This window comes from Lissotriton vulgaris, chromosome 7 (assembly GCF_964263255.1).
Source record: "Lissotriton vulgaris chromosome 7, aLisVul1.2, whole genome shotgun sequence".
NCBI lineage: Eukaryota > Metazoa > Chordata > Amphibia > Caudata > Salamandridae > Lissotriton > Lissotriton vulgaris.
The window spans coordinates 554,494,255-554,723,245 of record NC_141695.1 but is presented as its reverse complement, the minus strand read 5'-3'; the positions used below and the strand labels follow the sequence as shown (position 1 = coordinate 554,723,245).

The window sequence follows — 228,991 nt, the reverse complement described above, 5'->3', positions numbered from 1 at the left end:
TGGTAGCCGCGAGACCCGGGAATAGCGCGACCCAAGGAGAGGTCGCTCCAGGTGCCACCGCAAGGGCTGAGCCGGCCGACGAGCCCTCCTGCTGGCAGCACCCGCATGACAACGCGGGCGGACCGCCTTCACCACCGGGGACCCCACCGCCTGCTCCATGAGGCGCACAGCCGGTAGGTGCGAAAGAAGATCCTCCATGCCAGAGGCGGCAGACGGTAGGCTGGTGAGGGACTCCCTGACATCCAGAGTCTCTCTCCCCTCCTCTCTCCAAATTAGTGATAGTCTGGGCCGAGCGGCAAGGGGAACCAGCACCGCAACTACACCGGCAGCGCGACGTGCAACCCCATCATTGCTACCACCTACATCCGCAACCTCAGGCCAGAGAACGCGGACACAAGACAGGTGGTTTCCCCCCACCCCCGGGATCCCAACGGACAGTAGAGGCCCCAGTGGCCTAGTGCTCAGTAAGCAAGGACAAGAGGGGAGGCCACCAGACTGCGGCCCTAGGAGGGAGATATAATGAGTGGCAGAGGGACAAGGGGGCAGGTGCAGGCCCCTAGACTGGACAAGTTTGCCTATAATAAAGATGGGTCCTAGGCGACGAAATGGACGGTGTCGCAGTCCTCCGCACAACTGCCTCCCAGCTCGGGTGACACCGGGGAAATCACTCTAAAAGATGTCATGGGGACACTGCAGACTATGCAATCCTCTATGGGCACGATCTCTACGGATATCTCCTTCATGCGGGCAGACCTAGCCAAAGTAACGGACCGCCTGGGGAAAGTTGAGAAAACTGCAAACGAACTTTCGGCGGACAAAGCGGACCTCCAGGTCAGAATGACTCAGCTGGAGCAAGATAAAATGACGCAGAAAGCTAAACTGGACGAACAGGAAGGTAGATCCAGACGCAACAATGTACGCCTGGTTGGCGTACCGGAGACGGCCGGGGACCAGGCCCTTGACCTATTCGTAGAGGACCTCATTCAAACTCAGCTGAAACCGCGTGGCCTCTCTAATTATTTCTCGGTGGTACGGGCCCACCGATTGCCAGGAGGGAAACCGCGCCCGGGGAAACCGCCAAGGCCCATTTTGGCACGCATTTTTAACTTCAGTGACCGGAACGCCATTTTACAAGCGGCGCGAGTGGCCCCTCTGATCAAGATCGACAACTCAGAAGTCACCTTCTACCCGGACTATACAGCAGCGGTGGCGCAACAACGGAGAAGCTTTGTGGAAGTGAAGAAGGAATTGCGCAGCAGGGAACTCAAGTACTCCATGTTATTTCCAGCGCGGCTCCAAGTAGAATCCGAAGGGAAGACGTGGTTTTTTGACACCCCGGGAGAGGCAAGAGACTGGCTGGAAGGTTGGCGACCGTCGAGAGGCCCTAGAAATCGAGGACCGGCCCGCGGCGATCCAGAGGAAGGCAGGCAACGTGGGATGGACGGACGCTGAGGACATTACCCTGGAGGACTGCAACGTAATTATGGGACCGCAATTGAACTGATGCATGGCCTAAGCCGACAGCACGGCGGACTATGGCTGCTGGGAGGGCACTGATGGGGGTGGTGAGGGTCCGCTCTACCATGAACATCATTTGAAGACCTGGGCGGACATTGCTGAGCACTCTGAGAAGACGGCAAGAGGTAGGAGATGTCGTACCTAAACAGCCATATTGGGACTAATTCCGAAATGGGGGCTCACTGGGGCCGACGAGGTCTCACCCTCCAGCATTATGCAGGTTACAAGGGACTGTAAGCACTCTGCTCAGTTGGGGAGGTGGATAGTTCTGGATCCGCCAGGCAGGGAGGGGGGAATGGGGTTTTTAGTTATGAAATGTTTAAGTGCATTTGTTCACAGGTTATGGTTACGCAGTCTCTCCTGTTACGCAGGCCTGACGCACAGGAAGCACATGCAGGACACAGGTACACTGATTGCGGCTTCGATCCTAACATTACACTTCACAGATACCATGCAGAGCACCGAAATGACGGGGAATGATCCCCAGGCATTGCGAATGGTAACCCCCCCTTAACAGTGATATCATGGAATGTCAATGGTTTGGGCCACAAAATTAAACGGGGTCCAGTCCTGCAATATCTAAAGCGGAAGGCACCTACCGTGGTTCTGCTTCAAGAGACCCACTTAACGGGGCCGGCTTTTAGGGCACTCAACCGCTGGGGTTTTAAAATGGCTGCACACGCGAAGTTCTCCTCCGGATCCAGAGGTGTGGGCGTCTTGATACAAAAAAGCTCCCCACTAGTGATCACCAAGACGTGGAGGGACGATCATGGGAGGTTCGCAGCACTCACCTGTCAATTGGAGGGGCGCCGCTACAATATGGTTTCAGTATACATTCCACCGACACTCCACCAGGCAACACTTCAGGATCTTAGTAAACTGCTGTTAGAATTACCGGAGGGTGCATTAATCCTAGGTGGGGATCTGAATGCTGTTTGTGACACGACTGTAGACCGCTGCCCACCCAGAGACAGTAATAGACCCAGCCAACTCATCAGAGACTTTCTTGGGGCTATGGGTTTGACCGACATATGGAGACTCAAACATCCCACGGACCAACAATACACGTACTATTCGGCGGCACACAATAGCCTCTCCCGTATCGATTACATCCTTACTCTGGCGGTCTCCCCCGAGAAAGGTTGCAGCGATTGACCATCTAGCTAGGGGTATCTCAGACCACTCCCCGGTACAGCTTACTTACACTACCCACCGCCCGCAGCCACAGCGCATCTACCCATTATATCCTGGCTTCCTTCAGAATCGGAAGATTGCAAAGACCCTGGTAACGGCCACAGACCTTTATTTTGTTGACAACGCAGGGTCCGTGGACTCCCCGTGTGTACTCTGGGAGGCGTACAAATCGGTCATTAGGGGGAACGCAATCTCCACTATTACCCGACACAAGCGGGAACAAAAACAAGTTGTGGACTCACTAGAGGCAACAGCACTGCAGGCGGAGAGAGCGCATGCACTAGACCCCAATGAAACCACAGCGCATGCATTGACAATAGCGGGGCAGGAGTTTCGGGCTTATGCCGAAGCTGAGGCTAAAGTGAGACACAATGAACAGAATTTACGAATTAGGAGAGGCGTGGCCAACAGCATGGCCGGGTAAGACGTGCCTTACTGAAGCTCCAGATGAACTGCATTAAATCCGACTTCTATTGAATTCAAACCCCAAGAAAAACGGCAAATAAAAGACCGGAAGAGACGCTGTACCTGCGGAGTTAGAGGTTTTTCGCTGAATCCTGTTGACGGTGTGGAGAAATTAGCCGCAGAAGAGCTGGCCGCGCGAAACCTCTACACCAAGATGGCGGCCGGATACGTCCTTAGGAGCCGGGAGTGATTCTGCCCCGGGATCGGAGCCTGTCGTCGGCGGTGCTTCCACCTACCCGAGGCTCCCGAGGAGTGGACTACCGGCTGTGGTGAGGTCTCCCCCAGTGTAGTGTTGCCGAGAGTGCTGGGGGCGGACTGTGACTGCGGGTGCTGAGAGAGCGCCTAGCTATGATCCCTGCACCGGGACGTGGAGAAGCCGCGGGGTGGCCGCCACCGAGGATCTAGTCGGGGCCCACGAACTGAGAGAGGCGAAGAGGCTGGGACGCCCGGTGGAGTCTGCCGGTGGGCCCACCTTGACCGGAGACGAGAAACTATCCGAGGCTCTGGGGGCTGCCGCTGCGGGAGACGGCGCGGGCCGGAAGGGGCTCGTCCAGGAACCGCGCCTCCAAGGACCGGGAGAAGCGGCATCGGATGTCCCGAGGAGGGCTGTGCACCAGCAAACGGCGGTGAGTGACCGGCGGCCAGCGCCTTTACACGGACTGAATTCCCAGCTATAACCCCTGCACGCAGCCACTGGGAACCCCGGCCGGGGGCAACTCGGATTGAGCGAAGCAGCGGGGCAGAGGGCACGCCGGCGGCGGCTTCCCGCACGAGACCTCGGCGCACACCACCTCGGGGACCGTCTTGCGCCGGTGACCGCAGTTTTGGGGCACTGGCCCTCTCCGCCTTCCCCCCTTCCTCCCCCCTCCTCCGGCGAGACACGCATGCCCTGAGAGTGACCAACCATACGGGGGGGCCAAAGAGGACGCATTGAGTGGAGCCAGGCACCCGTGGTGACGCAGACAGCCTGGGAGCCCCCACAAATGGACACCGAGGAAGGGTGAATAAACATTGATGCCACAGGGTGCACCCCACTAGAGCCACAATGATAGGAGTGCTCGGTGGAATTCCTCACAACTACCGCCCAGGCTGAGATTTCGCTCTCTGCCGTGGGACCTAGCGAGTGTTGTGACCCTATCGCAGACAGCGGCCTATACAGACGGGACTCGCGATTACCGCCGCGGTTCCCTCATCCTCTCCGCCCACCCCTTTCCTCCGCGGAAACCCAACGGGCTAGAAGAGATAAGAGAGCCTCCAAAGTACGACGGACCAGTATAGAGAGGAGAGATGGGGAAAAGAGACCCGGTGGCAAAAACTGCGCGGCAGGAAACCATTGACAACTACGCCGCGGCCCGTCCACAGAAGGAACCGACCCAGATAGCACCAGGCACGCGCACTGACACCGCCATGCTGCTGGAGGCGATTCAAGCATCTAGGACAGACATACAGGACTCGACAGCAGCATTGGAGGTCAAAATAGGCGAGGTGGGCTCAGAGGTCCTACTGCTGCGCCAAGACTTTCGGAATCTGAAGGAGAGGGTGACGACGGCGGAGACTCGGATCGGCGAGGCAGAGGATTCCCTCACCACCCTCCGAAAAGACATGGCGGAACTCCAAGCATCACACGGGCAACTGCTGTGGATGGTGGACGATGCGGAAAACAGGAAAAGACGCAACAACCTGCGCTTCGTAGGTTTTAGAGAAGGCATCGAGGGGACGAATGTGGTGGCCTACCTACATTCCTGACAACTTTCCCACAGGCACTATTCTCGAACTGTTTAGTCATCGAAAGGGCGCATAGGGCTCTGCTGGTGAAGCAGCTGGAGGGAGCGCGGCCGAGACAGATCATCGCACGCTTTCTCAATTTTGCGGACAGAGACCTCATACTAAGAGAAGTCAGAAAGAAGGGTGAAATTCGACCGGACAACGTGAACATCATGATCTTTCCGGACTACAGTCAAGAGGTACAGAAACAAAGACGCTCCTATGACTCAGTGAAAGCAAAGTTGCGAGAACTACAAATATCATACATGCTGCTCTTCCTGGCGAAATTGAAAGTAATTTTCGAAGGCAAGTCACACTTTTTTAACCGACCGGAGGAGGCCTGGCAATTGTTAGAGGAACGCCCGATGTTGCGGGGGCAGAGGAGGAAGGCCGCAGAATACGGTCGGAAATGGCGTCCGCCAACTTCCGGAAGAGCCCTCCTAAGGCCCAAAGGACTTAGAAACCGCGGACCCGAAGACGCTCGCATACAACTCCATATCCTGATCCCTCCACGTCGGGCCGCAGGGGACAAAATCTAACAACGCCAGCAGAGAAAGAAGCGGTGCCGCGGTCCAGGTTCAGTTGTCTGGTGAACCACACTGGCTCAGAGGCGGAAGACGACATGGGTGGCCGTACATAAGATGGAGAAGAGCTGGTGGAACAATCCTTACATCCCCTAGTCACAGCAATCCGAGAGCTGGAGCAGGGAGTGACCGGCCCACCAGATGATCTGGACATTGAGACACAGGATTCACATTCCTGATGAGGAACAGAACTGATATCCGGATCAGCAGCTCATCGCTATGGGGGCACCCAAGTTACAAGCACATACCCACTTTCTTTTGACACGTCCCACTTTTGTTGGTTTAGGGTTTACTCTATCTGTTTGCACTGTACAGGGAGCTTTGTTCTATCACTAGCTTGATAATCGAGCTACTGAGAACTCTGTGGGCAGTCCAGATAGAGCCTTAAGGATAGATTAGTTGGGGTTCTTTATTGGGAGGGCAACAGACCTTTACCACCTGAAAGTCCTGTAAGTTACTTGTTACACAGATGAGATGGACGGGGGGAAAGGGTGGGGAGGGGGAGGGTTGGGTTGAGGGTTTTTGCAAAGTTCAGTTGGGGAGGAGTTGGTTGGGGGGAGGGGGAGACAGTCAGATGAATGCAGTCATGCGCTTCAGTGCTCCACACCACACTTATACACCAGAGACCTACCACACTGATCTATTTGTACCTCTGAATGGCGGGTGACACAGCGACACAACGTACAGACCACAGGGGATTTAGTGTCCTGACTTGGAATGTGAATGGGCTTGGTTTTAAGATTAAAAGAGGGCTGGTAAACTCATACATTAAAAGACTAGACCCGGATATAACTCTGCTGCAGGAAACCCATCTCAAAGGATCTAACTGTGCCTTTATAGCTAGGGGTCGCCACAAAGATTTGGCTCATGCGGGCTACACTACTGATTCGAGAGGGGTGGCTGTCATTATAAAGAAAACCACCCCGTTCTGTATTACACGCACCTGGATAGACCCTCTGGGGACTTATGTGGGGGTCAAGGGGACATGGAATTGATGCAGGTACACGATCATCTCAGTATATGCACCGCCTAAGTTGCAGGCAAACACGCTCAAGAGAGTAGCTGACATACTCCTAGATACTGCTGACACCATTCAAATATTAGGAGGAGATTTCAATGACGTAATGAACATAGGGCAGGACCGGTCAGGAATGGCGTCCAGGGTGGGGCACCGGACCCCCCTATCCCAACTGATTGCTAATATAGGACTTACGGATGCCTGGAGATGGTTGCACCCCAATCAGACGGCCTATTCATACTACTCGGGCGCACATAAGACATTCTCAAGATTAGACTATCTTTTCATGTCTAGACAGTACTTGACAGTGGACAACACTCCGACCACTACCCATTGTTGGTAAGAAGGGGATTGGTTCGGGGTAAGGTTGGGGCCTCTGGCGCCTGGCAGCCTGGGACCTTCAAAACGTGAATATCCTAAGAGGCTTGAGAGCAGATGTGAAGGTCTATGTCACTGAAAATGAAGGAACAGTCGCTTCGGGAGTGACCTGGGAAGCCTTAAAGCCAGTAATGCGGGACAGGATACAGAGTAGACTGGGGGATGAACGGAGAAAACTCCAATCAGAGGTAACTGCACTTGAAGAGACTATCCTGGGCCTAGAGAGTGAATACCAGATCTCGAGAAATACTGAGACCCTTAGAAGACTGACTGATAATCAGAAACACTATAGAGAACTAGTGACTGGTGAGGCTAAAACTCAAGCCCTAGCCACCCTCCATCGCCTTTATGACGTGGGGGACAAGTTCGGCAAACTACTGGCGTGAATAAGTAAAAAGGAGCGTGCAGCTAGATGGGTGGAACACATTAGAGACGCAGATGGGACGATTGTTAGATCTGATGCACACATTGCTGGGACATTTGCTACACACTATGAACTCTTCTACACAGCCAGAGACCTGGGGACTTGCGAGGAAGCTCTACAATATATGGAGCAGACAGAATTGCTCTCACTGTCTCCTGAGGCCCTTAAGGCGCTGGAGTCTGACATTACATTGGATGACATCTCTGGAGCTCTAGCCAGATTGCGACCAGGTAAAACACCGGGACCAAATGGTTTCCCGGCTGAGTTTTTCAAGCGTACGGCGGACCTTTTGGTTCGCCATCTGAAGGGTCTCTTCGAGGGGGCCTATCAGGAGAGGAGGCTCCCTCCAGACCTCTCCTTAGCGACAATAACCCCAATACATAAAAAGGGAAAACCGCAAGAGGATTGTGCGTCCTATCGTCCCATTTCCCTCCTGAACACAGAGGTGAAACTCCTGGTGACTATTTTGGCGCTCCGACTGCAGTCGGTGATCCCGGACCTTGTACACTTGGGCCAGACGGGTATTCTGCCAGACAGGGCCACCAGATTGAACCTTAGACGTACCCACAACTGGCTACAGAAGTGCGGGGAAGAGAAGAACCACATTGGTTTCTCTCCCTTGACGCTGAGAAAGCCTTCGATGCGGTTCATTGGCCGTTTTTGCAGGGTGGTTTGCATAAGTTCGGCTTCGGCCCTAAGTTCCAGAAGTGGGTCCAGCTCCACTACACTGAACCAAGGGCCAGAGTGAGGGTGAATGGGAGGTTGTCTCGAGAATTCCAGATCCAGAGGGAAACCCGTCAGGGGTGCCCTTTGTCCCCCCTCCTCTTTGCACTTACTATTGAGATACTGGCAGCTAGGATCCGACAAAATGTAGACATTAGCGGTTTTAGAAGAGCTGAGATGGATCCCGCACAAGAGAAAATATCCCTCTACGCGGATGATATACTCTTATATATTACAAACCCGGAGACGACTATTCCGGAACTATTCCTGGAACTAGAGCGACATGGTAGGCACGCGGGATACAAAATAAACTGGCACAAATCGATACTGGGCAACACTGCCAGGGCAACTACTGACAACGGTGGAGGGTTTCCAGTATCTCGGGATATACATCACCCTTGATAGAAAACTGTCTTTCCAAAAAAATTTGGAGCGAATTATACTGAACTCCACTGCAGATATAGACCGCTTGAGACAGCTTCCACTTACACTTCTAGGTAGAGCGGCAATGTATAAGATGATTATTCTACCCAAGTATTTATATGCCGTACAGAACGAATACTATCCGCTCTTGGGAACGGTGATATCCAGAATACACTCAGATCTAAGGGCTTTCCTCTGGCTGGGTAAGCAACCTAGAGTGGCGCTGACTACTCTCCAGAGACACCAATACAGCGGGGGGATCTCACTCCCGAACCTGGAAGCCTACTATTGGGCGGAACACATGGCCCCGATCAACGATTGGCTCCATGCTCAGGCAGATCATCCCACTTATGCCCTAGAAAGCCATAAAATGTAATCGCAAAATTTACTATACTATCTTTATGGGGGTGCTATACGGGAACCGCTCCTCCCAGCAACGGTTATTACCTTACTTGCATGGAATAAGGCTACAAAACACACGGGATGGGAGAAGAAACCCACCCGGCAGACACCGATATGGCACTGCAAGTGGTTAACGGAACTAAATACACTGAAAGGCTTCCAAAGATGGGACGACATAGGCATCTCCACCATAGGGGACGTGACCACCAAGGGGGAACTAAAATCCTTTTTGGCCCTAAAGACGGATTTAGGACTTCATCACTCACAGCTCTTCAAATACACGCAGCTGTGCCATGCTTGGTGGGCCCAAAACATCCAATTAAGAGAGCTCCCAGAATACGCACCATTAGAGGGACGGCTCTTACAGGAACAGATCCAGGGAAAGATGGTCTCACTCACATATAAAACCTTAACTAACAACATGCTAGGTGACCTGGCGAAGCTTAGCGAGCATGGGAAACAGAGGTGGGAGACATGGACGACCTAGATTGGACATAGTACTAATGCACCCCAGGGAGGTGGCAATTAAATCTAGGCTGCACCTTATCCAATTTAATGTGCTCCACAGAACCTATTACGATAGGGTGCGACTCCATAGAATGGGGAAAATAGATGACACAAAATGCCTTAGATGCCACCTACAGGACTTTTATCACATTATGTGGACATGCGACTTCATACAAAATTATTGGACCCACATCTTTATGGAACTGAAGAGAGGTCTTGGGGGTCCCGCTCCATCCGGAGCCCAAGCTGGCTTTATTGGGTATGACCAACGACGTAGACCTAGCGCGCCCCCTCCTAACCTTCCTGGTACTGGCACTGGTGGTAGCGAAAAGAGACATAGCGAAGCACTGGGGGTCACCGGAACAGCCGGGATTAGAGGAATGGAGGAGAGGGCTGGACCTTTACATGGCCGCTGAGAGAGTGACGTACAAAGCTAAGGGGTGCCCGAAGAAATTTCATAGGGTCTGGACTAGGTGGCGACATTATCATGGATTGAATGGGGGGTTATGAGGGAGGTGAATTAAGTATCTGACTGCACGACTACGAGAGCACCTCGAGGAAGACCTTGGGTATGATACTAAGAGACAACTGCACACTGAAGTTATGGATATCTAATCAGTGTGTTACGACCTGTGACAGCAATGTACAACCCTGGGAAGTGTGGGTGGGGAGTAGGGGTGTGTGTACTGCTAATTACATGACTGTAATGTTGAGTTATGACAAAATGCAAATAAAAATATTTAAAAAAAAAGAATTTACAAATTAGGAGACAAAACAGGGAAAATGCTCGCATGGCTGGAAAAGAAAGAAAGAGCGAGTAGATGGGTAGCGCAACTGACACTTGGGGATGGTACACTCACCCTCAGCTAATTGTCGAGGAGCTGGCAACACACTATGAAAGGGTTTACACTCCCCATGCACAGGCAACAGAGGAAGAATGTGGGCAGTTTCTGGCTGATATGCCACTACCAACACTGCAGGAGGAGGATGTGGAAACGTTGGAAGCTGATCTGTCGGTGGAAGAGGTGGGCAAAGCACTGGGGGCACTACACATGGGCAAAGCGATGGGGCCCAACGGGTTACCGGTGGAATTGTATAGAAAGATAGCGAACAAGGTCACCCCCCATTTGGTCCACATGTACAATGACAGCCTAACGCAGGGAACTGGCGACAATAGTAACGATACACAAGCCGGTAAGCCCCCGGAACACCCATCGTCCTACCGGCCGATATCCTTGATTAATGTGAAGACGAAGTTACTGGCCAAAGCGCTGGCAATGAGTCTACAGCCAAATGGAAAAGAGCACGGCGCACTACTTAAGTTGTGGTATGGTTTCCAGAAATAGGGTAGTTGAGGTGATGAGTTTCAAGGTGCACCTACAGGTGACGCAACTGTTCCGGTGCGTCTGTAAGTATCAGGAGAAGTGAGTGCGCTACTGGAGTGTAGGCGCATCCCTGTGGTGGGCACACTTGTTCTGGTTCTGTTGTGTGGGTAACACAATAGATTCCTGAAGGTTTCAATAAAGAAGTTCGAATGGTGAAGTTGTGAAATTTATTGAAAGGATTTTCATTTCATTTCGACTTCATAAGTTTACTTTGTCATTTCAGATATAGTCAAAAGGTAATCGATTCATTCAACGTTAAATTGGCTCCGATGCATTTCGGACTAACCAAGTCCTTTTTCAAAGAGCACTGCAACAGAAGATATAAAAAGACCCGAATCAATAGGGTGGAGTGCCTTGCATGAAGTAAAAAACATGGGTGAATGGATAGTACAACCGCATGCTCCCCTCTAAGATTTCTTAATAAGAAAGCGTGATAATACTGAAATTTGTGTGCAGTGAGTAAATAGGTAGAGATGGGAGGTGAGAAGGATGGAAAAACGGGTGAAATTAAAAAACGGATGAAATGAAAAGAATGAGGGTTGGTGCTAAAACGGGAACAACTGAACGGTGTGGGATAACAGAGGCTAGAATGGAAAGAAGCTAAGGGGGAAAGTGACTACAGTAACGAAGATCATGAACAAATCCTCGGGACGCGAGGCTTACTTGCAATGTTGCGCGATAAACGTGCAGGCTGATATGGAAAAATGAAAAGGATCGCATTAGCTCCATGCGGGGTTAACGGAACAGGATTAAAAGGCCGGTGGAAACCGGAGTGCGACTTACTGTGGCGGGTGTTAGCACTTCTCGTATGGTTAGTGGGTTCAGCAGTCAGGAACTACATGGAGCCAGCGCGGAGTTCAGGGATTCAAAGGGAAAGTGCATGAAATGGATAAAGGACTAACAAAACGGAAGTGAAATGGCGCGGCCATATTGGAACGGGGACAAATAAATGTTGGACATAAGGAAAAGTGAAAGGATAGAGTAAAGCAACATCAGGCATGTATTCAAATACAATCAGCAAAAACAAAGAATATGACATCAATACTGTGCCACAAGGGCATCATAAATAGCAGCTGAGTTCAGTCCGGTCATTAAGACCCCACGGTTTTTGTGCTTGAAGTCTATAGATCCAAGTGGTTTCTCTCTGTAGAAGAAACTTATTATTGTCTCTTCCTTCGATTTTCGGAACAGTCTCTAGGACCATATATTTCAGTTGAGCCACGTTGTGATTTGCTTCATTGAAGTGGGTAGCTACATTGGACTTGATGTTCTTGGTACGGATGTTTGATTTGTGTTCGTTTAATCGGAGCTTGATTTTCCTGCTAGTTTTGCCTACATACATTTTGCCGCAAGGGCACTTGAGAAGGTAAATGAGGTTAGAAGAGTCGCAGGTGGCATCTACGTTTAGCTTGATGTTGTGGCCTCTCATGGGATGGTTAATACTGTTGCCTTTAATGATATTGTTGCAATGGTGGAAAGGACGTGTGCCAGTATGTTTAACGGAGGTGGTGCTGAGATTGGTTCCAGATAAGATTTCTTTGATGTTTCTCAGTCGAGTATACGCAAAAATGGGAGGTTCTTTAAATAAGTTCCCAAAGTCAGGTTCAGAAGCCAAAATGCGCCAATGTTTCAGTATGATGCTTTTATAGCGGTTACTAGCCGTGGAGTATTTAGATACTAGGACCATCCTCTGTTGATCCGTTTTCTGACTGCTCCGCAGAGCCTCATTTCGGGAGGTGGCAGTGGTCCTCTCAATGGCTTCCTTCAATAGTTCCTCGGGATATCCTCTTGTTTGAAATCTAGATGCCATCCTTTTGATCTGGTTCAATCTGGTGTCTGGATCAGAGACGATCCGAGTGACTCTCAACATTTGGCTGTATGGTAAATGTTTTTTGAGGAAGTGCCGATGAAAGCTACTGTAAAGTAGTGTGTTATTCCGATCGGTTGGTTTTCGGAATAGATCAGTCTGGATTCCTTGAGAGGTGTTTTTTACCAGAACGTCTAGAAATGCGATCTCTTGATTGTTGATGTTCCACGTGAACTCTATACGATCATCTTTAGAGTTGAGGTCCATTAAAGCAAGTTCCAAGCTTTCTTGTGAGTTCTTCCAAATGAAGAATAAATCATCAATATACCGTACGTATAAGATGAGGTTGTCAGTCCAAATTTGGTTTCCATAGATGTAGTGGGATTCAAAGTTGCCCATATACAGATTAGCATAGGTGGGGGCCGCACAATTTCCCATGGCCATCCCGGACATTTGTAAGTACCATTTTTGTTCGTGTACAAAATAACTGTGGTATAAGGTGTAAATCATAAGTTCTAGAATGAATGCTTTCAGAGGGTCGTCAATATCTGATTGTAATAGGGCTTGTTCCACTGCAGCAATCCCACCCTCATGTGGGATGGAAGTGTAGAGACTTTTGATGTCTGCTGTGCACAATATTAAGTTGTCATTCTCATTGATTTGTAAGGAAGATAGTCTGTTGATAAACTCCGTGGTATCTTTGATGTAACTGGAAAGGTTTGAAACCATGGGTTGTAAATAACGGTCAATGAATTTGCCCGTAGGTTCATGAATTGAACCTCTGGTCGAGACGATGGGTCGAAACGGAGGATCCATAAGGTTCTTATGGATCTTAGGTAACAAGGTGATGGTAGGGCTTCTGGGATGTTCCACTGACAGGTATTTTTTCGTTCTGTCATCAATGATGTCATCAGATGTTGCTTTGTGGGTGATTTTCAACAGTTCCGTTTTAAATTCACTCGTAGGGTTACCTTCGAGAGGTAGGTAGACATTAGGATCCGAAATGTGTTCTGTGATGCGTTGGTCATATAGTTGCGTGTTTAAAATGACGAGGGCTCCCCCCTTGTCTGCTTTCACGCACTTGATAGACGGATTTCTGGCAATGTTCTTTAAAGTGTCTAGATCTTTGTTGGTGATGTTTTTGTGAATTTTCTTGCGGTAGTTAATTTTAGCTATATCCTGTTTCACCAAGGTCTCGAAAGTGTCGATGCTCTTATGGCTTGCTGGTGGTATGAAGGTGCTCGGTGGTCTTAAACCCAAAAGTTGGTCTGGTTTGGGGTCTTTGGGAGGTTCTAATACGATTTCAAAGAAATGTTTTAACCTTAGCTTCCTTGTGAGTTTGAAAGTGCTAACTTCCAGTTCCAGTAAGTTGGTGTTGCTGGTGGGTACAAATGACATTCCTTTCTGGAGAATCTTGGTTTCATGGTTGGTTAAAGTGGTATCAGAAATGTTAATTACTAACGATTCCTCTTTTTCGGTTTGGTTTTCGATGGTTGTTGCATGGCTTCGGTGTCTTTGTCCTGCCCTTTTGCCCCGTCTGGGTCGTCGGTTCTGTCTGGGCTTACCTCTAAAAAAGGCTCCGTGGTTGTTGGGTCAATCCTGATGGTTTGAGGTGTTTCATTGGATGAAGTTGAAGTGGTTGGTGCTCCGGCTGGGGTTTTTTTTAGGTGGGCGGTTGGAGGTGTCGCTTCCAGAAGAAGAAGTGTCAGTATTTATTATTATTATTATTATTATTGGGACATTTGTAGAGCGCTGCGATTACGCACACCGGCGTGTCCACGGGTTAAATGGTTTATTCCTGCGACGTTGAGCGTAAACGTCTGCCCACGTATACACCTCGCCTAGTTTGTAATCCAAGGTGTCCCGGCGGAATTTTCGGATTTTGCGATCGTTGATGTCCTTAGTGTGTCTGTCTAGTTGCTTATTAATATCATCCAAAGTAGCGGTGAGTTCTTCAGGTGAAATGGAGTCTTTAAGTTCATTTTCAATAATAGAAATTTCTTGAGATAATTCCGCTAAAATTCCAGACAATTCCTCAACGATAAGTAGTATGAGGTCCAAACTGCATTTGTTGAGGATTGCGTTCCATCTCTCAACAAACGCTTTGGAGTTTTTGCATAGGGACGGTTTCAAGGCAATCCGTAAGCCACGGGGGATGCGGAGGACTTTATGGTACTTAATTAAAGTGTTAGCATGCAGTTTTTGATTGATGCGTCGTTTGGATAAATAAATGAGTTGTTTGATGCATTGTTCTTTGGATCTACTGGTTGTAGTTTGGGTCAAATCTTCATTGATGAGGGCATAAATTCTTTCTGTTGCTTCGGTGTCGAATGCTAGTGTTTCAGCATGAGCTTCCGTTGATTTTGAGATCTCGTCGTACTGCATTGTTGATGTCTAGATGAATGTGTGCTGCCTGCTCGGTGAACAGTATAGGAAATGAAAGTCAAATGGAAAAGAGCACGGCGCACTACTTAAGTTGTGGTATGGTTTCCAGAAATAGGGTAGTTGAGGTGATGAGTTTCAAGGTGCACCTACAGGTGACGCAACTGTTCCGGTGCGTCTGTAAGTATCAGGAGAAGTGAGTGCGCTACTGGAGTGTAGGCGCATCCCTGTGGTGGGCACACTTGTTCTGGTTCTGTTGTGTGGGTAACACAATAGATTCCTGAAGGTTTCAATAAAGAAGTTCCAATGGTGAAGTTGTGAAATTTATTGAAAGTTTTTCATTTCATTTCGACTTCATAAGTTTACTTTGTCATTTCAGATATAGTCAAAAGGTAATCGATTCATTCAACGTTAAATTGGCTCCGATGCATTTCGGACTAACCAAGTCCTTTTTCAAGGAGCACTGCAACAGAAGATATAAAAAGACCCGAATCAATAGGGTGGAGTGCCTTGCATGAAGTAAAAAACATGGGTGAATGGATAGTACAACCGCATGCTCCACTCTAAGATTTCTTAATGAGAAAGCGTGATAATACCGAAATTTGTGTGCAGTGAGTAAATAGGTAGAGATGGGAGGTGAGAAGGATGGAAAAACGGGTGAACTTAAAAAACGGATGAAATGAAAAGAATGAGGGTTGGTGCTAAAACGGGAACAACTGAACGGTGTGGGATAACAGAGGCTAGAATGGAAAGAAGCTAAGGGGGAAAGTGACTACAGTAACGAAGATCATGAACAAATCCTCGGGACGCGAGGCTTACTTGCAATGTTGCGCGATAAACGTGCAGGCTGAAATGGAAAAATGATAAGGATCGCATTAGCTCCATGCGGGGTTAACGGAACAGGATTAAAAGGCCGGTGGAAACCGGAGTGCGACTTACTGTGGCGGGTGTTAGCACTTCTCGTATGGTTAGTGGGTTCAGCAGTCAGGAACTACATGGAGCCAGCGCGGAGTTCAGGGATTCAAAGGGAAAGTGCATGAAATGGATAAAGGACTAACAAAACGGAAGTGAAATGGCGCGGCCATATTGGAACGGGGACAAATAAATGTTGGACATAAGGAAAAGTGAAAGGATAGAGTAAAGCAACATCAGGCATGTATTCAAATACAATCAGCAAAAACAAAGAATATGACATCAATACTGTGCCACAAGGGCATCATAAATAGCAGCTGAGTTCAGTCCGGTCATTAAGACCCCACGGTTTTTGTGCTTGAAGTCTATAGATCCAAGTGGTTTCTCTCTGTAGAAGAAACTTATTATTGTCTCTTCCTTCGATTTTCGGAACAGTCTCTAGGACCATATATTTCAGTTGAGCCACGTTGTGATTTGCTTCATTGAAGTGGGTAGCTACATTGGACTTGATGTTCTTGGTACGGATGTTTGATTTGTGTTCGTTTAATCTGAGCTTGATTTTCCTGCTAGTTTTGCCTACATAAATTTTGCCGCAAGGGCACTTGAGAAGGTAAATGAGGTTAGAAGAGTCGCAGGTGGCATCTACGTTTAGCTTGATGTTGTGGCCTCTCATGGGATGGTTAATACTGTTGCCTTTAATGATATTGTTGCAATTGTTGCAATGGTGGAAAGGACGTGTGCCAGTATGTTTAACGGAGGTGGTGCTGAGATTGGTTCCAGATAAGATTTCTTTGATGTTTCTCAGTCGAGTATACGCAAAAATGGGAGGTTCTTTAAATAAGTTCCCAAAGTCAGGTTCAGAAGCCAAAATGCGCCAATGTTTCAGTATGATGCTTTTATAGCTGTTACTAGCCGTGGAGTATTTAGATACTAGGACCATCCTCTGTTGATCCGTTTTCTGACTGCTTCGCAGAGCCTCATTTCGGGAGGTGGCAGTGGTCCTCTCAATGGCTTCCTTCAATAGTTCCTCGGGATATCCTCTTGTTTGAAATCTAGATGCCATCCTTTTGATCTGGTTCAATCTGGTGTCTGGATCAGAGACGATCCGAGTGACTCTCAACATTTGGCTGTATGGTAAATGTTTTTTGAGGAAGTGCCGATGAAAGCTACTGTAAAGTAGTGTGTTATTCCGATCGGTTGGTTTTCGGAATAGATCAGTCTGGATTCCTTGAGAGGTGTTTTTTTACCAGAACGTCTAGAAATGCGATCTCTTGATTGTTGATGTTCCACGTGAACTATATACGATCATCTTTAGAGTTGAGGTCCATTAAAGCAAGTTCCAAGCTTTCTTGTGAGTTCTTCCAAATGAAGAATAAATCATCAATATACCGTACGTATAAGATGAGGTTGTCAGTCCAAATTTGGTTTCCATAGATGTAGTGGGATTCAAAGTTGCCCATATACAGATTAGCATAGGTGGGGGCCGCACAATTTCCCATGGCCATCCCGGACATTTGTAAGTACCATTTTTGTTCGTGTACAAAATAACTGTGGTATAAGGTGTAAATCATAAGTTCTAGAATGAATGCTTTCAGAGGGTCGTCAATATCTGATTGTAATAGGGCTTGTTCCACTGCAGCAATCCCACCCTCATGTGGGATGGAAGTGTAGAGACTTTTGATGTCTGCTGTGCACAATATTAAGTTGTCATTCTCATTGATTTGTAAGGAAGATAGTCTGTTGATAAACTCCGTGGTATCTTTGATGTAACTGGAAAGGTTTGAAACCATGGGTTGTAAATAACGGTCAATGAATTTGCCCGTAGGTTCATGAATTGAACCTCTGGTCGAGACGATGGGTCGAAACGGAGGATCCATAAGGTTCTTATGGATCTTAGGTAACAAGGTGATGGTAGGGCTTCTGGGATGTTCCACTGACAGGTATTTTTTCGTTCTGTCATCAATGATGTCATCAGATGTTGCTTTGTGGATGATTTTCAACAGTTCCGTTTTAAATTCACTCGTAGGGTTACCTTCGAGAGGTAGGTAGACATTAGGATCCGAAATGTGTTCAGTGATGCGTTGGTCATATAGTTGCGTGTTTAAAATGACGAGGGCTCCCCCCTTGTCTGCTTTCACGCACTTGATAGACGGATTTCTGGCAATGTTCTTTAAAGTGTCTAGATCTTTGTTGGTGATGTTTTTGTGAATTTTCTTGCGGTAGTTAATTTTAGCTATATCCTGTTTCACCAAGGTCTCGAAAGTGTCGATGCTCTTATGGCTTGCTGGTGGTATGAAGGTGCTCGGTGGTCTTAAACCCAAAAGTTGGTCTGGTTTGGGGTCTTTGGGAGGTTCTAATACGATTTCAAAGAAATGTTTTAACCTTAGCTTCCTTGTGAGTTTGAAAGTGCTAACTTCCAGTTCCAGTAAGTTGGTGTTGCTGGTGGGTACAAATGACATTCCTTTCTGGAGAATCTTGGTTTCATGGTTGGTTAAAGTGGTATCAGAAATGTTAATTACTAACGATTCCTCTTTTTCGGTTTGGTTTTCGATGGTTGTTGCATGGCTTCGGTGTCTTTGTCCTGCCCTTTTGCCCCGTCTGGGTCGTCGGTTCTGTCTGGGCTTACCTCTAAAAAAGGCTCCGTGGTTGTTGGGTCAATCCTGATGGTTTGAGGTGTTTCATTGGATGAAGTTGAAGTGGTTGGTGCTCCGGCTGGGGTTTTTTTTAGGTGGGCGGTTGGAGGTGTCGCTTCCAGAAGAAGAAGTGTCAGTATTTATTATTATTATTATTATTATTGGGACATTTGTAGAGCGCTGCGATTACGCACACCGGCGTGTCCACGGGTTAAATGGTTTATTCCTGCGACGTTGAGCCTAAACGTCTGCCCACGTATACACCTCGCCTAGTTTGTAATCCAAGGTGTCCCGGCGGAATTTTCGGATTTTGCGATCGTTGATGTCCTTAGTGAGTCTGTCTAGTTGCTTATTAATATCATCCAAAGTAGCGGTGAGTTCTTCAGGTGAAATGGAGTCTTTAAGTTCATTTTCAATAATAGAAATTTCTTGAGATAATTCTGCTAAAATTCCAGACAATTCCTCAACGATAAGTAGTATGAGGTCCAAACTGCATTTGTTGAGGATTGCGTTCCATCTCTCAACAAACGCTTTGGAGTTTTTGCATAGGGACGGTTTCAAGGCAATCCGTAAGCCACGGGGGATGCGGAGGACTTTATGGTACTTAATTAAAGTGTTAGCATGCAGTTTTTGATTGATGCGTCGTTTGGATAAATAAATGAGTTGTTTGATGCATTGTTCTTTGGATCTACTGGTTGTAGTTTGGGTCAAATCTTCATTGATGAGGGCATAAATTCTTTCTGTTGCTTCGGTGTCGAATGCTAGTGTTTCAGCATGAGCTTCCGTTGATTTTGAGATCTCGTCGTACTGCATTGTTGATGTCTAGATGAATGTGTGCTGCCTGCTCGGTGAACAGTATAGGAAATGAAAGTCAAATGGAAAAGAGCACGGCGCACTACTTAAGTTGTGGTATGGTTTCCAGAAATAGGGTAGTTGAGGTGATGAGTTTCAAGGTGCACCTACAGGTGACGCAACTGTTCCGGTGCGTCTGTAAGTATCAGGAGAAGTGAGTGCGCTACTGGAGTGTAGGCGCATCCCTGTGGTGGGCACACTTGTTCTGGTTCTGTTGTGTGGGTAACACAATAGATTCCTGAAGGTTTCAATAAAGAAGTTCCAATGGTGAAGTTGTGAAATTTATTGAAAGTTTTTCATTTCATTTCGACTTCATAAGTTTACTTTGTCATTTCAGATATAGTCAAAAGGTAATCGATTCATTCAACGTTAAATTGGCTCCGATGCATTTCGGACTAACCAAGTCCTTTTTCAAGGAGCACTGCAACAGAAGATATAAAAAGACCCGAATCAATAGGGTGGAGTGCCTTGCATGAAGTAAAAAACATGGGTGAATGGATAGTACAACCGCATGCTCCCCTCTAAGATTTCTTAATGAGAAAGCGTGATAATACCGAAATTTGTGTGCAGTGAGTAAATAGGTAGAGATGGGAGGTGAGAAGGTTGGAAAAACGGGTGAAATTAAAAAACGGATGAAATGAAAAGAATGAGGGTCGGTTTTAAAACGGGAACAACTGAACGGTGTGGGATAACAGAGGCTAGAATGGAAAGAGGCTAAGGGGGAAAGTGACTACAGTAACGAAGATCATGAACAAATCCTCGGGACGCGAGGCTTACTTGCAATGTTGCGCGATAAACGTGCAGGCTGAAATGGAAAAATGAAAAGGATCGCATTAGCTCCATGCGGGGTTAACGGAACAGGATTAAAAGGCCGGTGGAAACCGGAGTGCGACTTACTGTGGCGGGTGTTAGCACTTCTCGTATGGTTAGTGGGTTCAGCAGTCAGGAACTACGCGGAGCCAGCGCGGAGTTCAGGGATTCAAAGGGAAAGTGCATGAAATGGATAAAGGACTAACAAAAAGGAAGTGAAATGGCGCTGCCATATTGGAACGGGGACAAATAAATGTTGGACATAAGGAAAAGTGAAAGGATAGAGTAAAGCAACATCAGGCATGTATTCAAATACAATCAGCAAAAACAAAGAATATGACATCAATACTGTGCCACAAGGGCATCATAAATAGCAGCTGAGTTCAGTCCGGTCATTAAGACCCCACGGTTTTTGTGCTTGAAGTCTATAGATCCAAGTGGTTTCTCTCTGTAGAAGAAACTTATTATTGTCTCTTCCTTCGATTTTCGGAACAGTCTCTAGGACCATATATTTCAGTTGAGCCACGTTGTGATTTGCTTCATTGAAGTGGGTAGCTACATTGGACTTGATGTTCTTGGTACGGATGTTTGATTTGTGTTCGTTTAATCTGAGCTTGATTTTCCTGCTAGTTTTGCTTACATAAATTTTGCCGCAAGGGCACTTGAGAAGGTAAATGAGGTTAGAAGAGTCGCAGGTGGCATCTACGTTTAGCTTGATGTTGTGGCCTCTCATGGGATGGTTAATACTGTTGCCTTTAATGATATTGTTGCAATTGTTGCAATGGTGGAAAGGACGTGTGCCAGTATGTTTAACGGAGGTGGTGCTGAGATTGGTTCCAGATAAGATTTCTTTGATGTTTCTCGGTCGAGTATACGCAAAAATGGGAGGTTCTTTAAATAAGTTCCCAAAGTCAGGTTCAGAAGCCAAAATGCGCCAATGTTTCAGTATGATGCTTTTATAGCTGTTACTAGCCGTGGAGTATTTAGATACTAGGACCATCCTCTGTTGATCCGTTTTCTGACTGCTCCGCAGAGCCTCATTTCGGGAGGTGGCAGTGGTCCTCTCAATGGCTTCCTTCAATAGTTCCTCGGGATATCCTCTTGTTTGAAATCTAGATGCCATCCTTTTGATCTGGTTCAATCTGGTGTCTGGATCAGAGACGATCCGAGTGACTCTCAACATTTGGCTGTATGGTAAATGTTTTTTGAGGAAGTGCCGATGAAAGTTACTGTAAAGTAGTGTGTTATTCCGATCGGTTGGTTTTCGGAATAGATCAGTCTGGATTCCTTGAGAGGTGTTTTTTACCAGAACGTCTAGAAATGCGATCTCTTGATTGTTGATGTTCCACGTGAACTCTATACGATCATCTTTAGAGTTGAGGTCCATTAAAGCAAGTTCCAAGCTTTCTTGTGAGTTCTTCCAAATGAAGAATAAATCATCAATATACCGTACGTATAAGATGAGGTTGTCAGTCCAAATTTGGTTTCCATAGATGTAATGGGATTCAAAGTTGCCCATATACAGATTAGCATAGGTGGGGGCCGCACAATTTCCCATGGCCATCCCGGACATTTGTAAGTACCATTTTTGTTCGTGTACAAAATAACTGTGGTATAAGGTGTAAATCATAAGTTCTAGAATGAATGCTTTCAGAGGGTCGTCAATATCTGATTGTAATAGGGCTTGTTCCACTGCAGCAATCCCACCCTCATGTGGGATGGAAGTGTAGAGACTTTTGATGTCTGCTGTGCACAATATTAAGTTGTCATTCTCATTGATTTGTAAGGAAGATAGTCTGTTGATAAACTCCGTGGTATCTTTGATGTAACTGGAAAGGTTTGAAACCATGGGTTGTAAATAACGGTCAATGAATTTGCCCGTAGGTTCATCAATTGAACCTCTGGTCGAGACGATGGGTCGAAACGGAGGATCCATAAGGTTCTTATGGATCTTAGGTAACAAGGTGATGGTAGGGCTTCTGGGATGTTCCACTGACAGGTATTTTTTCGTTCTGTCATCAATGATGTCATCAGATGTTGCTTTGTGGATGATTTTCAACAGTTCCGTTTTAAATTCACTCGTAGGGTTACCTTCGAGAGGTAGGTAGACATTAGGATCCGAAATGTGTTCAGTGATGCGTTGGTCATATAGTTGCGTGTTTAAAATGACGAGGGCTCCCCCCTTGTCTGCTTTCACGCACTTGATAGACGGATTTCTGGCAATGTTCTTTAAAGTGTCTAGATCTTTGTTGGTGATGTTTTTGTGAATTTTCTTGCGGTAGTTAATTTTAGCTATATCCTGTTTCACCAAGGTCTCGAAAGTGTCGATGCTCTTATGGCTTGCTGGTGGTATGAAGGTGCTCGGTGGTCTTAAACCCAAAAGTTGGTCTGGTTTGGGGTCTTTGGGAGGTTCTAATACGATTTCAAAGAAATGTTTTAACCTTAGCTTCCTTGTGAGTTTGAAAGTGCTAACTTCCAGTTCCAGTAAGTTGGTGTTACTGGTGGGTACAAATGACATTCCTTTCTGGAGAATCTTGGTTTCATGGTTGGTTAAAGTGGTATCAGAAATGTTAATTACTAACGATTCCTCTTTTTCGGTTTGGTTTTCGATGGTTGTTGCATGGCTTCGGTGTCTTTGTATGCCCTTTTGCCCCGTCTGGGTCGTCGGTTCTGTCTGGGCTTACCTCTAAAAAAGGCTCCGTGGTTGTTGGGTCAATCCTGATGGTTTGAGGTGTTTCATTGGATGAAGTTGAAGTGGTTGGTGCTCCGGCTGGGGTTTTTTTTAGGTGGGCGGTTGGAGGTGTCGCTTCCAGAAGAAGAAGTGTCAGTATTTGGGTTAAATGGTTTATTCCTGCGACGTTGAGCGTAAACGTCTGCCCACGTATACACCTCGCCTAGTTTGTAATCCAAGGTGTCCCGGCGGAATTTTCGGATTTTGCGATCGTTGATGTCCTTAGTGTGTCTGTCTAGTTGCTTATTAATATCATCCAAAGTAGCGGTGAGTTCTTCAGGTGAAATAGAGTCTTTAAGTTCATTTTCAATAATAGAAATTTCTTGAGATAATTCCGCTAAAATTCCAGACAATTCCTCAACGATAAGTAGTATGAGGTCCAAACTGCATTTGTTGAGGATTGCGTTCCATCTCTCAACAAACGCTTTGGAGTTTTTGCATAGGGACGGTTTCAAGGCAATCCGTAAGCCACGGGGGATGCGGAGGACTTTATGGTACTTAATTAAAGTGTTAGCATGCAGTTTTTGATTGATGCGTCGTTTGGATAAATAAATGAGTTGTTTGATGCATTGTTCTTTGGATCTACTGGTTGTAGTTTGGGTCAAATCTTCATTGATGAGGGCATACATTATTTCTGTTGCTTCGGTGTCGAATGCTAGTGTTTCAGCATGAGCTTCCGTTGATTTTGAGATCTCGTCGTACTGCATTGTTGATGTCTAGATGAATGTGTGCTGCCTGCTCGGTGAACAGTATAGGAAATGAAAGTCAAATGGAAAAGAGCACGGCGCACTACTTAAGTTGTGGTATGGTTTCCAGAAATAGGGTAGTTGAGGTGATGAGTTTCAAGGTGCACCTACAGGTGACGCAACTGTTCCGGTGCGTCTGTAAGTATCAGGAGAAGTGAGTGCGCTACTGGAGTGTAGGCGCATCCCTGTGGTGGGCACACTTGTTCTGGTTCTGTTGTGTGGGTAACACAATAGATTCCTGAAGGTTTCAATAAAGAAGTTCCAATGGTGAAGTTGTGAAATTTATTGAAAGTTTTTCATTTCATTTCGACTTCATAAGTTTACTTTGTCATTTCAGATATAGTCAAAAGGTAATCGATTCATTCAACGTTAAATTGGCTCCGATGCATTTCGGACTAACCAAGTCCTTTTTCAAGGAGCACTGCAACAGAAGATATAAAAAGACCCGAATCAATAGGGTGGAGTGCCTTGCATGAAGTAAAAAACATGGGTGAATGGATAGTACAACCGCATGCTCCCCTCTAAGATTTCTTAATGAGAAAGCGTGATAATACCGAAATTTGTGTGCAGTGAGTAAATAGGTAGAGATGGGAGGTGAGAAGGATGGAAAAACGGGTGAAATTAAAAAACGGATGAAATGAAAAGAATGAGGGTCGGTGCTAAAACGGGAACAACTGAACGGTGTGGGATAACAGAGGCTAGAATGGAAAGAGGCTAAGGGGGAAAGTGACTACAGTAACGAAGATCATGAACAAATCCTCGGGACGCGAGGCTTACTTGCCATGTTGCGCAATAAACGTGCAGGCTGAAATGGAAAAATGAAAAGGATCGCATTAGCTCCATGCGGGGTTAACGGAACAGGATTAAAGGGCCGGTGGAAACCGGAGTGCGACTTACTGTGGCGGGTGTTAGCGCTTCTCGTATGGTTAGTGGGTTCAGCAGTCAGGAACTACGCGGAGCCAGCGCGGAGTTCAGGGATTCAAAGGGAAAGTGCATGAAATGGATAAAGGACTAACAAAAAGGAAGTGAAATGGCGCGGCCATATTGGAACTGGGACAAATAAATGTTGGACATAAGGAAAAGTGAAAGGATAGAGTAAAGCAACATCAGGCATGCATTCAAATACAATCAGCAAAAACAAAGAATATGACATCAATACTGTGCCACAAGGGCATCATAAATAGCAGCTGAGTTCAGTCCGGTCATTAAGACCCCACGGTTTTTGTGCTTGAAGTCTATAGATCCAAGTGGTTTCTCTCTGTAGAAGAAACTTATTATTGTCTCTTCCTTCGATTTTCGGAACAGTCTCTAGGACCATATATTTCAGTTGAGCCACGTTGTGATTTGCTTCATTGAAGTGGGTAGCTACATTGGACTTGATGTTCTTGGTACGGATGTTTGATTTGTGTTCGTTTAATCTGAGCTTGATTTTCCTGCTAGTTTTGCCTACATAAATTTTGCCGCAAGGGCACTTGAGAAGGTAAATGAGGTTAGAAGAGTCGCAGGTGGCATCTACGTTTAGCTTGATGTTGTGGCCTCTCATGGGATGGTTAATACTGTTGCCTTTAATGATATTGTTGCAATTGTTGCAATGGTGGCAAGGACGTGTGCCAGTATGTTTAACGGAGGTGGTGCTGAGATTGGTTCCAGATAAGATTTCTTTGATGTTTCTCGGTCGAGTATACGCAAAAATGGGAGGTTCTTTAAATAAGTTCCCAAAGTCAGGTTCAGAAGCCAAAATGCGCCAATGTTTCAGTATGATGCTTTTATAGCTGTTACTAGCCGTGGAGTATTTAGATACTAGGACCATCCTCTGTTGATCCGTTTTCTGACTGCTCCGCAGAGCCTCATTTCGGGAGGTGGCAGTGGTCCTCTCAATGGCTTCCTTCAATAGTTCCTCGGGATATCCTCTTGTTTGAAATCTAGATGCCATCCTTTTGATCTGGTTCAATCTGGTGTCTGGATCCGAGACGATCCGAGTGACTCTCAACATTTGGCTGTATGGTAAATGTTTTTTGAGGGAGTGCCGATGAAAGCTACTGTAAAGTAGTGTGTTATTCCGATCGGTTGGTTTTCGGAATAGATCAGTCTGGATTCCTTGAGAGGTGTTTTTTACCAGAACGTCTAGAAATGCGATCTCTTGATTGTTGATGTTCCACGTGAACTCTATGCGATCATCTTTAGAGTTGAGGTCCATTAAAGCAAGTTCCTAGCTTTCTTGTGAGTTCTTCCAAATGAAGAATAAATCATCAATATACCGTACGTATAAGATGAGGTTGTCAGTCCAAATTTGGTTTCCATAGATGTAGTGGGATTCAAAGTTGCCCATATACAGATTAGCATAGGTGGGGGCCGCACAATTTCCCATGGCCATCCCGGACATTTGTAAGTACCATTTTTGTTCGTGTACAAAATAACTGTGGTATAAGGTGTAAATCATAAGTTCTAGAATGAATGCTTTCAGAGGGTCGTCAATATCTGATTGTAATAGGGCTTGTTCCACTGCAGCAATCCCACCCTCATGTGGGATGGAAGTGTAGAGACTTTTGATGTCTGCTGTGCACAATATTAAGTTGTCATTCTCATTGATTTGTAAGGAAGATAGTCTGTTGATAAACTCTGTGGTATCTTTGATGTAACTAGAAAGGTTTGAAACCATGGGTTGTAAATAACGGTCAATGAATTTGCCCGTAGGTTCATGAATTGAACCTCTGGTCGAGACGATGGGTCGAAACAGAGGATCCATAAGGTTCTTATGGATCTTAGGTAACAAGGTGATGGTAGGGCTTCTGGGATGTTCCACTGACAGGTATTTTTTCGTTCTGTCATCAATGATGTCATCAGATGTTGCTTTGTGGATGATTTTCAACAGTTCCGTTTTAAATTCACTCGTGGGTTACCTTCGAGAGGTAGGTATACATTAGGATCCGAAATGTGTTCAGTGATGCGTTGGTCATATAGTTGCGTGTTTAAAATGACGAGGGCTCCCCCCTTGTCTGCTTTCACGCACTTGATAGACGGATTTCTGGCAATGTTCTTTAAAGTGTCTAGATCTTTGTTGGTGATGTTTTTGTGAATTTTCTTGCGGTAGTTAATTTTAGCTATATCCTGTTTCACCAAGGTCTCGAAAGTGTCGATGCTCTTATGGCATGCTGGTGGTATGAAGGTGCTCGGTGGTCTTAAACCCAAAAGTTGGTCTGGTTTGGGGTCTTTGGGAGGTTCTAATACGATTTCAAAGAAATGTTTTAACCTTAGCTTCCTTGTGAGTTTGAAAGTGCTAACTTCCAGTTCCAGTAAGTTGGTGTTGCTGGTGGGTACAAATGACATTCCTTACTGGAGAATCTTGGTTTCATGGTTGGTTAAAGTGGTATCAGAAATGTTAATTACTAACGATTCCTCTTTTTCGGTTTGGTTTTCGATGGTTGTTGCATGGCTTCGGTGTCTTTGTCCTGCCCTTTTGCCCCGTCTGGGTCGTCGGTTCTGTCTGGGCTTACCTCTAAAAAAGGCTCCGTGGTTGTTGGGTCAATCCTGATGGTTTGAGGTGTTTCATTGGATGAAGTTGAAGTGGTTGGTGCTCCGGCTGGGGTTTTTTTAGGTGGGCGGTTGGAGGTGTCGCTTCCAGAAGAAGAAGTGTCAGTATTTGGGTTAAATGGTTTATTCCTGCGACGTTGAGCCTAAACGTCTGCCCACGTATACACCTCGCCTAGTTTGTAATCCAAGGTGTCCCGGCGGAATTTTCGGATTTTGCGATCGTTGATGTCCTTAGTGAGTCTGTCTAGTTGCTTATTAATATCATCCAAAGTAGCGGTGAGTTCTTCAGGTGAAATGGATCTACTGGTTGTAGTTTGGGTCAAATCTTCATTGATGAGGGCATAAATTCTTTCTGTTGCTTCGGTGTCGAATGCTAGTGTTTCAGCAAGAGCTTCCGTTGATTTTGAGATCTCGTCGTACTGCATTGTTGATGTCTAGATGAATGTGTGCTGCCTGCTCGGTGAACAGTATAGGAAATGAAAGTCAAATGGAAAAGAGCACGGCGCACTACTTAAGTTGTGGTATGGTTTCCAGAAATAGGGTAGTTGAGGTGATGAGTTTCAAGGTGCACCTACAGGTGACGCAACTGTTCCGGTGCGTCTGTAAGTATCAGGAGAAGTGAGTGCGCTACTGGAGTGTAGGCGCATCCCTGTGGTGGGCACACTTGTTCTGGTTCTGTTGTGTGGGTAAAGAAGTTCCAATGGTGAAGTTGTGAAATTTATTGAAAGTTTTTCATTTCATTTCGACTTCATAAGTTTACTTTGTCATTTCAGATATAGTCAAAAGGTAATCGATTCATTCAACGTTAAATTGGCTCCGATGCATTTCGGACTAACCAAGTCCTTTTTCAAGGAGCACTGCAACAGAAGATATAAAAAGACCCGAATCAATAGGGTGGAGTGCCTTGCATGAAGTAAAAAACATGGGTGAATGGATAGTACAACCGCATGCTCCCCTCTAAGATTTCTTAATGAGAAAGCGTGATAATACCGAAATTTGTGTGCAGTGAGTAAATAGGTAGAGATGGGAGGTGAGAAGGATGGAAAAACGGGTGAAATAAAAAAACGGATGAAATGAAAAGAATGAGGGTCGGTGCTAAAACGGGAACAACTGAACGGTGTGGGATAACAGAGGCTAGAATGGAAAGAGGCTAAGGGGGAAAGTGACTACAGTAACGAAGATCATGAACAAATCCTCGGGACGCGAGGCTTACTTGCCATGTTGCGCAATAAACGTGCAGGCTGAAATGGAAAAATGAAAAGGATCGCATTAGCTCCATGCGGGGTTAACGGAACAGGATTAAAGGGCCGGTGGAAACCTGAGTGCGACTTACTGTGGCGGGTGTTAGCGCTTCTCGTATGGTTAGTGGGTTCAGCAGTCAGGAACTACGCGGAGCCAGCGCGGAGTTCAGGGATTCAAAGGGAAAGTGCATGAAATGGATAAAGGACTAACAAAAAGGAAGTGAAATGGCGCGGCCATATTGGAACGGGGACAAATAAATGTTGGACATAAGGAAAAGTGAAAGGATAGAGTAAAGCAACATCAGGCATGCATTCAAATACAATCAGCAAAAACAAAGAATGTGACATCAATACTGTGCCACAAGGGCATCATAAATAGCAGCTGAGTTCAGTCCGGTCATTAAGACCCCACGGTTTTTGTGCTTGAAGTCTATAGATCCAAGTGGTTTCTCTCTGTAGAAGAAACTTATTATTGTCTCTTCCGTTCAGTTGTTCCCGTTTTAGCACCGACCCTCATTCTTTTCATTAAGAAATCTTAGAGGGGAGCATGCGGTTGTACTATCCATTCACCCATGTTTTTTACTTCATGCAAGGCACTCCACCCTATTGATTCGGGTCTTTTTATATCTTCTGTTGCAGTGCTCCTTGAAAAAGGACTTGGTTAGTCCGAAATGCATCGGAGCCAATTTAACGTTGAATGAATCGATTACCTTTTGACTATATCTGAAATGACAAAGTAAACCTATGAAGTCGAAATGAAATGAAAAACTTTCAATAAATTTCACAACTTCACCATTGGAACTTCTTTATTGAAACCTTCAGGAATCTACTGTGTTACCCACACAACAGAACCAGAACAAGTGTGCCCACCACAGGGATGCGCCTACACTCCAGTAGCGCACTCACTTCTCCTGATACTTACAGACGCACCGGAACAGTTGCGTCACCTGTAGGTGCACCTTGAAACTCATCACCTCAACTACCCTATTTCTGGAAACCATACCACAACTTAAGTAGTGCGCCGTGCTCTTTTCCATTTGACTTTCATTTCCTATACTGTTCACCGAGCAGGCAGCACACATTCATCTAGACATCAACAATGCAGTACGACGAGATCTCAAAATCAACGGAAGCTCTTGCTGAAACACTAGCATTCGACACCGAAGCAACAGAAAGAATTTATGCCCTCATCAATGAAGATTTGACCCAAACTACAACCAGTAGATCCAAAGAACAATGCATCAAACAACTCATTTATTTATCCAAACGACGCATCAATCAAAAACTGCATGCTAACACTTTAATTAAGTACCATAAAGTCCTCCGCATCCCCCGTGGCTTACGGATTGCCTTGAAACCGTCCCTATGCAAAAACTCCAAAGCGTTTGTTGAGAGATGGAACGCAATCCTCAACAAATGCAGTTTGGACCTCATACTACTTATCGTTGAGGAATTGTCTGGAATTTTAGCAGAATTATCTCAAGAAATTTCTATTATTGAAAATGAACTTAAAGACTCCATTTCACCTGAAGAACTCACCGCTACTTTGGATGATATTAATAAGCAACTAGACAGACACACTAAGGACATCAACGATCGCAAAATCCGAAAATTCCGCCGGGACACCTTGGATTACAAACTAGGCGAGGTATATACGTGGGCAGACGTTTACGCTCAACGTCGCAGGAATAAACCATTTAACCCAAATACTGACACTTCTTCTTCTGGAAGCGACACCTTCAACCGCCCACCTAAAAAAACCCCAGCCGGAGCACCAACCACTTCAACTTCATCCAATGAAACACCTCAAACCATCAGGATTGACCCAACAACCACGGAGCCTTTTTTAGAGGTAAGCCCAGACAGAACCGACGACCCAGACGGGGCAAAAGGGCAGGACAAAGACACCGAAGCCATGCAACAACCAACAACCATCGAAAACCAAACCGAAAAAGAGGAATCGTTAGTAATTAACATTTCTGATACCACTTTAACCAACCATGAAACCAAGATTCTCCAGAAAGGAATGTCATTTGTACCCACCAGCAACACCAACTTACTGGAACTGGAAGTTAGCACTTTCAAACTCACAAGGAAGCTAAGGTTAAAACATTTCTTTGAAATCGTATTAGAACCTCCCAAAGACCCCAAACCAGACCAACTTTTGGGTTTAAGACCACCGAGCACCTTCATACCACCAGCAAGCCATAAGAGCATCGACACTTTCGAGACCTTGGTGAAACAGGATATAGCTAAAATTAACTACCGCAAGAAAATTCACAAAAACATCACCAACAAAGATCTAGACACTTTAAAGAACATTGCCAGAAATCCGTCTATCAAGTGCGTGAAAGCAGACAAGGGGGGAGCCCTCGTCATTTTAAACACGCAACTATATGACCAACGCATCACTGAACACATTTCGGATCCTAATGTCTACCTACCTCTCGAAGGTAACCCTACGAGTGAATTTAAAACGGAACTGTTGAAAATCATCCACAAAGCAACATCTGATGACATCATTGATGACAGAACGAACAAATACCTGTCAGTGGAACATCCCAGAAGCCCTACCATCACCTTGTTACCTAAGATCCATAAGAACCTTATGGATCCTCCGTTTCGACCCATCGTCTAGACCAGAGGTTCAATTCATGAACCTACGGGCAAATTCATTGACCGTTATTTACAACCCATGGTTTCAAACCTTTCCAGTTACATCAAAGATACCACGGAGTTTATCAACAGACTATCTTCCTTACAAATCAATGAGAATGACAACTTAATATTGTGCACAGCAGACATCAAACGTCTCTACACTTCCATCCCACATGAGGGTGGGATTGCTGCAGTGGAACAAGCCCTATTACAATCAGATATTGACGACCCTCTGAAAGCATTCATTCTAGAACTTATGATTTACACCTTATACCACAGTTATTTTGTACACGAACAAAAATGGTACTTAAAAATGTCCGGGATGGCCATGGGAAATTTTGCGGCCCCCACCTATGCTAATCTGTATATGGGCAACTTTGAATCCCACTACATCTATGGAAACCAAATTTGGACTGACAACCTCATCTTATACGTACGGTATATTGATGATTTATTCTTCATTTGGAAGAACTCACAAGAAAGCTTGGAACTTGCTTTAATGGACCTCAACTCTAAAGATGATCGTATAGAGTTCACGTGGAACATCAACAATCAAGAGATCGCATTTCTAGACGTTCTGGTAAAAAACACCTCTCAAGGAATCCAGACTGATCTATTCCGAAAACCAACCGATCGGAATAACACACTACTTTACAGTAGCTTTCATCGGCACTCCCTCAAAAAACATTTACCATACAGCCAAATGTTGAGAGTCACTCTGATCGTCTCTGATCCAGACACCAGATTGAACCAGATCAAAAGGATGGCATCTAGATTTCAAACAAGAGGATATCCTGAGGAACTATTGAAGGAAGCCATTGAGAGGACCACTGCCACCTCCCGAAATGAGGCTCTGCGGAGCAGTCAGAAAACGGATCAACAGAGGATGGTCCTAGTATCTAAATACTCCACGGCTAGTAACAGCTATAAAAGCATCATACTGAAACATTGGCGCATTTTGGCTTCTGAACCTGACTTTGGGAACTTATTTAAAGAACCTCCCATTTTTGCGTATACTCGACCGAGAAACATCAAAGAAATCTTATCTGGAACCAATCTCAGCACCACCTCCGTTAAACATACTGGCACACGTCCTTGCCACCATTGCAACAATTGCAACAATATCATTAAAGGCAACAGTATTAACCATCCCATGAGAGGCCACAACATCAAGCTAAACGTAGATGCCACCTGCGACTCTTCTAACCTCATTTACCTTCTCAAGTGCCCTTGCGGCAAAATTTATGTAGGCAAAACTAGCAGGAAAATCAAGCTCAGATTAAACGAACACAAATCAAACATCCGTACCAAGAACATCAAGTTCAATGTAGCTACCCACTTCAATGAAGCAAATCACAACGTGGCTCAACTGAAATATATGGTCCTAGAGACTGTTCCGAAAATCGAAGGAAGAGACAATAATAAGTTTCTTCTACAGAGAGAAACCACTTGGATCTATAGACTTCAAGCACAAAAACCGTGGGGTCTTAATGACCGGACTGAACTCAGCTGCTATTTATGATGCCCTTGTGGCACAGTATTGATGTCATATTCTTTGTTTTTGCTGATTGTTTTTGAATGCATGCCTGATGTTGCTTTACTCTATCCTTTCACTTTTCCTTATGTCCAACATTTATTTGTCCCCGTTCCAATATGGCCGCACCATTTCACTTCCTTTTTGTTAGTCCTTTATCCATTTCATGCACTTTCCCTTTGAATCCCTGAACTCCGCGCTGGCTCCGCGTAGTTCCTGACTGCTGAACCCACTAACCATACGAGAAGCGCTAACACCCGCCACAGTAAGTCGCACTCCGGTTTCCACCGGCCCTTTAATCCTGTTCCGTTAACCCCGCATGGAGCTAATGCGATCCTTTTCATTTTTCCATTTCAGCCTGCACGTTTATCGCGCAACATTGCAAGTAAGCCTCGCGTCCCGAGGATTTGTTCATGATCTTCATTACTGTAGTCACTTTCCCCCTTAGCCTCTTTCCATTCTAGCCTCTGTTATCCCACACCGTTCAGTTGTTCCCGTTTTAGCACCGACCCTCATTCTTTTCATTTCATCCGTTTTTTAATTTCACCCGTTTTTCCATCCTTTTCACCTCCCATCTCTACCTATTTACTCACTGCACACAAATTTCGGTATTATCACGCTTTCTCATTAAGAAATCTTAGAGGGGAGCATGCGGTTGTACTATCCATTCACCCATGTTTTTTACTTCATGCAAGGCACTCCACCCTATTGATTCGGGTCTTTTTATATCTTCTGTTGCAGTGCTCCTTGAAAAAGGACTTGGTTAGTCCGAAATGCATCGGAGCCAATTTAACGTTGAATGAATCTATTACCTTTTGACTATATCTGAAATGACAAAGTAAACTTATGAAGTCGAAATGAAATGAAAAACTTTCAATAAATTTCACAACTTCGCCATTGGAACTTCTTTATTGAAACCTTCAGGAATCTATTGTGTTACCCACACAACAGAACCAGAACAAGTGTGCCCACCACAGGGATGCGCCTACACTCCAGTAGCGCACTCACTTCTCCTGATACTTACAGACGCACCGGAACAGTTGCGTCACCTGTAGGTGCACCTTGAAACTCATCACCTCAACTACCCTATTTCTGGAAACCATACCACAACTTAAGTAGTGCGCCGTGCTCTTTTCCATTTGACTTTCATTTCCTATACTGTTCACCGAGCAGGCAGCACACATTCATCTAGACATCAACAATGCAGTACGACGAGATCTCAAAATCAACGGAAGCTCATGCTGAAACACTAGCATTCGACACCGAAGCAACAGAAAGAATTTATGCCCTCATCAATGAAGATTTGACCCAAACTACAACCAGTAGATCCAAAGAACAATGCATCAAACAACTCATTTATTTATCCAAACGACGCATCAATCAAAAACTGCATGCTAACACTTTAATTAAGTACCATAAAGTCCTCCGCATCCCCCGTGGCTTACGGATTGCCTTGAAACCGTCCCTATGCAAAAACTCCAAAGCGTTTGTTGAGAGATGGAACGCAATCCTCAACAAATGCAGTTTGGACCTCATACTACTTATCGTTGAGGAATGGTCTGGAATTTTAGCGGAATTATCTCAAGAAATTTCTATTATTGAAAATGAACTTAAAGACTCCATTTCACCTGAAGAACTCACCGCTACTTTGGATGATATTAATAAGCAACTAGACAGACACACTAAGGACATCAACGATCGCAAAATCCGAAAATTCCGCCGGGACACCTTGGATTACAAACTAGGCGAGGTGTATACGTGGGCAGACGTTTACGCTCAACGTCGCAGGAATAAACCATTTAACCCAAATACTGACACTTCTTCTTCTGGAAGCGACACCTCCAACCGCCCACCTAAAAAAAACCCAGCCGGAGCACCAACCACTTCAACTTCATCCAATGAAACACCTCAAACCATCAGGATTGACCCAACAACCACAGAGCCTTTTTAGAGGTAAGCCCAGACAGAACCGACGACCCAGACGGGGCAAAAGGGCAGGACAAAGACACCGAAGCCATGCAACAACCATCGAAAACCAAACCGAAAAAGAGGAATCGTTAGTAATTAACATTTCTGATACCACTTTAACCAACCATGAAACCAAGATTCTCCAGAAAGGAATGTCATTTGTACCCACCAGCAACACCAACTTACTGGAACTGGAAGTTAGCACTTTCAAACTCACAAGGAAGCTAAGGTTAAAACATTTCTTTGAAATCGTATTAGAACCTCCCAAAGACCCCAAACCAGACCAACTTTTGGGTTTAAGACCACCGAGCACCTTCATACCACCAGCAAGCCATAAGAGCATCGACACTTTCGAGACCTTGGTGAAACAGGATATAGCTAAAATTAACTACCGCAAGAAAATTCACAAAAACATCACCAACAAAGATCTAGACACTTTAAAGAACATTGCCAGAAATCCGTCTATCAAGTGCGTGAAAGCAGACAAGGGGGGAGCCCTCGTCATTTTAAACACGCAACTATATGACCAACGCATCACTGAACACATTTCGGATCCTAATGTCTACCTACCTCTCGAAGGTAACCCTACGAGTGAATTTAAAACGGAACTGTTGAAAATCATCCACAAAGCAACATCTGATGACATCATTGATGACAGAACGAAAAAATACCGGTCAGTGGAACATCCCAGAAGCCCTACCATCACCTTGTTACCTAAGATCCATAAGAACCTTATGGATCCTCCGTTTCGACCCATCGTCTAGACCAGAGGTTCAATTCATGAACCTACGGGCAAATTCATTGACCGTTATTTACAACCCATGGTTTCAAACCTTTCCAGTTACATCAAAGATACCACGGAGTTTATCAACAGACTATCTTCCTTACAAATCAATGAGAATGACAACTTAATATTGTGCACAGCAGACATCAAAAGTTTTTACACTTCCATCCCACATGAGGGTGGGATTGCTGCAGTGGAACAAGCCCTATTACAATCAGATATTGACGACCCTCTGAAAGCATTCATTCTAGAACTTATGATTTACACCTTATACCACAGTTATTTTGTACACGAACAAAAATGGTACTTAAAAATGTCCGGGATGGCCATGGGAAATTGTGCGGCCCCCACCTATGCTAATCTGTATATGGGCAACTTTGAATCCCACTACATCTATGGAAACCAAATTTGGACTGACAACCTCATCTTATACGTACGGTATATTGATGATTTATTCTTCATTTGGAAGAACTCACAAGAAAGCTTGGAACTTGCTTTAATGGACCTCAACTCTAAAGATGATCGTATAGAGTTCACGTGGAACATCAACAATCAAGAGATCGCATTTCTAGACGTTCTGGTAAAAAACACCTCTCAAGGAATCCAGACTGATCTATTCCGAAAACCAACCGATCGGAATAACACACTACTTTACAGTAGCTTTCATCGGCACTCCCTCAAAAAACATTTACCATACAGCCAAATGTTGAGAGTCACTCGGATCGTCTCTGATCCAGACACCAGATTGAACCAGATCAAAAGGATGGCATCTAGATTTCAAACAAGAGGATATCCAGAGGAACTATTGAAGGAAGCCATTGAGAGGACCACTGCCACCTCCCGAAATGAGGCTCTGCGGAGCAGTCAGAAAACGGATCAACAAAGGATGGTCCTAGTATCTAAATACTCCACGGCTAGTAACAGCTATAAAAGCATCATACTGAAACATTGGCGCATTTTGGCTTCTGAACCTGACTTTGGGAACTTATTTAAAGAACCTCCCATTTTTGAGTATACTCGACCGAGAAACATTAAAGAAATCTTATCTGGAACCAATCTCAGCACCACCTCCGTTAAACATACTGGCACACGTCCTTGCCACCATTGCAACAATTGCAACAATATCATTAAAGGCAACAGTATTAACCATCCCATGAGAGGCCACAACATCAAGCTAAACGTAGATGCCACCTGCGACTCTTCTAACCTCATTTACCTTCTCAAGTGCCCTTGCGGCAAAATTTATGTAGGCAAAACTAGCAGGAAAATCAAGCTCAGATTAAAGGAACACAAATCAAACATCCGTACCAAGAACATCAAGTCCAATGTAGCTACCCATTTCAATGAAGCAAATCACAACGTGGCTCAACTGAAATATATGGTCCTAGAGACTGTTCCGAAAATCGAAGGAAGAGACAATAATAAGTTTCTTCTACAGAGAGAAACCACTTGGATCTATAGACTTCAAGCACAAAAACCGTGGGGTCTTAATGACCGGACTCAACTCAGCTGCTATTTATGATGCCCTTGTGGCACAGTATTGATGTCATATTCTTTGTTTTTGCTGATTGTATTTGAATGCGTGCCTGATGTTGCTTTACTCTATCCTTTCACTTTTCCTTATGTCCAACATTTATTTGTCCCCGTTCCAATATGGCCGCGCCATTTCACTTCCTTTTTGTTAGTCCTTTATCCATTTCATGCACTTTCCCTTTGAATCCCTGAACTCCGCTCTGGCTCCGCGTAGTTCCTGACTGCTGAACCCACTAACCATACGAGAAGCGCTAACACCCGCCACAGTAAGTCGCACTCCGGTTTCCACCGGCCCTTTAATCCTGTTCCGTTAACCCCGCATGGAGCTAATGCGATCCTTTTCATTTTTCCATTTCAGCCTGCACGTTTATCGCGCAACATTGCAAGTAAGCCTCGCGTCCCGAGGATTTGTTCATGATCTTCGTTACTGTAGTCACTTTCCCCCTTAGCCTCTTTCCATTCTAGCCTCTGTTATCCCACACCGTTCAGTTGTTCCCGTTTTAGCACCGACCCTCATTCTTTTCATTTCATCCGTTTTTTAATTTCACCCGTTTTTCCATCCTTCTCACCTCCCATCTCTACCTATTTACTCACTGCACACAAATTTCGGTATTATCACGCTTTCTCATTAAGAAATCTTAGAGGGGAGCATGCGGTTGTACTATCCATTCACCCATGTTTTTTACTTCATGCAAGGCACTCCACCCTATTGATTCGGGTCTTTTTATATCTTCTGTTGCAGTGCTCCTTGAAAAAGGACTTGGTTAGTCCGAAATGCATCGGAGCCAATTTAACGTTGAATGAATCGATTACCTTTTGACTATATCTGAAATGACAAAGTAAACTTATGAAGTCGAAATGAAATGAAAAACTTTCAATAAATTTCACAACTTCACCATTGGAACTTCTTTATTGAAACCTTCAGGAATCTATTGTGTTACCCACACAACAGAACCAGAACAAGTGTGCCCACCACAGGGATGCGCCTACACTCCAGTAGCGCACTCACATCTCCTGAATGAGTCTACAGCCTCATCTGGCGAAGCTGCTCCACCCTGACCAGTCGGGCTTTATGCCCAGCCGCAACACCTCCCTTAATCTGCGGCGCCTACACGGACCTTCACCAGAACGTGGCCATCCTCTCCCTAGACGTGACGATCGCTTTCAATCAGATAGAGTGGCCATTTATGTTTGCCATCTTACGACGGATGGGTTTCGACCCAAAGTATTGTGGCTGGATCCGGCTTCTTTACACGGCACCCTTGGCATATGTGGTCGCCAATGGTCATATCTCGAGAGAGTTCGCACTGGGCAGGGGGACGCACCAGGGTTGCCCGCTCTCGCAGCTCCTCTTTGCCTTGATCTTAGAACCACTGGCAGCCTGGACACACGCAACACCACTATTTCAGGGGATAACTTGGGAGGCGGGCTGGGAAGACCGTATTTCCTTGTATGCTGATGACTTACTGCTCTACATGACATCCCCGACAAAATCCCTGCAGGCCCTCCTGGATATACTTACAAGGTTTGGGGAGAAATCCTGCTACACAATCAACTGGTCCAAATCACTGCTTTACCTATTGCACGGCCCGGCTCCACCCCTGCCCCCCGACTGCCCAGTACAAATAGCGACCAGAGCATTTAAATATCTGGGAATCTACATTACACCTCAGGCCACCACCTTTATGACAGAAAACCTTCTGAAGCCACTACATAGACTAAAATCTGACGTTTCCCACTGGCGATCTCTCCCGCTCACTCTAGGTAGAGCAGCGCTCTTTAAAATGTTGGCGCTCCCTAGTTTCCTTTATTCACTACAGAACACTCCTTTCCCGGTCCTGCGCTCATATTTTCAGTCCATTAATGCCGAAAGTAGCGGCTTTCCTGAGGGATGGACGTCCGGCTCGGATAGCACACCCCAAACTGACTTGCAGCTGGTATGATGGCGGTATAGCACTACCAAGCGTCAAATTGTATTATTGGGCGGCAAAACTAGTGGTAATCAATCAGTGGCTACATGCACCCCACGACGACCCGGCTTACCGACTGGATAGGGAGGTGTTGCCAACTGACCGCCTGATGAGGGCCTTATACACCACTAAGAGACGCCAAGCACTGACTGGCCCCACGGCCCACACCATTAGAATATGGCACATGGCCCAGAAAGCGTTAGGGTGGGAGGGAGTGCTTACGCTGGCTACTCTACTCTGGGAGACAAAACGCTTGGGCACACTAGCAAACACTAAAGGGTTCAGACACTGGGACCTCATAGGTATCACAAACATTGGGGACTTATGGGTTAGGGGAGAAATCCTCTCCTTCGCTGAGCTCAAAGAAAAATACGGCATGGCAGACACGGAGTTGTACCGCTACTCCCAAATCCGGCACGCACTCTAGGGGGCTATTACCCCCAAAACCACATTGGTAGACGCCTCTCCACTGGAGGACAGACACCTCACTGATCATTTAGATAAGAAAGCCATCTCACTAACATACCGAAAACTGGTCAACAACCTCCCTGACCCCACTGTGGTACTGCGCCGCAAGTGGGAGATAGAACTTGGGGACATAGATGACTCGGACTGGATGGAGGCACTTGCATCAGCTATAGAGGCAGCGATCCCCTCCCGTTTGAAATTGGTGCAACTTAAACTCCTGCATCGGGTATATTACTTCCGCACTGTGGTACACAAAATGGGGCGCACGCCTGACCCACTCTGTCTCAGAGGGTGTGGACAAACCGGTACTTACTACCAAATGCTATGGGCATGCCCCAAAATACAATCATACTGGGAATAGCTGCTGGAGCAAATCTTGGAAGTGAGTGGGGTGGAAGTTCTGGCAGATCCTCGATGTTGTATTCTGAACATATGGCAACCTACAGATCTTAATGTGGCACAGAAAACGTGGGCTACTTTGGGTATGGCCCTGGCAAAACGGAATATAGCAAGGAACTGGGGGTCCGCGGTAACACCCCCACAATCACAGTGGGAAGAGGATATGGACATCGCAATGATAGCCGACAAGGTGGTTTACACACATAGGGGTTGCCCCAAGAAGTGGATGCGTATATGGGGGAAGTGGAATGAAGCCAGAGGGAACTTGTGTGAACCACCACCTACAGAGCTCACACCTGAAAACAGTCCATAAGAGACGAAGTCCCTGGAATGGCCAATGGATTCATGATGTTGACGGGAATGGAGGGAGGAGGTTGGGGTGGGGTGAGGGGTATTTATTGGAGGTGTAATGTCTTAGAATCATTAGAATCATACAATGTGAAGGTTGCGGAGCCAGTTATTCTCGATTACTGTAACAGGAGAAGACTGTACTTGATTGATTTGTTATCGCTGCTTGCTAAATTGAAAACAAAAATGATTTAAAAAAAAAAAAAGTAGAGAAGCCCTGATGTAATTAATAATGCAGGGTGTAGGACCCTGGCAGAAGTGAAGATATTAAATGTCGGACCAGTGGCATATGCAAAATGCAAAGTCTCGACTAGAGTTTTTTGAATCTCAAAACTGTATTGTAATACACTAGCAAGGTGGAAGGTCTTAGCTAGAGTTTTTGAATCTCAAAACTTTGAGATACACTTGTCAATATACCTCAATCAATCAATCAGGGGTTGGTAAAGCGCGCTACTCACCTGTGAGGGTCTCAAGGCGCGGAGAGGGGGGAAGGTAGGGCTGCTCCGGTCAGTCGAAAAGCAAGGTCTTGAGAGCTTGTCTGAAGGTGTGCATGGTTGGCGAGCGTCTTATTTCTACTGGAAGAGTGTTCCATGCGCTGGCTGCATTGTAGGAAAAGGCTCTTCCGCCAGCTCTGCTTCGGTGGATGCGTGGGACCTCTGCTAGGGCGAGGTCGGCTGAACAGAGGTTTCTCTTGGGTGCGTGGAAGCTCATTTGGTCATTGATGTATTTGGGCATGGGTGAGTAGCTTGTAGGTGAACCTTTTTTCGACGGGGAGCCAGTGTAGTTCTCGCAGGTTTGGAGTCATGTGTTCATGGCGTGGTATCCCGAGGATGAGCCTGGTGGACGCGTTTTGGATGGTTTGGAGTTTGCGTAGTAGGGATTTGTTGATTCCGGCTTAGAAGGCGTAGCCGTAGTTGAGCCTGCTGGTGATGAGTGCGTGGGTGACGGTCTTTCTGCAGTCTGGGGGGATCCACTTGAAGGTCTTACGTAGGATCCGGAGGTAGTGGTAACTGGCGGAGGAGATAGCGTTGATTTGGCGAGGTACCGAGCGTGGTCTGTCGAGGTGGGTGGCGGTCTGAGGCGGGAGGCCACCAGGAGGAGGGGCGGGGTCCGAAAATGAGAAGCTCAGTCCTTTCGGAGTTGTTTGAGGCAGCTGTCCTTCATCCAGGTGGCCACATTTCTCATTGTTTCCTGGAAGCTGAGTCCAGTGTCTTCGGGGTTGCTGGTGAGGGAGGAGGATGAGCTGGGTGTCGTCAGCGTAGGACACAATGCTGAGCCTGTGCTGCCTGACGATAGCGGCAATGGGGGCCATATGGATGTTGAATAGAGTCGGGCTCAGAGAAGATCCTTGGGGAACTCCGCAAATGATGTTGGTGGGTTCGGAGAGGAAGGGGGGGAGCCTGACCCTCTGTTTTCTATTGGAGAGAAAGGATCGGATCTATTTGAGGGCGTCTCCCTGAATTGCTGCGTCGTAGAGCCTAGTGGTTAGTGTGCGATGTGAAACTGTGTCGAAAGCTGCAGAGAGGTCCAGGAGGATGAGGGCTGCGGTGTGGCCTTGGTCGAGCAACATACAGATGTCGTCGGCGATCAGGACTGTCTCGGTGCTGTTGTTGTTGCAGAAGCCGGATTGGGAGGGGTCAAGGATGCAGTTTTCTTCGATGAAGGTTGTCAGCTGGGCGTTCACGAGCCTTTCTGTGACTTTGGCAGTGGAGGGGAGGAGGGAGATGGGTCGGTAATTCTTGACGTCAGTCAGGTCGGCCGATGGTTTTTTGAGGAGGGGCTTCACTTCCGCATGTTTCCAGTCCATGGGGCAAGAGCCAGAGGTCAAGGAGGAGTTGATGTTGCGGGCTAGCTCAGGAGCGATGGCCGTGAAGGCTCTGTGGAAGATGCGCAAGGGGCAGGGGTCCGTGGGGTCTCCTGAGTGAGTATTCTTCATGGTGATGGCAATAATTTCGATGGATGCGTGGTTCCAAGTGGTGATGGTAGGTTTGGCGGTGGTAGTTGTTGTTGGGGTAAAGGCATTCGTTGGTTTTTTGAAGTTGTCGTAAAGGGTCATGATCTTCTGGTGGAAGAAGGCGCTGAGCTTATTGCAGAGATCTTGGGAGGGTGTGATGTCAGAGGCTTCGCATGAGGGTTTGGTGAACTGCTTGATGACGTTGAAGAGTTCCCTTGTGTTGGCTGAGTTGGTGTTGATTTTTTCCCTGATGACGGTTCTTTTGGTGTCCCTTATCAGCTGGTGGTAGATCTTCATGGCGATCTTGTAGTCTGTGTGGGCTTCAGTGGTCTTCTGGTTTCTCCAGGTTTTCTCGAGGCACCTGCAGGTGCATCTGGCCTCGTTCGGTGGTGAACCCGGCAGCCTTAGGAGGGCGTTTGGTGGTTGTCTGCCGGAGAGGGGCTAGCTTATCGGCGCACCTGGTGATCCACCGGTGGAGTTCCTTGGCAGCGGCGTTGGTGGCGGCGGTGGGGTCGTGGAGGAGGGTGGTGTTAAGAAGGTCTTCAGTGATCTTACTCCAGTTCCGTCGAGGCAGGGGTTGTTTGGGTGCATTGCTGGATGAGGAAGTGAAATGGATGCAGTGGTGGTCTGTCCAGGAGTGCTGGGTGGTGTGGGTGAACCGTATGTTCGACCCTTCCGCGAAGATGGGGTCCACAGTGTGCCCTGCAATGTGGGTGGGAGTGTTTACCAGGTGATTGAGTCCCAGGTTGGCGAGATTCTCAAGTAGGGTGTTGGAATCAGGGTCCTGGCGGTTTTCGAGTTAGATCTCCCAGCAGAATATAGTCCGTGGAGGTGATGGCGTGGGATGCGGCGAGTTCTGTGATGGTGGTAGTGGATTGGGCGCAAGGTCCTAGTGGTCTGAGGAAGAGTGCAGCTAGGGCTGGAGTTGGAGAGAGGTTTTAAGAGCGATCGCGAGGCCTCCTCACGGGTAGTTTGGGCAGTCAATTCTCTTGAGCTTGTAGCCGTCTGGTATAGCCGTGGCGATGGGTGGTCCGGAGCTTGCATTGGTCCAGGTCTCCGTGAAGAAGGCGACGTCAGGGGCGAGAGTGTTGAGTAAGTGCCATATCTCTATGGTTTGCCGGTGAAGGGATCATACGTTGAGAAGGATGCAGTTAATGGTGTTGGCGGGTTTGGCGGTAGGCGGTACTTTGCTGGCTATGGGCGTGGCGTCCATGGAGAAGGTGCTTCGGCAGAGAGCGCACAAGAAGGCTCCTTGAATGTTGACGGGCGAGGCCCATACGCAGTTCTCGAGGAGGTTGGGTTTGAGTGCGAGGAAGCTGGCGAGGGTGTAGTGGTGGAGATTTGGAGAGCCAGGGTCCCTGGCACTGGGCACGATCCAGGCACGGACGTGCTTACCGCGTAGCAGTCGCTGTAATGAAGGGGAGGCCGGCGGGATTGAAGAGGAGGCGGGCGGGAGTCAGGTGGGGGCGGGGCTAAGAGGAGGGCATCAGAGCTTATGTGGCGGGAGGCGCCGAGTTAGGCAAGGAGAAGAACCTGTGGCGTAAAATACACAAGAAAGCACAAATGTTGAGCGTCTGAGGCTATGATCGGCTGGCGGAGCTGCGGGGGAGAGTAATGCCTAGACCGAGGTCAGGGCAAACACCCTATGTTAGATGTGGAGGTACTATTATCAGCAATACCAACAGCCCTATATATAGGTGGGGCTTATGTATAGAAGGGTCTCGAATGTGATGACAGCGGTGAACAATATGTGGGTGATGTTCCAGTGTTGCCAGGCTCAGGGTGTGGAGTGGTCAAAAGGATGCACTCAGTAAATAGACTTATAATAAAAAGAAAGGGAGGGCGCCTCAAAGTCACTGAAAACTATGTGCCACCTGTGGCATTTGGAAAAACAGGAGTTAAATGAGCCCTCTGTAGGAGGAAGAATCCTATCTCATTGTATCAATTAGAAAAGCTGTGTGGGAAAGTAAGATATTAATATACCAGAATCCAGAATGTTCAGGAATCCAAATAGAGCAGGTTAAGACATTAAACTGCATATCCCATTACGAGTGAGTTAGGCTGAACCAGGGAATATCATCATTTAAGCCTGTGCTGTTAATGCGTAGTCCAAAAACCAAGCGCTGTTCCTTTCTGAAGAGGTATTGGGACATATTTGCAATGGGCAGCATAATGTTGGGCTTGTGTAAGACAACCCTTGTAAAATCATTTGCATCGTGCCCCTTTTCCAAGAAGTGTGTGGTAAGTTGATCTGTTTTTTGCATCGCATTGTGCTAATTGTGTTCCAACATCCGCGTCTTGTTCTTCCTCATGCTCATACGGATATACCTTAGTCCACATGAACAGGTGGTGAAGTAGAGCAAGCACTCCGAATTACAATTAGTGTGTTGCCTCAGTTCCCATGGGCGGCCTGAGCCACTGTCTATCTGGGTGGTATATGTAGTTTGTGCGCAGACACTGCAGCCTCCGCATGGGAAATGCCCTTTGAATGGTTGTAGATTCCAAAGGGTATTTTGTTAGGCTGACCATTTGCCCCGTGGTCTGGCGTGGTTTTAAACGCCATGCCAACCTTTGGGACCAATTAGTACGCGCTAATTGGTCCCTGAGGTTGGCAGTGCGTTTAAAAGCAAACATGGGTTTAGATAACACACAAGCCCTTATTAACACCTTAAGTGCTGCCGTCGGCCAACGGTCGTCGCGAGCACTACTTTGCCAGTGCTGCGCACGACCGTTGGCCGACGGGCCAGCATTCGTTCGTCGAACGTTCAGCACTGGGCACTGAACGTTTGACGCTCTTAAGGTGTTAAGGAGTTTTCCATTTTTAGTGACACACTTCTGGAGCAGACTGGACTTGCTGCTAAATGTACTGATGCATATCATTCTGTCTGTAGGTTGTTTAACGGGGCGTGCCTCCCGATGGTTATTTCTTGCTCTTTTCATCGATCTTTTGATTAGGGAATGAGGATATTGGCGATCCAGGAGTTGTCCTGCCATGGTTGATGCATTGCTTTAAAAATATTTACCTGTTGTTGGGACAGAAAAGTCCTCCACATTTAATGGACATGCACTCCTTCCTTGAGCGTCCCAACTGAACGGATGTCTGGATCCCTAATGCTAATATTTGTCATCATAGGCAAACGCATGTGTGCTCGCCATGACATAGACCTATCTCACCGTCTTGTCGGACCGGTAGGGCCACCCATAGCGGTACCCTCATGGTGGGGGTAGGAGTTAAGCATAAGGAGCACAGTGGTGGCAGCATACCGGGCAGTGATCAGTAGGAGTGATCAGGTCCGCTTTCTCGGTGTCACTGGAGTGAGGCCTACAGGCTCACTCATTTAAAGTTATGCTGCTGTGTGATTAACTCACCTTTAGTCTGCATAGGTTTGGAGTGTAGTGCTTTGCAGTGCATGTGTGATGTACATGTGCTTGGTTTATGTGTGCCTGTGAACAGTAGACTACAGGAATAAGCTGTACTGTGCAGTGCATTATGTAGGTTATAGGTTACCCACTCTATAGTGGCACCTCGCCTCAAAATCCCAAGATACAAGAAAAAAAAAACATGGGTGGCTCATCTTTCTCTGTTCAAGCAGCCAAACTATGGAACTCTTTACCCCCAACATAAGATCCACGGACAACCACCTTATCTTCAGCAAACTACTCAAGAATTGGCTCTTCCCCACATAAGCACCATATGCAAACAGAAATATACAGCATATCCCCCTGTATATAAGCATTTATTTGTACTATAGATGTGTACCTGTCTTTGTGTATTAACATGTGGAATAATTTTGTTGTTAAAAAATAAATAAAATAATGTAAGTACAACAACACTTAAAAACCAGAGTTTACCTAATGCATCTTTAATCTACATATACTTACTCCCTTTATGCATCTATATACCTTCCATGTACTTGGATCTATACATTTATTACCTTTCTCCTAAAAAAACATTCAATGCACTACCCTATTTCTTATCCTATACCTCTATCAATATCTTTAATCTACATATACTTACCTCCTTTATGCTTCTATGTACTTTCCATGTACTTATGGATCTATATATTTAATAATTTCTTCTAATTCAGCATATCCAATGTACTACCCTATTTCTCACCCTATACCTCTCTCAGTATATTTTCTACCCCAACTTTCTGACTCATCTCAAACTTCTTTCTACTACTCTTTCCAGTGCACTACCCTATTTCTCACCCTATACCTCTATCAATGTATCCTCTATATCCACTCTCATTTATCCCAAACCCCATATTACTACTATGATCCCCAAAATAACCCTTTCTAGACTGTCCCCTATTCTACCCCTCCTTGCATCATCTGACACCTCTTTTACTATACCGATCCCCAAAAACAAGCCTGTCAAAACTCTTCCTCGGATTCTTCTCCTCCACATCCCTTTTTAATCATCCCAAGCCTCCTCCTACTGCTATGACCTCCAAAACAATATAAAAAAAGTCTAAATCCTTCACTCTTCTATCCCTCCATTATCCTGTTCAATCAAAATAACAGACTAACATGTCCACTTCTCAAATTTCATATTTCACATTTCACTATACTAATTCATCACTAATCCTTTATGGGTTCCAGAGAAGCATGGTACTCGCCAAAAAAGTGCTTCCACACCTCATCAGGAGTAGAAAGCACTATATAAATGCAAACCTTTTTTCCTCTGCTATCCCTCCGCTACCCTTCTCTATCCAAATAACTGAATAACATATCCACCACTCAAATTACTTTCATATTTCACTATACAAATTTTTAACACTAATCCTTTATGGGTTCCGGAGTAGTGTGCTACTCGCCAAAAAAAGCGTCAACACTCCCATCGGATACAAAGTGCTCTATAAATGCAAACTTTTGCCCTCTTCTATCCCTCCCCTACCCTTCTCAATCCAAATAACTGACTAACTTATCCACCACTCAAATTACTTTCATATTTCATTATACTAATCCTTCATGGGTTCCAAAGTAGCGTTGTCGTCCCCGCTCCCCCGGACAGATTTGTGTATTGCTGCATTCCTGTAACACTGGAGAAAGGATGAGCCAGACCCCCCCAGTACACTTCAAAGAGTGCTCTTTGGTTAGGTTATGTTATAACAAATTTATAAAGCGCACGTAGACCAAGGTTTCATGGCGCTATTCTAAGCTGGTCGCATACCGAGGAAGGACTTATTCATGAGCCTGTGTGAATAACCATGTCTTAAGGTGCTTCCTAAACCGAAGTAAGTCAGAGCAAGATCGGAGCTCCGGTGGGAGTGAGTTCCACAGCTGTGGAGCCAAGAGTGCAAAACGGCAACCACCATATCGTTTCCGCTTGAACTTCGGACTGACTAACAGGTTTTGATATTTGGAGCGTAGGTCCCGAGTAGGATTGTATCTGGATATCAGGCTATTAATGAATATAGGGCTGTGACAGTTTAGAGACTTCAATGTTAGACACGCTGTCTTGAAAGTGGATCGTTGAAGCAATGGGAGCCAGTGTAGCTTTTTTATAAGAGGTCTGGCAGAATGCCACTTGGGCTGCTGATAAATCAGTCTTGCGGCCTGATTCTGTACAAGTTGGAGCCTCTTTATCTGGCAGGAAGGGAGCCCTAGGTAGATGGAGTTAGCATAGTCTAGGTTAAAATAATACCAACCCTATCACCACCTGTATCAATGCTGCGTGAGTAAGCAGATGGTGTATCTTTTGGATCTTTCGTAATTGAAAGAAGCATTTTGAGGCCACTGTCCCTATTTGGGTATTCAGGGAAAGATTGCGGTCTATAGTTACCCCCAAGCTTTTTACAGAGGTGGAGGGTTTAGGGTATGGCCCCAGCTCAGCTGGCCAGTAATGGGGGCCCCAGAAGACGTGGCTGCCACCTATCAGCAGCACCTCCGTCTTCCCAGGATTGAGCTTCAAATGATTGTGATCCATCCAATGGCGGATCTTCAACATAGTTTCCTGAAAGTTAGTGATGGAATCAGGAGAGTTGTCTATGGTAAAAGATAGTTGTAAGTCATCCGCATAATTGAATGTGGTCACATTTCTCTTTTTTAGTGCTTTAATCAGGGGGAGAAGGTACAGGTTGAGTAGGTGGGGGGACAGGGAGGACCCCTGAGGTACCCCACAGGTAATATTTAGCCTGGGTGCTGTAAAATTAGCCAGGCACACTGCCTGTGTCCGGCCCTCCAAGAAGGACATAATGCACTCCAAGGCCCGGCCCTGGATGCCAGCCCGCCCGACACGGTCCACCAGTATCTTATGGTCCACCATGTCGAACGCGGCAGAGAAATCCAAAAGGACCAGTGCCTGGGGGATTCCAGAGTCCGCCTTCCTACGTAGGTCATCTAGTACTGCCAGGATGACTGCTTCCGTAGAATGGCCCGGGCGAAAGCCCGCTTGGTGGGAGTCCAGATGTCCAGACTGTTCTATAAAGTCAGACATACACTTGGCCACATGTGCCTCCAGTACCTTGGCCAAGTACAGGAGTAAGGAAATTGGACGGTAGTTGGCGGTGTTTGATGGATCTGCACCAGGTTTTTTTTTACCAGGGTGACCACTATTGCATCTTTAAATGATTTAGGGACACAGCCCTGTGGCAGTGAGGCATTCAGGAGAGACAGGGCAGACTGAGGGAAGGTGGAAAAAATTTCCCTCAGGATGTACGGAGGACAGCAGTCCCGTGGAGATCCTGATTTTACTTTGGCCAGCAGAAGGAGAAGTGTTTGGGGACTAATTATAGGAAACTGTTCTAGCAGTGAAGTGTTCATAAATGTATCTAATGGGGGTTCAGTTAATGGGGAGCGCAAAATACTGGATTTGATTGTCGCTATTTTATCCAGGAAAAAAGTGTTCAGCTCGTCACATAGCTCCTGGGTAGGAGTAGGTTTAGGCGAGACTCTGTTGGCATTGGACAGCTCGTTCACAATCGAGAAAATCTCTCTCGATCTGTTTGTGGAGTTCAGACTCCTCAAGGAAAAATACTCCACTTTTGCTGCCTTAATAGCTTTATTGTAATTTTCCTGCTCTTTTTTGTAGAGGAGCTTGTCTCCCAGAGCGCAGTGTGCTCTCCACTTTCTCTCCTTCTGACGGAGTGACAGTTTCATTGCCCTTAGTTCGCTAGAAAACCACTTATGAGCATCTGCCTTACGATTGACCTTAATCTTTTTAAGTGGTGCAGAGTGATCGCTCGCAGTTTTAAGCCATTGCGTGGTTTGAGTGTCGTGGAGGTCCAAGTCCTCAGCGTCGTTGGGATTGATGTGGCTAAAAGGTTAATAAATTCCGGTCTATCAAGAGTGCCTGTAATGGCTGACCTTTTGTGGCTCCTTTAAGAGGGAGAATGATGGAGAGTGACTCCAGTCTATCAACCTTATAGTATAGGGATTAGTACTATAGATAGGATCTCTGCCTTTTATATAGTAGAGTATTTTCGTGTCCCTTTCTTTAGAGTAGGGCTTATGAATTCAAGCTAGGGGATAGATATATAAGTATTAATCATGATTTGCCCTTTTGCTAACGTGTTAGGATATTTTCCATGGAGTTATGCGTATTGTGGGTCCTGTAGGCCTTAAACGAGACAGACTCCATCTTGCTCTCTGCCTGGTAGCTCGAGAGGCCTTCTAGGTCAAGTGTAATGTTTTAGTTTCAAGCTGTTGTTCGCTTGGAGAGAACCGGCTCAGGCTGGCCCTTATCGAAGGAATGTATTTTTCTCCACTCCGAAGACACAACTTCAGGCCGGCCGGCTGGGAACGTGTCCTTGGTACAGGGAGGTACAAGAATTTGGTGGGCGGCAGGTTACTGGCCGTAGCTTTCCATGAAGGAACAGGCTTTGATATTAGCGAAGGTGTTAGTTAGTCGACAGTCAGTCCGTAGGCGGCATCTAGCCGTTAGCATCTCTGCCATTAATCATTTCATGGCGGACAGTCGCCATCTTTGAAGTCCAAGAAAGATTTAAGACCGAAACTCTCTGAGAAGGACTGAAGGAGAATTGGCGCGGAGCGCACTGAAACAGAGAGAGAGAGAGATACGGTAGCTAATAACCAACAAGGTTCCAGTGGCCTGGAGGGAAGCAGACAAGGTTGAGCCTAGCGGTGCAGACGTGTGCTTGTGACGGCTGGGGTGTGACTGCAAGACGAGCCAGGACACAGAGACGAGAAGGGAACCTAGATGACTGCCGAGTCCCGACTTCACATTAATAAGGTGATATCCGCCCTCTTTATAATAAGCGCGCATTCTAATCTTTACCTTTTCTTTGCATAATCCATGTTGCATAGTATTGTGTTATATGTTTATTGACAATAAATACCCTAGTTCTTAGTGAACGGATGTGTGCCGAGTATTCTTGTTCAATTTTGGTAAACGTGGCTTCTAGGTGGTTGTTGTTTATGTGAATGGATGAGTAACCCCAATCAGGTAAGTGGTGATCACATAAATAGGGAGCGAAGTGGACCTTTGATGCCAAGGATAGGGGGCACATTATACTATTTGGAAACCGTACTAAATTCTATTATTATAGTTTTATCCCAAGTAGACAAAAGGAGAAATTGTTCCGATAGGTGCTCATAGGAATGTGGTCGTCGTTGATATACGGCGTTAGTGAGAGCGCTGGGTGGATTACCAGCGTGTATACCCACAGGATTGTGGCTTGTGTAAGTGAGAGCGCTGGGGTGGATTACCAGCGTGTAGGTTTGCCGGATTGTAAACCGTTTGGAAAAGAGAGCATTGGGTTCTGCAGGCCCATGTGTAGACACACCGGATTGTGTGTCATATCTGCCCTGGGGTAGATCAGTCTGGGTCGGAGTGGCCGCGAGACTAACTGATGTGAATAAGATATGATAGAAAACCTATGCATGTTTATTGCTATTTCCCCATCCTTAGGTACGACATATATATATATATATCCATATCCATTGTGAATACGCTCTAAGGAGGGAGGTGAGTACGTTTTGGCTGGGTTATAGGGGCCCCTAGGGGCTGATCCCATCTAATCGGAAAATCCGGCCATTACATCTGGCGTCACGAACTGTTTACGAAGCCTGTGTGCGCTGTATTGTTTTGATCTTGTTGGTTTGCGCTCGGCTCGTACGTATAATATTTTGTGTATAATTGTGTATATAATTTTGGTGTGTCAATATGTTTGCGAAAAAATCTCCGTCGGTTTTTAAGTTGCCTATTCAGATTCCCGGCTGGGAGTCTACGCCTTACGAGGCTTTGGCCCGTGAGTGGGCCGATTCTACTGGTTTGAGTGAAAATTGGTCTTCTTGTTTGGAGCAGGCGGAGCCTGCTGATGTGGTATCGTGCTTGCAGAAAGCGCCAGTAGTGAAAGGTGATGAGCTTCCTATTTTGGGACGCAGAGGTTGGATTGTTCTTAATGCATACAGAATTCTTCATGAGAAATTTGTTCAGCTGCAAAAGCAGTTCAAGGACATGGAAGGACAGTGTGTTGAGTTGCAAAATGCGCATACTCTTTTGCGCTGTCAAAATAAATTGCTTGCCGACAAACTTGAAACATATCAGACCATAGCCGAAAGAGCTGCGGTCCGCATTGCACGATATAAGTAGAAACATCGTCGTGGTCGTGTATCTACACGGAAAGTGCGTCTGGTCGTAGCAAAAGCCGGAATGGATTGGAACCCTGATGAGTGGGATGGTAATATCTGGGATTCAAATGCTTCAGACTCCTCGGCTGAGGAGGGTGATAAGCGTGAATGTTCTCGCTCCGGACGTGATTGTAAATCTGCTTCTTATACTGATGCTGTTATTCACAGCGACCGTGCTCGCTCTTCCCATTCGGATGATATATCTTGCCCCGATTGTTCTGCTAAATCTAAGATGCGGGCTTCCTCGGAAGCTCTTCCTGAGGTTTCTGCTCACCCCGTGTTTCGTCGCAAATTACAACAAGCTCCTGGTAATCCGGGTGGTGTTGCTCTGGATAGTATTGAGGATTTTACTCAACAGGAGGTTAGTGATATTTTACAACGATTTCGTCAACGGCCTGGTGAGGCCTTGCTTACTTGGATGGTGCGCCTTTATGAACTCGGCGCTGCCGGTATTATGCTTGATGCTGTTGATTGCTTACGCTTTTGTTCTTTGAGTTCTGATTCCACTATTCAAGATCATTTTCGGAACTATAATGGTGCTGGTCAAATTACTTTGCTCCAGCTTGCGTCTGACGGCTGTAATCATAAATATCCTACTGAATCGGATTGGCCTGTTAATGACAAGCCATGGTACACTTTGCGCGATGCGTCGCAACGTTTGAAGGAGGAAGTCATGAAAACTGCTATCTTTCTTAGTACTTCTGACAGATTGCTGGATGGTCTTTTAACATCTTCTGTGCGTAATCGCATTATCCGTTCTTCGCCTGTTACTTATAAGCAGGTCATGATGACTTTGTTGATTAATCAAACTGGCAATCCTTTATCTACTGTGCTTGAATCTGTTCGTCAGCTTGGTGAGCTGGGTGAGTGGTTTAAACCTGAAAGACAATCTCGACCTGAGGGTCGTACTGCTGGGGACTATAAGTTCTCTAGACGTGACATGTTTCTTGCTCTTATTGCTGATGGTGTCAAAAGGGAGGACATTGACGGTGAGCCTAACAATCGCTTATGGGATATGTTTCGTAAGCGTGGCTTAGATCGGAAGGAGGGTGCCCGTCGTGTGCGAAAGAATGAGTATGACCGTGGTTCTGATGACAGTGGTGATGAGAGACGACGTGTGGATTCTGATCGCCGTGATGATCGGCGTTATGAACGTGATGTATCTCCTCATCGTAATTGCGAGAGAGGGAGAGAGGGTGACCATGAAAGGGGAAGAGATGATCGTGTTTCCAACCGACATAGAGAGGAGAGGAGTTATTCCCCTGAAATGAGGAGAAGGGAGGATCGTAACAGACTTTCTGACCGTAATTCACAGTATTTTGAAAATGATAAAAATCCGTTTCGTAATGGAGACGGATATGAACAAGACATTTTGATACCCAAGAAGACAGAGAGCATTTACCCTGATTTGTCTTGGTTAACAGAACGCAGGAAAAATGACTAGGAAATAGGTCAAGCTCCAGTACACAAGTGGGCTCACAGAGACAACAGACCCTATGTAGATATTGAGATTTTTTGGAAACATCGTAATATCCAAAGGGCCCGAGCACTAGTTGATACGGGAGCGGAGGCCACTTTAATTCATGGAAAATCAAAGAAATTTAAAGGACAGTTTTTCAAAATTACTGGTTTAGGTGGAAAGGAAACCCCCGCAGTACAAACTACACCTGAAATTAAAATTGGTAGGATTCCTCGTAGAGAATACTCTGTGTTAGTTGTTCCACTTTTGGAGTATATAATTGGAATTGATATTTTAAAAGGAATGACTTTGCATCTGGATGATGGTTGTTATCAATTTGGAACTAGACAATACATTTCGACCAGACCCGTACGGGTTGGCCGTTTACGGATGCCCCCTATTAAAATTCCTTTAGCCACGAAAGTGGTTTCTCAGAAGCAGTATCGTATCCCAGGTGGTCATGAAGAAATTAATGCTACAATTCAGGATTTGGTTGACGCGGGAGTTATTACTCCGGTCACGTCTGCTTGGAATAACCCTGTCTGGCCCGTGCGCAAAAGTGATAATTCTTGGCGCATGACTGTTGATTATCGAGAATTGAATAAACATACACCTAAATTGGCTGTTGCAGTACCAGATATTGTCACTTTGATTCAGAGAATTCAAAAGCATCCGGGTACATGGTATGCTTCTATTGATATTGCTAATGCTTTCTTTTCAATTCCGATTGCCCCTGAGTGTCAGGAACAATTCAGTTTTACATGGAATGGACGTCAAATGACGTTCCGGAGTCTTCCTCAAGGTTATGTACATAGTCCCACGATCTGTCACCGGCTCTGCCACCGGCTGGTGGCAGAGCATTTGTCTGAAGTGCCCGCTAATCCACAAATACAGGTGTGTCATTATATTGATGACATTTTGATTCAAGGTGAAACGCAAGATCAGGTACAGTCCCATTTAGATCAGATCCTTGATTGTTTGCGAGCAAAAGGTTGGGAAATTAATCCTGATAAACTACAAGGTCCATCCCAAAATGTAAAATTTTTAGGAATTAATTGGCATGAAGGTCACAGAGAAGTGATCCCACAGGTGAAGCGAAAAATCCTAGATTTTGCAGTTCCAAAGAACAGGAAAGAGGCTCAGTGTTTCATTGGTTTGTTTGGCTTTTGGCGTCAGCATATTCCCCATTTGAGTCAGATTTTGGCTCCGTTATATCGAGTCACTCGTAAGAAGAATGCGTTTGAATGGGGTGAACCACAACAGAATGCTTTTAATTTGGCGAAAGAAGCAATTCAGTATGCTTTGGATTTGTGGCCGGTGGGTGAAGGTGATGTGGACTTGAATGTATCCGTGGAAGGTCTGTATGCCAATTGGAGTCTGTGGCAAAAGCAGGGCAGACAAAAAGTGCCATTAGGTTTTTGGACTAAAACGTTACCTGAGGCTGGTGAGCGTTACTCACCTTTTGAAAAACAATTACTTGCAGGTTACTGGGCTCTGGTGGATACCGAGTAATTAACCATAGGCCATGCTGTAGTTTTAAGACCTGAAATTCCTATTATGCAGTGGGTTTTGAGTTCGCTAAATCTCATCGAATTGGACATGCTCAAGAGGCAAGCATGATTAAATGGAAGTGGTACATTCAGGACAGGGCACGTGTGGGTCCGAAAGGTGTGGCAGTTTTACATGAGCGAGTGGCGCAGGCGCCCTCCAATGAGACTGGAAGTGATTGTTCCGTACCCGTACTGCAGGAATCTCCCGTCAAGTGGGGTAAATCATTTGATGATCTGTCCGTGGAGGATAGAAAACATGTGTGGTTTACGGATGGTTCAGCGAAGTTCATTGGTGAGAAAAGACATTGGAAAGAAGTCTCCTATAACCCAATCACGCAGAAATTATTGAGTACAACTGGTGATGGTAAGAGTAGTCAATATGCTGAACTTTATGCAGTTTACCAAGTTTTGAAACAAGAATTGCCTGGCACATGTCATATTTTTACTGATTCCTGGTCCACTGCTAATGGACTGGCGGTGTGGTTACCAACATGGCATTCTCATAATTGGGAATTGCATTCAAAAGAACTGTGGGGAAAAGAATTATGGCAAGAAATTTGGGGGTTGCTCCCACAGAGTACTGTAACAATCTTTCACGTGGATGCTCATACTCCGATAGACTCCCTTGATAAATTCTTTCATAACATTGCAGATGAGAAATCTAAAATTGCTGAGGCAGTGGTGGACATGCAAGATTCTGATTTGGCGGGACTGGCGAATTGGGCCCACCAGAAAGCAGGACATTTTGGAGAGAAAGCCACTAGCAGGTGGGCTGCCGATCGAGGAATTCATATTCCTTTTTCTTTGATTAAAGATGTCATTCTACATTGTCCCATTTGCCAGCATTCTAGAAAGAAGCAGGTGCCTCAAATTGTTCGAGGCCAGTTACATCGAGGAAAATTGCCCGCTCAAATTTGGCAGATTGATTATATTGGCCCGCTCCCTATGAGCAAAAATTGTCAATATGTCTGTACAGTTGTTGATACTTATAGTGGCCTTTTGGTCGCTTTCCCTTGTAAGAACGCTACCAAGGTGAATACCATTAAGACCCTGGAGTTGCTTATTTTGTATTATGGTGTTCCATTCCAAATTCAATCTGATAACGCATCCCACTTTCGTGGAAGATTGGTACAGGAATTCTGTGTGGAAAATAACATTGATTGGGTGTTTCACATTCCATATTATCCACAGGCTTCGGGACTGATTGAGAGAATGAATGGTTTGTTAAAAGAACAATTGCGTAAATTGACAGATGACCATTATAAGAATTGGAGAGATGTGTTGTTTCAGGCATTATTAATTTTAAATAATCGCCCTTTGTTACATGCTGAATCCCCTTTGATGCGTTTGTTTCCTCCAAATGTTGATGTGAAGCCTAATTCCTTGTCCAACACTGTCATGTATTGGGAAATTACCCCCGGTGCTTTGGCTCCATGTAGAGCGACCCCAGGTTCCGCAGGCCTAGACCTGCATGCTTTAAATGATGCAAAATTACATGGAAGAGACCGAATAATTGTTGAAACTGGCATTGGTGTCTGTATACCTGCCGGTAGTTTTGGATTGATTGCCCCAAGATCAGGCCTTGCCCTGAAAGGTATTCAGGTACTCGGAGGAGTAATTGACAGTGACTATCAGGGAGAGATTAAGGTTCTCTTGCTTAATAGCAGTGAGACTGACTTATTGATCAAAAAGTCTGACCGTGTTGCTCAGTTACTGATTATGCCTGTCTTCAGTGGTGAGATCAAGAAAGGCTCTGCCCCAACGTTGCTAACTGTGCGAGGACAAAAAGGCTTCGGATCGTCTGATCTTCCGGGAGCTAAAATATGGGTGCAATCGCCTAAAAATCCCCCTGAACAGGCTGATATTATTGCTACCGGTCATGACAACACCGTTTTGGTGATGAAGCCAGGGAAAGATAGCTGGGAAGCTGTCCCAGCTGATAAATGTTACCTACGAGAATGATTAAGGCCTGTGTTTGTGTTTTTTCAGATCATTCTCTGGACTGCTGCTGCAGGATGTGTCGCCGTTGGACTCCTTTTGGCCTGCTACGCCGGGAGAGGAGAGGATCCACCGACTTCGGTTGATTGGAAATCCCGAGTTCCGCGTTCTTTTTCTGCATGGTCCTCCTCTTCCAATTTCTGGATAACTTTGGCTAAGAGAGTGACGAACTCTCCACATTTCTGTCTTACCCCCATGAGGTCTGTGACTGACATTTTGGCGACCTGCCTGGTTGCCGTCCCAGCGTCTACTGAGACTTTACGGCATATTTTTAATATTTCGAATGCCCGACCAAATGTTATTCTGGGCGATTTCGCGGCCCATGAATTTTGTCCCTTATGTACTGTCCTTCCTGACCTCGATACCCCTATTCATTCCCGAATTACTACTTTCAATATCACACCAGGTGATTTATGTTTTATGATGACATGTGATCCCAAAGCCATCACCGAATGCCTTAGGTTAAAGATACAGGCTGCAACTTCTTTTTCAGCTCATCAACGATTGCTGTGTTTAAAAAGACTTCCAAATTCGTGTGTTTCTGTTAAGAATAATATGACCTGTAAACGTTTATTGGTTGCCCCTAGTTATTATCGTTCCATGTTATTACCTTCTGGCTGGCTCTTCTCCTGCGGGAATTCGTCTTGGCCATATATTCCCGCAAATATTTCCGGTGGTCCTTGTGCCATCACTAGATTGAGTTTATTAATGTTTTCTTCACATCCTAGTTCACATTCCCGTATGGTACGAGATTCAATGTCATTACATGAGGACTGTGATTCCTCCGTTCACCTTTACTCCAAATCGGAATACCTTGGTTTAGCTTTTTCTATTATTGGAGTCCCTGCATTGGCTGTTTATAATGCCAAAACAATTGGCAAGATGGCCTGCTGGATGGTTAAATCCATCAACCAAACCTCTACTGTTTTGTCTGATCTGTTATTAGATGCCCAGGGTGAACGTAGAGCTATTTTACAGAATCGCGCAGCTATTGATTATCTTTTGTTAAAACATGGTCATGAATGTTCTGATTTTGAGGGCCTATGCTGTTTTAATTTGTCCGACCATTCCAAATCAATCCAAGCCCATATTGACAAACTCCACGACTTGACTGCAGAAATTAGACAACACATTGATCAGGGCTTATTTGACTGGCTCTTTAATTGGTTACCTGACTTGCATTCTTTACGACAGATTTTAGGGGGAGTTATTCTTGCCATTTGTGTTTTAATAGCTGTTTGTTGCTTTATTCAGTGCATTCCTTCCCTGCTCCAGTTTTGTAGATTTGGCAAGAGACATAGGTCAGTTAATTTTGTTTCCTATTATTCTTCTACTGATGTGAGTTCTATATAGATTGTAGTTAATAGACTGGAGTCAAGGGGTGTAATGTAATGGCTGACCTTTTGTGGCTCCTTTAAGAGGGAGAATGATGGAGAGTGACTCCAGTCTATCAACCTTATAGTATAGGGATTAGGACTATAGATAGGATCTCTGCCTTTTATATAGTAGAGTATTTTCGTGTCCCTTTCTTTAGAGTAGATCTTATGAATTCAAGCTAGGGGATAGATATATAAGTATTAATCATGATTTGCCCTTTTGCTAACGTGTTAGGATATTTTCCATGGAGTTATGCGTATTGTGGGTCCTGTAGGCCTTAAACGAGACAGACTCCATCTTGCTCTCTGCCTGGTAGCTCGAGAGGCCTTCTAGGTCAAGTGTAATGTTTTAGTTTCAAGCTGTTGTACGCTTGGAGAGAACCGGCTCAGGCTGGCCCTTATCGAAGGAATGTATTTTTCTCCACTCCGAAGACACAACTTCAGGCCGGCCGGCTGGGAACGTGTCCTTGGTACGGGGAGGTACAAGAATTTGGTGGGCGGCAGGTTACTGGCCGTAGCTTTCCATGAAGGAACAGGCTTTGATATTAGCGAAGGTGTTAGTTAGTCGACAGTCAGTCCGTAGGCGGCATCTAGCCGTTAGCATCTCTGCCATTAATCATTTCATGGCGGACAGTCGCCATCTTTGAAGTCCAAGAAAGATTTAAGACCGAAACTCTCTGAGAAGGACTGAAGGAGAATTGGCGCGGAGCGCACTGAAACAGAGAGAGAGAGAGATACGGTAGCTAATAACCAACAAGTTTCCAGTGGCCTGGAGGGAAGCAGACAAGGTTGAGCCTAGCGGTGCAGACGTGTGCTTGTGACGGCTGGGGTGTGACTGCAAGACGAGCCAGGACACAGACGAGAAGGGAACCTAGATGACTGCCGAGTCCCGACTTCACATTAATAAGGTGATATCCGCCCTCTTTATAATAAGCGCGCATTCTAATCTTTACCTTTTCTTTGCATAATCCATGTTGCATAGTATTGTGTTATATGTTTATTGACAATAAATACCCTAGTTCTTAGTGAACGGATGTGTGCCGAGTATTCTTGTTCAATCTTGGTAAACGTGGCTTCTAGGTGGTTGTTGTTTATGTGAATGGATGAGTAACCCCAATCAGGTAAGTGGTGATCACATAAATAGGGAGCGAAGTGGACCTTTGATGCCAAGGATAGGGGGCACATTATACTATTTGGAAACCGTACTAAATTCTATTATTATAGTTTTATCCCAAGTAGACAAAAGGAGAAATTGTTCCGATAGGTGCTCATAGGAATGTGGTCGTCGTTGATATACGGCGTTAGTGAGAGCGCTGGGGTGGATTACCAGCATGTATACCCACGGGATTGTGGCTTGTGTAAGTGAGAGCGCTGGGGTGGATTACCAGCGTGTAGGTTTGCCGGATTGTAAACCGTTTAGAAAAGAGAGCATTGGGTTCTGCAGGCACATGTGTAGACACACCGGATTGTGTGTCATATCTGCCCTGGGGTAGATCAGTCTGGGTCGGAGTGGCCGCGAGACTAACTGATGTGAATAAGATATGATAGAAAACCTATGCATGTTTATTGCTATTTCCCCATCCTTAGGTACGACATATATATATATATCCATATCCATTGTGAATACGCTCTAAGGAGGGAGGTGAGTACGTTTTGGCTGGGTTATAGGGGACCCTAGGGGCTGATCCCATCTAATCGGAAAATCCGGCCATTACAGTGCCCCAGCATCTTGTCAGGCCCCCCTCGTCCAGAAGAGACTTCGTTCTGGGAGGCAGGGCCAGCCAAAAAGTAATAAGATGGTGGTCGGACCATAAGCATGGAAGTACCCTGAGGGCAGAGATGATCGGGTTAGTTGTCCAGACCTGGTCCAGTATGTGACCCTTGTTATCTGTTGGTATCGATAGATGCTGCGTAAGGTTAAAATTAGTTAGTAGGTCGGTGAGTTCCTGTGAGTGGGACCCACCTAATGTATCACCAAACCAGCAATTAAAATCGCCGATAAGCATAATGTTAGGATATTTAATTGCTAAATCTGCTATTTGCTCGCTCAGGGAAAGAGGGAATAAAGGCATGTGCAGAGGGGGCCTATAAATTACAACACAGATCAATGAGGTGGAGTCAGATTTCAATTTAATGACTAAGTTGTCCCCAGCTACCAGGTTCAAGGGTGCAATACACGTGAATTTGTGATTGCAGTGAATGATCACAGCCACTCCCCCACCCGATTTCCCAGGGGGACGATCAATGAGGAGAATGTAGTAATCGGTGGGGAGTGCGGCCAGTATATCTGGTGTGGAGTCAGGAGTCAGCCAGGTTTTGGTGACAAACAAGATGTCAGGTTGATCAGTAGACAGTAGTGTGAAAATCTCTAGCTGATGTTCAACTAGGGAGTGGGTGTTTAAGTAGTACACCCGGAGTACTTTAGAGGGGGCAATTTTGCCTTCCTTTACCTTAGTGCGCGATATCTCTGGGAAGCTTTCCCGTTGCTGATGGATTTCATACCTTTCGAGACGGTTTATGTCTCTAAAGGGAGCCGCACCCGATGTAGGCCACAAAGATCTGCTAAGGTGTAGCTAAGAGGTTGGGCAGAGTGACTTGCCCCTTGCCCCTTGCTGGCGCAGACGGGCTCGCCTTTGGCTCAGAGAGAGATCACAAGGAAAATGCCTGGGCACATCTCAGGAACAATATGGGGCGGATAGGAGAATCTTAAAGAGTAGGACTGAGGCAGTAGACTACCCTTTTGATACACATCTCACTGTGGCTGAGATCCAGGTGTGAACTCTTATTTAATCCCATGGCCTGTGTTGTGGGGCTTTCAGCTTTGGAGTCTCTCCTCCTGTGACAGACTGGTTTCTGGAGCAAGATTGATGTAGAGGAGTGGGCACTTCAAAAAGAAGCAGAACGCCAACATAAACTTGGAAGTCTGTCTGGAAATGGACTACAAGAAAAGGAGTTTGAGATCCCAGAAATGGTTATCTGTCAAGCAGCCAGCAGAATTGTGCGAGAATGAGAAGCTCTGCAAGACCAGAACTGGGGGCCCAAAGCCTGTTAGTCTCCCAGCTAGGTGAAGAGATATCACCCAGGGAACCCAAGCCACCTGCTCTGGAGCACCAGACCCTGCCCGGTTTCCATGACTAGTGTGCCGGGTGAGAAAGAGGAGAGCATTGAAGAGAGCAGAGTCCAGTAGGGAATCCTGTTGAGTGTGTTCTCTTAGCAAGGTGTGAGGAGACAGCTGCTGCACTGAACAGGTTGTTGCCAGTGTGCAGGGACGAATCTGCGACCATGCATGCCAGGAGTGGCCTCCGCAAGCAAACTGTCATACTGATTGTACCAGAGCCGGTGTGCAGTAGAAAGCTGGCAACCCTGTATGCCTGGAGGGGCCGTCATGAAGAGAATGCCATGTTAAGTGGGCGTAGCCTGTGTGCTGTAGTGAGCCAGTGACCCCGTATGCCAGGAGGGGCTGCTGCGATGAAACCTTGTTGGACAGGCCACGTGTAAGGCTTGCTCCCCCCCCGCACGACCAGGCCCGAGCCCGGCTCTTCAGGTGTTACACGCAACAACCACCCGTTTCCCGTTTCATATGGGACCCCTGCCCCAGAACATCGCCGCACCATGGGCCCGATTCCCTACCGGCCCTCTCGCCCGGCCTGGGCGCCATCTTGGACACAGCACCACGAGGCCGCGTGGCCTCCGATCGACCCTAACCCTGGGCCTGGCCAGGCCCCGACATCCCGGCACCACCATCCACCAGGAGGTGAGCGGACTACTTGGCAGGTCAATGGGAGAAAGAGGTGTCGATGGCTCTCCCCCCGCCAGGTGCCGATCGCCCCCAGCTCCCCCAGGCGCTGGCTCCACCCCCCTGCTGGGTGTCTGGACTCCCTCATCCCGGACCTCCCGACCTCCAAGTGCGAGGGTCCGGACATCAAAGGGCGCCAGACCTATAACTGGGGCAGCTCCAGAGCAGGAAGGCAGTTGTATCCTGGAGTCGAGAGACGCAGTGAAGAACTCATCCTTGACGGACTACTGGCGCTGCCGTAGCCCTGCCTTGCGAACTATCGACCTGCCTGCTGGCGCTGCCGCAACCTTCTGAAACCTTCATCGTCGTCGGGACCTGCTGGCGTGGCCGCGGACCATTTGTAACCACCACCTTCATCGGGACCTGCTGGCTCCGCCGCGGATCGTCGCTACCTTCAACCATCCCGGGACCTGCTGGCTCCGCCGCGGCCCGATCATCTAGAACCCCGAGCTCGAGGATTGTGAGCTATTTCATCTACCACCATATCTACCAGATTGGTAACGAGACTGTCCCGCTACCCCCTTACCCAACCAAGAGACTAGAATAGAGGGGACCCCTGAGTCCAGACCTCCTTGTACCATTTCACCGTACTTAAAGAATTGCTTATAAAGTAACGTTGAACCTTATCCTTGTGTGGTGTACATCTGTGGGGGGGAAGTTACTTGTCTGTACGATCGCTGGAGACGGCTCTCCCCGGAGACCTCTCCCCTTGTCCTCGGCCGACCCTCCCCGTCCGTCTAACAAACCTGCTGTGCTGTTTGAGTCTGAGCCCTTTATGCCAGAGTGGGCCACCGGGATGAAGCAACCAGTGTGACCTGGTCGGGATCGTCATCAGAGGAGAGAGGCCGCCATGGTGACTCCTACAGGTGACTAAGGATCAGCATCAGGACTCCCACTCACCATGGGGAGACCAAAGAACTTACCCAACTTGGAGAAGCCATGGAGAACCTCTGGTCGCTGCAGGTGCACAACCACGTTTGAGGACCGCTGAGCGCCGCCTACTTGGGGTGTGTACAAAGAACTTACAGGTGACAGCTGCTTCAGCATATGTGGAGGGGGCACGTTCAGGGACTCCGCTAGCTCTGACCCTACAGGTGTGGGAAAGACTGATTACGGGCCAGTTTGCCCCCGGGGAACATGCTTGCCAGATAGCACTACGGTGCTGGAACATTTTTTACTTTAATACAGTTGGGATGAGACTTCCGAGACTGACTACTAGTGGGGCTTCACCAGAATGTCTACTAAAGTGAATGGGGTATAAGCACTACAGCAAGGAAATGCCTAAGAAAAAACACATATTTAGAATTGTGAGTTTGTGTTCAGGCCCCTGTATCTACTCCCGACCCCCCCAGCCCCTCCTGCGAGAAGCCGTGGACTTCTCAATCATCGCTACTCCTGAGAGTCAAGTGCTGAAGGGGTACTTGTGCCAGTTGCTCAGCATCCATAGTAGGTGAAGCCCCAGAACAGCAGCAGTAAAAGGTTTCAACCTCCATGGCTGGGCCCATTAACCGCCTGCTTGAACAGGATTCAGTAACATGAATTTTCTTAAAAAAATATATATTTAATGAATACTCAGTAATCAATTGACTGATTGCTTTGCTAACTGGCAAGATGTATAAAAATAATTCTCGTGAGGTACTTTTCATTGTGCAGATTACTGTAAAGGTCCGAAGTCAAAGCCATAGGGAGCCACCCCTCTCCGCACCAGGAGCTCAGGAATAGATACCACAGATCTACCATGCTCATACTTTCATTGTGCGCATATCACCGGTATTACTGGAGAGTGGGCGTAACACAGTCCAAGAGCAATACATCCTTGGTATAACCAATAGTCTGATTCCAGTACATTACTGCTGGATGAAGATATAATCCGTTTATCAACTTAATTGATCCATGGCGCACACTTGTGGCCTTCTTCAAAAGCCATTGGTATCGAGGTAACAGGAACTCCCGCCTTGTAACCGCAGAGCGAGGAACTCCTGCCTTGTAACCGCAGAGCGAGGAACTCCCGCCTTTTAACGGCAGAGCGAGGAACTCCCGCCTTTTAACGGCAGAGCGAGGGACTCCTGCCTTTTAACGGCAGAGCGAGGGACTCCTGCCTTGTAACGGCAGAGCGAGGGACTCCTGCCTTGTAACGGCAGAGCGAGGGACTCCTGCCTTGTAACGGCAGAGCGAGGGACTCCTGCCTTGTAACGGCAGAGCGAGGGACTCCTGCCTTGTAACGGCAGAGCGAGAGACTCCTGCCTTGTAACGGCAGAGCGAGGGACTCCCGCCTTGTAACGGCAGAGCGAGGGACTCCTGCCTTGTAACGGCAGAGCGAGGTACTCCTGCTTTGTAAACGCAGTGAGGAACTCCCGCCTTGTAACCGCAGAGCGAGGAACTCCCGCCTTGTAACCGCAGAGCGAGGAACTCCCGCCTTGTAACCGCAGAGCGAGGAACTCCCGCCTTGTAACCGCAGAGTGAGGAACTCCCGCCTTGTAACTGCAGAGTGAGGAACTCCCGCCTTGTAACCGCAGAGCGACGACCTCCCGCCTTGTAACCTCAGAGCGAGGAACTCCCGCCTTGTAACCGCAGAGCGAGGAACTCCCGCCTTGTAACCGCAGAGCGAGGAACTCCCGCCTTGTAACCGCAGAGCGAGGAACTCCCGCCTTGTAACCGCAGAGCGAGGAACTCCCGCCTTGTAACCGCAGAGCGAGGAACTCCCGCCTTGTAACCGCAGAGCGAGGAACTCCCGCCTTGTAACCGCAGAGCGAGGAACTCCCGCCTTGTAACCGCAGAGCGACGACCTCCCGCCTTGTAACCTCAGAGCGACGACCTCCCGCCTTGTAACCTCAGAGCGAGGAACTCCCGCCTTGTAACCGCAAAGCGAGGAACTCCCGCCTTGTAACCGCAAAGCGAGGAACTCCCGCCTTGTAACCGCAAAGCGAGGAACTCCCGCCTTGTAACCGCAAAGCGAGGAACTCCCGCCTTGTAACCGCAAAGCGAGGAACTCCCGCCTTGTAACCGCAGAGCGAGGAACTCCCGCCTTGTAAACGCAGAGCGAGGAACTCCCGCCTTGTAAACGCAGAGCGAGGAACTCCCGCCTTGTAACCGCAGAGCGAGGAACTCTCGCCTTGTAACCGCAGAGCGAGGAACTCCCGCCTTGTAACCGCAGAGCGAGGAACTCCCGCCTTGTAACCGCAGAGCGAGGAACTCCCGCCTTGTAACCGCAGAGCGAGGATCTTCTGCCTTGTAACTGTAGAGTGAGGAACTCCCGGCTTGTAATTGCAGAGCGAGGAACTCCTGCCTTTTAACCGCAGAGCGAGAAACTCCCGCCTTGTGACTGCAGAGTGAGGAACTCCTATGAATAAGTGCACCCAGGCACTTGGTTGGCGCACTTGCAGAATTTGGATTACATTATGTAACTCACAGTGCGTGGTCTATATTTTTCGCACCAGCGCAAGTCTTACGATAGTTTGTGACAGTGGAAGCACTTCGCAACTTATGTTACACAGTCGCACATGCATGAAATGTACCTTCTTTTGGTGGCAACAACTCCACGAAAATCTATGAGGCATGGCACCTGGTAATTCAAAACCATTAAGCAGTACCCTAGACGTGGGCTGAAGCGCAGAGTCTTCAACACCCTTGGCCTGCCGCTGGTAATGCACGCTCCCTACTCAACCGTCACCAATGTTACAACAAGCATTGGCATAGCCAATAGGTCTTGCTTTGGGGACCTTATAAGTGTTTAGCCATGCAACAGTTGGTGTTGTTTCACTGAGGATATTGTGCTGCATACCTAAATACTTATAAGGTCCCAAAAGCGATACCTATTGGCTATGCGAATGCTGGTTACTGTTGCATGGAGCATGCGGCTGGAGGGAGAGAATCCCACTAGACCCAGCACACGGAGAAGGGGCTGCGCAAGAGACCCGGTGCAGCACACGTGGCTGTAATGTATGTGCGGGGAGGAAGAGGGGGGGGGCTGCGCTAGAAACCCTGTGTAGCACAGGCTGCTGGGATCGTGTGCAGAGGGAGCGTACACCAGAGACCCCATGCCAGTGCTTTAAATGGGGAAAAAAAGTGCAGGTACTTATCAAATTGAGCTGTGACCTGGGGCGTGGCAAGAAGGCGGGGCTAGGAGGCAGGACAATGGGCGAGGCTAATGACACTTTAAAGGGCACAAGAATTTTTTGGGATGTGAATAATGGCAAATTGCTTCAATCTGTAATATATTTTTGATACCCTTGCATGTGTTAAAGATACTTTTAACATTCACTTTCAAATGTTGCATATGAAATTGCCAGTGCACAAATGGCACATGAATCACATTTATTATGCACAGATTCAGCGGCAATCACCATTGAGTAATTTAAAAGGCATACAGATGAAACCAGGGTGGGGCGTGGCGAAATGGTTGAAGATGCCTATCCCAAGCCAAAAAACCCTGTTCCTTCAACTATAGTAAATGGACCTTTGTGTAGTAGCAAAGCAAGTGGAGGAGGTCTGAATTAAAGAATGGGGTTCCAATATGATCAGTGGCAATTGGCAGTAGAACCACACACACGTACAAAAAGGAGAAAATGTTGGACGAGAACTAATTAGTAAAGTGTACATTTATCCCTTTAGGTATTTTGGTGCTTTCCGAAAGATGTATATTACCCAAGTCAATGTTACTCATTTTATCAACCTCAGAAGGATGAAAGGCTGAGTGAACCTCCTATGATTTAAAGCTGAGACCAAGAGGTGAAACACACATTTTTTAAGTGGATATATTAGGCCACTGAGTAATCACAACACTAACCCCCACCCTACTTCTTGAACATCTACCAAGTACCGGCTAAACCTGGGGCAGGTCTGCTTTCATTGCTCTGCCTTGTTTTTAACAGTGCTGCTCTAATAGCCACAGTTGCCCATTCGGGTGGTGGGGGCGGGTAGAGGAAAATCAGTGTAGCTATGAAGCACATTTAACCTAACTGGTTTGACCCCGACTATCTCTGCCTGCATCAGTGTCTTTCCTGAGTCCAGACACAAGAAGCACCACTGTGAAAAGAGTCTGCTGCCTGCACAGCTCTAACAGTGTGAGGAGAGGCAAGGGCCTACGGCATATGACTGACCCACAAAACAGTTTGCTGTAGGCTAAACATTCCATGTTTTGCGCCACCAGGATCACTGTCTTTAGTATGCTTTGGCTTTCTGGTTATGGACTAAGAATGCTATACAGCACTGATCTTGACGTGCGGCCCCAGATCAACAGCAGCACCAGGCGGCACTCTACTCGACTAAGAACTGACATTAAAAAGATGTTAAATAAACATGCAAGCATTTATTTAAAGGTTAAGTGAAGTTAAAGAAAGGAAGTAACTAAGGTGTCTTGCACCTCAACTTTACTAACACTCGTTTTTAAACACATCTTGCAGCAAGTGTAAACAATATATAAAGTCTCTCCCCAATTAAAAAAGTGTTATTTTATCAACATGCAGAACCGATTATCCTTATTACATCAGATTATACCAGTGCGTTGATAAGCATTTTTTCGTTTAAAGTGATAGTTTTCAAACATGAATTTAAAAACACAAATTCTTCTCAACACCCTGACAACAATGCCAATATTGAACTTATGTTCATCCTCTTGAGCAGCCTGATTCCTATTATCCATGATCACTAAAAATTTTCAATCAAACACAGGGGAGGATTTCATAAAGCGCTTTGTAAAGCGCATATCCGGAAGTAATATTGAGGTTCTCCTATATGTGACAATGAAGTAAAAGGAGGGAAAGTATAAACAATTGCGTAGGATCACACAATTTGTTTAAGTGGGGAAGCCAGGATTAAGCCCAGATTTTCTGATTTCTGGTCAACTGCACAATGTGAAACCAGAAAACATGGGATTAAGCCTGGCTGCCCCACTTTACCAAATTGTGAGAACCCATGATATTCACTAATCCGCTAGTTAGGTACAAATCTAAACACCACTTCTGGTGTAAATTGGAGAGTTGTATAAAGGACAACAGCCATAAAAACTGTAAAATACGGAAGACCAAAACTATGTATAGTACTCTATGGGGCCATCAAAAAGGAAAACTCCACGTCTGTAATTTTTTAAAGGCCTGCTAGCCCAGATACCAGTTGCTGCAGCCTAAACATTTCAATTGTACCAACTAACTGGCCTAAATAAATGCCATAGAACCGGACCAAATACAAAATATAATTGGGTTGGGGGCGGGGTCACCCCAAACAAAGCCACCTGAAGATTTATTTTATTTATTTAAAGAGTTTTATATAGCGCTGGCTAGACCCGAAGGTATCAGAGCACTTTACATTAGGTTTCACAATGTAATAGAAAATGATAACAATTACACTTTATGTCTAAAAATAAGCAATACATTGAGAGAGGAGAGAAGAAGAAACATAAATAGTGGAGGGGGAAAGGGAAAAAGAGGGAGGATGAGGGAAGAGACGACAGGAGAGACGAAAGTAAGTCTGCCTAAAGACCGACTGGGTAGGTGACGTCCAATAAGGCAATCCATGGCCCGTCTTCCCTTTAGCTCAACCAGGTAGCTCCATCGGGCATCAGTCAAAAATAGCTAGGTCTCAATTGAGGAGGGAAAGTTCAGATATAAACAGGGTGGGGACTGAAGGCAAGGACAGGTGAGGGCAAAGGCCAGCAGCTGGAAAGAGGAGATGAGCAGAGAGGGGTAGGGGGTGGAGGGAGCTAAGGTCAGGAGAGACGCAAGAGGGTTTGCCCAATGGCCGGCTGGGTAGGTGATGGTCAAGGAGGGAATCCATAGACCATCTCCCCTTTAGCTCGGGAGGTAGCTCCACCGGGCATCAGTCAAAATGGTTCATGCTTCAGGGAAATAAAAGGAAGAGACGTGAGGCAAATGGTGGCCAATTAGGAGGCAGCTAAAAAGAATAAAAATCCAGCCAGCAAATGATAAGTAATGGGCGGGCTCCAAGCACTTTACTATATCCAATTACCCTCGTAGCAACAGTGTATGCGCAGTATTAGGCAAGACCTAGAAGTTGGTCATTATCTAGCCGAGCTAATACATAAAAGAAAAATGTCACTCTCTCATCATTGCAGTAAAGCTGCAAGTCAATTTGCTGTGTGAGCCAAATTTACAAACAAGAAGGTTCCCTATATTTCATAAAAACAACTGTGTAGGCATTATTTACAGTCCTATATGCTTCACAGGAACCCACAGCTGCTCTGAGGCCATATAAACACATCTTACCATGCAAGAACTTGAGGCAACTGATTCAGAATTTATGCCTCCCGCTGAATGGCACGTGTGGTTCACAACTGTCACAGTCCTCTAATGGGAGTGGCAGAGCTGGTCGTACAATTGCCTGTGGTAGAGGGTACAGGCCAGCTTCACAAAAGGTGACATCCAATTAGGATGAAGTTATTAGTAACTAAATTACTGGACGCCTCATTCTCTGTGTTGAGACGCTTATACATCTCAATTTTGAAGGCCTACACTAGGGTGCTTTTCAAGCCACATGCAAAGGCATGTACAAAGCGGAAAATCAGAACGTGAAACTTTACAAAGTAACGTTTGGGAATATACTGTAAGACTCACCCAGCATAGGCAATGTCAATCGGTTTTGCTTACCTGTGCATACAAATGAGACCGACTGGCATTGCCCGTGCTTGTTAATAGTAGCCTGTCAAGATAGATGTTTAATAGTCCACATTTTTGCTGCAGTTTTACTAGTGACTTCTGAGTGGCATTGAAAGGCAGCAAAATTATGCTATTTAAAACTTTTCTTTATTTGGAATGCCATATTCCGCGCATGAAGAATGACAAATCTACCAACGGCAAAGCCAAAAAGTTTGTGTGGTGATTCAAACACAGAAATGGAGAAAAACAACAAATCGAAGCTAGGAAACGGAGACTGACATTAAGGCGATTGAATTTTGAATAAGGATTTGTCCTGTGGAGCGTGGACTACTATGCCGTCTGTTGAAGGCTGCAAATAGAATCATAACGGGGTACACCCCGAAACAATGTAAGGTCCTCCCTTGGAGAGAGGAGCTGAGCCAGCAGCGAGGACCGGAGCGAAACACAGCAGCAGAGGCAGAAACGGCCGGAAAGGAATTTATAGACTCCTTTAGTTTTGTCCCTGCCTCTGCTGGAACGCAGGATTTCATGGGCCCCTTGGAGAGATGTAATACAGGGCACCGGGGTGAAGCGCTGCAGCCGCCCCTGCATTACACAAGCACAAGGAGTTTTCCTTTTTGATGGCCCCTGGAGTACTATACACAGTGTTGGTCTTCAGTATTTTACCGTTTTTATGGCTGTTGTCCTTTATACAACTCTCCAATTTACACCAGAAGTGGTGTTTAGATTTGTACCTAACTAGCGGATTAGTGAGTATGGAGTACATGGCGGCTGCACTAGAAGCATAATTTGAGTCACACTGTTCATATGGAGTGGTCAAAGGGAGGGATGTAAACGGGTACACCGCATCATGCTCACGAATTACAGCAAACCTACAAGATGCACTGTAGGCCAGGATCAGGAGGGAGGCTGGCACAAGACATGCGGGAATACAGAGGGTCCAAGCATACATGGAATTTGGTAGAGAACAATTGACACCGGTAAATGCACTTCTGATATGGATGGGCGGGAGGGGGTTCACAATTCCAAGTTACTACAAGGCTAGAGGGGTAGATGGTGTGGACAGAAATCAAATGGCCACTTCGGTGTGACTTGTACATGGAGTAGAATAGGGCGGGGGAGGTATGGATGGATAGTGAGAAATGATGCACTATGGGCACATATTGTATACGCGAGATCCATACAGGGGCGCGTAATACCAGGTGCAGAACTGTCCAGGGTCACAATGTGTACAGTGCACTGTGGGTTATGGAGGGTGTATGGCTGTCGGTGGGGGTGGGGGGGGGGGGGGGGGGGGGTTGGCCGCTGAGAATACAGAGAATGCTGGTGATTCATAAAACATGCAGCTGTGCTAGCTAGCGTGGGTTAGCCGCAGAGGTATGGGAGTGCATGGAGTCCTAGTGATACGACAATGCAGGTGTACATGGGTTCTTGGGACCATCGGGGTGCATCCGGAGTAGAGTAGATGCAGGGTGCGAGGATGGTACATGCACTTTGACTAGTGCAGTGATGCATTAGGTCATCGAGAATATACGGGATTATGGGGACACCAGCGCATGAATAGATGAAGTGATGAGGATCAGCAGTTCAAGGGGATGCTGTGGTCTCAAGGGAAGGTTGTTTGAAGGGGCTTCCGGAGTACCATAAGTATTGGGGTGTAGGGGACACTCTTGGCCGGAGGATAGATACATGGAGTGTAGCATGAAATCGAAGAGTTACATCGGCGGAATGAGGCTACGAGACTTGCGGGAGGACTTGAAGGAGATATATAAATTCAGCCCGGTGACTGACGAGGAGGGAGGGAAATAAGGGAGGGCGTAGTGAGAGGGAGGGAGGGGGAGAAGGAAGGGGGTAGAGAGAGCAGAGAGCAAGGGGAATCTGTAAGGATTGATGAGCCATGACAATAAGGCCAGATGGCGACTGTGCGTGCGCAACCGCAAGCTTGAGCCCAGCAAAAGCGTGTGGTAGCACTTTTAAAAGCCCAATTACTAAATGTCTCGAAGAGCAGCACATGCGCCTGCTCCGGCAAGACCTAAAAATGAAATCAAACATGATACAGCCATTGGTTATTTCTTATGCCAGGAAGCACAGCAACTGTAGTAACTTGCATTAAGAACAAACCATAACATTCTAATCATGCTCTTACATCATGGGTGAAATATGTCATTTCTAAGGTAGAGTGAAAGTAAGCAAGGGGCTTTATGGAATGTTGCGACAAACATGAAAATAAAAAAAAATAAAAATCATAACAGGGGCCTCTCCAGGAATGCCATCAGTTCCAGTGGGACTAAGTGATGGGTCATCGGTTGGAAGTCATCTTCTTCTCCAATGTGCTTCAGTCCTAGTCTTGGTGGATGGATCTGGTGAATACCGGGTGACAGTGGTCATAGATGCCTCACTGTCAAGTGGGAGGGCTCACCTGGGAAACCACTTGAACCAAGACCTCGGTTCTTCTCATACGGCTTTGTGTAACATGAATATTCAGGAGCTCATGCCCACCCATATAGACTCTGCAAGCCTTTTTCGCAATGTTGCGACGTAAGGAGAGGCTTGTGAAAACAGACAATATGGCAAGCTTGTTTCATGTTCACAAGCAAGCAGGGCGAGGTTGATTGTCCTATCGAGGAAGGCCCAGCATTTGCAGCACTGTGCAGTAGGGTACACGCGAGGTAAGCGATTCAGCATCTTCCTAATGTATATTTCAACAATATGTTGTCCAACAATGTAGTTCACCCTTTGAACAGAATGTGGGTAAATCTGCCTGAAGCCAAGCAGATGAACATTGGAAACTTTTGAGTGTGGATAGTAGTTCCTGATGGAGTAGGTTTTTCAGTTCAGACTTATTTACATTCTGTAAGTGGAATAAATTGTCATTTTTCTGCACCCGTTGTAATTTAGCAGTATGCCAATTTTTAAATGTACTTGATTGTTTCAAAATGCTCTCGGTTGAGGATGTGGGAGGAAGTGAAGGAAAAGGCCAGATGACTTAGATCAACATTTCCCAACCTCTACTCCAGAGACCCCCGGGGGTCCACAACCTCTACTCATTGGGGTCCACGACATACAGATATACATCTTTTATTGATTGCAATACAATAAGAGTAACAAGTATAAAAACAAGAGCCATCTACAACCATGTGACATAAAGGAACAGTTAGCACAGCTCGTGACATACAGCAATAGGGGAGTATTACACCTACATTTAATTCCTCTACAGAAAAGATCAACAAATTTGGCCAGGAGTTCTGCTGATACCCCCAAATCCACCTCCACCTTTTTATCACGTCTACATTTTCGTAATCCCACCTCTTCAGCTGCAGCCCATTCAGCAACATCCATTGCCCAACTATCCACACTGAGGCCAGTCGGACCCACCCAGGTAATCCCAGCCAGTCTTTTTGCCAGAAGCAACAACAAGTACTTCCCATTTTCCGACCCTTCTGTTGTCGGATATCGCTCAACAGGAAAAAAACTGGGTTTGCCAAGACTGGTGCTCCTGCCACTGCAGCCACACGTGCCACCACTGTCATTCAGAAGGCATGTACCATTAAGCAGGTCCACTCCAGATGTAAGAAAGGAGCCACAGGAGCCTGACATCTGGGGCAGCTACAGGGTTTACTGGAATCAATTTTATGTAGTATTAGTAGTGGTGGTGTAGTCGTGCATGTGCAGTGGAGAAAATTGAAGTGTTAAGTTTAAACCTAGCTTTATCGGAGATGGACTGAGCTAATGTGCACATCCTATTCCACTACACATCTTCCAGATGTGCCCCCAACTCAGTGTCGCAGGCCACCGGCATGGTATGGGACGTACACACAATAGGCGGTCATGGCTTTGTAGAAATGGGAGACCAAATGGCGGTCCCCGGAAAGTGAGCAACGTGGTCAGAGATTCCAGTAATGATTAAGTGGGGGTCCACAGAAAAAAATGGTTAAGAACCACAGATTTACATAGAGTTTGTATGCTTATATCAAGAGACATAGCATTCTATGGAAATATCTAAGATCGGCTTGCCACTCAACAGGTTTTTTCCCTTGGTACTTTGTTGATATCTTGGCTTTACCCACACCCACTTTTATAATCTACCCTAATAACCTACAAAGAAGAGAAAACACTGAATTATTGTTATCAATGACCATCCAGCACAGTCCTGGCATTCATTCATTCAGCATCTGCGAAAAGCTCACCCTACCGGAAAAACGAAACTAATTAGTTTGTCCATAATTTTTATTTCAAGTATAAAAGCTAATATACAAAGTACAAAAAAAACTGTATAAATTATGCCACTGCACATAAACAGCCAGTGTTTTTGGAAGCAGTCGTACCATTTTTGGAGGTGGTCTATTTAGACATAGCAGACTCTTGGCACTGCATCAAACGCAGAATAACAAGGCTGACTGACAGCTACATTCACACAATCTGCAACTTTCCCCCACAACTACTCGTGGAACACACAAGGTGCATAGCTTTACACTGGTTTACTTAATACAAACATTACCTTTGTAATACATTCCTCTGTGAAAACCAGATTTGGGTGCTAATCTGAATCTAAGAAGGGCATGTTGACAGTGTGCAACATATAAGGCAAGAACAATTTTACCCGAGTAGCTTTTAAATCAACAACAACTTGCAGGCGCTCTATATAAGATTGCACTTGTCTCTAGAAGTTTCTAAGTGAATGGGTTACAAAGGCATTGGGAAGAGACTGTGGACATTTAAGGTCTAAACAAATTTCGATTTAACTTTTCAATGTCAGTCAGTTCTCCAGAAAAAGTGTGTTAAGATTTTATGGTACTTATGGATAGGTTATGGGAGGAGGACATTGAGAAATAAAGGACACTTTGTAGAATTGTGAACTTTCCAAAGTTTTCATGAATGCTGTACTGGGAACTAAACTGATCAAACATAAATAAATAACCGTTTGTGCTCATCAGTAAAATACCAGAAATCCATTAAAACGTACAAATAAGGTACCCAAAGTGTACAACAATAGCACCTAAACTATCTGGATGCCAGTCTCCTTAAATTTCTCAATGGATCCTAGTACAACACTCGGTATTGGCCCCTGCTATAGAAATATTTACTTGCTAAACCCTTCATCCACAGAATCCAAAAGAAAGGACACCTTTTGACACAATGCAACACATCTACAGTATTCCCACCCCAATGGAGAGTCACTCCCAGGTCGTACGCATGATCCTTTGCAGATAATGCACGGATTAGAATAGTCTTCCTGAACACTGCTGCTGAAAAAGATATGAATTCGTCCCTCCATTTATACGAAACAGAAGGAAATTTATTTGGACAAGCGACTATGATCCCATGAAAGTTTTGAGCATTATGTGAGAAGCAACAGTGATACAAATTAAACAACGCACAAGTCTTTGACAAGCACCAGAATAAAAACAGATTTGGGCTAATGCTACAGTAATAAGCATATCAAAGTTAAATTCAAAATGGGGCACTAAAAATCTGGGAGAAAGAAAAGCAAACCCATGTACCATATTACATTATTCATTTCTTCTAAAAGTACACATCAGATTGAAAAACGCGTCTTTTACATGGAAAATCAGTGCGTTCACCCAACCTTCCTCCTCCTCATCATCTTCATCACGCTTGCTTCCTCTTTGGTGTCCATCTTTGTTGCTTTGTGGCTGCCATGAACCACAAACACTGAAACTATGGAAGATAATGTATTTACATTACATGCTGAAAAAGGACGGCCATGGCATGTGACCATTTGTGCCACAAACTTTAAATACTGGGAGTCATAGGTACATATTTAAAAGGTAGCAAGCTAAACTAGAAGTCATGCAATCTTATGTGTTCTTTAGTAAAAAGGATTGTTCAAAGGAGTTCACAAGTAGCATGAAGCCACTTGACAGTACAATGTACAGCACACCGGACATAAGCAACCAGTTTTAGGGCACTTAAATCTAGTGCAGAAACAGTCACTAGAAAAACAAAACTGGGGGGAAACTTTGGGTAGACGAAGACCTAGGAAACTACTGAACCGTTTAGAAGTCAGCCTGGGCAACGTATGGTATCTGAATACCTGGTAAGGTACTACAAAGGTCTGCCCAGCAGAAGCCCTCATTCCTACAAGCTGGAAGACAACTTGGCCTAGGTTTAATTAGCTTAAAGGGTTCCATCAAGTGTATTTTTGTTAAACATTTTTTCAAAGTACTTTAGCCCTTATTTATATGGGAGACCAGCGCACAGACCATTCTATGGAACACAGTATCTTGTACTGGAAATCTTTTCAAGTACCATATTTTACCAGCAACAGAATTTAAAGTTATTTTAAGGGAAAAGCTATCGTGGACTTAAATCCACTTTTCAAGATACAAAAAAACAGACGCCAGCAGGGTGCGGCTAACATTGCAAAATTTAGAAAATACATTGATAAAAAAGAAATGGTGCAGAATTAATCCATAACAGAACTGAGCAGACCCTGCCATAATTTGATTGGACTTAGGATGCAGATGGTCTGCACCAAGAGTATTGTGTTTTTTATTATATTTTATCAACTACAGTGTTGATATGTTGGACCCTGCACTACTTCCTAATGCAATAACAATTATTCTCACCGTGAGAGGTTCGAAGGTAGAAAACTAAACACTGCAGACCTAGCAAGAGACCTTTAATCCGTGTGGATTCATCCTCAGAACAAGAAGTGACTTTTGCATACATTCACTCTGTACATAAAAAGCAAACAGTGGTATACTTGCATTCTCCTTGTATGCTCTCTTGCCAGGAGCAACCTCATGGCCTTAATTCACACCTAATAGAATAACAGGAGGGAAAACGAGTGCCCTATCAATGCATACACTGTTAAGAGATAGACGTGCAAGCATAACTGCAGTGGGAGCTAAAGCAGCCGTGGGAATTATTGAATACTAGCCAACCATGCTTGCGCATCGTATGAGCAAGGCTTTTCATCTCCAGGAGGGTTTTTGCAGAGGAAATGGGATTAGAGTTTTATCTCATAATTACACTGTAGCCACCCTCCAAAAGGGTAGTTATTAAAAGTTACTTAGGAAATAGTCCTGCACTTTAGGGGCTGGCAGAGAATACAGGAGCACTAAATCTCTACTGCGAAAAATCATGTATTTGCCTGTGAGAAAAATGGGTGCTGAACCCACAGCGTTTCTTTCTGGCCTGGATAAGGTGAAAATCCCTCAAGTTTTTCACTGAATCCTGTATGGCAAGTCTTAGGTTTTTGTAAAAAAAAAGAAAAAAAGCCTTGCCGACTCAACATAGGTATGATAGGAACATTGGCCCGTACAGTACACCGACTGGATATAGTCACATCCCCGACACAGTTTTCTCAAAATCTGTCCCTGGACTACTTCCAATGCCATGTGTGTCCCTCAGCCATGCATAAGTTTGCTATCAGCGAATACCGAAATGCCTGATCTACACAAACATCCTTTCACCAGTGTTGGGGGGATGAAGCTTCAATGGCAAACCCAGACATTTTAGGAACAAATGCACAAAGGATTACAAAATCGTGGAGTTCTCCCAAGCCTGGACCTAGAAAGAAAGGTATTATTACAAGACATGCGGTTAGGCTCACAAGTCAGAATAACTCATTTCATACATGGTGTGACCAAATAACATGTTTTGAAGCCTGTGACAGGGCACCCTGCAAAACAGAGACGGAGAATACGGTGCCGCCTTGACAAACATGGATGGAGCTAGGGGAACGGACTGCAGTTTGATTCCAATACCTCGTCAGTACCAAACAGATCTCACTGCTTCAGAAAGGCTCTCTTCACCAGCAGGAGAGTCCAGAACAGGTCAGTATACATAATAAAAAGCATGCTGCAAGGAAGCCGTAAGCCATCACGAGGCCGGAGTGCACAGAAGACAGAAGATCTTTTGTCCGGGCGGGCTGCTGAAAGGTTTAGAGGACATGGCTTCCTCTGTAGTTCACGCTGCCCTGGGTGCAAAGGAGCTCTTCTGATTGTAAATACACAGCAGAAGCTTACACAAGCTGCAAAAACGAAGATGATCCGGAGTCTGCCTTTTCCTGGGAAATGGAATGTAAAGGAAGTCACATCAGGGAAGCAAGCTGCCTCTACTCCTCCGAGGGCCTCTGTTCAGAGTCGTCACTGTCCTCACTGTCCTGGGAGGGCTCCGGATCACACTTGCTCAAAAGGTCCAACTCCAGGAAGCTACAGATGAGCTTGGCAATCGGTTCCACGTCACTAAAATGCAGATGAGATAATAGAATGGACAGAAAATCAGACTCCGACAAGATTTAATGACATCACCAATACTTGATTTACGTCTTACTGCCCCAGTACTGCAAGCCTTAAAGACACTTCCACCCAGACGTTCCCCAGTGTTATCAAGCCAGAGAGGAGGCACTATGGAGTTTGGGTTTGGAAATAAATCGCCTCTAATAAAGTTATCCGACATTTGTTTCCCTTACGCATCATTACAAACATTTCCAGATACTTGTAGGTGATGTGCCTGTAGTACCATATACCTCCAGTCTCTTGTTTTTGAAAGGTTTTCCACTATTAATCTTTAAAAATAACTTTTTTGACTTTTTTTAAATTAAAATCGCAAACATTTCAAGTTTGTCTGAATTAGCTGCTGACAATACGGAGACCAACAATTCCACGACCCAGTACACGTATATCTTATATGAGTTTATTTACTGATTTCCTCAAACCGAAATACTGTAAAGAGCACGTGATCAGGCTAGCTCTTTGTTAACTGTTAAAGTCAAAAAGCCTCCAAACCCAACCACGAGCCAGGACATCAATGCTTTATGTTGTCATTAAAATTGGATTGGTTACCACTTTAATTAATGAATGGGTAACTGAGTTCAAAATTCTGCCTTTTGAACAAACTGGTTTCAGGCAAAAGCATGGAACGTTAGACAACTTGACTGCACTTCAGGTCATTACGGAAAAATATGTGAAAGTTCGTGGTGGGCATGTATATGGTGCATTTATTGACTTCTCCACGGCATTTGATAAAGTGGACAGAACATTGCTGTGGAGAAAGCTATTTGATTTAGGGATGCCACCTTTTCTTATTAAATTAATCTGTGCCCTTTATTCAGACACCTGGTGCAGAGTGCTGCTGGGTGGTGAAAGAGGCTTATCTAGAATAATACCCACATCCAACGGGTTAAAGCAGGGTTGCCTTTTGGCTCCCCTGCTTTTCTCACTTTATACAGTTGATTTACCTCTAGCGCTCTCAGCATGCTCCGGTATTGCCCCGACGTTGGGGGGCGTTCCGATTGTATGCCTCATGTATGCAGATGATATTTTGATCCTCGATCTTACTCCGAAGGGCCTGAATAATCGCCTGCAAGCTCTTTATGAATACGCTGGAAACCATTATCTGTTGATAAATACTGCAAAAAGCAAAGTGATGTGCATGGCTGAAAGGAAGAAACCTAAATTTCCTAACTTTCCATGGGTAGTAGGGGGTCAAAAATTGGAAACCGTGAGTTCTTATACCTTCCTGGGTAAAATTGTCATGAGTAATTTAAGCGAGAAAGCTCATATGGCCAATAATTCCCGGAAGGCTATCTCGCAGGGAAAGAGTTTGGTATCCTTGTATAAAGCCACAGGTAGAAGGCATTTTTCTATTTTACTGGATGTATTCAGAGCAAAAGTACCTGCCTCCCTACTATACGGAATAGAGTTAATTGACCAAAAAAATTGGAGCTTTTTAAATTCCTCGGAAGGAAAGATTTTACGTAGTTTATTATCCGTTAGTACAGCAAATTCAACTGCCACCTTAAGACAGGAACTCGGCTTACGCAGTAGCTGGGTCCAAGGTTTGGCTGGTATCATACGCTGGGTTGTAAGTCTTGCAAAGAGTGAGCCCAATACCTTACGACATCTCATAAAAAATGAATTGCTGGGAAACTTTAATAACTATTCTTCGATTGTAAAAAATTTCAGATATGCTGTGGGTCAATTGCAATTAGATAAAGATGCTCTATTTTCTTTATCTTCCTATCAGTTAAAAACCCTTTTGAAGTCCTCCACGTGGGAACTTGGGTTTAGACTGGATAGAGATTTCCGGTTGCTGAAAAAAGGCTGTACTCCTGTTATTGAGTCCTGTCTATTGAGGAAAGCTCAGCCGTACACTCAATGGAACATTCCTCACGGCGTTAGACGCCTAGTGTTTTTAGTAAGACAGGATTTGCTTCCATTGAAATCTCTTTATTCCAGATGGTATGGCCATTCAGCGGTCTGTGATTTTTGTCAGATGTATGACCAAGATTTGGTTCATGTCATTTTCGTTTGTCCAGCTCTGATGACTTTTAGGCGAAGATGGTTAAGACCAATTTGCCTACAACTCAACATTTTGTCAGCCTCTGCTTTTCGGGCAGCCATGATTAACCCGCCAAATGAAATGTTCTGTTTTAAACTGTACAAATTCTTCAAATGTTTTTTGGATCTGTATTAAGATGGTAATTTTTAAACTGTTGTGTATTTGATACTATTGCATGTTCGACATTTTATGTTTAATGCTTTTTTGTATGCATATTTTATGTCTTTTATGTGGACCTCGTAAAGAGTTCTGTTATCATAATAAACTTGAAACTTGAAAGGTTTTCCACTATTAATCTTTAAAAATAACTTTTTTGACTTTGTTTTTAATTAAAATCGCAAACATTTCAAGTTTGTCTGAATTAGCTGCTGACAATACGGAGACCAACAATTCCACGACCCAGTACACGTATATCTTATATGAGTTTATTTACTGATTTCCTCAAACCGAAATACTGTAAAGAGCACGTGATCAGGCTAGCTCTTTGTTAACTGTTAAAGTCAAAAAGCCTCCAAACCCAACCACGAGCCAGGACATCAATGCTTTATGTTGTCATTAAAATTGGATTGGTTACCAGTTTGGGTGCCCTGCCTTCTGATTTGATCTCGGGATAGGAAACAAGCAAGGGCGATTCTGCCTGGCACAGGGTACCTTTTTGTGTCGTAAAAGTCATTTATTTCCACGATTTACAACATGACACTTTTTAGACTTTTCAGAAAGTGAGCAGAGTTCTGAGCAGTAGACATGGAATGGACTTCACAGACCCTTAACTGAAGCCCTAGCAGGATTTCTTAACTCACGGGTGGGCAGGAACTAATACCAGTCTTTTTGGCAGGGACTATTGGTTGATGTTGCAAAGTGGTTATGTCAATACCATATAACAATGTACCCAGGAGTTCTGGGTGGGTTAGGATAACTTTGGTGCACCAGACATCAACCTGCACAGGAGTGGAGAGATGTGGACTGACATGAAGGAGGTGGTGTTAGAGTAAGTCCTGGAAAGAGCGCAGGAAGACTGCTGATCTAGGGTGCACAGGCATGGTGTGCAACTAAACTACAGGGTAGCAGAGACAAAAACCTGAATCCTGAAGCTGAGCATACATCTGCAGATCCTGGGTTTGTATTCAAGAGTGTGGGGTGGCGGGCTGTAATGCTAACAAAGGTCGTCTAAGGAAGGGAGAGAATCCGTGGCCTTGAACTGATAAAACAAAAACTCATTGTCCCGAAAGAGAGGAATTGTGATCGAACATGGGAATCCAAATGCCACAGAACGTGGAATGCCCCTCTCCTGCTCTATGCACAGTATTACTTCTGTACAGGATCGTCATTATCACAACCCCCAAGCCTCCAACCCACCATGCAAGCAAACTGCCAATCACACTGGTATTGATTACACAGCAAGGACATTTCCAACAAGCACTGAACATGGCAACAAATACAGAACATAGGAGCATGGTTCTGTTACATTAAATAAATATGTGAGAAGTTACGAAAACAACATACCTTTTTGCTTTTAGGTCAAGTTTTATAGTAATTTTAATGTGCAGGCAGTTGCCTGGAGGGGGAGACGTGTGAAAGTAACTGAGTCAATAGGTCTGGTGGTGTGGGTCATTATTGAGGGCAGTCAAGATATCCTTTGTTTACTTTTTTATAGTGGCTGTGCCAAAAAGCAGCATCACTGCCCATACTGCTGGAAGGGTACAATTCCATCAAACAAGTAACATTTTCATATAGCACAAGCTGTGCACTGCAAAACCTTCAGAATAGTGGATAGGTTGATCATTCTCATTCTCCATGCCAGTGTGAGTGCTGCACCCAGTGCGTGTGTGATCCCCATGACTCCCCCAACAAACTAATAAAAATATATATTAGTCACACCCTTTCCACCCACATTTACTGTTCTTCAAAAGCAATTCTCTCCAGTATGGTTGATAGGATAACAGGAAAACCTCTACCTTGGGCGGGAATGGGGTCAGGGTGTTAAGAGGAAGAGAGAGGGAGAAGGGACTTAATGAAATGCATGATCCAAACTGCAGAATACTTTATACGTTTACAAAAGAGGCATTTGGTACCTTCGGCCACCAAGCACTGCGCTCTGGGTCAGGGGATGCGAGAAGCCGGTTACAAACCGCAGCACGATCAGGTATCCCTTTCCAAAGTAGCGCACCTTCTCCTCCTCCACATTCACAGCGCGTATCTCACTGAGACGGACCACAGCTGCCAAGGGACATATAGCACAACAGAATGAGAATCACCTCCGGTCGAGGTCCGGAAGCAAGTAGTTCAAACAGTTAAAGAGTACCCCACAGTAATCCAACAGATAGCTCGGTCTGAGGAGCACAAGCCAAGGTAGACACGAGACATCACTGCATTTTTACCAAAGACATACCCATTACAATCCGATACATACCTAACAAAGCACCTGTCGAAAATAATAAGCTTTAAAGCTTTTTCAGACAAAAAATACACTGTTTTAGTCTAACTAGGCATCCCTATTCAGGGTGACAAGATGTAAGGCGTGTTTACATTTTAAAAAGTTGATAAGCAAGATATCCTTCAGACCCTTTGGAACGTCCAGTTGGCAAAAAACCATGGAATGCGGCCTGAGTGATATACCAGTGTATGAGATTAATTATGTATTTCATCCATCATTTTAAAAACTTTTCTAAGCGCAGCACCCTATTAATGAACACACTTTTTCCCCAAGACAGCCAGCTCGATACCTCAAACAGCAATTTTGGCATAATGAGAAAATGCCCCATTTATTGCAGTAAAGCATACACTTGGTATGGGTAGCCCCATGGTCTGTTACACATGACCAGGAGGTAGCTTGTCGAGTGGAGCTTTGCAAAACGCACGTATGTCCTCAGGAAATGTGGAACTCTGACGGGAGTTGTCTGCCACTTCACCCTTCCAAAGACAAAATGATAGAAGTTTGCCTTTCCTACTTCAATGAGCATCTTCAAAACGGGGCTATAGATACCTCATGGTTACCCTCCAGTTACCTGCCAAATTTGGAATAAGGTCCACGGGGCAAGGTGAAGTTCCTTATCATCTTAGGATAGAGCCCAATGTGAAGCACCTATGTCATCCAAACAGGAGTGCAATAATCCCTCACAATACAGTGCAGCCTACCAAAAAGAGATACAGTGCTTCTGTTGTGCCTAGTGCTTTGCTAGTCCTGGTACTCAGGATATATCTCCTCCTCTCCCCAGAACAGCTGAGGTACCATGATTAATTGCCAACTATTCTTTATTATGAGAAGTTCTATCTGGATGTGTGCACTGCAGTCATACAAAGGTAAAAAGGATCCTTCTATGGAGGTTAAGGTCCACATTAACTTACCGAGGTAAAGGTCAAGGGTTACAATTGCAGTCACATGCAGAATGACAGTTACACTCCTACATTGGCACCAACACATGAGGTATAGGGTACTGGGAACCTAGTATTAGAGACCGGGCTGTGATTTGCGCTCTAGAAATCCCAATTACAATTACTTGATCCCCTCGTTGAGTGTCCTGCTGTGATCTCTCTGCAACCATTATCGGAGCCTGCAGCAATGCCACAGGCATACACACTACCTAGTGAAAAGGAAAAGTGCAGCAGGACTGGGTTTGCAGACCTCCACCCTCTCTCCACAATATCAGGGAAGCTATAACAGGAAAGCCAGACTATCACAGGAATTTGGTTATTTTTATTTTCTACCTAGGACAGCGCCAACCCAGAATAAGAAGTAGAGCACTGTACCTGCACCAGATGCACCCACAGAGTTGGTGAACCCATTGGTGACCTTTATGCGTGACCTAATTAGCCGCCTCCCCCCATTTTCTCGGCCCCATGTCACCCCCTTTCATAGGTTGATATCCCGACTGATATGAGAATTATAACAAAAATAGTGCTCCTTAAAACCTAAATGAGTACATTTTGTTTTTCATTAGTAAAACCAACAATGTTACGAGCAAGTGCAGTAAAGCAAGTTAAATAATCATGGCAGGAAGAATGTCCTGAAGTGCATTTACTTGAGCGCACAACCTACCTGTCTCCTGCCCGCCACGCCACATGGTAAGGAGCTTTTTATAGAAGTTAAATTTCTTTAATGTGACTTGCCCACTCTTCTTGTCGAATATAACCTCCTGTAACAGAAAACCAAAGAATTATGATGCTTGCGTACAAAATCACATACTTGTTCAATCTATGTGCTTTTCATCTGGAAAGCAAACAAAGTCGTGAGGCTTTGTTGAGGCAGCTCTCTCATCGCATGTGATTACTGTGTGTGTGGGGGGCTTCGGTTTTCCACAGAACCCGTGCCTCAAACCTGTAATTACACTCAAATCCTCCACCATTATTGGATTATGTTCTTAACAATAGCTTGTTTCGTACTCTCTGTATACTACGAGGAGGCATCTTTAAGAGTAGTTAAGATTTTCTTGACTAGAGATAGCATGAATGTAGACAAAGGTGAACCTTACTAAGACAAATCAAACGTGTCTCCACTTGATATACTTTCCTCATAGTGTCTGAAAGTTGGAGGAAGCTGTGACGCCCAAGGTCCTTGCCGGTTTCTCTATCACCATTGAGTCAATCATATTAAGTCCTTAAGCAAGGTCTGGATAAAGAGGTATTTGTGCATATTGCAACTCTTGATCAGAAAATACAGACGGATATATAAATGTTATTCATAGTCTAGCACCGGTCAGTTGTGTCAGGTGGGTATTACAAACTGGTTATCAACTAGTTTCAATAAAAAATAAAAAAAAATAAAAAACAGCACCTTTCTAAAATGTTATTTCCAAGTCTTTGGTCCTCAACTGTTTTGTTTTGATTATGGTCCATGGCAAAGGTGGCTGGCCTGGAAAAAAGACTCCCTGCACTTAAGAGCAGGAATAAGCATGACTAAGCAGGTGCAAGAGAGTGGAACCTCCTAAATGAGAGTCATGTTCATTTGACTGGCCTAGGGCTGTGTCTACGCTCTGATCCTCCTCAACCTCACTTCAACTGGTTCGAATCTATTTGCATTATTAGACAACAATCTTCTACTGGTTCATCCCCTTTATGAACAGCAGGACTCACCTCATAAAATTCATATTCCACTTCAACACCTCCTGTTGACAGACAAAGCTCTGCACTGGTGTCAATGTTCTTCAGTGTGTGCATGTTGACACTCGTATAACATCATCAGAAGCTACAATCTGGACTGACCTATGGCTATCCAGGTTATTATATTCTGATCCGCATTAATGAAAGTGCTATAACAATCAGTGGTGGACAGCTCACTGTATCCGTGTATGCTGCATAATAGATTCCTTACACTACTTAATCCTCTTACACTCACATAAGACATTTGTGCTATGGGTCTTGTCCATCGCCCAGTACTGACCCAGCTCATAAACCAGGAATCACCAATTAAACAGTGATGGAATAGCTGAAGAAGATTTGACAACAATACTGGAGGAGGGTTACCTCACTTTGTTGAATCCTATTACTATCCACAAGACTGAATGTTGCGTTGCCACGGTCTCACTCGAGTGTAGTAGGATTGTTCACCCAGGTAAATTTGTGAAAATCACTGTGCCCTTGAGGCATATATTTTAGGGTCCTCGCCCCAGGTACCACCTATGGCTTGATTAATCATCTGAACCATGTCACATTCACCTAGTGTAGGGGGACGGACTCAACACGTTTGTAAATGGAGGTAATTTTTTTTCTTCTCACAATCCCTAAAACCACATATCCAAGGAACTCCACTTAGAAACGTAATGAACCCCAAACTCGGTGAGCAGGACCAGGGTCCGATGATGAAATAAGCCATAGGTGGTACCTGTGGGTGAGGACCCTGAAATATATCTCACAAGGGCACAGTGGTTTTCATAAACTTACCAGGGTGAACAGTCCTACACCAGAGTGAGCCAGTGGCAACACAACATTCTGTCTTGTGGACTTATGAAAAGGGAGGCCGAGGGTAAAACCTAACCAATACCTCCCACTCCTCCTAATTCGTGTCCGAAGATTTGACACATACTGCTAGCCCATCAGAGGACTCTAATCGTGTACGCCAATGCAGGTCTTAACTAGCTACATACATCACATGTTTAGCAAATACAATAAAAGAAATGAAATGGCAAGAATCAAACAAACACACAACATCAGTAAACTGCAGTGCCCCATAATCCCATCTGGTTGTGATATGGGTACCATTACAGGACGTACACACTCGCCACAGAAACACACACAGCAACGTGACGTACGTGTCCCAATCTACTGATCAAATGTTTAAGCATGAAAAAGAGAGGTCACTCGAAACCTCCATCGATAATCGATACGATATATTGAGCCATTAAACATACTTCAAATCAGTCCCCAAGTCTCCTACAACAAAACCCGCTAGTTTAGTAGTTTTTTTTTGCATTCAGGTGTTCAACTCTAATCTCACTCTACATACCCTCCACCACTCGCTTCCAGCATTAATCCAGATTGCTCCCAGCAAATAGCATTGGAAAAGTAAAATTAGTGTTCAAGACCTTAAGCAGGGCTGCACATAACACTTTCTATCTCTTAAAAAAAACTCCAAAAAATGTTGTGTAGCCAACCACAAGCCACTAACCACCAGACTGCCGCATATCCAGATTCAAAACCTGTGGCTTGTTAGCTTCCCAGCACAAACGTTACTGCTCTGAAAACTCACCTCCCTCTAACCAAAAATCACAGTTGCGACTAACCAACCAGTTATGCATAAGCAAAAGCTACAACATTAGCGTTTACAACTATAATTTTCTATTAAAGCAGCACTTACTTTATTAAGTCACCGCCTTCTGAATGTATGGCCATCATCCACTGCTAACTAACTGCAACCCTTTAAATGCCCCAACGATGTGGATACTGGCCCAATATACCTGCTTTGTTATTTTGCACCAAAACTATAATATCTTTATCGGCAATAAACATACACTCCAAAAGTATTACAAGCACCAACCAATGGCAGTGCAAGCACGGGTCCCCTTTCCTGCAGCATCCAGGAGGCTAAGAGCCAACCCGGATACCAGGTAAAAATGACGACATTTGTTCCACACTGCTCTTGGTGTTAACGTGTCAGAACAGCTTTATGTGAGATCCTATCCTCTAGTCAGGAAACCCATGTTCTCGAATGACTTACCAACAAAACCAGAACCATGAATTTCTTTTGGTTTGTGAAGGATGGAGGAGTGGACCAGATGTGACTTGCACAGGTGTATGGAGGTGAAGCAAGGTGGGCTCAGCAGGTTTACCAGAAAAAACAAAAGAAGCAATAGAAGCAAAGCTAATTATAATATTTTTAAATAATGGTTTCTTGGTAAAATGGTTGAAGATTTATATTTATTCAGTTATAAAATATATATCCTAAGAGACGAATATATCCATAGAGAGCTACAGACAACTGAATGTGATTGTGCTCCAGTGACACACCTACCTCCCATTCCTCCAGGTTCTGGATGGCAACGAAGAGACACCCCGATACATAGAAGAGCTTCCAGGCCCAGCTGTCTGTAAAATGAAGATGAAATGGGCAGATAAAGACAGCAACTGGCGGGCAGCTGATTCTCAGCCGATTGGATCTGAAACGGCTCAGACACGGGGGTTTTTAGAACAGGTACAAGTTAAGTGTTAATGTATAGGACATATGTCTACGGACACTAAGGAGGGTAAGCTGCAACATTGCTCAATGGAATAGGATGCATGCATTTCCGCTCTAGAGAAGACAGAGCACAAAGATAATTGAACGATAAAAACTAGGCAGCTTAACATTGCAGAATGTGCTATCCTATCCTGTGTCCTCATTCATGCGTCCGGCAGCGGAGGATGGGGTGTGTGATGTCAGTGGTGTTTGGTTCCACCAAAGGAAGAGGAACATACCACTCCACCAGGCAGAGGGGACATGGAGGCTGAGTAAGAAACCGTACATCCAGTACCTAGTGGGGCTTCTACATGTAAACTAGTACCTATACATGTATACACATACATCCAAAGTTGATTCCACGCTTAAATGCCACTGTGAGAATTCACGGCACCACAGCGGAGATGAGTTTCAAAAGGTATTTTATAAGACACCAGAGTGAAAACAAGCATTTACAATGCAATGGTCTCGGCATTATTAAAGGTAGAGCTATTGGCATTGCTCATTACATTTTTTAAATTTTTTTTAAAAATCATAAATAAACGGCACTGTCATTTACATTGCCAATAGCATAATTGTTAAATAAATGGCATTGTCATTTACAATGCCAATAGCTTAATCGCTCGCAAATGCATGACCTATTGCATTTACACCCACACACACAAAGCCACCAACACACACATTCTGAGCCACCCACACACACACACAGACACATACACACACACAGCCCCCCCACACACACAGCCCCCCCACACACACAGAGCCCCCCCCACACACAGAGCTCCCCCACACACACAGAGCCCCCCCACACACACAGAGCCCCCCCCCACACACACAGAGCCACACACACACAGAGCCCCCAAACACACACACAGAGCCCACACACACACACACAGAGCCCCCCACACACAGAGCCCCACCACACAGAGCCCCACCACACAGAGCCCCACCACACAGAGCCCCCCCACACAGAGCCCCCCCCACACACAGAGCCCCCCCACACACAGAGCCACACACACACACACACACAGAGCCACACACCCACACACACACACAGAGCCACACACACACACAGAGCCACACACACACACACAGCCACACACACACACACACACAGCCACACCCACACACACACACCCAGAGCCACACACACATACCCAGAGCCACACACACACACCCAGAGCCACACACACACACCCAGAGCCACACACACACACCCAGAGCCACACACAAACACCCAGAGCCACACACGCACACACACACACACCTAGAGCCACACACACACCCAGAGCCAGCCACACACACACCCAGAGCCAGCCACACACACACCCAGAGCCAGCCACACACACACCCAGAGCCAGCCACACACACACCCAGAGCCAGCCACACACACACCCAGAGCCAGCCACACACACACACCCACCCAGTGCCAGCCAGGGGGCAGGGGAGCAAGCACAGCCAGGGGGCAGGGGAGCAAGCACAGCCAGGGGCAGGGGAGCAAGCACAGCCAGGGGGCAGGGGAGCAAGCACAGCCAGGGGGCAGGGGAGCAAGCACAGCCAGGGGGCAGGGGAGCAAGCACAGCCAGTGGGCAGGGGAGCAAGCACAGCCAGGGGGCAGGGGAGCAAGCACAGCCAGGGGGCAGGGGAGCAAGCACAGCCAGGGGGCAGGGGAGCAAGCGCAGCCAGGGGGCAGGGGAGCAAGCACAGCCAGGGGGCAGGGGAGCAAGCACAGCCAGGGGGCAGGGGAGCAAGCACAGCCAGGGGGCAGGGGAGCAAGCACAGCCAGGGGGCAGGGGAGCAAGCACAGCCAGGGGGCAGGGAAGCAAGCACAGCCAGGGTGCAGGGAAGCAAGCACAGCCAATGGGCAGGGAAGCAAGCACAGCCAATGGGCAGGGAAGCAAGCACAGCCAATGGGCAGGGAAGCAAGCACAGCCAATGGGCAGGGAAGCAAGCACAGCCAGGGGGCAGGGAAGCAAGCACAGCCAGGGGGCAGGGAAGCAAGCACAGCCAGGGGGCAGGGAAGCAAGCACAGCCAGGGGTTGTCCATGGGGTCTGGGGTGAACCCGCAGGCTTCAGAGGTGGCTGATTTTCAGATGCAAACGTACAGACGGCCGCCTCTGCTGCTCGCTTCACGAACTGATGATACTGACCGACTGCGGCCCTCTGCCCCGGCATCTCTTTAGCGCCTTGTTGCCAGGCAGATCGTGCACATGACACTATCTGAGCCTGCCTGCTGTCTCAATTGGCTGATGTGAGTTTTCAACTTTCGTTCAACAGAAGGCCTTGGCAACCGTTTTATGAGCCAATTCATTCTCCGCGCGCCAACAGGTCCCGGGCAAAATCAGCCTCGTACGAGGGACGGAGCTTGGGCAATAAGATTGGGGGGCTTCTGATTTACTGACAGTCACTCTGGCATAGCATTTCAAAATACATTTATTCTAGAACAAGCAGGGCACATATGCCGAAAGCAGTGCAATGATTGCATGCAAGGCATGTCAATCGCTGCTTGTTGCCACCATGTCTCCTTTGGGATGTGTGTGTGTTTTGGGTGGGTGGATGGGTGGGTGATGGAGCAGTCAAGGGGCAGGGGGGACCTCTAGTTTCGTTACACCTCTCATTTCAATGTTGGGCTCTTGACTGTGAAACCGAGATAAGCTATCAAACGCAAACACAGAAGCAGCCTTCTTGGTTTTCTGCTTCATGCAGCCAGAAACTACCTCGTTCACGTGAATAAACAACGAATCGTGTCATATCCTGCAAATTCAGTGTCTGGTGTCTTATCTGTAAATAAGAACTGTTGGGACTTATGAGCAAACATAAACTCAGTCACGCTGAAGATAGTACACGCTCACGACACACTGAAAAGTGGCAGATGAAAGTACATTCTGCGCTCGTTCGTTACTGCTGACTATGAGCAGCCTGGGATTTCTTCTTGGGTTTACAATTATCTCTCAAGACCAACAGACATATGTTAGAGCCTCTGGTATCAATCCTGCACAATTCAGCTGTCAGCCGACTAGAGCATCACCACCACTGGATGTGTGGAGTAGGGTCACATGCGCATACACACGCAGACGTTCCTTGCACAAATATTACACGCACATACACACATTACCATTGCACTCCCGAAAACGGCAGAAATGGCTGCCGCAAAGCTCCGAATTTGCGGAATCGGGGCGTGTTTTTAGGTTGAGTGACGGATGACGTAACAGATAGAAAAAACACGCCCCCGAATCCGAAAAAGACGGGGCTTAAAGGGAGTGACGCCCCTCTTCTCCAATGGCTAGCCAGCATTTACGAGGCGAGCCAATGGAGAAGAGGGGCGGGTTCAAGCCCCCTACACCAAGAAACATAAAATCTTCGGAGCTCTGCCCACTGCTTAGGCAGTGCGACGGAGTCCTCGACCTAAACATGGTTAAAAAGGCGGTCTAGAGGGCGTGGCCAAGAGCGTCAAGATGGCGGTCGCACCTTAGGAGTGTTATTGACCCCTCTGTCATCCTCTCTGCAATCGCTTGTCTTCGAGACCCCAGCGACCTGTTAATCGTCTGCCTGCTCACCTAGGAGTCCGGGGGGTTCGTCTGAAGTACTGCCTCGTGAACCTGAGCAAGACGAGCGGCCTCGAACCTCTGGGCCTGCCTCGTGGCCTTTTCAAGATGGTAGCTGTTGCTGAACTCGCCAGAGCCCCGCCCGGCCTTAGGCCCTGAACGCTCTGCCTAAGAAGTGCTGATGCTGGCGATCTTCCGGTGCTGCCCGGCGGACCTAGTGAGCCTGCCTTCAAGCTGCTGGCTGCCCGCTCGCTCCGGTGCTCTGGGGGAGCCCTGCTCCGGTGAGGTCTCCCTGTACTTTGAGGGTCACGAGGCCTGTTCGACTGCCAATCGGGCTCAGGAGAGCGGTTGTTCGCGTCTCCCGCCGAGTGCCCTGCGTTGCTGCTTTGTTAGGGGCTGCGGTTGCCCTGCGGCAGAACTGGCTCCACCACGAGGATTCTACGGAGGCCTTGCTCCACCGCGGTTTGGCGACAGAGTTCTCGGCACCTCTCGGCCTCTCCGGACCCTGGACAGGCGCCGAGTCCCGCGTGAGACGACTATCCCCAAAACAACGACCCTGGGGCCATGTGACGTCTGCACTGAGGTGAGGGGGTGTCTGCCTGTAGTGACTGCCCGCGGGGGTGCCTGCCTTAAGGGGAGTGAGTTGGCCATCGATCGGGCGGCAGGTCCCCCCCATTGAAGTGACCCTGTGACCCTCTCCTGGGGGTGTCCTGTGCTCCAACTGGCCTTGAACTACGAGGCGTAGTAACGTGGTCTGACCGGGGCTGTGGACCCCCCCCCACCCACTCGGTGCTGCAGTGCTAAGGGGACATCTCAACTGTCATCGCAGGCAGTGGCGCTTCCGTTGTGGTGCCGCCCCCCCCCACTGGGGTGGATCTGCGTTCGGCACTTGCTGACCCCCCTCCATGATCCTCTGCCTCGTCTGAGGCTCTGCATGAGAACAGAGTCTTGGGGCCTGAGAGGACTGTTGTGGGGCTAGGGAGAGGCGGTGTTCACAGTCGCCATCCAGCTCATTGGGGTGCTGGCCTGAGGGGCTGCGAATCAGCCAGCGATCGGGCATTGGTGGGAGACCTCTTCACTGGTGTGGCCTCCCCCTCCCTCTCCTGCTGCAAGCTGGTCCTGGGGCCTTGGCTCAAGACGGTCTTCCGCGCCCTGCCTGACCGTAAGCTGCGGTGCCGGAGTGCGGCGGCCAGCCTTTTGCGGTGGGGGGCCCCCCTCTCCTCCCCTAGTGTTCTGGTGGGGTGTGAGGGGTGCTACAACTGCCGGTTCGGCCAGTGGGTGCCCTACCTGTGGGGGTGTCCCTCCCTGATAACCTTGTGTTGGGTAGTGGCGATTGGCTGCGGCCTCAACCGGTCGGTCTCGGCCTCATCATCGAGTGGCGGTGTCTTCTAGGTCCCGGCCTCACCCCAGTCCATACCGAGACTCAGACTTCATCTCTCACCTTGCCGCTGGGGGGCTGATTGCGGTCCCTCCGCTCCAGCGGGCCGGGAGTCCTGTCCCGACACTACCTTGGCCCCCTGTGGATCCGGGCACCTGAAGCTCTTCCCGCTGATCCACGTGGGTCCCCTGCTGAAGGTATCAACTGTGGTCGTGGAGCGGTGTGGACTGAACATGCCTGGCTCCCTTCCCTCCTGCTTGGCCACCATCCCTTCTCCCCGGCCTGCCTGACCACCCGGAGCCCATGCTGCATTCTCTCGCTGCTCAACATAGCCATGGGCAGGGACAGGGTGCCCAAGACTCCCGCCACCCAAACCAAGATCGATCGGTTCACCACCACGGACTTCGGGGCAACTGGTGGTCCCACGGACAAAGAAACTCCTGACACGGCGGACCTCTCTACCATTCTCCAGGCTATCCATACATCGCAATCCTCGGTCGATGGTAAGATTGTGAAGTCAGAGTGGACATGACCCGGATACGGCAGAACCTCGTAATGCAACTGCCCGGATTAAAGAAACGGAGTACCGCATATCTACAGTGGAGGCCGATGTCCATCAGCTCAAGATCCAGGTGACTCAACTACAGTGTCACACGCAGGAGCTGCATCAGTGGCAGAGGATGCTGAAAACTGATCCCGTCGCAACAACCTTCGCCTGATTGGATTTTCGGAGGGTGTGGAGCAGGGTCTGGCGGCGGACTTCGTAGAGCGCTGGTTGAGCTCCTGGATGCCCGAGGGCTCGCTCTCCCCCTGGTTCACGGTCGAGAGGGCACATCGTTCGCTTGCTCCCGCCCGCAGCCGTGCACCCTTCCTAGACCGATCATCCAGCGGATCCTTAACTTCAAGGATCAGGATGCTATTTTGACTGAATCCTGAAAAAAGCTACCTCTTAAATATGAAAACCTGACGATTATGGTCTTTGCTCACTACACCCGAGAGGTCCAAACCCAGCGCCGTTTCTCCGGAGAGGTCAAGCAAAAACTACGCTTGCTTAACATTCAGTATAGGCTCCTCTCCCAGGCTGGTTTGTGAGTGGTTTTTCAAGACAAATCTCTCTTCTTTGACACGCCTGAGGAGGCATGGACATGGGCAACAGTTATAGAAACCCGCCTTGACACCGCCTCGCCCCCCTCCTCCTCCAGGACTGCCCAATCCGGCCTCCTCTCGACATGGGCTGCCAGCCTGGGTCTCGGGGATGCCTGGAGACTTTGGTACCAGACAGCGGGACAATACACCCATACCTCGGCCTCTCACCACACACATGTGCAGATTACGTTTTCCTGCTGGCGCAGGATTACAGAGCGGTTCAAACGATTTCTATCCTCCCCAGAGGCTTGTCTGACCATTCCCTTGTGATGCTGCACATAGGCTCCCTTCCCCCGTCCTCGCGCCCAATCTGGCGACTCAACCCCTGGTTTCTCCAGGACGAGGAGTTCAAAGACCAAGTAGGTGCCGAGCTTCGCCTCTACTTCACCACTAATCAAGGTTCAGTGTTCTCTCATACCCTTTGGGATGCCGGGAAGGCCTCCATTCGGGGCTTCGCCAGAGGCCAACTCAAACTCAGCCGTGCAGCGCGGGACTCCCAGCTCACACTTTTGGGGGCACAGGCCGCCCAGCTTGAGATACTACCCCCTGAAGACAAAACTGTTGCCCAAGACAGGAGGCTTGCGTTCCTAAGGGATGAAATCAGACAGACCTCCCTGGAGACTGCCAAATTGTTTTGGGGATCTTCTGCGGCCCGAGTGTATAGAAGGGGAGATAAAAATGGGAAGCTCCTCCATCGCCTCGCCGCTTACCCTATGGCTAACCGTATCATACCAGAGGTAGCTGACACGCGTGGCGAGATCCACCGCGTCCCGACAGCGGTGGCCCAATGCTTTGCCACTTACAATGCCACCCTCTATTCGGCACGGGTGCCTAGTCTTTCGCCCTTTGAACTCCACCGGCGGGAACGGTTCCCCCTTCCGCCCCTTAGTGAATCTGTGGCGGAGGCACTGGACCTCCCGATCACCCCTGAGGAGGTGTCAGATGCCATATCACGCAAGGCGGCCGGTAAGACGGCTGGGATCACCCAAGAATTTTATGCGTCATACAGACACCCTAGTCTCACCTCTAGTGGCGATGTACCGTGAAGCGTTGGATTACGGCTCTTTCCACCCAGAGGCGGATCTAGCTACCATTGTAATGATCCCTAAGTCTCAGCCCCCCTCGAGCGGCTGTTTGGACTACCGTCCCTTCTCGATTATTAATACTGAGCTTAAGATCTTCGCCTCTGTCCAGGCCAACTGCATAAGACTGCACCTGGCAAGTCTAGTTCATCCAGATCAATGAAGCTTCATGCCTCTCCGAGGGACTAGACACTGTTCTAGACGCCTTCATCTTGCTCTTGTGAACCAGCACTTGCTGTCCCCTATTGGTCTCTCCTTCTTGTAGATTTTGAGAAGGCTTTTGATTTGGGTGACTGGGGTAATTTGGAGGCAATGTTAGAGCAGATGGGCTTTGGAATCCCTTTCCGCAACCTGGTGAGGATGCTGTATTGTCGGCCCCGGGCGCAGGTCCTTGTCAACGGGGCTCTATCTCGTCCTTTCCCTATCAGAAGAGGTATGCGGCAGGGGTGCCCCCTCTCGCCGATCCTGTTTGCTTTGGCAAAGGAGCCCCTTGCCTGCCTTATTCGATTTGACAACTCTCTCACTGGAGGAAGGTGGCCCGGCTTTAAAGAGGATAAGATTGCGCTTTATGCAGACAATGTGCGGCTGTTTCTGGCGGACACGGCCCAATCAGGGCCCAGATGCCAGCGATCCCTGGACCTCTTTGAGCACAACTCCGGCCTTCGGTTAAACCCGGGCAAGTCCGTTTTGGTCTCCCTTCACTTGCCACGTGACTGCTTTGATTGGCAGTCGACGATCCCCCTTCGACGGCAGTCCAAGTACTTGGGAATCTGGGTGGCCCTTCTCCCCAACTTTGCATGGTCACTCAACATCACCCCAATGGTCAAGCGGGTCCTCGCTGACCTCCTCAAATGGCGTACGCTACCCCTAAACCCTCTAGGCAGGATAGCCCTTTTTAAAATGATGATTTTACCTCTCTTTCTATACATGCTTAAAATTAAACATCTTTCTTTTGCTAAGTCCTGGTTCCGTGAGATGGACGGTTTGGCTACTAAGCTTTTATGGGGGTGGGGCGGCGGCCCAGGCTGGCCCTGGCCCTTTGCAGAATCCCGCCCTTTGATGGTGGTCTTGGGATGACGAGCCTATAGCTCTATTATTTAGCGACTCGGCTCCTTATGGTACACGATTTGTTTAACGGCGGCTGGTCCGACCCAGCGTACCGTCTGGAACTGCACACCCTAGGCTTTTCCACTAGCCAGGGGATGCTATACGGGGATGTTGTTCCCCAAGCTTTCCCAGAGTTCAAACGCGGAGTGCTCCTAGCCTGGCGGGCCTCCCTGCGTCATACCCGCTGGTCAGGCAAGCTGACCCAGTATACCCCCCTTGTGGTGCGGCACCAGGCTCCGGGAGGTTGCTTCCCTTTCGGGATTCCGGCCCTGATACCTCATCGCGATTTCCCTGCTGGGAGATGTATGGAGCGGTACCCATCTACGCTCCTTTCAGGATTTGCAGGTCTGACACTCTTTCCACTCCTCTCAATTTTTCCGATACTTGCAGCTACGCCATGCCCTCCGCTCCTATATTTCCGACGGCACTACTTTGCTAGAGTATGGTCCACCTGAGGCTCAGATCATGACCAGCGATCTGGGAAGGGATCTCCCGTATTTACCATTCACTTACCAACAACACCCCCAACTCCCTCTCTCAACCTCAAGTGGGAGGGTTGGCTCGGGTCTCTGGAAGACGCTGACTGGAGCGATGCCCTGATGGCTCCTAAAATAATTGCAGTCTCAGCAAGGCTTCGGCTAGTCCAAATATACTTCCTACATGCTGCCTATCTTATACCACTGCGTCTTCACCATGCTGGGCTTCGACTTAATGCCCTCTGACCCCTCTTCCCCACCCCTAGGCAGACTTTTATCATATAGTATGGCTTTGCCCTGTGATACAGGGGTATTGGAAGTCCGTAACTGGGGAGCTCGCAGAGGTTTTGGGCTGGGAGGTTCCTCTTGACCCTACACATGTTCTCCTGGGCATCACCGAGGCGCTGGATGGCAACAGGGCTAAGAAACTCTTCCTTAATACAGCACTAGCAGTAGCCAAGAGGGACATTGCAGCTCACTGGCTGAACACTACTGCACCTACATTGGCACGTTGGCGCAGAGGGGTGGACTGGTGTGCCCTGCAGGAATGGCCTCTTTATGTGGCCAGGGGTTGTCCTATGAAATTTCACTGAATGTGGGGCAAGTGGGTCGGAGTGATAGAAGACTAATTTGGACTGATACGATATCTAGATTGGAAGTGGGTTTGCTGATATTGGCTCTATATAGGTCTATCTTTTTATGCCAATGTGATAGGTTTGTGTCTTGGTCTTACCATTTAAGATGTATTCCTGAATGGTGCTGTTCTTTGTTGCAACCAAAAATCAATAAAAATTGGTTATCAAAAAAAGACTGTCTCCGCGTTTTGGTCTCCCAGCCTACTACTGGACCATAGAGTCTCACAATCTAGAACGTCTCTTAAAGTGCACAAGTGCTAGATCCTACTTCTCTTTTTACTGCTGTTGGCAGCTAGACTGTGTATCCCCAAGTGAGTGATGGCAAAAAGCATTACCATTAGTGAATAACTATACAAGAATGTTGTAATTCACACAAATAAACCAGTTCAAGGTATTATAGAATACTTTCCAATTTTTTGTGATTCATTTTTTACATTTTACTATTTTTTCTTTTTTTTGATTATTTTTGCTTTTCACACATCACTGTAAAGTACAAATAATTAATTTCCACATGACAGACAGTGCTGGAACGAACATCAAGATAAGCATGCGATATTCATTTAAAAACCAGTATAACCAGAATTGTTGCACACAAAGCAATCACTAAGAAGGTGCCTTGTGGTTAAAGAAAGGGGTTGAGGTCAACAACTCAGTAAAATAATGTATATGTCAAGTACCCTACATAAGCATCTAAAGATAATAATAATAATATGTGTACATCATGAGTAAAGTACAAGCTGATGCAACAACCATGTTGCCATCATGTGATGACTTACAGGGCTTATGATCCATTTCCGGAAAAGCACATTTTAATTTCAACCCATGATGTAAATATGCCTGCTATCTGGAGACATAGGAGTATAAGGTGCAATATGATGTTTAGATAAAGTGGCTTGTGCAAAAAGATATAGTGGATCCACGATCTGTTGAAAATAGATTGCTATTAAAATTTCATCCCATTATGCCAACCAAATAGCTAAAGACAAAAAAATTCCTTAAAAGCCAGTACGATAAATATATGTAACAAGCATTTGCAATGCAATAGGTCTCGCATTTGCGAGAGTTTAAGCTTTTGGCATTGTAAATGTCAATGCCTTTTATTTATCTGTTTTGAAAACCAACAAATAAATAAAAGGCATTGTCATTTACATTGCCAATAGCTTAAACTCTCGCAAATGCAAAACCTATTGCATTGCAAATGCTTGTTAATATGTATTTTATTTTCCTGGATGTCCGCCCCTCTTGCTGCCTCACTCCAAGCACACTGAAAGGGAGCGTGTGGTGGAGGGAAAGCTGCGCCCACTTTAAGGAATTTGCTTAGGGCATTTTCGGTGGCGTGACACACAAGGGTTTTCACACATTTTTTGTAAGTATTATTTTAATTAAATGCCATTACTCTATTGCTTCCTGCATTTTTTTTGTTACTTTTCCAATATAAAACGAGGTTGAGCTATTGACATTGCAAATAACAATGCCTTTTATTTATTTTTAACATAAATAAAAGGCATTGTCATTTACAATGCCAATCGCTAAAACTCACTTTAAATGCGAGACCTATTGCATTGCAAATGCTTGTTTATTAATTATTGGGGAGGGAGGCATGTAGACCCCTCATCGAGCCTTTACAGGTCCCGTGGACCCCATTCTCTGGAGCCGTATTATTGTTAAAGGGGAGGGGGATGCGCGAGCCCATCTCCAGCCTTTAGGGCCACAGACGCCCCACATACACCTAGTCACACTGAGCAAAGAGTATTTGAAAGGAGAAATTAAAAGGTAAGCATCAACACCCTCTTGATTGTCATGCTCATTGCTGATACTCTAATCATCTTGTCCCACAAAATGTTACCATTAAACACCAGTCATCCACACGCTTACACGCTAATGCTGTACTCTATAAAAAGCCAAACTTGTCCATGCTTGTTAAAATAGCCAAAGTTAGGTAGCTTGGGTACAATGTGACAAAGGAACTTTAAACCTGCCTATACAGGTTTAAAGTTTTATACTTCAAAGGATAAAAAGAGAACCACAGACAAAAAACAATACAGCCCTTTGCCTGAACTACAAAAATGAAGTGATACAACACACAGTATTATTTATGGCTCATGTTTTGTTCGCCACTTTATCACGCAGAAACCAGGTTGACTCAGTATGTTTTTTTCTCTACTTCATTTAAAAACGTGCACCCCCGGGACATGCTGACAGATGGAGTCTGCAGGTAGGGACATTTCCTAGCCATCATAATAAGCTGATATCAGAGTAAGATAAAGCAGACTGCAGCTTCATTTCAACCCTCTGTGAGCGTTAAAGATCAGCGGTGTTTATCTTTTCTCGAACGCTCCCACACAGCCTGACAGTGTGTGACAGAATGCACAACAGCCGCTAACACAGCGAGCAGGCCTCCCTTCTTAATTACACCTGCCCTGGGCAGCGGAATGGGCGCCAGCAAGCTATAATAATTTACCGACAGACCGCCTTTCCACATGAGCGCATCTTAACTTGGTTATGACAGGTAAGCATGTGATGAGCCTGTCAACAAATGTGACCTAGATATGCCCCAGATTCCGCCAGCTCTGCCCAGCTGACATCACGCGCCAGTCCCTGCTGGACAAATGGCCTGACGTCAGCCCTTATTGGAAACACAGCAGAAGGCTCAAACGCCAAGGTGTTTTATTAAAAGGCAGATATTTTTAAAACTCTCTCAAAATAACCCGCGTTGATCTGTACCTGCAGAGTTGATAACCTCTAGTTTGCAGTGGTGCTCGTTGAAAAAGCGGGTGCCCACCCCGCCATTATCTTTAATTTGGAACAGTAGCCTACCTCGTATTGCACTCGCCGTATTGAGGAAATCACCGCGGCAGCTCGGCTCGGACAGGAAGCCAGGCAACCGGTGTTGGGACAGGGGCGGGGCCGCAACATGACAGGAAGCAGACGGGAGCCTACCCCACGCTCCTGTGCCCTTGAAGCCAGCCGGAACTAAGCGAGCGTGTGAGTCAGCGGGACTCCCGTGCTTGTGTAGAGCCCCGCCTGCTGCAGAGCCTGACCCGCTGACGAGAGAGAGAGAGCCCGGTGAGCAGGGACTACTCGAGGCCTGGTGGGAGTCAGGTGCACCACAGAGGAGACCAGCGAGTCCCTAAAGGAAACTCCTCTGGAGGGTGCCTGCAGAGAGGAGTTACCGGCAAACCTGATGAGGAAAGACCTGCCTGGAGAGCAGCGGGGGAGTCCTGAGTCTGCCCAGTGAGTGAGACACTATGTCTAATCCCCCTGTGCCACTGTCTCACCCCGCATTAAAAAGACGGAAGGGGGACAGGAAATGTGCACATCCCGTGACTGTACGTGGTGAACACGCGCGTTCACATTTCCAGTCCGTCCTGCGCGTGCCCGTCTCCTGTCTACCATGAGAGGCAAGTCAGTGACAATAGATCTCGCTGGCGACAGTGCTTCATGCTGCGGTCACCAGGCGAGACCCAAAAATCAAACCTCTAAAGGGTACCAACTCACGGTATTTACAATAGTAAAGTACTAAAGACTAAGGCTTTTAATTAATTATAATCTCCCCTATAATAGACAACTTGTTGGTTAATCTCATCAATAATATCATTCTAGATCCTTAATACATTCTGATATACTAGTGTTGATCTGATATACTAAAATCCATTTTATGGACTCAATATTTGATTCATTTTCATTGAATGAATAGACATTTCATTTCTGGTTAAAAAAGTTCCAAGCTGAGTGTACAAAGTATACACGCACAATAAGATGCAGTTAAATCTAAAAATCCAAAAATCATCAAATAAATCGAAATACCAGAACAGTCCATGAGTAACCTCATCGTACAAAGAATCTCTGGAGGAAGCCTGGTTGCTACAGATGTATATGTAGTTCTGCATCCAGGTTATGTCCTTGTGGATTCTCTGTACCAATGGCCAAGATCAAGCATGATTCTGCTCTTCTCACCACTAATTTGTAAAGGAGATGAAGAGCAAGCTCCATTGTGGACCGAAATATATAGAAGTTCCTTAAGAGAATATTCTGTACTTCTCCTTTTTGAACTGCCATTTTTGGACTCAGAGTCTTTAATATGGACGTCTTGGGAACATCTTGGTTGCTTTGCTCCCTTTATGAGACTGTCCAAGAGTTGGAAGGAGTCCTCCAGAGCCACTTTTAGTCAGAAAAGCAGCTTTTGCAGTAAATTGAGGGTAACGGTAATAAATTCAATCTTGGTGAGGAATATCAGTAACAAGAGATCGCCTCCCACAACAGCCACAGCATTGGAAGAGCCCTTTTTATAGGTGTTTCTGGCGTGGTAGTAATTATAATATTAATAAGTACCATTTTAATTCAAGTATAATTTTTTATTTTCAAAACAGTTGGTAGATATCTGAGCAGCGCTCAGGGAGACTCCCTAAGCACGACGTGTTGTAAAAAATCTGAGGAGCTCAGTCTCTGTTGGGAGTGTTCTAGAGGGAGTTTTCACTTGATTGGTTATAGTTCAAGTTTGGTGCTTTTTTTTTCTTTTATAAAAGGAAGTATATAGGCCATTATACTGACTTTTTCACTGCCATTATTGCCTATAACAGTGATACATACTGCTTTATTATGGTACCATGAGACTCCCACTTCGACGACGGGGAATGATTAAAGCATGTGAATCTATGAAAGATCCTATACTGGATAAGAAACAATCTTATCGAGTTACAAACCTCTGTAGCAAAGACAACAAGCACTGTCAAAGCCAATAGGTCTAGCCCACGGGCTAGCTATTTGCTTTGGCAATCTGGTGGGAGTGTCTAACGGTGGGGGGGGGGGGGGGAGTTTAAGAAAAAAAGACGAGTGAGGAGAAGAAACAGACAAGCGGGCAGGTGAGGGGGGAAGAAAAAGAGGGGAGGGGAGGGGAGAAAAAACAGGCGGGTGAGAGGAGAGAAGAAACCTGGGTGGGAGGCGGGAAGAAAAAAAGAAGGGGTGGGTGAGAGAAGGAGAATCAACAGGGATGGCAGGGATGGTGGGAAGGGGAGAAGAAAAAGGGACAGGCGAAGAAGCAGAGGCGCTGAGCTATTGCTGGACTACTTTAAGCACTGATGCCAGAATGAAATAGACCAGCTTGTTCCCTCAGAGGCAAGTCTTCAATATGTACAATATGCTCCTTGATGGTGCGGGGCTTGCACAGACCTGTCGGTGTCCTTGTGCACCAGACGGTGGTACACTGAGATATGCTGGTGCTCTCCTGGTGCACATGGGGCACACACACACCCTCCCAGAGCAGCAGAAGGCTAGTTTACATGAGCTGAAGTGGACTCGCTTTCCCGTGTGCAAGTCATAAGGGGCCTTGCTGGACTGAGTGCGCCAGGATTATCCCAGAATTAACTTCTTTGGATGGTGAACATGGGCCTCTGCCATCAATTGAACAGGAGCAGGAGTGGGTGTTGGGACATTGCAAACAGAGTGGGGGCAGAGGAGCACCCAGGCATGGAGTCACTCAAAAAGGTTTCTGCTGAAGCAGCAGCCTGTCCATGGCATATGGACAGTACTCTGCCCAGGGATACACAGCATGCTACCCTGCCCACAACATAGCTTGGGTGGATGCAAGACAACACAGAAAGCGGGGATGTGGCATAAGGGTCAGAGCTGCCAACTTTGGAACCTTGAACCAAGTTCGAGTCTCTGCTTTACATCCAGAGCCTAATAAATAAATAAATGTACCCCTGTGTTATGAAACTTGTGCTCATGTAAAGCGAGCCAGCAACTTTGGGTCGAGTACGTGCTACAAAAGTAAAAAAAAGAAGGGAGAAGGGAACCAGACAACATATGGAGGGAAGGTATGTATTGGAAGCAGACGGACAAAGCCGCTGAAAAAGATGCACTCTGGTAGAGTACTCAAACAACAACAAAAGTTGTGCCTGCACAAATCTTTAGTGGATGCACTCAAGTAATACGTCCATGCTCCAGAGAAGGGAGAAATGCATCAAAAATAAGGAAGCCTACAGCGGCTGACCAACCAAAAGGAAGCAAGTAGAGGGACAGTGAAGCAAACCAGTGGTAAGTAATGAGAGGTCTCCTATCCCACTGATAGAAAACAAAATGTCTTGAAGAAACAGGGCATGCCCCATCTAGGTATCCCGGAACTTTAAAAAAAGATTTCTCTGCCTAGGGCGGGCTAAGACCGAAAGAGCTTAATGAACAGGCATCGAGAAAAGCTGGTGAATTGATGGGTGGGAAGCAATGTTGGGCAGCTAAATCTCTCCTCAACAAGCATAAATTCTTCATGGATGTGAGGGATACATGCCTCCTGTCCCTCTTTTCTGACAATGACAAGAAACTAGATAAAATAAAAATTTAGCAGAGGATTGCTTGCTTTTTTTTTTAAGTGGTGTTATTGAAAAGTAAGTGAAAATCAACTCCATGCATTTGTTTACTCTGTATTCTGGATAATCTAAGATTCGAAAAAAGGTGTGCAGGCCTGCAGGGGAAACAAGAGATTGCCCCAACAAACCACTCATTCTGGAAGGCAGGTAGACATGATAATAAAACCGAATCATATGTTATGCCTAGTCCTGAAGCCTTTTAGTTTCCTTAGGGGCCCATCAGCAACTCGAGCAGAATCACATCTGCGGGATCACACCTACTCATGAACTTTATGCTTCCACACAGTCGCAACATGTATCAGTGCAATGTATAAGGGAAAAGAAGAGAAGCCTCACCTGAGCTGTACACTGCAGCAGCAACCCCGACTGAGGCGATCCCTGCAACAGAAAACAAAGCAAATGGCATAAGCTTCAGGATTATCAAAGTAGCACTGCCAATTCAGAAGCTGACTGTATATAAATGCAGCAGTTGATAACAGATAAACATTGCCTGTACACCACACATAGGCAAATGTAGGCATCTTAGAAACATTGCAAATAACAGGTGTTATTTTTACCTACCACAGTGATACTCTTATAAAAACTACCTGGACTTGCTGGGCTTCTGACCACCAAGCAGTAGACAACTAGGCATCTCAGCATTTTTCAGTCAAGCTTCCGTTCTAATTTGACAGACCCTACTGAAAATCAGTAAAAGCTTCTGGGACCAAGGAAACACCTGGTGCCTTGATTTTATAAAATCCTTTGCCCACATTTGACATCATCAACCAATGTGCTCAACAACAACATGGCATTTTTAGCAGCCATCAGTAACCATTCTATCTTGGTGTAATTACCTCTTCGCTAAAAGAAAATCATACTTACCTGGTTACATGAGTTGTTGTCAAATCTTGAAAGGAAACAGTGAGAGGGACCCCAGCAGTCAGAAGGATCACTATCATAATGCAATGACCCTGCTCACCTACAGCTACATGACACCCGAATCCTCCTCATGTCCGTGGACAACTCTTGCAATCATCTAAATGTGTCACACTGCCAATCACAAGTCGACCACCACAAGTCTATCACTGAATGATGCTGAAAAAATGGTTAAGGAAGTGAATTCCTACCTGTAAACTCAGTCTCCCATTTTTGCTCTTGGCCAGAGTCTCTGGGATCCCCCAACCAGTGTTCTGTATAGCACAAGACCACAAACGTAGTGTGTTGTTCAACTGTGAGCTCTTCTTCAAAATCCATATAAATGTGGTCTTCAAATCTCTCTTTCACCGCTTATGTCTGCGAAAACGTGTTTCCCCACTTCTTCACAGAAAAGAAAATTACCTAAATCCTCGTTGACATGATCTCTTGCCGTGATCACGGCAATGACAAAGACACCTCAACAACTCAGTTTCTAACAAAACTGCTAATCTCTCCCGGTGTGGCCTGGGGCTGAAACTACAAAATTACATCACTCCTTCTCTGAGGTCCCTCCACTAACGCCAAATAAAAACCACTGAATATCAATTTGCATCTTCCAAAACGTTTAGATGATCTGCCATGTTGCCTACCTGGCAAAACAGTTTTTTATCTGCCAACAGGAAACCCAAATACTGCCAATCAAATCATTGCTCATTTAATGCTCCACTAACCAGGGCCAGAGGGAGGGAGACAGAGGGAGAGTGGGAGACAGACAGAGGGAGACAGACAGAGGGAGACAGACAGAGGGAGAGTGGGAGACAGACAGAGGGAGACAGACAGAGGGAGACAGACAGAGGGAGAGTGGGAGACAGACAGAGGGAGAGTGGGAGACAGACAGAGGGAGAGTGGGAGACAGACAGAGGGAGAGTGGGAGACAGACAGAGGGAGAGTGGGAGACAGACAGAGGGAGAGTGGGAGACAGACAGAGGGAGAGTGGGAGACAGACAGAGTGAGAGTGGGAGACAGACAGAGTGAGAGTGGGAGACCGACAGAGTGAGGGAGGGAGACAGCCAGAGGGAGGGAGACAGCCAGAGGGAGGGAGACAGCCAGAGGGAGGGAGACAGCCAGAGGGAGGGAGACAGCCAGAGGGAGGGAGACAGACAGAGGGAGGGAGACAGACAAAGGGAGGGAGACAGACAAAGGGAGGGAGACAGACAGAAGAAGGGAGAAAGACAGAGAGGGAGACATAGGGAGACAGAGGGAGAGAGGGAGACAGACAGAGGGAGACAGAGGAAGGGATACAGACAGATGGAGGAAGGGAGGGAGAGAGGGATGGAGATAGAGGGAGGGAGGGAAACAGACAGAGGGCAAACGGAGGGAGGGAGACAGAGGGAGATGGATAGTGGGACACAGAGGGAGACAGATGGAGGGAGACGGGGAGAGGGAAGGAAAGGGAGGGAGACAGAGAGAAAGAGGTGAGAGAGACAGAGGGAGACGGAGAGAGAGGTGAGAGAGACAGAGGGAGACGGAGAGAGAGAGATAGAGGGGAGGGAGACAGCGAGAGGGACGGAGAGAGAGAGAGAGAGAGAGAGAGATCGAAAGAGATGTGTGTATGCTGGTCTGTTGGCCCAGTGGATGAACGCATCCGCTGCAGGGGCCTGTGTTCAACTTCATGGTCACAGTTTTTTTCTTTATAGCCCCTCCCCTCTCTCCCACTGACCCCGCCTCCACAGGTGCGGCCGTCGGCCACAAACCACACTGTAAATTCGGCCCCCGAGAGAAAGTTTGTGAGTACCCATGCAACAGATACTTGGACATGGGATACAACATTTGTAGGTCTTATCTCTTGGGAGCTCTCTACAGTGCATCAAAGATGAAATACCTTCTCAAATTTTAAATGCAACCTCTGCAACATATGGTTAGCACATTCCCTTTTGTAGGCTTCATAGATCCCTTCTTTTAACCGACCTGTGCTGGTAGATGCCTAAAATCATAGAATATTTATTTCCTGGGCCTCGTTTGAATTCAACTTGTTGTTCTTCATCAGGGTTTTTTCATTGTTTTATCAGTATGTATTCATCTTGTGTTGTATTGTATTGGCAAAAGAGCCAGCACTGTTGTCTGACAGCGAGTAATTAATCAGAAACTTTTAACCATTGTCCCACATATATGCAACTGATCCCAAACGTGATCTAGGGCTACTGCAATGTGATTTTCGGAGCTTTACAAAAACCCTAAGTAAGGTTAATACTTTAAAAGATGGCTGGTCACTGGGAGCAAAGCCCCTCCTAGCTCAGATGGGCAATATGACTATCTAGATGCTTATATAACTTCGAAACACAGCAAAAAACTGTTTGGGCACAAACCTATTTTAATAATAAGGTATCTTTTCTAAATTGTTTTGCTTTTATACCAATTAAATTTCATATGTTCAGGTTAGTCTTCTCGCCAACAGTAATCTTAAAGTAAGTATCTCTATAATTGAGAAGCTGCCCTCTTGTTTGGTTCACCGAAGCCAAGGTTGTTATCCTGTGCAGTGTGTTGAGAACATAGAAAAGATGTTGCTATACCTAGCTTAAAGTGAAAGAGCCAACTCCATTCTGTTCTCCCGCGATGCGGAGAAGGCATTTGACAGAATGGAATGGCCCTTCCCCCTTGAGCTGTTGTGGGGTTTCTGATTTTAATGGTTACATTGATGAAGGATTTAGGATGGAGGACACTTAAAGGCTATAGGCACCAGAGATGCACATGGCACAGCTGCCCTTTATAACCCCTACTGGTCCTGGCAATGGAGCCATTGGCTTTCACTAGTCTCAACAATCAGCTCATTAAGGACATAACATGCAACATTATCATCTTATTTTTCAGATAGTGACCCAAGTCTTTTCTAAGCTTTCTAATAGTAGGTATTACTATTTCCCAATTCAATTATACTCATTTAGCAGTCCTACAAACAAGTTGTTGTTCTTGACAAGATTCAAAGTTGTGACCTGCAGATCGTGGCAGATGTCATTAGAGAGCATTGAATAACAAACCCATTTGGCCAATCTAACACTGTCCAGCAATGGACAGTACCATCAGTTCTCATTGTTTACTGCAGACTTGAATGCTAAGGGTACTGGGCAGGATTTGCAACACACATGGAGAAGACCTCCATCCAAAATTGCTAGTTCACACTGCAGAGGTATAAAAGAGATAGTGTGCTAAATATACAAACAACTGAGTGCTATGAAATACACACCTTTCCTGAATGGCATTAAATTGGTACTTTCTCACTACTCTACGACCTGGTTATGGGAGAATAAAATAATGGGGTTACTGTGGATGTATACCTCACAAGTTAACTCCTGCCTCAAGCCTAATTAACGCGGCGCCAAGCACCAGCGTACACGTGCACATCTGATAATTAAACGCAAGCGCGTCTTCACGAGCGCGTACACCCGTGCAAATCGCCAAAAGCCTTGCTCGTGCCCATCTCCTGTCCCACTTCTGACAAGTCCACAAGAATAGATCTTGCTGGCGACAGCGCTTCGCCAGGCGAGACCTAAAAACTATCTGAATCCCTATCCATTGTTCTGTTCATAAACAGTGACATTGTACCTTACCAGATGCAGAATCCAGGGGGGGGGGAGAGGGGGAAGAGTTAGGATGCACATGATTAATTTAGTATAAACACCACAGTCCATGCATACAAACCTGTGTATAAACTCAACTGGGTGGCTATTTTGTATTAGACAGGTTCAAAAACGAAGCGAGATGGGCTCTGTATATGCATGCAGGTTTTACTCGCCGAGCTAGTGGTACATTTTCTAGCCCTGAAGGAGTAGCTGCCAACTTTTTGAAGTTGCATATACTTGTTGCAAAGGGTTCTGCCTATTTAATCCACCAGGATTGTTTGCTTTTGATCACCTGGTTTTTGGACCTTTACAGTGGGTAAATCTCCCCACCCGAGTCTCACTCACGGTAATTTCATGGTAAATAGGCTGAGCATCTCTGCTGTGTGTCTACCTTTCAAGTTAAGGCTGTTGCAGCGTGGGTAGGAAAAGGGGCACTGGGCTGGTTACACTGGAACAAGTGTGCACAGACGTGTGCAGGCTGCACGTGTGACTACTGTTGTAAGAAGCCTGATAGCTGCACCAAAGAAACCTACCTGTGGTAGTTTAAAACTGCAAATTCGACCTGTCAAAATACCCCTTTTGACAAGCCTAAATCTTTCTTTAAACATTAATATCACCACTAAGTAAGTCGTCTTGTTTATAAATGCAGGGTGCATGGTATTTAACGCCATAACCATGGCGGTTTTTTCGCCGCGGTGCGGGCGTTCTAAAGGGTGGGCGGGGCTTTGTCGGCCGTTGGCTGACGGCAGCACTGGGGACGGAGTGCTCCCGTCGGCCGACGGGAGGAGCACGAAAGGTGTTAAAGGTAGGACATATAAAAGTTAATGTTGAAAATATCCTTACAATGAAATGTCCCCAAAAGCTATATTCACAGTAGCAAGGCAGGCTGGTTATCTAAGGAAACATTGGGCTACATTGTTACGTTTAATAAATGCTAAATTCCGACTGTTACCAGGTAGATAAAAAAAAAAAAAATCAAGGACTCGCAGTTTTTTAAATTTTATTTATGAAATGTTACAGTAACAGCAAACAACAGCATGCCATGATACAATGCCGCACATATTCTATCTTGTAATCCACATCATGCACGGATCTAACTTCTTACACAGCCTTTATGCCAACTACCCAGTCTGGTCAGGCGGCGGAAGTTAGTAAGTTCCAGAGTCGTTGCAGCAGGCGATAAACCAGATGACCCCCATATGTGTCGTTCGAGCGTGCCCCACAGTGTCCTAAGTTCCTTGTAAAAACTAGTGCAAGCTATCCACGGCTCAAACCTTCACAAGTTGCACCTACATTCAGCATACTCTTATTCTTAGCATTCATATCACAACCATGCCCCAGCATCATTCAGAGCATCGCAGAGAAGCACCAAACGTGGGAAGCGCTGAACACCCTAAGGAGTCCCGCCGGCCTCCGCAGCGCCCCTGCCCTTTGTATCAACCGCATCTTCCCCTGTCCACCCGTAATTCTAAGCATGTACGTAGTATATAATCCCCAAAAGTTCTTCGGGCAGCTCCTAGGCTGGAGCAGCTCACTGTACTTTTCAGACTGTGTAGAACAATACAGCATGTCTCGGAACCACTGCTGCAGTGTCCGAACTGTGCCCCTCATCCAGCATATTGCAACTCTTCTCTTGGCCATTAGACTCCCCATGTCAACCAACCTACGTATTGCCTTGGGCAATGACTTGGTATACCCCAGGAGCACCTGTCCTCCCAGAAAAAAATGTATTCCCGGGCACAGCCAGGCTAAATGCAAAAAATCTGCAGATGGCGATAGGCATCTCTCACAATTGGCGTCCTCACGCAAGCCATATCTGAATAGCCTCTCAGGGGTGTAGTAGGTCCTATTAGGGAACTTGAAGTGCACGAGCCTGTGCTTGCCATGGAGTGATATTTTTCTAGTGTTCACACAGCAGTAGGACCACTTAGAATCCTCCAACTGTATGTTCAAGTCCCATTGCCATGCTAGCCTGGGCGCCGTATATTTATGCTCCCTATGAGACATGGTGATCTTGTAAAGAGCTGTGATCATCTTACGGGGGGACTTAGTCTTAATAACATGCGTTAATTCCCTAACTTTCGGGAACTCTTCTATATCCTCACCAAGGAAGCCCCGGAGGAATTGGAATTTACTCAGCAGTGAGCCTCCGCCCGAAGCCCCCTCAATCTGCTCTAAGGTCCGGGCCGTCCCGTCAAGGAAGAGATCCCCTGACACCTCCACTTTCATTGCATGTACTGCCTGAACCACACCCCTTTCCATACACGGTCACAGCCATCGTATCCACTCAATTGGCATTACTGGAGAATAGAGCAAAGCTCCGGCCTAATTCTGCAATAAACAGTGCCATGCATGTCTAGTAGAATTTAAGGAATCTAAAATACCCGTCCTGCGATAGACTGGCTCAAAATTCATTGCAGGTAAAGAGATCGGTTCCGCAAACAGTCTCTCCATACGCAGAAAAGGAATATCCGCCTCCCTGTGTATCCAGACGTGGAGCTGAGCACCCTGTGCCGCCCTATAGTACAATTTAAAGTCCGGTGCTCCCAGACCTCCCAAGTGATATGGAAGCATGAGGACGCACCACAGCACCCTCGCCTACTTGCCAGCCCAAGCTAGTTTTAACATGGACTGTCTAAACCTGTGGAAAAAATCATGCGGCAACACTATGGGTATGTTTGTGTACAAAAACAACAGCCTGGGCAGGACCACCATCTTCATGATCGAAATTCGTCCCATTAGAGACAATGGGAGACGAGACCATAGCTCCACGTCATCTCCAGCTTTGCAATGGCCGTGCCATAGTTTTCTCTGAATACGATCGTTCGTGTGGAGTATATACCCAAGCATCGCATCGAATCAGTAGTCCATTGTAGAGGATATTCCATAGCAAATTCTGTGGTAGCCGGGGTGAGCGGGAACACAAGCGACTTTGCCCAGTTAACTTTCAGCCCCGACAGCGCCCCAAAGTGCACCACCTCCCTGATTATTGTGGACAGGTTGTTTTCGTGGTCCTGCACATAAAGCAGTGCATCATCCACGTAGGTCGACACAACTATCTTGTACGTCGGAAATCCAATACCCTCATTGCCATGATACTCCCGCATGGCACATGCCAAAGGTTCCGCTACCAGGGCATATAGTAGCGGCGACAGGGGGCAACCCTGCCTGGTACCTCTGGAATTGGGAAAGGGGTCAGTGACCAGGTCATCAATGCGGACACAGGCTGTAGGTTTACAGTATAAGATCCCACTGAACTGTAAAAAAAAAACAAAAAACCTAATCCCATTCTCGTCAGTACTTGCCCTAGAAACGCCCACTTCACCCCGAATCAAATGCTTTTTCCATATCTACGAAAACAGTGATCGCTTTATTCTCCTGACGAACATGCTGCATTGTGCCAAACACAGTGCTTATATTATAGGCTAGGTTTCTAGACGGTATAAATCCCGCCTGTTCTGGGGCTACTAGGATATGAGACATAAGATGTGGCCTAGTAGCTAAAACCTTGGCGAATAATTTAGTATCAAGGTTGAGAAGCGAGAGGGGGCGGAACAAACTGCTGCCCTGACCTCAGAAACCCTGGTCTTACCACGCTGTGCTTTCATCAACCAAGCTAAAACTGAGCCTGGCCTATCACTCTCACCATATGACCTAGCCGTTGCATACTTTCCCAAATGTTTCACCTCACTATCAGCAGCCTCATGATATTCCTCCAATAGTGACTTGATCTCCCCGTCCAGTGTCTCAACCCCCCAGCAAGCTGCAGACGCTCGAGGTCCTTCAATTTAGATTCTAAATCAGCCAACCTTTTCCGTATGGCTTTAAGCACTCCCGAGTGCTTAGACATAGCTATACCTCCAATGTATACTTTAAACATTTCCCAAATAGTTTGGAACCTGTCGACTGAACCAATATCCGTATCAAAAAAGGTCTCTATGGCGTCGGCCATCTCCTCCTCAAATAACAGGTCTAGCAGGGAGTATGGGGGAAAACCGCCACGTGAATGGCGGCACAGACTTCCCAGGAGCATCCATGGCTAGCACCAGTGGGGAGTGGTCAGAAAGCATGCGCAGCAGTATCACACACTGCCATACCTGATCCATCAGTGAGGTAGAAGCAATCCAATAGTCTATGCGTGTATGTATGTTGTGATACGCTGAATAGTGTGTGTAGCCCCTCCTTCCACTGCTATTTGTCCGCCACACGTCACATACAGCCAAACAGACCATCACTTCCTCCAGCTTTCTCGCAGCCGCCACAGGGTTTCTAGGGGGGCCTGCCGATCTGTCCAGCTCCGGGTGTCTAATCAAATTGAAGTCTCCCCCCCGCCCCCCACAGGATCTGGGTTTCCCCATAGTGTCTGACAATTTTAGCAATGTCCCAAAAGAACGCAGGACAGTCATAATTGGGGCTGTACACATTAACTATGAGCAAGTCAAGGCCCGACCAATGCATTTAGATATTACGTATCGGCCCTCAGTGTCAGCGTGGAGCAGCGTAAGCTTAAATGGTGCCCTGGGGTTAGTCCAGGTCAAAACGCCCCTGGCATGGGAGGTGAACCCCGCACAATTGATGTTACCATCAGCCCCCTGAACCGCAGCATAGGGCTAGTCTGGGGTAGATTCGTCTCCTGCAACAGTGCTACATCTACATTCTGTCTATGTAGATAGCTCAGCACCCTTCGGAGCTTACGGTGATCATTAAGTCCCCTGACATCCCAGGTCATTACTCTCATACCACCCACCGTACCCTGGGCATCTTGTGAGTTACGTGGCATCATCTTCGTAGAGTGTACATATCGTGGGAGCAGACTCAATGTTTTCTAGTGTGAAGTGCACCGTAGGCATGTACAACAACCACTCTCCTTTGGAAGTAGGCCCCCTCCCACCCGCCTCCCACTGCAGACCTCCCCTAACTTGGCCGCATGAATCCCTAACAGACTCCCCTTCCTCCACTTACCCCCCCCCCCACCCCCGGACCCCTTCAGTGAACAACAGTGCCTGGCACACGTGGGTGGAAGTAGCTCCTTGTGCCGAACTCCAGCATGCACTTGCATCAACTCTACCAAACCTGGACCTACGTGCGTCATCATCACCATTTTGCAGCATTTACAAGAACACTTTCAACCCCCCAGCATGAGGGCAAGACCTGCAAACCCCCTCCGGTATTAACCATTGTCCAACTCCCATATGGGGATAACCGGATTGCTGGTCCCAGAGCCTTAGCATTGGTTCTTATCGTGTTACGTCCAACCCGCCTCACAGTGCCTCGGTTATCACAATAGTAGCAGGTGTGGACCCTCTAGACAACTCCAGGCACATAGGCCTCAGTATAGTCTATCCAGCGAGACCTCAAACCTTATCCCCCCCAAACCCACCCCCCAGACCAACTTACTACTCCAACTACTCTCAAATCAGCTCATCAGTCCTGGTCATCAAGCGAGCCTCCCGCGGACTCCTCCAGTGGCAGACTCTCTGGGCTAGCCCGCCGTTCCATCGTCCAGTTCTTGATAGCCTGCTGCAAAGTCTTGGGGTCTGTAAAAATATGCGATCGCCCTTGTCTGTTGAACCGGAGTTTCGCTGGATACAGCATGGCATAGTCCACACTTAATTCTTGAAGCTGCTTCTTAAGCGGGACAAAGTGTCTGTGAGCCTCCTGCACTTGTGCGGTGAAGTCTGGGTACAGTGAGAGCTCAGAACCCTCATATCTCAAGACCTTCTCCCTGGCCACGGGACAGCTGCATCACGATCACGGTAGTTGAGTAGCTTCGCTAGGATCGGACGCGGAGGAGCGCCAACTGGGGGTCTGGGGCCCAAGGATCTGTGCACCCTCTCAACTACAAACATCGCAGAGAAAACACCGTTGCCCAACAATGTCACTAGTAACTTCTCCACAAACCGTTCCATATTCCCTGTGGTGGTCGTTTCCGGGAGGCCCGTAATATGCAGATTATATCGACGGGAGCGTGCTTCTAAATCTTCCGTCTTGTCCTGCAGGATACGCAATACCTTCCCTAGTTGCTTATGATGTGCATCTAAGGTGGTGTGGGCCTCCTCTACTTCGGTTAGGCACTGTTCAGACATATCCAGTCTTTCCGCGTGTTTGTCAAGGCGGTCAGCCATTCTATCCATTCTGTATGTGAGGGCATTCATTTTAGTGCCCAGGGAGGTGATGCCACTTTGCAATGATTGTTCCACAGATTTCAGGATACTGCGTATGTCTGATTCATGGTCATCTTTCACTGGTGGCAGCAAACTTGCTTCACCGCTCGAGATGGGGTCTTGGGATTTCGATTGTTTCTGATCAAAGGCAAGCTTCGTCTGCGTCTTGTCTACTCTACCCATCGTTACTGGTGTGTCTTGTCCCCATTAGGTGATGGATTAAACCCATATCTTTTGACTGGGTGTGAGTGTTTGATTGATTCAGATGCTCCGTCCATCTCCACCCCCTTTTGTACCGCTCTTGTCCCCATTAGGGCAGGTGGGTGTGCACACACACTCCGCTTGCCGCGACACAGCAGGTGGAAAAACACTGCCTCAGGCCGCTCTGCGCAATCCAACACAGGGTCAGCCGCTATCGCACAGAACTGTCAGCCGCAATTCTGGTTCTGCCGGTACAGTTCCTACGGGGGCCGGAGATGATCCAAGTCCCAGGAACTGCCCAGGGCAGTCCCCTCTCTCACTGCTAGTGCTGGTGTAGCCGTGCGGTGGAATCACTCCTCAGCTCCTGCCTGGTAGATCGTCGGCAGCCTGCTCCTCTCCCCACTCGATAGCACGGAGGCCCCGCAGCCACCACTTCATGCGCATGAGCAACACTATGAAAAAGGCAAGTGCGGGGGGGGTGAGTCGCAGACCGCCACGCACTCCACAGTGAAATAACAGGAGAGGTGTAGGAGACCTGCTCAGTTCGTGCCCCCGGATCCTTCCTCAGAGTTCTGCCCGCACCCTCGCTCTCCTCTGCTCCTCAGGCCTCAAGTGGCGGCCTCCGGTAAACCCCGTCCTCGGGTTCACTCAGCTGCAGCCGGACTACTCTGGGCTCATGCGCTCCCAACTGCTATGGGTGCCGCTAATCAAGAACCCGCAAACACCCGACTAGGAGTGCTGATGTTTGCGATCCTTGCCTGGCTTAAAATTTCAGAAAACTCGGTCCTTAAGAAGGGGTGAGATCCTAATCTCACCCAAACGCTGCGTCGACTTTTGGGTAGTTTTCTTGCTTGCTTTTAATCATCAATTCAAATATAATTTGTGTAGTTTTTGTGCTTATTTTTAATCATTAATTCAAATGTGTTAATAATATTGATCATTGGAAAATAAGTTTTTACATGCGTCTTAATTGTTTTTAACAAAATATGAATAAAAATCGATTTTGCAATTTTTTTAAATTGTTTTTGGTCTTGGCCCTACTGTTTTCTGTGCATCCATGTGCTAGCGGGGTAACTGGGAATCCATACGTGCAAGGGATATATGGTGCAATATTTTCTGTCTTTGTAACTACAAGTTTTTCTAAATAATTGAATGAGTTTACAGACCCCACCGTCATTGTTCATGTTAATAGTACAATACTGATCCACACACAAAGTTAGGAACTTGTACTTTTTCTTGTCTAATTACCCTGTCCCTATAGTCAGTAAAAGGGTTACTCCTCCTTTTTAGTGCCAAGGCATATCCAACACTCTGTACGGTAGAATGCAGAGCATTCTGAAAGCCTTTCATCAAATCCGTATTTCAATTGCACCAACTAAAAATGCTACGAAAATTAAAATTTCCTGAAGGATTAAGCCCCTGCTTACAGCTGAAGATTTTAGTAAGGCTAGGGCAAAAACTGTTAAAGGCAAGTAGCTTGCTTTCAATGTCGTTTGCACAGTCTTAAGAAAAACAGGTTTAATACATGCGGCAGTTCATAACTGTAGATTACTTCACATCTTAAAAGAAGAATCACCCCAGCCTTACCAACAAGAAGGGACCAGGAGCGGATGCTGGGAGCTCTTTTCAGATGCAGGACACTGCCTGTGTGGCTCTCCACCTGCATGTACATCTTCTTCAAACTAGGCAAACCTGATAAAGGAACAAAATCAATTTAGTCTGAGCAGCATACATTTGCATACACCCTATATACCATCTGTTGGAAATGGCCGTTTTTGCAGGGTTATCCCCAAACTTTTTGCTTCTTTCTCCTTATTTTTTCCTGACCGGTTTGTGTTGGTTTTAGGACTCTGGGCACTTTACCACTGCTAATCAGTGCTAAAGTGCATATGCTCTCTGTGTAAATTGTGTTATGGATAGGTGTTTCCATGATTGGATATTTGATTTACTTGTTAGTCCCTATTAAAGCCAAGACAGAATACTTCGCCTCCACCATCCTTAATAGTGCTAATAAATCTAGGGATATCTTTAGGATCGTAAGAGATAGGACTCACCCGACTCTATCAACAGTAAAGTCAAACCAACACAGGAGCTGTGTGATGGCTTGAATCATTTCTTCCTAGAAAAGGTCAACACGATCATAGAAGGTCTGAAAGAGTCAACCACTCCTAGGCCATTAGATCAGCTGGAGGGAGAAAGGGGTGACAAGGGGGACAAGGACATCGGGGTAACTGCCCCTAAGGTCATCCTGGATAGTTTCCCCGATTCCCTCAGAAGAGGAGTTTACCCGAACAGCTTTGGGAATTTCATCTGGATCTCCTCTGGACCCTATCCCCCATAAAATACTGAAGGAATTCGGAGCCGAGCTGTTCTCCATTTTGTACCAACTGTGCTGCCAATCGCTCAGCAATGGACTGGTACCATCGAGCTGGAAGCAGGCCATTATAAAGCCTCTGCTGAAGAAGCCCACTCTTGATCCGGGTGGTTATAAAAACTACAGGCCCATCTCACTCTTGCCTTACCTGACCAAGATAGTGGAGTGTCTGGGGAGCAGGGTGCTGTCCCTTTTTTTGGAGAAAAACAATAAGCTGGTGGAGGAGAAATTTGGCTTCCGACCAGGCCACGGAACAGAGACGGCCCTGGTGACTGTCTTGGATAATCTCCGAATACGAGCGGACAGGGGTCAAATCGACAACTCTGGTTTTGCTAGACCTATCCGCCGCATTCGACACGGTCAACCACGACATCCTTCTGAAAAGATTGGAATCCCTAGGTGTAACTGGGGTGGCACTAGGTTGGATGCTTTCCGATCTATCGGATAGGTGGCAAGCAGTAGCGCTTCCTCCTTACCAGTCGCAATTAATAAAAAACGAATATGGAGTTCCACAGTATTCGTCCATCAGCCCGATTCGGTTTAATGTATATTTGCGACCATTGCTGGAAATCATCAAAAGGTATAACATCTGTGTGATCAATTACGCCGACGATACCTAGCTCATTGTCTCCCTGGACGGAAAGCAAGCAGACTCACTGGAAAGCTTTCATGCCTGTTTGTCTGAAATGGCCAATTGGCTAAGAGACAACTCTCTCCAATTTAACAAGGAGAAGATAGAGATCCTTCACTGTAAAGTAGGGAAGATCTCCCGAGGACTGCCAAATGATTTCTGGCCGACAAATGGAAACGGCCCACTGGCACCAGTCAGTGCTGTACGGAACCTCTGGTTCAGTTTCAATGAAAAAATGAACCTGGAGTCACATGTAAATAAAGTAGTAGGAGCTTGCTTTACCCTCATTCGAGGACTGCGCAAAATACAGCCATTGCTGCCGGTCCAGGCAAGAACGACAGTTGTCAGGAGCATTATTTTAAGTTGTCTTGACTACTGCAATGCCCTACTGTTGACTACTGTAATGCCCTACTTTTGGAAACCCCGGGGTATTTGATTGCCAGACTCCAGAGTGTACAGACCATAGCTGCAAAGCTTGCGCTGAGCCGACCACGCCAATCGCCAACAACACAGGCTTTAGCGGAGCTTCACTGGCTTCCGGTAGCACAAAGGATTTTGTTTAAATCCTTGTGCGTAACGTTTAAGGCGCTTCATGGGCAAGGACCTAAGCCGATCCAAGCCAGCTTCCAATGGTACGTAACCAATCGCAATCTTTGTTCCGCATCTGCCCACCTGGTCAGGGTACCAAAGACAAAGAGGGCAACCATGGGAGGTAGAGCCTTCAGTGTGGCAGCTGCCCGTCTCTGGAAAAGCCTGCCCCTGGATATCAGGAACACACGGAACCTGCTGCTTTTTTGCAAGAAAGTAAAAACCTGGCTCTTTCCTAAAGCCCGCCCTCTGAGTCTCTAACTCTGTACCTAATATCTGCCTAGCGTTGTCTGGTCCGTATGTTGTCTTAGCGCCAGGATGCCCGTAGGGTACAGTGCGCTCTACAAATGGCAAAAAATAAAAAAATAAATGTGTTCTGAGTGTGCCAGGGCCTGTAAATCGAATGCTACTAGTGGGCCTGCAGCACCGATTGTGCTACCCACGTGAGTAGCCCTAAAAAGGTAACTCAGACCTGCCATTGCAGAGTATACGCGCAGTTTGTAACTGCCATGTCGACTTGGCCAGTGCACACACTGGCCAGTCCCCAACCTTTCCTTTTCTTACATGTCAGGCATCCCTAAGGTAGGCCTAAAGTATCCCTGTGGGCAGGGTGCAGTGTATGTGAAAGGTAGGACATGCCCTGGAGTGTGTGGCATGTCCTGATCGTGAATTACAGGCCATTTCATTTTTCACTATTGCAAGGTTACCTCTTCCTCATAGGACAGAATGGGACGTTTGTTTATATCCAAACCAAAAGGGAGAAGCGTAGAGGTACTGATAGAATCACCCTCCAAAGCAAGACTTTTTTAACCACAGAGATTCTATCAAGAAAAAGTGAAAAAGTGATCATTTTTATAATTTTTACCGTTTCTGAAAGGGTGCTAGGCTCTCTCTTACACATGGAAAGATGGGAGCACAATGTGCTTTTTAAAATACCCCTCACACTCTAAAAAACCAGGTAGAGTCATGCTTCATCATAGGGGTCTTCCCGCCCCTATAACGGGACGGGGCGTGCTTCGACCAGGCGAAATACGCGGGAGCACTAAGATGTGACAGAGGCTATGTGTAGGTGTATAGGTATCAGTGAAAGTGTAGGGACCTAACACTAGTGAGTGTGCAAAAAGTGAAAAAATGGAAAAAGTTAAAAATTCCCTGGCTTAGTAGAAAAAAACAATTTTATTAGCTTCTCTAGCTGGGAACATTAAGAAGGGGTTGTGTGGTAGAGCATTAGTCAGTATCCTCGGAGGAGCACTGGGGTAGGAATAATGATTTCTTTCTCTGGCAGAAATTAACTGCGCAGAATACCCTTCGCCTGCAAACTCATGAGGCGACGATAACTATTGAGATAAAGACCACATCAGGTAAATTTTTTCTGCTTCCCCTGGGCCAACTCATGCCCTGAAGCCTAAACAGCCAACTTATTTTTGTTGGTTGTTTTTAGGACAGTAGGCACTACTTGTTAGAACTGAGTAACAACAGTAGGGATCGTTTTTTGGTCCTGATGAGTAAGCAGTAGGGGACTGCTTACGAAACATGACTAGGTAGTAGCTAATGCTCTACCACACAACCCCTTCTTAATGTTCCCAGCTAGAGAAGCTAATAAAATTGTTTTTTTCTACTAAGCCAGGGAATTTTTAACTTTCAATTTTTTCACTTTTTGCACACTCACTAGTCACTGATTCCTATACACCTACACATAGCCTCTGTCACATCTTAGTGCTCCCGCGTATTTCGTCTGGTCGAAGCACGCCCCGTCCCGTTATAGGGGTGGGAAGACCCCTATGATGAAGCATGACTCTACCTGGTTTTTAGGTCTCGCCTGTCGATGCGCATGCGCATCGAGCAAGCGAGAGTATTGGGACTTATCCACTCTTTCCCCAACTTGCAAGGAATCGTGGCGATTCCTTGCAGTGCCCGTGACTTTTAAGCTCAATGCGCATGCGCATTGAGCTTAAAAGCGCGTGCACGTCCGTCTTGGTTTACCCGCTCCGCCCCCTCCCCTTCCCGCCGTGTCGCATTTCTCCTCCCCCCTCCCCTCTCTTCCCTCCGTCTTGTTTGGTTGTCCCTCCCCTTCCCGCCGTGTCGCATTTCTCCTCCCCCCTCCCCTCTCTTCCCTCCGTCTTGTTTGGTTGTTTATTTTACCCGCTCCGCCCCCTCCCCTTCCCGCCATGTCGCATTTCTCCTCCCCCCTCCCCTCTCTTCCCTCCGCCATAGCCTTCGTGGTCTCTCCCCCTCTGCCATACAGCCCCAGCAAGTCCGTTATGAAAGGGAAACCCTTCTATTTTCCCACAAGTATTGCTCTGCAGTAAGGAGCCTCAGAGAGTCAGACGGCGTGTCTCAGTTAATCTTGCGCCGCCTGCGATTTCCTCAACCAGCACCCAGCGCCGGTCAGCAGTCTCACGCCTCACAGCCACCAGTCAGCCTCCGTCCTCGGTGCCTCCACACCATTGTTGCTGCGTAGCAGGATCGGTACAGCGCTGCCACCTCACCTCTCAATGCTGTAGGTCAGGGCGCAAGGTGCGTGTCCCAGCGGCCACTCCAGCATTCAGCACCTCCTCGCCTCACCGCCTCGGTCTGCCTCTCACCTTCGCCGGCATCAGGCCTCCGCCCGCATCCCATAACTGCCATCTTGGGAGCGTAGTGCACCACAGGAAGGTTAAGGCGATCTCGCCCTCCAGACTTCTCCCCCAGGACTGCCGCCTCCGCAGTTTTCCGCTGTGAGTCTGCACGCCGAATCGCCTCCCAGCCGCTCACAAACAGAGTGCACATCTCCCGTTGCCGCAGCCGGTGGAAGTCTCCCCCTCAGTGCGCTGCCGTCATTTTAGATGCGCAGCGCCCAGCGCTCAATCGGGTGATTTTGCTGCACTTACACCCTTGTAACAGCACCAATGCGCCCCAGCAGCAGTCCAGCTCATGCACCAGGATTTCCGCAACCAGTTTTGCAGTAAGGGGCCACCTTAGAATTGCCAAACCCTCACCCTCAACCCCTCACCCTCATTCACTCACCCTCAACCCCTCACCCTCAAACCCTCACCCTCACTCACCCACCCTCAACCCCTCACCCTCACTCACTCACCCTCAACCCCTCACTCTCACTCACTCACCCTCACTCACCCTCACTCACCCTCAACCCCTCCCCCTCGACCCCTCCCCCTCAACCCCTCACCCTCACTCACCCTCACTCACCCTCACTCACCCTCAACCCCTCACTCACCCTCAACCCCTCACCCTCAACCCCTCACTCACCCTCACTCTCACTCATCCTCACTCACCCTCAACCCCTCACCCTCACTCACCCTCACCCTCACTCACCCTCAACCCCTCACCCACTCACCCTCAACCCCTCACCCTCAACCCCTCACTCACCCTCACTCTCACTCAGCCTCAACTACTCCCCCTCACCCTCACTCACCCAAAACCCCTCACTCACCCTCACTCACCTTCACCCTCACTCACCCTCAACACCTCACCCTCAACCCCTCACCCTCACTCACCCTCACTCACCCTCACTCACCCTCACCCTTACTCACCCTCACTCACCCTCACCCTCAACCCCTCACCCTCACTCACACTCACCCTCACTCACCCTCACTCACCCTCACCCTCACCCTCACACAGTGCAATAGTTCTCAGACCATTTCAGTTAGAGCTTTTAGAAATGTTTATGGCTTTTTTTATTTGTAATACTTTAGCATTGGCTACAGGAAACAAAAATGCTAAACATTTACAAAAAAAACCCATAAACAATTCTAAAAGCACTAACTCTAATGGTGCGAGACCTATTGCATTTCCAATGCTTGTTTAGAGTGTGAGGGGTATTTTAAAAAGCACATTGTGCTCCCATCTTTCCATGTGTAAGAGAGAGCCTAGCACCCTTTCAGAAACGGTAAAAATTATAAAAATTATCACTTTTTCACTTTTTCTTGATAGAATCTCTGTGGTTAAAAAAACAAAAAAAAACTAAAAAAAAAAAAAACGTTTGTTTATATAACAGCTTATAAACATAACTGGCCCTGGGAACTAGGTGGGAAAATAACATTTAGTATGCCTGAACTCAGAATCTAACGATGCATCTTTTAGTAAAGGTGATTTTTACATTCTGTGTTTGAAAATACCACTTTTAGGAAGTATGTATTTTCTTGCTCAGTCATCCAGTGTGCCTCTGCTGGAATGTGGATTGCCTGTCTGGGTTTTGGACGACAGATGGCTAGGAAGCAAGGGTGGCTCCCGATAGTCTAGGTAGGTCAGGAAAGGGCTGAATAGACCTGGGCTGCGATGTGGGAAAATGGGAGGAGATTTCCTCGCACCTCAAAGGGCCTGGTCTGCCTCGGACAATGCCGTCTGCAGCCCCTGCCAGGAAATCACACCAGAGAAGACAGAACTGGTTCTGGCTAGGCGCACCCTCTGCCTAGAGGATCATATGATTTTTGGATACAAATACTGGGGCCCGACCCCTGAACTCTAGAACTCTTTTGGATCAAGGCTGCCAAGAAGAACAGCTGGAGAAGCTGTGAGGAGGGCTACCACTTTGCTGTGTTGGCCTACAGTGGCTGCTTCTGTCTTGGGCAGTGAAAGGACTAGACTGAACTGAACTTTCTGCAATCTACTTTTGTGAGTTTCTACAAGGGCTTGAGGTAGAGCTTGCCCCCTGTTCAAGAAGTCTCAGGAACAGCAAAGACTACAAGCTTTTCTGCCCTCAGCACTGGGGACTGTGTGTTTTGTGCTGCGACAGAAGAAGCAACTCAACGACGTCTACAACGCCACTGCCGACTCCGTGTCCTGATGGCACCGCAGAGGGCACCGCCTCAATGCGACCCTGGTCTCACTGACTACGCCTGCTGACACCACTGCTCGCACAGCGACCTGTGGGCACCGCACTACGCACCACCTCGCTTTACGCCGAAGCCTGGGCACCGCAGAGAGCACCTCCGCAACGCGACCCTGGTGTCACCGACGATGTCTGCAGACGCTGCCACCGAGCCGTTGCTCGCACCGCGACCTGTGGGCACCGCACTCCACACTGCCTCACTTCACGACGACATATTGGCCTCCCCGGCGCTCCACACAGAAATCGAAAACCCGCTGCTAGCACCATGGTTCGAGGGCATCGCTCGTAAGGTTACATGACAATCTGCCCTCATCCTGCACTGCAGCCTTGGCCTAACGACGCCGGCACCATCAACTCCCGTTCGTCAGCCGACGACAGCGCTTAAGCAACAATTCCACTGCTTGCACCGGGACCTGCTAGCACCGTGACGAGCACCGCTTACACTTCGCACCGCGACCCTGGTCTCACCGACAACACCATCTGACGCCGCCACCGAGCTGCTGCTCGCACAGCGACCTGAGGGCACCGCACACTGCACCGCTGCACTTCCTACGCCAGCACTCTTGATCCAAACACAAAGGAGCTCGACCTGCAACGCGAGAAACTCCAAGGGCCTCAGCACCCTGCATCTCTAACAGGTACTGTTTGTGGGTCTTCCCGACATTGTGGTTGGTCCGCAACGCCGCGACCAGCCTGAACTGTTTGGATTTGTTTGCTCACGACGCCGTGATAGCCCGGGACGGAGCTATCGACATCAAGTAACTGTTTTTAAAGCGTATTTTGATGACTGTAGATTTTTAAATATTGTATTGTGGATTTTATTGTTTTGGTCTTGTTTTAACCTCTTCCATGCTTGTGACGGCCGGGAGCCGTCACACGTCACAGTGGGCGTGTGCGCAGGACTGCCCCCGGCTGTCCGAATCCCCGCCCACTAACAGAAACGCCATAACAGCGAGAAAATTCCACGTGCACAGAAGGGGTTAAGTATATAATAAATATTGGATATTTGTCTAATTTGGTGTGGTGTCCTTTTGTAGTGCTTACACTGTATTACTGTTGGCTATGTCAAAATGCATGACACACTGCCTCTAAGATAAGCCTGGCTGCTCATGCCAAGCTACCAAGGGGGTGAACAGTGGTTATTTTAGGAGTGTAACTCCCTTATCCTGACTAGAGTGGTGGTTTTTGCCCGACTTTGGCACATGCCCTAGCCGACCAAAAATCCCATTTCTAACACCATCATACTGCAGAACTTAAAATTACACAAATTATTGAGGCACATGGACTAAACAGGGAGTTCCCAGAAGAGCTTACAGAAATACAACAGCAACAAACATTGTGCATATCCAATAGTGAATCTCCATTAGAGAAACAAGGCATACAGACAGTGGGCGCTCACTGCAGGACGTAAATAAAGCTAGTCATACAGGCAAACAGAGAGAGGGTGAATCCCTTGAAATGTACTGTAGGGCATCAAACATGGACCATGTGACAAAGCTCGATGTGGATTTTACTAGGAGGCAAACCATGCTCAAGCTCATAGTTTCAAGGCATGCAAGTGCTCACAGTAGCAAGTCACACAAGCACAAAACTGAGCGGGCTCGCCATGGAGAACATAAACTTGCAAAAGTCATAAAACAAAGAACTAGGTGTTTCATATACAGCTTATTATAACAAATAAGAGGCACAGGATGCAGCATGTGAGCACCCAGCAAGGTCATTTGGTTTTAGTGTGTTAAAGGGAGATCCGAAAGATCTTTGTTAGAACAAACGTATCCTGCACTGCAAGTTTCTGACCGTGGTAGAAAGGGAGATCATGTTGGGAGGAGAGATAACTAGGTCAGGCAAGATTGAAGATGCAAGAAAGTAGAAGATCTCTGTTTTGGGGTGCTTGATATGAGAGAACAGAGAACCAACAATTGACAGATAGTTGTAAGGCAGTATGAGGTGTGAAACTTGGAACAACTGGAATATAAGATGCGTGTGTCATCAGCAGAGCAGTTGTGGGACAAGCCAAATAAAGAGATGGAGCAGAGTCTGAAGAGGTGGAATCAAGGATGAGATTAGAATACAGAGAAGCAGTTTCATAGCAGGAGACTTGGTCAGGTTCTGAACCCATATTGATGGTAAAGAAGAGACAAAAGCAAGCAGAGCAGAATTATCCTTAGTGTTGAAAGATATAGGAAAACCGAGGGGGGAATCAAGAAAAGAAAAAAAAGAGGCAAATGGGGAGAGGGAAGGCAATGAAAATGGCAAAACCAAGAGAGCATTCTCAATTGAGTGGAGAGTCTGGAACCAAAATTGTAAGATTTGTCAATTCAGAAAGAAGAGGGAGCAGATCTTTTGAAGAAGATGCACTAAAGAGTTTTACCCAGGGAAAGAAAAGCTAGAAAACATTAGCAACAGTTGGCCGTAGTCGAAGGATCTGCTAAAGGTAGGGGTGAAGAAGACTACAGTCAACTTAAGGAAGGATGGTTAGCAGCAAGGAATGGTTGAGGAGTTCTTTGGGGCATGACAACACCTAGGACATGGCCAGGGGTCTGTTCAGTGTGGGACTGAATAGATCAGCTAGAAAACGGAAGCTGTGGAAGTACCGAGAATTGGAATGAAGTAAGGAGGATAGGGGGTGGAAGAGTGAGTGAGTGAAGACTGACGCACTTGGATATCTGTTAAGAAAACGCCCCCACACAGGTTGAAGAAGAGAAGGATGTTTATTCAGCATAGATCCTCAAGCACTAGCTGACAAGTGAAGTACACCAACATTCTAAGGTGAGCTACACACCAAGATTCTACTCAAATGGAATGTACTACTGAGAGGAAAGGAGGGGGGGGGACGAGTGAAAGAAAGGAGGGATGAACCAGGTGAAGGAAAAAGGTACAGGCAAAGGGAAAAACACTAGTTACAACACATCTCCCTTTGAATGAGGGAAAACTAAGGATAAAACAAGGTAAAGGTGATAACATTCACAAAGGAGAAAACAAGGCTATAAGTCCTGAAAATACAAAAGATTATATTTTGTAATCCCCCACCCAAGCTGGTGGTCGGTGACATCTGAATTCTTTAGAGCTTTGTGAGATGGAGGATGGCTCGTCTCGACTTTCTTCACTGGAAGACGACAAGGAGTGTACCTTGGAACAGGGAACTACATTGTCCATGTTCCAGGTGCTTCCGTCTTCCAAAACAACAGAGTTGCTATTGACTCTTTATTCTCATAGGTTTGGAAAATGATGAAACTTTGGTTCAAAGAAGATTAGGTCTTCCTGCCAATCCTTGTTGTGATACACATATCCTTGTCGACCGTACCCAATTTCTGGTCGGTTCTGGATTTGTAATCTTGTTGATGCCGCCCAACTTTTCCCAGAACGCACTTTCTGTCTACCCAAACAGGACACCCACAATTGAGCCAATTGGGTGTAAGTTTGGAACCAGGAGTTCTCCCTTTAAGGGAAACAAAAGGAGAAACACCGGTAATACCATTAGGCCTGATGTGATATAACCATAGCATTTGTCTTATGGCTTCATCAACAGGTTCACAAGATGCAGAGGCCAATTGAATGGTGTCCTTTATCATCCCATTGGCTCTTTCTACCAATGCATTGGCTTTTGGACAGTAGAGTGGTGATTTTAAATGCGCTATAGATAATGTGGTCATAAACTGCCTAATTTCATCAGAAGTGAATTGAACACCATTGTCTGTGAATAATGTGCTGGGTACACCCTCTTTGGAAAATGTATCTTTAAAGAATTCAATGAATGAAGATGTAGTGACACTGGTGACCATTTTTGTAGAAGTCCAATGGAAACGGTAATCGATGAGTACAAACATGTATCTTTGAGAGTAATTGAGCAAGTTTAATGGTCCTATTATGTCTAGGTCTAATTTGTCCCAAGGTTTAGTGGGAATGGGTACCGGGATGAGTGGAACTTTGCAAATGACTTTAGCTTTGTCACTGGATCCACATGCAAGGCAGTCTCTCACCATCCTTTCTACCATGGAATCATTGTTGGGGAACAAATAGTCTTGCCTGATTTTGCTTTTTGTCATGCTCCTGCACGGATGGCCTTCATGGGCTATCTAAAATATGCATTTGTACATTTATTCTGGGGGAACAATCCTATTTCCACTGTAGATGTGGTCCTTTATGATTCACAACTCATCTTTCACTATCCAGAAGGATTTAAGATTTTCTGGTAAATCTTTAAAACTTTTAGGCCACCCATTGCAGATCGTGCTTTTCAGAACAGTGAGAACAGCGTCATCGTTCATGCATTTTTCCCCATTCCTCCTTGCTAATTGTAGGGATATCCACTGAAAGAAAGGGCTCATCAGGTTGGTAAATATGGGGTTCTCATTAGTGACTGGAAGGCAGAGAGAGAGAGAGAGGGAGACAGACAGTCGGCAACACGGTTTTCATTGCCAGGTACATAGCTTATGGTGTAGTTAAAACCTTGTAGACCTAAAAACCATTTGGAGATGCGGGGAGTAGTTTTTTCCAAGCACTTGGTTGAGAACTAGGGAAGCAAGGGTTTATGGTCTGTTTTTAGAGTAAATAGGATCCCCCATAGAAAGAATTTAAAAACGTTTATAGCCCAATGAAAAGCGAGGTCCTCTTTGTCAATTGTGGAGTAGTTGCGTTCTGGTTCCTTCAAAGTTCTGGATGCAAGGTATCACCCTTGTTGTCGAACATACTTAAAATGGGTGCCTCTAGTATAGCTTTATTGATCTGTGTGAAGTCATTGTGACACAGAGTTCCATTCGAACGGGGTACCTTTTTTAAGTAACTCTCTAAGAATATGAACTTTTTACGTATTTGGACATATATTTCGACCATGCCTAGAAAGGATTTAAGTTACTCTTTATTTGTAGGAGTAGGAGCAATTGAGTCCACAAAGCTAGATTTAGGTGTGATTCCTTCGTCTAATATGGTGACCTAGATAAACCACAGATTCAACACCTATTTTACATTTGTCCTTTTGAGTGGTGAACCCAGCTTTGTTTAGTTTAGTTTAGTTAAGACTTCCTCTACGACCTTATTATGTTCCACTTCAGATACTCCATAAATCAGGATGTTGTCCTGAAAACACAGCACTTTGTCGGTTCCTTGAAAAATGTGTTGCATTTTGCGTTGAAACACTCCTGCGGCAGATGTAGACCAAATGGCATCCTGGAAAACTGGTATGCCCCAAATGGAGTTATGAAAGAGGTGAGGCACTTGGAATCAGGGTGGAGAGCTACCTGGAGAGGAGAGGTCGAGAACACTTAAGAACTTTGCTCCCTGTTTGACACTGAGCATCTCGTTGATATTAAGGAGGGGGTGTCTGTTCACCTATATGTTTGAGTTCAAGTCTCTAAGGTCAACGCATAAGCAAATGCTCTTCCCTCCTTCCTTAGATGCCAACACAATGGGAGCCAACCATTCAGAGCTCTCAATACGCTCAATCACACTGCTGGCTTCCAACCTATCAAGTTCTTTTTTGAGTGGGTCTCTTAGGAGTAAAGGAACAGACATGGCTTTGTAGACAACTGGTTTGTGCTGAGCTTTAAGTTTGATCTTGTGTAGGAAACCTTTCAACAGTCCTAATTTATCAGAAAACGCTTCAGGAAATTTCTCACATATTTCTCTCCATGTATATTCGACCTTTCCACAAGATAAACTGGTTCAGGAGCATTTGGATCAAACTTGATCCCCAAGTCTGTTTGGTGTTTCCACCCTAATAAATTTGAACCATTCTCTGTGATGTAAACTTTTACCAAAGCGGATCTGTCCTTGAAATCAATGTGCATAAGATGCATGCCTACAAGGGGTATGAGATCGTGATTGTATCCCCCCCCGGCCTGATGTCAGGAGGTAATAGAGTGTAGTCGTTGTTCCCATAGTTCTCTTGAAACGTGGATTCACTGATGAGGGTATATGGGGAACAAGAGTCAGCAAACACTATACATGGGACATTGTCAAGCATAATCGCACATTTACATTATATGTTGTTGGAAGATTCCGTATTGTTAGCTACTTGAAAAGCAGTATCTTCATTAGGAACTGGTTCATTGCTGACCATATGGTTAACATTCTTCTTGAATTCCTTGCCGACCTTAGAAAAGTGTCCTCTTTTATTGCATTTCCTGCAAGTGACACTTCTTGCAGGGCATCTTACGTTCTTAGCAAAATGGTTGGGATTACCACACCTGTACCACCTAAATTTGTTTCCATCAGTGTTTTGGTTCTAAACCTCAGCAGGTGAAGATTTGGACTTAACATCTTTTGTAGATATTTTACTTATTCCATTGTCCATCACTTGCTTGACCTCTACTGCATCTCTCATGCAAAAAGCTGTATGTTCTATATTTTTCGCAATATCAATAGCATGTTTTAAATCAGGGGCATCAGCTAAAAGTTTTTCTTGTATCTTCTTATCACATGTACATCTAACCAGTTGATCCCTGATAAGAGATTCAGTTAAAGTACCAAAATCACAAGTTGAAGCTAATCCCCTCAAAACAGCAATGTAATTAAACACTTTTTCCTTTTCCCTTGCGAACGTGAAAAGAATTTGTGTAGTTCTAGAACTACATTAATCTTTTCCAAAAATTGAGCCTCCAATTTCTTAAGAGTGATTTGATAAACATCATGCTGAACATCACCATGTGCATCGTCATTAACATTTTCACCCTTAATTATGGAATCTGGAAGATCAATAATCTCTCTAGCATGTTTTCCTAGGTTATGCAGAAGGATTTGCTGTGTTCTTAAGGACGGAAACCTATCACTCCCTAAGCAATTAAATAACATTCAAAAAGGTTTACCGATTTCTTCCAAGGAATCAGTGGTTCTCCTGCTTCATTAAGAAATGAAGCGGTTTGAGACATTATAAATGCTGCCATAGCGAAGAGAGGAAAGAATAAAAGGATGGAGGTAAGTAAAAATAAAAAGGTATAGAGTGCGAAAGACAAAATACAATTCAAGAGACTGTGGAAGGCTGATATGACAAAATATAATCCACAGTATACTTACAAACTTGAGTGTAATTTGTTAAGAATATAGAAAATACCAGGCATACACATAAGTTGATGGTGAAACTTATTAATATGCAACAGTGAAAGCACTGCAAGTATAATTAAGTCCATAAAATAATTACATTCCATGAGAAATAATAGCACATGAATACTACTGTTGCGCTATATATCCAGAGAGGTTTAGTAAAGGAGCTGTGCCTTTCAGCAAAATAAGCGGTACAAAAGGGGGTGGTGATGGACGGAGCATCTGAATCAATCAAACACTCATACCCAGTCAAAAGATCTGGGTTTAATCCATCACCGTTCTTTAGCCCACTCTGCCACCCCAGGTCAGACAAGGCTATATGCAAATCAGTCTGACCCTGTGCCTCATGGGAACAGTCCAGCCCGAACTGCCAAGCCATGTCTTCCCTGGACCAGAAACAAACTTCAGAGAACCGGTTTCTGACATTCCAGCCGTCTTTAGCCCGGCTTGCTTAAATCCAGTGGCAAAGTGAGCAAGGGACTCACGTCTGAGCATACCCTGCCACACTTATGGCGGCCAAAAGTGGTACAAAAGGGGGTGGTGATGGACGGAGCATCTGAATCAATCAAACACTCACATCCAGTCAAAAGATCTGGGTTTAATCCATCACCGTTCTTTAGCCCACTCTGCCACCCCAGTTCAGACAAGGCTATATGCAAATCAGTCTGACCCTGTGCCTCATGGGAACAGTCCAGCCCGAACTGCCAAGCCAGGTCTTCCCTGGACCGGAAACAAGCTTCCGAGGACCGGTTTCTGCCATTCCAGCCGTCTTCAGCCCAGCTTGCTTGAACCCAGAGGCAAAGTGAGCAAGGGACTCGCGTCCGAGCAGCAAACCAGAGGCAGAACACCGCCCAACGCCGCTGCTGCCCAAGAAAACGCACCAGCGCATACAGCAACACAAGGAAGGGCAAGGAACCTGCAAGGGGGAGTCCACCGCTTCCCAGTATAAGACAGGCTATCCAATAGCTACAAATACCCCACGTAGAAATCCCGCATCAGAGAACAAATTAGAAACCCTGCGGGAAAAAACCACAGAAGGCTTAGTAAGCAGCCAAAAAGAACACTCTTGCCAATGGGGGCTGAACCAGCAGCCAACTCAAGAGGTAGGCCAACTCTGGGCCCGGAGTGTACAATATCTCTCACAGAAAGTGTAACGTTCACCCCACACCAGATTCCAGGAGCAGTGGAATAACACCTCCCACTAAGACCCGGAGGATCAACATACCACTTACTGAGGAGGAGCACATAGCCCCGCAAGAAGACGCTGGATGGCTAAGTCTGCATGAGTATTAAACAGCAGGACCCCGTCAAAAGGGAGGTCGACCAGACGCTCCCTAATATTTTCAGGAAAAACAGCATGGTGTAGCCAAGCATGGCGACAGAGAGCCACAGAAGTGGCCATAGCCCGGCCAATAGCATCAGCAACATCCAAAGCCGCACGAAGAATAAACAAGGCCAACTCCCTACCATCCAACACATGGGCTCGCAGATCAGCACGGGCACCATAAAGAGACATGAGAAAGAAGGGACTCCACAGAATTCCACAGGCTAGAAGTAGCCCTGGTCAACACACACAAAGTGTTAAGCGCTCTCAAGGCAGCCCTGGAAGAAGCAAAGACATTATGTCCCCATGAATCTAACCGCCGGGCCTCCCAAGACGGAGGGAACACCACCACAGAAAAACACTGAAAGGCATTACGCAGTAGAGCGCCTTGAGTAGAAGGGTGGAAAGAAAGACAGATCGGGTCGTGCGGAGCAGGACGATGGCGGTGCAGTAGTGCCTGAGGCACCGAATCGCCCGTGGCAGGGCGCCTCCAAGCCCCCATAAGAGAATTATGGAGTGTCACTTCAAAATGAAGGAACAACTCCCATCCACCAGAGCCCTGGTGGAGAATCTCCAAGAGGTTGTCTGTGGGAAATGGAGTGACAGGTTCACCCGTCCTCAAAGTACCATTTGCCGTGGAAATAGCCCGAACAAAGGCAACACTGGCCTCAGTAGGGCGCTGTGGAGGTGAAAGCAATTCCTCCGAGGGTGACAGTTGCAGACTGAGCCACCAATCCCCAAGTCCAGTGGGATGCGGCCAGCCCTGGCATAGAGGAGGATCCACAGAGGAATGAGGGACCTGAGGGGTCCTCCGGGGACGGTGGAGAAGCCAGCCGCAAGCCACGGAAAGAAGGGTTTGAGGATTTTGGCCCTTGGGGTCGGCGAAGAGCCTTCCCTGGAAGATGCCGGTGTAAAGGCAACTACATGGCGCCCTGTCTCCGGGGAGGAACACACCAAGATGATGGACCTCAGGAGATTAAGCCAGAAGCCGGCGCGGCTCAGTAAATTCCGCATCAGGCGGCGCCGGAGTGGGCACTCGTGGTGCCGGCCTGACTCCTGCCACCACATGCTCACCATGAGGGTGGGGCGGGGTTGACGCCAGAACGTCGAGGGATCGGCGCCGAAACGGCGCCGGCTCGGCCTCAGACGGAGCAGCTGCCTGTGGCGAAGACCGAGGGGGACTCTGGAAAGCTCCCCAGGTCCCTGTCTATACCCGTGACTCCACCGGACCAGGGAGGAGGGCCCCTGGCACCGAAGCGGCACCGGCTCGACTTTTGGTGAGGCAGCTGCCTGCTCAGATGGCCGAGGGTGACCCGGGGACAAGCCGGGCGTCCTGGCGATCACCTGCGACGTCACAGGGAGCCGAATAGGGATTTGCGGTGAGACAGGGACGCTAGGCGCCGAAGAGGGGAGCCCCGAAGGACCACACCCCGACGGTGCCACTCTCCTACGACCTGGAGCCGAAACCTTTGGCGCCGGCGACTTCCCGCGGCGAGGCAAGGGATCTGCAGACATCTCAGGAGGTGGAGAAAGGGCCAAAGATGCTTGCAGAGCTGCAGCCTAGGATGTCATTTGGGCCCTAGTCTCCTCCGCGCCAGGAAACGGCGGGTAGGAAGGCAGGCGCCGTCTCCCCCCGGGACGTGTGCCCGCTGTGGAAGGAGGACAAGGCCTCGGAGACAAACTGAAGGACCTACCAGCCGGTGAGCCACGACCAAGTGGCCGCTGCGAAAGGGGATGTTGCAGACGAAACCGGCGGTTCCTTGCTTCCGAGGTGGGAGACGGACACTGAGAGGACACCGACCTGGATAAGTGTGCCAACAGCAACTTCATCCGGCTCTCCAGCCGTGACTTAGGCTTAAGGTGCTGGCAGGTGTTGCAGCTCTCTGAGTTGTGGTGCTCACCCAGGCACCACATGCAAATTGGGTGAGGGTCTGTTGCGGACATGGGGCGTGCACAAGAAGGACATGTCTTGAAGCCCGAAGGCATTCGCACACTGTTCCACTTAACGTGATAAAAGGTATAGAAGGCCTGAAAACCGGAAAGAGAAAAAGAGAAAAAACTGACGTAGGCACGCCGGGGTGGGACTTGTGTCCTCGTTGACGTCACGGACGTGGAGGACGTCAGGGAGGAGTCACGTGGTGCCGTCCCCCCGGCGCGCAGGGATGCAATGGCAAAAAGTTTTCGGGATCCAGTCTCACGCCTAGGAATAATTCTACGTTAAGGAATCTGCGGCTAGTAGTCGCTATCAGGTCATCTCAACACGCATAACCTATTCCTTGATGTATTCGACATGGTACAAGACGCATCCAAATCAGCCAACTAGCAAAAGTGCCTCACTTCCAAGTATAGTTAATGTTCTTTCTTCTACTAGAACCTCATTAGCCTGATCATGCAGTTGCAAATTACGCTATCTTCTAATTTTCTAAAAGCACACAGATGTATATGATATTGTTGTAACTAGTGCTTTTCCCTTTGCCTATACCCCTCTCCTTCTTCTGGTTCATCCCTCTTTTCTTTTACCCGCCGCCCCCACTCCTTTCTTCTCAGTAGTACATTCTATTCTAGTAGAATCTTGGTGTAAACCTCACCTTAGAATGTTGGTGTACTTCACTTGTCAGCTGATGCTTGAGAATCTATGCTGAATAAACATCTTTCTCTTCTTCAACCTGTGTGGGGGGGTTTTCTTCACATTTTGGCGACAATTACAGCTGTGCTGGGGGCAGCCCTAGATCCTCTCCGAAGTTTCTATCACCAGCTGTCAGCCTGTCTCCACCCCAATTTCCTTATCGAGTTCTACTCCTGCGAGGTGGAGAGTGTTATTATGATGCGTCTGCTGTGAGACGTATCCTTCTTCCACAAGCAGCTCTATTCGTTTGGTGCCTCAACTGCTGTTTCTTTGCGACCACTGAAAGATTTCTCCTCTGTCAGCAGTTTTCTTCTTCTACTCTTCTGCTGTGGTGTTGAGTGCTACGCTCTTTGGGGCAGCCTGCCGCACTTCTTTCCACTTTCCTCTCTCCCTCAGGCGGCGAAGACGGAGGGCAACCCGGCATCTCCTAATGAACCGGTGGCCGTCTACTCAACACACCCTGCCCTTTCACCTCTTCAGTTTTATTGAGCGCTGTGTTCGCCGAGGGAGGGTGTCGTCAGACATCCTGCTGGGTGTCAGATATTTTGCCTGATCCTTTATAACACGCAGGTAGCCTGCCGCTATAAGGCTTTCAGCAACGTTTGCTTCCTGGTTCCTGCCCCCTCTCCTCAGCTGTCTTGGACGACGCAGTGTGCTGCTCCACTCCATTCCCTCAGAGTGGTGAGAGCGGAGTTAATTTGACTGAACTGTTGCCTGGTAAGTAAGTGCGCTGACCTATTTCAATCTCTGATTCCTGGGAGGGTCCGAGAGCACTGCCACGCTTTGCTTGCTCAGCTGTTGCTGAGCAACTCTGCTGCCACTTGCTCTTCCCCCTGAGCTTCGGTAGGGGTTGACTGCATCACTGAAGTTAATTCCCAGCTGTGTGGTGTCACGTAGCTCGCCGCTCCGCCCTCTCCCTCCCTGAGCGCCGAGCACTGGGTGAAATTACCCAAGGGAGACACTGCCATTCTGCTCAGTAGCCGCTCTGCGCTCTCGCCCTCCTCTAGAGCGTCAAGCACTGGGTTGAAATATTTTTCTCTGTCTAGTGTCCGGAAGGGTTATTTTTCTGTGTTAACGGCTTGGTTCGTCCTACTCGTTTCTCCTCTTGTTTTCCGGCTGGTTGCTGGTTGGCACCCATCAGCGCCCTCCGGTTCCTCTGGTCCACGGCCAAGGGCCTTGGAATGAGGCCCGTCGCCCCTGCTTCTTCAGGAGCTTTGTGGAACTACGTTTATCTCTTCCACCCGCCTTATTACGGAGGCGCTGTTCGGTCTGGCCTGTTGACATCCAGCTATGATAAGTTTGGCCGCCCTCTTCACTGGGTGTGTTCCCGGTGGAGGGCTCTTGCCTTCGTTTCTGCTTTTCTCCTTGGAGTCTCTGGGTTGCTCTTCTTCCTTGGTACCCATCTGCGTTGCCTGTAACAGGGGTTTTAGTGGAGATCCCTGGTTCTTTAGCTGCTGGCCTTCTTTCGCATTGCCTGTACCCGGGGCTTCCAATGGAGGTCCCTAGTACATTGGCTGATGGTCTCCTTTCGTATTGCACTTCCTTTTCCTGCTTGGTGAGGGCGGGGCTGCTGCTTGTCGTGGTGACACATTCCCTGTGGAGCGGTGTTCTCCGCGACGCTGCGGGTCTAGTCTGCTTGGGAAAGGGGGGGGGGGGGGGGGGGGCGGGGAACTCATCCCCTGTTGGGGTGGATTGAGTTATTTCCCTGTCCTGGCGATTTTTTCCCCTGTCAGGGTATTGGGTCTGCCTGGGCTGGTGAGGTCCTCTCGCAAACCCTCCTTTCCCTTGGGTATGGCTAGGGTATCTATTCCACGTTAAGGAATCTGCGGCTAGTAGTCTACCAGATGTACAGAGTTACTTACCTTCGGTAACAATGTATCTGGTAGAGACTATTCTAGCTGCAGATTCCTTCACGACCCGCCATTCCTGCCCATTCTGCGAGGGCCCTCTGGGTCTTCTGCACTCGCCTGCCTCCGGGTGGTTGCTTTTTACGAGTGTCTTTCTTTCTTACTCCCTTCTTCAGGGAATGCTCGCCTTGTTGTTGTCTAATTCTTGACTTTATAGGCACTTCTGCGCCCCTGCAATTTGGTCTCCAGTGTGGGGTTCGCTCGTGCTTCTTCTTCTTCTTCTTGCCCTTGTTGCTTGCACTTCTGCCTTTAGCAGTCCTTGGGGTTGAGGTGCCTTGGCTGGTCTCGGTGTTCGGGAGACTTTCTCCCTGCTGGTGTTGTCTGAGGTTGAATGGTCATTGCTCTACATTCTGACTTTGGTGTCCCTTTATGTTCCGGGCAGTGGCTGCATACTTCTTAGATTGCTGTGTATTTTCACATGCTTCTGCCCCGGGGAGGCTGTTGTATTTGTTTGCAGGATTGCTTTCCAGTAGCGGTGCCCTGTTCTTTCCATCCAGATCTTGGTGCCTCAATACCTGGCTCTATTCTGGATGGTTCTGTTCCTCACCATTGTTCCTTTCCCTTCGGTTTAGCGGGGCTTTTTCCACACACTGTTCCACTATTCTCACAGTTGTTGTTAGTGATGGCTCCGCGTTGTGGCGCAAAAAAGTTCTCCAAAGAAAACTGACATAGGCGCGCCAGGGTGGGACGTTGTGTCCTCGCTGGAGTCACGGACGCAGAGGACGTCAGGGCGGAGTCACATGGTGCCGTTCCCTGGGCGCACAGGGATGCTGTGGCAAAAAGTTTTCCGGATCCAGTCTCACGCCTGGGGAGAATTCTACGTTAAGGAATCGGTGGCTAGAATCGTCTCTACCAGATACATCGTTACCAAAGGGAAGTAACTCGTACTTTTGGTGGCCTTGTCTTTCTTCATGTGTGATGGTAGCTGCACACAGAGTTTTCTTGGTGTGTATTGTTGTAATGAGGCTCAAGGAAACCAAGTAGAAGTTAGGAGATTTATTCCACAGACAGCTTGTACAACCACCTCCAGCAGGAGCCCAGCATAGAGTGGCTCAAGGTGCATAGAATGTTACAGAGCAAGTGTACAATAACAATTCCAACTGAGAATGCTGAACGTGAATTACATGGATACTACACACCTTCCCCCTTTGAAAGAAAAAAAAAAAATAAATAAATAAAAGGGCTGGAGGGGAAAGACAAGGAAAGAGAGGGGAAATAATATTCAACAACAATAATCAAGTAACTTTACAGGAATTTGTTTAACACGAGAACTTTTCCTGGGACCAGGTTCAGGAAGAACATTCCCATGGGTAGTAGGACCTGGAGGTACAGGTACATCCGCTTGAACACCGGAATTGTCGACATTGCTAACAATGGGAGAGGGAGGTACATAGCTCTCATTGACAGGTGTGACAGGAACAGATGTGGAAGGAACACACTGAGAGGAAAAGTCGCTCACAGACACAGGCACACTAGTATTCTGACTCACAGGCACAGGCACACTAGTATTCTGACCCACCGGTATGAAAGTGTCAAACATAGGAGAATAAGATGCAGGATCCTCCAAAGTGGGATCAATGGGTGGAGGAGAAGACAAGAGATTCGGGTTCTTGCACAGAGAGATTCTCCTGAAATTCCATACTTTCCCCCCTTCAACGCGAACAGCTTTGGAGAAAATTTCAATAACTTTGCAAGGATCAGACCATTTGTTCCACCTGTTCCCAACAGATCTGCCAAACTTGACACGAACAAAATCACCTACACTGATTTTCTTACTGCAATTGCCAGAAGACAAGGCACAACCTTTCATTTTCTGTTGATATCTCAGCACTCTATCCTTAACTACATCACGGTCAAAGGGAGACCCAATAGGAAGTTTAACTTTCATCCACCAGGGAAGAAGTTTCGAACCAGGTTTCCTACCTCTAAGCATTTCAAAAGGCGAAAGACCTGTAACAGAGTTAGGGGAGGTGCGGTAAGATAAGAGGGTAGCACCTAAGGTCTTCTTCCAGTCAAGGTTACTCTTGACCGCCAACTGGATAGACTCCTTGATAACCCTGTTAAAGCGTTCTGTCTGGCCATTGGCCTGGGGATTATAATTGGACACTCTTTTGTGGACAATGCCACATCTCTGAAGAAAAGACACAAACTCCTTACTGACGAACTGCGGACCATTATCAGACACGATCTCGGCTGGAATACCTTCTCTACAAAAGACTTCATCTAGAAATTGGACAACCTGTGTAGAGCCAATCTTATCAACAATCTTGAGCTCAGGCCATTTGGAAAAGTAATCGATTAGAACTAAAGCAAAAACTTCTTTGTTCGGAGACAAAGAAAGGGGTCCAACGATATCAATGCCCAACTTCTTCCAGGGATAGTCAACAAACTCAATAGGAGAAATATCAGTAGACAAAGGTTTTACAGTTTTGTCACTATTGGCACAAGGAGAGCAGGAGTTTACCCACCTATCAACCATCCGGTCAATGCCCGGCCACCAGTAGAATTCGCGGATACGCCTTTTGGTACTGGACATGCCCATGTGACCCTCATGTGCCATTGAGACAATTTTTTCTCTTAGGGAGGAAGGGGGAACTATTTTGTCACTGCGAGACACAAAACCCTGGTTAAACATGAGTTCATCTTTAACTTTAAAGAAAGACAGAATGTCGCCAGATAAGTACCTTTCTTGAGGCCAACCATACTGTAAATAATCTACAACACCAGATAAACAGGTGTCATTACACATTGCCTCTCGCCAAGCAAGCTCAGAAATACCAGTAGATAAGCTTGTATTGTTGCATTCATTGACATCACCAATGTTAAAAACCACATCAGAGTCAGAGGAAAGAGGCCAAACAGAATTGACAAGAGGTAACCTAGACATGCAGTCGGCATGTACATTTAAGCGACCAGGGATATATTCTACAATGCACTGGAACTCTTGAAGTTTGGCAGCCAAACGGGCCAAACGCGCAGTCAAAGTTCTGCCACCACCGGCTGCCAACATATGTATTAAAGGCTTGTGGTCGGTTCTTAATCGAAAACTGGTACCCCAAATGAACTGTCTAAAGTGCTCACACGCCCATGTACAAGCCAGAAGTTCCTTTTCTATGGTAGAATAATTGTATTCAGCACCGCGCAGTGTCCTGGAGGCATAAGAAACTACACTTTCTGCACCATCATCTTTCTGGATTAGAACGGCACCCAAACCAGTATTGCTAGCATCCACACATACTATGCATTCTTTACCCAGGTTAAAAGGTTTGAGGAAAGGGGCGTTAGCTACTTCTTGTTTCATAGTGTCAAAAGCAAACTGCTGGTCCTTGCACCAGTTGAATTTTACATCTTTCTTTAGTAAAGACCTTAAGGAGTGTACTTTTGAAGCATAGTTCTGAACAAACTTGCTATAGAATTCAGTTAAGCCTAAAAATGAGACTAGTTGTTCCCTATTAGACGGTGCAGGAGCTTTTAGAATACTCTGTATATGGTTGAACTTAGGTTTAATGCCCTCCGAAGAAATCTCATGACCAAGATACTCTACTTTGCACTGTCTGAACTTGCATTTAGATAATTTCAGTGTTAAACCTTTTTCTTGAACAGACTTGAGAACTCTCTCTAGATTAACATCATGCTCCTCGTGATTCTTACCATAAATGAGGATATCATCCTGAAATGCAATTGCACCCAAACAACCCTCTAGCACAGTTTTCATCAGCCTTTGGAACACCGAGGCTGCGCTAGCTAAGCCGAAAGGCATGCGGAAATACTGGAACATGCCTTCCGGCGTGATAAAGGTTGTTAGGAATTTTGATTCTTCGTGTAGCAATACTTGATGGTATGCACTAGTTAAATCCAGAGTGGAGAATACTGATGCTCCAGATAGAGTGGAAATAAGTTCATGGATGTGGGGTAGGGGATGTCTGTCAATCCAAATTTCCTTATTTAGACTCCGTAGGTCGACACACAGGCGGAGTTCGCCATTGCTTTTAAGTGACAAAACCACTGGCGAAACCCATGGAGAGGACTGAACAGGTTCAATAATCTTTTTATCAACTAAGTCAGAAAGAATATCTTTCAGCTTTTCACGATAAGCCAGGGGAACGTTCCTTACTCTATGGCGAACGGGTATAGCTGAGTCCTTAAGGATGATGCGGTGTTTGAAATTCACAAAGGTCCCCAAATTATCTGAAAAAATGGATGAAAACTTGTTTTTTAATTGTGTGGTGAAATCATTTTCAGGGGAGACTACATATACCGGAGGTGAAGCATTGGGGTCAAGTTTTATACCTAGGTCGAACTGATGGGGCCAACATAAGATGGAAGCTCCTTTGGAAGATACATAAACTTTCCCTTTAATGGATCTATCCTTGAATTTGATTTCAGCCCACATGTAACCCTCAATATTAATCTTCTTACCGGTGTACCCACCAGGATTTATGTCTGATGGTAATAACTTGGTATCATGCCAATGTCGATCAAAAATATTTTTCCCAATGATGGTGTACCAGGCACACGAGTCGATTAACATTGAGATTTCTCTACCATCAATGGTGATGATATCAGTAGGAAAACCTTTGCATTCAGAGTCACCTACACATAACAGAGTGTTAATTTCAGAAGGTTGTTCAGTATCATCGAATTCATCATTGGACAAGAAATTTACCTTTTGAGGGGATCTGCACATTTTGCTAAAGTGGCCAGACTTTTTGCACTTTATGCAAACCTTATTCCAAGCTGGACAACCTCTGTAATTACCAACGTGATCATTGGCACCACACCTATAACAAATGATCTGGGATTTTCTAACAGGAAACCTACTTTCTCTGGTAGAGAAATCTTTTCTGGGAGGAAAAGAACTCTTCTTAAAATTGTTAAAATTTTTGACTAAAGAAACTTCAGGGATGACAACTTTAGTTTTGGTGTCCTGGCCTCTGATCTCGTTCACAAAGAGTTCGGACTGTTCAATGCCTTTGGCAATGTTCAGTACAGCACTAAGAGAGGAATCAGTACCCATCCAGAGGCGTTCTTGGATTTTTTTACTTTTGGTACGCATCATAATTTGGTCTCTCAAAACCTGTTCAAAATTGATGGTTTCAAAAGCACAAGAGCCAGCCAGGGTGCGTAAAGCGGCTACGTAATTTTCAATTGACTCATCTTCTTTTTGTATTCTTGAATAAAATTTAAACCTTTCCATTACAATGTTAATTTTTCTGCCAAACCTAGAGCTTAATTGTTTAATAACAATATCAAAAACGTTAAGATCCCCAACACCAGTACTATCTATGGGAGGTAAACTTTGTAATTCTTTTAGACCAGCACCACCCAGACAATTTTTTAACAGTGCTAGCTTCCTTTTAGGAGAACAACCATCCTCTTCAACAACGTCTACATAAGCCAAAAATGTAGGGAACCAAAGATCCCATTCCACTTTAGGATCACCTGCTGTAGATAAGAAATGTGGAGGGGAAGAAATGTTGTTAGACATTGTGAATAATTCCAATACTAATTCCACAAAACAAGAAAAAGTCCAAAAGGGATAAAAGAACTAATGACTAAAAACTAATGACTAATTATGGAAAATAAAAAAAGTAGTCACCGTTGTCAGAGAATGTCAGTTGCAGTCTGAATCTTGTTGTCAGAAGTCTTTCTTCAAAATGTCTTTCCTTTTCTTGATAAAATGAACAAAAGTGTAAAGGAAGCGCTGTAAATGGCTTTAAATAAACTGTAAATGAAGCGAATCATGCAGAAAACGATCGTGAAAGTTGCATGTAAACGATCGTAGTTGTTACCATGGTTACGCTGGAAACAAAATGGTTGCTGAAACGCAAGCGCATACACGTGATGCGTGCGTGATGACGATGAGGAAGTGACGTGCGAAGAGTCACCGACAGGAACACAGCTTTGCGGAGATCGAAACAATGGAAGGGAGACGCTCGCGTAGGAGCAGCGCTCGTGTAGGTCGATGCCGGTGTAACCAAGAGTGCTCGAGGAAACGGAGAGCGCTCGTTAGGTGAGTTTCGAAAAATGCAGAAGTAAGCAGTTGTTTTGAAATACAAATAAAGTCACAAAACTGTAACGCGTTGGAATATGAAGATCGCGTTAAGGTGAAAAACGGGATAAATGAATGTCAATAAGTTTTTAAAATATATACGTCCGGTTAAACAAGAAGAAAGTCCATAAATACAAGAAATAAACTCCCGCTGGTGCAATCAAAACACTTAAGGAAGTAAACAGCCGCTGGTGCAATCTTTTTACACTAAAGTTACAGAAATACCTTAATCTTCTTTGAACTGCATAGGTGAACGCTGTCAGGAATGTCTTGGCTTCTTCTTTAGGAGGAATCCTTGAATGTGGGTTCTTTTCTTTTCTTGAGGAAAGAAAAAAAAAATAAAAAGAACTGAAATCTTGACAGTTCTTGAGTGTAGAAGAAGATCCCGGTCGTCGCCAAATTTATGTTGTAATGAGGCTCAAGGAAACCAAGTAGAAGTTAGGAGATTTATTCCACAGACAGCTTGTACAACCACCTCCAGCAGGAGCCCAGCATAGAGTGGCTCAAGGTGCATAGAATGTTACAGAGCAAGTGTACAATAACAATTCCAACTGAGAATGCTGAACGTGAATTACATGGATACTACATGTATCATAAGGTAATCCATAGTTGGGGCACACCTTAAAGGTACCCGGAGAGTAGTGGGCTTCAAACCCTGGTAGAAGAGTATGTTGGCTGGTTTTCTGTCAAACATATTAGGTCAATATTATTTGTCACGGTTCATAGGATTTAAAGACTACCCTGTAGGGGAATGGGAGGGAGTAATGTTTCCCCTATCCTGGACATTTAGTCACGAATATTGCATTTGTAAGAGCGAGAAGCTAGAAACTTTCATCAACACATCATAGCACTTGAACACTTCTTTGGAGTTGGGAGTGTAGTGTAACAAAACAACTGCCTGCGAGTTACAGAGTTGGATGTATTTGCAAAATTTCCAAGAGCCAAGGAGGCTCGTACTTTGAGAGAGTGACAAAAGAGAAAAAAGAACCAAAGGCAAAGCAGAGGCTAGCTGATTGGACAATGCCACAGTGATCCGACCAGGAGCGATGTCTAAAGGAGAACCAGATTTGGCAGATGCCAGCGCTTTATGACTAGAATCAGGCCTAAGTATTTTGAAATTGCCTAAAGTGTCAGAACTTTGGGAAGGCTACAGACTGAAATTAGACCCCAAGGTCTAGGAAGTTTCAGTAAATCACATTTATTTTCTCTTCAAAGTGTTTAGCAAGGGAGTCACAGAGCTTGTGACAGTTGAATGTCAGAGGAAAAGCATGAGGGTTTATGAAAGTATTAATGACTTTGTATAACTCTTTCAAGGAGTTACCCACTTGACTGATTTGAAGAAAGTTATGTGTCTTCCAAACATTTTTTAATATTAAGATGATACATTGTCAAGAATGCTTTGTAAGCCTCCTTATTCATCAAGTTGTTGGACTGGTGCCATTTCCTCTAAAGTTTTTTGTACAGGGCCATTTCAGTTCGCAATTCTGGTGCATACCAAGGTGCATGTGTCCTGTATTTAGATGTAGAACAAGTTTTCACAGGGAGCTAACTTTTCAAACATGTTTAAAGCAGAGTGATAATCGGATAATGCTGTATCCACATTGCATCATCAGTTATCCTAAAGTCCAGAACCACTTTGCACCTGTGTATCATCAGATTTTTCGTGAGTGTTCTGGCCCATTGATCATTGAGATCTGAAAGAAAAATCAACAAATGATCGCTTCATAGTAAACGTTGAGGGTCTTCACACAATAAGGAGGAGGAATTTGTAAAAAAAATAAGGTTGAGGATGTGGCCCGCAGAGTGCATATGTCCTCAACTTTCTAGTTTAGCCAGCCTAATATGGATGCTAAGCGATCAGTTAAAATCCCCCAATTAGAGAAATTGTTTAGATGCTAGAACATGTGGCAATGAACTCAGTGAGTTGTTGACTGAAATCTCTTTTGGGTCCTGGGGGAGATATACAAGAGCACCACTCCAACAATCTTGAGGAGAGAGACCTACCTTGAAAACACATATCTCCGCCCAGTCCGCTAGTGAAATTATAAACAAGACTTTCACTGTGTCTTTTAAAATGATAGCAGTACCGCCACCTAACCTGCCCTCTCCGTCAAGTCTCAACATGCAATAGTTTTCTGGGACAGCTAGCACAATGGCAGGTGCAGTAGTGGAATTCAACCAGGTTTCAGTTAAAAAGCCAATCTCAGGTGCTACAGAGGACAGCTAGTCCCAGAATTCAAAAGCATGTTTTGGTACTCTTACAGTTATTGCTTGCAGTATTCATGTATTAAACTTGAATTATAGGAGTTGCACCATTACCCAGCCAGTTAGTGCCAATAATTCATGGATGTACAATGATTCTTGTCTGCAGCATGAAAAAATCCCCATGTTTGAACATGTGAATATAACAGGGTGGAAATATCAATAGCTTCTTTGTCATGAAAATGTGTTGCTTCATTGTTCATGCAAATTGAGATATCCTCATTGACGCTGTTCTCAAAGCGTCCGTCAATGAAAAAAGAGCACTAACAAAAGTAGAAGTACAGAAAATCCCAAACATTTTACCTCTGTTTTTTATTGACTGAATAAATGGATATTAATCTGTAAATCTGTTTCATTCAATAGCAATGATAAAACCAGATAAAACCCCATTCTTAAAAACCTCTTACATGTAGGAGCTACTTCTCTTTTAAAGGGTCTGACATCTTGAATCTTACAGTGCCTACAAGTCAGATGTGGAGTGTAAATTGCTATTCTGCAAAGAAGTTTTTAATGTAAGGATGCATTTCAAAAGGCGAATAGTGTAGCTAGAAGGTAATGAGAAAACCGTAGGCCAATTTTGAGACATAACTGGGATACACAGAATAAAAGAGGCATTACATGAGCTGGGCATTTGTAGGCTTGTTTTTTGCAGAGTGCAAGACAGTTGTTTTATACAAACTATTTACTTTTAAAGTTTACACTAGGATGCACACTCAAAACAGAATTTGCCTCACTCACAACTTAATTCCTAACTACAGAGCTAGACTCAAAACAAGATAGAGACCTTTTAGACCTGCTTATGACAGCAGCAGTAAAAATAGTCCTCACCAACAGGAAAGACACCACCAAGGCAACCTTCAAGGTCTGGCTCAACTGGGTGACATATCTGAGGGGGGCAGACAATTGCCCTCCAACAATCACTGTGGAAACAGCAACAATTGGGGCACGTGGGAGGACCTAGATAAATATCTGGACACATACGACCTGCCATCAACTATACAAACACAGGACCTAGTCAGCCGCAAGAATGGCAAACTTATTGTATCTTTTCTTCTCCTTTCTTATTTCTTCCTTCCTTTTTTCACACCTCCTACTATCCTGTATGGGGCAATTGGACATGGGACAAGGGAGTCAGCCTAGTACGAGAAATCTGTAAATCAATAACCAGCGATCCGTGGCTAGAAACCCTGTAACGAGATTTCCATGAAGAATGTATGTTTCATGTTTTATGTGTGTGTATTATGTGTATGTAAAAACAATAAAAACCTGTTGAAATAAAAATAAACAAGCACTGGCGTTGCCAATAGGTCTCGTATTAGGAAAGTTGGAGCTATTGGTTTTGTAAATGACAAAGCCCTTTATGTTTTGAAAATGAAAACAAAAATAAAAGGCATTGTTATTTGCAATTGTAATAGCTCCAACTTTCCTCCTGCAAGACCTATTGGCAACGCCAGTGCTTGTTTTGTTTCTTAGAGGGGGAGGCAAGACAGAGGCAAGGAGTGTGGCAAATGGCCAGAGAGAAGCCGGGTGGGGGCGGGAGAGCCTGGTGGGGGGGTGGGAATGCGAGCGAGGGGAGGAGAAGTGTGAATGCAACACAGAGATGCAAGCTGCTCTTTAGTACTGGCAGTCGCAAAAGTAATTTTAAAAATGTGAATGAAAAATAAATAAAGCAAGGCGTGTTGGGGGTTGATTAATGTTTTGGAGTAAAAGACCAGTAGGAAGGCCCTGTCGGTAATGTGCAGTTGTCGGGTATTCACAAAAATAATTAAATAAAAAATAACAGTGGGAGGAGTGAAGAAAGTAATGCCCTGCCATGGAGTGCTGAAACCTAAATTAAACCAGTGCTTACTGCATTAACCAGCAAATCCTGGTGGGACCAGCGCCACTTTTCTTTCAGCAGGAAAAATAATCTGACACGCGGACCACCTCGCTTGCTTTGGGTTGTCCTGCTTCAATGAATGACTCGAGCAAGAAAAAGTAGTACATGGCATGAACTATGGTAAAGCACTCAATATGAATACATTTCCATCTGCTTGGCCAGATGACAGTTAAAACTTGTTAGGTATGTTTCCATAAAGTCTGATCTAAGCACTTTGGCATTTTTAATGGCCTTTGCGGCCATGGCGTCATCACTGCATGGACCATCTGTGGCGAGACGCGTTGGTACTATTTAGAAGTTTACCATAAACTATACCTTGGTAAGAAAAGGAGTCTGCAGGATTCAGATTCTTGCATGTTTCGTCTTCTGCTGCGCATGAATGCTCTGCAGTGTGAGTTGGTACCGCACTTGGCTGCTGTTTACAAAACCACGCAGTCGTGCGTTTGCTGTGAGAACTTTTTACTACAGCTGCAGCCCCGGCCCCTGGGGAGGCCAGCCTGTGGCTGTTTATTTACGGCTCCGCGGTGCATAACAAGGTGTTTCCCCGGGAAGGACGGTGTCTGTTCATGATCAGGTTTTCGTGTCTCTATTCCTGTATAGATGTGCCCGTGGGGGGCTCTGAATACGCGGCTGCGTCCCGAGGCATCACGCTGGACAGCTAGCTTGACCTGTGAGGAAGGAAGAGCGCGCGGGGGGCGTCCATTTGCATAGCGTGAAGGCGGCATGCCAATGTCGCCCAAGACTTTACTCCATGCGTGCCCTGATAACGCTGCTCAAATACTTGCAGGAACGGGGCTTGTGAGCAAATTAAATGTTTATTTAGAACATCTGCTGAAGTAAAGGAATGTTATAATACCCCAAGGGCACAGTTCATTAAATATGATTCACTGACTGAAAGTTAAAAAAAAAAAGGGATTCCGAGTAACACGGTTAAACTCTCTGCACAGTTAACAACACTGGCGTGTTTATTTTGGCCTTGCTCGTTTTTATTAAGCTTTGAATAGTATCGTGTAATTTTGAAGGTGATACAAAAAACGTAATGTCGTTTTCGCGTCTTTCATTTTAAAGGACGTTGATAACCGGCCTGATGTGCTGACGGAGGGAAGGCAGAGAAGGGAAGAAGCTGGCTGGGGAGGTACGGCCAGCCTGCGGCCGGCCAAGAATAATTAGGGGAGGAGAAGCCCTTTGATGTGCTGGGCTGGCCATGAATGCGCGGGCTGTGGAGGTACGGCCGGCCTGCGGCCGGCCATGAATAATTAGGGGAGGAGAAGCCCTTTGATGTGCTGGGCTGGCCGTGAATGCACGTGCTTGTTTGCTCACGTGATTCACGTGAACTTCAAGAAAACCGCAGGAACGAAGCCCTTGGTTTGACGATGATTTTGGCCACTTGAATTCTCGCTCCCTCAATGCGCTTGCGCGCATTGTAGGTCACGAGACCTAAAAAAAGACGGACAGTGGTAATAAAATGGTGTCTGGGCCCCAATTCTTATACAAAAATTATTAGTTATTGGTGAATAATATTTTCAGTGGGACCTGTAAAACGTTTATTTCTCAAGAAATCCTTGTTGTGTGTAGCATTGGGATGCCTTTTTTATCAACTTGTGTTAAAATTTCACAATGAAAAGAGCTACAGAATGTGCCACATAATTGTGGAAAACTGCGTTTATTGCCACATAATCTACATTCAAGTCAAATTTGAAAGAGCAAATCAGAATAAACAAAAAAAAACAAGCGCTCTGTGCCAAAGTCAGTTCCAAGGTAAATAAACAAATCCTATGAGATAAATAAAAAGTACATCAAATATAGGTGCAGATAACCGCCAAACCAGAGGTTTAAATCCTGATCAGACCAAAATCCGTTACTTAATTAAGCTCCTCGAGACAATTCAGTTTGTAGCCTGAGCCATGACAAATGATTAATATCAATATATTATAAGCAGCATCACACTGTGGGTTAGACTGGCCGTACAGTAAGATTTGTCATTTGTGACTCGAAAGCTGCAGTGGTACGAGTCGGACTACACATTAAGAACGTGTAGTGACTGCTCCATTATTTGCCAGACGGGAAATACAGCTTTCTATCGATTTTTGGACTCTCTATAGGTTTTTAAAGGGTGTTCTGTGATGGATTCTACGGCCGATCCCACGGGCTTCGAAGTGTAAGTATTTCCGGGCAAGCCATTGCAGGCCTTTGGAGAGAGAGCACATAGAGATGTGTGGTACATTAGCTTGGCCGCAACAGAAATAGAGCAACCAAGTTCAGCACACAAGAGAATGAAGCTGTGCTACATATGCAGGCTGCGCTGAGATATCAAAATACTATTCAAGACCGTAATTTCAACATCCCCCCCCCACCCCCCCACCCCCACCTTCACCTCCCCGGTGGATATAAAATGACACTGCACACAACTTAAAACAATACAAGTTATGTGTAAAAACTCACGAAGAAATAAAAGACGTTCCTCAATACAGATTCGAGTGAAAGGGTGTTTCCTAGTTTGACATGGCTTTCAGCAAACTGGTATACAAACAACTCGACAGTCTGAGAGTGCCATTATGGAAACCTTTGACAAGTTGAATGGCATGTGTGCAAGGGAGGCCATAGTGCTGTGCCAGATGCTGGGGATGGTAGGCCTTAAGACAAAGGCATGTTCAGCAGATTTAGCACAATTTTAAAGCTGATGGATTCACACGCATTCTTAATGTATAGGGCTGCTGCGTGCAGTCGGAAAGGGGCAGAAGAGAATGATGGCGTGGAGTTGGGGGATAATGCCTATGTGAGAGCCCCCCAGCAAGACACCATCTGTGTTTGCAGCCAGGTTTTACTCTCTACCCATTTACCTATTTTTCGTATTTTTGCATGGTCTAATCATTTGCATGTAGATATATACAGTGCTATAAATGGAAAAAATAAGTGCAGGTACTCACCAAAAGGAGTGGAGGACTGGGGGGTGGAATATGGGGCAGGACTAGGGGCGGAGCTACTGGCAGGGCTGGGTTTTCAACCTTTCCAAACTTTCTATGCAAGAAATCCAAGTGCAAAGTAAAAAAAATCGTAAGTATCTGTCCTATGGTTATGGCCCTAATAATCATTTATAAAGCATTTACTAATAAGGATATGTTTAAAACAGTCTCAGAATTTTGCCATCAAAGCTTTGCATGCTGGAATTTTTAGAAACCCTTACTTGTAATGAGAATGAAGAACTACGAGTCCCAGCATGCAAAAGCATTACCAGCTAAAATCTAGAACTGTCTGAAAGTTTAAAGCATTCCATGGAGCTGCCTGGCGCATTTGGGTTAAATATGGTTACCCATATGAAACAAGTGGTTTAAATGCACCAAACCAAAAAATAATTGTGTTGCCTTTAAAGTGTTTTTTTGTTTGAGGGTAATCATAAAATTGGCGGCAAGGGCAGGGATTTACATTCAAGTAAAATGCCTAAATTAAATTGCAGATGAACACTCATTTACATTAATTTAAAACAAAGGCATGCTAAAAAGCTATACTGCCCTGAAGAATGCGCCATACACCATTGACCATTCATTTTATGGTGGTCTCATCTCCTACTGTGCAGGATCAAAGGGTAAACAGAAGACCTTGCCGCCCCACCGCTGCTTGAAGAGTTGCAGAGAAGATTGTTGTGTCCTGGTAACAAGAGCTGCTGTCCTGCCGCTCCTTTGCGATCTCAGCTCAGGATTGGATAATCAGAGTGGCTTGTGTGAAAAGTGCTGCTGAGGCTCAAGAAAATGAGTGTGTGTAGGCAAGGTCCCCATGAGTACCGGTACTCTCCTTGACCTAGGAGAAGTTCCGGTCCTCAAGGGGCAAAAATCAAAAAGTGCCGGTACTCAGTACCGGTGAGTACCGGCCCATTTAAAGCACTGGATATATACTTCGATCACGGCAGATAGGCATTGCCTGGTGTCTGATTTAGGTCGCTTTGAATTCTATTAATTGTGTCTCCTGCATAAGTTGTATGTGGTCCTGAGTTCTCTCTGTGGTGCAAATTTGCATGCATGCAGTTTGAGAGGGTGGTAGTTGGAGAACACGCACACATCTATCTACTTGACCTAAACAATTTGGTTTCAAGTTATGATGATCAGATTCATTGTTGTTCAAATATATATCGAAGCTTCAGGCCACCGTTGATGTGCCAACAGCACTCTGTGAGACTCTACGTGGCGGCGGGTCCACAAATCAATACCAGCTCGTACTACTTTCGTGAAAAAAGAAGGTGCCGCACTCACGGGTGAATCATTATGGGTTTATTTCAACCAAAAAGTCGGACGCGTTTCGGCTCGCGCCTTCTTTCGACCGCTATACAGTTTACGGATTTGGCTCTGCCATTTTATTTTACAATCGCACATGCGCAATGACGCCAGTTTCATAGACATAGTAGTCATCACTTCGTTCTTAGCAGTGAAATGTGTGGAGAAGTGTGGCTCAATGGTTAGAGCGGCAGACCCTGATGCAGCAGGCTAGCCCGGGACCAGGGTTCAATTCCCCGCCTCGGCGGGTCTTGGGCTCAAAATTCCACGGACCTGATAATTCTCGCCTCGGTGCCTATTCCAATCATGGAGTCCCACTCTGCAACTCTGGGAAATAGCTTGCTTAATCTCCACAACGGCCCCCACAACACGAAGGATGCCTGGCCTCCACCTTGGGGGTGCCCAGGAGTGGACGCCTCACAGGGAAAGCCAGGAGGGGTTCCACAGAGGTATTCGCACAAGCGCCATGAGACCCTTGCGGGTGAGTAGTGCGCTATACAAATATCAATTTCCATTTTACAATGTGGACGCCACTAGTAAATCCTTAAAAGTTCAACCATATTTCGAATTAAACAATGTGCAGTTTTAAACACCAATTATTATTATCAAGTGTCTTAACTTCATCAATTCGTAATTCTGACATTTTTAAATTGTGCTAATTTCTCATTAAAATTGTTGCAGTAATTATTATTATATATATTAAATGCCAGTGTTTTATCATAATACATGTAAGGCATCACATTTAGATTCCTGCTAGCGATTAAGATCTGGATGAGCATTTGACTCTAATATTATTTACAAACGCACATGAACACGTCAAACATAAAAAGTAGACATCACAGTGATTACGCTCTGGATGAGCATAAGCATTTCACGATTCATGCACCGAGACCGCCCTCATCGCCGCCACCGATGACATCCGAGCCCTGATGGACAATGGAGAAACAGCGGCCCTCATCCTCCTAGACCTCTCCGCGGCATTCGACACGGTCTGCCACCGCACCCTAGTACGGCGCCTCAGCAACATCAGCATCCAGGACAAGGCGCTGGAATGGATCGTCTCCTTCCTCGACGGAAGAACACAGAGAGTCCGCCTACCACCGTACAAGTCAGAGGCCTCCGAAGTCATCTGCGGCGTCCCCCAAGGATCATCTCTGAGCCCCACCCTCTTCAACGTCTACATGAGCCCCCTCGCGGCCATCGTACGCAAACACAACCTCAGCATAATCTCCTACGCCGACGACACCCAGCTGATCCTCTCCCTGACCAACGACCCCGCCGCCGCCAGAGCCAACCTGCACGAAGGGATGAAAGAAGTAGCCGAGTGGATGACGACCAGCCGCCTGAAACTGAACTCGGACAAGACGGAGGTCCTCATCCTGGGCTCCTCACCCTCCGCCTGGGACGACTCCTGGTGGCCTCCCGCCCTGGGCACCGCACCCAAACCGACAGACCATGCACGAAACCTGGGCGTCATCCTGGACTCCTCCCTCTCCATGACCAGGCAGGTCAACAACGTCTCCTCGGCGTGCTTCAACATCCTACGCATGCTAAGGAAGATCTTCTGGTGGATCCCCACCGAGACCAGAAAGACCATCACCCAGGCCCTCGTCACCAGCCGACTGGACTACGGCAACGCCCTCTACGCCGGTACCACCGCCAAGCTCCAGAAGAGACTCCAGCGGATCCAGAACGCCTCAGCCAGACTCATCCTCGACATCCCACGAACCAGTCACATCTCCGAACATCTGAGAGACCTTCACTGGCTCCCCGTCAACAAAAGAATCACCTTCCGCCTCCTCACCCACGCACACAAAGCCCTACACGACCAAGGCCCGAGCTACCTCAACAGCCGAGTCAACTTCTACGCTCCCAAACGCCACCTCCGATCAGCCAACCACGCCCTCGCCGCCGTCCCCCGCATCCGAAGAGCGACTACAGGAGGAAGGTCCTTCTCCTACCTGGCCGCCAAGACCTGGAACTCCCTCCCTCCCGACCTGCGCCTGACCCAAGACCACCTCTCCTTCAGGAAGAAGCTGAAGACCTGGCTGTTCGAGCAGTAGCGGCACCCCCCCCCCCCCCAGCGCCTTGAGACCCTACGGGTATGTAGCGCGCTTTATAAGTGTCAATGATTGATTGATGATTGATTGATAAAATTGAAGAAATTCAAAAACAGTGGAAAGAGACCTAATTTCATTAAATTAAATTAATACTTTTCTTACCCAATAGGCATATTGATTGGCATTACATGATTATTTTATCCTAAGGCTGGTAAAATTACTGTTTCTCCTTTTGGGCAATCCATCCCGAACTCGGGTGGCCAATCTTTTTCGGCCAAAAGGAGGTTGTATCCAAAAGACAGGTTCTCCCAAAAGAGACCTTTAAACTTACCTGGGTATGTTCCCCTCCATATGGAGTGTTATTGCCTATAACGGGTGTGGGACACTTACCCTAGTATCAGGTGTCTCTACCGTGATATGTTGAGCCAACAAAGCGGTCTACGTGAATGGCCAGCTCTTCTGTATTTATTCCTCCTGGGGTCCTAGTCTGGAGATCAATTATATATCTGGACTCAAGTCTCCACAAGCGGAGTTCTCTATTCTCTCCTCTTTTATTCTGTACAACATGGTCAATGCAGAAGAATCGCAGGAGATTTGTTGCTGGAATGCAGTTCAGCAAATTGCCTAGCAAAAGGGTATGTTTGATCTTTCTTTTCAATAGCCCTGGTATGTTCAAGAATTCGTTTTTGGTGGGGTGAATTGTACTCCCTATGTACATTAAATTGCAAGGACATAGTAGAACATTCACACAGAATGGAGTGTTACATGTGAGAAATGTATTTATCTTTCTCTGTGCATCTGATCCTGGAACTATATGTGTAAGTGTTTTACTGCTATGTCTACATGCCTTACATTTAGTGCATGGGAAAAATCCAGTCAATTCAATTATCCGTGGATTCTTTCTCCTTTGGTCCAAGTGACTTTGTGTCAAACTGTCTTTTAATGACCTACTTCTCCTATATGTGATCTTACGATGATTTGATAGATTTCTTCCTATGCCTGGATCAGTTTGGAGAATGTGCCAGTTTCGTTTTGACTATTTTAGAGATATTGTGAACCTCGTTGGTATAGGTCATAATTAATCTAAACTCTTGTGTCTCAGGGTTTACGTAATCAAGTTTCTTGTCTTTCAAGAGAAGTTTTTGGGGAATTTTTCAACCCTTGTGAGAGTTGATTTTAGTAAGTTTTCAGAGTAGCCTCGTCTTTTGAATCGTTCTAAGGCATCTTTAGCTGCCTTTTCAAAATCTGACTGCCTAGTACAGTTTCTTTTCAGTCTTAAAAATTCCCCATAGGGTATACTTTTTATCAGGGGGTCCGGATGACTGCTACTGGCTTCTAAAATTGAATTGCCAGCTGTTGGCTTGCAGAAAAGGGAAGTGCAAATTGTATTGTCTGCAAAAACACTTTTAAATCTAAGAAATGTACTTCAGTGGCACTTATTTCTCCACTGAAGTGCAGATTTACCTCATTTCTATTTAAGGCTGCAATGTATTTTTCTGCCTCTGCTTTCGGTCCCTTCCACAAGATGAATATATCATCTATATAGCGGTGCCATCCCACTATGCAAGATACCCATTCTTGGTGAACGTCCGCCCAGGCTACCTGCTTCTCCCAACGGCCAAAGAATAAATTTGCGTAGCTGGGGTGAAGCAGGTTCCCATGGCCGTCCCCTTCAGTGGCAAATACAACTGTTGCTGGAAAAGAAAGATGTTATTGTAAAGACAGAACCTTAAAAATTCGAGAAGCATTTGGCTATGTTCTGCCAATTTCAATGATCTGCCTATCAGAAAATATTCAAACGCTTGAATCCCTTGCACATGAACTATGCTAGTGTACAACCTGTGATGTCCATCACTATCATCAACATGTCCGGTTCCCAACAGATGTGGGAAATGATCCTGATGAAGTCAGTTGTATCTCGGACGTACGATGATAGAGTTCTCACAAGGGAGGCCTGAAAAACATCGACAAATTGGGACATATGTTCCGTCAGGCTCCCAATAGACAAAATGATTGGGCGGCCTGGTGGTCTGCTACCATGCTTATGTATTTTAGGCAGATGATAAAAAGTTGGTATGGTAGGATATGGACATCTTAAAAATCGTGTATCTTCCTGGTCAAGCATGCCTCAACTGGACCATTCGTTGATCAGTTCTTGATGGTCAATGATACTTTCATTGTATCTTTCTCTAGTGATTCTTCTGTAACTTATTTAGTCTGATAGCTGGCGGAGTGCTTCCGTAACATAATAGTCTCTAGTTAATAAGACCATGTTTCCCCCCTTATCCAATGGTTTGCACACATTGGAGGTATCTGGATGTATTCCCATAATCGTCTTCCTCTGTTCATGTATGAGATTCGGTCTCAATTGATTCCCTCTTGTCAATTTAGTTTTCTTCATTCTTATTTGTTGTAATTCTGATTTCACTCCTTCTTCAAAGGCATCAATGGTATCAAATGGTGTATTGGGGACAAAGGTATATTTAGCCTTTCAGTCTGATTTCGCCCGTTTTTACCCAATCCCAAAACTTCCAATATTTCCTATCTCTTGTGATGCAGAGATAGTTTCTTTCTCTGCTAGTGTCCTTAGGAAATCTAAATCCTCCCTTGTTAATTCATCAGTTGTAGCTTGTATGGTCTCGCTTGGATGCGCATTCTGTGATGGTTCCAGATGTCTTCGCAATTTGAAAAATGTATACAGTTTTAAATTTCCATATGAACAGGAAGAGATCAATCCGTGATTGAGTATACTCAAATTTCTGTGTGGGACAGAACGTCAGTCCTTTCTTCAATGTTTCTTCTTCAATTTTAGATAGTCTCCGCGGTGTTAGGTTAACCATCGTTAAAGCCTACTCCTCATCTATTTCTTGGCATTCCTCTTGCTCCTTGTTTGCGAGGCTACGTTCCCACTGGTTGAAGCCTCCTCGCCCTGTTTTTCTTTGCTGGTTTCTCCATTCTGGGGGTTTGCCTCGTCCTGCCCTTTGCCACGTTTGTCCCATCAATTGAAATTCCTCGTGAAAAAAGGAATGTGAAGGATTCTGCTCAGCACCTTCTTCTCCCGGCTGTTCAGTATCAGTTATGTCTGATTCAGAGGTTTCCTTCTGTTCAATCGCTTTGCATGCGACATTAGATCGCAGGGCTCTTCTTTGCGCCTCATATTTTCATGCGAATGTCAGCACTCGTCCTTGCTCGTAATCTTGGGCGTCACAATTGAATTTGTTAGGTTTTCTTTCTTTGATTTTGTCTTCATATGCCAATAGGCGTGTTTTCATACTCTCCCGTAATTCTTCTCTAGTTTTAGCATCTTTGTCAGTTGAAATTATCGTTTCCAATTCCTCTATTTCTTTCAATATATATTGATACTCTGGAACACCACCACATCACTCGGGGACACCACCACATCACTCGGGGACACCACCACATCACTCGGGGGCACCACCACATCACTCGGGGGCACCACCACATCACTCAGCCAAACCACATCATCACTCAGCACCACAACAGCACTGTCCTTGCTTGCCACCAACAAGCATTGCCATAGCCAATAGGACTCGCATTAGGAAAGTGTAAGCTATTGGCTTTGTGAATAACAATGCTATTAATTTTTATATTTTCAAAGCCAACACATATTAAAAAAATTGTCATCTACAATACCAATAGCTCACACATTCCTAAGGCGAGACCTATTGCATTGCAAATCCTTGTTTTGTTTTTCAGTGGCCAATGCCTAATTTTCAGCCAATCCTAAACAGAGGTATAATTTCTGAGATTACCCAGCCAATAAGCAGCTAAGAGGAGTTTCTCCAGCCAATCCTATGGCAACAGTTCCTTCAACCATTCGAAAGTCAACACCCTTATAATCTTTTAAAAGATTATGTATTCACCAACCTGCTTGGTGGGTGTCAGTAGCTGTGTCTGCTTGCCATAATTTAAAGAATACAATACATTCATGAGAGGCGCGATTACGGCTAGTGGAGCTTGGTTTGTAAAGACAGAGACCAGTTGCCCAATTTGGACCAAGGGGGCTGGTGGCCCCTACTTGGGCGCATATGTCGACCATGGGCGCAAATTCTTGCTCGATAGATCGGTTCGTCGCAAAAGAAGGTAGCCAAAACCGGTCACGCTCAAATGATTTATTGGAATAACTTTTGTTCCGCTCTTTTGGTCTAATGTACAGCGAGTGCGTTTTTGAGCAAAAGTTGAGTTGGCACCATACAAATATTCTCAATAAAATGAGTAGAAAATGAACAGTGACATGCACTGGATGTAAAATTATGGGACAGCAAAAAAGAAAATCAATAGTTATAGCCCGTAGCTGGCCCATTGCTCATCCTGCGTGCTGTGACGTTCTCTATAGCACAAATCTTCCCATTGCGTTTCTAGTCTCCATAGGTTTGCAGTTCCACGAAGTGCTCAGACAGAATCTAAGCACTACACCGAACATCAAAGAAAACAAAACAAACAAGGGATGTATTTCATACGTACATTACCCATTTGCAAGTTCTTCGTGTTATTACCTCGTGGGGTTGTCATTATTAGATATTAACACACGGTTAACTGGAAAGCATTTGTGTTTTATAGCACTATGTCATGCCATGCAAATATCTTTTAGCATGAGCGTGTGTGAGACCGCAGCTTCGTGCGTGAGACCCCGAAGTGGATGTACACCAGTGGACCACTGAATTGATGCTTGTAACGTGCAGAGGCATGTACAGTTCGTGTAAGTGAAACTGGTACAGCGAGCCTCTATCAGCACGATAAAGAAAATATCGATGAGAATTAAAGCTAGGTTGCTGGCCACGTTTCTGGCAGGGAGCTCATTTGCAAGGCTAAGACAAATTTGAAGTGCTTGAGCCAGAGTTAAAGTAAAGTAAGCACATACATTTTCCTTGATGCTGAGCTATCGAACTTTGGTAACAAGTATAATTTAGAAAAAAAATGTTTAAGCCCTGGTGAGGAAACGTTAAGTGAAGGGATACAACTGCAAGGTCTGTAATGAACGGCGGCCGTGAAATGGGAGCCGCGAGAGTGAACATAAACAAGCTCTCTGCATTGCTGTGGCAGGGGCGCGGGAGCGCATTCCTTTAAAGTCTGATGCAGGGGCGGGGGAGCGGCAGCCTTTGAAGTCTGACACGAGGCACAGACAAATGGTGGTGTGACGTGGCTGGCGATTGCGTGCACGCGCATAGCTCACATGAACTGGACGCGATCTGCAAGTTTGGTAGAGTTTTTGAACTGCCTACTATATTCTCGCCTATCTATCCCTGCGGGATAGAAATAGTCGAGACCTAAAAACATGAAAGGGGAGTGCCACTCATTGTGGAGTCCACGCTGTAAGGTAGGGGAGTGAAACGGGCCTTCACTTTTTGGCAAATGACTAGCTCTTGTGGAAAACATTCATGCACAAATATTTGGAGTGGTAAAAAAGCCTGTCTCTTCACCCTCCGCCTGGGAAGACTCCTGGTGGCCTCCCGCCCTGGGCACCGCACCCAAACCGACAGACCATGCACGCAACCTGGGCTTCATCCTGGACTCCTCCCTCTCCATGACCAGGCAAGTCAACAACGTCTCCTCGGCGTGCTTCAACATCCTACGCATGCTACGAAAGATCTTCTGGTGGATCCCCTCCGAGACCAGGAAGACCGTCACCCAGGCCCTCGTCACCAGCCGACTGGACTACGGCAACGCCCTCTATGCCGGTACCACCGCCAAGCTCCAGAAGAGACTCCAGCGGATCCAGAACGCCTCAGCCAGACTCATCCTCGACATCCCACGAACCAGCCACATCACCGGACATCTGAGAGACCTCCACTGGCTCCCCGTCAACAAAAGAATCACCTTCCGCCTCCTCACCCACGCACACAAAGCCCTACACGACCAGGGCCCGAGCTACCTCAACAGCCGAATCAACTTCTACGCTCCCAAACGCCACCTCCGATCAGCCAACCACGCCCTCGCCGCCGTCCCCCGCATCCGAAGAGCGACTACGGGAGGAAGGTCCTTCTCCTACCTGGCCGCCAAGACCTGGAACTCCCTCCCGACCGACCTGCGCCTGACCCAAGACCACCTCTCCTTCAGGAAGAAGCTGAAGACCTGGCTGTTCGAGCAGTAGCGGCACCCCCCTCCCCCCCCCAGCGCCTTGAGACCCTACGGGTAGGTAGCGCGCTATATAAGTGTCACTGATTGATTGATTGATTGTCTGGCTTTACAAAAGACACTTTGGTGGGAGGGGAATGCAGACTTAGTTTCCTGAAGTGACCCGCTATTACCATGTAGTGGCTGCTCTTGGTGGTGCAGGACATCCATTCGCCCCACTGTTCCAAGAAAAACAAGTATTGCCTTACTCTCTTACCTCAACTTGCCAGGTATCTCTCATTCGCTCTTTCCTCGCTGCAGCTCCATCCTCTCTCTCTGTACCCATCCCTCTTCTAGTTCTCTGAAGCATCTGTTGTCCCTGTCTCAGCATCTCATGTCTCCCTTCACTGCCTGTGGTGTCTCGCCATTGCATTCTGTCTCTGTATCCGCATACACCCACTTCCCCTGTCCTCGCTTGCCAGTCAGGCCCAACCCATTCTGCTTAAAAAAAATAGAAACTGACACACAACACCAGCGTTGGCTGTGTCATTGCATTTTTTTTAAGCTGTACTTTTAGGCATAGTTATATCCTATTGGGATTTGTGCTTTATTTCAGAGTAGTAAACTAGAGACCTGACAGGCTAAATTACTTTTTATTTATCTGAAACTCAACTATTTCATGCCCGTTTTTAGGTTTCGCTGGGGGGCGGAGCCGTTAGGCTCCTCCTCCAGAGAAATCTATTGAGTATAGTAAGCACTATGGAACACGCCCCCCCGTCCCATTGGCTAGCTCCATAAATGGAGCCTAGCCATTGGACGAGGGGCCTGTCCATCAATGCCGGACCAGACACGGGGGCGTTCCCGAGATTCTTTGGCTTTGGCGACGTCACGCGACGCCGGGAACGCCCCCGAGTCTGGTCCGGCCGGGCCGTGCTTGCTGCTGTCCTGGCTTGTGTCCCTCCTCCCGCCGTCCCCACGTTTCCCGCCTCCCTCCCAACGTCCGTGTCCTTTCCCGCCCCCCTCGTCCTCTCCCGCCCCCCTCGTCCTCTCCCGCCCGCCCCCCTCGTCCTCTCCGAGGTTTCTTCAGCCGGCCGGCCGGCCAATCCTAGCGCGGCCGGCCGGAAGTGCCCGCCCCCCCGCCGCCCAGGGGAAGAAGGAAGACGGCGGCCCACAAGAAGTATGGCGGCCCACGCGGGGCTCCCGTGGCCTGCCTGGAGGGAGCCCCGGAAGAAGCGGAGGACGTTGCCGGGCAGGTGTTGCCGTGTAGGACAGCTGCAGCCCCGCGCCTCCGCCCACGGTGAGTGCTGTGTTGCTCGGGTGTTGCGTGGCTCCGCACGCAGGGTGCACACGGCTGCTGCAGCGGCACGGATCCCCTGAACGGTGTGAGGCTCTCTCTACCGCAGGAACTGCTCTCTGCATTGTCCACCCGGCGCTCTAAGTGGGTCTCTCTGTCTAGTAGGTCAGCCACAGAGGCCGACAGGGTAGTCGTGCTGTCTTCTGCGGGCGGAATCCGTTTATTCGCATCCGCAACTCTGTCTGTAATTTTCCACACCTCATGTCTGAGTAGGGTCACCTCTGATCCAGCTCCTCCAATTTGTTTTCCTATGCCAGTGAATAGATTGCATATGGCCTGGAAAATGCATTCCGGGGTTATCGGCATCGCTGCTGCATCTCCTGGCGAGGTGGCGCCCTCAGACACCCTTGCAGTGCTGGTGGCATGTGTCTATTTATGTCTGTTGCATGGTGGAAGTCTACGGCTTTCCTATCCTTAAAATACCAGGCTTTTTCCCAGTCTGGGCATGACCGCTATATAGTTATGAGGGAGGTCGAGGCTCCGTTATCAAGGTCTCCCCAGAGATTGCCAAAAATCACTAATATGTGGAAGGAAGGGTGGGCGGTGCAGAGTGTGCCCCTCCTGTGGGTGCAGTTGTGCTGTTTCCAGCATCAACTTATCTGACTCTCTAAAGTCCGCCGGCAGGTCCCACTTCGCTTATCTCCCGATGCTCCAGGACATGAGCCAGAAAATGAAGCATCCCTTTGGCTCTCCGTCAGTGCCAGCCAGGTCTGGGGACGGGGCTCTTATTCTTCCCCACAGCCTCTGCACAGAGACCCCCGGTCCGCGGCTGCCCTCTCTTCTCCAGCACCTTTCTGATGCCTGACAGCCAAGGCAAGCCCGCCCCAGCTCTCCTTGCGCTCTCTGCCTGCATGACCAGGCCTCGCAATTGAAGGTCTCCCGTCTGTCGGATAGCTCACTGTTCCTTGCCCGCACCGTGGTCTCAGCGAGCAGTGGTAGTTTCCTGCTGCGGCAGCAGTGCCAGATCAGCTGCGCGGATCAGGATACTGGCAGGCTCGGCGAGTGAGACTTGGAGTGCCTCAATATTATGCGTGGCTGGCCACGCCCTGAGTTTCATCTTTAACTTCTGCAGTTGAGCCTGCACCTTGGGTTTACTTGTTATGTAACATGGTGTGGCCTGGTAAAGGAACAGAGGGGGAATACATAAGTCTAAGGGCCTGTCTGGCACACAGGCCCTGCCATGCCTTCCTGGTGCAGCAGACTGTGTCTGTTTCGGTATAGCGGGTGTGAACAGGCAGCCACAGTGATAGCAAAAGTGAGATAGGTTGCAAATTGTCAGTTTCATTTGCGAGGTGGGGAAAATTGGGTTGGGAGTTATACCAATGATATGCGTTTTGAGCTCGTGCACATAGATGGTAAATGTTTAAATCGGATTCCTCTAATGCTTCCTGACTGTAGGGCAGTGTCTGTATTTACCATGTCAGTCGAGACCGTTTTACAGCCCAAACCAAACAGACCAGCAATTGACGCAGTGTACAAAAGAATTCCCTGTTGAGTTGGATGGGTATATTCATGAAGAAATATGGAAACTGGGGGAGAGACACCATTTTACTAATGGCTATGCTGCCTGCGAGTGTTAGTTTTTATCCAGCAAGCCACTCCATCTTCAATTGTTGGGTTGGCTGTGCTGTTGCGTAAACTGAGTCTCTGGCTCAGCTGTAAAAGGTTTGTTTTCACGCCCATGGGTGACACAAGTGAACTTAGTCCATTGCACTAGCGCTAAATATGAAAGACCGGTATTGTAGGCCTGACGAACCCCACTCAATATATGAATGAGGTGGTGTTAATGCTTTTGGGTTACTAACACTGAGCAGTGGTAATCCAAACAATCGTTCATTATTGATTTACAGACGCAAGATCACTAGAAACAGAATATATATTACAGCAAATTTTATTTCCAAATAAATATTTTAAAACACTTTGATCTAGTCGTTTAAAATTGGTAACATCACAGAAGATCACAGAAGATTATAAAAAGTGGCTAAGCTTTCAATAACCGTGAAAACAGGGAAAAAGTGTAACATCACAATTTATAGCCCTTACACCATCACTGTGCTATGTCTAGGCGCTATGGTAGTTCTAGCAGATGAATAAAAAATAAACCTGAGTTTCTGAGATGGTGCGCATTCCTGCACAACAGGGTTTGTTGTCTGTTTGGAATAGCTTACCAGCTATTCTGAGCACAAGGCCAAGAGCTAGGGGATTGTGTCTATTAGAGAACACAGTCCTGGAACCAGTTTGTGAAGGCAGAATGAATGCTCCACAGAACCATAGGAAGTCTTGCTGGTGGCTTCAACATTCGAGATGGGATCTGGTGCTGTGCTCATCTGGGTCTACGATCTGATTCTGAGACCTGGATGAAGTTTCTCTCCTAGTGGTCAAGTGACAATCCTTGTCTACTGCATCTTAACAGAGATTGGCATTTCTGACATAAGTTGAGAAAGTCTGACATAGATTATGTACATGAAGGTGTGGGTCCTAGATGTTTCCTTATGTACATATAAGGTGAGAGGACATCAAATCAAACTACACTATTTTGCCTTTATGTCTCTATTTTTTCTTATTTGACCTTGGGAAGGAACCTGTCCCAGACTGATATCACACTAGGAGTTTTGTTGATGTCTGTATATGAATGACTTGGCACTTTCACAGTTTTTGGAAAGATGCACAGAAGACATGTGCCAAAGTCAGACATGTTTATTTATCTGTTTTCAAAACCAACACATAAATAAAAAGTTTGTCATTTACAATGCCAATAGCTCAAACTTTTCCGAAGGCGAAACCGTTGCATTGTAAATGCTTGTTTCGGGAGTGCCATGTGTAGCTCCTTTGTCATCAAACAGACATTAGGCGCTCCACAGTGCCCATGGTATCTTAATTTGCTGAATTGCGAACGCTCCGCATTGCCTGCCTATTCTGCATTTCAGTCTTGTGTCCGCTCCGCATTGCTTTTCATTTGCTCAGCATTTCAACTGTGCCCGTGTGTTTACTCGCATTGCCCACAGCGTCCTATTGCCTTGTTGTTGTTGTATCCATTTTGTTGTGCCTGCAGCCCGTCCCTCCCCCTACGCTCCCGCCTCCCAGCTCCCCCTCCCACGCTCCGCCCCCCTCCACGTCCCCATTTATGTCAGATGCACCCACGCGCAGCGACCGCTCCCCATTCGCGCCGAAGGTGCGCCAAAGGTAAGCCCGTCTACGACCGTCCGCGCCAAGCCTGCGCCCAGCACCAGACCCCCTGGTCCCCGCACCACCCACCCCACCCGCATGACATACGATGCCTCCACCCTCCTAGCCCTAAACCCAGGCCGCCTCCCCAACTGCGCCCAAGCCGCTCCTGGACACACCCATGGACCCTTCACATGCTACTCCTGCAAATATGACGGCACTAAGACCAACTCCTCATCCACTAACACCAAACAGATTTCTGACACCAACCACCTAAAATGCATCCTGCTCAACACCCACTCGGTCCACAGACACGCCATCGACCTTTGGAATCTTCTAGACACCATCTCCCCGGACATCGCCTTCCTAACAGAAACATGGATGAACGCCTCCTCAGCCCCAGACATCACCATTGCCATCCCGGAAGGCTACAAGATCATCAGAAAAGACCGCACCCACCATACAGGAGGAGGCATCGCTATCGTCCACAAGAATTCCATCCGCATCTCAACCAGCTCAGACGTCAACCTCGCTAGCGCCGAGCACCTTCACTTCCAAATCCACACCGACCCCAAGACCACACTCAGAGGCACCCTCCTCTACAGGCCACCAGGACCCCGGGCACAATTCAGTGAAGACATCACTGACTTTATCACCCCACACGCCCTCCCCTCCGAGGACTACATTCTATTGGGAGACCTCAATTTTCACCTGGAAAAGAGCAACGACAGCAACGCCACCACCCTTCTAGACAATCTCGCCAACCTCGGACTCAAACAACTTGTTAATACCCCCACTCACTACGCAGGTCACACTCTCGACCCTATCTTCACCTCCAGCAAACATATCTCCTTCAGTCACACCACAGTTCTCCATTGGACGGACCACAGCTGCGTTCACTTTATCTACAAAAAGACCACAACCCACAACCATCATCAACCTACTCTGCGAAGAAACTGGAACAAAATCACCATCGACCAGATCTCCTCATCGCTTCTTCAAAACCCCCCCACCCACTCCTCAAACCCCAACCAAGCAGCCATTAACCTCACTCAATGGCTAACCAACAGCGCCGACAACCTAGCACCTTTGAAAAAACGTCAAATCAAACTAGGCAGCAAAAACGCCTCCTGGTACAACGATGATCTTAAGAAATCCAAGAAACTCTGTCGCCCCCTTGAGAAGGCCTGGAAAAAAGACCCAAACACCTGCACCAGGGACGCCTTCAAAAACGCCACCCGCATACACCACCAACTGATCCGGACTGCAAAGAAAGCCGCATTCAAAGATCGACTAGACAACAACGCCCACAATAGCAAGGAGTTATTCAACATCGTCAAAGAGTTTACCAACCCCACTGCCAACTCCAACGACATCACTCCCTCTCAAACCCTTTGCGACTCCCTAGCTTCGTTCTTCCACGACAAAATCACAGACCTCCACAACAGCTTCGACAACCAACCCGGAGACCAACCCACACAACCTTCTGCTGCAACCTCACCCCCCTTGAACATCCTTAAAAACTGGAACACAATCTCCACTGAGGACACCATCCACCTGATGAACTCCATCCACTCAGGATCCCCCACAGACCCATGCCCTCACCACATCTTCAACAAAGCAGACTCCATCATAGCACCACACCTCCGAGACGTCATCAACTGCTCCCTCAACTCCACCACCTTCCCGGAAAGCTGGAAACACGCCGAACTCAGCGCCCTTCTGAAAAAACCCACAGCTGACCCCACCGAACTCAAAAACTACCGCCCCATCTCGCTCCTTCCATTCCCGGCCAAAGTCATCGAGAAAGCTGTCAACAACCAGCTCGCTGCCTTCCTCGAAACCAACAAATCCCTCGACTCCTCACAGTCCGGCTTCCGAGCCAAACACAGCACTGACACCGCACTCATCGCTGCAACAGACGACATTCAAACTCTACTGGACAATGGAGACACAGTCGCCCTCATCCTCCTCGACCTCTCCGCAGCCTTCGACACAGTCTGTCATAGCACCCTATTACAACGCCTCAGAAACATCGGAATCCAAGGAAAAGCACTGGAATGGATCACCTCGTTCCTTGCCGGAAGAACTCAGAGAGTCCGCCTCCCACCATTCAAATCAGAGGCCACTGAAGTCATTTGCGGCGTGCCACAAAGATCTTCACTCAGCCCCACCCTCTTCAACGTATACATGAGCCCCCTCGCGGCCATCGCACGCCAACACAACCTCAACATCATCTCCTACGCTGATGACACTCAACTGATCCTCTCACTCACCAAAGACCCTAACACCGCCAAAACCAACCTACATGAAGGAATGAAAGAAGTAGCCGAGTGGATGAAGCACAGCCGTCTGAAACTGAATTCAGACAAAACAGAAGTCCTTATATTAGGTACCTCCCCCTCCGCCTGGGACGACTCTTGGTGGCCAGAGGCCCTTGGAAAAGCACCCATCCCGACGGACCACGCACGGAACCTGGGCGTCATCCTGGACTCCTCACTCTCGATGACCAGACAAGTCAACGCCGTTTCTTCGTCTTGCTTCAACATTCTTCGCATGCTCAAAGAAACATTTCGCTGGATCCCCACCGAAACTAGAAAAACGGTCACCCACGCACTGGTTACAAGCCGCCTGGACTACGGAAACACCCTATACGCCGGTACCACCGCAAAACTTCAGAAAAAACTCCAACGCATCCAGAACGCATCAGCCAGACTCATACTAGACATCCCGCGTAAAGACCACATTTCTGGTCACCTGAAAGACCTCCACTGGCTCCCCGTCAATAAGAGGATTACATTCCGCCTCCTAACCCACGCACACAAAGCACTTTACGAACTTCGACCCGAATGCCTCAACACACGACTTTCCTTCTACACCTCCCCCGCCAACTACGCTCTTCCAATCAAGCCCTTACTGCTGTACCTCGCATCAACAAAACCACCATGGGAGGAAGATCCTTCTCCTACCTGGCAGCTAAAACCTGGAACTCACTTCCCATTCACCTTCGCCTCACTCAGAACCACCTAGCATTCAGAAAGCAACTTAAAACCTGGATATTCGACAAATAATTCCCCACCCTTCTTCAAGCGCCTTGAGACCCTCTGGGTATGTAGCACGCTATATAAATTCCTTGACTTGACTTGACAGGTCATTGTTTGGCATTCATGATCATCCAGTTGCTCGAGCAATCTTTGTTTTTCTCCAGACTGGTTTGTGACCGCATTGTGTAGCTATTCATGCCCTGACGGAACAGCACCAGAATAATGTGCACCATGGCTAAATACCTATTAGGTCCCAAAAGCGTGACCTATTGGCTATGCCAATGCTTGTTTGTTTTCGTGGGGAAGCACCAATGGATCTTTGTGGTATGATTGAATAATACGTTGATGTGCTATTAGGACAGCAATGCTGGACTACAGTTTAAACATTGTACTGTGTGGTAAGACCTGACTAAGATGTTCTGTTGGGTCTCTGAGAGATAGTTGTGCTGTTGAAGTGGCCTATACGGATTTAATGCAGTGTTCTGTGGATGTGACAGGAAGTCTATATAACGTGTTATGTTGGAGCTGGGAACATGGATTTAATATCTGATGAGTCAGAATAAGATACTCTGTTGACAGTGAGGTGTTACCTATTCATGGGACAGAAGTGGATTATGAAAGCTCAGTGGATACCTGTTGGCTTTATTTATTCACATTCCGATAATTTTTGGTCATTGCAAGAAAAATGACAAGAATACTAACATCACATTCTCTGGAGGGGTATCATAAAAAAAGTAAATGACCAACTGCAATCAATAGGGTGATGTAAAATAGTGGTGATGACCAGGAAAAGAAGAAAACAGCCATCTCTTAAAGGGGACAAGGGTGAGAGGATGGGTAAGAAAGATGACAGACTGGTCCAATACCTTGTGTGAATACATCTTAATTCTTGGGGGATGGGGCAGTTAGTTATCAATGTCTTGTTACTTACCGGTAATCTTCATTACCCCGATTAGGGTCCTCCTTGTACCAGTCCTTACAAAGTGAGCCAGTCCTGCCCCTAGCCAGCCAATCAAAACGCAAAAAAAAAAGTCAAAGGTCATATGAACCCCTCCTACTCACCGCCATGCCGGTTATCAACAAGTCCCAGTCACAAACACAGCGGGAGGGAGGGAAGAGGACTGGGAACAGGAGGACCCTATTCGGGGTGATGAAGATTACCGGTAAGTAACAAGACATTACCTCCTCATGAGTCCTCTTCGTCCCAGTCCTTACAAAGTAAGGAACTCACAAGCAGAGAACCAAGAACAAAAAACGCAGGACACCAGGGATCCATGCAAAAGTACAGCAAGCCAGTCTTATAGCTATGAGGGACTCAAATAGTCTGAATTGTTACACTGCTAGGTGTGTGGTGGTTAGTAAATGTGTTGGTACTGGTATTGGCAGCACTGGTAGGAGCTATGGGTGGTGAAAGGTGCAGTGACTTTCTGACAAGCAGCCCCGGCACTTATTATTTCACAAATTAAGCTCTGGATTGAAGGCAATGTGCCCTTTGTCGAGGAGCACCTCCACACATTCATTTAAGTGCCAGGGACTGACAATGTGTGTTAATTTAAACCAAAACCTATATTTGCTTTTAGTATTGAAGAGGCCTGAAGATTCCACAAAAGTGAGCAACCAGAAGCCAAATCACAGTTATGCTGGCCTCAGTGGTCCTATGTTGCAGGGTGGTATTTATATCTCCTCTAAATCACAATTAAACAAACTAAAAACCTAAAGGCGGGTGAGTGCCTGGGGGGGGGGAAGGTTTGGGTATCCTATATAATATGGTACTTTCAGGTTCTGCTTATCCTGACTTAGCCCCCCCGCCCCTAAGAATGCTTGCTGTCTGGATTGTTGATCGCCTTTATCGCCGTGGGGCGGGTACAGTAACGTGGAGTCCCCTTTTCCTTTTTTCTAGTATTTTCGTTTTCTTTTACTCTTCAGGTTGTGCTGTGTAATGATTGCAACTTTATCCGTCTTACTGCTAATGTTGATTTTCATAAGAGTGATGTTCTGCTTGTCTTTGGGCACATGAGGTTGCGGGTGGACACTGACAGAAGAAGAATTGCAAGGGTATCTATGGCTTGAACGCTTTGGATTATTCTATGACAGATCTATGGATTCCCTATTATAATGCTGTTGGTTCTGTTCCCCGCCATGTGCACCAGGACGCTTACTATACAACCGATCCTTTATTCTTTAATATAAAATTAACCTTCTGTGATCCTGGGCCGGGGGGTTGCACTCAGTTAGCATTATAGACTCGCAGCATTGTGAAGTATTACGTAACCACTCCGTACTTTTTATTGACATTGGTGCTTTCCAGTTTGTTCTGTGGCCAGCCTCTGGGTTGTAGGCCCGTATTTGTATGCAACCATCTATACCAATAAAGGTTTTCAAAAATTAAAAAAAAACAAAAAACCTGAAGGCGTATGTTTAGTGCGCTATGCATATGCTGCACATAAATATACATCGTGGCCCTCTTCATCTTGTGAGTAGAATATTTTGTGAGCTGTCCACATTCTGTCTAAAAAGTGAATGAGTGGAAAGGATTTGCCCAGACTCATTCTACCCGCCAAAAACAACTGGTCGAGAGACAGTTATCATTACAGACCTCTGTGTCAAATATAGCTAAAATATCAAACGCAGGAATGTTCAACGTGGCGGAAAACAGATGTCTGCCCAAATCTCTGCAATGTGCCCCGTTTTGCCTCATACACTAAATGAAAACATAGAGCGAATCTTCTCTCATCCATAATTAATTGTTTTTCTTTGCTGGTTGCTCTGGACACAAAAGGCTCCATTCTCTCAGATGAGGCAACGGTCAGAAAAAACCGAGCTGCTTCATGCCATGACATTTACTTAGCCCTGCTTTGCTTTGTGCTTAATAATAAATTAAAAGCTAATTAAGGTATTTCTACAATTAACTGAGATGTAATTACAGATGTCACTATATGGCTATATGACAAAAGACGGGGACCGCGTAGCTGTGCCCTCAGCTGATAAAGTGACGAACTCAAACACAGTTTTTTTCCTAGACTGCAACCACAGACATTCAAAAGCATATTATGCATACACAGTGCAAGTTTATAAAATATTACAATTGATTGCGTTATTTGACTCTTTCAAAAATAATGACTTATTCAATCAGGTGAGGAGCTCTGATGGAGGGGGTGTCATGCGATCCTTTTCATACCCCTTAGCCGAAGGGTCGACCCCCATCTACCCTCACACGTCTCCCTTTCTGCCTGTCCAGAATCCCCCGTGTGCAGTACAGTCCCTGTGTTTCACAGTCTCTCTGCCTGAAGAGGAAGCTTCCATCTTTCCTTATGTCATTAAAGCTTGCAGGTTTAATGACGTTAGACTTCTCAAAGTATAAACATGTATGTTTGCTTTTGAGGAAGACTCAGATCATGCAACAGAGGAACATATTTTACAAAAGTCTGGAAAGAATTCCTTTACATACGTTGGCAAGACGTCTAAAATACCAAATATATTTAAAGTGATCTATTTTACATCCTTGACTTCCGGTGATCAGTTACATCTGCTGACTAGTTTAATCACCATTGCCCCCAAATTAAATCTTAGATATATTTTCTCTGCTTTAGTACGCTTCTCGACAGGTTCATTGAATATATTATTTTGACAAACATTCTAGCCGTTAACATGTGTTAGGCAGGACTGATTTGCATATGTGTGATCTCTGTCTAGGATGGCACAGTGTGTGAAAAACAATAACCTGGAATGCGGTCTAAGCAAAGGCTAGAAGCTGGGATTAATAATATCATTACCTTCATCGTATTGTCCCTCTGAAGCTTTAACCTGTGCGTGACAAGCACTGTAAAGAAGTCTTCCCTTTAAATACTTAGGCCCCCATTTCTGAAAGTCTGTGGTGTGCAGAACACTTCGTGTTAGAACTGTTACTGCTGGCGTTAGCAAACTCCACTTGGCTTGAGAAATACATTAGCATCATTTTGCTGTTTGTGTAATAACGAAATGGAGCAAACTTGTTTTTGTTTCAGTTCATGCACAATGGCAAAAATGAACAAGCTGGGTCCGTGGAGGTGACAGGGGGGGGAAACAAAGTGTGCGATGCTCCGGGGACAGGAGATGTGCACATCTCCTATCCGTACACGGGCACATCTCCTGTCCGCGCGAGCCACCTCCTGTCTCCCTTCCAGCACCAAAGCGGCAACAAGTGTCTCGCTAGCGAAGCAGCTGTGCTGCATTCGCTAGGCGAGACCTAAATAGTAATCAAACAAATGATTAATGTACAGTAGCGTTCAAAATGCGAATAGCAAAACTGCCAACAGAGGCATGTAAAACATGAAGGGGAAATGCTGAACAAACTTGTGATGGGACAGCCAAGCGGGCGCCCTACAAATCTTCAGGATAAAGACCCCAGCCACCTCAGTCCAGGAAGCGGACACAGAATGTGTTGAACGACCCAGCACCTGAGACGGAGGAGGCAGACCCACAGATTCACAAGATAGGCAGACCGCCAAATGCACATAGCGAGAGAAGGCGGAAAGAGAACCCAAGCCACACTCCCACAGGAGACAAACAGGGCAGGATAAAGACGAAGCCCCAAGGAACGGAGGAAGAAAAACCTAAGGGTGCGAGCATCCAAGGAAGAAGGAACAAAGGAATCCCCAACCCCAGGCAAAACAGGTAAGAAACACCTCCAGCTGCAAATGGAAAACGGAGGAAACATATGGAGAAAAGCCGGGTCCAGCCGCAGAACAATCCCATCCAGCAGAAACTACAAATTAGGGAAAGAGAGACGCAAAGCACCCAACAGAAGCTCGGAGGAGACGGTCAACAAAAAAGCCACTGTTGCGGACAAACGCAACAAACCACCAACAAAGGCACAAAAGGGGGCAAAGCAGACCCCACAAAGCAGTAAGCAAACCCAAGAACGCACAATCACAGGAGAGTTTGGATGTGGAAGCCGAAAACAGCACAGAATCCAACTCACCCAAGGAGCAATAACCTCCAAAGTGGCCCTAGACCCCGACAAGTCCGAACCACAGCCCAACGAGCAGAGAAGGCGGAAGGGGAAAGGTCCAACAAAAACCCATCTCTGAAAAAGATAAGAATAGAAGCCGGACCACCAACCATGGATCCAGTCCAAGAGAAGAGCACCAAAAGTCAAAAGAGCCTCCACGCGCACCACAGGCCTCAAGTGTGGAAGGCCGATGAGACAATGGATGCCACAGGCCACCACAGAAGAACAGCCCAAAGACACCAATGACAGCCGCTCAAGAGCTAGGCCGACAGATACAGGCTGGAAAGACAAGTGCAAAGACAAGTGCAGACACAAAAGCGGAGCCGGAGTCAAGGGAGGAAGCCGGCCAAACCTGTCCCCCTCCAGCAGCAGCAGGAGCTGAAACCAAAGGCAGCGAGGCCAAAAAGAAGCAACCAACAGCACAGACACCTTCACTCCCCCGAATCCACGGCAGCAGCCCCGCGAATAGGGAAATAGGAGGGAAGGCCTACAGAAAACCCGAAGGCACAGGAAATGAGAGAGCAACTCCCAAGCCTGAGGACAGACCACCACGGAACAAAACAGGGGGAGAAGAGCGTTGTGAGGGGAAGCAAAAAGACCGACCCAGAGAGTCCAAATACGAAGACAAAGGTCCCGAAACAGAGGCGGCATAAAATAGAGGACGGGAGGAAGCAGCCCAAGCCTTCTGTACAAAATTCAGAGGCCTATGAACGTAAACAGCCCTCAATGCCAACAGATTAGTTTTTATCCAGACACAAATCACAGAAGGGAGCAGGTACAGAGACATAAACAAGGGTCCCCAAGAAGGTGCAAGTAATAACAAGCCAACTGATTGTCAGAATGAACAAAGAGACCCGGTAGCCACCAAAGACCCCAATGTGGCCACCCAACCCCAAGAACAGGCGTCCGAGGTCAACAAGAGGAGAGAAGGAATCAGAAAACACACCCCACACCAGGGTGGGAGAGCAAAGCCACCATACCAAAGTAGGAACCAGAACAGGGGAGAGAGGTATAAGGGCCACGCAACCTGTAAGGGATGGGACCCAATGAGCCAACAGAAGAATCACCAAGGACCCGAGGCGAAGGCGAGCTCAAGGAAACACAGCCGTGGAGGCATCCACCAACTCCCGGACCTGCAACCAACCCGAGCCGGGGCAGAAGGGTGACCCAGCAGGACCCACAGAAGAGTCAAAAGGGCAGAGAACAGAGTCTGAGGGAGAAAACCGCCTCCTGCAAAGCGTCAAACAGACCTCCGAGAAACTGAAGTCCCAGAACAGGAACCCGATGAGAAAAAGGCAGATCCAACTTGGAACCCCAGATCCTGGAACAAGGCCATCAACGCCACCACTGCCAGAAAAGCCACAAGGAGGGTGGAAGCAGAAACCAGACAAAAAGCAACATCAGAAAACACAGGGAAAACCCAGACCCAGAAAAAAAAAAAACACAGCAGGAGCCAACATTGCGGAAAAACTCAGGGAGCAGTAGAGAGGCCGAAAAGCAACACCTGAAATTGGTAATGGAACCCATCCATCGCAAACCGCAGGAACCGTGAACATGCCGGGCAGACGGGAAAGTAAAAACAGGCGGCTTCCAAACCCAGGGAAATCCAGGATGAGGGGGAACGACGGACACCAATGGGAACATCCAAAACAACCCAGCCGTACCCAACTGTACAAAGCGCTGTGAAACAGAAGTCGAGCTGAAGGAACCATTGGGTGCCGGGTAAGCATGGGCGAATTTTGCGAATCTCGCGTTCGCGAATTTTGCGGATTTGCGAATTTTTTTTTTTGTGTGTTCGCGCGCGTTTCTGCCAGTTCGCGAGGGTTTTGTACAATTTCGCAAAACGCGAACTTACCTGTCGGGTCGCAAGTTTCGCGAACTTGTTGTTTCTACGTGTCCAGCCTGTTTGGGACACTCTTCTTCATCACTGCCACTCTCTGTCACCACTGCCACTCTCTGACTACTCATGCCACCCTCTGGCCCACCCATGCCACCCTCTGTTTCATCACAGCACCCTCTGGTTGTCCAGTCAGTGTACATTATTGTGGCAACGCAAGCACACCTTCCCTGCCTCAAGTGACCTGAATTAATTTGGGGCTGATTAATGTGTCACAGAATATTTTTTTAGCTGGCACCTGCTTCCTTAGTGCTTCCTGATTAGTGATCTTTTGCACTTGCTAAGTGCTTTCATTGTTGCAAAATTAGTTACAACACCTGCCCTGCCCCAACTGACAATAATGAATTAGGGGCTGATTAATGGATTTGAACTTCCAGCCTGGCTCCTGCTTGTCTCCCTTAGCTGTAATTCAGGACCTTTGTGGCATATGTGTAACTATTCTGAGGTTCAGAGCAGGGTCACATAATAGTTGCAACTGGCAACTGAACTCTGGAGGGGCCCCTCAGGAAGCACTACAGGAAATGGCTACTAATGATGAGCCTGAACTTTTGAACCTGGTAAGTAGTTTCAGTTTTGCTAAGATCGTATTTCTGCAATTTTGCGCTTATTCGCGGGGCGCGAAGTTGTACTGGGAAGCCGCGAACTCACGCGAACAGTGCGAGCAAGCCATGAAATCCGCTGCTCGCGGATTTGTGGATTTTGCGGGAGATTCGCGAATCTCGCGGATTGCGAATTTACCGAAAATCCGCAAAATCCGCGAGCGAAACGGATTTTCCGCCCATGCTTAGTGCCGGGACCAAGAACATAGAGAAAAAGAACACTAGGGCCGTTCCGTCACCAGAACCAGCACAACAGCGCCCCAGGATAAAAACAGGCTGACGCCAGAGAAGACGGCAGAGCGCATCACAGGGCCAATGGACAACGGGGTTACCTTAAAAAACAGGCCATAAGGGGGACCCCCATGGAGCGGAATCCAGTAACCAAGATCAATGAACAACATCAGCCGGAAACCAGACCAGGACAACGATCCAGGAACAACCTATCCGAGACCCCAAAATTGCAACAACGCCAACAACATAGACGGGGAACTCACAACCATTGAAACACCAGGAGTTGAACACATAACCTCTTGAGGAAGAGGCCGCAACCACAACCACCAGGCCACGGTGACACCACCTGGGCAGAACACTAAATGGCCAACACCCAGGGGCAGCCGCATTCGCTGCAGAGGCCTGGAACCAAATGGAACGTAGCCCCCCCGACCCTGCCCGGCCATGAAAGGGCTGAGAAGCAGACAGAGCACCCGGAAACACCAGAACATGGTAAAAAGACAAATCCCTCTGCACAAACTATCTGGAGAGCAATCCAACAAAGCCCGGGATCCACAAAAGGCAGGTAACGGACCAAGGTGTTCGAGAAGCGGCAAGGCACCAAAGGGCGGTCCAGAGAAACCGCCTACCAACCACTGCAGCCCCAGCAACCGAGAAGAGAGCCCTCAAGGCAACAAGAGTACAGCAGACAGAAACCGAATCAAGACCTCCACCATCGTCGACAGGAGTGAGATCCCCCTGACCCAAAGGCAAGTCAAAAAGGTACCCAAACCCTTGAATGGACCTTCGAACCATAGGCTGAAGAAGCACCAGTACACACCCCAAAAGAGAAGTAGTAGAAGAACCCTTAAGAGCGGACTCCACCACCCGCACAACTGGCACAGCCCAGGAGGGGAAAAAGAAGAACAAGCCATGGAGAACAATACAGAATCCACCCCAGGAACCAGAGGGAACCGGGTGACTAAGTCGGTCAGGTGACACCGATACCCCAGAAAGTGCGGAACCCCAGCATGTTGACAGCAAACCATACCACAGCCAGAACATTTGTGAGGACATCATGAAAAGGTAGGAAATCCACCACAGAGGAACTACACAGGGAGCAAAACCCAACATCAGACAAGGACCGGGGGACAAATCCCAGCACAGCATGAACAGGGATCAAAATGCCCGAAAACCTTGCCACAGATGTACTTCCCCACAGGATAACAGTCCATGGCCACACAAATATCCCCAGCCCAGTTCGCAGAAGACTCAAGCAGCGCATCCCGAACAGCAGAATGAAAGAACTCCTGCAAACAGACCATGAAAGTCGCAACAGGACGTTATGCTGCACAGAGAAAGATGTTGCAGGCACTTTGAGAAGAATACTCAACACCTATGGCCACAAGCAGGAAGAGCAAACCATACAGGAAGCCCAGCACACACCAGGAAGTGCCTAGCCACTCCCTGTCCCTAATGAACCAAGTCCAGTGAAACACAAGACATGGAAAACACAAAGGACAGCCCTGGAGTCACCACCCCACCCCCCTCAATCCTCCCCCAGTCACAGACGAAAGCACCATGGCCGCGGGAGCCGGACGCTGCTGGAAGACCCCAGCACCGGAACGACCCGGGCCAGGACATCCGCAAAGCTCCCCGCCCCAGCCCATGCACATGTGCGGGGAGGTCCTGACCCTGGAGCAGGAGTGCGGTTGACCGGAGCACTGGTATGGCCGGGCAGACACAAACAACAAAGACCAGAATGAACAGCATGTTTAAGACCTTCTACAACAAGCATTTACAATGCAATGGTTTCGCCTTTGGAAAAGTTAGAGCTATTGGCATTGTAAATGACAAAATTTGTATTTATGTGTTGGTTTTGAAAACAGATAAATAAATGGTATTGTCATTTACATTGCCATTAGCTTAATCTCTCGCAAATGTGAGACCTATTGCATTTGCACCCACACATACACACAGAGCAATCTCAGAGCTTGGACGCCTCCGGGCAACTATTTCGCGCTATATAAAACGCATTTTCATTTCATTTAATTTAATTTCATTTCAGAGCCACACACACACACATTCTACATAGCAGAAAGCACAGGCCAACCTAAGTCGATCGCAGAAGATTACCCAATAAAGTTAAACAATTCATTTGGGCCACGAGTGCCAACCTCTGGATCTCATTACGCACACCCTCGAGAAGCCAGCAAAAACAAATAGCCTGCAAGAGTTTGAAAATGTTCGTTTCTCAAAAAGCACCACTGACAGCACCGAGATTCAGCAACTTTCCTAAATGACCAGCCTTAGACAATACAATTAAATTCATGTCAGTAGCGTCATATTCTCACTTTAAATTAAGACGAACCTAAAAAAAAGCAACATACTGGTACTAAAAAACAGTCGTAGAGTGAGGAGTTTGGATAGCATGTTCTGTTTCAGAGAGGGCACAAGATTAAAACTGACAAGGAAGCGAACGAAGATCGGTGCGCCATCATCGCCTTCATTCAATAACGCAAATGCGATGTCCTAGGAAGGCGAACCAACAGGACAGCTAGCTATCATGACGGAGGACACCTCAGTTCTTCAATATTGTAAATATTTGGGGTTTGAAAAGAAGCCAAAACAAAGTTGAGCCTTCAGCCTCAAACACGCAAGCTTACGCCCTAACACAAATGTTCAGACACAGATGAAGCTCTGAGTTAGGGTGAACAAAGGTCGCGGATTTCGTGGGACATTCCTGTTTTTTTCCTTTCATCATAGGTCTCAGCAGATTTCTGTTTATTCTGCGCGTCCCGTTTTTAGAGAGTCGACTGAACACAGATGGAGACCAACTGTGTTGCGATACAGAGCTTTTATCCAGAGGCATTTTCAGCCAATCACTTCCCTTAACAGAGATGATATACTAAATGTAAAAGACACGTTTATGGTATCCCCCTAAATGCTTAGCTGGCTATTTAAAATATTGGCGAGCGCCGTCCTAAGTCAATGTGTCCTTCGGTAGATGTTATAGTCCTACTTATGTCTGGGCAATGTTCCGTTTTTTGGTTTCCTAACATTATTTTGTCTTCAGTTTTATATAGCGCGAAGTCGACCTGAAGGTATTGAGCGCTTTTACAGGAGCACCAGTTACATTACACAAGGACATTCATTTGCCCAGAATCACAGGATGTTGAGCTAACGACGAAACACGAACCTGGTTCCCCAGGTCCAAATTAGGCAGCTATGGCCGTTAAGCCATATCCCTTGGTCACCTTAGTTGGAGACATTCCACCTACAAGAATTACTTGTTGATCGGAAAAAGGACAATACGCTTTCGATACATTAATTTATTCTTGGGGGTAGGAGGAGGGGGCCAGAATGGACCCCCGGTGCATTTCGAGCAGCCATTGCACATCTTCAACACTTCTCACCGAAATAGAAATACGGGTGGGTTAAGTCAAAGAGCAATCTAGTGTTCGGCTAAAAATTGTTTCTATACTATGAACGCCATGGTGAAACTAAAAGCATTAAGTAAACAAAATATGTGCAAACACATCTAAGTATTCCAGACCACAAGGGTGTGAATAATCTACAGGCTCCTAACTTCATGAAACCACGGGCTTTCTCTAATGACAAAGGGAGTGGTTTCAACATCTGAGGCAGGCTGCATATATTCAGAATTTGTGCTGTGAGACTATAAAATTACGCCTCTAACAAGATGCTATGGCACTTCAAATACAATAAAAAGCTTGGCTCTTCACTATTGGGTTCACTAGTTTCCATAAAATTGAATGTAGAATAGCGCGTTCTATTTCCTCTCAACTACTGATACATCCCTCATTACTTCAACTTAGAAACGAAATATCGATCCTTTAGTTCAAGGCACCGCAAGGACAAATCATACAACCAAGGCATGCTAGTGGGAGTGGGCACACGGACAGCGGGAGGGGGGCGGGAAAGGCACGGACAGCGGGAGGGGGCGGGAAAGGCACGGACAGCGGGAGGGGGGGCGGGAACGGCAAACGGCAAGAAAGGCAAAGCAGAAGGCAAGAAAAAGCACTCACCTGGACTTCCTCCGGCGGCGGTCGGCCTGCAATGACCAAAATAAACTTCCCCCCCAAATAAATAGGAACCGCCCACCGCTGCAATGACAGCAACAAAGGGGCTGGATGAGAAAAAAATCTCAGGAACGCCCACGAGTCGCCTCGCAGAATGACGGACGCCTCTCTCTTCCAATGGCTAGCCTCCATTTATGGAGCTAGCCAATGGAACAGAGAGGCGGGACTTTTGTCCATACTGGTAAACAAAAGTTTTCGCCTGCGCGAAACGCTGCTTGCGCGGCTGTTCGCCAGGCGAAACCTGAAAAGAATTACAATCACGGCACTGCAACACGACCTGTAACCACCGGAAACAGAAACAGGAGACACGGAGCACCAGCGTTCCGAATGTCATCGGAGCAAGGCATGGATTTGCAAATCAGGCAAATGGTGTGCAAACCCTGCGATTAAAATAGTCTTTTTTAACTATTCCAGCAGGTTACAGAAGACCACTATCCCTAGTGCAGAACGATCCATTACCCAATACATCACAGCCCATGACTGTATGGCTCAAACCCGATTAACACTGCATGAGGATGAAAATGTTGCTGAATTTCCATGTAGCAAGACAGAAGACTTCTTGGGAGACCAGTGTTAGAAGTTGGCGGGAACGGAAGGGCACGGGTGCCCCTACTTTTAAAAATTATGCTAGTCTGTTCCCCTACTTCTCAAAAAGCATACCGGGAATTTTATTTTTCTGCCTGTGTGGTGCAACGTGCACATAGAGGAAGGCCTCTGCTGTGCGCCCACCCTCCTTCCCTTCCCCTCTGTGTCTAGGAGCCTGCAAAGTGACACTGAAAGGGCCATCGGTGTAGCATAGCACGAATGGCTCTGCTGCTGCCGGGAGCCAGTGATTCACACCTCATTTTGTGAGGATGCTGCCTGCCTGCCCCCACTGCTTGACCAATACAATGGTCACATCAGGATACTTTGGTGTCGCGCAGACTGACTGACGCCAGCTGGGAAAGAAGAAACGGGCTTCACTGAGGACTTTGTGACTTGATGTAAATCTGCTCTCCAGCCAGAACTGAAAAGCTGACCCAGCCCCACCTGCCTCTCCTGGAAATTATTCTCCGTGCCTGCCCAGAGGTCCCCAGCCCCTCCTTTACAGCTCTGCTCTTTTCTCTATAACGGGGCTTTCAAGAGGAGCCTGGACCGCCTCTGAAGTTGAACTCCACAAACACCAAGTAAGTTGGGAAAATAAAATACCTGGTGCATTTTTTTTTTTTAATAAACGGAAAATGTCGAATGTCTTATCTGCTGTTTTTTATGTTATTTTTTTTCAATGTGTAGTGTCCAGTAGTGCAGGTGTGTAGATCTGTATCTAATCAGACCCTCCAGTTTATCGCGATTTCGCGATTCACGAAAAAAATCGCGAAATCGGCAGACTACCGCGATGGCCGCGATAATAACCATATTGGCCGCGATATTTAGAAAAAAGTGTCTCTACCGGCGGGAGACTGCAAAACAAACAATGCCTTTAATTGGCTGTGCGCCCCTCCCCACTCGTGTGTGTCAGCAGCTTCCCGGGGACACAGAGACAGTCTGTTTTTTAGCTGCCACCCGCAGCCTAGTACTTAATAGGTCTTTTAAAAGACCTTTCACTTGTTAATGAGTCTTTGTGTTTCACCCTTTCTTTGACCTCTATGCCTAGGGCTGGAATAATTAACCTCGGGCGATCAGGACAGTCGATGTAAGCCACAACTCTTGGAGCCTTATCTTCCCCGACTCTGAAAAGAGGGAAACGGACTGTTAACCAACACTACAACTGCACTACAGAGCACAAACTATACAGATTAAATTTACGAAATCTTCTATCGAACAAACCATGCAAATAAAATCAGATCTCAGTTAATGAGGGTTGACACCAGGTCTCTTTTTACAACCGAGCCTCACCAAGACAACAAATGCGCGAACAAGGTATTAGTAACTTCTCCGCAGTATAAAAAATGCCTTGAACAAAAAAAAATTGTATTATATGCATTTCCATTATTGAGACAAGATTAGAGACAAAATGCATGTCTTAGAAGACTAACGGAAAACGATAGAAATCTTCAACGGGAGATGCTACGTTTTCCAAGAATGCTGCCTCACAGCATGGGCATCAGAAAGATGGCTATGACAATAGAGTTATGTTATATTCTTCATTCATATGTATTGTTTGTCTGCTTTCTGTATAATTAGAAATGCATCTCACATACACGAGCCGAGGGGAGCTGGGGGTGGGGGAGGGGGCTGGGGGAGTGGCTGTAGTGTAGCCTTTTGAGCTCAATGGATGTTGCACACCTGGAGCTGTGGGTCCCGTGACACGTCCCCCGCCCCCAGCAGGGAGGCACAGAGATGCCCTCCCATGAGTGGGAAAGAAGAAGGAAGACGACGCAGAGAGATACTGATTCCCCCCCTCCCCCCCATTGAGAGAGGCACAGAAAAGGTGGGTGGATGAATGATGGGTGGATGGATGGATGAAAGGCTGAAGGATGGATAGATGTGTGAAAAGGTGGGTGGATGAATGATGAGTGGATGGATGAATGAAAGGGTGGATGGGTGAATGATGGATGGATGTATGGATGGAAGGATGAAAGGGTGGATGGATGAAGGATAGATTGGTGAAGGATAGATGTATGGGTGGAAGAATGAAAGGGTGGACGGAAGAATGGGTGGATGAAAGGGTGGATGAATGATGGATGGATGTGTAAAAAGATGGGTGAATGAATGAAGGGTGAATGGATGGATGAAAGGGTGGATGGATGAATGATGGATGGAAGGATGAAAGGGTGGATGGATGAAGGATAGATTGGTGAAGGATAGATGTATGGATGGAAGAATGAAAGGGTGGACGGATGAAGGATGGATGAAAGGGTGGGTGGATGGATGAATGATGGATGGATGGATATGTAAAAAGATGGGTGGATGAATGATGGGTGAATGGATGGATGGATGAAAGGGTGGATGGATGAATGATGGATGTATGGATGGAAGGATGAAAGGGTGGAGGGATGAAGGATGGATGTATGGATGGGAGGATGAAAGGGTGGATGGATGAAGGATGTATGTATGGGAGGATGAAAGGGTGGATGGATGAAGGATAGATTGGTGAAGGATAGATGTATGGATGGAAGAATGAAAGGGTGGACAGATGAAGGATGGATGGATGAAAGGGTGGATGGATGAATGATGGATGGATGGATGTGTGAAAAGGTGGGGGGATGAATGATGGGTAGATGGATGGATGAAAGGGTGGGTGGATGGATGGATGAAAGGGTGGATAGGTGAAGGATGGATGTATGGCTGGGAGGATGAAAGGGTGGGTGGATGAAGGATGGGAAGATGAAAGGGTAGATGGATGGATGAATGGATAAAAGGTTGCATGGATGAATGATGGATGTGTGAAAAGGTGGGTGGATGGAAGGAAGGGAGGATGGATGTATGGATGGTTTTTCCCCTATTCACAAACCTAACATTATATTGAGAGAGGGCCCTTTTCAGCGGCGGGCCCTGGGGGGATTGTTTTGGGGCATTTATTCATTAGTTTATGTCCTATATGCAGCCTTGAAGCCAAACAAAGTGTCTACATTGTAAATAAACCAAAAATACATAGTTTCATGTTGTTAAACAACTAAAAAAACGAAGATATCTCTGTTTGTTGTAGGAAAAACCGCCAAATAAAATGCCGCTAAATTGCCGCTAAATTTCCATATTTGTGCCGCTAAATTTCCATTTTTGTGCCGCTAAATTTGCTAATCCATGCCGCTATATCCTGGGGGGTCTGTCTAATGGGCTGGGTAACATGAGAGTTATTTTATGTTAATGTATATAGTGCCTGGTAAATTGCACAAAGCAGCTTGGGAAACATAAGGTGCATTACAAATTTAGAGGTACATAAATATGTCCATATGTGGGTGCACACAAGTAAAAACGTATACATGCATGAAGAAATACAAGCATAAGTAAGGAAATAAATGCACGTCTACACAGATAGCGCTTTAAGTGCGTCGCTACTCATAATAGCACTTTAAGTGCATCACTACTCAGACTCAAGGAGACGTTGCCCATAGACACCATAAACGTCCATTCTTCAGGCGGTGTGCCTTGTGGTTGCCCCTTTAAACCCAGTGCCTGAGACAAGGGGTACGCAGTCTCGAGCAGCGTGATCTATTTTATGTGACCTTTTCTTTCCTGTTGCTGGTTGTAAGCAGTGTCCCATTTCTTAAAATATCCTTTCTTTGAGCCTTTGAGATATCCCTTAAATGACACTTTCCAAGTGTATATGATGATGCAGTCAGTGTGATGTCTCATAATTGACCCCTTTCCAGTAAATTGGGCTATCCTCAAAAAAAGAAGTCTGGGCACTAATTAAACATTTTAATACAAGTAATAAGGTCTTCAAATCTGACGCGATTCAATTTTGTTCAAAGATGCTCAAGAGAAAATCACTTTCAAGCCGACAAATGTTTTTTGTTTTGTAGTGCCTGGAACAATATCAACAAGCATTGGCATAGGCAATAGGTCTCGCTTAGTTATGCAGCACAATATCCTTGGTGCAACAACATCAACTGTTGCATGGCTAAACACTTATAAGGTCCCAAAGGCGAGACCTTTTGGCTATGCCAATGCTTGTTCTATCTTTTTATTATTATTTTTATTTTTTGTTGTCCTCATTTACTACCCTGCTCATACCGTTAAAGTCTAAAAGGGAATGACACACTACCTCAGAGATCTGGATAACAAAGCCTTAGCAAGATAGGCTGCACCAATAGTGATGTCATACCCACCAAGACCCTCGTACAGAGACCAAAGGTAAGCTGCATTGCAAAACATCTAGACCACATTCAGGACACAACCCGATGTATCAAGATAAACCATGGGTGAAGGCGAGGGCAGCTTAATCATTGGACCGGGGGAAAAAAAAAAAAATTCCCGTCCGAAGTCTCACTGTTGACCCCAATTCAGAAGGTGCCAAAAGGCTCCCTTATTCCGATTGCCCGATCTCATTAGGTCTAGCCTAGAAACTTGCAATATTGATGTCTGCCAGTCCTGTAAGGAAGGTGGTGAACAGTCTTTCTACTTTTTGCAAATTTTTCTTCTGGCCAAAAGGATGGAATAGAACAGAAGATTTTTGTCTGGACCCGTGACTCCGTCTATCAGACCGAAAATTACATGTGCTAGATCTATGACAATAAGCTACATATAGAATCCCAAAAAGGAGATAGGATTGGGCAATCAAAAAACATATGTAAGTTAGAGGCAGCCATTTCTCCACACCTCATACAAGATACGGAAGTTCCTTGTGAAAATTTTGAGAGCCTCTGTGGTGAATAATAGGCCCTATGCAATGTAAAAAGAGGATTCCGTCGCAGCCATGCCGGTTTGACAATATCCCACAGCGTCTTGAAAGAATCAAGCCGAAGGCTAGTCACGTCCTGGGCTAACAAGGAGCTCCCCCAGAGTTTGTCGGCCAGTTGAAATTCGCCATAAATCTCCTCTAGAATTGTATGGTAACAGAAGGAGATCTCCTTAGCAGGGATTTTATTTAGCAGTTGGAGCTCAAGATGGTTACCTCCGCCTACTGGGAACCTACTCTTGGTTGTAGACTGTGACTGAGCCCAACTAGCAATCTGCAGGTATTTAAATCTTGAAAGGTCTGAGCCAGTCCTAACTCTAAGAGATTCCCATGGTAAAAGAACCCCTTCTACAAACAGATAGCCCCATACTTTCACCCCTGCCTCCCAACTCGGGCCCCCGGTGAATCCCAAAGTCATAAGTCATAAGTCATAAAATTTGTATAGCGCGCTACATACCCAGAGGGTTTCAAGGCGCTAAGGAAAGGGGAGGAGGATTATTTGTCAAATATCCACGTTTTAAGCTGCTTTCTGAACGCTAGGTGATTCTGGGTGAGGCGAAGGTAAGCGGGGAGTGAGTTCCATGTTTTGGCAGCCAGGTATGAGAAGGATCTGCCTCCCATGGTGGTCTTGTTGATGCGAGGTACAGTGGCGAAGGCTTGGCTGGAGGAGCGAAGTTGGCGGGAGGGGGTGTAGAAGGACAGTCGAGAGTTGAGGCAATCTGGTCCGATGTCGTAGAGTGATTTGTGTGCGTGGGTAAGCAGTCGGAAAGTGATCCTCTTATTGACGGGTAGCCAGTGGAGGTCTCTAAGGTGACCAGAGATGTGTTCGTTGCGTGGGATGTCTAATATGAGCCTGGCTGAGGCGTTTTGGATTCGTTGGAGTTTCTTCTGGAGTTTAGCGGTGGTGCCTGCGTAGAGGGTGTTTCCGTAGTCCAGTCGGCTCGTGACCAGAGCATGGGTGACTGTTTTCCTTGTTTCGGAGGGGATCCAGCGGAATGTTTTTCTGAGCATGCGAAGAATGTTAAAGCAGGAAGAGGATACGGCGCTGACTTGTCTGTTCATTGAGAGTGAAGAATCCAGGATGACGCCTAGGTTCCGTGCGTGGTCTGTCGGGATGGGTGCTTTTCCGAGGGCTTCCGGCCACCAGGAGTCGTCCCAAGCAGAGGGGGATGTACCTAAGATGAGGACTTCTGTTTTGTCTGAGTTCAGTTTCAGACGGCTTTGTTTCATCCATTCTGCGACTTCTTTCATTCCTTCGTGTAGGTTAGTTTTGGCGGTGCTGGGGTCCCTGGTGAGAGAAAGGATCAGTTGAGTGTCATCCGCGTAGGAGATGATGTTGAGATTGTGTTGGCGAGCGATGGCCGCAAGGGGGCTCATGTATACGTTAAAGAGGGTGGGGCTGAGTGAGGATCCTTGTGGTACGCCGCAGATGATTTCAGAGGCCTCGGACTTGAATGGTGGGAGGCGGACTCTCTGGGTTCTTCCGGTGAGGAACGAGGTGATCCATTTTAGTGCTTTTCCTTGGATTCCAATGTTACTGAGGCGTTGTAAAAGGGTGCTGTGGCAGACTGTGTCGAAGGCTGCAGAGAGGTCGAGGAGGATGAGGGCGACTGTGTCTCCGTTGTCCAGTAGAGTTCGAATGTCGTCTGTTGCTGCGATGAGGGCGGTCTCAGTGCTGTGTTTGGCTCGGAAGCCAGATTGTGAGGGGTCGAGTGATTTGTTGGCTTCGAGGAAGGCGGCGAGCTGGTTGTTGACAGCTTTCTCGATGACTTTGGCCGGGAATGGAAGAAGCGAGATGGGGCGGTAGTTTTTGAGTTCGGTGGGGTCTGCTGTTGGTTTTTTCAGAAGGGCGGTGAGTTCAGCGTGTTTCCAGTCTTCCGGGAAGGTGGCGGAGTTGAAGGAGCAGTTGATGACGTCTCGGAGGTGCGGAGCTATGACGGAGTCTGCTTTGTTGAAGATGTGGTGAGGGCATGGGTCTGTGGGGGATCCAGAGTGGATGGAGTTCATCAGGCGGATGGTGTCCTCAGTGGAGATTGGGTTCCAGGCGTTAAGGGTGTTAACGGGGGGAAGATGGTCAGCAGATGGTAGGGTGGGTTGGCTTCCGGGTTGGTTGTCGAAGCTGTTGTGGATGTCAGCAATCTTGTTGTGGAAGAAAGAGGCTAGGGAGTCGCAGAGGGTTTGAGAGGGGGTGATGTCGTTGGAGTTGGCCGAGGGGTTGGAAAATTCCTTGACGATGTTGAAAAGTTCCTTGCTGTTGTGGGCGTTGTTGTCAAGTCGGTCCTTGAATGCTGTTTTCTTGGCTTTTCGGATCAGTTGGTGGTGAGTACGAATGGCGCTTTTGAAGGCATCCTTGTTGCTGGTGGATGGGTCTTTTTTCCAGGTCTTTTCAAGGGAGCAGCACAGTTTCTTGGATTTCTTGAGGTCATCGTTGAACCATGAGGCCTTCTTGTTGCCAAGTTTGTGATGACGTTTTTTCAGTGGTGCTAAGGAGTTGGCGGTGTTGGATAACCAAAGGGTGAGGTTGGAGGCGGCTTCGTTGGCGTTAGAAGAGAGGTCTGGGGGGTTTAGAAGAAGCGATGAGGAGATCTGGTCGAAGGTGATTTTGTTCCAGTTTCTTTGCAGAGTTGGTTGGGGGTGGTTGATGGGTTTCGGCTTATTGTAGGTGAAGTGAACGCAGCTGTGGTCAGTCCAGAGGAGATCCGTAGTGTGGCTGAAGGAGACGTGGTTGCTGGAGGTGAAGATAGGGTCGAGTGTGTGACCTGCGATGTGGGTGGGGGAGGTGACCAGTTGTTTAAGTCCGAGGTTGGCGAGGTTGTCTAAAAGGGTGGCGGTGTTGCGGTCGTTGATCTTTTCGAGGTGGAAGTTGAGGTCTCCCAGGAGGATGTAGTCTTTGGAGGGGAGCGCGTGTGGGGTGATGAAGTCCGTGATGTCTTCACTGAATTTTGCGCGGGGTCCTGGTGGTCTGTAGAGGAGGGTGCCTCTAAGAGTTGTCTTGGGGTCGATGTGGATCTGGAAGTGAAGGTGTTCGGAGTTGGCGAGGTTGACGTCAGAGCTGGTTGAGATGCGGATGGATTTCTTATGGACGATAGCTATTCCACCTCCTGTATGGTCGGTGCGGTCCTTGCGTGTGATCTTATAGTCATCAGGGATAGCGATGGCGATGTCAGGGGCGGAGGAAGCGTTCATCCATGTTTCCGTTAGGAAGGCGACGTCAGGAGAGATGGTGTCTAGTAGGTTCCAAAGGTCAATGGCGTGCCTGTGGACCGAGCGGGTGTTGAGAAGGATGCATTCTAGGTGGTTGGGGTCGGGAATCTGTGTTGTGGTCGTAGCGGAGATGTTGTCTGTGCCGCTGAATTTGCAGGAGAAGCAGGAGAACGGTCCATGGGTGCGTCCGGGAGCGGCTTGGACGCAGTTGGGGGCGCGACCAGGGTTAAGGGCTAGGAGGGTGGCGGCATCGTAGGGAATGCGGGGGGGCTGGGAGGGACGAGGGACAGGGGGTCTGGCGCTGGGCGCGGTCCAGGCGCGGACGGGCGTAGACGGGCTTACCTTTGGCGCACCTTCGGCGTGTCCGTAGCGCGTGGACGCTGCGCGTTGGGTCATTAACCTTAAATGGATAGTGGGGGGGCGGAGCGTGGGAGGGTTAGCTGGGAGGGTAGGCGGGTCAAGGGAACACGCAACAAACCAGACACCAAATGGAGAATGGAAAGTGAAAACAGAGCTCGGCTAAAACTAATTTCTATTTCCAAGTAACCCAACAGGACGGAACTACGCAATTTAAAGCATCTGCTTTTTTTCCAGTAAATCCTAGGTATGTGTGGTGCCCAAATAAATGAGTTGATGTCGCTCTGCAACTTTGATAAAAGTGAGGGTTCAAAATATAAGGGAATAGTATTAAACAAAAAAGTGACTTTAGGCAATATGGACATTTTTATAATATTAACTCTACCCAGAATGGACAAGGGTAATGTAGACCATGTTCTCATAAGTTTCCTACAGTCTTTTGCTACTGCCCAAAAATGTGTCTCGGCGATTTTGTTAATATCCTGAACAATAGTGATACCTAGGTATCTCATTTTTTAACTAAGCTGCACTCCCTCCACTAACTCCTCATTATTCCAGCCCATAATCTTTGTTTTTGAGGCATTAATCTCATATCCAGAGATCTCTCCAAAATCCTGAGCAAGTTTAATCACCGATGGAAGGGCTGTAGACACTCACTCTTCTACATTCACTATCACATTCTCACTCTCACTCACTCACTTTTTCCTACTCTGATTACCTCATTCTAACTTAGTTTCACTTACTCTACGTGACTCATTCTCTCTCACTTTCATCCACATACACTCTTTCACTCATGCTCAGTTACATTCAGGCACTCAATCATTCGCACCCACATTTACTTGCTCACACTCATTCTTCTTTGCTGGACACTTGAATACATAATAGCTATACTATGTTTGAGCAGCTAGTTTGCTGACATGAATATGAAGGAGCCCTTGTGGGTTGCCGGGAGTCAGATCAGATTCTCTTGAAGAGTTCTTTTGTCTTCTGAGCCCTGCTTGACACATATGTACAGGAGGAGCCCTATATTCATGTCCTCAATGTTTGAGACACAAAAAACTCATTAATTTCTGAGCAATGGGAGTAAAAGTGTTAAGGTGAAGAAGTGTGGCTCAATGTGAAGAAGTGTGGCTCAATGATTAGAGCGGGAGACCCTGATGCAGATGTCTAGCCCGGGACCTAGGTTCAATTCCCCGCCTCGGCCGGTCTTGGGCTCAAAAATTCCACGGACCTGATAAATCTCGCCTTGGTGCCTATTCCAATCATAGAGTCCCACTCTGCAACTCTGGGCAATAGCTTGCTTAATCGCCACAATGGCCCCCACAACGCTAAGGATGCCTGGCCTTCACCCTGGGGGTGCCCAGGAGTGAACGCCTCACAGGGAAAGCCAGGACGGGTTCCACAGCGGTATTTGTACAAGCGCCTTGAGACCCTTGCGGGTGAGTAGTGCGCTATACAAGTATCAATTTACATTTTACAATTTACATTTACAAGGTAACATGTCGTTCCTGCTTATATTTTGCATGCTTTACATAATCCTGCATTCCCTATGAGTGTTTGCTTTTTCCAGAATGTTGTTACTTTTTTTCAGGCAGTGCATAATTTGAAATGAGTCATATCCAGGTGTTTATAATAGGGAAATATTGGGTTGTAGCTGAAGACAGTGCAAGTTTCACTCAGTGGGGCAGAAGGGTGTTTGGTGGGGGTAGGATGTGGCACTATGGCCAGAGCTACAGAATTTGGAACTGGGAAACCTGGCTCAGCATTCATGCCTAGTCCATCAGACCACTCCTGACGGAGCACATTCCCATGCTAGACCTTAGAAGGCCACACTAGACCTTAGAAGCCCTGGTCACTTAGCACCAGCAGGTGAACCCTACCGGTGGCCAGTGTTGGTTAACCTTGAAGCCCTGTCCACCACAATCCATACTGAAGTTCACCTCCAGTCTTGTGGGCAGGCCTACACAGCAGCACACCCTAGAGCAGCAGTGATGTTGTCACTGAGGTCACAGGACCCTTGAGGCCAGTCCACCTCACCCATTGGGTGCCTCCATTGGTCTTGTTCCAGTAGTACTAATGCAACTCACCAGGGATTTGCAATGCAGAATTTGCATACACACCAGACAAAGGAGCATGTTTTCAAGGGCCTTGCATCATGCTTGCACCTTGCTATGTGGTGTATGCACAATGCAAAGCTCCAAGTCATGTTTTAAAAGCCACTTTGCATGTCTTTAAACAACTTAGATATTGAGTAGTGCAACACAGCACAAACTGCTGCATTGCCTTACTGTGTGCAAGGGAGGTGTTGCTGTAGGTGTTGCATGGGAGACTGGTTTTGTAACTGGGTACTGGTTTTGCAGCAATGCTGCAAAATCGGCCCCCCAGTAACAAAACCAGCAGAACTGTGCAGAATTATGACTCACTCTTAAAAACGCACAAATCACTGCAGAGTTCCCTGTAAACCCAGTAGTATTCCTGCAACAATAAAAGTCTCCCACGCAACTCCCATGGTTTTTGAGGCATTTACAGATTTACAAGGACTTGTAATCCTGGGAATGCGTCAAATCTTGCGCTGCTCCAGGGGAGGCATAACAAGGAGAAATATCTTTATTTCTCCTTGTTTTTTCCTCTTTCAAAGTGTGCTTTATTCTGCAGCACATATAGAAAGAGGAAAAAGCCTCTCAAGATTGTTTTTGTGCAGGATGGTGCTCCTTCCTGCAAAAAAGCAATCCTGCATGCAACGGAGACACCCTTGCACCATGGGGCAAGTGTGCCTGCCTTGGCGCTAGGCTGTCGAAATGGTGCAAGCGCAGTGGGAAAAACAGGAATGCACCATATTGGATAAATACTGTGCATTCTTGCCCTTTCCCTGTGATATAAGGCAGTGCAGCAAAGTAACTTGCTGCGCTGTCCAGCGCCACCATTCCCATAAATATGCCCCTAAGCTCACAAACTTCATGGTCTCTCTGCTTCATACACAAGCACTTTTAGCATGTGCTGCCTGCTTTGGGGCCACTGCAATTATGCAGGAATGGAGGACAACATTATGTTGTAGTGTTGACTAAATTATGCAGCAAAACATATTTTATTGAGTTTTAAAAGTAAATTCCACGTACATTCTCTCAGTACCATTACAATTTTTGACAAAGCATTATCAAAGCAATATTCATTGTTCCAGCATTAACATGGTTGCCTGGTGTATATACACATATTAGTTACCTATACCAAATGCACATGGAGAAGTACAAATTCGTCTGCAAGAACATGAAACCTTCCAACGTCCCCTAAAAGATCTCCCCCCTCCCTAGCTACCGTGGTCATCCCTTCATTATTCGAAACACAACAGCACCGTCTAACCAAGTGCACCATAGCATATCTTGTGGTCAAATTGTAGGATAGTACGCATCTACTTTACATTGAATGACGAGGTCATGGCAGCATTGAGCAGGTATTCACACATGGCATATTCAAGTATTTACAGTAACATTAGCATCCACAGACCTCAACTCCCCCAGCATCACTTCCCATTCCATAGCTATTGATGTCTTGCGTAGACCCCTGGCCTCCTCCCTGCGTAGCGCTGCACCCTCTACGCGGCCCCATCTTAACATCTCCGCATGCCAGCTGAGCAACTCCGGAGATTTACATGACTTCCAACGCATGGTGACATTCCTAATAGCCAGTACCATGGCCAGGTCTATGAACCTGTATTGCACCTTGTGTTTGGACCTATGTTTGTGTAGGCCTAGCAGGCATTCTTCTACTGTGTCCCGTATGTCGAGGTGCGCTGCCTCCCCAGTAAGATCCCTGACCCTATTCCAATATCTTGATATGTGAGGGCATGTCCAAAGCATGTGTATTAGATCCGCCCCCTCCATCTTGCATCTAGGACAGGAGTGTTGCGTCTGCGGGAACATTTTATCCAGTCTACCGGGAGTCAAATATGCCCGGTGCAGAACCATGGTTTGAATGAACTTAAATCTCGAATTTCTGGACACCTTCCTGGGGTGTTCCAGTGCCATCGTCCATTCCTTATTTAACAGGTCTCTACCTATGTCCCTAGTCCAAGTGGTCTTCAGGGTGTCCAAGGAAACCCGAGTGTAAGCACTGATCCCATTGTATATCCAGCGGACCAGATGTCTCACCCTCCCCATGTAGTGTACCATCTTAATCAATTCATTGTGCTCGGGTTCTCGCCTGTTAGGCGCCGAATGTTTTTTTAATATATTGCACCAAGGCAGCGTGCGTTAAATATAAATGAGCTGGGGCGCCCGTCTCGTTCACAAAAGTGCATTGATCTAGCAACTCCTCGTGCCCGAAGAGGTCCGAGACCGTGGTAATACCAGCCTCAATCCATGGCAGCAACGTGCGTTTGGTGAGAACACCGGCAGGCAGCGGGATTCCCAGCAGGGGTATGTTATCAGCGTATTTAGAGGCTGTGTTTGTGTATTTCAACGCCGCTTTCCAACATGTAATCGCAGTTGCCAGCAGCAGGGGCAAATCTCTCAGGGGCCTGTGTCCTGGCAGCAATAAGGTATGCAGAGTGTCATTACTAATGTCCCTGTCAGTGTACCCTATTTCTTGGAGGTTGCGACCCGCCATCCAGTACGATAACCACTGTAATTGGCATGCATAGTAATATGCCCGGAAGTCCCGGACACCTAGTCCCCCCATACGAGCACTCACTTGGAGCCTCTTCAAGCTTATACGCCTACGGCCTGTGCCCCAGACAAGATCTATGAGCAGTGTTCAGTGTTTTGAATGTGGATAATGGCACTAGGTTGGTGAAATAATACAACAGGCGTGGCAAGACTACCATTTTCGCGATTGCGACTCTCCCCATGACGGACAGCGGCAGCGAGGTCCAAAAAACTATGCTTGACCGTAGAGCCCGTATCGCCCTATCTAGGTTACCACCTATCATATCTGCTTGAGCTCTGTAGATTTGAATCCCCAAGTATCGAAACATAGTAGATGCCATTTGTAGGGAGGTGTCCCCGTACTCTATATGTTTGCCCTCTGCGTGGTCCACAAAGATAAAGGCATGCGATTTTGTGACACTCACCGCAAGGCCAGACAAAAGTTGGAATCGCCTGTATAGGTCATAGATTGGCTGTAGGGGCCGACGTAGGTCACGTTGGTATACAATAATATCGTCTGCATAGGCAGAAAAGAGGTGGGTCGCACGCCCTATCGGTATTTTCAAATCCGAGTACTGTCTCATTGCTAGTGCCAGGGGTTCCAATGCCAGAATAAAGATCAGCGGCGACAACGGGTAACCCTGTCTCGTCCCTCTATGTATTCTGTATTCACTCGATATGTACCCACCCGTTCTTGTACGAGCAGTCGGGCCCTTGTACAGCAATAGCAGCCAGATCATGTATCCCTCCGATATACCAAAGTGAGGCAGCGACTGAAACATATATTCCCAATTAATCGAATCAAACGCCTGTCTAAGGTCCAAAGAAATACAACCCGCGTGGGGGAACCGCTTTGGCGCCTCTGTCATTAAATAATGCAATTTCCTAATGTTCAATAAAGTACTACGCGCTGGCAGGAACCCAGTCTGGTCGACGTGCACCAGGTGCGACATAAACGGCAGAAACCTGTTGGCCAACACCTTACTCAGAATTTTGTACTCGGTAGGCAGCAAGGATAACGGGCGGTAATTGACCATATCCGTGTGGTCCCTTCCAGGTTTTGGTAGGGATATTAGCAGTGGCGAGAGGAAGAGAATTCTCCTCCCAGATCGCATTATATAAGTCTGTTAATCTGGGCACTAGCGAGTCCGCATACGTGGCATAAAATTCAACGGGAAGTCCGTCCATACCAGGAGTCTTGCTGTGGGGGAGCCCCTTCACAGCAGTATGGATTTCCTGGGGCGTTATGGGCCCTGCCAGGTCTTTTTGGGACGAAGGCGTTAATACGGGGAATTCTAAGTCGGATAGGAAGGCCTCCATTTGCTCAGTGGGAACCTCTGCAGGCGCACTGTATAATGAGGCGTAGTATGTTCTGAATGCTGCGTTAATCTCGCACTGAGTGGTAACTCCGGTTCCATCCATACACCCGATTTCATTTATCACTGTTGTGGCAGGGGTGTCTCTAAGCAGTCTAGCTAACAAAGTTCCTGCTTTGTCCGCTTCCACATGAGTTCGTCTGGTATACTCTTGGTAATCTATAACTCTAAGAGATTCTAAGAGTTCAGCGTGTTTGATTCTCGCCTCTTGGAGCGCCGTTAAACTTATATATTAAACCTGAAATAAACATGTTTATCGATTGTTTGAATTAAATAGCATTATAAGCTGTAACTGGTCAGTGAAATGCCAATCGTACAAAAAATTGGTATGTTTTGCTATTTCTAGCTACACAACCGACTCCGCCCACGAATCCAATGCTCTGCTTATTCCAGCCCCCTGAGTCTCCACCCACAGTTCCCCATCTGACTAACAGAATATTTACTTAATGGTTCTATCTTAAATTAATAGCTGCAAGTAGAATTTGTTTATCTTAATCTAGCATTGTTTTCTCTGTTCTATCCCATGACGGGCCGAAATCCTACAGAGCACAGTAGACAAACTAACTGGTCTCTAATGCAGCACAGATACACCTAACAAAGTTACTAGTCCCACTCCAGACAATGAAGAACTCTCAGACTGGACATGTTAAAACAAGATATATTTCTTTCATACTACTTCAATAATAATAATAGTTTAAACCTGCAAGCACTGCTTGACAACGGAGAAACAGCAGCCCTCATCCTCCTAGACCTCTCAGCGGCCTTCGACACTGTCTGCCACCGTACACTAGTGCAGCGACTCAGCAACGTCGGAATTCAGGAGAAGGCACGGGAGTGGATCATCTCCTTCCTCGCCGGAAGGACACAGAGTCCGCCTCCCCCCGTTTCAGATCTGAAGCCACCGAAGTCATCTGCGGCGTTCCTCAAGGCTCCTCGCTCAGTCCAACCCTCTTCGACGTCTACATGAGCCCCCTCGCAGACATCGCACGCCAGAACAACCTCAATATCATCTCCTACGCCGACAACACCCAGCTGATTCTCTCCCTCACCAACGACCCCACCACCGCCAGAGCCAACCTTCATGAAGGGATGAAAGAGGTAGCCGAATGGATGAAGATCAGCCGCCTGAAACTGAACTCGGACAAGACGGAAGTCCTCATCCTGAGATCCTCACCCTCCGCCTGGGACGACTCCTGGTGGCCCCCCACCCTAGGCAGCACACCCAAACCAACAGACCACGCACGCAACCTGGGCTTCATCCTGGACTCCTCCCTCTCCATGACCAGACAAGTCAACGCCGTCTCCTCGTCGTGCTTCAACATCCTGCGCATGCTACGAAAGATCTTCCGGTGGATCACCACCGAGACCAGGAAGACGTCACCCAGGCCCTCGTCACCAGCCGTCTGGACTACGGCAACTCCCTCTACGCCGGAACCACCTCCAAACTCCAGAAGAGACAACAGCGGATCCAGAACGCCTCAGCACGACTCATCCTGGACATCCCCCGTCGCAGCCACATCTCCGGACACCTGAGAGACCTGCACTGGCACCCGGTCAACAAGAGAATCACCTTCCGACTCCTCACCCACGCACACAAAGCCCTACACAACCAAGGCCCAGGATACCTCAACAGCCGCCTCAACTTCTATGCTCCCAAACGCCAGCTTCGATCTACCTGCCACGCCCTCGCCGCCGTCCCCCGCATCCGAAGAGCCACCACAGGGGGAAGGTCCTTCTCCTACCTCGCCGCCAAGACATGGAACTCCCTCCCGACCCACCTCCGCCTGACCCAGGACCACCTCGCCTTCAGGAAGCAACTCAAGACCTGGCTGTTCGAGCAGTAGCAGACCCCCCTCCCCTAGCGCCTTGAGACCCTCTGGGTGAGTAGTGCGCTATATAAATGCTTTGATTGATTGATTGATTGATTGATTGAACCACCTTTTCCCCGGCACCATCATGTACACAACAGGCCACCAACCAAAGTCATAAGGCCTACTAAGCACTGCTACTTCATCAGCACATCCACATGAAGAGAAATGCATACTTCGCCCTTAACCAACAAAACACATTAGATACATCCAGTGGCTCTGCAATAAGTTACAGAGGTGACCAAATTATGAGGCAAGGTTGACAATATGATGAAAAGAAAAGGCACATTTTTTTTACAAGAGTAACTATCCAATAGAACATCACGTATTGTACACAGAGAACCTTGAATTGGGTCTGCCCACTCTTCAAAAGTAATGCGGGACTGTGTAAATAGAAATGCTTGAAACAAATGCTCGTAACATAAATGTTGTAGTCGTGAATATTATAGTGCACGTTCCCGGCGGATAGGTCTTCCCAGTTGCTGCAGCACAGAGGGCTGGAATACTTACCTGTTCAATACAATTCCTCTATTTATATGATTCATGATACAAAAGGAAGACTATCATCTCCAACTTTCGCCAGAAATATCGTAAAAAGAATGGCAGACTTCCTCTGAAACGTTAGCGGATTAAAACTACGCTTAAAAACTATAGAAATGTTATAATACTCGCCATTGCTGCATATCTTATTTCCAAGAATAGGCGATGCGGATGATATTATGTAAAGTGCATTTCCTCTCCGTTGAGCGACTTAAAAAGCGGAAGTGCCGCATCAGCTAGAGATGCAAAGCATAAGCAAGTGCCGAGGGCGGCTGGGTGTTGCTTCTTTCGAAACCAGGGGGGGGCGGATGGGAATGACTGCCAGGTTGAAGCGGAGGAGAGCTGGGATGGTTAGAAAACTAAAGATGGGGTGGGAGGTTGGAGGCTCTGAGTAACTGTGCTCTCGAGGATGTGACGGTGCTAGAGTTGAGTTTTCTGAATAAAACTATTATGTGTTTATATTGGCAGTGCTAGGAGACACGGGCTGTTAAAGGTCCTTGTGTAAATTAATGTGTCCTCATGTAAAAAGCTTCAATACCTTCGGGTCGAATTCGCGCTATATAAATCCGCCCCAAAAAAAGGGGGCTGGAAGAAGCTTTGACGAGGCTGAGGAGGATATGCTGACGATGAATGTGGTTGGGTTGTCCTGGACGTCACAGAAGCAATGTTTGGGGATTCGGGAGCTATGCGGAGTTTGAGAGGCTTTGGGGAACCTTTGCTTGCGGCAGTGAGATTTTGGTTATGCATGAAAATGTGCAGGGGTGAAACTGGAGTAGATCAACTGTACCTGACTCCCGGGAAGTCTCCGACTCGTTTCTCTGCAAATACAGAACGCACACCACAGTTTGCCAGGACTAACACCGTACTGATGGAGGAGTGAAGCCACAACTGAATGACTTCCTCTTCATACACCATCGAGGCTCTAAGAAGCTAGAGCGTCTGTTTCATGAGTACATAGAGAGAGAAGAAAGACTTGCACTACAATAGACTTCTCGTTCGAAAATGCATAATGTGTTTGTAACCAGAAATGTGATGAGCTGAAAAGGGCGTGCACCCTGGGATGAATAGATTGCAGAGCAGAGGTTTACTAGGCAGTCACATCTTGAACGTTAATAATATTACTCCGTTTCATCCAACAGTATGACAGCCTAAACGTGCTCGCTGCTGGAATCTAAGCAACCAAATAGTTCACTGCTTGGGCGGCTATTTGCTCAATTTTCTTTTTTTTTTTTTGATTTAATAATTTTTTATTGATAAAAAAATATAAGTGGAATATACATTTGGCATTTCTTGTATACAGTCCATTTGTGCTCGCTTTTTCTTGGCTTCCCCCGGGTAAGGGGGGGGGGGAGAAAAAAAAGAGGGGGGGGTGGTTGTTTATTGCGTTTTCTTCAGGTGCCCGTCAAGTGGGCCTCTATGTGAATGATTGCGCGAGCAAATACTCGCGCTGAGCATAGCATATACTCGCGCTGACTCGTGCATAGGATACACAACACACCTTCCCCCCTTATGAAAAGAGAGAAAAAAAAAACACTGAAAATTACATTTTTCCTGTCATGTAAGCAACAAAATCAGACAACCACTTTGGTTTCTTAGTAACTCTTTTGGGTAAAGAAACATCATGTTGAACAATAACATCCTGACTGGTGATACTATTACCTGAACAAGAAGGTACTGTATATGCAGTATTCTGATTGGTATAACAACTGCTTGAACAGCAAGGTAAAGCATCTGTGTCATTACGAACTACACCCTCACTGGAATCCTCATCCAAAAAAGAAAGATCAGGATGTTCAGGAATAGGTTCTTTACAATAAACATCCTTGTCAGCTTTGAGAATAGCAATTCTACTCAGATTCCAAACTTTATTGTTAGATAGTCTCACATAGTTTTTTAATACCTCTAAAACTTTGAAAGGACCCATAAATGAACTTTCACCTTTCTTGACCTTCCATGGTTTTTTAACCTTCACCATCATACCAACTTCCACTTTCGGATCCTTTTTTGAACCACATTTCTCATCAAAGTACTTTTTATTAGAGCAATGAGTGCGAATAAGATTTTCCTTAACTATACTCAGATCCACACTTGAAGAAGTAGATTTGACCAACCACGAAGGATTCACCTTAGTTCTAGGAATTCTTCCCCTCATGATCTCAAAAGGAGAATATCCAGTCATGGAATTCATGGTTGTCCTGTACATCCACACCTTCTTAAAAATTTCAATTTCCCATTTTTTGTCATCATTACCAGTAAACAGTATAGCACTCTTCAAAACCCTATTGAATCTCTCTATTACTCCATTCCCACTAGGATTGTATAAAGAAGTAGTAGAATGGGCAATCCCAAGCCTTGAAAAATAATCATGGGCTTTCTTTGAATTGAATTGTACGCCATTGTCTGAAATAATTCTTACCGGAAGACCTTCTTCAATAAAAACTTTATCTAGAAAACATAAAACCGAATCTGTATCTATTTTTTGGACAATTTTGATAATTGGCCATTTCGAAAAAATATCAATGGCTGCAATGACATACTTAGATTCGCAACCAATGGGACCCATGATGTCTATGGCAATGGTTTCCCAAGGGTTGTTGGGAATGGTATGCGCACCCATATTGGGTTTTAGGGTAACTAAAGACTTATCTGAATTAGCACACACTACACAATTTCTAACTAACCGTTCAATAAACATATCCATCCCTGGCCACCAAAATAAATGTTTAACTTGTTGCTTAGTCCTAACCATGCCACTATGACCCTCATGGCCTTGTAAAACTATAACTTTCCTCACACCTTCTGGAGGAACAATACGTTCACCTCTTTTGATGATATTCTCACAACATGAAAGTTCTGACCTCACTTCCCAAAAACTTTTCAACTCTGAATTCAAACACTTTTTATCGGACCAAGTACTAGTGATATAATCAGCAACATTCTTTAAAACTTCATCATCCTCAAATTTCTCTCTCCACAGAGTTTGATCAATAGAAATAGGACCCTCATCATGAATCATGGCAATCTGGAAATCGTCCCATTCATTGTGTAAATCCTCCTGAATAGGTAAAGGCATCCTAGATAGGAAATCTGCAGAAACATTCTCTCTGCCAGGTAAATATTGTATATTATAAATAAAGTCTTGTAAACGCATGGACATGCGTGCAATGCGGGCTGAGGCTCTCAACATCCCTTCTGTAGTGAGGAGCCGTACCAAAGGTTTATGATCACTCCTCAGTGTACATTCCTTACCCCAAACAAACACTCTGAAATGTTCTAAAGCCCAAATGCACGCTAATGTTTCTCTTTCTATTGTGGAATACTTTTCCTCAGCAGGGGTAAGAGCCCTAGAGGCATGTGCAATAATAACTTCTTTACCCTCCTTAGTTTTTTGAGTAAACACAGCACCCAGTCCTTTTGCGCTAGCATCAGTAGTAATAATGTTTTGCAGAGAAGGGTCAAAACACGAGAGAGCACTTGCTGAACAGATACCACTCTTCACATCACAAAACTCCTTCTCACATTCACTTGTCCATTTAAAAACAACTCTATTTTTAATTAACTGCCTGATGTTATATGTTCTGCACGAGAAATCAGGCACATACCTGGCGTAGAACTCGACTAAACCCAAAAAGGATCTTACATCATCTTTAGACTGAGGATGAGGGGCAGACTTAATTGCTTCTAAAAGCGAAGGTTTTGGTTTGACACCTTCTGCACACAGTTCATGACCCAAGTAATTTACAGAATGAACACCAAATTTGCATTTCTCATGCTTAATGGTAAGGCCATGTGTATTAAGTGCATTCAAAACTTCCTCTAAGGCAGTAATGTGCTTGTCCTTATCATCATTGAATACCAAGATGTCATCCTGAAAACAGATAGCATTTTTACAATCTTTTAAAATGTCTTGCATAACTCTCTGAAAAATTGCTGCTGCAGACGCCAGACCAAAAGGCATCCTGTTAAATCTGAAACACCCAAAAGGTGTAATGAATGCGGTAAGGTCTTTGCTTTTCTCATTTAGCTCTATCTGATGGTAAGCAGCAGATAAGTCGATGGTTGAGAAAATATTAGACCCCCCAACAACAGACAACATTTTAGAGATACGAGGAAGAGGGAATTGATCTACAACAATATTGTTGTTAAGATGGCGAAGGTCAATGCATAGTCTCACCTTGCCATTAGCCCGTCTAGCAACCACTATGGGCGAAACCCACTCAGATGATTCTATTCTATCTATTATACCACCTTCCACCAAAGCATTTAATTCATTTTTAACTTCCTCTCTGACAGCAAAAGGGATATTTCTAGCTTTGTGTATTTTTGGACAAGCATTATCTTTTAAGCGAATTTCGTGTTTGAAGTTAGTTAACCTCCCAATGTCTTTAGAAAAAACATTTGGAAACTTTTTTAACATTAATGAGGAAATACCATTCTGCTCATCGATTAACATCACTGGATTGGGACTATTAGGATCCAGAACAATGTCAAGTTTACCAAAGTCAAACCAGCTAAGCACTGAAGGACCCTTTTTTGAAACATACAATTTTGCTATGCACTTTCTGTTCTTGAACCTGAAAACTAAAGTTCTGAAGCCTAAAATATCTATCCTTCCACCTGAATATCCTTCAGGATTGATATCACTGTCTTCTAAATGACTGCCTAGTCTTGGTACAAATAATTTTTTCCAAACCGATTCACACACTATAGAGTAAGGTGATCCTGAATCAGCATACATGTTGATCTTTACACCTCCAATAACCATATCACATAATGGTTTCTTCTTGATGGTGTTGTCATTTACATTCAAGATTACAGAGTCTTTTATGTTTAAAACAAAAGAGCAGCTATTGGAGTCATTAGTGAAATCTTCATCATCACTATTTTCACTTAGTTCAATACATTTCACTTTCTGGTTAACTTTACCTCTTCTGCAAGCAGAAGTAAAATGTCCTATTAAGCCACAATTGGAACATTTCTATTTTAAACCTGGACAAGTTTTGTTATTAGCCAAGTGTGACTTGCTGTTGCATCTAAAACACTTAAGGTTACTTTTTGAATCATCAGGATTCCCTTTAAGAGAAGATATTTGTTTCTTTTTAAAAGAATCCTTATTTTTACTATCATATTTATGGGTAATTTTTGCAACAACATCTTTACTAACTGAAGCATCTTTGCCTTTAACCTGTAATGCACTCCTACAGGAAAGTTCAGCTTTTCTTACAATGGATACTACAAAATCTAAATTTTCATCACCATTTATCCATAATCTCTCCTGTATGGTTTCATTACTGGAGTGCATAACCACCTGATCTCTGATAAGATCTTCTTGTAAATTACCAAATTTACAATCTAAAGCTAGAGTTTTGAGAGAAGATACAAAATTATCTACAGGTTCTTCACTTAACTGTTTTCTCTGGAAAAACTTAAATCTAGAAATTCCTATGCATACTTTGGGAGAACAGTATTTATCAAAATCAAACACAGCCTTATCAAAAACATTCATGTCACCACTTGCTTGTGATGTAGGGAGTTGATTGAAGGCTTTTAATCCTTCAGGTCCCAGACAGTGTAAGAAAATACCTTTTTTTTCTGGAGCTTTCATTTTACCATTGGCATCTAATGTCTCAATATAATTTAAGAAATAGGCTTTCCACTCAATCCAAGGCATACAAGGAGAACTACCAGCTGACCAATAGCTTTGTGGTGGAGAAAGTGTATAACCTTGAGCACACATAATGATGAAAATAAGAGAATAAATAGATTAATTCACACTGAATATCAATAACAATAAGGTATTTGGTTGTTGAAGAGAAAGAAAAAAATAGTCAAATAATTCCTGAAGAAAAAAAACGTTTTCCTGTGTTCATTTGAAAGTTACCACAGTTTTTCTGTATTTCTCCGCTTTTCTGTCTTTCAAAAATCTTGTATTTCAATTCCTTCCGCTTTTCTGCCTTTCAATTTTCACTCCGCTTCTCAGGTTTATTTCCCCGTTTTCTTTTTTAAAAAAACTGTAATCAGACACAGCCGGGAAAACAAATGAAGTCACCTCTTCAGTTTCAAGCAATAGAGGATAACCAATTGAGAGCGGCATATTAAACGAAGTGCAGCAAACGCTTCCGCCTAAAATCATCCACTTGCACGCGTAGATGAAAGGATTCACAGCGTGGAGGAGAAACGGAAACGCGCACTTTAACGAGCAGAAAAGGAACGTAGAAGAATTCCTCACGTCGGATAGCTGTTCTTTGCCTCCGTAGCAGGTACAGCAATCAATAAAAGTATTTAAAGATTTTTCGAAGTTCAACAGGAAACGAAGAAAAATGCGTAAAATTTGCATAAATATGAGCAGGAAATGCTTCTGGGAAAGGTTGCTCCATCCCTCGTCGCCAAATTGTAGAGTAAATATCCACCAGTTGATGATGATAAGTAATAAGTTTATTTGTACAAAAGAAGCACTCCCTGCATACAACTCAAGTCTCTAAGAGGTAGCGGTAACTGACTACACATTACAGTTGCTACATAGAATACATTAACAGCAAACTGTACATGGTCGCGAGTGATGCACAATCAAACAATAATATGACTCGAGACATATGCTTGAATGAAAACACTGGCACGAGTCGGCACGAGTCTATGTGAATGATTGCACGAGCAAATACTCGCGCTGAGCATAGCATATACTCGCGCTGACTCGTGCATAGGATACACAACACCCACATATGCACTTTGGGGTTGTGCTCCTTAGAGAGGTAGCCTGTGATGTTATCTGCTCCTCTCAGGAAGGTGACCCAGTTAATCCATGTTTTGAAGTTTGCTTTGGCAGTCTTCTTTCAGTTTGTCAGGATTATTTTTAGGGCTGCTGTGAGCAGCAGGTCCAGTAGGTCTCTCTCTTCTCTGCTGTTCAGGTTCGCGGTCAGGTGTTCTGTTGCAAGGCTTGCGTAGCTGATTGTTAGGTCTGCTTGGAGCATGTCGTTTAGAAATGTGTTGATCTGCGCCCAGAACTTCTTGACTTTGACGCATTTGAAGATGAGGTGCTCAAGGGTTCCTTCCTCCTTTTGGCAGTTCCAGCAGTTGCCTGATTCTGCGATGCCGACCTTGTGGAGCCTGGACAGGGTCCAGTAGGCTCTGTGGAGGAGCCAGTATTTGGTTTGTGCTAGTTGTGGGGTGACTTTGTTTGTTGTTGCCGAGCTCCACATTTTTGCCCGTTCTTTTTCATTTAGCTGCCTGCCAGGAGTGTTTCCCATGAGTTTGTCGTTTTCTTGTTTTGAGACAGTGTGGATGGGCTCAGGAGCTTATAGATCTTTGCAGTTTGGTGGCCTGTTGAGTTTAGGGTTTGCATGTATTTGATGATGCCTGGTTCTTCTCTGTGTAGGTTTGCTTTGGTTATGGCAGTTTTGATCTTGAGGAAGTTGTAGAGTTCTTGGTTTGGAAGGCCATGTAGTTGTTGTATGTTTTGAAATGTCAGCGGCTTTTGCTTGGTTTCCATCTGTTTGGGGAGGCTGATCCCTTTCTTGATCCATGTGTCGTTGTTCATTGTTGCCCCTTGGTATGTTACTTTTGTGTTGAACCAGATGGATTCCCATGTTGTGCCTCTCAGCTTCTGCATCATTCACCTGTCTATTTTCATCAGCGCTTCCCTGGTGTGTTTCAGTATTGGGTTGGACCTTAGGGGGTGCCTGTTTGCTGTTAGCAGAGCTGTCGGGTTGAGGCCCCCCAGGACGTCTTTCTCCACCTCTAGCCAGACTGTTTTGTAGGTTTGGGTGTTGTCTATCCAGGCCATCCCTTGTCTTGTCAGGCATGCTGTTTGGTATGTTTTGTAGTTTGCTAGGTTGAGGCCCCCGAGTTCTTTCGTAAGTCTCAGTTTGGGGAGGCTGATTCTGGGTCTTTTGTTTTTCCATAGGAAGATGTTAATGATTTTGTCCAGTCTCTTGTGGAAGCCTTCTGTCATTGGGAGTGGTAGCATGTTTAGCGTGTAGTTTATCGCCGGCGTTATCATCATTTTGATCGTTTCTATCCTTCCCCACCAGCTAATGTATTTTGGCGACCATAGTTCTAGTCTTTCTTTTATTTTTTTCAGCAGTAAGTCCTCATTATGTTGTAGCGTGGATGTTAGGTCTCTCCCAAAGTGTAGTCCTAGGTATTTGAGTGGTTTTGTCTGCCAGGCCAGGCCTGAGTCCCTGAGGACCTCTCTTGTAGTGTGGACGTTCATTGGTTTGCACTCCGATTTGTCTTTGTTGAGTTTGTACCCTGAGGCTTCTGCGTACTCCCCTATTGTATCCATGAGTGCTGTTATTGACGTAGATGGGTTCGTGGTTGTGATGAGGATGTCGTCCGCGTATGCCGCTAGTTTAACTGTCTTATCTTTGACCTTAACGCCCTTTATCCCCTTGTTGTCTCTAATTTTTGCTAGTAGGGGTTCTAGTGCCAGCAGGAAGAGGCCTGGTGAGAGTGGGCATCCTTGCCTGGTGCCTCTTCCTAGTGTGAGCGTTCCGGATGTGCTTCCGTTCCCCACTATTTTTGCTTTGGGTTTGTTGTAGAGGGCCATCACCATTGCTATGTATTTCTCCCCTAGACCGAACCTTGCCATGCAGTTCCTAAGGAATGGCCATGAGACTCTGTCAAAAGCCTTCTCTGCGTCCAGCGCTATCATGACCGCCTGTTTGCTGCTCTGTGTTGTATGGTTGATTAGATGGCATAGTAGCCTTGTGTTATCTTGCGATAGCCTGTTTTTGATGTACCCTACTTGTGAGTTATGGATGATGTCTGGTAGGACTTTGTTTAGTCTATTGGCCAATATCTTCGCGTAGATTTTGCAGTCGACATTTATTAGCGAGATGGGTCTGTAGTTCTGCGGATACTGAGGGTCTTTCCCTTCCTTGGGGATTATTGTGATGTTGGCTTCACTCATGGACTCTGTCATCTTGCCGTTGTGTATGCAGGGCGAGTACATTTTTGACAGTAGCTTTTTTATGTGGTGGCTGAAGGTTTTGTAGAACATGGAGGTGTATCCGTCTGGTCCTGGCGCTTTGTTTTGTTTTAGCTGGCTGATTGCAGCTTCGATTTCTTCTTCCGTTATGTCGGCTTCGAGCGGGCTTCTCTCCTCCTCTTTGAGTTCTGGCAGGTTTCCCTGCTTTGTTGGCTCTGCACAAGTTCACAGATTTGAATTTTTTCAGCCAAGAGCCTGCTCGTTCGCTCAAAATCTTGTTCAGTTCGTATTTCTTTTTTGTGAGCATTGTGAGTGTGTTCTTGTCTGTTGTGTTTGCGCAGTGACCTCTTTCCAGTGCTTTTATCTCCTCTTCTATCTCTGAGATTTTTTTGTTCCTGCTTCTGTTCATTCTTGATTTGATGTTGATCATTTTACCTCTTAGTGTCGCTTTGAGGGCGTCCCAAATGGTGCTCTTCCCCACTTCACCATTGTCGTTGTGTTCAAGGTAGTCTCTTAGTGCTTCCTCGATCTCTTTCACGTTTCCTTTGTTTTGTAGGATGTCGTCGTTTAGTCTCCATCTTCTCGTTGGGTTTTCGTTGTGTTTGCCGCTTAGAGCGAGCGATATGTGCGCGTGGTCAGAGATGGTTATTGGAGCTATCTCCGTTTCTTCTATTAGGTGCGTGTGGTTGTTGGACATCAGTATGTAATCGATCCTGCTGTAGGAATTGTGTGGGTGTGAGTAGAAAGTGTACTCGCGCGCCATTGGGTGCTGTAGCCTCCATGGGTCTGCTAGGTGATGTTTGATGCATAGGTCTTTCAGGGTGTTGTTGTTATGGGAGTTGTGACTTGGTCTGATTGGGTGCCTGTCCGTAGCCTGGTCCATCGTCTTGTTCATGTCCCCTGCTACGAGCAGGAGGTCTTCCTGCGGTATGTCAGTTAGCTTGCTGTCTACTTCTTGCCAGAACCGTTTGTCTTCAGAATTTGGTCCATAGATGTTGGCTACGTGTATTCGGTCGTTGCCTTTCTGGACGCTTGTTATCAGCATGCGGCCATCCTCGTCTGCGTTTGTTGTTTGTATGGTTAGGTTAGCCCTCTTGCTCAGGATGGTTATTACTCCACGTTTCTTCCCTTTCGCTGGCGAGCATAGTACGTCCCCTATCCATTTTGCTTTGAGTAGCTTTGCTTCTTCCTCTGAGAGTTTGGTCTCTTGCAGCGTGTATATGTCCCCCTTTAGTTTGGCCAGGTGCTCTAATATTTTCCTGCGTTTAATCGGATGGTTCAGGCCTTTAACGTTCATGGACACCACCTTTAAGTTCGCCGTCAGGCTAGCCCTTGTTGGGTCTGTCATGGAGGTACTGTGTTGTCGCTGGTGTTTCTATCTTCTTTGTGTTCTGGTGCTAGCCTGTGTGTCCATATTCCGTGGTGTGCCTTGTGGTGTGCCTTGTGGCCCCCCCCCCAGGGGCTGGAATGTAAGAAGTGGGATGATAGGTGGGGAAAAGATATAGCAAGGGAAGAAAAAGGAATTTCTCGTTACACAAATGCCTACTGTCTCATCTGCCATCATGTCCACCTGTCCCGCCCTCCCCCTCTGTCTGCCCCCCTCCCTCCCTCCCCCCCTCCCCCCGCCAGTAGAAACTCGGGTGTGCGACAGCAAGGGTCCTCACACTCCCCCTCCCCCCAAGTCCTTGCATAGTCTCTTTTGCTGAGTTGGTTGTCCGCCTAGAGTAGAGGGAAGGAAAAACAAAACCATTCAAAGTCAAAAGGATATGGTTGTTGTTGTTGCCCCTTCTCCATCGTTCCCGTCGTTTCCGGCGGCTGAGGTAGATGCGGTTGCTTTGTGTGCGTTTGTTTGAGGTAGATAAGTTCATTTTGAGTTCGGGTTCAAGAAAGAAGCAGAAAGTGATACATGTGGGTTGCACGCCTTCATCATATGTCCTCTCCTTCGGCTCCGTCTGAGGAGGCTCTTCTCTTTGCTCCTGGGCTTTGATGCTCCATGTCTTCTGGGACTGGGCCTTGCAGGTATCTGTGTAGCTCGTTGGGGTCGTCGAAAATTCTACTTCCGTGCCTGTCCGTAATCCTCATTTTGGAAGGCCCTGCGAAGGTGAATGTGATGTTGTTTTTGCGCAGGATCTCTCTCTGGGCTAGGAAACCTTTCCTCACCTCCACTGTTAGCCTGGAGAAGTCTTGGTTGATTGTTACCTTCTTTCCGTTAATCAACATTGGCTTGCCCTTCCTGGCTACGGCGAAGATTGCGTCTGTATGATTGTCTCTTAGTGGCCTGCATATTATCGGTCTGGGAGTGTTGCTGTTCGCTAGTTTCTTTGCTGGTATACGGTAGGCTTTAACGATTTCGAGCGGTCTGTCAAAGTTGAGACCTGTCAGTTTGGGGATTATATTCTCCAGCATTAGGGCACACACCCCTGGGGTTTCCTCCTCATCTTCTGGCACCCCCAGGAGTCTTATGTTCCCTTTGCGGCTTCTGTCTTCTTGCTCCGCCATGGATCTCTGTAGCGCTGTGGTTCTCTTTATCACCAAGCCTAGGTCCTTATGAGTTACATTAGCGCGGTCTTCGAGCTGGCTTATCCTTTTCTCCGCCTCGTCAATTTTGCCGTTCGCCCTGCTTTGCTCAGCTCTGATTGCTATCAGTTCCATCTGGATATTGTCCACTGTCTTTTTTGTGGCCTTAGCTAGATCGTTCCCTTCTGTTATCTTCCTCAGTAGTGTGTCCAGTGTGATAGTTTTGTTGTCTTGGTTGCCTCGCTCCTTAGCGGGTGAGGCAGGTATGTCGTTTTTGCTCTTTTTTTGGTCATTTGTGACCTGTTTACCATCCTTCTCCGCCATGGCGTCAAAGCCTCTTCTAACCTGATGCGTTTGAGGTCTCCCTTCTGTTAGTTGATGTTTTGCGGGTTCTTTTTTTGGTCCCTTATCTTCTTTGTTACTTGGGGTGGTTCTTGCAGTTAGGTTGCTGTCCCTGAATCTGGGTGGCCACTTGACCACTCTGGTCTTGGTCCTGGATTCCGCCAGCCTCTTGCGATATTCCCCCCTTTGCGTCTTCCCCTCTTTGTGTGTCCCCGGTCTAACCTTTTTCCACTCTGTAGTTACTGCTGGGGTGGGGAGTCGACACGCTGGTAGCTATTGGGCCCTTTTTCCTGCTTGCTGGCCTTACTTTGGCCGTATCTTATACCTTGCCTCAGCGTGGTTTGGCGCCTCCCTCCTCCCTCGCTGTTTTCTTTCCCTTAGTGCGCGTTTGTTTGATGGCTTGTTGTTTGTCCCTTGTTTCGTCTTCCCCGTTTCCGTTTTGCTAATTACTCCCCTCTTGCCCGCCGCCTTTCGCTGTCTGAAGATGGCCGCCGTCGTGCGTGAGGATAGCGTTTCGTTGTGCCCTGTTCTCCGCTTGCTGCTTAGTGGTGCTTGGGGGCAGGGGTTGCGTGTGAGCGGGCGGCTACAGTTCCGTATTGTTTCACCCCCAAAGATGGCCGCTTGTTTACTCTGTGCCCTAACCAAAATGGCTGCCCCCTGCGCCTGTGATTTCCCGGTGAGCGGGCGGCTGCAGTGCCGTATTGTTCCACCCCCAGAAGATGGCCGCTTGTTTACTATGTGCCCAACCTAAGATGGCCGCCGTTCTTCGGTTTCAGCTCTCAGGTGGCTTTGCGCGTCTCGTCTCGGCCCGTAGCTTGCCTCGTTTGCCTCGTTTCGCCTGACGCTTGTTGCTTGGTGGTGCTTGGGGTCAGGGGTTGCATGTGAGCGGACGGCTGCAGTTCCGTATTGTTTCACCCCCAAAGATGGCCACTTGTTTACTCTGTGCCCTACCCAAAATGGCTGCCCCCTGCGCCTATGATTTCCCGGTGGGTGGCGTGTGGTCTTAATAATCCTTGGTTAGGCAGGGATTAGATCTGCAGTCGCAGGCTTGTTTTGTCGGCGGGGCATCTGTTTGCTTAAGGGCTTTCTTGCTTGGGTATGCCTCCGTTATTCGGTTTCTGCTTTCAGGTGACTTTACGCAACCCGCCTCGCCCCGTAGCTTGCCTCGCTTCGCCACCCTCTCCGCGTCCGCTGACAGGCTTTGTCGGAAGTTTGCACGCGGCGCATATGGTGTCGGCCTTGGAGCGCTCTTACTTGGTGGTTTGGCGGTCTGCGTCTCGGGTTCCTCCTTTCCCCTGAAGATTTCCTTTCGCTTCTGTCCGCCTTCCCAGTGGATGTAGCCGGCCTTGGATTTGTCTGACGGGTGCCCCTTATGCTATTTGCTCAATTTTCAATTGGCTCAGAGGTGACTGCAAAAACAAGCATTTACAATGCAAATGGTCTCGCATTTGTTAAAGTTCGAGCTATTGGCGTTGAAATAACAATGTTTTTTACTTTTGTGTTTTTATTTGCAGTGGAGTTATATTTGCATAGCATGTAAAGATGCGAGGGCATTAAATGATGGGCACCAGGCAGGGGAAGTTATTTATGTATATCTTTATTACATATCAAAAGAGCGCCGGGAATTTATTTATTTATTTATGCGTTTTTATATAGCCGGACTTTACCCGATGGTGTCAGAGCGCTTCACAATAGGAACAGAACTGATACATGTAGTGTGCGTTCTAGCTTCATGACGTGAGCGTGTGATGCAACACGTCACGTCGGAATGCTGCGGAGCTCAGCGCATGCGCGAACGGCGTTTGCGCTACAGAGGTCCCGGAGCTTTGACCTTGGCAGACGCTCAGCGCTCTTTCTAGTAACTCAAATTAAATAAAGAGTGATAACCAGCTGTAGAGTTTGCATTCTAGTGGTTGCATGTCGCATCATGACGCGACGTGCCGGCGGCCATCTTTAGGATGCGCGCGCATCGTAGAAGAAACAGCGCGAGTCTCTGGAGCACTGTTGCACCGGCTCGGCGCTCTCTGTAGGTTTAAATTAATAAATACAGCGTACCACTCCATCACTGTGTCCTGTCCTTTCTACAAGCCCCTGGCAACTGTACAATGGCGACGAGGTCGAGATGAGGACCTGAAGAAAGAAAAAAACGGAGAAAAAAAACAAACGAACAGGACATTAGAGAGGCCACAGCCAACATCAGAGAGGCCACAGCCAGAATTCAGGAGCCATACGCACCACAGGAGTTATCTGCCTGTAAGCAGCTACCACACACAGGCAAGTGAGCACCAGAGAGCGCGGCAGAGCCTACAGGCACATAAGGGGAGTCAGTTGGAGCATCGGGGAAGCGACAAAAGGCGCGCAGAGGGGCAGATGACCCTAGACACCCCACCACACCAACCAAGCAAGGGCAGGAGCACTGGTGACCTATGGGAAGAGCGAAGGGGCAGACACAGAGATCCCCCAGCCAAAAATAGAGAAGCTAGAGGAAGACAGTGCACCAGGCAGCCCCAAAAGCCACAGCGGCACCCCACCCACAGAAAAGCGCAAAAGGATGTGTGCACAAGCGGCATCTGCGACGGCCCCTGTGCAATTCTTACCCAAACCAGGAGAACCACTCATGAGGTGGGAGGATTGGAGAGACTATATCGACAACTTCATTGAGGTGCTAGAAGACGAGAACGAGGAAAAGTTTTCAAGTAAAAGAAAGAGGCGAATAGTGCTACATAATTTGGGCCCGGAGGGGCTCAGGATCTTCAAGAATCTGATACCCAAACCGCGAGGGAGTAAAAATGACGACGTGTATGCCCACGCAAATGAGGAATTGAATGAACATTACAAACCGGCGGTTTGTGTTTCAATTGACAGGTACAACTTTCAGCAGAGAAAGCAACAGCAAGGGGAGTCAGTGGAAGAGTATGTGGCAGCGTTAAGGAAGTTGGCATCCACGTGCAAATACGACACGTTCCAGGATGAATTCATCAAGGATCAGATCGTGATGCACACCACGAGCACCGCAGTGCAGGACAAGTTGTGGGCCAGCGGGGACGCCACACTGCAGGAAGTAATGATAGTTGTCAAGAGAGTTGAAATGGCGCGAAGATGCGCGGATGCGGCAAAAAGAGAGACCGCAGCAAGTCCGAGGTGAACGGCATAGGAGACGAGGAGCCCCGCAAGGACAGCAGAGGCAGGGGGCCACGCCGAAAGGACCGAATAGGTGGCAAGGGAATCCGGGGTCACCAGGAAAGCAGGCGGGGAACAACAAGAAAACCTGCTACAGATGCGGAAGTTGGGCACACTAAGCCCACGACAGGAAGTGTCCGGCGTTTCGCGCCAAATGTATGTACTGTGGAATCGTAGGGCACTACGAGAAAGTGTGCCGCAGGAAGTCCTCCAGAAGCATGGTTAAGTACATCGACCAAGGACAGGAGGACAGGGAGGAGAATGACCAGGAAGAGGAGGACACTGTGCTCTGCATCTACGACCAGGTGTTGAGCGTAGACAGCAAAAGGTCAACCAAACCAGTACTGGATATGACGATTGGAGGAGTGCCGATAAGCATAGTGGCAGATACTGGATCGCCCTATACCATAGTACAGAGAACGGTATGGAATGAAACCTTCAAGCCACATTTGGGCCCAGACCTGGAGAGGCTAGACATAAGGCGGTTACGTACAATGGAGATCGCATACCCATGTTGGGATTCCGACCGTTAAAATTTGAATTCAGAGGACGCACCGCCAACTGCAAATTGTACATATCCAAAAGGGGACCATCGTTACTAGGATGGCTAGACCAGGGCGACCTGGGCATCAAACTGGACCCTGGAGGCAAGGAGCAGATCCTTGCCTCCAGGCAAGTGGAAGGAAGAGTACCCCAAGGTATTTGGAGGAACGGTGGGAAAGCTCGAGAAGTTCGCACACAGAATTGTCCTCAAGGCAGGCGCCATACCGGTGTCTCACAAGGTGAGAAACGTACCTCTGGCAGTGAGGGAGGCGGTACGAGAAGAATTGCAAGGATTAGAAAGAAGAGGAATCATTGAACCGATCACGTCCGCCGAGTGGCTGGCGCCATTGGTGGTGGTCATGAAACCCAACGGAAAGGTCAGGCTATGTGTGGACCTATGCGAGCTAAACAAGAATATCGTTGTAGAGAAGTTTCCCTTACCTAGAATCGAAGAGATGTTGGCCAAGACGAGAGGGGTCAAGTGGTACTCTACCATTGATCTGACCTCAGCATACCATCAAATTGCATTACACCCGGAGAGCAGGAGGTTGACTTCATTCATTACCCCCTTTGGGTGCTACCAATTTCGACGCATGCCATTCGGACTGGCATCGGCGGCAGCGGTGTTCCAGAAATTGACGCACCAGCTGTTTAAAAATGTGGACGGCATCCAGTATTTCCAGGATGATATCCTAGTGATGGGACGAGACAAACTAGACCACGACGCCAAACTGACCAAAGTGCTAAGAGTGTTAGAAGAGAAAGGCCTCACCGCGGAGTGGGAGAAGTGCTGCCAGGGCATGGAATCAGTGACCTACTTAGGGCATGAAATTGGAGTGCAAGGGATCACCCCCAAGACTGACAATGTGAAGGCGATCTGCGAAGCACCACCACCCACCAACAAAGAAGACGTCAGGTCTTTCTTAGGAATGGCCGAATACTATAGTAAATTCGTGCAGCATTTCGCAACAAAGACGCACCACTGAGGAAGTTAACAAGAGAGAGCTCAGTGTTCTGCTGGACTGAGGAAGCACAAGGGGAATTTGAGAGCATAAAGAAAGATGTGGTAGGAGCAATACCCTTGCAAGGATACGATCCTCATGGAAAAACCGTGTTCACTACGGACGCCAGCGATAAAGGCTTGGGCGCGGTGTTGATGCAAGATCGGGGACAAGGAGTGATGCACACGCTGAGTTTTGCGTCTCGCACCTTGAGCGACACAGAAAGAAAATACAGCGTCATTGAAAAGGAGATGCTAGCTGTAGTGTGGGCAAGGACAAGATTCCAACAATTCTTGTGGGGCACACGGTTTCAATTAAAGACAGATCACAAACCCTTAGTGAAGGTCCTAACATCCAGTGGGCACGCGAGTGCCACCCCCAGGGTCTCAAAAATGACATTAAAGCTACTGGAAGTCATATATGATGTAGAGTACATCCCTGGCAGTCGGAACAAAGTAGCAGATTATCTGAGCAGGGCGGCGGCCATGGAACCCCGAGGAGATAACCAGGCAGGCGGGGAAGAGATGGTGGCCCTGACGGATGACCAAGAAAAGGTCATCAGCAACCAGGAGTGGAAAGAAGCATACAATGAGGACCCAACCATACAGGAAGTGAAAATGTGCATAGTACAAGGATGGCCAGAGAAGAAGCGCACCTGTGAAAATCTAAAGGTGTATTATAAAGTCAGGGAAGAACTATCGGTGGACGATCAAGGAGTTTTTGTTTACAGAGGGGACAAGGTTATTCCCCCAGCTGACATAGTTCCCAAACTACTGGCGATACTCCATGAAGGCCACTTGGGGATAGGCAAGATGAAACTAAAGACCAAGCAAGGCTACTGGTGGCCAGGTATGGACCTAAGGGAGGAACGGTATGTCTGGGACTGCCCACAGTGCCAGGGAGCAGACAAGACACTCAAGCCATTGCGCCCGGCGCTGGGAAGATTTGATCCTCCACAGAACCCATGGGAGGAGTTGTCCATCGACATATTGGGTCCCATCTTGGATGGACAAGGCATTCAAAAGTCCCGTCCTCGTAGATAGATACTCGAAATGGCCTGAGATGAAGGTGGAGGAAGTGATGGACACAGAGACGATATTAAGGTTTTTAAGCAACACATTCATGAGAGAGGGCATTCCAAAATCTATCCTGAGCAACAATGGCCCTCAGTTCACCTCAGACAAATGGACCAGCTTCATGGAAAGAAATGGTATCCTCTCCAAGCACGCGTCGATCTATCACCCGGCAGGGAATGGACTAGTAGAACGGTTCAACCGTGTGGTGATGGAATCCGTGCAAGCTGCGATATCTAACAACAAGGACTGGGAGAAAGAAATATGGAAAATGATATGGGCGTACAGGATTACTCCCACAGGAACTGGATATAGTCCCTTCCAAATCTTGAGGGGACGTGACCCTTTCACGAAGGACAACCGAGTGTGGAAGGAGAAACCATAATGAGCAAGTGGTCCCCTGCGGTGGTTCAGGCTAACTTGGAGAAGGCACAGGCTGTCTACACAAAGCACTACAACCAGCGAAGGTGAATGGGTGCGAGTCAAGTTGGCAACAATACAAAGGAAAGGGGATAGCAAATATAGTAAACCCCTGCAGGTGAAGAAGGTGTATGACAGAGCAGCCCTGTTGAGTGACCACTGTGTCCTGTCCTTTCTACAAGCCGCTGGCAACTTTACACCAGCTTAGACTAAAACCTTGGTCCGAGTCTTGTTTGGGGTGGAATTACCAACACCACAGTGGCGACGAGGAGTGGGATCTCCCACAGACACCCACCTCAACAAAAAAAAAGGACGAGGAGGGAAGGAAGAAAGTCCAAAGAACATCATGGACTCACACTGGGCACTTTGCCAAAGTGCTAACACACAGCTGGAGGAACAGTAAGAGCGTGGCAGAGGCGTGGGAGAGAAGGAGACATCCAACCAGTACTCCAGAGCCAGAAGGTACGAAAAACTGGCAAAGAAAGCAAGGTAGGAGGGCAGCAGTGCCCCGCTAAGGCCCTGGCAGAGGGAGGATACAGTGGAGCAGGGGGTAGAAGATAACCCCGTTCTGACACAGAGCAAGAGGAGAATACCAGTGCGCCAGGCAGCCCCAGAAATCGAAGGGAAGAACCAGAGCGACAGGCAAAAATGAGCGCCCAAGCGACCTCGCTCACAGCACTTATCCCATTTCTGCCCAAACCAGGCGAACCCCAGATGAAGTGGGAGGACTGGAAGGAGTACTTCATAAACTACCTTGAAGCATTAGAAGATGAAAGTGGGGAAGAATTCTCGAGTGCAAGGAAAAAAACGAATACTGCTGCATAACCTGGGCCCAGAGGGAATCAGAGTGTTCAAGAACATAGATCCTGCTCCCCGACAAGCGACTGACGATGATGTTTTCAAACATGCCCTGGAAGACCTAGACACGCACTTTCGCCCGGCGGTTTGTGTTTCCGTCGATCGCTTCAACTTTCATCAGAGAAAGCAAGGTGAAGGAGAACCCATTGAGGACTACGTTGCAGCTTTAAGAAGGCTAGCGGTCACGTGCAAGTATGGAACACTCCAAGATGACTTTATTAAGGATCAAATCGTGATGCATACCACCAACAAGGCCATCCAAGACAAGTTGTGGGCACATGGTGAAGCGACGCTAAAGAAGGTAATTGCTATGGTGAAGAAAGCAGAGCTTTCGAAACTTTGCGCTGAGGCGGCGAAAAGAGAGAATGTGCAGAGAGTGATGGTCAAAAAGGTGGATGACGTGGAGGCGTCAGGAAGAAACAATATGGCGCCAGGAGAGAGCAGAGGAACGAACAGATGGGCAGGAAAGCCGGGGCAAGCAGGGAAGCAGGTGGGGGACAGTAAAGCTGCATGCTACAGATGCGGAAGTACGAACCATGCGGCCCAAGACAAGCGATGCCCGGCTTTCCGCGCCAAATGCATGTACTGCGGCCTGATGGGCCATTACGAAAAGGTGTGCCTGCGGAAAGGGAAGAAGTCGGTGGTGAAATTCATAGCACAAACTCAACCAGAAGAGGAGACTGAGAAGGTATCGGTTGAAGACGATCGGGTGCTATGCATCGAAGAACAGGTGATGGGAATTGACAACAAGCGCTCGGATAAACCGCGTGCAGACATGCTAATCGGGGGAGTGAAGATAAGAATTGCAATAGACTCGGGGTCCCCATACACCATAGTCCAGAGATCGGTGTGGGAGGAAGAGTTTATGCCCATTCTGGGTCCCAAAATGGAACCGCCGGACATATGCCCGATCTCGTACACGGAAGACCCCATCCCCATGGTAGGCTACCGGAGCTTGAAGTTCGAATTCAGAGGGAGATCTGCAGTGTGCAAACTGTACATAGCGGAGAAAGGCCCCTCTGTACTAGGATGGAGAGATCAGGGAGATCTTGGAATCAAACTGGATCCAGGTGGAAAGGAACAAGTGTTGCTGACGGACTGCAGTAACTGGCCAGACGTGGAGAAGGTGAGAAGAGACTTCCCTAGAGTGTTCGGAGGGAAAGTAGGAAAATTGGAGAAGTTCATGCACAAGATTGTGCTAAAAGAGAACTCACAGCCGGTCTCCCACAAAGTCCGCAACATACCCATAGCGGTGAAAGAAGCGGTGCAACTTGAACTGCACAGACTGGAGGAACAAGGAATTATCGAACCCATCGACAGTTCGGAGTGGTTGGTGCCCTTGGTAGTGGCCAGGAAACCAAACGGCAAGGTACGATTGTGCGTGGATCTGCGCGAGTTGAACAAGTGCCTAGTTGTAGGGAAATTCACCTTGCCAAGGATTGAAGAGATGTTAGCCAAAACGAGAGGGGTCAAGTGGTTTTCCAGGGTGGTCCACCTATCATCAAATAGATCTACATCCATCCAGCTGGAAATTCACGTTGTTCATCATGCCCTATGGATGCTATAGGTTTTGCAGGATGCCCTTTGGGCTGGCGTCCGCCGCAGCGGTATTCCAGAAACTAATGCACCGCCTGTTCAAAGATGTTGATGGCATACAGTACTTCCAAGACGACATCCTGGTCATGGGGAAGGACCAGGAGGACCATGACAAAAAACTCAATAAAGTACTGGGGTTGCTCCAGGAGAAAGGCCTGACGACGGAATGGGAAAAATGTAAAATGTTAAATAGGCTTGACAACCGTCACGTACCTAGGACACGAAATAGGCGGACAAGGGATCACCCCAAAGCAAGGAAATGTTAAGGCCATTTGTGATGCCAGAGCTCCTATCAACAAAGAAGAAGTGAGGTCATTCTTAGGCATCACCGAGTACTATAGCAGGTTTGTCCAGCCCTTTGCCACGAAAACCCACAAACTGAGGCAGCTGGTCAGGGAGAAGAAGGCGTTCCAGTGGGATGAGGAGGTGCAAAAGGAATTTGAAGAGTTGAAAATGAACATCAGCCTAGCGGTGCCATTACACGGGCACGATCCCGCAGGACAAACGATTTTGACCACGGACGCCAGCGAAAAGGGGCTAGGAGCCGCACTGACACAAGAGAGAGAAGACCACACCGTGGAAACCCTGAGTTTTGCGTCTAGGGCGTTATTATCCACAGAACAAAAGTTTAGTGTAATTGAGAAAGAAATGCTTGCTGTAACATGGGCCATGGGGAAGTTCCGACAGTTCCTGTGAGGCACGAGATTCCGTTTGCAGACTGACCACAAACCACTGGTCAAGGTGCTAACCTCGAGTGGACATGACACGGCCACTCCACGCATCGCCAAAATGACACTTAAGCTGTTAGACTACAGATATGACGTAGTATACATACATGGCACGCGTAATAAAGTTGTGGATTACCTCAGCAGGTCCGCGGTCATGGAAGAGGCACCCAGTCCTGAATTGGAGAATGAGGAGATGGTAGCTGTGATGGAGGACACGGAAAGGGCCATCAGCAGGCAGGAGTGGGCACAAGCTTATGAAGAAGATAAAGACTTACAAGAGGTCAAAAACTGTCTCATGAAAGGTTGGCCGGAAGAGAAGAGACTAAGAGAAATGCTCAGACAATTTTATGAGGTGCGAGAGGAATTATCAGTGAGCGATTCAGGCATCTTTTTGTATCGAGGGGACAAAGTAATTCCCCCAAACTCATTGGTGGCAACCCTCCTATGCCAGCTGCAAGAAGGTCACCTAGGCATTGTCAAAACCAAGGGGAGAGTGAAACAAATGTACTGGTGGCCGGGCATGGATATTCAAGTGGAGAGGCACGTAAGAGACTGCGCCCAGTGCCAATGCGCTGACAAAACACTGAGACCACTAAGGCCAGCATTAGGCAGATTGAACGCCCAGGCAATCCCTGGGAAGACATATCGGTTGACATTCTGGGACCGGTGTTGGATAACCAAGGAACAGCGAAGTACCTGTGCGTGATGGTGGACAAATACTCCAAGTGGCCGGAGGTTCATGTGCAGGATGAAATGGAGTCAGATACAGTGATAAAGTTCCTAACGTCTGTATTCCTAAGAGAAGGGATTCCGAGAACTATCCTGACAGACAACGGCCCGCAGTTTACATCAGAGAAATGGATCCGGTACACAGAGAGAAATGGAATCAAATCCAAGCACACTTCAGTGTACCACCCCGCGAGCAATGGACAAGTGGAAAGGTTCAATCGGGTCCTCATGGGGTCCATACAAGCTGCCATAATGAAAGGCAAGGATTGGGAGGCAGAGATCCAGAGCATGATGTGGGCGTACAGGATCACGCCCACTTCGACTGGCTACAGCCCCTTCCAAATCTTGAGGGGTAGGCACCCCTTTACAAATGACAATGTGATTTGGAGAGAAAAAACCGTCACCAGCAAATGGTCACCGGCAGTAGTCCAGCACAACCTAGAGAAGGCGCAGAAGTTGTACACTGAACATTACAACCGGAAAAGGAATTTGAGAGAGACGGATCTGGAAAGAGGGGAATGGGTGAGAGTGAAGTTGGCGGTGTTGAAAAAGAAGGGAGAAAGTAAGTACAGCCCACCCCTGCAAGTGGAAGAAGTTTATGATAGAGCTGCGTTACTCAGTGACGGGAAGGTGTGGTCCCAAGACCGCATGGCGAAGATAAACAAAATCGTAAGATGGCCTACGGAAGAAAGATGCAAGCACTCAGACCTTACACAAGAGGGTGGTGTAGAAGGTATAGCCGCAGGAGACGACGACCAAGAAGGCGAAGGAGAGCATGTAGTGAGGGAAGAAATGGAAACACCGAGTGGGGGAGAGACAATAGTCGGAAGAGTGGTCACACCCAAGAGAAGTGAACCGGGTATGCAGAGAGATGCAGTGGTGAGTCATACACCAGAAGGAGCTCGAGAGATCACCTCCCCGGTAAGACACACACGTGCAGGAAGAAGGGTGGTCAGACCTACACACTTCAGAGACTTTGTAATGGAAGACTGTTGAACTTAAGAACTCAATTGTTGTGTGTATGAAAAAAAGGAGATATGTAGTGTGCGCTTTAGCTTCATGAGGTGAGTGTGTGATGCAACACGTCACGTCGGAATGAGGTGGAGCTCTGCACTTGCGCGAACGGCGTTCGGGCTACAGAGTGCCCAGAGCTTTGACCATGGCAGACGCTCGGGGCTCTTTCTAGTAACTCAAATTAAATAAAGAGTGATAACCAGCTTAGGCTAAAACCTTGGTCCGAGTCTTCTTTGGGGTGGAATTACAAACACCACAATACATGAGAACATTACAAGTGAACAAATTACAAAAGCGAACGTTACTGTAATGTTCAACCCACGCAGAATTGATGATAAAAATACATTTATTGGGAGAAGCACAGGAGCAAGGTAGGACGCAGCCTACACAGGACTTCTTCCCCAGCAACTGTCTTCACAGAAGATGGGGAAAGAACCTTACATCCAAACTGTGGGGCTGCGTTTAAGCCCCACTCCAGTGGCGACAGCCTCTTTTTTCAAATGCATTTACATCCATTTCTTTAACTGTATTCACTTTCCTTCTTGTTTTAAACCCGTCCGTTTTGTACAATTATACTCCTGAATCTTGTGTAAATAATCCTTCTTAAATCGTCCTCAAGCAGGGGTTTGCTGTTTTTCAAAATTTCTCATACTTTGGTGGGCCAAAAGAACCTCTCTCCCCAAAACACGTGTTTTTACACAAGATTCAGGAGTATAATTGTACAAAACGGACGGGTTTAAAACAAGAAGGAAAGTGAATACGGTTAAAGAAATGGATGCAAATGCATTTGAAAAAAGAGGCTGTCGCCACTGGAGTGGGGCTTAAACGCAGCCCCACAGTTTGGATGTTTATGTTCGTCACATGTGGAGTGGGCTTGGCACGCCGAAATATGAAACTTGAGTTTAAAAAAAGTGTCATAAATATTAGGAGCAACGAGGTGTGCAACCCGCAATTATGTTAATACGAAAGAACCTTACAGCCATAAAGAATGTTACAGAAAAACAATTCTTCAATAATATTTAACGGTACAACATGACAAATCTTCTTCCTTATAAACAAAATTTAAAAAAAAAAGAAATTAACAAACAAAATCCTTTAACCACTTAGGTTTAGAACAAATACGTTTCGTAGGATTTAAATCTATACAATCTTGACTTTGTGAAACACTTTTGTCAGAAGTGATGGTAGATGAATCAACAACAACATCACTGGTGTTCTTAGAAGATTCATTACCCATGTCCGAATTGGGAATGATGGCATCTTCTGAAATAGTAATACTTTCTTTTTCTGGAATGATAATACTTTCATTTTCTGGAATGGTAATACTTTTTGATACAACCAAACCACCATGATCCTCATTCTGAACAAAATGGAAATCAGAAGTGACATTAGAAGAATGAGAGGGATAACTGGGGTCAATCTTTAAATCTTTTCTTCCTTTGTAAATAGCAATCCCTTTTAAATTCCACACCTTACCATCACTCAAAAGAACAGCATTCCTTAAAACTTTCTTGATCAATAAAGGTTCTGAAAATTGAGATTCACCTTTGCGAACCTTCCAGGGTTTTTTAACCGTGACCCACATACCAGTTTCAACATCCGCTGTACCTGAACCAAATTTACTGTCAAAACTCCTTTTATATTCCAGGTGTTTATCAAGAATGTAATTTCTGACTTTACTCATACATATGTCTAAACAAGATTTTTTATGTAACCAATTAGGATTACATTTGGTTCTAGCAATACGACCTCTCATAATTTCAAAAGGTGACATTTTCAAAGCATCATAAATGTTGGTTCTATATGACCAAACAGCTTTGTAAATGTGAGTTTCCCAGTCTTCTTTTTTAAATTGCTAATTTGAATAGCATTCTTTAAAACGTTATTAAATCAAATCAAATCAAATCAAAATAAGCTTTATTCGACATTCACAAAGGATATCATAAAAGCATTCATTACATTTGTTAAAAAGATAGCTATACAATTAAAAACATATACATCTTAAAAGGTAAAGCCATTTTCATTTAAAGAAGGTAAAGAAAACCAAGATACAGGAAAAACACTGATATACATAGGTTTCCTAGCAAGCTGCAATTTCGCATAGGTTATCGTAGCGAATTCCTGAATTTAAGCAGCAATTTTAAAAACTGTTCCATAATGCATATGACATCCCTATCCTCCAACTCTTGTAAACGCTCAAAGGCATCTTTACAGGACCTCAGGCCCCATGTCTTCAATAGAGGTCTCAGTAAAGATTTCCTGGGTATTGCATAATAGGTACAAAATAGTATGGAATGAATGTTCGATTGGGTAGAGATGTCATCACATGGACAAGGGCACACATTTCGAGACCAATCATTGCATGATGGAAATGTTATTAGGCGGAAGAAGAAGCCCAGTCTAAATCTAGATAGCAGCATTCTAGTAAAACAAGAAAAGTCAGAGGAGAGGTACAATTGGAGCCCCTTATTCACGGTAATCCTTTGATAGGCCTGGATTGTTTTGTTTAATTTTTTAATAGCCCACCTCTTGGCTTCCAGTATTAAATCTCTCACATAATCCATTTCCACTGGGATTGTATAATAAAGTTGTCCTGTGGATAATTTCAGTTCTATCAAAATAAGCTTTAGCTAACTTTGACACAAACTGTACACCATTATCACTAATGACTTGAGTGGGGAGACCTTCTTCAATAAACACGTTGTCAATGAAATCTAAAACTGTGGCTGAATCAACTTTATCTACAATGGTGATGCAAGGCCATCTAGAAAATTGTAAATAATGGAAATTACAAATTTGTGATTATCACCTATGGGCCCCATAATGTCCATGGCAACAGTGTGCCAGGGACCATCAGGAATAATAGGTTCACACATGTCAGGTTTTAGAGTATTAAGTACCTTATCCGAATTTGAGCTAATGACACATTCACAGACAGTTCTTTCAGCATAAATATCAATTCCCGGCCACCAATACCATAGTTTAACATTTTGTTTAGTTTTGACTACACCACAATGGGCTTTATGACACATCTGTAGAATGGAATCCCTTAAAGATGAAGGAGGAACAGCTTTATTACCTCTAAAAATGGTATCATCTAAAATAGTTAGTTCATTTCTTACTTCCCAAAATGGTTTTAGATCAAATGATAATTTATTTTTTTCTATCCAACAACCTCTGCGAATAAATGAAATAACAGACACTAAAGTACTGTCCTTTAAGTATTCTTCATTCCATACCTTCTTATCAACACAGAAAGGATTTTCATCATGAATGAGAGCAACCTGTAAAGAACGCCATTCATTCACTTCACACTCTTGTAAATCAGAAGGCATGCGGGAAAGGAAATCAGCAATTACATTGCTTTTACATGGAAAATATTCAATTTTAATTATAAAATCCTGTAGACGCATAGACATTCTAGCTATACTAGCTGTTGCATTGTAGAGGCACTCAGTTGAAAGTAGCTTAGTAAGGGGTTTGTGGTCGGATCTAACCATGCATTTCTTACCCCACACAAAACTACGGAAATGTTCTAAAGCCCAAACTACAGCTAGTGTTTCTTTCTCGATCACAGAGAATTTACTCTCTCGAATAGAAAGAGCTCTGGAAGCAAACGCAACAATGCGTTCTTTACTCAATCCATCAATTGAGAAAGTGTAGCACCTAAACATTTGTTGCTAGCATCTACAGTGATCACAGAATTAAGGTCTAGATCAAAAGGAGATAATACTGGAGCATTAATAATGTCCATTTTGATACCATTAAATTCATCCTCGCATAAAGCAGACCACTCAAATTTGACTTTACTCTTCATAAGTTGTCTGATATTAAAAACTTTGCTACAGAATCCCTTAATGAATTTAGAATGAAACTCCACCATACCCAAAAATGATCGAACATCATCCTTATTAAAAGGAGGAAGAGTTTCTTTTATGGCTTCAACTAATTTAGGCTTGGTAGAAACTCCATCAGAACATAACACATGTCCAAGATAGGTCACAGATTTAACCCCAAAATGACACTTAGAGAATTCAATGGTTAACCCTTTTTCTTCAAGTGTGCCTAATACTTCTTCAAGAATAGAATTGTGTTCCTCTTTGTCTTTCCCATATACTAGAATGTCATATTGGAAGAATTTAATTTTAGGGTGTTTACCAAAGAGCTGATGCATAATGCATTGAAATATGGCAGCTGCAGAAGCTAAACCAAACGGCATCCTTTTAAACTGAAAACACCCCATGGGTGTAATGAATGCCGTGAGATGCTTACTATCACTATCACGTGAGATCTGTGTGACGGTGGGTGTGCAGCGGGCCGGAAAAGCAGGCGAGGAGGCCGTATATAGTGGGCTATAGTGGATGTTTATTGCAGATAGTCACAGAGGTAGAACACAAGAGAACAAAAATGACTTCAGGGTACGGGGTCCACTCCGGGTCTTCTTCACAGCTCGCGGTCTTCGTTGGTTCCGACGGCGGCTCCGGTGACGTGGAGGATCCACGGAGGGCAGGGAGCAAAAGAGAAAACAAGGGACCGTTAGTCCAATCCTAGTCTTGGATTTCTTCAACACTCACCGACACCCGGGACGTGTAGGGGAACGGGACGGAAAAGAGACAGTGAGGGATTGAAGGTATCGGGAGGAAGGAAAAACGGGGCGGTAAGAAGAAAGGGTGTTCGGGCGGGACGTGAAGGAATTGGCGGGGCACACAGTGCAGTGCTACACAACTATAATACAGTGCAGGGGACGTGCTTCTATAGAGAAGGGGAATATTGTACATGGACTTTACAAGGGACTCCTAGCGAGCAGGCAATAATACGGTTAAAGGCACTCACGCGGTCCGCCGTAACTCTCCCGTTGAGTTACGGCCGCTCTACAGCCACCTCCTGTGGACTCCACCACTCTTCGGTCCACACGTCCGCTTCACCCGTCTGCTCTCCGTCTCCAGCGCCTTCTCCTTCACGACCACCAGTCCGAGGTTCCTGCCACAAATCTCCGACGACTTGCACTTCCTGGTTCTCTCTTTTATCCTGTGCTGTCGCTGCCATAGGGGCGGAGCTTCCGGGGTCCGCGAGATTTGAGTCCGTCTGACCCGATGTTCTGGTTGGTCCCTGTGGGGAAAAGAAGGGTGTGACTCTCTGGGGTCTTGTTGGCGTTTCAGGTCGAGTCCTTATGGTGGCGTTATGAGGCCCGGGATACAATCCCGGGGGTAGCGAAGGAGGTAAGTTCGGGGAAGGGCGGTGTTCAGGTCGGGGTTGCCGGGATGCCGTCTCACAATCTGATGGTACGCAGCAGAAAGGTCCAGTGTAGAAAAAATAGAGGCACCATTAACTGAAGACAACATTTCAGAAATTTTTGGTTATGGAAACTTGTCTATAACTATATTTTCATTCAAATGGTGAAGATCTACACATAGGCGAATCTTGCCATTGGAACGTCTAGCGATTACAACTGGTGAAATCCATTCTGAGGACTCTATGGGTTTAATTATATCCTCCTTAACTAATTTTTGCAACTCTTTTTCAACATCACTACATATCAAAATAGGAATGTTTCTAGCTTTAAAAGTTTTTGGGTTCTTCAAGACTCTTCAAAACAATGTGATGAGAAAATCCTTCAAAACTACTGATTTTGCCAGTTCAGAGGAGGAAGAGTCTATGGAGCCTTCATAGACTTCTCCACAGCTTTTGACAAAGTAGATCGGTCTTTGCTGTGGAGGAAGCTATCAGACCTGGGTATGCCGTCTACCCTCTTGGAGTTAGTTCAGGTTCTCTACTCTAATACTCTAATACCTGGTGTAGAATCTTGCTAGGTGGAGAAAGAGGACTGTCCCAAGTAATCCCTTCTGCTAATGGTCTAAAACAAGGCTGTTTATTGGCCCCTTTATTATTTTCCCTTTATATATCCGATCTCCCTCATGTCTTGTCCACAAGTGAAGGAATTGCACCTACCCTGGGTGATTCATCAATTGTTTGTCTGTTATATGCAGACAATATATTAATTCTGGATTTAACACCAAAAGGATTAAACAATCGTCTGCAGGCACTTTATGAATATGCTGAGGCACATTATTTGAAGATAAACGTGTCAAAAAGTAAAGTTATGTGCATGACGGGAAGGAAAAAACCAAAATATGTGAGCTTTCCTTGGTCTGTAGGTGGACAAAGATTAGAAGTGGTAAAATCTTATGTCTTCCTCGGAAAAATTATTGTTGGTAATCTAAGTGAAAAGGCTCACATAGCAAATAACACCCGGAAAGCAATTGTTCAAGGAAAAAGTTTATTCTCCCTTTACAACTCTTCAGGTAAAAGACACTTTGCTATTTTGTTAGAAGTTTACTGTGCTAAAATCCCAGCATCATTACTATATGGTATTGAACTATTGGATATAAGTAATTGGGGTTTTTTATAATACTACGGAAGGCAAAATTCTCAGGCATCTAATCACAGTTATTACATCATGCTCTACAGCTGCCCTTAGGTTGGAATTTGGCCTGCGTAGTAGCTGGGTCCAGGGCCTAGCAGGGATAGTGCGTTGGGTCTTTAACCTTGCAAGGGGAGAAGCTGGCACATTAAGACACCTTATTCAAAAAGAACTGTTAGGAACTTTCAAAGAGCATTCTTTATTTGTGAAAAATTTCAGAACTGCAGTTGATCTTTTACAACTTGATGAATCAGTTTTATTTACCTTATCTGCATATCAACTGAAATCCACCTTGAAGCTGGCATCTGTAGCGATCGCCAATGCCGGCGTCGCAGGAAGACAAAGACTCCGTGTTGAGCGTCCTTAAAGGAAAAACTACATGTCCCAGAAGGCCATGCGGCGCTGGACATCGGGAAAATGGGAGGACTCTATTTAAGCTCCTCCCAGAGAACGCTATGGTGCTTGTCAATTCGTTTCTGGGTACTCCATCGAGTCGGATGGTGTGTCCCCGCCGGAGTTCGTTGCATCTCTGCTCATCGCCGACGAAGAGCCAGCGTGGTCAGAGTTCCTGTATCCTAGCTTCGCCGACGAAAAGCCAGCGTGGTCAGAGTTCCTGTATCCTAGCTTCGCCGACAAAGAGCCAGCGTGGTCAGAGTTCCTGTGGGTCCGTTCATACAAGCCGTATCCTGAACCTGTCCAGTTGTTTGACTATTGCAAGTATACCTGTGGAGTGCGGGCCCGCCTCCTACGTTTTCTTTTGTTTCTCTGGTAACCTTTTGTTTCATATGTGCAGAGTGCGCATCCTTTTGGTTTTCATTTACTCTGGGGTTCAATGGTCTAACTATTAGCAGTTCTAATTGGATTAGAACTTCTCCGTTACTTGGAAATATTCTTTTCCACAAGAAGCATTGTGGTCACTACGAGACGTATATATATAATGTCTTGTACGAGAAGCCCAACAGAACCAACTATTGGCAAACTTGGATGTGCGGAGAAAGAGAAGTGTAGTTAACTTCTCAGTACTTTTGGCAAGACCCCCACAACCGTGTCACGTACATTACCTTGATTTATTCACGGCGCCAGGTGTGGAGAAGTCGTACATCAATACCGGTGACTTCGTGGGTAAACCTCGACCAGAGATTAAAGGGAGTATCAGACACCCCATTGCCATTCCACCTCACGGCGCCCTTCGGGACATGCTCAGATAGTGGTGATAGTTCCATTGTTGAGTATTGTGCTGAGGGGAGTTGGGAGGACTATCGTCTTATCGTCTCTGCTGGCCATCGGAATCAGGTTAGTGGCGCGTGCGTGTTCTTGTGCTGCTTCCAATCCCGACACATTTTGGGAATTAAGCTTTAAGATGGATAGGGAAGTCCGTACTATGAAGAAAGATGTCTCCATGATTATTGATACCTACCTAATAAAGAAAGCGCAACCTGCTCCCACACGGCCACCGGTGAGGCCAGGAGTGCTCCGGTGTCCCCTCCGAGCTGCAGTGTCGTTCCCCTCCCCAGGGGCTCGTCTCGGCACCACAGCAGCGGCCCCAAGGCAAGATGGCGGTCAGCGACCGTTGGTGCAAGGCCCGCCGGCTGGCGGTGTGACTGCGGGGGTTGTTTCAGTCGCGTCTCTCCGCGTCCACGAGGGATGCCAGCAAGGACCTCGGTGAGTGGGGGCCCTCCGGAGTGATCACCCCCCCAAGGACTATGCAGAAACAGGCGTTTTAAGCAGCGCCGGAGCTGCTGGAGCCGGGTTGCCGGGCAGACCCCAGTGAGAGGAGCAGCGGCGGCCCGGACGCCGCTCTTACCTGAGCCCCCGGTCTCGGCGGGAGAACTAGGCCCAGACCAGTGGCAGTGCCGGCGGCCCCCGAGTCCGAGTCCTGGTCGGGACTCCATCGCCCGTCCTGGGCCCAAACGGTGAGCTGCACGCGCTGCCCCCCCTGCCTGCCATCTCCCGGGGGGGCCCGTCGCTTGCTTTTCCCGCCTCTCCCCACCCCTGACGGTGGGTTGATCTCCACGCACCGGCGGACCCAGCCTGGCCCGGGCCTGTGGAGCGGCCGGCGGCCCCCAAATCCTGGCCGGGATTCCATCGCCCATCCTGGGCCCAGGCAGTGAGCTACACGCGCCGCCCCCCCTGCCTATCATCCCCTGCGGGGGCCCGACGCTTGCTCTCCCAGCCACCCCACGCCTCTGACGGTGGGCCGACCCCCACGCGCCTACGGACCCGGCCTGCGCACCCCCAGCCGCCCTGGACACGTGGACTGCGACTGGTACGCCACTGCCCCTAGTGCATTGGCGACCCTCGAGCCCTGGTGGGCCCCGAACTTACAGCAACTGACCTCTGGCCCAACCTTGCCAAGACCCGACCCTGCTACGCCTGGCGGGCCCCGGACTGGACGACCCTGCTGCCGGCTGCGGTGGGACCGGCTGGCCACGACGCTGAGAGGAGGCCCCTGACCTGGGCGGCGCCGGGGTGCTCGACCACGCCAAGAGACTGCGAGAGGCCGCCTGCCTACGGACGCCGGCTCGGCCTGCTGTGGCCCCTCTACAGCCCTCACCTCTCCGCTGCCTTCCCTGCCTCCGCGCTGCCCCATCTGCTCGGGTGTGCTACCCACCCTTGCTCCGGCGGCCCCTTCACGGCCTGGACCTCCCCTATCTGAGTGCGACCCACGTGGACCATGACCCGCGGCAAAGGGAACAAGCCAGACCCCACGCCTGCGATGACCAGAGGGGCGTCGGTGGCCTCTATGTGGGGTAAGGCGGGCTCGCCATCACCCTCCGGTGGGTCATCGACATCGTCTGGGGGAAAGCCCCCTCCGCCACCCGACTCCCCACCGGTGACGCAGGCCTTCATGACCTCCTTTATGGCCGAACTGAAGACTGAAATTGGGTCCCTCAGGACGGAGGTCCACACCTGCGTCAAAGAAATGCGCAAGGAGGTCACCGACCTTGGCGATCGCGTCGACGGTCTGGAAAGAACGGTCGACTCCCGCACGGAGGACCTCGAACAGATTTGGCGGCGAGTGGCGACCCTCGAGGAACAGCATATCCAGCTCCAGATCAAACAGGAAGATTTGGAAAACAGGGGACGCCGCAACAACCTCCGCATACGGGGTGTGCCACTCGGAGAAGAGGGGACCAACGTCATGGCCTATGTGGCTCTACTCTTGCAAGAGGTGTGGGGCGAAGAGGACGCCCCCCCACCGCGCCTGGATCGCGCACACCGTGTCTTTGGAGCGGGGGGAAAAGCGGGTCTCCTGCCCGACATCGTCACCAGGCTCCACTACTTCACCGAGAAGGAGGCCATTTTGAAGGCGGCTAGAGACAACCCGGACCTGCGATACGAGGGCCACAGGATTCAGATCTACCAGGACCTGGCCCCCACCACACTCCACAGACGACGAGTCTTTCGCCCGATCACAGAGAAGCTCCGGGCCCTCAACATCTCTTACCAGTGGGGGCACCCCTTTGCACTCATCTTCAAGTGGGAAGGCAAGCGCAGATCACTCAGATCCTACCGAGAGGCGGCACAACTGCTGGGCATGCCGGAATCACCAGATCATAGCCCGACGCGGCCTTCCCCTTCGGAGAAGGCTCCTCCACGCTCTGAATGGTCCACTGTGCGCAGACGACGGCGTTCCCCTCCGGTGGACGCACTCTCTACCTCGCAAACCAAACAGGACATCATTGCCCACATCCGCTCCCTCGAAGGCGACCGCGAGGAGCGGGCATCCCAGCCCCCTGCTGCAGGATCTGAGGATGGGGATCGCCCCTCGACTCCAGATGCCCCCTGAGCGTTGCCACTGTGACTCCTGCTACCCTGTACATACGCTCGCCTCCTAAACACTTCAGCGGGTCTCCCAGCTCCATGGTGGCCTATCCCTGATGTTCGTGGAGAGGGCGACACCCTTTGCCCCCCTCGGATCATGGACTTCACCGCAGGGCCCCTGCGCCCCACTGGCGCCTGAACGGTCCGAATGGCCCCGCAGCCTGACACACCCCCGGACTACCTCTGTGCAGCGGGGTGGACGGGCTCCGAGATGATTTACCTCCACTCTATTTGCCCAGATCTCCACTTCCTCCCCTTGTCCTATAGGAAGTGACATTCCTGGATTCATCCAAACCCTCGGGTAGAGGATGTTCGATACCTGGGACATTGTATGCTGGCCCTGTTGGCCTGTTTTGGTTCGATCTCTTTTTTGTACCCTTCTTCTCTTTTCTGTCCTTTCTCTTCCTACTACACTTCTATACTTCCCCCTTCGCGCCAGCGGTGGGGTGGAGGGGTGGGTTCTGCGGAGGCTACCGCGCTGGGGTCAAGGAGCGGCTGCCGCTGTATTGTCTATGGGAGGGTCTGCTACACTGGGTACTACGCGACTCCACTCCCCCCTACTGCTATGACAGCGAACATCCCTACGACCTTGAAAATTCTATCTCTCAACATCAAAGGGCTCAACTCCCCCAACAAGCGGCAACAGGTATGGCGCTACCTCCTACATCACGCCCCTGACATTGTCCTCCTTCAGGAGACGCATCTCCTCAGGGGAGACACCAAACGCATGGCTCACCCTAGGTACCCTACACAGTTCTGGGCATCCTCCGGCACCAAGACAGCGGGGGTGGCAATCCTATGCAGGGCAGGCATTAGGCGGGGACCCGTGAAACCCTTCAAAAGTGCTGACGGGCGCTTCCTCCGAGTCACGGTGCAGCTGGGCCGTGCGCAGTTCACGCTTGGGTGTGTGTATGCCCCCAACCAGTCGCAGGACAAATACCTTCAGACACTCCTGCGGGAGCAGTTCCCTTCGGGCGATAGTAATGTGATCCTGGGCGGCGATTTCAATCTTGTTTGGGACCCCGACCTAGATCGGGCGGGAGCCTCCTTTAATGGGGCGGGAGCAATGTCTTCCACTCTTAAAACACAGCTCAGGGACCTGGGACTTGTGGATGTGTGGCGCTACCACAATCCGGGGACCCGGGACTACTCCTTCTACTCGCACTCTCATAGGACATACTCCCGAATCGACTATCTCTTCGCCTCCCTTGAGGTGGCCCGGGACTCCTTGGCTTCTGCTA

At 46.8% G+C, this 228,991-nt stretch overlaps 1 protein-coding gene across 1 annotated transcript; it reads right to left on the bottom strand.

The window, feature by feature from the left end:
* Nucleotides 1-73,645: 73,645 nt before the first annotated feature.
* On the bottom strand, nt 73,646-195,577 carry CYBC1 (cytochrome b-245 chaperone 1). The gene is made up of 7 exons (XM_086930652.1): nt 195,365-195,577; nt 115,589-115,693; nt 103,459-103,500; nt 87,188-87,261; nt 83,780-83,876; nt 81,816-81,960; nt 73,646-77,645 (listed from the first exon to the last, which is right to left on the bottom strand). Exons 2-7 carry the CDS (start codon nt 115,671-115,673, stop codon nt 77,516-77,518), a joined length of 573 nt encoding a protein of 190 aa, XP_086786778.1. The 5' UTR covers nt 115,674-115,693; nt 195,365-195,577; the 3' UTR covers nt 73,646-77,515.
* Between the last annotated feature and the right edge of the window lie 33,414 nt (nt 195,578-228,991).

Bases quoted from the DNA above. Each gene is read 5' to 3' on its own strand.
- CYBC1 (XM_086930652.1), bottom strand. From the start codon at position 115,673: ATGTACATGCAGGTGGAGAGCCACACAGGCAGTGTCCTGCATCTGAAA. The intron at 83,877-87,187 runs GTAGGTGTGTCA...TTTCTGTTACAG, and splicing joins AGAACCTGGAGGAATGGGAG to GAGGTTATATTCGACAAGAA. The intron at 77,646-81,815 runs GTACCAAATGCC...TCTGCATTTTAG, and splicing joins GCAGTGCTTGGTGGCCGAAG to TGACGTGGAACCGATTGCCA.